This window comes from Rhinatrema bivittatum, chromosome 1 (assembly GCF_901001135.1).
Source record: "Rhinatrema bivittatum chromosome 1, aRhiBiv1.1, whole genome shotgun sequence".
Lineage (NCBI taxonomy): Eukaryota > Metazoa > Chordata > Amphibia > Gymnophiona > Rhinatrematidae > Rhinatrema > Rhinatrema bivittatum.
This window is the reverse complement of record NC_042615.1, coordinates 233654154-233910554: the sequence shown is the minus strand read 5'-3', so window position 1 is coordinate 233910554 and position 256401 is coordinate 233654154. Positions and strand designations below refer to the sequence as shown.

Below are 256401 nucleotides of genomic sequence, written 5' to 3'. Positions count from 1 at the left end.
ATAATATTCTATGAACCTATTTATGATGACATCTGACAAATTATTTATATTATCTCATTTCTTATTCTTGTGTAATAGGAATACTGACCTTTCCTTTTCACTAATCTAACCAGCAACTTACTTGCTTTATTGCCATATTTATAATTGCAGATTTGGTCCCCTTTTGAAAAAATAAATGATTCCATGTCATACATGTGTGATCTAGTACTTTTTTTTTTGTTCCTCACTCATAGCAGATATATACATATTCTGGGCTTGCTTCACTATTTTAGTCAATCTCAAAATCTCTCCATCTTGCATTTTATTCTTCCTGGCTATGTAAGCAATGATGTCACCACACATCACTGATTTTCCTGCCTTCCACAACAAAAGCGAGATATCTGACTGTTATATTTCACATAATGCTCCAACTTTTCTTTTAACTATTTATCAAAGGCTTCATCTAGTCAAGCTTGTCAGAACAGTAGCTTTGAGTGAGGGCATAATTTGGCAATAGTTGTTCTGCTCCATAAACCTGGCACGGACCATAGATTTCATGATTCTTATTGGCCAATATCCTTGTTGAATCAAGACATGAAAATTTTATTGGCAGTCCATGCCCGCAGATTAAATGGGGTCATACAATCATTAGTCGCTGCAAAGCAAACTGGCTTTATAAAATAACAAGCTCTCCAACAATCTGCTCAACATGGTACTTGAACGTCAGACTTCCAGTCCAATTGGTAGGGATGGGGTGCTAGTGAGTATAAATAGTGAAAAAGCGTTCGATAGGGTGAAATGGTCTTATCTTATGTGGATCTTGGATCAAGTCAGATTATGAGTTCAATTTATACAATGGGTCCAATTATTCTATTCTGCTCCAGGGACACAGTTGTTAGTAAATGGCTCTCTTTCTGACATTTTCTTTTTAGAAAAAGGTACAAGTCAAGGGTGCCCCTTGTCGCCTGTTTGTCCTTGCTTTAGAACCCTTGGCAGTGAAACTGCTATCCTTGGAAAAGTTTGAGTGGATTCAAATTCGAACTGAAAGTTTTAAATTGAGTCTTTTTGCAGATGATAGGATGCTATTTGTGGAGAACCTTAAAGATAGTTTGGATAATATTTTGCAGGTATTCAGTAACTTTGGCAAATTCTCAGGCTTTAAAATTAATCACAATAAATCAGAGGAATTTCCAATTGATGAATACCTACCAACTAGAAGGCTGGGGACCTTTCCATTGCTTTGGGCCCAGAATCTAATGTGCTATCTGGGTATCAAGTTGGTGTGTACATATGGAGAATTATATCATCATAATTTTGAAATATTATTGGATAAAGCTAGGCTTCTGCTAAAACAATGGCAGTCGTTTCCTCTCTCATTGCTGGGGAGATGTGCTCTAGTTAAAATGGTCCTCCTTCCCAAGTTTATATACTGCTTACAAATGCTCCCTATTTGGATTAAAAAAAAAGATGCTAAGACATTTCATGCTTTGGTGAGCCTCTTTTTCTGGAATAGTTGAAGGGCAAGAGTGAAATTTAATGTGCTGAGACTAGACAAATGTAAAGGGGGCTTATCTGTTCCTGATCTTCGAATGTATAATGTTTCTTGTCTGTTATGCCATGTACAGGATTGGGTCTCAAGTCATAATAAAGGAAGAAGGAAGTCACATTGGATTGGGCACTACAAACTGTGTAACCTGCTTCATAAACCTCTGAAAGGGTCTGGTAGATTTTCTAATTCCAATGCTTGGATCTTTGCTATCCAGAATGCTTGGAGCTGGTGGAGTATTCTAGGTTGTGACAAAGCAGCCCCCCCCCCCCCCCCCAGTATATATTTATTTAGATTTTTTTATATTCTGCTCTTCACACTTTTTTCAGCGCTTCAAAGTGGATTACATTCAGGTATTGTAGGTATTTCCCTAACCCCAGAGGGCTTACAATCTAAGTTTATACCTGAAGCAATGGAGGGTAAAGTGACTTGTCCAAGGTCACAAGGAGTGACAGCAGGGCTTGAACCCTGGTCTCCTGGTTCATAGTCCACAGGTACAAGCCTGCCCTATTTAACTGGTTACCAAATTTCAAAAAGGTACATGATCTGACAATAAGATCCCTATTTTCTCTGTCTGTACTGTAGGAAATAAATAATCTGATAAAATTAATCTATCCCGGAATAGCTTTTGTGTGGACTGGAGTAAAATATAAAATTGAACTCGCCTTAAGTGTGTGCCAAATATCAACTGGTCCTTGCTCTCTGTTTACCAAATTCACTCCTATCTGATCATTCCCTGGTCGAATAGATTTTGCCGATTTGCAGTCTCTGCTATGATCTGCAACAATACTGGTCACCAACCACTATTAATTCATAACCTGGAAATTGTAAATCCTAAAGGGCTAATTTTAAAAGCCCTGCGTGCATGAAATCCGAGCAGATGGGGGGGAACTGGGGAAAGGGCCTATCGCGTTGCCGAATGCATCTTGTAAAATTTCACCCCCTTATGCGCAAGAGTTGGCACTCAGGCGTGCATGTTATTTATTTATTTAAAACTTTTATATACCATCTTTCTAATTATCAATGACAGTTTACAAGAAATAACATAGGAATTAAGAATAGTCAGAAAATACAATAAAAATTGAAATAACGAGTTATGACTGCAACATAAAATCAAATTAAGGTCATAAAAGAAGTAAAATTAAATAAAAACAGCCTTAAAATCGGCACGCAGGTATTAAAATCTACCCTTTATTTATTTTATTTATTTATTTAAGGCTTTTATATACCGAATTTCTTGATACAGATCAAATCAACTCGGTTTACATCGAACTAAGCAATTAACAGAAACAACAAAAGACAAATTTGAGGAAGCATAAAGTTACATTGTAACACAGGGCACGTAAACTGGGGAAAAGAAATAAAGAGGGGAGAACAAAGATAAATTACTATATACAAATGAAGATGTAGGAGGGGGGCAAAGGATCTAGCCTCTTTGCGACATATTTGTATGCTTTAGAATTAGTTCATTTACAGAGGCGATGAGAATAATTCTGAGTTAAGTTGTAGGGCTAGGAATAGGGAAGGCTCGGCCAAAAAGCCATGTCTTAAGTTTCTTTTTAAATGTTAGTAGACATGTTTCCTGCCTGAGGTCCGGGGGCATGGCGTTCCAGATGGAGGGACCTGTTGTTGAGAATGCACGGTCTCTGATGTTAGCGTGGTGCACCACTTTGATTGGAGGGACATGTAGGAATCCCTTGTAGGCTTCCCTTAAGGGTCTGGCCGCAGAGTGAAATTTGAGAAATTTAGAAATTTCTCAATTAGAAATTATCTTTAGAAATTATCTTAGCAAACTCTATCAAATATAGATTCTAGGCATATAAACTGCATAATCTTATGTCCATGCAGTGATCCCATCAACATAACAAATCACCCATCTTCATCTTGTAGTTGTCATTCTACCACCAAAGGAAGCCAGTTGTGTACCAAAACAATCACTCCTATTTGTCACTGAGAATATGAGGAATAGCTTGCACTGGCCTGTCATTCTCTTTACAGTTTGTTGTGCTCTTCATCAGAAAAGTGTGTCCTGTATAAACACAGTATGTGATTTTAACTATTCAGATATATTTATCAATTTTTTCCTTTTTATTTGAGAGTGAATGCCATTCACATTTAAAGTGGCTATGCTTATTCTGGCCATCCTAAAATATAAATGTGTGGGCCCATGCTGAATGCCTGGAGCAAACATGTAACCAAGCACTGAGTGCTAGGCCCTGCCGTTCTCCTCCATCACTCTGTTTTGGGAGCTGCTGTGGCCACCTACACTCACCCCTCGCTCTTCTCTTGCGTGCTGGTGCTTCAGGCATGATGGCAACATCACTCAGGGAAGCCAGTTGCAGCACGTTGGGGGGGGGACACCGGTTGCGGTGCAATAATGGCAGAGAACTTTTAAATAGTGGGTCTGCAGAGCAGTACCTCCTCGGGGACCCCATACATCACTTCTTCAGATCTAGGATGTGTACATTCAGAATCTCATCCATTTATAACTTTCACAACAATTTAGAAAAAAAATCTTTTTTCATAAAGTACTCCAAGTTTAAATATAAGAGTCTGCCCATTTCTGAAAACATAACAAAACACATCTAAAGCCATTAAAATGAGTTTTAAACTACAGAACTATGCTTCAATTCTGCATGAGAGAAATAGGAAAAGTAAACAAATAATTGAGCAAATTCTATAATTCATGTCTAATATCAGTGCAGTTGTGTTAATCGAATCAGACATTTCCACATCTACATGTTAGCATAAATACTTAGAAGCCTTTGTGTCAGAAAAGTGTGTCCTGTATAAACACAGTATGTGATTTTAACTATTCAGATATATCTGAATAGTATTAGTCTATGAAGTATGCATGTTACTGCAGCACTTTACGCCATGGGCAATTGATTCAAAAACAAACCAATCAATGTCTAAGTCAATGTTCCAAAAAGGAGAAAATCATCTACACAGGGTATTTCATAACTGCTAGATACAAGATTCGCTCATTCCTTCTCCCCCCCCTTTTCGTGACCCCTTTTCCGTTTTAACACTTTCCCACAAATCACACCACACTTTCTTTGGAGTAATAAAGGCCGCAGTTTATTCTTATATTAACCCGAGCCTCGCCAAGTACTTATAATATCATATAACAATCCCCCCCTTTCCCATAACCGTCCAACAGCGCCCCCCACCGTTTCCAGTGGTAGAGCATCCCCAAGTAAACAGTCCAACAGCGCCCCCCACCGTTTCCAGTGGTAGAGCGTCCTCCTGTAAAGCCTCCGAGCATCGGCCCCCCTCTTGCTCTTTGGCAATCTCGTGCAGCAGCCCCCCCGCACTGCACAAGATTCCCCCCCCCCTCTATAAAGTTAACAACCCAATGCAATAAACAACCTTTGAGGCTCGGGTTACCGCCACTGCGACGAATACAACAGTTCCCCAGAAATACACATTTTCAAAGTACAGGGTGGGAGGGTGGGCAAGCCTCAACCTGCTGCCTCAGTTATTTCCTCCCTCCTTTCCTTTTTCCTCCCTATCCTCCAATCCCGCGCTCCTATTTGAATTCTACCCCCCCATTGGCTACTTTCTTCCTCGCTCTCACTCCCCCCCCCCCCCCCCCTTTTCTCCTTCTCCCTTTACCTAATGCCCGCCTTTCCTTCTCTCTCTTGACTACAGTTATGTCCGCAGTGCAAGACAGGCTCGCCCTGCTTGGACTAACTGCTAGATACAAGATTCGCTCATTCCTTCTCCCCCCCCTTTTCGTGACCCCTTTTCCGTTTTAACACTTTCCCACAAATCACACCACACTTTCTTTGGAGTAATAAAGGCCGCAGTTTATTCTTATATTAACCCGAGCCTCGCCAAGTACTTATAATATCATATAACAATCCCCCCCTTTCCCCCCCATTCGTATAACCGTCCAACAGCGCCCCCCACCGTTTCCAGTGGTAGAGCATCCCCAAGTAAACAGTCCAACAGCGCCCCCCACCGTTTCCAGTGGTAGAGCGTCCTCCTGTAAAGCCTCCGAGCATCGGCCCCCCTCTTGCTCTTTGGCAATCTCGTGCAGCAGCCCCCCCGCACTGCACAAGATTCCCCCCCCCCTCTATAAAGTTAACAACCCAATGCAATAAACAACCTTTGAGGCTCGGGTTTACCGCCATAAAACAATAACTACGTTAGTTGTCATTGTTTCCCCCAACTGCGGTCCTCATAGTACCAATTACCTGTGTTAAACCCTCTTGTATCGTAGTGTTAAACAAATCGATACCTATATCTGAGAGATGCACTCCATCGGAACGAAAATACCCCGGAATCACCTCCCAAGCCCACTCGTGTCTCACCCAAAAACCCCTTTGCCTAACTACCCACTTACCCACCTGTGTATTTAACTTTTTAACCCCCCTACACCACAATTTAGACTGCAGGAATTTAAAGCGAACAATGATGTCCGACCATCCCCAATGGGTATCGGGCATGGCATTCATCAAAGTGCCGAAGTCCTTCTTAATCTTAACGATCAAGTCCTTACAAGATCCTGCTCCCACGTCGTTTCCTCCCAAATGAATAAGCACAATTTTAGGAAGTTCCAAATCTAATGCACGTTGTTCCACCAGGGATAACAAGTTGTCCCATTTCATCCCTCGCTGACTGATCCATACAATCTTCCAGCTCCGCTCTTCCAATTCCAAGTTCAGCCCATACGGTCTACGTTGTGCTCTATTCGCGGCCCAATGGATAAAAGAATGGCCCACGACCCAGACACATTCTTGCCGTCCCCGCACTGACTTTTTTTTCTCTGAAAAGAACATATTAGAATGAATACCCGCACCAACATTCACTTAAACCGTTAATCCATGTCATCCCACCATTCCCACAGGTAATCGTATTTTATTATTTACTTTTTTTTTTTTTTTTTTTTGACTGTTTGACCCATAAGCATCCTCCCTTACTTCTCCTGCCGAACGTAAGACTGAAAAGCCTCTGATTTCCATCTCCCTATGGATTGTATTGCTCTATCCGGCAATCCTCCTTCAGCTGCGGAAGTTGCTGCCCCTATCCTGAACGAGTGTGACGTGAAATGTCGTCCCTCCCAACCCAAACAGCTCAAAGCTTTCTTCAAAACCTGAACGAACTGATAGACCGTCACAGGCCATCCATCCCTATGAACTAAGAATAACCCATCGACTGCGGGTCTCACTACCATGAACTTCTTGACGTACCCCACTGGACATACACACTCGTCCGCTGCTGGAATTAATCTTATTAATTGGCCCCTACCATATTGATCTACCTTGGACCGATGAATACACATGGTGACCATCCCTTCACCTACCCAGACATTTTGAACCTTCAAACCCCTGTCCCCGGCATTAAATTTGGAAGATGCTACCAACTCTCCTACCCGCATTGCTCCGAAAAATGCTAGTATGAACGCTGTCTGAAACAACAGCGCTTCATATTCGGACCAGCAAACCTCCGGCAAACATTCCACTATCAGCTTGAGATCCCTGTACCTGATGGGAAGACGCATGTCGGGCAACGCACCTTGCTCCCGTTTCCAGCCCCGTAAGATTCTTTTAATCAAGAAACTATTCCCCGGATTTCCCCATCCATATAACTTCTGGAAAAAGGAAAATCCTGTCAAGTGCGCCCGGACCGCCGCCAAAGAATAACCGCTAGTCTTGGCCCACAAAATGAATTGAACCAGCTGATCTTCCCGTATCTTTCCCCTGTGCCATCCTTCCCCATTTAAATAGCCCCTTACCACCCCATATCCTCTCACATATGCCCTCCAAGTTGACTGCGCCAGTGACTTCCGAATCAGCGTCCAAGCCTGCGACCCAACCGCCACAGCTGATCTGGGAACTTCTCTCCCACCTCCTTCGCTCCAGGCGCCGCTCTTCGGAATTCCTGCCACTTGCAACGAGAGAGAGCATCGGCTATCACATTTAATTCCCCAGGCACATGTCGCGCACGAATGGTCAAATTCAACTGTAAACACCGAAATACCAATTCTCTTAATAATTCAGATACCCTAGGGCATTTTGCTGACTGACGATTAATTACCTGTACTACTCCCAAATTATCGCACCAAAACGACACTCGTTTATTCGCCAATTGCCCTCCCCATAAATATAATGCCACCACAATCGGAAATAATTCTAAAAAAGTAATATTCTTTGTCAATCCCTGCTCCTTCCAAGCCTCCGGCCATTGCTCCGCGCACCACTGTCCACGAAAATATGCACCAAATCCAATCCCTCCTGCTGCATCCGTATACAGCTCCAACTCTGCATTGGAAACCTCGTCCTGTTGCATAATGCAAACTCCGTTAAACGAAGCCAGAAAAGCTTCCCACACTCCTAATTCCTCTTTTATTCTAGACGTCACTCTGATGAAATGATGTCCACTTCTAATGCCAACCGTTGCGCCGGACAACCGTCGAATAAAAGCCCTACCCATGGGAATCACCCTACAAGCAAAATTTAACACACCGATCAGGGACTGCATCTGACGTAACGTCACCTTTTTTAACTGCTTGGTCGACCCTACTAACCTTTTCAAAGTGTCTAATTTATCCGGTGGTAAACGCGCTTCTAAGGTTATGGAATCTATTTCGATCCCTAAAAACACCAAACGAGAAACCGGGCCCTCTGTCTTTTGAATCGCAATTGGCACCCCAAACTGGCGTGCGACCTGTAGGAAACCGTTCAAGAGCCTCTGACATCTATCCGTCCCTTCTGCACCAACAAATAAGAAATCGTCCAGATAATGCAAAATACCCCCTCCCCCCGTGCATTGTTCAGCAACCCAATGCAGGAATGTGCTGAATGCTTCGAAAAAGGCGCAAGACACCGAGCATCCCATCGGCAAGCATTTATCCACATAATACCGCCCTTCAAATCGGAAACCTAGTAAAGGAAAACAAGCCGGATGAATAGGTAGTAGGCGAAACGCTGCTTCAATATCTGCCTTTGCGAGCAACGCACCTCTCCCCGCTGCTAACACTAAGCTGACCGCTGTATCAAATGAAGTATAGCTAACTGAACAACAACTCCGCGGGATAAAATCATTCACCGAACTACCCGAGGGATGCGATAAATTCAATATAAAACGAAACTTCCCCTGTTCCTTTTTCGGTATAACGGCTACCGGGGATAAGTGCATGTGAACAAACGGCGGATCAATAAAAGGTCCTCCCACCCTACCCATATGAATTTCCGCCTCTATCTTTTCCCTTACCAGGTGAGCATGCTTGCTAGCCGACTGAGCATTCCTACCGGTACCCCCAGACCCTGGACCTACGTAAGGAATTACAAAACCCATCTTAAACCCGTCCCTTAAAAACTGCGCAACCTTTTTATTCGGATACTTCTCCAACCAAGGGGTCATCGCCTGTACAGACACTGGAGAGTCCGCCACACTAAGTAAGGTATTAGGCCTTTCCAACTTTTCCTGGAGTTCCACTACTCCCTTGAACGCATTTAAGGGCCGAGTGTCCTCCTCTGCAAATTGAGCACACGTGTCTGAATTTACAGTCAGGAAACAAGCAAACTGCCCTGTTGAATCGCCAACAGGTATCATTTCCCGCCCCCTTTGGCTTCCCATCTGCCGTGTTGCGGGTGACTTGACCTCCCGCACGAAAGGGCTAACCTAATCCACCACTGAACCCTGTTCCCCCGCTACCACTCTTACCTGTACTGCCTGTGCTCATAGCCTTGCTCCCGCTGATCCCTTTGTACGTCATTTGTGTTAACCACAAATTAATATCTTGTACCGCCCAGGACATCCCTTTGTTGCCTGCCATCTTGTCTCGAAATTTTTCGTCGTAGTTGAGCCATGCCCAACCTTCGTAATCTCTGAACGCTCCAAGGATACTATCGGCGTATGATAGCAAAGCCCCATATTGAGAAGCGTCATAGTGCCCAACTACACTGGCAAGCCTCAAAAATCCACGTACCCAGTTAACTATATTCTTAGCCACCTTAACACCTTTAGGCCTAGAATGCTTCTTCTTATCTTTCTTCTTACCCTTCTTCACCCTCCTCCTCCCTTCCAACAATCTAAAAATATTCACGTACCGTCGTTTCCTGATTTTCTTGCGCAACTTCCTAGGGACCCCTTCCCATAATTCGGCCAACGTAGGACTAGCTGTCTGCCCGACTCCATGTAACGGCCCCTCCTCCAATACTTTCCTATATGTGGGGCCCGAATCAGAAGAAAACTCTGAAGACTCAGAGTCACTGGAGGATGAACTCGAGGGTGAGCAAGGTCTCTTGCGTTTGGACTCCCTTTTGCTCTTCCTAGACTTCTGCGCCTTCTTACCTGCTTCATCCGACTCCCCGCTCAACTGCTCCTCCACCGGATTCCTTCTGCGGCTGCCTGATCTACTACGCACCGGTCGGGGTAATCCGCCAGGGAACTCCCGCTCTCTCCAAGCTTCCTGTCTTGATGTCCCTGGAAACGCTTCCTCGTCCGGATCTGAAAAGAAACACACCTCTCTCCCTCCTCTATCTCCCTCTCCCTGGTTTCCTAGTAAACCCTGATGTCCCCCCCGGGGCAACGCAGGTGCCCTACTCACCCTACTCCCCGCCGGGGGCGAGAACCTGGGGTCAGGAACCCCAGGGGAAGGATAAACGTCCTTCACACCGGCTGCCGCTGGGCGGACGCTCCAAGCTGGCCATCCCCCAAATCCCTCCCGCTCTGGGGCACGGTCGATCCCCGTAAGGGGAAGCGCAGGGGCGCTGAGGGCAGCGCTGGGGAGTGGCCTATGCCCAACCCCAGTGGCAACCTGGGTGGCTCGCGACCTCCCCCTACCCTGAGGGATGGGGATCCAGCTGCGATCCCCAGGGGTAGGACATTTACGCCGGGGAATTGCTAAGGGAGCAAAGCTGGGCCCGCGGGGGGGGTCCCCCTTCTAAGGCCCGCATTGTTCCGGTTGCTGCCCATGCTAACGGTTGGAGGCACCGGAGGAGGCAAGCTAGATGGGAGGGAGGAAGGGCCGGCAGCGGCGCTAGTGCTGCGCTTCCCCGGGGCATGGAGGCGGGGCCGGCAAGGGCGCGGGGTGTGGCCTGGGGCAACGCTGGAGCTACGCTTCCCCGGGGCGTTGAGGCGAGGCAGGCTACGGCGCGGCTTGTGGCCGGGGGCAGCGCTGGCGCTACGCTTACCGGGGGGGTTGGAGCGCGGCAGGAGGGGGCGCAGCGGGGGACCAGCGGCCGCGCTAGGGCTGGGGTTAGCCTGCGCATTGGGGTAAGGCGGGCGAGGGCGCCGCGGGGGGGCAAGCTGGCGGCGGGAGCCGCAGGTGAGGTCCGCTCCAGGGAGGATCGGGGGGGGGAAGGGCCCAGGCTATATAAGGGCGGGCCGCTGGGCTGAGGCTGGCGGAGGCTGTGGCGGCGGCGGGAAGCAGAGGCGGGGGGGGCGGGAGGGGGAAGGGAGGAAGCGCGCGCAGCCGGATAGTCGGGGGAGAGGGTGGGAGGGGGGCTCGCCGCGGGGAGAAAACTAAATTCAAGTGCCGAAGCATTCAATGAAATTTCGGCCGCGAAAGCGTCGGATTCGGCGCAGGGGAGGGGGGGATCCTCGGACTCGGGGCCGCTTTCGCCGGAATCCGCCAGCAAGGGGCCGAAGGAGGGGGGCACCGCCGGGGGGGGGCGACGAACGTGGAGGGGGGAGGGCCGGACCGGCGGACGGTTGGGAAACCCGCGATGGCCGGCGAGGAGGAGACGGAGCAGGCAGGTGAGAGGCCTGGGCGGGTGGGAAGGGTGCCCGGCGGGAAGCAGGAGCCACAGAGACGCGGCCCCGATCCCTGGCCTTCTTAGGCATGCCGCGGCGCTGGCAGAAAATTACCACAACAAAAGGTAAAATAAGAGCCAGTCAGGGAAAAAACTATGCAGGTATATATGTTTGTTTGATTTAACAGGAAATAGATAGTACTATCTGGCTTGCGAGATAACTTATAGTAATAATAAAATTTTTTTTTTTTTTTTTTTTATAGCCAGTGAAACTTCCACTTGGAAAGCCTACCTAGGAATAGGATTAGGGTAGCCTAATTACGGCTTCCCATATTATTTATACTTTAAATGAAGGCTTAATGAATTAACGTTGTATATATATATTATTATTTTTTTTTTTTTTAATTACTCTGCTCACCCACCTGAAGACAATACAAGCCTCAACCTGCTGCCTCAGTTATTCCTCACCGAATCAGACATTTCCACATCTACATGTTAGCATAAATACTTAGAAGCCTTTGTGTCAGAAAAGTGTGTCCTGTATAAACACAGTATGTGATTTTAACTATTCAGATATATCTGAATAGTATTAGTCTATGAAGTATGCATGTTACTGCAGCACTTTACGCCATGGGCAATTGATTCAAAAACAAACCAATCAATGTCTAAGTCAATGTTCCAAAAAGGAGAAAATCATCTACACAGGGTATTTCAAACTGCTGGAATGGGGACAGAAGAATCTTAATGTGGAACAATTGCACCTCAATTTTCTCAGTAGGACTTATCTGGCTATCTTTTAGCTGCACAATTTATGGGTGGGCAATGGGTGGATCAGGTTTGTGCTACTTAGCCTAATACATTATCCAGCTAACTGGTGATGTTCGGCCTTAGCCGGATAACTTATTCAGCTAAGTTTGACCTACCAATGAGGTTTAACTTAGCTGGATAATACTTATCCAGTTAAGTAGCGGCCTATATGTGGATATTCTGCGGTATGCCGCTGAATATCCCTTGTAACTTACCTGAATAAATCATATCTGGCTAAGTTACATATCCAGGCAAATTTGAATATCAGGCCCATGGTAGCAAACTGCTAAGGTATATGAGTGTTATGAAGATCCACTTTACTGCACAAGTTACATGGTGAAAATAATTCTAAGGATTTTTAAATGCTATATTGTTGTTGTCCTTGACATTAGTGCATTCAAAGTGTTTAGGTGATCAGCGGAACAGAAACAGGGCTATGGCTTCATTCTATGGTCAGTCAACCATACCTCAAAGCCATGCTGCCGTCAATATGCATAATCAACCCAAAAGTCAAAAACACAGCAGAAAAAGACTATAGGGCCGATCAATCCCGCGACGGTCTTGCGGTTCCGGCGCTCCCCCTTCGCCGTCGCGGAGATGGGACGGCTTTGCAGTTCCGGCGCTCCCTCTTCGCCGCGGCGGCGGCGGCATTGCTTGAACAGGCTTCTTCCGGTTCCGGTTGGGACCCAGGTCCAGCTGCGGCTACGCCACTGGTCTCAGCAGCTTTGCTTCCTTCCGGCTGTCTCAGCGATTCTCCTCCTTTTCTTAGCTTCTCTCTAGTTCTGGCAAATCTAGTGCCAGTCAGCAGTTGCGCTGTTTTCTGGTGCAGCTGCAGGAAAAAGAAAGCAGGTAAGAGACGGGTCGCGGGGTGGATTGCCCTGTCAGGGGATCGGGCTCCCCCCCCCCCCCCCCGCGTGGGATGGTCGCTCCCATCACGTGATTTTTTTTGTTTTGGTTTTTTTTAACTTCCTGACACAGGAGAGGTCACGGGGCGGAGAAGACCCGCTGAAGTGAAGTCGCTACGGGAGCCCGTTCCCGTGCTGGTGAAGAAGGGGTTTGCGGTGAGCGCGTGTGAGAATGGGCATCTGGGTGTGTGAGTGAGAGCTTGTGTGTGTGTGGGAGTCTTTGAGAGAAATTATGAGTCTTTGTGTGTGTGTGAGAGAGAGGAAGGGAAGAAGATACCAGAGAAGAAGCAGAAAGAGAAGAGTGACCCTGGAGAAAGAATTAGGAAAAGACTGACAAAGGGAAAGTGGAAAAAAGAAACCTGGACCACGGATTAGAAAAACAAAAAGAACCGACAACAAAGGTAAAAAAAAAATATATATATATTTATTTATTTATTGATTGATTGATTGATTGATTGAGATTTTAGCAGTTGGAATATGCTATCTTTGGATATATGCATGTTTTATAATTTTGTATTTTGCTCTTTAGCCTTCCACGGTTGGGAGTCTGGTTTTTCAGGCTTTCTATTGTTTTTTTGTTTGCATGTTTCTAGTTCTAATTTGTAGTCCCTTATTTCTGTATAAGGTAAGGGTTAGTCTGTGTTCTGGCTGTGTGTGACTGAAGTGCAGTGCAATGTTATCCCAGTAGGGGGTGTATTAATGTTTAGTCCTGGGGGAATTCTGTGCTACTAGGAGTACAGAATTAGTGCAGAATTCCTCCCCTGCCCCCCCTTGTGCAGAATTGCCATAGAAGATGAAGGCCTCAGCATAGTGCAAATGGAGCGTGCTGTTCACGGCGAAGGTAAGGCCCTGCCATGCTATGTGCGATGAAGATGAAAGCCCTGGTGCACTGTGGAACGTGCGCGTTCGCAGCGAAGATGAAGGCCCCTGCGGTACGTGCTCCGCTCACGGCATAGACCCTCATATCAGGTCCCTATCAGATTGCTCTCCTACTACCCCTCACCCCTGCAAAGTTATCATCCCCACCACCTCCCGGGTTACCTTCCTTCCCTATAGTTTGGTTTTTGTTTTTTTTACGTAGATTCCTGCACGCTCCCCCTGGTTTTCTACAAATATTCATCTCCTGGTTTTCTTCCAATATTCTTCTCCTTCCCCTCAATACTAGACCTTCCTTAATTCCTGGCATTTTCCTGCTTTGCCCTCTCATCATCCTACAGATATTAATTCTGTAATTAAGTTTCCAGACTATAAAAGTCTGTAATTAATTTATCCAGATACTCAGAGAATAACATGCTGTACTTAAAACTCCTTTTCCCATTTTTCCCCTCCCCCTGTCCTTTCACCCCAGCTTCTAAAAATTTGCACTTGTAAAGAGTTCGCTGTAAAATTCTGTAAGCTAAGCTCATCTTATTCTCTTTAAGTTAAGTTCTTGCTCTTGTTATTTGCATTAATAATTAGTTCTTGTTACTCGTATTTATGAAGAGTTCTCTGTAAAGCATTATAAGCTTAGTTAATGTTTCAATGTAAACCGATGTGATACTCTCAGTGTATGTTGGTATATAAAAATCTTTAAATAATAATAATGAAGGCCCTGGTGAGAGTGAATATCTGTAGAGAGGTGGGTGTGTGAGAGGGGAAGGGGATATGGAGGAGAGAGGGGGAGAGCAGGGGTGAGGGGGGTGTGAGAGAGACCAGGGAGGGTGAGCAGAGGGGGTGCTTGAGTGTGGGTGCCAGAGAGAGGGAGCCTATATGAGGAAATTGTGAAGGAGTGTGTATGTGTGTGAGAGATTGGGAGCTAGTGTGTATGAAAAAGGGATTGTGTGTATGTGAGGTTGCTAGCCTGTGTGAGGGGATTGTGTATGTGTGAGAGAGAGCCTGTGTGAAGGGGTGTGTAAGAGACATAGGTAGCCTGTGTGAAGGTATATGCATGAGAGAGAAAGGGAGCTTGTATGTGTGTATATGCAAGAGAGATGGGATGTGTATGTGCACTAGAGAGAGGGAGCCTGTGTGGGGGCAGTACTGAGAATGAGGTCAAACTTTGGGACTGGTGATAGAGTGGAAGGGGTTGAGCCTAGAAGCGGAGGGGAGAGACTGGCAGGTGGAGGAGTTGGGGCCTGAGAGGGCAAAGTGGCCAGAGGAGTAGGGAGAGCGAGTGGAAGGGACATTTTTACAGTGAATTTCTAGGGGAATTCTGCATCTTTATGTAATATTTTTGTGTATTAATTTAAAATGTAATTACTTAAAAGACTCAAAAGGAATAACTATCTCCCCTGATTGTTTAAAAAAAATTCAGGGAATCTCTTAGAAAAATTTAAATTTTTTTTTTAAATTTATTTATTTAGATTTTTATATTCTGCTTTTCACACTTTTTCAGTATTTCAAAGCAGATTACATTCAGATACTATAGGTATTTCCCTGTCCCCAGAGGGTTTACAATCTAAGTTTGTATCTGAGGCAATGGAGGGTAAAGTGACTTGCCCAGGGTCACAAGGAGCGACAGTGGGACTTGAACCATGGTCTCCTGCTGTAACCACTAGGCTACTCCTCCACTTGGCAACCCCAACAACCCCCCTACAGCTTTTGAACATGCTCCTCTGTGAGAAATACCTTGCCCAAAATTAGGGCAGGGCACTAGAGATATATGGATGTCATCTTTGCTTTCATCTATAAGAAACATTCTCGTCGAAGACATACATTTCTCAGCATTCTGCCAGCTAAGTGCTTTGCTATTGAGCTTTTTCATCAAATGTTTTAGTATTATAATTCAATAAGCATTCAGAAGTAATTAAGAATTTTGAGAAGCAATCCAGAATTTTTCAAGAATAATTCACTTGTGAAGATTTAAATATTATTATTTTGGGAATATACTTTCTCATAATTGTATCAACACATTGGTAACATGGCGATCATTCTAACAAAAAACTATAATGATCTGTGATTATACAACATGGCAGAGTTAAAAAAAAAAAATAAATTGTTTTCTATACTGCATATTTTACGATGATGCCATATATGAAGGTCATCATATACTAACAAATCAATTTTTCTAAGAGACATTCCCTGAATTTTTTGAAAACAATCAGGGGAGATAGTTATTCCCTTTGAGTCTACACATCAACTATTGCCTGAAGATAAACACCCATATTGACACATTGTTTTGTTCGTTGTTAGTAATTACTTAAAGACTGTCATGTAAATTGTGTTATGTTGACCAATATAAAATATGCAGATTTTTAAGGTGGTTTTTTTTGCGCAGAATTCCCCCAGAAGTACATGTTCTAAGGCCTGGTGTAGTATTTGCATTGCTTTCATAAGATTGCTATTATTTGAGTCCTGAGAGTCAGTTCTGTGTTATGGTATAGCAAGATTCTAGGTGCCTTTTTTTTTTTTTTTTTTGGTGAGGAGACCCCAGAACTTGATTATAGTTTGTTTTTTTTCATGTTGGGTTGTAATTTGAACTGTTGTAGTTTTGCTCTGCACCGTTCTCGTGATTATTGCTGTTTTATTGAAGTTATGGTGATCTCTGCCTTTCTGGAAAGAGGATTCAAAGAATACATTGATATTTATGACCTAATTGGTTGTATCTGATGTTTGTGTTCATTGCTTTTTACCTGATATTCTTGTTTAATTGCAATAAATAAAAACAAAATAAATTAATACATATTAATAAGGGATTGTTAATGTTGGTGATTGAAATAGAGTTAAAATATTCTAAAATTTCATTCATGATGCATAAGGGCTGTTGTAGACTACTTAGGAACCCATTGTAAGATGCATGCTAAGACATTATTTACCAATAAGAGTACAGCTAGTAGGGTTCAGACCTGTATGCTTACTGTCTACCCCTGTTAACCTTAGGGCCACCCAAAAACACAGTTCTGGCTACACCACTGGCCTGAGCTGCCAGGAGTTGGTTCCCACTCTTTTCCATCACTGCCTGCCTATGCCTGTTGATTGTTCCCTTCTTGCCCTCTCACGTCTTTCTCTATTGAGTATCCTAGCTCAGCTGCTACCTGTGCTGTATATCTCGGGCTCGGGCTGGCCTGTCTTCCTTAGTGTAGTGATGGCCGTGGTGCTGCGTCACGTTTCCTGTGAGCTGTGTCTCAGGGATATAAATTTCCCCCTGAGCCTGTGATCAGGGTTTTTCCTCCCCAAGGACTGATCCAGGAGAGTGAAGATTTTGAGAGTGGAGTGTTTGGAAACTGAAGTTTTGGATTTTGAACCAGATGCCTGAGAGATGGGCAACCCCGAAGGATTGGGTTCTAGATCAGTTAACAGCAGAGGTTGGAGATTTTCGGACTTTTGGCGTTATCTGTTTTGAACAAGGATTGTGTCAACTTGCCAGTCCTTGTTTCATGTTGGAACTTGAAAGAGGTTATCTTACCATCCAAGGGGAAGGAATTCTAGAGTTGGACACTGGTTCAGTTTGAAGAAGACCTAGGTGATTTATTGTGGACAAAAGTGACACTTGCCTTTTTGATTATTATTCTTTTGATGCTGTTCCTAATTTTTTCCAAACTGGCCTGGATTCTTATATTCAAGCTTTAAGTAAACTTTTTTCTGAACAACATTCTCGAATTTTGTGGTTATTTGCTACCTGAATTCCCAGTGGAAATACTTCCTATCTGGGAAAACCCCTAAGCATTGAGAAGGAAGAGTGGGGCAAGTGCACAGTTAATGACTGGCTATGACTGCACCAGGGGCCCAGGAGATTTCTCTCCCCCTCTCCCCACTAGATGGACACCAGTGTCTCCAGTGGCACTTGTGAGGAATATATGAGAAAAGGTCCAGGACATAGAAGAGCTGCCTAGGGAACTTTGTGCCCCCCCCCCCCCCCTAAATTCACTACACCCCATGAAGTGAGGAGGGATCAAGGTTACACAAAATCTGAGGAAGAGCTTTTTTAAAATATTAGCTTTAATGTCAACATAATTACTGCTAATCGGGCTGGTTTTAGTTTTCCTTATTTAGAGCGTTAGAAGGGGCAGAGACAGTGGTGGCAGAGCGGCAAGAGGAAGTGTGTTTATAGGAGCTGGGGCAGATTAATGCAAATAGAGGAGGAAAGCCTTCTCCTGCTAGTCCTCAAGTGTCCAGTCCTGGTTTGAGGAAAAGTTGGCAACCCTATTTCATCTCGAGTTCTTGCACCCGTGTATCCGGCTCAAGCTGTCTTTACAGGCCTTTAGAAACATAGCATGACAGCAGATAAAAATCAAAAGATCCAGTCTGCCTATATCCTTCTGCTCAACCATATAATTCCTTTCTCTCCCTCAGAGATCTTCTGTGCTTGTTTTCTTGAATTCTGAGCGTGTCCTCATTTTCATTACCTTCACGGGTGTTCTTCCTGGAACATCAGCTACATGTTACCCAGTTTAATCATGAAATGACAACACACACACACACTGCTGATGTGCTTCTGCCTCGAGTTCCAAGGCCGCCACGTGTTTCCAAGCCAGCCACAAAATGAGTGTGTGTCGCAATGGCAGAGACCAGATGTTGTTTCCAGGTGCTGTTCTTCCGGCCCAGAAAGGCTGAGGGCAGATGGAAACATCTTGTTCTTTTGCCAAAACGTTGCGTAGCACGGAGGCATCACTGCATGGGTTAAGCAAGGGGCATGCAGCACATCCCGAGCCCCGGCCTTAGGAGCCGTAGTGGCACGACTGTTGGCTGTGGGCTCATCAGTTAAAAGCGGAGTTTGGAATTTGGGATGGGAAAATGATCATTTCCACCCCCAAAACCTTGAATGCCACAGCCAAGGCTCCTGCAGAGCAGCCCCTTGGCCGGGAATGTGAGTTTTACAAATGCTCCTGAAGGGGGGTGTCCTTGCTACACAATTCTAAGAATCTGTTACAGTTTTAAAGTCCAAAGCCAAGTCTGGCACGGTCTCCAGCTTTCCTAGTTCAAGACCCATTTGAATCCAGGTGGAGAATGTTTTGCTGATCGTTCCCTTACAGCTCTGCTTTGTTCTGTGCAGCCACCATGTTTTAGGGAATTCAGTTAGAAAAATAAAATCCTATTAAGGCAGGGGGTAATGTGGAAAAGAGGCTTAGCATTCAGACAACAACCAACAAGTACTAAACTTCATAATCTGGGTAAACAAATAAGCGTAGGGGCAGCTTGCTTATTACGGCGGTTACTACCCTAAACCAATTAAGACTGATACATCACTTTTAAATACATATACAGTACTGCTCTCTGCTTCTACGGCAAGGTGAAAAGTGGAAAACAGGATTTACATTCAGGCAACAACCAACTAGGACAGAACTTCACAATCTGGGTAAACAATCGTGGGGGTAGCTGCTTATTACAGCGATTAATACCTTAAACCAATTAAGCCTGATACATCACTTTGAAAGCATATACAGCGTTGCTATCTGCTTAAACGGTAGGGGGAAGTGAGGAAAACAGGATTTACGTTCAGGCATCATCCAACAAGGCATCGATCTGTGCAATCTGGGTAAACGAGCATCGGGGTAATTTGCTTGATGCGGTGGTTACAACCCTTAACCATAAGCCTTATGCTCACCTTTGATGCAACTACAACATTACTCTTTGCATCAGTGACAGGGGGATGGCAGGAAATTTGAATCAAACAGTTACCAACAAGAGCCCTGAAGTTGGTGGTTGGTGAAACAGATAAGTGTGGAAGCTTGCTGGGCAGACTGGATAGGCCGATTGGTCTTTTTCTGCCATCATTTCTATGTTTCTATGTTATGTAATTCTTACTGTCCCTTTATTTCTGAATCTATATGAGTGTTCACAGTTTTTGATCGTGGCTAATATGCTGCCACTTTTGAAGTGCAGTGGATCCCAGTATATGCAGGTGAGTGTCATCTGACCTGGGGGGCACTTGAGGTCTGTTGCTCCTGCTGACAAGTGTCAAGCCTGTGCTGCTTCCCCATGTGTCTAATATACCTGCATGCATTTTCTGATGATGGAATTGCCACCTATGCATTTTGTTTGTGTGCATCGTGTTTATTTCATTGGCCCCCTTTGTACACTTGTGGGTGGATGCCTGTAGTGCATTGCCCCTCTGTCCCCTCTTTGGCGATGCTGTGGATCTCCCATGGTACAAGACTCCTTGAGCAGGACTTGGGTGGTTGGCAGCTAGACAGTTACGGTGGTGGCTCTCTTTTGTGCACCAAGGGCGTTCAGGGGAATCGGGTTACCTTTCTTTAGTTTCTGTCTTGAGATAGGTGGGGCTTGAAATGACCCCCCTGTGTCACTATGTTAAATGAAATGAAGCCCTTGTAGGGTGAACTTAGAACTGTAACAATTATTTACCAGTCTGTTTCTCATTTCTAGAAATGGATCAAAAGCTGTCTGACTTGGTCGAAGATCTCACTACCTCTGGACAGTCAGAGCTAAATTCAGAAAAAATGAAGCAGCTAAAAAAAATCTGCAAGTATGAACTGTAATTCCCACTTACACGTCCTGAGTTTGTGCCTAGGGCAGGTAATTTTCATGGGGCTTCTGCCGGGAAACAGTATTTCACCCATAGACCTTGCCTTTTATAAAATTTCCCATTCAATATTCAGGTAAACTTTCATGCCCATATCCTGTATGGCTTTGGAGCTGGATTTGAACGTATGTGCATACTTTGGAAATTTTAAAATTATGCATGTAAATTTTCAGGAAAAAATTGTGCAGACTTTTTAGCAAGTGTAATTGCATTTGTGGTTTTGTAGACTTATGCACTCAAGTTCACTTTGAAAAGTGGTGTAACTTGTATGCATTTTTGCCAACTTTCTTATGCAGGCAGTTTGGCAAATTATTTCCATATTATTTAGCTCTATTTTCTGTTAAATCCAGTACATATTGTTTTGTTTCCATGCTGAAAACTCTGCTGAGCAAAATTCTGTGGCATCTAAGATCAACTAGCAACTGTTCAGTTGTACTTGCTATTGTGATGATATCAGTTCAAAAACTAGTTATTCCAATTTAATTTCTAAGTCTGCACTGCCCATGCAGATTTATAAAGTAAGGCTGAAATTCAGCTTTTTGCAAAGACCGTCTCATAGAAAATTAAATGCAAAAATTAAACATTTTTAATACAATTTTATTTACTTATTCTAGTTTATAACCTGCCAAGAGGAGACAGCATAAGCAGTGAAAATTGTAATTAAATATAGTATAAAGTAATACAGTAATTTTCAGTATAAGATAATAAAACCATAATAAACCATTATGTCCAATTAAAATCAATCAGATAACATGAGAAACACAAGTAGATAACCAGAAAAATACAATAGTTTAATCCAACAAGAAATATTATTTAGAATTTGATAAGACAAGAATTACATTACAGAGCACTTTTCTCAAAGCTTGGGCTGCTTGTCTCCTCTTGTGATAGTTTTAGTTTTAAAATTAAAATAGAAGTTTGCTGAATCTGCACCTCCAAACCCAGGTGTGTCAGGCTCAGGTTGGTGGGATCATTCTTTGAATGTATAAGGAGCGTAGTGGAATAACTTCCTGGGATCTCATTGGCTGTGAGGCAGTTAATTCCCCGTATGGTAGTTTTATAGCTTGCTAGTCCTGGTCTAGATGTGGGTGCTTATTTCACTTTCTTGCTTTGCTTTACAATTTTTCATTAGGTTTTATATTTTTATTGCATTGTACCATGTGATATGAATGTTACTATCTGAGGACTAAACATAGATATTTAAAAAAGCTAAGTTAGCACTTGGGAGGGGGGTGTTTTGTATGACATTTAAACACACATTTTATACTTTCTCCCCCCACAAAGGGTTTCAGATGAATATATCAGCCATGTTTATCATCTGCTTATGACTCAACTCAACCAAGACCATGCAGAAATTCGCTTCTCAGCCTTCCAGATTATGGGTGAGCTCTTCACACGCTCTCATCAGTTTCGGATGTTGCTTATTTCTAACTTCCAAGAGTTCTTGGAGCTAACTGTGGAGACGGACTATGAGCAGCCTCTTCCACCACCAAAGGAAGTGGCTCAGAAACTGAAGAATCTGGCCATTAAATCAGTGCAAGAGTGGCATGCAAAATATGGAGAAGCCTACAAGAAACTTTCATTAGGATATCATTTCTTAAAGCAGAACAAGAAGGTAGTCCATTGGTTTAATTTATCTAGATTTAGAATGCTGTTTTTAAATTGGGAAAAACTATATAGATGAGATTTTGTTTGTTTATCCTGCAAATTGTTGATTTGATTTACATAGGAAAGTTTCCAGGGGATAAAATGTGAAAACTTTACTTTTGTATGTTTTTTTTTTTTCTTTTGGAATCTTGTGCATAAGAACATAGGAATTGTCATATTGGGTGAGACCGAGGTTCCTTGAAGTCTACTTTCCTGTTTCCAGCAGCGGCCAATCCAGGTCACAAGTACCTGGCAAGAACCCAAACAGTAAATAGATCCCATATTGCTTTCACACAGTGATAAGTAATGGCTATTCCCTAAGTCTACTTGGTTAATAACATTTTAAGGACTTCTCTTTCAGGAACGTGTCCAAATATTTTTTTAAACCCAGCTACATTAACTGCCTTAACCAGATCCTCTGGCAATGAATTCCAGAGCTTAATTGTGTGTTGAATGATAAAGAATTTTCTTTGATTTGTTTTGAATGTGCTACTTGCTAAATTCATGGAGTGCCCCTGGTCTTTGTGAGGTCGATGTTCAAAAGCCATTTAGATGGATAACTGAATATATCCATCTAAATGGCTAGCTGGCTATATTTAAAGCCATATGCAGCTAAATTCTAGCCACATAATAACTTATGCAGTTAGAACTTAGCCACATAAGTTGGGGGCATTCCAGGTGTGGGTGGGAGACATTTCCGGGCAAGCACATACTGCGGTTCTGAATGGAGCCATGGTCTTCAGCCATTGTCCAAGAACTGTCACTGCAATGTCCGGGCTCAATTGAAGGATGGCATATAAAATAAGGAAATCATGTGGGTAGTTGCAGATAAAGTTTCACGGTGCCATAGCACAGTAGAAACCGGTTCCAGTGAGCTGGATGCTTAAATTAGGAGACAAAAACTGCCAGGTGACAAAAACAAATTGTGTTGTGAGTTTTCTCTTGCTCCTTTTGGGCTTCCAGCTCAATCTGAATCAGCTTCTTCTAAGCTGCAGCACCATGGACCATCATTTGCTACTAAATGTGTTTTCCCTGCTATTTCTAACCCCTTCCAACTTGGTTGAGCCATTACAACAATAGTCCTTGGCAAAGGGCTACAGATCGTGGCTGCTTGAGAAATGCAATAACATGGATCACGAGTCTATCCATTAGTTGCCAATTTTGAGCAATGGCCAAGACTCCTTCCCCAACCCCCCACAATGGGCTGTGAATGTTTCCTCCACAGTATTCCCAGACCAAGTCTGACCTGGGTATCCAACCTCCACATGGCAGGGCACCCTACTGCTGCACAGCCACAGGGCTGACCATGTGCTTCTATCTTTTTGTAACATTGTTTATTAATGTGTTAAAGTTTTTTTTATTAAGGTTGCAGAGCAGCATCTGCCAATCTCAGACTGGGTACTTATTTAGCCATTTATTGATTATAAACTGGTAGCAAACTTTATCAGTTTGAATGCCCTGGATTACAGGCACAGTAATCTTAGCAATCATGGTCACCTGCTAAGGGAAACTGGTGGCTCAGCTTCATTATGGTTGCCTTTGCAATCTGCTTGATTTCTGCCACGGGAGTTTGTGTCAGTTCCTGTTTTAAGGTGTGCATAGAATCAAATGAGTGCTAAGTTGGGAAGCATACTGCTGCAGCAGCGATGCTGTGTTGTGTTGTTAGGAAGGTTATTACTACTATAGTGCTATTTATATTCACAGTTCAAATGTTTTCATAGCATTTCTGGCATAGGTGCCAGCTCTCTGGGTGCATGAGCAAATTCCTTCACTATGTCCACAGAAGGGTCATTTTTATTGCATTTAGCACCCCTAATCATTTTGAAAAATCGGCTAGTATATATAGTAGTTGTGAAGTACAAAAGGTTTGTTTTTGCCAAGAGATAAGATTGACAAAATGCATGTTGTGTGTTGTGCCTAGACTACTTTTGTACAAGGTAAAGTGAGGTGTCCCAAAGGCGTGAAGCCTGGTTTATGCAAATGTTATCAAGTTTCTGTCCGTCCATTGTGACCATAGTCCTGACACTGTATGTGAGGTTCACTGTCTAAGAAGCATGATTTTTTTTTTTTTAATGTGCATAAAACTGGGCAAAATATGCCTTCTTATTTAAATCATGTTCAAACCCTTTTCTCACTTTCTCTTCAGGTGGACTTTCAAGATGTGAGAGGCAGAACTTTGGCAGAAAGGAAAAGGGAAGAGGAAAAGCAAAACAGATTGGAGAATATTTACAAAGAAAAAGCAAAACAGGCTGAACAAGAAATGAAAGGCAAGAATTAAATAAGACCTACTTTCTGAAGTATAGTGTTCTGGTCCTGGATTCTTTGCAGATATGTTTTAGAGGTCTAATGTAAGAATTATGCGAAGATGCACATGAGTTTTCAAGATCATGTGAGGCCCCTTTGCAGATGTCCATCCAGTGCTAATTCTTATCAAGACCATTAGCCTACCCTGTCATTTTATTTTACTCCTGTCTGTATAGTGTTTTGGGATAAAAAAAAATAAAGTGCCATAAGAACCAAATAGATATTTTTGTTCACATAGATAAAGTCGCCACACTTTCCTAGAAGGTATGTTAACTAGGGACTTTGAAAGAAAATTTGAAAAAGTATAGTTAACTAGGGACTTTGAAAGAAAATTTGAAAAAGTATAGTTCCTAATAGTTTAGGAACTATATTATCGTAATGAAGCACATTTATGTGTAGTTGATGCTGACAGTTGTACACAAGTTTTTTTCAGCATTCCAGTGAACAAGTAGGAGGAACCAGAGTTTTAGTTCATTTTTAATTTTAAAGATTAAAATATGATTTGTGCTATGGATAAATAAGTAAGGTAGATAAAACAGTTTAATCATTTTACTATTGTATGTCTATATGGTAGTACAGACATGTAAAGTCGCTTATCTCTCCCTACCCCCAGTCTCACAGACTGTTCACCAGGCAGGTTGCTCTTATCTGTGCTCCTCTCCTGCATCATCAGCTCTTGACTTTGTGCTTTCTATCTTGTTGCGTTATATGCTTGGAATAAACTTTGAGTTGGTGTTTGTCCCCTCTCTGGCCATAGTCAAATCCAGCTTAATTTTCAGGCTGTTTTTTAAATTTATTTTTTTATTTATTTAAGTTCTTTTAATATACCGATGCTCAAGACCAAGTCTTATCGTACTGATTTACAGTGGAACAGGGGAAAACCATTAAACAACTGTATAGAAGATAAATCTTAAACACTTTTTCTCCATGAATGTAGCCAGATTGATTTTAACCAATTTTCTATAATAAATACATTTCCTGAAGCATCTCATTTGTTCTGCATGCATGTCTTGATCTAAGTTTTAAGCTCCTTGGAGCAGGGACATGCTCTTATGAGTATCTGTACAGCACTGCATACGTCTAGTAGCATTTTCCTGAACATACCCAGATCAGTCCAGACAAATGGGTTTTATTCATCCCAACCAGCAGATAGAGGTAGAGAACAAAACTTTGGGCACTGCCACATATACGAGAGTGCCACCTGCAGTCCCTCAGTATTTCTCTACCTCCAGATGGTAGAGGTGCTAAACCTGCAGTCCTGACTGATTGAGGTGGTGTTCAGGAAAAGAATTTGCTCCCCGAGGTGTCAGGTTCCTGGACAAGGGCCATCCCTCGGGTGGAGCCAGGCGAACGGGGGGTTGGATACCCCTGCTAGTTCAGCCCGCATCTCCAGGACCCGGATAGCCAGTGGTCTGGCTCCTTCAGTGGGACCTGAAGACCCCCTGCGCCGGCCAGAGCACCTTTCAGGGAAGTACCCAAATTCTTTTCTATGGGGACTTATCTGGGGTGTCTGTGTCTTTAATTTAAAAAAAAAAAAAAAGACCTGCTTTGCGTCTGAGGCAGCTTGGGTTTCGCTGAGCTGCCTCTGAGCGTAGTAGCCTCTGAGATTGTCTTGGGCTGGTCTGGAGGTAAGTGGAGGATCTGGGACGGATAGCAGAGGCAAGTTCTCCCCGGGGGGTTGAATCGCCGTTTTTGCTGTTTTGGCAGGTCGGGCTGCACGGTCGTTGCAGCGCGCGGTTTTTGCTGCCAACTTAGAGGCTGGTCTTTCACGCCGGCGGGAATTACAGGGGGAAGTGTGCTCTCCTCTGCCCCGTTCTCGGCCGCGTGGTGCGCCCCTCCCCCACGCGGCTCGCCTGCGTTTTTGTAGCTAGGCAGGCACTGCTGTTTTGGTTTTTTTTTTTTTTTTTTTTTAGTGTTTCAAAAAAAAGGAAAATGCCGGTCGTGTGGGGATCGGGTGGCCTTGCTCAATGACCTCAGCCTCTGCACGGATTGTGCAGGAGGAGGGGAGGGGGCATCTGCGCACAAATTAAAGCCACGGAGACACTCCAGGTCCGCGGCAGGGGGTCTGGGAGCTCTGGAGGGAGTGGCGATGGCTGTTGAGGTGGCTCCAGATGGTGGACAGCCATACCAGGGTTCCGGGGACCACCTGGTATCCCCTGACCATGACCAGACTCTGACGATCAGGGTGTATCGGTCCCAAGCAGCCCCGTTTTCACCCAAATTTGTTCTGCTACATGATGCTTTCCTGGCCAGGTAGGCAGGCACGCGCAGTTGAAAGGCTGGACATGTGGAATCAACAAAGCAGAAGCAGGGTTCCCCTAGCGGATCTGGGGGGTCACGCTTGCTGCCCCGGGGGGATCGCCTGGCACAGGAGGAGTCAGATTCAGACTCAGAGGGCTCCCAGGAGGAGGAAGTCCTGTCCTTGGGAGACTATCAGGATGAGGATACGGCAGGGGACCCTCCTCCGGACCCCCTAGATCCTAGCTTGGATCGGGGGGGATCGGAGATTCCGGAGGCGGAATGCGATGATCCACGCGTGATTCGCTGTTTAGGAAAGAGGAGCTTCGCCCGCTCATTCCCCCAGTGTTGGAGGAATTGGGAGTCAAGCTTACTCTAGAAGATTTGGACGCGGAGAGCGTTAATCTGGTGCTGGATGGCCTGCGGAGACCTCCCAGTGCTTTTCCAATTCCAAAAAAGATCCAGAAACTGATTACCAGAGAGTGGAACTCCCCCCAATTCGGGGCTGCATGTCGGCAGGGCAATACCCAAGCTTTGAGGGCATCCAAATGCTGTAGGAGCATTTGGATGCCCTCAAAGTCCGGAAGGTGGATGCTGCGGTCTCAGTGGTCACCAAGAAGACTACCATCCCGGTGGCTGCTGTCTCCGCTCTGAAGGATGTTCAGAATCTGAAGTTGGAAGTGCACCTCAAGCGAGCCTTTGAGGTTCTGGGTCTAGGCTTGCGTGCGGCAGTCTGTGCGAGTCTCGTGCAGCAGGCCTGTTTTGTGTTGGATTCAGAAGCCGCAGCAGCAGTCGGTCTCTGGTACTCTCTCCCGGATATAGGCAGCTCGCCTGGAGGCGGGGGTTGCCTATGGAGCAGATGCCTTATATGACCTAGTGCGCACCATGGCTCATGGTGGCAGCTAGACGACACTTGTGGCTGAGAAATTGGTCGGCTGATCTTTCGTCATGGAGCTCTGTAACTTGCCCTTTCAGGGGAAGCTGTTGTTCAGTGAGGACCTGGACTGCTTGATTAAATCGTTAGGTGAGAAAAAGGCAATCGGCTGCCGGAAGATCGGAAGTCGAGCCGTAAGCCCTTTTCCTCGCGGCCTCGCTTTCAGGAGGTCAGGCTTTTTCATCCGGCGAGAGCTTCAGGAGGCTCAGGAGCAAGGCAGGCATTGCATAGATAGCAGTCCTTTCAGGGGACTGGAAAGTCTGCAAGAGGCGGTTCCGCCCAGGGGCCGGGTGGCAATAAGTCCTCCCAGTGAGATCCGGCGGGTCCACTCTTCATCTCTGGTCATCGGGGGCCAGCTAGCCCGTTTTTACAAGGAGTGGACCAAGATTACGTCAGACTGCTGGGTGTTGAGTGTGGTGAGCAAAGGGTATGCCTTAGAGTTTTCTTGCCCACTAAGGCCCACCTTTCTGGAATTGCGTTGTCTTTCCCGAAGCAAACGGGCAGCTGTCCAGAAAACACTTTAACGGTTGTTAAGTCTGGAGGCGGTGGTACTGGTGCAGGCGCCTGAGCGGGGACTAGGCTGGTATTCCATCTATTTCGTGGTGCCAAAGAAGGAGGGCACCTTCCGGCCGATCCTGGAACTAAAGACGATAAACCAGAATTTTGAAGGTACCGCAATTCTGGATGTTGACGTTGCACACAGTAATTGCGGCAGTAAGGAAAGGAGAATTTTTGGCTTCACCGAGGCTTTACTCCATATTCCCATCCGGCGGGAACACCAGAAGTTCCTCAGGTTCATGGTGCTGGGTCAGCACTATCAGTTTCAGGTGCTTCTCTTTGGTCTGGCCACCACTCCGCGCACCTTTTACAAAGGTGATGGTGGTGGTGGCCAAGGCCCTGAGAAAGGAGGGATTGTTGGTACACCCTTACTTAGACGACTGGTTGATCCGGGCGAAGTCTCTGGAAGAGGGGGTGCGAGCGGTAGACGAGTGCGGTCCCTCCTGGAGTCGCTGGGTTGGATCCTCAATGTACAGAGGAGTCATCTGATGCCCTCGCGGTCCCTGGAGTACTTACGGACCCATTTCGACACCCAACAAGGCAGAGTGTTTCTCGACAGGACCATTTCGAAACCCACGAGGCAGAGTGTTTCTCGACAGGATGAACAAGCTTCAGGAGCAAATTGCTAGTCTCCTGCGGCTGCCGAGGCCAAAAGTCAGGGATTACTTTCAGGTCCTGGGCTTGATGGTGTCTACGTTGGAGCTGGTACCGTGGGCCTTTGCTCATTTGAGACCCCTGTAAAAGGCGTTTCTGTCCCGTTGGAGTCCTCGGTCGCAGCAGTACTTTCTGCCCCTGTCTCTGACGGAGGCAGCGAGGGCCAGTCTAGCCTGATGGATGATGTGCAGCAACCTGGAGAAGGGAATGCCTCGCGAAGCCCCGGATTGGGTGGTGGTGACCACGGATGCCAGTCTTTGGGGCTGGGGGGCAGTTTGCCTAGGCTGGTCTGTGCAGGGTCTGTGGTCGAAGGAGGAACAGGCGTGGTCCATCAATTGACTGGAGACGAGAGTAGTGCGCAGGGCTCTGGTGGAGTTTCTACCCTTAGTCCTCAGTCGGATGGTGAGAGTTTTCTCAGACAACTCGACCATGGTAGCGTACATCAACCACCAGGGGGGAACCAAGAGTCCTGCGGTAGCGCAAGAGGCTCAACTGTTGTTCGAGTGGGCAGAACTCCATCTCGAGGGAATTGCCGCTTCTCACGTGGCGGAAGTTGACAACGTCCAGGCGTACTATCTCAGCCGGCAACAGTTGGATCCTGGGGAGTGGGAGCTCTCTCTGGAAGCATGGAATATCCTTTGCGATTGGTGGGGAACTCCTTAGTTCGATCTCATGGCCACAAGCGTCAATGCCAAAACACAGTGATTCTTCAGCCGTCGGAGGGAGTTCGAAGTGGTGGGGCTAGACGCCCTAGTCTGTTCATGGCCGACTGGCATTTTGCTGTATGTATGTATTTATTTATTTATTTAGAATTTTTATATGCCGAAATTCTTGTAGGGGATACAAATCAATCCGGTTTACATCAAACAGAGATGCCAAAGTACTTAAGAGAAAGCCCAAGGCTTACATAAAACAGTTTAAACAGAACGACTCCAAAGAACAATAATGTGGTAACTCTCTATGGGTTTTAGAACAAACCCAGGGCTTTAAACAAATAAAAACGACATATAATATACTATTTAAATTAAATACAAATTAAATTAAAGTTAAGTACCGATTAAGTACAAATATAGTAGTAACCATTATACAAATGCAGTAGAACAATTATACAGCGAGGGAAGCTGTTTAAAGAATTACAATTGAACAGAGTAGTAGAGATATACGCATGTGACAGGGGAGTAAATAAGCAAACAATATGAAGTAAAGTAAAATAATGGGTGGCATTGGCGAGAATACCTGCAACGAGAGAAGTTCCTTATGTGTCTGGGAAAGCTAGGCTAAAGAGCCAGGTTTTTAGCTTTTTTTTGAAAACAGGATGGCTAGGTTCAAGTCGTAGGTCTGGGGGGAGCGCATTCCAATGGTGGGGTCCAGCAGTAGCTAGCGCTCTCTTCCTTAGTGATGTTTTAGCAGGAGGGGCATAAAGTGTACCTTTGTATGCACTTCTGATGGGTCTGGTGGAGGTGTGCAATCGAAGTTGTGTCTTTAGATTGATGGGAGAGATGCTGTGAATTGTTTTATGAATGATAGCGAGGACTTTGAAAAGGATCCTGTATTTGATGGGTAGCCAGTGTAAGTTACAGAGAATGGGTGTGATATGTTCTCTTTTTTTTAGAGTTAGTAAGGATTCTGGCGGCGGCATTTTGGACCATCTGTAAGGGTTTGATTGAGTTGGTGGGGAGTCCGAGTAGGAGAGAGTTGCAATAGTCGATCTTTGTTAAGACAATGGCTTGTAGAACTAGGCGGAAGTCGTTGAAGTGCAGGAGGGGTTTAAGCTTTTTTAGGACTTGCAATTTGTAAAAGCAGTCCTTTGTGGTAGTATTTATGAATTTTTTTAAGTTTAGTTGATTGTCCAGCCAGGCTACTAGATTCCTGACATCTGGTGAGAGGTTGATGTTTAAACTTGTGGTTTGAGCGATGTTTGCTTGGTTGGTGAGAGAGGCATGGGAGATAATGAGCATCTCAGTTTTGTTGGCGTTCAGAACTAGGTTGAGGCTGGAGAGGAGTTGTTTGATGGGTTGAAGGCAGTCACTCCAGTGTGTAATAGTTTTTTGCAAGGACTCTGTGATTGGGATGAGGATCTGTATGTCATCGGCATAGAGGAAATGGGTGAGATTGAGGTTTGAAAGAAGTTGGCAGAGAGGGAGGAGGTAGATATTGAACAGAGTGGGTGAGAGAGAAGAGCCTTGAGGGGACTCCCTGGTCTGAATGGACAGGGTGAGATTCTGTATTTATCCTTACTTTATATAGAACCTGTTGCTCAGGAAAGATTTGAACCAGCTGAGTGCGGAACCTTTGATGCCTATGTTTGCTAGTTGATCGATGAGTATGGTGTGCTTTACCATGTCGAAAGCAGCAGATAAATCTAAAAGGACCAGTAGGCAGGATTGTTTTTTTTCCAGGTTTGAGAGGATAGTGTCCGTAAGTGAGAGAAGAAGGGATTCCGTGTTTAGCAATTTGCGAAAACCGTACTGAGCCGGGGAGAGTATGCTGTGATCTTCAAGGTATTCTGAAAGTTGTTTGTTGACCGTTTTTTCCATCAGTTTGGCGATCATAGGTAGATTTGCGATAGGCCTGAAGTTAGCTGGGTTGTATGTCTTCCCTCCTTGTATGTTGTATGGGTTGTATGTCTTCCCTCCTTGGCCGCTGATAGCAAGAGTACCCAGATGGATAGAAGCTCATCCAGGAGCCGTTGTAGTGGTGGCGCCGGAGTGGCCTCCTCGTCCATGGTTTGCGGATCGGCTTCATCTGGCGGTAGACGGTCCGTTGCATCTGAACCATTTGCAGAATCCTCTGCGGTAGGGGCCCATATTTTCGGATCGGGAGGATCGCATCTGTCTCACGGCATGGCTTTTGAGAGGAGGAGATTGCGCATAAAAGGGTATTCTGAGTCCATCATTGCTACACTTCTGCAAGCGCGGCGTCCTTCTACCTCTTTGGCCTATTCCAGGGTTTGGAAAGTATTTGAGACCTAGTGTGGGCAACAGGGCTTAGAGCCTCTTCAGGCTTCTGTTTCCCACATTTTGTCCTTTTTGCAGGTGGGCTTATCCAAAGGGTTGGCCCACAGTTCTCTTAGTGTCCAGGTTTCGGCCTTAGGCTGTCTCAGAGGTAAGGTGCAAGGTATGGTCTTGACTTCCCATCTGGATGTGGTTCGTTTTCTACGAGGAGCCAAGCATCTTCGCCCACCCCTGCTTAGCGTTTGTCCGAAATGGAATCTCAATCTCGTGTTGAAGGCTCTTTGCGAGGATACTTTTTTTTTTTGAAGACACAAAAAAATAGTAAAAATGAACTGAGATGTTAAAAGAGAAAATCAGCGATGTGAAGACTCGCCCCCCCCCCCCCCCCGATGTCATGACGACCAGCCAGCGGCGACCCGATTAATGTCACGATTACACCAGGCGTCGCGTGCCCGGCGTGACAAAGGGGTTTTCCCCTTTGTGCTCCCCTTCATTCTAACCTTTGTGCTCCTTCTAATATAATTATATTTATGTTTATGTTAATAATTTAACTTTTATTAATGTTATTTAGCTTTTTGCTTTGTTTAAAATTATTTCATTATTGACATTTAAATGTATTAGACTAAGGAATTTTACTTCCTGCTCATTCTGTTTCATTGTAAACCGGTTTGATATGCATTTTATGCAGGAAAATCGGTATAAAAAAAACTTTAAATAAATAAATAAATACTTTCGAGCCTCTGAGTCGCACGTCTTTGAAGACCCTTACGCTGAAGACAGTCTTCTTGGTCGCGATATGTTTGGCTAGGAGGATTTTGGTGTTGCAGGCTCTTTCTTGCCGGGATCTGTTTCTCCAGATTGAGTCAAAGTGTCTCTGCGTATGGTGCCTTCCTTTCTCCCCAAGGTGGTGGTGTTTTCATGTAAAACAAACAGTGGAGTTGCCCAGGTTTCCGGATTGGACTCGGGATCCCTCGATGGGACATGAGCTTCATCTTTTAGATGTCGAACGGGTGGTGTTGCGGTACTTGAGGGTTACTAATGCTTTCCGTCGCTCTGATCATTTGTTTGTTCTTTTCGGGGGACCAAAAAAAGGGGAGAAGGCGTCCAAATCATAGTTAAAACAAACTATCTCTGCGGCTTATGTTTCCAAAGGAAGAGCGGTTCCAGTGGGTCTTAGAGCACATTCAACTCAAGCTCAGGCAACGTCGTGGGCTGAGGGTCAATTAGTGCCTCCCCAGGAGATCTGTAGAGCCGCGGTGTGGTCTTCATTGCATACTTTCACCAAGCATTACCATTTGGATGTGCGGGCTCCCGAGACGATCCCTTTTGGGGAGAATGTGCTTCAAGCAGGTCTTTCGGGTTCCCGCCCATGGTAGGGAAGCTTTGGTTCAGCCCATTTGTCTGGACTGATCTGGGTATGTTCAGGAAAGGAAAACTGGTACTTACCTGCTAATTTTCGTTCCTGTAAATCCACAGATCAGTCCAGAGGCCCACCCTGAGGATCTATGCCGAAAGACTGCTGTATATTGACTGCAAAGCATAGTTGTTGTTGTGTTCAGCGTTGGCTGTTTATAAATTATTTTTTACCAGTTGATCAGGCGTATCCAGTTGGAACCTCGTTCGCCCTTTTTAAATTAGGTTACTTATCTCGGCTTGGGTATCTTTTAATACTGAGGGACTGCAGGTGGCACTCTCGTATATGAGGCAGTGCTCAAAGTTTTTTTTCTCTACCTCCATCTGCTGGTTGGGATGAATAAAACCCATTTGTCTGGAATGATCTGTGGTATTATAGGAACGAAAATTAGCAGGTAAATACCAATTTTCCTATAGAGATCATGAGCAGTAATAGTAGTATTATCATTTTCTCCTCTTTTCAAATGAATAAAGATTCACCGAATCAATTTGAGGCTTCTGGCACTAAGTCACTAGCAGCACAACGTGGCTGCCAACTGACTTGGTTCTATCTCCTTTTCAGGGACTTCCCGTCTTCTGTTAAGTGGTACTGGGTCCACTGGGGAGGAAAGTGGTTCACTTTCTGGTCCACAGGCTGAACCTCGCCCATGAAAACCGGGTGAATGGATAGTGCTTCAGGGCTGGGGGACCTAAAAAAGAGAGAATGAGTCTTGGCTCATTCTTTTCCTTGGTAATGAAGGTAAAAGTAGAGTGAAATGTGATAGGACTCTAATAGCATGGTGGTACAGCAGACAGAACAAGGGGGTGGTCAGCCTTCCAAATTTGTCTTCCCATATTGATAGTTATAAAGATGAACCTTTAATTTTAATAACTGTGAATGTGGGTTTTATGTCTGTATATCATCTCTTTGTTATGAATATTTTGTTCTCTACCAGGGGTAAGCATTTTGGACCTGCAGGTTAGAAGTGTTCTTAAATATGAATGATTTATTTGGATGGCAACACTAATTTGTCATTTGAGAAACATTGATCTGATTTAAAAAATGAAGGATATTCAAATTTTGGCTCTAGTTCAGAAAATATAGGTTTGGGAATGCTGGTCATTATAGGGTAGTCAGTATATCTGAATAAACAGCAATTCCATACACATTGAAATTGGTAGATTTAGAGCCTCTGAGGTTTAACTGACAGGCATGTTAAGAATGAGGTCAAGTGCCCAGGGTCCTAGTGACCAAACTGAGTGGATGGAAATGAAGAAAAGAGGGCATGGGGGAAACTTGCTGGTGTGGCAGTTGCTACCCTTAACCAATAAACCTTGATACTGTTAATGCAACTCCAACATTGCTCTCTGCTTCCTCGACAAGATTAAAGGGAAATTGGATTGAGATAGCAACCGAGGGCTCCGTCTTTATCAGTCTGGGAAACTGATAAACATGGGGGTAATCTGCACAATGTGGCAGATACTGGCATAAGCTTGCTGGGCAGACTGGGTGGATCATTTGGTCCTTTTCTGCCATTTCTGTTTCTATGCAAAAAATGGAGGTCTACCTTAGTCCTGAACAGGGGACCATGAAGGCAAGTTTTGTTTATGTATGCAAGATCATGGAAGGCCACAACTATGCTAGTGCAAGCCTAGACAGCTTAAATATCTCTGTATGATCTAGTGATGGGGAGTTAGTCTCCTTTGGGGCAGAATATATATATTAGTTGTAAAAGGGGACTCCCCATCCTCCAGTCAAGGGTTCAGGACCTCCATAAACAAGTGATAGAGAGTGCTTGCATCCTTGAACTTCAGGCTGCTAAGGATCTGGCCATTACAGTTGAAATTAGATGCTTCGAAAATAGTTTGATTACTGTTTTATGATATGTGTTAATTGTTTTGCTGTTGTAACTTTGCAGCCTCTTTCTTCTAAAACAAACAGTTATGTATGACTTTGGGGGTGAAGAGTGACGATTAGCATAGTATGTCTGGTTGGCTGTCATATCATTTTAAGAGAGAGGGGAAACACTTTTTTGCTGCAGTAGTCTTCACTTTTGATATACAGAGATGTAACCATAGTCTGCAGTAATACATGCTAACGTGTTAAATTTTGTGTTTTGCATATATTTCTGAAAATGTCTTGCAGTTTCACCCACTACATTTGATACTTTAAAGAACACAAAATAGGCAGTTCTGAATGTTTTTCTTTCTTTGCTTTTAGATTGACACAAAGTTGTGAAATGAGAGCAAAATCAAATTTGGCTTTTATTTTTTTATGAATATCTGACGTGAATTACACATGACGTTAAGATGGTGCTATATAATGGTTTTTTTTTCTTTTTTGGACAGAAATGTCAGACGAAATTCAAGCAAATCTGACAGAAATGGAGAATTGTTTCAAGCTTTTGATGCCGGACCCTTTTGATTTTTCTGTGAATGATATTGACATGGAATCTGCATTGGAGAGGACTGGAGATGAGGCCAAAGCTAGATCCTGCTCAGCTGAACAGGAAATGGGTCTCCAGGCACCTTTACTTAATGCCACAGATGACGAGCAGCCTTGTTGTAGCAAGGATCTACCTCCTATATCATTAAGCCAACGAACTGGTGAAACTGGGGTATTGGGACATTCTGAGAATTGGGAAAAAGATGGCAAGGAACCTTCAGAAGGAGAGTGTGAAGCAGATTCCTTTATTAGGAAGCATGGGCTTGGTTCTCATACATACAGTCTTAACCTTGAAATCTCCACAGGTAAGATGCACTGTACGCTCCTTCAACTTGAGATTCTTTGTATTAGAACCACATTCTTCTCCTACAGGACCAAGTCAGCAGTGGCCTTCTGTCTGCTGGAGGAGAGTTAAACTTCCTTAATGGTCATTGTCTAGTTTCTCTGATGAACCAAAGAAAGATGAACCAGAGGGAAGTTGGTGGGGTTTTTTCCCCCTAATCTTCTGATTATGGCATTAATTTGGATCTCAATAGGAGAGGAAAATAAGGTCAGAAGTTGCAGAATGAGTTCTTTTTTCCAAACAAGATTAAAAGCAGCTACACTGAGGCTATTCATTCTCACACTTGCTTTTGAGCATCTCTGTCTGTGAGACATATAAGGAAACAGATCTTCCTTTCTCTTTCAAGCTGTGTGAGATTTGTATGTTTTAAACTGAACTAAGCAGCTCCTGTGGAAGTCCCTATCGGTACTGTTACCTTACACCATATGCTGACTAGTAACTGCCTGAATTCGTTAAAAGCATGGAGATTAGACAGATTCAGACTGTAACAGTCCCATCAAACTGCCGTTTTAGCATAATGAAAACAGCATAAGAAATCTTCAGTTTTATGCTTGATACATGTTACGTTAAAAGCACATTTCTTAGCGTCCAGTCAGATGAATCCAGAACATCTGGGTTATGCACCTCTACCAGCAGATGGAGACAGAGCAAACTGATGTCACAGTACATATACCCCTGCAGTGACATCAGCCTGTCAGCATTCTCAGTCTCCAGCAGATGGTGGACGTGTAGCTCTCTACTGAGGATTGCTTCATTATGAAAAAGGAGAATTAAGGATATTAGATTCATCCTGCTCTCCTGCGGTGATATCAAAAGGTCTCCCCCACAGTTGAGAATTCCTGAGGTGATTTCCACAGTCTCTCAGATGAGTGCCTTTTGTAGCTTAGGGCTTCCTCCTTTTGCCTGGTCTCCATGCTTGGCATGCCATTCTGTTGTTCGTCCCGCTCTGTGGTAGGTCAAGGGACGTGGGCAGCCTGTCTAGACTAGGCCCTGCTCCAAGGCTTTTACTGCGTGCATTGTGGTAGGCCGCAACGGCTTTTCGCACGCTTTATTAGGCTGCCCTCTACAGGCTTGTTGGTTTGGCGTGTGTCTCGCTGTGAATCCAATTTGGATGCCCAGTTTTTGGGTGCACAGTAAAGCCTTATCCTTTAAGCGCCGCCTAGTGGCAGTGCACTTACATCAGCGCACTTCTAGCAATGTGCATCTTCCAGTTAGCTGCCTGGATGATCGCCTAGGTGTGTGCACATAAATATCTTTTTGGGCGCCTAATTAAGCACATATAGATAGATATGTAATTAGATATCAATATCTTATTCAAAATGAGGAAAAATCCTCTACCATTTACATAAGTAATGCTAATTGTATTGCAAGTAATAGTCACTGCAAGCACAACTGAATGTCCAGTTCAAACCAAAGAGATCCTCTGGCATCAGCACAGCGTTGAGCACAGAAGTGCAGCATTGAGTATTAAAATGCAATTATTCAAGAAATTCCCCAACAAAGGCCTTTTTGTTTCTCCCCACAAGGCTTCATCAGGGGGTCTGTTACACCAAATTTCCATAGTATCTGAATTACAAAGATCTTAATGCCACAGCCAATCAAACGTAAATTATCAAAAATAATTTTTATCTGAGCCTGTGACGGCAAGAAGAAAAATTGCATTTCAATGCTCACCGCTGTGCTGATGCCAGAGGATCTTTCTCCTGTTTGAACTGGACATTCAGTTGTGCTTGCAGCGGCTATTACTTGCAATGCAATTAGCATTACTTGTGTAAATGGTAGAGGATTTTTCCTAATTTTTAATAAGATATTGAATAGTGTTTGTTGTGGGGAGCTTCAGGATAATTGTCATTTAAGTATAGCGCCTGCAGTCATTTCCTGAATAGTGTATATGCAAATTGAGATTTTTGATATATATTTTTTGATATTGTGTATGCTACTTTTTGTAAAAAAAAAAAAATTAAAAATTTTCAATTTTGTTCAAATTTTAATTCTGTGGAATACAAAATGATGCATTAGTGTTCACTTTTTATAATTAGATATTGTTTAATTAATTGAACACTTTATATGTTTTTATATTGCCTTTTCTTCTTTTTTCACTATATGTATATATGTACGTGTGTGTGTGTGTGTATATAAAACAGCTAGATGCACGCCTCCAACCGTCGCTCAGCGCCTTGTCTGCCATTATGGCATCTGTGCCTAAGAAGCCTAAGCGCCTCTCTCTTTGCACTGCTTGACGTAATTTGGGCATCTCAGCCAGGAGTGCTAGCAGAATTGTGCCAGCGCTGTTTGGAGGCTCAGGGTGACTTATCTTCCTCTGATTTCGCTAAGCCTGGTTCTTACCAGCCGAAGTGGATCTGGGTAAAGATGTCTCAAGTGGAGCACATGAATTTGAAACTTCCTTAACCGGCTTCTCAATAGGGGATGGTAGTTCAGTGAGTACTCCTCATATACCTCCCAGTCTGGATGCTTCTGCTTTTTCAGGGTAGAATTTTTCCAGGGTTACAATCTTTTCTTCAGGCGCAGTCCTCTCTTCTGTCCCATGATCCTAGTGCAGAGGCACAGGTGAGCACCTTGCCTGGACCTTTGGCTCCGTGCTGGAGTAATCTCTGAGCGACAGTGACTCCTCTGGTTGGTGATCCGGACGCTACAGATGACGCCGATCCTGCCTCTCTTGAGAATGGGGAAATCTTCTTCCCCCCCCCCCGGATTGGAACCGTATAGAACTATATAGCAGTTCTTTCACCAGAGATGATCTTCCAGCCTTGATTTCCCAGACCTTGACTATGCTTGGAGTTCCTGGGGCTGATCCTGTTTCTGAACCGAAGAAAAATCCTATTTTGGTTTTCTTGCGTAAAGCCTCTTGTTTTTTCACTGCGATGGAAGCCATTCAAGAATTGATTGATCTTGAGTGGGGTACCCCAGAGGCTAATTTCAAAGGGGGTTGGATTTTGGAAGGCCTATACCCTCTGGATCCGGTGATGAGATGCACTGGTGTGTGCAGTCTCCAAGCAGACCACTATTCCCATGGAAGGAGGAGTGGCCTTGAAGGGTACTCATGATAGAAAGATTGAGACTGTCTTTTTAAGTAGGTGTTTTGATGCTGTGGCAATGTCCTTGCAGATCGCTTCTTGTTGTTCCTTGGTGGCTCGCTCTTGTTTGCTTCTCTCCCAGGAGGTTGATGACTCTGGATTAAATCATAGGTCAGTTATGGAACCAGCTGCTGCCTTTTTGGCTGATGCTGTTTGTGATTTGGTCCACACTTTGGCCAGAGGGATGGCTTCGATTATGGCAACCAGGCGCCAGTTATGGTTGAGGAATTGGTCAGCCGATGCAACCGCAAAGGCTAATCTCAACAAATTGCCTTTTCGTGGCCTTCTTATTTGGCAGCGAGTTGGAGAAACTGGCTAGTAAGTGGGGCGAATCTCCGGTTGCTTGTTGTCTGGAAGATGAGAGATAGGTGCAGCACTCCCTTATCATTAGAGGATTCCACTGTTTTCGGCCCTATATAGGAGTGGTCTTTCAGAGGACTTGTCCCTTCGGTAGGTCTTAGTCCTTTCGTTCCCAACAGCCCAGACGAGGCTCAGGTGGTGGACCCTCCCAACCATCCCAATTAAGGTTTACCAACTGACCTCCGGCAACAGGAGATAGGGGGTCGTCTCTCTCTTTTATCAGAAGTGGGTTGAAATCACATCGGATCAGTGGGTCCTGGAGGTGATACGAGATGGATATGTGATGGAGTTCACTGTATTCCTCAACATGTTAATGGCATCTCCCTGCCATTCTCCTCAGAAGCAGCTGGTGGAGGTTATGTTGACAGGGCTCCTTACTCTGAGGGTGTGGTCCCAATGCCCGCGTCTCAAGAAGATACGGGCGATATTCCGTTTATTTAGTTGTGCCAAAGAAGGAGGGCTCCTTTTGTCCCAACCTGGACTTCAAAGGTGTCAACCGTCATCTGCAAGTGAAGCATTTTCACATGGAAACATTGCGCTCGGTAATAATGGCTATGCAGTTGGAGGAATTCCTGACATCCTTGGATCTGTCCGAGGCATATCTTCACATTCCCATCTGACTAGAGCATCAGCGCTTCCTGCGGTTTGCAGTTTTGGGATGTCACTTTCAGTTTTTGGGACTGCACTTTGGTCTGGCCACCACCCCCAGGACCTTTTCCAAGGTAATGGTGGTAGTTGCAGCACACAGAGAGGATGGAATCCTGGTGCACTCATATTTGGACGATTGGCTGATTTGCACCAAGTCGCTGGAAGAGAGCCTCCTGGTAACTCGCAAAGTGATTTCCCTGTTGTGAGAGCTCGACTGGATGCTAAACTTAGCCAAGTGCAACCTTCAGCCTACTCAGTCCCTGTAATACCTGGAGGTTTGGTTTGATACACAGCAAGGAATGGTGTTCCTACTGGAAGCTCGAACTCAGAAGTTGCTAGCTCAAGTCAGTCTGAACACTGTGCCCAACTAAATGGTTTTACCTGCAGGTTCTTGGCCTAAGGGCAGCAACCTTGGAAATGGTGGCGAGGGCGCATATGCATCGTTTTCAGCGCTACCTGCTGTCTCGTGGAATCCGCAATCTCAGGACTATTTGATTCAGCTCCACCTGCCGATGGAGGTATCCTCCCAACTGCAATGGTGGCTGCAGGCGGACCATCTACAGAAGGGAGTCTCCCCGTCTCCACTGGTCTGGTTAGTGCTGATAGTGGATGTGAGTCTCCTAGGTTGGGGAGCTCACTGTCAGGAGCTGATGGTGCAAGGGTATTGGAGTGCAACAAAGTATTTCTGGAACATCAGTTGCCTGGAAGCCAGGGCCATCCAGTTGTCATGTTTGCAGTTCGGCAACAGGCTGCAAGGTCAGTCAGTCCGAATAATGTCAGCCAATGCAACGACAGTGGCTTACATCAATCGTCAGGGAGGCACCAAGAGCCAGTAGGTGTCATTGGAAATAGGTTAACTTATGGAATGGGCGGAGGTGCATCTCCAGATCTCAGCCTCGCACATTGCAGGCAAAGACAACGTTAGAGCAGACGATCTTGGCAGAGAGAGTCTGAACCCTGGAAAGTGGGCATTGTCAGACGAGGCGTTTCAGCTGGTTCAGTATCGCTGGGGTATCCTGTTCCTGGACCTGTTGGCAGTTCTGCGCAATGCGAAGGTTCCACAATTCTTCAGCCGCAGAAAGTATCTGAGTCATTGGGGTTCGATGCCCTAGTGCAGGAGTGGCCAGAAGACAAGTTGCTGTATGCCTTTCCACCATGGCCAATTTTGGGCAGATTGATTCACAGGATTGAATGCCATAGGGGGCTGGTGCTCTTGGTCACTCCAGATTGGCCCAGATGACCGTGGTATGCAGATCTGCGGAGGCTCTTGATGTATTTGCCTCTTCTACTTCCAGCGCACTTGAACCTATTGCAGCAGGGACCTGTCCTTCACGAAGATCAGACTCAATTTAGTCTTACGATATGGCCTTTGAAAGGGCTCACTTGCTGAACCGTGGATGTTCTGCCGCAGTGATTTCCACCTTGCAAAGAGCTAGAAAGTGCTCCACTTCCTTGGCCTATGTGTGAGTTTGGCGAGTGTTTGAGCCCTGGTGTGAGGATTGAGGTGCTCTTCCTTACTTGGTCAAGGTTACACTTATTTTGGAATTTTTGCAGGATGACTTGAATAAAAGCTTGGTTCTTAATTCCTTAAAGGTACATGTAGCAGCTCTCGCCTGTTTCAGGGGTCAGGTAAATGGTGGAGCCTTGTCGGTTCATCCTAATGTGACCCATTTTCTGAAAGGTGTGAAATATCTTCATTCTCCTTTTATAGTTTCCAGTGCCCCTGTGGAGTCTTAATTTTGTCTTGGAATTTTTGGCAGGCCCTACGTTTAGACCACTACATACTCTGTCCTTGTGGTTGTTGACTTTGAAAATGGTGTTCCTTGTGGCAATTTGTTCAGCACGTAGTGTTTCCGAATTGCAGGCCTTGTCTTGCCAGGAGCCATTTCTCCAGGTGACTCCAGGGGTGGTACAGCTGCGTACTGTTCCTTTTTACCGAAGGTGGTCACTCTGTTTCACTTGAAACAGACCATCTCCCTGCTGACTCTGGATAAAGAAAGAGATGTAGAGGAGTATCATCTGCTGCGACCCTTGGATGTCAAGAGACATATTGTCAGGTATCTGAAGGTTACTGAACCTTTGCGGAAGTCTGATTGCCTGTTTGTCCTTCATGGTAGTACTAGACAGGAGAGCCAGCCTTGTGGGCTACCATAGCTCGCTGATTAAGGAGGTAGTCACGGTTGCATACATGGATGCTGAGAAGCCGTTGCCTAGTCAGGTTCAGGTTCATTCCATTTGGACTCAGGCAGTGTCATGGACAGAAGTGAAATTGTCTCCCATTGACATTTGCCGAGTGCGTCATAGTTGTCCTTACACACCATTTCCAGGCGTTATTTCCTAGATGTTCAGGCCTGGGAGGATGCAGCCTTTGCGCCTGCGGTTTTTTGTCAGGGTGGGAGGAGACTGCCCGCAGTCCAATTTGGGAGTAGCTTGGGTACATCCACTTGTTCTGGATTCATCTGACTGGATGCTAAGAAATGAGAAATTATTACATACCTGATAATTTCCTTTTCTTTAGGACAGTTGGATGAATTCAGTTTGCCTCCCTTGGCTGCTGTGTAGTTGCATATTGTTCCTCCTGTGTGCCTACATGTTTCAGGGTTTATGGGTAAATGTTACTCCAGTCCCCAGGCTAGTGTTATGTTCTTATCTTGTCTGTTGGCTGAGTATTGATGTCGTTAGTTGTTTTTAATCAAGATTTTTGACTAGTCTCTCCACATTCTCTTTTGAAAAGAATACTGGCGGGGCTGAGGTCACTGCAGGGGTATATGTACTGTGACGTCAGCTTGCTCCGTCTCCATCTGCTGGTAAGAGTGCATAACCCACTTATTCTGGATTCATCTGACTGTCCTAAAGAAAAGGAAATTATCAGGTAAGTAGTAATTTCTCATTGCAAACCATTGGCCTTGTGGATATACCTAGGTCTGTGATTGTTCCCACATCTGCTACTTCAAGAAGACAAATTATAACCACCTTTGTACCTCTGCCCATTCCTTTATATGCCTCACCTTCATATTTAATGCTATACTGTCGTAAACTGACACAAATGTAAAGACAATTTATTATAAATTTGATTGTGGAACTAGCTTGGGAATTGTGGAATATCAAGTATTTAACAACAGTTACAGTTTAACTATAAGCAGAATATTTTTTATGGAAGAGATCAAAATCTTTTTGGTTAGGAACATTTTTATTTCTGGGCATGCAACGAATCCTATTTTAAAAGAAATACATTTCTCTAAGAAATGCAAGCCTTGGCACCCACAATGAATTTGGTTCTGTATTTAATGTAGCAGTTAATTAATTTTCTATGAAGAGAGTTCAGAATTTAACTTGAAAACCTTTTGCTATAAACAAAAAAAAGTTACTGAATTCAATCCGAGCATAATAATTGTGCAAAAGAAAGTTCTGCAGGCATTCATAAATGAACCTTTCCTTATGGATGCAAGAAGCAGCTGTAACTGAATGGATGCTTGGGTTTACCTTTCCCTTGGCACATGTGTTTAAACCATGACATGCCCCTACCCAGTCTTTGCCCTACAGTATCCAGATATTGGTGATGTTTAAAATCAAGCTTTGTATAAGGAATTCTTTTAATAAGGGTATTTATTAGTGACACCCTTTATTACCAGAAGGTGTCCAGAGCATGGTAGAACAAAAGGTACAATACAATATCTGATCACACAAAAACATAAAAATATTAAAAAAATGTTGCTGTACTCAATATACAGCCCAAGTAATAATAAAATATATGCATCCTAACCATAAGTAGAATATTCAAAGTAATATAATTCTCACATCAGTGGAAATATTCACTATAGAAACACCATTTGATGCCAATTAACTTATACACCAATAGCTCTTTATAAGCTTGAGTAGATAGCTAGGTTGTTCAGGCCTCACTTAAATGCTGCATAATCTGGAATCAATTGTAGTTCTTTAGGGAGGGAATTCTTTAGTTGCAGAGCAAAATAGGAAAAAGCTCCATTTCTTGTCTTAGTCAATTTAGAATCCCTTGCTGGTGGAACTGGCTGACCTTAAGTCCTTGCAGGAGTATAATGTATTTCATCAGATGTGCCTGTAAATAAGAAGGCCTTTGTCCAGATAGTGCTTTAAAGGTAAGGGTGAATGTTTTAACCTAACTACTCTGGCAGCAGGCAAACAGTGAAGGAATTTCAGAATGAGGTAAGATGTTCCCTGTACTTATACCCAGTCACTGGTCCAGGCTCCAGCATTCTGGATCAGTTGCAGTCTGTTCAGAGATATTTTCATAGAAGACTGAAATAGGAGGAGTTAAGGTCGTTTTAAGAATGTGGGTGGGTGTAGACTAAAATGACCACATTCTCCTCTTTCCTTTTTATATAGGGCTGCTTTTTGAACTTTGAGTTGTAATTCCATATAGGCTTAAATGCCTCTAATTGCATATCTCTTTAGACAGTCCATATGCATTAAGCTAATGCCGGTCTGGGATACCCCTAAAAGTGGGAGTTTGCCCAAATGTGACAGTGCTACTATAAGGCTTTTTTTTTTTATATATTTGGAAAGCCCTTTAGTATGGTCTGCCTTAAGGGCCTTTACAAAAGTTAAATTTGAACAGTTTGCTATTGTTTTTAATATGGGTACAAAGCTAGTTATTAGTACAACATAGATAATAATCCAGTAGCATTCGGAATATCTAATGAAATGTGCAAGGTATTTCCTCCTTTAAAACGTACAGTAATATGGATCAAAAGGGAGAGTAACATGGGCTATCCTGGCTTTTTTTTTATACTACTGTGTAGTCCAGGTTGCCAGGAATGGGCAGATGCTATTGTGGGACATCCCAGATGTACTGCTTTGGATAATGTAGGCTATGTATTTTGTTCATGCATTTCTGCCTGGTAAGCAGTGCCATCCAACTGTACATTCTCGTGGTTTCACTCTTAGAAGGGTAATTTTCAAAGAGGTGCAGAAATCACCTTTTACAAAATAGCCCATGTGGGATAGGCTTAAACTTACCCGCGTATGTCCTGTATGTGCGTAAGTCTACCTAAACTGAGCAGAAGTATACCTGGGGAGGAATTTGAACTTAACATGCATACTTCTATATTTCCAAAAGTGTGCATTAAAAAAAACAAAAAAAACCTCTGCATGCATTTTAGCAGGTGTAAAAATGTGCAGGTAGATTTGGTGGGATAATTTTTCAAGTGGACTTATGCATGATATAGAATTAATTTTCAGATAGACGTTGCTGCACATGCCCTATTTGATTCATATTCTCTCAGCACTTGCTGCTGTAGGAGACAGGATACTGGGCTAGATGGACCTCTCATCTGACCCAGTGTGTTGGTGATTTCCAGAAGTTTTTATTCAGGAACAGTTTTCATTTTTGGGCATGCAGCTAGTACTGCTGCTTTATATTTAAATCTGTTTATTGACATTTTCATTAAAATACATGAATCAAGAAAAAGTGAATGAACAAATTCCATAAATGGGATAACAGCATACATGTTTGAAAACATATCATCATAATGTATATCGGGTAATTTTGTGAATAATAAAAAGAGCCCATCCCCCTCCCTCCATGCCCTCTTCTCTCCCATCCTGATCCTAACTTGATCTTGGACCTTTTAAGAATTGCCATACTGGGTCAGACCAAGGGTCCATCAAGCCTAGTATCCTGTCTCCAACATTGGCCAATCCAAGTCACACATACCTGGCAAGTACCCAAACATTAAATACATCTCAAGCTACTATTGCTTAATAATTAATAGCAGTTTATAGTTTTTTCCTCTAGGAACTTATCTAAACCTTTTTTAAACCCAGCTAGACTAACTGCTGTAACCATATCCTCTGGCAATGAATTCCAGAGTGTTAACTATGTGCCGAGTGAAAAAGAATGTTCTTAGATTTGTTTTAAATGAGCTACTGCTAACTTCATGGAGTGCCCCCTAGTCCTTCTATTATCTGAGAGAGTAAATAACCAATTCACATTAACTTGTTCAAGTCCTTTCATGATTTTGTAGATCTCTATCATATCTCTTCTCCAAACTGAACAGCCCTAACTTCCTTAGCCTTACTTCATAGGGCAGCTGTTCCATGCCACTTATCGTTTTGGTTGCCCTTCTCTGCACTTTCTCCAGGGCAACTATATCTTCTTTGAGATGCGGCAACCAGAACTGCACACAGTATTCAAGATGCGGTCTCACCATGGAGTGATACAGAGGCATTATGAAATCTATCGTTTTATTCACCATTCCCTTCCTAATAATTCCTAACATTGTTTGTTTTCTTTTTTGACTGACGCAGCACACTGAGCTGACAGTTTCAAGGTATTATCCACTATGATGCCTAGATCTTTTTCCTGGGTGATAGCTCCTAATATGGAACCCAACATCGTGTAACTACAGGGTGTTAGGTTCCAAATTAAGAGCCATCACCCTCATTGACTGGTAGAATCACCACTGGCAGTTTTGTATAGTTTTCCCTTGCAGTCTTCACCTAATAAAATTTTTCTCACAGGACAAGCAGGATGGTTGTCCTCACAAATGGGTGACATCGAGGATGGAGCCCACCACGGAAAACTTCTGTCAAAGTTTAAACAGAACTTTGACTGGCCCCTACTGGGCATGCCCAGCAAGGCACTGACCCTGCAGCCAGCAGGGGTCTCCCTTCAGTCTTCTTTTTTCCGCGCAGCAGTTGCCACGCGGTGAAAGGAGCTCTCTTACCACGTTCCTGACAGGAATTCGGTATTTTTCTTTCCGAAGAAAATTTGCCCCTCAGGGGTCTCCCTTCGACAAATTTTTGTCACCTCCGCGGAAACCGGTAAGTTTTTTGCCTTTTTTCTTCGACTACCGTCGAATTTGGCCCTTGAGGCCTGTTGGCAATTACCGAGCCCGCGACTAAATTTGGCCTTAAGCCATGGCGACGGGGTTCCGTCGATGCCCGGATTGTACCCGGACTATGTCAATCACAGACCCCCATAGGGTTTGTGTTTTGTGTTTGGGTAGTGAGCATGATGTCCTGACTTGCACCAAATGTGCCCTAATGACACCTAAGGGTCGCAAAGCCAGGATGGAGAAGATGGGGCTCCTCTTCCATGCACCCACCCCAACACCATCGATAGCATCGACGTCATCGGAACCGGCACCGTCGAAGTTGCACCACCATCGTCAACCCTCCGGTGACCGTCCACCGTCGATGACTTCTCGGCCGTCGACTCCTGTCCCCTCCCCGGATGAGCGAGGAGACCGGAAGGACAAGCATCGCCATCGACGGCACAAGTCTCGGCCTGTCGAGGATCCACAGTCATCGACCTCTGAACAAGCCGAGCCACCGACTAAGAGGCCTCGTTCAGACTTGGCACCGTCCACATCTCGTTCGCAGGCATCGAGGAAACCCTCACCCTCTCGGGGTGTGGGAGCCGTGATCCCACCGGTTATGGTGGTCCCTCCGGATCTGCCTCAGCCTCCCTCTCCCGTCGAGCCGGGTATTGTTACCCCTGGTCTCCGGGCAGAACTGGACCGGCTGGTCCAGGAGGCCATCGAGAAAGCGATGCAAAGATTCCAACCTCCATTGGCACCGTCTCCGGCACCGATTCCGGCACCGCCACCGGCATCGACCCCGGCACCGACTCCGCCACCGAGGAAGGAACCGACCACCGAACCTTTGGTGGAAGCGCTGGCACCGCTACTACAACGTATGGAGGCACTTGTACATGCCCTCCCATCGATAATTCCAGTAGCACCGACAGCGCCATCGTCTCCAACTGGATTTTCATCGGCGGGAGAAACACCGTTCCTGATTCCCCCTTCCGGGGTGGTCCCATCGGTGCCTTCTCGAATATCTCCACCGATTTATCCTTTGGCTCCATCGGTTCCAAGACCGGCACCGACTCCATCGGCAGCACCGAAACCCTCGATGCCGTTCCCAGTACCGATTGTACCACCGGTTCCTCCAAGGTTTCCTTCGATGCCTTCGGATCCTCAACCAGGTCCATCGGGGCTTCAACCCCCAAGTGATCCCTATGATACCTGGAGTGATGATACATCTTCTGACACAGATTTACCATCACCGCCTTCTCCTACAGAGAGTAGAAAAAGATCTCCTCCAGAGGTTCTCTCCTTTGTTAATTTTGTAAAGGAGATGTCCGAAATTGTACCTTTTCAGCTGCAATATGAGACCGATGACAGACACCAGATGATGGAACTGCTTCAATTTTTGGACGCTCCAAAAATCATCGCTTCCATCCCCATTCACCAGGTGTTTCTCGATCTCTTAAAGAAAAACTGGGAATCTCCTTCATCTGTATCACCAGTTAACAAGAAGGCTGACTCCACATACCTCGTCCAGTCAGCACCAGGCTTTCAAAAGCCTCAACTGGATCATCGCTCTGTTGTGGTGGAGTCCGCACAAAGAAAAGCCAAGCGTCTCAAGCCACACTCCTCCACTCCGCCGGTCAAGGACAATAAATTCCTAGACAGTGTGGGACGGAAAGTGTACCATGGAGCTATGCTGATTTCTCGCATAGCCTCATATCAACTCTACATGACGCAATATAACAGAGCCATCCTTAAACAGATGCAAGATTTTGCTGACACATTACCTGACCAATACCAGCCACAGCTTCAGGCCCTTCTTAATAAAGGATTTGAAGCGGGGAAGCACGAGATCAGAACGGCTTATGACATCTTCGATGCCTCCACAAAGGTTTCAGCTACTGCCATCTCGGCCAGACGTTGGGCTTGGTTAAAATCATCCAACCTTCGCCCAGAGGTCCAGGATCGTTTAGCGGATTTACCCTGCTTAGGGGACAATTTGTTTGGAGAACAAATTCAGCAAATAGTAGCTGAATTGAAAGATCACCACGAGACGTTGAAACAACTTTCTTCTGTTCCGTCTGAGGTTTCCTCCAAACAACCACTTAAGAAGGACTCTAAGAAGTCGTTCTTTCGGCCACGCTGTTACTACCCTCCATCGGCCAGGCCTCGTCCAGCTCGATCCTCTACTAGGCCTCAGCCGCGTCAGCCTAGGAAACAAAGGCCTACTGTAGCCCCTCCTCCTGGGCCTGCGGTTGGCCTTTGACTCCCCTGTAGAGAACACATGCCAAACCCCTCTTCCAGACATTCCTGTAGGAGGTCGACTGTACCATTTTCTACAACCTTGGTTGCAGATCACCTCAGATCAGTGGGTGCTAACAATTATCGCACAGGGTTACCACCTCAACTTCATAACTCTTCCGGCAGACTCCCCGCCTCTTCAAGCGTGGAGTCTATCCACCCATTTGGCTCAATTACAACAGGAAGTGTCTCTTCTTCTGCAATCAAATGCTATAGAACCCGTTCCTCCCTCTCAACGAGGCAAGGGATTCTATTCCAGATACTTCCTAATACCAAAGAAATCAGGGGGACTACGTCCCATTTTGGACCTTCGAGCCCTCAACAAATACCTTCAAAAAGAGAAGTTCAAAATGGTAACCCTAGGCGCGCTGCTCCCTCTGCTACAAAGAGGGGATTGGCTGTGCTCTCTCGACCTCAAGGACGCTTATACCCACATTGCGATCACACAATCCCATCGCAAATATCTGCGGTTTCTCGTAGGCCACGACCATTATCAATACCGTGTCCTACCTTTCGGTCTGGCTTCTGCCCCACGAGTCTTTACCAAATGTCTCGTAGTGGTAGCAGCATTCTTAAGGAAGGAAGGTGTCCACGTCTACCCCTACCTGGACGATTGGCTAATCAGGGCCTCCACCCAACAGATAGCTCAATCCTCCCTAAAATTGACAATTCAAACACTCCTTTCCTTAGGGTTTCTTGTCAATTACGAGAAATCTTGCTTAGTCCCGTCTCAAACCTTATTCTTCATTGGAGCAGACTTGGACACCTTACAGGCAAAGGCTTACCTTCCTCTTCAGAGGGTCCACACCCTAATGTCCCTGGCTCACCAGCTCCAGTCTCAGAACACTGCCACGGCTCGCCAGTTCCTCATTCTCCTAGGACACATGGCATCCTCGGTTCAAGTCACTCCCATGACCCGACTAGCCATGAGAGTAACACAATGGACTCTACGACACCAATGGATTCAAGCTTTTCAGCCTCTGTCCTCCATAGTCACAGTCACACAAGCGCTGCGCCTATCCTTAACCTGGTGGACGACTCAGGTCAACCTCCTTCAGGGCTTACCTTTTCTTCCACCGGATCCGCAAGTAATCCTAACCACCGACGCTTCTCACATCGGTTGGGGAGCCCATGTGGACGACTTTCAAACCCGAGGGTTATGGTCCAAAGAGGAAGCCGAACACCAGATAAATTTCCTGGAACTTCGAGCAATCCGCTATGCGCTCCGCACTTTCAAAGATCATCTCTTTCATCAGATAATCTTAATCCAGACGGACAACCAAGTGGCCATGTGGTACATAAACAAGCAGGGAGGTACAGGCTCCTTCCTTCTGTGTCAGGAAGCTGCGCAGATCTGGGCGGAAGCCCTCTCCCACTCCATGTACCTCAGGGCCACTTACCTGCCGGGAGTAGACAATGTATTGGCAGACCAGCTGAGCCATGTCTTCCACCCCCACGAGTGGTCACTCGATCCTCTGGTAGCGACCTCTCTGTTTCACAAGTGGGGTTCTCCCCGCATAGACCTCTTTGCGTCCCCTCAGAACCACAAAGTGGACGATTACTGCTCTCTCATTCGGAGCCAGCACTCTCGGCCGAGGGATGCATTCTCCCTCAAGTGGACAACCGGTCTGCTCTATGCATTCCCTCCACTCCCTCTTGTGTCAAAGACTCTCGTGAAGCTACGCCAGGACGGAGGAACCATGATCCTGATAGCACCTTACTGGCCACGCCAAGTATGGTTTCCAATACTCCAGGATCTCTCCATCCGCAGGCACATTCCTCTGGGAAAGGACCCGCATCTGCTCACTCAAAACGACGGATGCCTCCTCCATCCCAACCTCCAAGCCTTGTCCCTGACGGCATGGATGTTGAAAGGTTAGTCCTTCAACCATTTAACCTTTCAGATTCCGTTTCTCGAGTCCTGATAGCTTCACGAAAGCCTTCCACAAGAAAGTCTTACTCATACAAATGGAAAAGGTACACATCATGGTGCACTTCTCAGTCCCTTGATCCCCTTTCCTGTCCAATCTCCAAATTCTTGGACTATTTATGGCATCTCTCTGAATCAGGTCTTAAAACCTCTTCTATCAGAATGCATGTCAGTGCGGTAGCCGCCTTCCATAAGGGTATTGGGGGTAATCCTATTTCAGTGCAACCCCTAGTAACACGCTTTCTTAAGGGCTTACTCCATCTAAAGCCACCCTTGCGTCCTCCGGCCCCATCCTGGGACCTTAACCTGGTTCTTGGTCGTCTAATGAAACCTCCTTTCGAACCTCTGCACTCCTGTGACTTGAAATATCTCACTTGGAAAGTGTTATTCCTTTTGGCTGTTACTTCAGCTCGCAGGGTTAGTGAATTACAGGCCCTAGTTACCTATCCGCCTTACACTAAGCTCCTGCAGGACCGGGCGGTACTCCGCACTCACCCTAAATTTTTACCTAAGGTAGTTTCGGAGTTTCATATCAATCAATCTATCGTACTACCTATCTTTTTTCCCAGGCCCCACTCCAACTCTGGAGAGCAGACCCTGCATACCCTAGACTGTAAACGGGCTCTAGCTTTTTACCTAGACCGTACAGTTTCCCACAGGAAGAGCACTCAATTATTCGTCTCTTTCCATCCTAATAAGTTGGGACAACCTGTGGGTAAGCAGGCTCTTTCTTCCTGGTTGGCGGACTGCATTTCTTTTTGCTATGAGCAAGCTGGCATTCCTTTTCAAGACCGTGTTAAAGCACACTCTGTGAGGGCCATGGCGACGTCCGTGGCACACCTTCGTTCGGTGCCGCTTCCTGACATCTGCAAAGCTGCAACCTGGAGTTCTCTCCATACCTTTGCAGCCCACTATTGTTTGGACAAAGCTGGAAGACAGGACTCCATCTTCGGCCAATCTGTCTTGCGTAACCTTTTTCCAACTTGATGTACCAACACCCTTCCACCTTCCCGGTAGGGTGCGGATGCCCTTTCCCAAATTTTTCCTCAGTTGTTGTGCCTGCTGCACATTGTTGGGTACATTTGGTGCAGGTCTGGACATCCTCAGCTCGGTACTCACCCATTTGTGAGGACAACCATCCTGCTTGTCCTGTGAGAAAGCAAATGTTGCTTACCTGATGTAACAGGTGTTCTCACAGGACAGCAGGATGTTAGTCCTCACGAAACCCGCCCGCCTCCCCGCGGTGTTGGGTTCGTTTTATTTTTACTTTCTAGGCACTGCCTGTAGCTTTGAAAATCAGACTGAAGGGAGACCCCTGCTGGCTGCAGGGTCAGTGCCTTGCTGGGCATGCCCAGTAGGGGCCAGTCAAAGTTCTGTTTAAACTTTGACAGAAGTTTTCCGTGGTGGGCTCCATCCTCGATGTCACCCATTTGTGAGGACTAACATCCTGCTGTCCTGTGAGAACACCTGTTACATCAGGTAAGCAACATTTGCTATATTTGGGGAAGAAACATGCAGCTTACATTAATTGTGTGTATACCCATGAATCAAGATAGCTTAATTTTTGGTCATCTGGTTAAACAAAAAAATCCATAACGCCCCATAACGCAGAGAGTCAAAATTGATCTTGCTGTACCACAGCTGTGAAACTGGGTAAAAACTACTTGGGAAAACTAGTCAAAATCACCAGAGATGTGCAGAAAGGACGGATTCGTCCGATTTGGTATTCGTCAGGACCTAAATACATTGCATTTGTTTTCATAAGGGGAAACCCGATTCGTCCATTAGTTGAATTTGGTATTAATTTTCCATTAAAGTTGGAAAAACAAAAAAACCCCCCTTCCCAGCTCTTTAAATTTAATTAACTACACACACCCCCCCCCCCCCCCCCCCCAGACTTGCCAAAAGTCCCTGGCCGACCGCCCCTGTGTGATAGTAAGGGCAAAGGCTTTCGACGCCATTTTGAATACTGGCAGCTGAAGGCCCGCATGCAGGAGATCGCACCAGGGACTCCTGGCAAGTCCTGGGGGGGGGGGGTCAGGAGGCGGTGGTTTTATTCGTTAATGATATGTTGCATTCGTGGGGGTTCGCCATACGTTTCGGGAACCCACGAATGCAACGAATAGGGACTTATACGTTGCAGATTGCGCATTCGTTCAAAATGAATGCACATCCCTAAAAATCACCATCTTAACTAGAAGATTTAATATGAGATTATCATTCATTATGTATTTTACTAATTTTGTGCTGAGAGATTTTACCCCCGACATAGATGCCTAACTCTTATAGACAAGGATGTCATGAAAGGTTTCCAAATGCTTTGGAAATTTGCCCACTTGGCCAGAGCCATTACCCTTTGCTGAAATCCATTCCATTTCTAGCATATTATGTAGTTGGCATTTCCATAGTTTGCCATCCAGTGAGAGATCCTCCATCCATTTGATCATTATACACTTTTTGGCAATAATTGTGCTTTAACGAACTAACAAGGCGTGATATTTTTTTTCAAGATGTCAAGCTTGTAGTTTGATCAAAGATACCCAATAGGAAAAGAACTAATTTCACTTGCCCTCCTACAGTATATTCCATGGAAGAATTGCTACTCTTTTGGGATTTTTTAAGAGTATCTTTGGCTATTTTAATCTACTTTAAATTTGGCGTAGCTTAAATTTAGGAAACTTTAACCCATATACACATTTTGAATCCAATAGCTAGTCTTTCATCTTTAAAGAAACCCCTGCTCTGATTTACTCCGTCTAAGAAGCTGCTGGGAACCAGGAAAATCAAATATAAGTAGGGATCTTCGTTTTCAGTTTTTATTTTACTTTACTTTTCCTGGGAATATATTGGTGATTATTATAAGGAACAAAATGGTTAAAAAAAAATCACTGGAAAAAATGATGGTGCTTTATGCCACTTATTGCTTAGCACGGAGACCAAACATGTCTACATTGGTCTCATTAAACCAAAAAACTTTCTCACGTGTGCAGTGTCCCCTAAGTGCCTCTCTGCAAATGCTATGTGGCACATAATACGGCTTTTCTTCAGCAGTGGCTTCCTTCTTGCCACCTTCCCATACAGGCCATCTATGTGGAGCAATCTTGAAATTGTCAGTGAACATTTTACCCAGTCTTAATCACAGACATCTCTAGTTCCTTTAAAGTAAATTTCGGTTTCAAAGTGACCTTCCACTTCAGTTTTCCTTAACCCATGTCTGTTGTCCTTGGAGGGCTGGACTGATGACAGTAGTATCTTGGTAATGCCAAATTGTTTCCACGTTACAATGATGGGCCTGACAGTTCGTCAAGGGCTATTCAAACACACTGCCATTTTTCTTATAGCCTTCACTCAATCTATACCTTTTTGAATCATGTTATCCCAGAGTTCTTTCAGCAGCTCATTGTTGGGCAAGTTTTGACCTTACTTCAGATTCACTTCTTACAATAGGACCAGCTTGATTCTTCATACAGGAGTATTTGAATTAGCTCAACTGCTGTGTTGCACGCAGGTGGCCTCTATTATACTTATTATGGGCCTTGTTAAGGCAATATTTTAAACCGGAGCTAATTTGTTTTCTTTGATTAAAGGGTGTGAAGATTTATACAATCAATTTTTATCTTGTATTCTTAAATACTTTTGAAATGTTTCTATAATTGTTCTTTCATGATGAAAGTGTAGATTAAGTAGATTAGTGAAACAAACTCCCACTTTAATGCATTTTGATTTGTATTTTTTAGACAGAATGTGAAAAATGAACAAAGGTGTGAAGACTTTATTTATATGCCGCTTAAATCAAGGTCCTAATCGGCATCAAAATAACGCACATAATATCCAAGACACAAAGACGCAGAAAATCAATACAATGACATAAATAATAACTTAGGACACCTTCATTAAACAGTTCATACAGTGGTTCCAAAGCCTACGAGAAGGCAAGTCTAAAGAAAGAATGTCTTTGCCATTTTTCTAAAGGTTTTATGACATTCCATTAACCGGAACTGTTGGGGAAGAGTGTTCCAGAGGATTGGGACAGGGACAGAGAGCCTGGTATCTAGTGACTGAATCTGGCATGTCACATAGATGGTATGTCCACTGGACCCCTTTGAGCTGAGCACAATGCTCTGCCAGGGTTATAAATTTGAAGCAGAGCATTGGTCCAAGGCAGCACATCCCAAAGCCAACACTTTTTGTACAAGCATAGCTGTCTTATATTTCATATGCCATTGCACAGGGAGTCAATGACTTTTACCATGCACTGTAGATATTGTAGCAGTTGCAGAACCTTGGTTTAATGAGTCCTATTTCTGGGACATAGCCTTACCAAACTATAATCTTTTCAGTAAAGACTTGGTTTGCAGAAAAGTGTCATTTTTATACAAAGTAATATTAAAGCAACAGAAATGTAGAGGATGTAGACAAGAGAGGAAGCACCTTAGTTTACACTGGAAAGGAAATTGGGACTTCTATCTATACTTTGACATGGACAGGAGAGATGGATAGCAATCTAGTCAGATATGCATAAGATTGCAATGAAGGAAAGATTTTGCTGTTGGTGTTGGATCATCCTATCTACAGAATCAGAAATAGATCCTGAACTCTTTTCATGGGGAAAATATAACTGAGCCCATGAGAGGGATGAGGGGAATGATGTTTCTATTTCCTAGCGTGTAGCCAGATGGACTCAGGACCAATGGGTTATGTGCTCCCCTGCTAGCAGATGGAGTTAGGTTTCAAAGCTGATATCACCTTAGATATACTCCTGCAGTGACCTCAGCCATTCAGTATCTCTCAGTCTCTTAGCAGATGTGGATTGTGTCTCCTATCGGGAACATAGTACTCTTTAGATGAGAAACATTTACCTTCAAATTTCTACTTTTAAATTGGAGAAGATCGAGCCCTGCTGTCCTGCAGTGATACCTAATGGTCCCTCCCCCAGTTGAGAATTCCTGAGGCGATTTCCGAGATCCTTCAGAGGTTTGCCTTGGTCCAGTGGCTAGTTCCCAGCATAGACTTTGCTGCTGAAGCAGTTGAAAGGCAGCGGGTGCAGGAAACCGAGATCGGTGGTGACTGCCTAAGCCCCTCACCCCACAGCCAGAGACTGTCCTTGTACTCAGCTGGTAAGCGCTGAGCCCAGGTAAGTAGAGAAGATCTCCTCTTATCCAGAAACGTGGAAGTCTTTCCTCCAGTCTCTTTGCTCGGCACGCTGTACCAACGTCGACCCCGATAGGGTGAAGGAAGGGGTTTCCAAGCGGGTTGAGCGGCCCTGCTTCAGGCTCGGTGGTCACTCCACGTGGCAGGCTGTGGCGGCGCCATCTTGCGTGCGGTTTTGTTGCAGCGCCATTTTTCCCTCATTGTCAGTACCCGCGGTGCAGGCCGGCCCTCGTGTGCCTAACTTGCACTCCTGTGTGCATAACTAAGCACATAACTGTGCGCACAACTACACGCACAACTAGCCACTCAGATTTACACGTGCCGAGGCAGGCATGTGCATGCTCAAGAGGCACTATCCGGCTGAACTCACAAGCTACAGAGTATTATGGCCACGGTAGCACAGAAGCTGAAATGACTCTCCCTTTGTGCTGCCTGCCCGATTAGGACTGCTCAGGTTGACCTGGAATCCTTCCTGTGTCAGCACTATGAGGAAGCTAGTGAGGGCTGGGCTCTCCGAACTTTTCCAAATTCTTTCCAGTCGGAGGATGGATCAGCCACGACCTCATTTGACAGCACCCTGGACCTGAGCAATTCTGGGGTGGTGTTTCTCCCCCCCACCCCGGGAGAGGACAGTTCAGAGGCACCTACCCCAGTTCCTCTTAGGCTAAATATGGACCCAGCGGCCTTCTCTTGGTTGGAATTCTTTCAGGGCTTAAAAGCCTTTGTTCAGATGCAGTTGACTACTGCCCCTGCCGGCCAGAGCCCCAGCTGGGAAGACCTCGCCCTACCACCCCTATCCAGCAAGCCTCGGGACATGCCTCACCTCACTAAGGGTATCCCTGACAGGGACCCAGACACCACGGACACGAAAAGGATGCAGATTTATTGGAGGATGGGGAAATCCCTCCAGGCCTGGAGGATACCGAACTATGCTTCGAGATGAATTACCGGCCCTGGTCTCCCAGACATGGGAGTTCCTGGCATGGACTCTGTTGGAACCAAGGAAGAATGCCATCCTGGTGTCTCTACAGAAAGCCTCTTGCTATTTCCCGATGCTGGAAGCCATCCAGGAGTTGATTGGCCTGGAATGGGATGCCCCAGAAGCCAGTTTTAAAGGAGGTCGGGCTCTGGATCCCTTATACCCTCTGGAGCTGGTAGCCAAAGAATGCCTGCATTTCCCAAAAGTGGACGCCCTGGTCTGCGCCGTCTCGAAGCGAACAACTATCCCAGTAGAGGGAGGAGCGGCCTTGAAGGATGCTCACAATAGGCGGTTGGAATCTATCCTTACGCAGGCCTTTGATGCGACAGCAATGACACTGCAGATCGCTTCCTGATGTGTCCTGGTGGCACACTCATGTCTGCTTATCTCTCTCTCGAGAGGCAGATAGCTCAGGGGCACATACCAGAGAGATGATCAAGCCCACCGCGGCCTTCCTAGAGGATGCAAGCTCGGACCTAGTATGCACCTCAGCCAGAGGAGTAGCCTCAGTGGTGGCAGCCTGAAGACAGCTATGGTTGCAAAATTGGTCAGTGGACGTGACCTCCTAAGGTGAACTTTACAAAGATGCCCTATAAGGGATCCCTTCTGTTCGGTAGCGAATTGGAAAAACTAGCCAGTAAGTGGGGTGAATCTCCGGTGCCTTGGCTACTGGAAGATAAGAACAAGAGGTTGCAGCACCCCTCTCCCATGAGGATCGGGCCAGGGGCTCTCAACACTTCCAGCCCTACAGAAACTCGTCATTTCAGATATCTTGGCCCTCGAAGGTCTCAGTCCTTTTGGAACTGACAACCAAAAAGAGGAATGGGTTCAGGCTCAGGTTCGACCTGAAATTCCCAATGAAGTTTGGCCGACCCATCCATGGGACGAGGAGATAGGGGACAGACTATCCCTCTTCTTTTAGCGGTGGGTCGAGATTACGTTGGACAAATGGCATCCCTCGGAACACATTCATGATGTCACCTTGCCACTCCCAGCACAAAAAACTGGCAGTGGAATCCACGTTAAGGCTCCTCAGTCTGAGGGTTATAACCCCGGTACCTACACCCCAAGTAAATAAGGGGCGTTTTTCCTTCCAAGACGGGAGGGGTCATTCCGACCCATCTTGGAACTCTAGTGTCAATCGTCATCTGCGGATAATTCACTTCCGCATGGAAGCTCTTCGCTCCATCATAATGGCCGTACAACCGGGAGAGTTCTTAACCTCCCTGGACCTCTTGGAGGGCCTACCTTCATATCCCAGTCTGTCAAGACCACCAGCGTTTCCTACACTTTGCGGTACTGGGCCACCATTACCAGTTCCAGATGCTGCCCTTCAGCCTGGAAACCGCCCCCAAAACATTCTCTAAAATTATGGTGGTCATGGTGGCGGCACTGAGGAAAGAAGGAATCCTGGTGCACCCTCACTTAGACAACTGGCTGATCTGAGAAGAGAGCCTCCAGGTGACCAGCAGGGTCAGGTCCTTCCTACAAGACCTCGTTTGGGTCGTGAACATGGATAAGAGCAGCCTCAACCCTTCCCAGTCCTTGGAGTACCTGGGCGTCTGGTTCGACACTAAGCAGGACAAGGTCTTCCTCCTTCCCTCAAGGATAAGGAAGCTGATGTGTCGAATGCGTTGGTTGTTGAACATGATGTGTCCCAGGGTGTGGAGCTAATTCCAGGTCCTCAGCCTCATGGCGTCCACACTGGAAGTAGTTCCGTGGGCGAGGGCACACATGCGGCCACTCCATTGCTCTCTGCTATCATGTTGGAACTCACTATCTCAAGACTACTCGTTCCACCTCCACCTACCGATGGAAGTATGTTCTTGGCTCCAGTGGTGGCTACAGGAAGCTCACCTAAGCAAAGGTGTAAGCCTGTCTCCACCGAATTGGATCGCCCTCATGACGAATGCGAGCGTCCGAGGGTGGGGAGCTCACTGTCAGGAACTGACAACTCAGGGGCGATGAACCAAGGAAGAGGCGCGTTGGAACATAAATCACCTGGAAGCACAGGCAGTCAGATTAGCATACCTGCAGTTCAGCCACAGGTTCTAGGGACAGGCAAGTCCGCATGATGTTGGACAATGCAACAACTGTAGCCTACATCAACCGCCAGGGAGGCACCAAAAGCTGCCAAGTGTCTCTGGAAATAGACCTCCTTAAGGAATAGGCAAAGTTAAATCCACAAGGGATCTCTGCCACCCACATCGCGGGAAAAGACAACGTCAGAACAGACTTTCTCAGCAGGGAGAGTCTGGATCCAGGGGAATGGGCGTTTGTCAACCAGAGCCTTCCAGCTCCTAGTAGATCACTGGGGCCTCCTGTCCATTGACCAGCTGGCCACATCTGAGAATGCAAAGGTCCTCCACGTCCCTGGCATACATATGGATCTGAAGAATATTTGAGGCCTGGTACGTGGACCGTGGGGTGCCCCCATAAATGACCAAAATCCCCATGATTCTTTAATTTTTACAGGATGGACTGAACAAAGGATTGTCCCTCAACTCCTTGAAGATCCAGGGGAGAGGTAAATGGAACCCGCCTATCGACACATCCAGACTTGGCCCATTTCCTAAAAGGGGTTAAACACCTCCGACTAACCTTAAAGTGGCCAGTCCCCCTATGGAACCTCAATCTAATATTGGACTTTTTAGCAGGGCCTTCCTTTAGGCCACTGCACAGTCTGTCTCTATGCCTATTTAACACTGAAGACTGTATTCTTAGTGGCGATATGCTCAGCTTATTGCATCTCTAAACTGCGGGCTCTGTCATGTCTGAAACCGTTCGGTTCACTCCAGGAACGTTGCAGTTTCGCACCGTCCCTTCCTTCTTACCAAAGGTAGTCTCTGAGTTTCACCTGAACCAGACCATCTCCTTGCAGTCCCCAGATGGATGCAGGGACACGGAAGACTACTGCCTACTATGCCACTTAAACGTCAGTAGGCTTTTAGTACGGTACCTGGAACACTCAGAATTGGTGTGCAAGACAGACCGCTTGTTTGTCCTTCATGGGGGAAGAAAACAAGGCGAAGCAGCTTTGCGAGCTACCATAGCTTACTGGATGAAGGAAGTGATCACGGGAGCTTATGTGGAGGCAGGGGAAGCCTTTACCCCTTCAGGTCAAAGCTAATTCCACTAGGGCCCATGCCGTATCCTGGGCAGAAGCTAAGCTGCTGTCTCCTGTCGAACAGCTTCGTGGTCTTCCTTGCACACCTTTTCCAGGTTCTATTGCCTGGATGACCAGGGCTGAGAAGATGAAACTTTTGCAAGGGACCATGAGCAGCCTCCCGCCCCGTTCGGGAGTAGCGTTTGTACATCCCATTGGTCCCGAGACCATCTGGCTACATGCTAGGAAATGGAGAAATTACTTACCTGATAATTTTGTTTTCCTTAGTGTAGACAGATTGACTCAGCATCCCGCCCACAGTTGCCCAGGAGAGGCACCAAGGAATCGCCCATGAGGTGAATATCAATTCCATGTGGTTATGGGTAAGCCGTTGCCCTATCTCTGGTTCAGGGCATCTATAGTATTGCTGGGATTCAGCACTTAATGTTGGTTGAGTACAGTTGCGGTCTCCAGTTTTTAATCAAGTTCTTCAATAATGTCCACAATGGCTTTTTGAAGAGAATACTGAATGGCTGAGGTCACTGAAGGGGTGTATCTAGGGTGATGTCAGTTAGAAACCTGACTCTGTCTCCATCTGCTAGCAGGGGAGCACATAACCCATTGGTCCTGAGTCCATCTGTCTACACTAAGGAAAACGAAATTATCAAGTAAGTAATTTTCCCAGTATCCAGGTAAGTGGTTATCTGAACACCTGTGATCATCAGATGCTACTATTTAATATAAAAACAAAAGCAGAAAGGGGTTATACAGAAGTTAAAGTTCTGGATTTCAGGAGTATTGACTTTGTCAAAATAGGAAGGACATTAAGGAGCGGCAGCTGGCGTGGAACAGTAGTGGGATAAATGTAAAGGCAATATTGTAAGGACAACAAATCTTCATATTAGGAAAGCAAGTAAATGTAAGAGGGAAAAGACCAGCGTGGGGTTTTTTTTTCCCAAAGAGGTAACTGAAAAATTATGAGAAAAAGATTAGCAATCAAAGTACAAGGGATCTAAGAATGGAGCACAAAGAAGAATATCTGGTAAACTAGGAGAAATAGGGAAAGTATTCTGGATAATGTTGAGAGTAGGAAAAAAAAAGCTAAGGTGGTAAAAAAAAAAAATGAGGTGCTGAGACTTTTTTTTTTTAGGTATGTCAATGAAAGGACAAATTGTAGAGGTGGAATTGTAAAACTGGGATGAGAAAAGGAACACTTGGGGGCCTTTAATTGAGGGGGAAAGTAAAAATGCTAAACAAATACTAAGTATTCACTGAAGAAAAGATTGGAAGAGGATTGCTTATTGTTGGTAGAGGTACCTATGGTAGTGGGTTAGATGCCATGCCATTTTATGAAAGCAGGTTTGTATAGATCTAGCCCCGTAGCTTTGTCTACTTTTAGTTTTGCCAGATAGGAACCACCTGGAATTTAGAGAGCTCAAAGACGTTCTGGTGAGTCTGCTGAAGGATATGTTTTTAATAGATTTTTGGATATGGGCGTGGTCCCATGGGATTGGAGAATAGTGGATGTCATCCCTATTCGTGAAAATGGTAACAGAGGATTTTAGTAGAATCTCCATTAATTTTTATCAACACCTAAGTAAGACTAACCAGCCTGTAGTTTCTAAAGGAAAGCACAGTATAGTATCTAGAAGTGTTTCCCAAAGCACACCTACATTAACAAAAATATGTGGCACACCAGCCTCTAGGACAGGCAGTGCAAATATAAAGAGCGCTCCATCTGTCTCTCTCAAATTTTAAAACAGAGTGAGGAGTGGAGACGCACTGGAACCTGTCATGACAGACCAGCTTCCTATATATATATTCTATCCCTTATGTGTATGTATGTGTATATATATATATATATATATATATATATATATATATGTATGTATATATTCACACACACACACTCTAATCAAGCTGAATGCCTGTACCACACTAACGTCTCCCTTATCCTGCACATGTATGTATGTGGCTGCCAGAGCTCCTTCACTGCTACTGCTCCCAATCTTCAGAGTAAGTCAGAGCTCAGTGCACACTCTCCCCTTCTCAGGCTGGAAGAGCTTAGGAGGGGGAAGAGGAGGTGGTGGTGTGTGTGTGGTGAACTAAGCAGGGCTCTTGCTATAACTAGGAAGGAGAAGAATGCTTGACTATCTATGTTCTCAGATAGGAGCTCCTGCATGTTTAAGAGCCACTGCTGGTGTGTCTTTTTTTTTCCTGTAAGGTGCTGAGAGCAGAGCTCAAGTGGCGTTCTAGATCTGAACATCAGACAGTGGTGACTTTTTAGTGGCACATCTGATCAGGTCTGAAGGCTCACCGGTATGCTATAACAGTGGCTGGGAAACACTGATCTAGAATCTAACAGATTGCTGGATCTGAAGCAGCATGTTTGCAGAAAGAGATTGCAGCAAATTTGATCAACTTCTTTGATTAGGTAACTAGAGAAGTATATCAAGAGTATGCGCTGGATGTGGTTTACTTGGATTTCCTCAAATGTTTACATAGTGTCCAGCATAGGAGGTTCATAAATCTGGAGAAACATCATGCAAAACCATGTTAACAGACAACCCAAACAGCAAGCTCAGAGAAAATGTCAAAGACCTGGGCTTCTGGATTGACACCGAACTGAACCTCAAACACCACATAAAGATGAAAATGAAAGAAGGATTCAACAAACTACTTATCCTGAAACAACTAAAACCCCTTCTTAATCCACCAGAATTTAGAACCATCCTTCAAACCCTGATCTTCTCCAGCTTCGACTACTGCAATTCCTTACTACTCGGCCTCCCCAAATCCACCGTACGTCCACTTCAAATTTTACAAAACGCCACTGCCAGAATACTCACAGGACACAAAAAAATGGACCATATCACACCAATACTAAAAGAACTACGCTGGCTTCCCATAGAAAAACAAATTGAATACAAAACACTAACCATCCTACACAAAGCAATGCACTACAATGATTTCAACTGCCTAGACAACATACTACAAAAACACAAACCTCAAAGAACCACCAGATCGACTAATAAAGCTCTATTTGAAATACCTCCACTCACCCAGACCAAACTTACCACCATAAGACAGAACATTTTCAATAGCGGGACCCCAAGTATGGAACACCCTGCCAGTTAACTTAAGACTGCAAAATAACACAAAACTTTTCAAGAAACAACTAAAAACATGGATATTTAAACAAACATACAAAGAAGGAATTGGATAAATAACAACATAACACGAAACACAACAGTCACTCCCACCCAACCCCAACCTAAACACAATTCTGCACTAGGCTGCTAATTCGCAACCCAACCTAACCACATTTCCGCATTAAGACTGCTGATTCTCAAAGTAAATATCCCTACTCATGCCTAGACCTTAATGTACAAAGTCCAAACAATTAATTACTGTTTATCACGTTCTCAAATGTTCTTGAATGTAAATGTTTATTTTTAACTACTGACTGTAAAAGGTTGTTGTAATTGTAAACCGGTGTGAAGGCTTTTGCCAAACCTCAGTATAGAAAAAAACTTCAAATAAATGGAGTAGCCTGGGAGTGGGCCCCAAGGTACAGGACTGGATTAGAAAATGATTAAAATTAATTGATAAATTGCTAAGGATAGTGGTAAATGGAATTTTCCCTGAGGAAAGAGATGTGATAGTCCCATAGGAATATGTTCTGGGGCCTATTCTCTTCAATATTTTGTGAGTGATATTAGGGAAGGGGTTAGAAGAAGAAATGTGTTATTTTTTTGTAGATAACGCTAAAATCTGCAAGAAAGTGGGACACACCTGGAGGAGTAGACAGAATGCGTTGTGAAACAGGAGAGTTAAAGACTGTACATAGCACCACCCAGCGTGTTCCTCGAACCCACAGGTTTGCCCACTCCTGTTCTAGACAGAAGTCATGGCATAAAGCTCCAGGTGTGGGAGATAGACTCAGGATTGACAGGAAAATGTCTTCACAGAAGGTGTAGTGGATGAAAGCAATGACCTCCCTGTGGAGACTAAAACAGTAACAGAATTCAAGAACATAGGTTAAAACAGAGAGAATCCTTAGTAACAAAGAAGTGAGGGGAAAGCCAGTGATCTGCTGGGATCCATGGTATTGCACTAGGAATGAAATAAGGGCAGATGAGATGAATCAGAGAGCCCTCATCTTTTGTCAGATTCTTTGCCTGTATATTAGAAAACCTTAGCTGTAACTTGCATTTGTTTTCATATATGTGTTTGAATGTACTATGCCACAAATTTTATGCCGTAATGTACTGCATCCTTTTAAGGACAGCGTGGTGGTGCCATTTTATTCAAATGTAATTATTTGAGTTGTGTGTTTATAGTAAATTAGAAATGTTTAAAGAAAAGTGTGGTGGTGTTCTGCACATATTTGCCATTTTAAGAACAGATTCTATAAGAATGTTCTTTTACACTCTCCACTCATTCATTCTACTGCCAGTGGTTCTTATCACAAGAAATGTGTGTGTGGTGCTGCATTATATCTGGCGGCTTTAGAAGAAAACTAACATTGCAACAAATACTTCCCTCTGGTATTGCCACAGTTTGTCTTTTTACCTTTGTCGTAGAACATATGTAAGTGTTGTAAATTCTACTAATTATGAAGCGAGAGACGTTTTTGCCGCCAGTAATCTCCCAAACACTGCAGCATTGTGCTGTGCTAGCAGTTTGCTTGTTGGCGTTTTATCATTTTGCTAGAAAAGCAATGCCTTTTTGCTTTTTCTTATAGATCTGAAAATACGTGAGAATGAAGATAACAGTGCAGTGGTAACCAATCTCCTGGACATTCATAGACTAATCAGGAATAAATTCTGGCCCTCTGTCCAGTCCTGGATACAGGTGAGGGAAGGCACACTTTGTTTTTTCTGCTAACTTTTAACTTCCAATTATGTCTTTTAACTTTCTTGCTGCTGATTACTGCATTGTCTGTATGTGAATGCCTACTTTATGCAGAAGTATAAGAACTTGGGGTTAGGACTTCTCAAAAGTTCCCCCACATTTAGTTGATGAGAATATAGGATTGGTAGTTGCCTACATATTCTGTTTCATAATTCATCAGAATGTGAAATGTATAAAGCATATCTGAAAGAAAATTTACAGCATGCAGTGGAGAGCATAGAGACGAGCAGCTCTGCTTGTTTATGTGTATATGGATGGAAAAGAGTGAATGGAGTGCCTTTATATCAGTAGGGTTTCTTTGTAGACTGTGCCGGTAGACCGTGTAAATTGGTTCAGACTGTCTAGAATAGACCTGCGCTTCTTTCCCCTCTAGGTTATAATCCAAATTTCATAAACTCTGCGTGAAAAATGTCAGTTTTGCTGAATTGGCCAGGCTATTGTAAACTCTAATTTCAAAATACAGGTTTTGCTAGTCTAGGCGTGGGACTATAAGAAGTAGATTGGAGTTTGATTTGTAAATCATTATGCAGTCAGTATCTATCAAGCTTTCCACCTTAATTTCGATCCAATACAGTAGGAGTACAGCAGGCCACTTGCATACATAACTAGTGTACCAAGGCTGCTGCTGCTTATTAAGTAATGGTCCACACAGTTTAAAAAAAAAAAAAAAATTCAAACCTATGATAGCTTGGTTATTTAGCCAGGCCTTTCCCATTTAGTTCCAGTTCATCTTTTTAAAGATGTAGTAGGTATTGATTTGCTCAGGTGAATTGGGCTGGTTCTGATTAGGGTATGCTATAGAATGACCTAGCTAGCATTTATAGAAACATAGAAATGACGGAAGAAGAAGACCAAATGGCCCATCCAGTCTGCCCAGCAAGCTTCGCACTTTTTTTCTTCTCATACTTATCTGTTTCTCTTGGCTCTTAGTAACCTTTTGGTTCTATTTTCCTTCCACCCCCACCATTAATGTAGAGAGCAGTGTTGGAACTGCATCTAAGTGAAATATCTAGCTTAATTAGTTAGGGGTAGTAACCGCTGCAATAAGCAAGCTACACCCATGCTTATTTGTTTACCCAGACTATGTAATTCAGTCCTTGTTGGTTGTTGTCTGTATATAGATCCACTTTTCTTCATTCCCCATGCCGTTGAAGCAGAGAGCTATGCTGGATATGCGTGAAGTATCTGTCTTCCTCACCTGCCGTTGAAGCAGAGAGCTATGGGGAGCAGGTTCCCCCCTCCCCATGTTGTTATAACATGGGGAGGGGGGAACCTGTAAAATGATTAGTATATACTTTGACAGAGAGGATGTACAGCTGGGTGGAGACTGGTTTGCATGGGAAGATGAGGATATGGTAGAGCAGGGATTGGGAAAACCTATAGGAAGGGAGGGTTGGAAAGTTGTAAGGAGAAGGGTCATTGTGGTAGTTTATAGTATGGAGGAAAGTTTTGGAAAGCAGTATTAAATGGTAAGTTTAAAATGAGCATGTGGGCACGCATATTCTGGAATTTTTAAATCATGCGTGCGGTTGCTTGTGTATGATTTAAAATACGCCTACTGTGCATATGTGTGCTCCTAATTTTAAGCAGTTACTTGAGCAAATGTATTCTGCATATCTTCCTTAGGACTTTTTTGGCTTTAACACGTGAAGGTAAATGGATTTAAAACATGCTCACATGAAGAACATTTCCAGTTTTACCAATTAGTCCACCAGTTTTCTTAGCCCATCTCGAGGTCAGATCCGTCGCCCAGTCATTTTAGGCCCGGAATATAAATCAAATCAAAAAGATTTATGCAGACTTGCACCTCATCAAGAGCAGAAGTAAGCACGCTCTGCTTACAGCCAGCTATGCAATGCGGCTACCTGATTTAAAATACAGATTTTCATGTGTAAATCTTGGCCCAGACTTGTCCCCAACATGCCCCAATTCTGCCCCCCCCCCCCCCTTTTTTATTTTTAAACTCATGCACATAATTTGCAATTTCTTAGCATCTACTCAGATGAATCCATAACAAGTGGGTTATGCATTCCTACCAGCAGATGGAGATGGACCATATCAGAATGAGCCAACAAGGATCCACCATTGACCGGATCCCTGAAACTGGCAAGAGCAATTACTTGTACCCTTAAGGAATAAAGGGTCAAGCCATCCTGCAAAAATTCCAAAATCAAGCAATCCCCACTGGGGAAATGCACGTCTTCCATCTGCTGGAAATGGAGAATACTGGCAGGCTGATGTAACTACAGGGCTGTATATACTGTGACATCAGTTTACTTCTCCATCTGCTAGTAGGAATGCATAATCCACTTGTTCTAGATTCACCTGTCTGTCCTAAAGAAAAGGAAATTATCAGGTAAGTAGTAATTTCTCATTTTTTAAACATGCGCTGCTCACACAGGGCCCATATACTCATGTATATGGGCCTTTTAATGTGAGCAACGTTTTTAAAATTCAGCCTTAGCATATAGTTGGTGCCCCTAGCCTTCTGTGATTGTGCGGCTGTGGAGGAACCACACAGCTTGTTTCTGCATATTTTACAGTCTTCCACAGAATTAACATTCCTGAAAGCTTTCACATCTCTTAATTCAATCTTTTGAGGAAATAAGCAGGGTGCCTGCCTACCTTCCGTCTCAGCCCTCTCTCTGCTCCTGTTCCAGCCCCTTCCCTTTCAAACAGCCTGCATGGAACCTTCTTCTGTTGGTCCCCCACCTCCTTCCTCCTGTCTTGAAGTAAAGGAGGGAGAAGTGAAGTTGGAATGGACAGAGAAAGCAGTCAGAATGTTTGATCCCTCAAAGATCAAACCAAAGTTGATTTTGATATAATTTCCGGTATGGAGTGATGTCCCTTTAGAAGAATTTCATTTTTATACAAAAGTTTTTGCATCTGCATACGTGGCTAGTCATACATCATTTACAAAGATCTGGATGTGTTTTGGAAACCTGCAACTGCTGGTGACTCTCAGCTGGCAGAGAGGGCTTTAATTTCAATCACAGAAGCCTTGATGACTGACACTGCTGCTGGCAAGTTTCAGCTTAAGCTAATTCAGCCTTTTGTATTCGTTACCATGTGTCCAGTGCAGATCTTTCTATATAATTAACAGCATGGCAAACTGCTCATATTGAGGGCCTTTTTTAGCCTACAGAAGCTTTATATACTTGGAAAGATGACAAGGACTTTCTCAAGAAAATATAAAACGGATGATTACATTATTCAGGTCAAAATAAGTGACATTTCACAGTTAAAACTTTATAATTATATGTCTTAAGTTAATAAACTGCTGATTTTTATACTTGGTACATTTTTTATTTGTATATGTAAATATTGTTAAAAAATATGAATTTTTTTTGCATAATGAGAGGTATGACTGACTCTATGCAAAATTATGTAAATTTACCACATAATTGCCACAGAGTCTTGAAAAATTTGCTGCAGGAAACTGGGTGCTCTGAGTATAATAGGGGGAATGATGAAGATTTTAAAGAGAGGATACGTAATTGGATTAAGGGTTTATTGGGTGGGTAGGGAGGGTTGGAATGATATAAGGAGAGGTGGATTTGGTTTTATTATGGTGGTGGTTATAAGATTTGTTGGGGTTTCTTTTTTTTTTTTTTTTATAATTAGTATTTAATTGTAAGTTTTGTAACTAATTATAGTTTTGTAACCACTTTCAGTTACTTTAAACAAAGATAAGTGAATTTGTGTACTTCAGATGTCCAAAACAAAAATTGTAAAACAGATGCAATTAAAGTTGAAGAAACTGGAGAAGACATGGTCTTGACGAATTGGGACATAATGTATTATATGAACTTCTAACTATAGAAGGAAAAGTAGTCTGTTCATTCTTGCTCATCAATATGGCCTTCCTTAATATATTAAAAGATGCGTATGAAACATCTGGGTTCTGTATTTAAAGAAAAAGCTGATATCTTTTTCTTTTAAAATTTGTTGTTCTCTAGCTGTTTACTAAAGCAGGAGTTAATGACGATCGTATGAGACATGCCATTGACCTCAAGAGGCAGCTAGAATCAGCCATGAAAAAGCAAGAGGAGATGAACATTGAATGTAAAGAGAGGGAGCGAAAAGTGGTGAGTATCTGAATTTTCAATCTGAAACTGACTAAACAAGACAAAGAAACCATTGACATCCGCTTGTCACTGAATATTGTTGCAGTGTAGCTAATAATAGATGGGGAAAAGCATAATGTATAAAATTATATTCAGTGTGTTGTGTATATAATGTATAACAGGATATGTGAGGCAAGTAAATTTTCCATTATATTAACATTTGTAGCTTCCCCTCTTTCTTCCCTCCACTTTTACTGCTCATCTAATAAACTTGAATAGGGAAGGAAGTGTAATTTCCAGGGTCAGCATGACAGGAGATCACACAGTTTTAGGTGCTGGTTTTGGATGCGTGGAAAGCATCCTATGCATATTGATGAGTTTCTCCCTTATCAAGGAGTTTAGTTTTGCAGATTGTAGTTCCGATGTGCCCCTTTCGTTTTATGCTTCATTCTGAAATTTAAAATCTAAATTGTGTGCTTCTGCGAGTCCCTTGTTTCTGTCTGGTCCTTAAGACTATGGAATTACTCTAGGTTTCATGGTGATTTAGGTTATTCTCTGTCCATCACATGTAATATCTGGAAGATTCTAAACTCTGCTCTCAAGATATCTGCCTCTTGCAATAGACATTTTTCCTCCTGAAACAGATTGAATATTTCCTGATGATAAAATTTACAGTGCATATATCTCCCATAAAGATGACATAAGATCTGGAAACAAGTGGATTACCAAACTATTCTGTGGTGCGGCCAACATCTACAAAACAAATATCTACAGAATGATTTTCATTCTGTGTACTTTCTGCTTGGGTTTAAATTTTGTTTCTCCTACTCTGAGAAGCTATAAATTGAAATTTATTTTTTTTTTTTTACTATGGGCTGAGACACTCATGTTAACTGCTCAAATTAATCTCCCAGATCTGTTCAGAACTCTTGTTTTTTAAAACTTATCTGTCTTCTCCTTCTTAGCATGACCTGTTAGCAGCTTTACACAAGTGTTTAAATTGTAGGGTTTTGTGTCTTCTTTTTTGGGATGCTGCTGTTTATCTGCATAAAAATAATCCTAAAATATTATTTTAAGACCAATAATTGAAAGTTCTAAGAGAGTTCAGGCCTGGTGCTGGACTCTTAACAAACACTTAAAATCATTTGTGGATGTCCTGTTTTGACAGCAGACTTCATGCCTCACTTGCCTGAAGTTGAAAAATTCTAGGCTACATAGAGTAATTCTTCATTTTTCATGGCAAACTTCACAAATTTGTCATTTTAATAGCACTTTAATTGAGCTTCAAAGAGGGTTAATAGTGCCTTAGTGTCTTTTTTTTTTTCCAGTATAACCAGAGGTATAAACATCCTGGGCAACTGCCTAAAACGTGGTTCCTATAATCTGCTATTGTGGCTTGAGGCAGCTTTCAGCCACTGCTGTCACTGTGGCATGGAGCAGCCTGCAGTTGCCGGACTGCAGAGGAGAGGAAGGCAGGCTGGCTCGATTGGGGAGGGGAAGTAAAAGAAACTGGCTGGTTGGGAGAGTAGAGGAGTAGCCTTGTGTATAGAGCAGTAAGCTGAGAACCAGGGAAGTTAGGGTTCAAATCACATTTCTCCTACTGATGCTTCAGGTGACCATGGGAATATCTTACATTCACTATACAGAAACAGTTAATGATTAACGTGCAAAGAACCACACTTGTCTCACAAAAAGACGTCGCAAAAACCAAAAGTTTTTTAATTTTTATGTGCATAGAATTTATCTAGAAATGTGGACCATCATACCACCCTTGGTTGATTCAGGCAGTAAGCCATGCTTTCAACCACAACGGGTCACATTTAATCATCGGTCCAATAAAGTCTTTTGAATTACTTCAATTCTCTATTTTATTAAATTGCTTTTTTTATCCATTTATGATAAAATATTTTTGACGCTGTTAGGGTAAATATATTTGAAGCGGAATTTCCTTACTTGTACGGAGCGCCGCCGCGCTTCCAAACCTTTGTCTTCACTTACTTGTGCGGAGCGCCGCCGCGCTTCCAAACCTTTATCTTCAATACTGCCGTGCTTTATAGGCGAAGATTTCCGATTGAAGGTGCTCATACAACTAAGAGCTCCTGTAGTCCGACGTACGTTTCGCAGTTGCGCTGCTTCAGGGACTATATCCTGATCGGAAAGTTGTAGTGTCTGGACTTAAAAAAGTGCAAGGTTAATTCCCGCCAAAATTGCTTCAATATTTAAATGCCTTAATATTTGCTTCCGTCTGATTCATACGGTGTTTAATGCCTATAAAAATGACAACAGATATGAAACCACATATATTTTTTGCACAGACGTTTCTCAACGTAAAATGTGCACCTTCCAAATGGATTACAAAGTAAGCATGATTGTAGTCTTCTCTTACCGCATTCAGTCGCCTAATCCTCTTACCGGCGTTCTACTGAATTGCCGCGAGATCTAGCCTGATTTTATAGAATCACCCAGCCGCACCTGTGTATTTGATTTGGCAGGTGAGTGGATTCACATAAAGTGAATCCACTCTATTTCCTTGTTGAGGCCACCAGGAGTCACTGTATGCAATTGGAAAATCCACCGTTGTTCACATTAAAAAACTGCAACAATTCGATCTCCCTTTCTCCAATGTGGGTGAATAACTTCTAAGATGGTCCATTTGATGTCAGAGAAAATATGATTACAGTCTCTGAAGTGTGTTACTAAAGGTTCTTCTACTCGACCCGTGTTGATACAACATTTATGTTCAGTCAATCTGGTTCTGAACGGGCGTTTAGTCATGCCCACGTAAATAAGTGGGCACAGACAAAAGATGGCATACACAACAAAGGAAGATTTGCATGTTGCTTGAGGCAGAGGGACTGTCCGACCCGATGGTAATGTAATGGCAGTCTGTGATGATTTTAGGGCACAGTGGGCACAATTTACACAGTTCATAATAGAGTCCTCAATATTCAGGGACTCATGGAGGCTAGAGTGAACCACTTGGTCTTTAATATTTCTGCCTCGAGAATACGCTATCCGAATTGGTTCCTTAAATAAAGGATGAATTTCTTGGAGAATTGCCCAGTGTCTCCGTATAGCTTTGCTGATCATTGGAGTAGCCAATGTATGCCTCATTACCATGGTCTGTTGGTTCAAATCCTCATGCTGTCTCAGCAGAAACATAAATTCCCTATTAGAGTAGAGGGCTCGTCGGTAAGCCCTCTACTCTAATAGAGGATACCCTCTATCGAGTGTTAAAAAAGCTTACCGACGAGCCCTCTACTCTACTCTAATAGGGAATTTATGTTTCTGCCGAGACAGCGTGAGGATTCGAACCAACAGACCATGGTAATGAGGCATACATTGGCTACTCCAATGATCAGCAAAGATATACGGAGACACTGGGCAATTCTCCAAGAAATTCATCCTTTATTTAAGGAACCAATTCGGATAGCGTATTCTCGAGGCAGAAATATTAAAGACCAAGTGGTTCACTCTAGCCTCCATAAGTCCCTGAATATTGAGGACTCTATTATGAACTGTGTTTCTAAAAATTGTTTGGCTGAAGCCATTACATGATTAAAACAGAAGCCCTGCCATTCTGAAGTAGCACTGGACTTGGACAAGTGATGTCATTTTTCTTGTGCATGACAATCCTCTGAGTATTCTTAGGAATGAGTAAGTTTGTTCCTTTCTTAGCGTACAGACAAGTGAATCCAAAACCAGTCTTTATGTACCTCTACTAGCAGATGGAGTCTGAGCAAAGCTGACATCATAGTATATATATACTCCAGCAGTGACATTAGCCCACCAGTATTCTCCATCTCCAGCAGATGATGGATTTGCATCTCCCTACAGGGGATTACTTTAAAATTTTGAAGGAGAAGAGAAGAGGAAAATTAATTTGCCCCACTTTCCTGTGGTGATACTACATGGTCTCTCCCTCAACTGAGAATTCCTGAGGTGATTTCCGTGGTCCCTCACATGAGTGTCTTGGTCCGGTAGCTGGTTTTTCAACTGGTGTGGACTTAACTGTAAAATAAAAAAACAAAAAAACCCCAAAACAAAACCCAGCTGACAGGCAAGCAGGTGCAGGAAACTGAGTGCGGCGGTGAAGGTCTATGCCCTCTCCCCCTGCAGCTGGAGACCAACCTTGTACTCAGCCTGGACAAAAAAAACATGCAGAGAAGAGGAGTGGAGTAGGGATTCCTCTCACTCACCCTCCCTTTCCCGGTCTCCGTGCTCGGAGCATGATTTGACTATCGTTCCCGTGTTCGCTGGAGTTCTGGGGACAGGGCAGCCTGGCGGGTTAAGTAGACCTTGTGGCTAGAACCCGCTCCAAGGCTCTGCTGGTTCGCCGCATGGTAGGCTGCGGCAGTGTTTTCATATGTTTTTTGTGTGCCTCAGACTGTCCTCTTCTGTTCTGGCGGATCTTGTTAGTGCATCCGACTGCAACATGTTGGGCATATAGGAGTGCCTACAAGGGCGCCCGTTTGTGCACGCACACACTCGCCTTTTTTGCGCGCATTGTCAGAGTGTCCTGAGGGACATAACATAAGAAATTGCCACGCTGGGTCAGACCAAGGATCCATCAAGCCCAGCATCCTGTTGCCAACAGAGGCCAAACCAGGCCACAAGAACCTGGCAATTATCCAAACACTAAGAAGATCCCATGATACTGATGCAATTAAAGCAGCGGCTATTCCCTAAGTAAACTTGATTAATAGCTGTTAATGGACTTCTCCTCCAAGAACTTATCCAAACCTTTTTTGAACCCAGCTACACTAAATGCACTAACCACATCCTCTGGCAACAAATTCCAGAGCTTTATTGTACATTGAGTGAAAAAGAATTTTCTCCGATTAGTCTTAAATGTGCTACTTGCTAACTTCATGGAATGCCGCCTAGTCCTTCTATTATTCGAAAGTGTAAATAACAGATTCACATCTACCCGTTCAAGACCTTTCATGATCTTAAAGACCTCTATCATATCCCACCTCAGATGTCTCTTCTCCAAACTGAACAGCCCTAACCTCTTCAGCCTTTCCTCATGGGGGAGCTGTTCCATCCCCTTTATCATTTTGGTCAGCCTTCTCTGTACCTTCTTCACTGCAACTATATCTTTTTTGAGATGTGGCGACCAGAATTGTACACAGTATTCAAGGTGCGGTCTCACCATAGAGCGATTATAGAGGCGTTATGACATTTTCCAATTTATTAACCATTCCCTTTCTAATAATTCCTAACATTCTGTTTGATTTTTTGACTGCTGCAGCACACAGAGCCGACTATTTTAAAGTATTATCCACTATGACGCCTTGATCTTTTTCCTGGGTGGTAGCACCTAATATGGAACCTAACATCGTGTAACTTCAGCAAGGGTTATTTTTCCCTATATGCAACACCTTGTACTTGTCCACATTAAATTTCATCTGCCATTTAGATGTCCAATCTTCCAGTCTTTCAAGGTCCTCCTATAATGTATCACGATCTGCTTCTCTTTGGAGAAGAGCGTGGTTTGGAGCACAGTCCTGAAATCCTGGAAATGGAGGAGAGGTTTGAGCCTTTTTATAACTTGTAGTCTATAAAAACCATCCTTGGAAATGTTGTTGATGGATTTCTTTAAATTCAGGTGGTTATCGAGGATTACTTCTAGATCCCTTACTTGTGTGATCTGGGTGTTGGGTGTTGTTGGATGGATTAGGGCCGAGTGGTCGGAGGAGATGAGAAGGAGTTCTGTCTTGGTTGCATTAAGAACCAGGTTCAAACTGGTGAGAAGGCGGTTAATAGCTTGCAGGCAGCTTTCCCAGTAGGAGAGAGTTTTAGAGAGGGATTCTGTTATGGGGATCAGAATCTGCACGTCATCTGCATAGAGGTAGTGGATTAATTTTAGGTTTGTAAGCAACTGACAGAGGGGGAGGAGGTATATATTGAAGAGGGTGGGGGACAGGGATGAGCCTTGAGGTACGCCTAGTGTTGATTTGATGTCTGGAGATTCTTTATTATTAATTTTTACTTTAAAGCTCCTGTTACTGAGGAAGGAATTGAACCATCTGTGTGCAGATCCTGATAATCCGATTTCTGAAAGCCGATTTAATAGGATGGCATGGTTCACGGTGTTGGGTTCCATATTAGGAGCTACAACCCAAGAAAGAGATCTAGGTGTCATAGTGGATAACACATTGAAATCGTCGGTTCAGTGTGCTGCGGCAGTCAAAAAAGCAAACAGAATGTTGGGAATTATTAGAAAGGGAATGTTGAATAAAACAGAAAATGTCATAATGCCTCTGTATCGCTTCATGGTGAGACCGCACCTTGAATACTGTGTACAGTTCTGGTCGCATCTCAAAAAAGATATAATTGAGATGGAGAAGGTACAGACTAACTAAAGAGGTTAGGACTTTTCAGCTTGGAGAAGAGACGGCTGAGGGGGGATATGATAGAGGTGTTTAAAATCATGAGAGGTCTAGAATGGGTAGATGTGAATCGGTTATTTACTCTTTCGGATAATAGAAAGACTAGGGGGCACTCCATGAAGTTAGCATGGGGCACATTTAAAACTAATTGGAGAAAGTTCTTTTTTACTCCACGCACAATTAAACTCTGGAATTTGTTGCCAGAGGATGTGGCTAGTGCAGTTAGTATAGCTGTGTTTAAAAAAGGATTTGATAAGTTCTTGGAGAAGAAATCCATTACCTGCTATTAAGCTCACTTAGGGGCGGATTTTCATACTCCGCGAATAGGCCTACTTTTGTTTGCGCTCCAGGCGCAAACAAAAGTACGCTGGATTTTAGTAGATACGCGCGGAGCCGCGCGTATCTGCTAAAAACCTGGATCGGCGCGCGCAAGGCTATCGATTTTGTATAGCCGGCGCGCGCCAGGCCGCTCCGAAATTGGAGCGGCCTCGGAGGGAACTTCCTTTTGCCCTCCCCTCACCTTCCCCTCCCTTCCCCTACCTAACCCACCCACCCGGCCCTGTCTAAGCCCCCACCTTACCTTTGTCGGGGGATTTACGCCTCCCGGAGGGAGGCGTAAATCCCCGCGCGCCAGCGGGCCTCTAGCGCGCCGGGCCGCGACCTGGGGGCGGGTACGGAGGGCGCGGCCACGCCCCCGGACCGCCCCGGGCCGTAGCCACGCCCCCGTACTCGCCCCCAAAACGCTGCCGACATGCCCCGAAAACGCCGCGACGACCGGGACACGCCCCCCTCGGAGAACCCCGGGACTTACGCGAGTCCCGGGGCTCTGCGCGCGCCGGTAGGCCTATGTAAAATAGGCGCACCGGCGCGCAGGGCCCTGCTCGCGTAAATCCGGGCGGATTTACGCGAGCAGGGCTCTTAAAATCCGCCCCTTAGAGAATAGCCACTGCCATTAGTAATGGTAACATGGAATAGACTTTAGTTTTTGAGTACTTGCCAGGTTCTTATGGCCTGGATTGGCCACTGTTGGAAACAGGATGCTGGGCTTGATGGACCCTTGGTCTGACCCAGTATGGCATTTTCTTATGTTCTTAATTTTGATTCATCCGCAAATTTGATAACCTCACTCGTCGTATTCCTTTCCAGATCATTTATATATATATATATTGAAAAGCACCGGTCCAAGTACAGATCCCTGAGGCACTCCACTGTTTACCCTTTTCCACTGAGAAAATTGACCATTTCATTCTACTCTCTGTTTCCTGTCTTTTAACCAGTTTGTAATCCATGAAAGGACATCGCCGCCTATCCCATGACTTTTTAGTTTTCTTAGAAGCCTTTCATGAGGGACTTTGTCAAATGCCTTCAGATTGGGCGATTACATAGGCACAGTCTTGTCAGGCACCTGTTAGGTGTATTGACAAACTATGGCACCCATTGGGAAAAAACCTAAGCACCTTGCCCTATGTGTTGCTTGTCATATTCGGGCATCTCAACCTGGCATTCCCTCGAATTTGTGTCCGTGCTGTTTGGAGACTCAGGGAGAATTACCTCCTTCTGACTTTACTAAGCCTGGTTCTTCCCAGCCTGGTGCAGGAACAGAAAAAGAGCTGCCTGAAGGCTTGCCTAGCTGCTTCCTAAGTGGGGGAAAGTAGTTCAGTGTGAGCAGGTCAGTTGGCCCCTGGTTTTGCAATGAATCATTCTGCTTTTTCTTGTGTAAAATTTTTTCAAGGACTGCACTCCTTCTTCCTTCAGGCGCAGACCCCAGCCAATCTTAACAACTCGGGATTGCAAGCGGCGAAATCCCACACATCTGGTGCTGCAGTTAACTGCCGGGGTATACCTGGTTCTGGCCTTCTCGATAGGGACCCAGATGACAAAGATGAGACCGATCCTTACTCCCTGGAGGATGGGGAAATTCCTGTAGGATTGGAACTGTATAGAACTATGTTGAGGTTCTTTCATAGAGATGAGTTACTTGCTGTGATTTCTCAGACATTGAAGGTGCTGGGAATATCTTGGGCTGACTCCATGCCTGAGCCAAAGAAGGATCCTATTTTGATTTCCTTGCATAATGCTTCATACTTCTTCCCTATTATGGGAGCCATTCAAGAATTAATTGATCTTAAATGGGACATCCCAGAAACTAATTTTAAAGGAGAACGAGTCTTGGAAGGACTGTACCCCCTGGATCCAGCTGCAAGAGAGTTCTTTATTTTTCCGAAGGTGGATGCACTTGGGTGTGCTGTTGCCAAGTAGACGACTATTCCCATAGAAGGGGGAGCGGCTTTGAAGGATGCTCAGTATAGGAGAATTGATGCTTATCCTTAAGCAGGCCTTTGAAATAATGATCATACATTTGCAGGTAGCTTCCTGTTGTTCCCTGGTGGCTTTCTCTTGTTTACTGCTCTCTCAGGAGGTCGGTGATTCTGTTGGGGATTGCAGGGCAGTGATGGACACAGCAGCCGCCTTTTTTGGCAGATGCGGGCTGCGATTTAGTCTGCGCTTCAGCCAGAAGGGTGACTTCAGTAATGGCGGCTAGGCATCAGCTATGGCTGAGAAATTGGTCAGCCGATACAACCTTGTAGTTTGCCTTTTAAAGGCTCACTCTTATTTGGAAGTGAGTTGGAGAAAATGGCCAATAAGGTGGGGTGAGTCCTGGTTCTTCATTTACCAGAGGATAAGAAACAGGAACTGCAGTCTTTCAGCATGAGGTCATACTAGAGGGTTCAGGCGTTTTCGACCCTACAGAGGAGCGTCTTATCAGAGGGCTCGACCTTTGGATTGATCTCAGTCTTTTCATCCCTGGAAGCTCAGACAGGGCACAGGCTAAGGTAGCGGAACTCCCCGAGCCTCACAATGAAGGCCTGCCCACCCCCCCCCCCCCCCCCAGGGATCAGGAGATAGGAGGTCACCTCACTCTTTTTTTTTTTTTTTTTTTTTTTTTTTAAATCAGAGGTGGGTCCAGATCTCAACATATCAGTGGGTGCTAGAGGTGATAAGAGATGGCTATGAGCTGGAGTGTTGCAGTGTTCCTTGGGATGTGTTCATGGTGTTTCCCTGCAACTCTCTTCAGAAGAGACAGGCCGTAGAGGTTAGTTGTCAAGACTCCTCAGACTGCGGGCTATGGTTCCAGTGTCTAAGTCTCAAGTAAATATGGGCTGATATTCCATTTATTTTATTGAGCCCAAGAAGGAGGGCTCCTTTCGTCCCATCCTGGATGTCAAAGGAGTCGACCATCATTTGCGTGTGACAGTTTTTCATATGGCAACCTTGTGCTCATTGATGATGGCCATGTAGTCGTGGGAGTTCCTGACGTCTCTGGATCTCTCCGAGGCATACCTGCATATTCCCATCCGACTAGAACATCAGCAATTTCTGCATTTTGCCATTTTGGAATTTTGTCATCAGTTTCAAACGCTACCTTTTGGTTTGACCACAGCGCCAAGAATTTTTTCCAAGGTTATGGTGGTGGTGGCGGTGGTGGAATTGAGAAAAGATGGGATCCTGGTACACCTGGATGACTAGTTGATTTGGGCCAAGAGTCTGGAAGAGAGCCTCCGGGTCTCGTCAAGGTGATCTTCTTGTTACAGGAGCTAGGTTGGGTCGTGAACTTGGCCAAGATCAATCTTCAGCTATCACAGTCGCTAGAGTATCTTGGTGTTCAGTTCGACACAAAACAGGGCAGGGTGATCCTGCCAGAGGGCTGCATTCACAAGCTGATGACCAAGATGCGTCTATTGATGAACACAAAATGCCTGACAGTGTGGTCCCATCTTCAGGTGCTCAGATTGATGGCGGCAACCCTGTAGGTGGTGGCGAGGGCGCATATGCATCCTCTTCAGCATACTCTGCTGTCTCATTGGAGCCCACACTCTCAAGACTACTCGATTCAGCTCCATCTGCTGGTGGAAGTCTGCTCTCAACTTCGGTGGTGGTTAAAAGCAGATCATCTAAGAGAGGGGGTTTCCCTAAGATCACCATACTGGCTGGTATTCATGACAGATGCAAGCCTCTAGGGTTGGGGAGCTCACTGACAGGAGCTGACAGCGCAAGGGCACTGGAGTACAGAAGAGTCTCTCTAGAACATCAATCAGTGGAAGCCAGTGCAGTTGTATTGGCATGCCTGCGGTCCAGTGACAAGTTGCAGGGTCAAGCGGTCTTTGACAATGCAACGACAGTAGCCTACATTAATCGGTAGGGAGGAATCAAGAGCCAGCAAGTGTCACAGGAAATAGACCAACTTATGAAATGAGTGGAAGTGCATCATCAGATCTCAGCCTCGCACATTGTAGGAAAAGATAATGTAAGAGCAGACTTTCTCAGCAGACAGTGTCTGGATCCAGGAGAATGGGAATTGTCAGACAAGGTGTTTCAGCTCGCAGTGGATCACTGGAGCCTTCCGTTTCTGGACCTGCTGACTACTTCTCGCAGTGCGAAGGTTCCTTGATTTTTTTATTTTTTTTTTTTAGTTGCAGGAGAGATTAAAGGTTATTGGGCATTGTTGCAATCTTGCAGGAGTAGCCAGAGGGCAAACTGCTGTATGCTTTTCCCCTGTGGCCCATGTTGGGCAGAATGGTTCAGAGGGTCGAGAGTCACAGGAGGATGGTGCTTCTGGTTGCACCAGATTGGCCCAGGAGACTGTAGTATGTAGATCTGCCAAGGCTTCTGGTGGACTCTCCTCGCCTGTTTCTGGCACGCAGGAATCTGCTATGGCAGGAACCTGTTTTTCACGAAGATCCAAATCAATTTTGTCTTACGGTATGGCCCTTGAGAGGGCTCTGTTGCTGAAGCGTGGTTATTTTGCTGTGGTGATTGCCACCTTGAAACGAGTGAGAAAGTTCTCCACTTCCTTAGCCTATGTATGGGTTTGGCGAGGGTTTGAGGCTTGGTGTAAAGATTGAGGGGGGTCTTCCTTATTCGGTTAAGATTCCACTCATTTTGGAATTTTTGCAAGATGGATTGAATAAAGGTTTGGCCCTTAATTTCTTGAAGGTACAGGTGGCAGCTCTTGCCTGTTTCTGAGGTCAGGTGAATGGTGGGCCCTTGTTGGCTCATTGACATGTGGCCCGTTTCTTGAAAGAGTGAAGCATCTTTGTCCTCCCTTATGGTTACCGGTGCCCTTGTGAAGTCTTAATCTAGTTTTGGATGTTTTAGCATGTCCTACCTTTCAACCAATATGTACCTTTTCCCTGAGGTTACTGACCTTGAAAACGGTGTTTCTTGTGGCAATTTGTTCTGCACGTCGAGTATCTGAACTACAGGCCTTGTCTTGCCGGGAGCTGTTTCTGCTGGTGACTCCAGAGGCAATAGAGCTGCGTACTGTACTGTTGCTTCCTTTTTGCCAAAAGTGGTCTCGGATTATCACTTGAATCAGTCCATTTCCCTGCCATCTCTGGTCAGGGCAAAAGATGCAGAGGAATATCACCTGTTACAGCCTTTGAATGTAAAAAGGCATATCTTGAGTATTTAGAGGTTTCTGAACCTCTCAGAAAGACGGACCGACTGTTTTATTCTCCATGGTGGGAGTAAACAAGGTGAGCCAGCGTCACGGGCTACAGTAGCCCACTGGATTAAGGGGGCAGTCACGGCAACATATGTGGATGCTGAGCAACCGTTGCCTAGTCAGGTTAGGGCTCAAACAGTGTCATGTGCGAAAGTTAGGTTCTCTTCTCCAGTCGACATTTGCTGATCTGTGACCTTACACACCTTTTCCAGGCATTATTGCCTGGATGTATAGGCCCGGGGGGGCGCAGCCTTCACATATGCATTTTTGACTGGACCTTGGGCAGCCTCCCGCCCTGTTTGGGAGTAACTTTGGTACTTCCCACTGGTTTTGGATTCACCTGTCTGTACGTTAAGAGAGGAGAAATTACTACTTACCCGATAATTTCCTTTTCCTTAGTTACAGACAGGTGAATCCAACTTCCCACTCTTGGCTGCCGAATGTTGTGCTATTGTCCTCCTGCTTGGCTGTGTGTTCCAGGGAGTACTGGTGTCAGTCCAGTCCCTAGATTCGTGTTATTACACTCCTTATCTGAGCTCAGTGTTTTCCTCTTTGCTGAGTGCTGGAGTGGTTATCTGTTAATAATCAAGTTTTTGCTAGTTTGTCCACAGTTAGCTTTTGCAGAGAATACTGGTGGACTTATGTCACTGCAGGGGTATATATACAGTGATGTCAGCTTTGCTCTATCTCAGTCTGCTGATAGAGTTGCATAACCCACTGGTTTTGGATTCGCCTGTCTGTACTAAGGAAAAGGAAATTATTAGGTAAGTAGCAATTCTCCTTCTTACTCTGCTTGTTTCTGCCATTTCTTCTTGAAAAGAACTTCAGGCCCAATACATGCAAGATCAGTTTTGGAACTAAATTCCTTATGCGGCCACTCGTGGAGGATTGACTGCAGTAGCCTATGAGAGAGGATAAAATGAAGGAAAGACCCTTACTGCGTATCTGTTCACTAAAGTTCTTGTGTTCTTTTGCCTGCTCATTATCTGATCCTTCTAGTCTCTGGTTGAATAGAATGCCGACGTGGTGGGTTTTAAAGCTTTGGTTGCTTACAGTTATTAACTATGAGATAGGACTTGAAGTGGTGTTAATACATTTGCATAGAAATTTAAGAATCCTCTTATGCCAGTAAAGTGTTCAGTAAATGCAATCTTTAAATACAAGGCAGGTAACAAGGTGATAATGTTTTAAGACATAATTGAAAGACCTTTTATTAGCCCAAAAAGAGGAGCTACCCATATAACATCCAGGCTGCAGTTCCGCTGAGATTTTTCTGATACTCTTAAGTCTGTGCTAGTTTTCTCTTTGCCATATTTCTTTCCTTTTTTTTCACTTTTTCTCCACATTATTCTCTTCCTTATTGCTCTACTTCTTGTTTTTCTGTCTCCTATTTACCAATTTCTTTTCCTATATTTTTAATTGCACAACTTTCCATTTCTCATGTTAATAGTGTATAGAGCCACACCTTTCGAATCGTAACTTGCCTGAGACAGGTAAATAGGAAGGAGAGAGTGGATGTCTGCCATTTTGGATTACTTCCATGCCAATGTCCATGCAAAGTGTTTTTATAGCCCATAATCACAAACCTCTTCGAGTTTTGTACTTTCAGCAGGGAAGTTAAGTGGTTGAAATCTTCTGGTTTAAAGCAAGTCCCAGTCTTCTAACTGGCAGTGACTCTTAGTTCAGGAATGAGCACCTGGGATCCTTCAGTACTTCAGATTTCTCAGATTTTTTCAGTAGCCGAAGTAGATATTTAGGACAGCAATTCCCAAATCCATGGGTTCTGGAAGACCTTGCAGGTGGATCATGAAATCGAGCACTGGCATAGAAAATCACTATTACAAAATGGGAAGTTGATGGCAATTATATGAAATATATATGTGCATTTTTGGAATTAGAATGGTAGACATTATATTTTGATTTGAAGTAACCATTAACTTCTAATGGCTTTTGTGATTTTATTAAAGCTTTTGAGTTAGTCTTGAAACATGTTTAGGATGCACAGATGTAGGAGATCTGTTTTAATATAGTACTTGAATGGCTTTGCTGTATGGCTAAAACCTGGAATTCTCACCTTCCTGCTTATTTCTGGCCTAGTTGTGTGAATGTGAAAAATCACTTTTGATGCGTTTTTTTATATAACAACAAGGCACTTAGAGTGTGACACTGAAGTCACAAGTGGGGAGTTGCTGTGGGCAGGCAGACCAGGCATGAAGAAGAGCTGGTGTGACACAGCTAAAGAGGAGGAGCTGGTGTTGGGATTCCCAGGACACATCCCTCGACTGAGGAATTGGTAACAGAAGAAAAACAGCTGGCAGGGATTTCTAGGCCAGGAGGAGCGGGTGGCTCTTTCGCTCGCCAACCCTGATGCATCTTCTCTGGCTGCTGTGTATCCAATCGGTGGTGCAGAGGCAGGAGGAGATGGAAAGAGCATAGGGGAGTAGAGATGGTACTGGAACACTTTCCCCCTCGCCACACATGCACTCATCTACTCTTCATCTCCCCTTCCTAGGAGCACCTGCAAGACACACACATGCAGGTTATAAAGCATGCTACATTAAATTGTGATGAAGTGCTAGACTTGTTATGAGATAGTTTGGAGGTTTTAGCTAGTGATTAGCTGGATGCAATAGATTATAAAGGAAAGGATCTGAACCGTTGGACTGGCCACAACTCGGCGTTATTTGGGCCTTACGTGCCCCTCAGATGTCACTTAAGCTTTGCCACTGGAGTTGTGGGTGAGGGGTAATGATTAAGATTTATCCAGCATCTCCTAACAATGAAGAAAATATGACTATGAAAGTACTTGTTTTTGTCACTATGCATCTTAATGTGGGACATTCGGTAGTAAAATGGGCTAGTTGGAGAACACACTAGCATTATTACCATGTTAATCCACTTGAATGCACTTTATTCTGACCTGAGGAAGGGAGTAATGGCTCCTGAAAGCTAGTCAAGAAATGTTACATTAGGCCAATGAAAAGGTATTGCCTTATTTTTTGGTTAAGCTTTATTTCCTTGCTAGTCAGAGAAATAGTGTATGTGTGTGTTTTTACTGTGAACTGTACCAGTATTGTGCAATGAAGTTTGTCTTTGACTATTCAGATTCTTTTAGTGACCAGTAGAGGGAGTGCATACTGCATGTTCAGTCTTTACTTGCCTCTGTAATATCTTTACTGTGGTCACAGAGCACCTTACAAAAGGCACACTGGGATCTGGTTTGTAAGATTCCCGTCTTTAAGATGGTCCATGGATGGTGGTTTTCCTTTCTTAATGAAGTGAAAGAAGAAACGCCTGGATAATCAAAAAGATGTTGCCTATCTGTCTGACCAAGATCAGTGACCAGAAAATTCTTGAATATTTATCCAAACACACAAAGCTAGTACTTGTGAAAGGAACCAGATGCACATTTAGTCAGCATGGTGGCAGCGGAGGCTACGAAGGTTCTCCGGACTGTAATATTAGTGTGTGTCCATCAATTCTCTGAAAAATTCATCATTAGAAATCTGATTACAGTTCCAGCTATTCTCCCTGTTTAGGAAAGACTGATTAGTGCCAATTGTGGAGGATTTGTGTTGTGGACACTTGCATAATTAAAGATGTAATTTGTTGACCAGATAAAGAAAATGCCGAATGTATTTTTAAAGGTGCTTATAGCCCACAAGATCCAATACAAGTTTTGGGCAGGTGTCACAGGAAGGGTATGATTTGCTGAGTCGCACAGAGTCCGTGATAGAGAAGAGTCAGAAGTTATGTCCTGGAACTTCTCCAGTATCACAGGCCAATGCTTTAACCACTGAAATCACTCCTCCCCCTCAGACATGGGACTATTGGAAATGGAACTGAGCCAGCCAACTTATTTTATATGGTAGTTACAAGGGCCAGAAATAATGTTGGGTTACTAGTGCTGCCAACCTAAAATAGCTGTAAACTGGCAACTGACTCCTGAAAGGCACTGTCTCTAAACAGGGAGGGCGCTCCAGCCATTGCTGACCCTGTGACATCTGTTGGCCAGGTTCACGATGCCCGTGTACTGGATTCTGGAGGCAGTTGCACTCTAGCTCCTGGCCAAGGTGGGAGGCAAGTTAAGAATAAATAAAAAGAAAAAAAACAAACTGAAAAAATGTGTGTGTGATGGGGACCCAGGTAGTTGCAAATGAAGGCTCATGATTGTGTAATCCCAGTGGGGCCTGGTTAGGGTTCAGCTTCTGTCTGAAAGAGCAGGAAGAAGCTACCAGGGCACCACAACAAATGTAACGAAAGAAAGAGACGCTTATGAAAAGGCAGTGTGCATAGCAGAAGGGTCTGTGCTGTCTTTTTTTTCTATTTTTTTTCTTTTTCTTGGTAGGAGAAATGTTTTATTTAAACTTAGATCATGCCTTTTCATTGGTTACTTAATATAATTTTTGTCATGTAAGGCGGCACTCAAATGTTGTACCTTTAGTAAGGGGGATAAGAGTCTTTATTTTCCTTGATCAAAGTGCCCTTATCAGCAAGATCTACATCTTATCTTTGGCTAATAGACTTTGAGTAACCCACTGTAACATGATTTGGGAAATGAAGTTGTTCCATGTGGAAAATGTAAAGATGCAATCCATTGTGGGACCAGCCCAGTGACTGGGCTCTATACCGCCATCTGGAAGACCTGAGTTTGATTCCTAGGCCAGGCTTTTGCTCACCTGGGGCTGCTGTGGTTCACAGCCTCTGGGGTGGAGGAAGCACCTAATGGCCAGTGAGCAGCTACATTTATTGGTTCTGGAGGAAGCTGCTCTCTATAGCCCCTGGCTGAGCACTGTCACTGCAGTAATTGAACTCATCCAGTCGGGAGGGGATACAAATAGGGAGAACTCCCAGCATATTTAGATGAAGGCTCATGGGCAGCAGAGCCCAATACAGCCTGGCCACAATTGAGCAGGAGATTACTTCCATGCAGAAAAGGCGCTTCATATTGTGCTATTTTACTTCCTTAAAAAAAAATGTATTGCTAATATTTCTGATCTCCACATGATTTCAACCTAGTGCTCAATCTTCCAAACTCTAAAAAGGAAGTTTCAGTAGTGCAGTTTGGAAGGGGCTGGGGAATAAAAGCTGGTGTGATTCTCTTAAGGCATCTTGCATTTCCTGTCCACTTACATAAAGCTGTCTCATTCCCGTGTTAGTCCACTTAAAGGCCCAGAAGTAAAGGGGAAAAAAAAGTTTTATCAGGTGTAACCTTTTATTGGACTAACTTACTACATTTCTTGACTAGCTTTCGAGAGCTACAACTCCCTCTTCTTCAGAGAGTTCAGAATTTAAATGCGGAAAAGACATTACCAGGAAATCTAAAGCACCCGAGGCCTATCCAGCTGTGGCATTGTGAAGCCACTTGAGTTTCCTGTGCTTCATGCTGAAGGGAAGCAACAAAAGATGGACATTGAGTCTTCAGTCTATTCATTTACGGGTCGGATAACACCAAGGCACCAAAGAAGGGCCTGCTGGAGTAACTTGAGGCTGTGGCCAGCAGAACTTTTCTTTCCTCTGTTTCCAGATTCTCAAGCTAGTTTGCCGGTGCCTGTCTTGGATGACTTCCTCCTCCCCCCACTATCTTCCACCTTGCAAAATCGCACAACCGAAAGAAGAGGGACAACCTTGCCTCGGAATGCCAACATAAAGCTTTTAATATTTTATAATAAAGCTTGGTATGTGAGATCCGGTGCAAGTGCCTCCCTTTTTATTTTGTTGTGATTCTTTTTGCAAATCCAGCCCTCTACCATTTCTAATGAAGGGGAATATAACCTTTGCTGTTCTTAGAAATATGTAAGAAATCATTTTGGTTTTTTTTGGACATCTTGTGCAGGTCTCAGCCACAACTATTCCTTATCCAAGATGTGCAGCAAATGGCAGTGCAGGGGCTACTTAATTCACAGAGCCAGCATTTATGAGTTTAAAGAGTAAGCCCAATCACACGACACGGAAAAAACAATATTACTTTCAACAATTATTTTGAACAACGTTTAAAAAAAATTATATAAAGCCCTGTTGGCAATAGCAGAAGGAGGACAATTTATGGTGTTTTGTGTGGGCTGGCTCTTTGGATTGCCGATCTTGTCAGGTGATAGTGTTCATGTCAAGGCTTGGCATTCCTGTGGTCTATCCCTTGCATATCCCCTGGTTCTTGTTTGCATGAAGGCACTACAGTGTGCACAACTCCCTCATACATCTCTCTTCCTGAGAGCCAGGTTCCTTGCTAGTGGTACTCTTGTAGTGCTGTGGGGGAGAGAGAGGGGGAATGCAGAAAGGCAAGGGTACTGTAGCAATGGAAAATGAGCAGCAAGATGGCATAGGGAGGGACACATGAAGAGGGAATAGATGGTGCATACATTTGGCAAAAGGCAACTGATTTGAGGGGAAAAGACAGAGCTGGGTGAAATGAAATGTAGAGTTTAGGGGAAAAAAAGAGGGTAAATATGGGCATTGTAGGAAAAGAGGTAAAGGAGAATAGTAAGAGAAGAGAAATAGAAAAGCAGCGAGATGAAAGACAAGGATGAAGAAATTGAAACTAGACAACATAGGGTTAGAAAAATAATTTGGGGTCTCCAGTACAATAGTGATTTGTTCTTTTATCTTTATTTTTTAATCTTTACTTTTAGGACCAGAATTACCGTAAGCTTCGGGTAAAACATGAAACAAAAAAAAAAATCCTACCAAGTAAGTTTGCTTGCACTGCTTTGAAATGGTGCATCTTCTGCTCAAGGATTTAATTCACAACAGTTTGTGAAAGGAAGAAAATACCACAGCAGAGAATGTGCAAGATTCTTAAATTTTAGCACCCGTGGGCAAATGCCATCCAACACTTTATGTGCATGTGGCAACTTGAATTAGCACAACTTGCACAGTTTCTAAAAAGCCTCCTGTGTGTCAGAATGATAGTTAAGGCTTTATTTTTTGCTTTACAGATACATTGGCGCAATTCTTGCATGGGTTGCGTTTCCTGATCACACAGCGACTCCCTGATATGCTCAGATTGATGGCGCTGGGAGGTGCCTAAGCAGCTGGAGCATTCTAAGACTTTCGACACACGTTTCCTGAGGGATTAAACAGAAATCAGAATGACGCTAGCAATAGAATCTAAGTAGAATTGCATTAAGTCTGTATATGTTTACTAGATTTCTTTCGCAAAGAGATTTGGCATCTTTAAAATCCAGTTTGAAATGAAAAGTGCTCTGGCTGCCCCATATTTGTTTGCTTATTTGGTTATGGCTAGTTTCAGAGCCAGCGCGTCTGTGCGTTGACACGTTCTGGTTTCTCTTTGTCGAATAAACTGGAGTATCGTTCTCAGCTTCTTTTTGGCAGGGGTCCAAGTGATGGTCCCTTTTTTGGCATTTTGGTTGAGATTGAAAACCAGTACAGTATGGGGGGAGGTTCATGCCCTGCCATCCCACCCCACTGAGGACACGATGTAATGAACATTAGCCAAAACTGAAGGATTAAACCTCTTGCAAAAAAATAAAACGAACAGTTGGCCTCTCTTTATCTAAGGTCTAAGTTGTGAGTATAGAGGACAGTCCCTTTTTGTTTGTTTGAGCCTGAAGAGTCTGGATTGAGTTACTGCCCTGCCACCTGACCCCAGAGGGACATGAAACCCTCTGGACGCGAGTGAAAGTGGAAGAAAATTAAACCTCTTAGTAAAGAAAAATAAGGAACTCGTAAATTCAATCTCCACACTACAAGTAAAACAATTGAGCTCAATGTTTTTTTTGGTTTGAACATTATTGATCTTTTAACATAAGTGCTCATATATTTTTTCTAAACAGTTTGGAGTGAATTTGCAAAAGTTACATGCATAAAAGTAACACATTGTAGCAATTTTCAAAAGACCATTTATGCACGTGAAACCTTTTGAAAATTACCTCCATGGTGTATTGAATGGAATGTTTGTCGTGAATTAGTTGGCTATAAGTTAATATGGTCTCGGTGGGGAGACGTAGGATCCTAGGGGTTTGCTTTGTTTTCCCCATTTACTAAGAAATTGTTACACATACTATTAAATGTTATTCTTTATTAAGTTATCATTAAGTAAGCAACCACCTCTTGCATTGTTTTGTAACATTTAGCCATCTAATGCTGTACCATCATCTATTTAAAAAAAAATATTTAACGTATAATACGGAATAAAGGATAATTATTAAACATAGTCATCAGATTGAAACATTTTGAAAAGAGAGAAAAATTATAAATCTTAAAGAAATATTTCTCAGTGCCTCACAAAAGACCCCAAACTTTTAGGAGGTAAGACAGAAGTCCGTATAATGAACCATAATTAGAGCCTCTGAATCTAGGGGTTTATTAAATGCAAATTTAAGGGGCTATTTTTCAGGCAATTAGGGTTTTTTGGAGGCTATCAAAAGAAGATATATTTGTTTTTAAGGCATTAATTAACTTTTTCAGTGCTTTTAGGTGGCTTCATTTTAATAAGGTGCAAATCAATTTATCTTAAATTTTACGTACTCTGTTCAATGTGGCACATGGCTAGGGTGGGAGTGGCAGGGTGTATATGGCTTAAGAGCTGGAGGAGGGCCATGTATGGCTATGGGAGTGGCAGGGGGTGGGTGTCGATGGATGTCTATGTGTGCCCTCTCCTCTCCCCCTTTCCTGATTATACCATTGCTGCTCATCCTGCCAGCGAGGCTTAGGCTCCCTGCCAGCCCATTTAATCTTGGGCTCCCTACTGGCCCGCTACTCTTGCACTTCTCTTCATGGTCTTTCAGGGCTTGAGCTCCCTGCTGGTCTGATCTTCTCACACCTATATTTGTTTTCTTGTATTGGTGGGGGCTTGGGCTCCCCGCCGTCTCACTTTGACGACATCCAGCCGCTGCTCACTGCAGCTGGATGATGTCATCTGCACGCCTCAAGGGAAGCCTATTTTCTTTTTTGGGGAGTTAAAACTGAAAGGCCCCATTTCTCCATCGGGTTGTTTTTATTGGGGTTTTACAGTTTTAACTGAAAATCAGAAGCCCTAACTTGAAAACAAAAAAAATTACTGTATGGCTTCACCTGTGACTTTTCAGCTTTTCATGTCTGAAGCCAAACCTTGTCCCCCCTACCTAAGTACAAGCTCGAAGTGTCGCGTACCTGATGATGTGCCTTGTTTTCTTTGGTTTTGCTTTTTGTTTATTCAGGCTTAGCTGGAATATCATCAGGTAGGTGGCAGCTCATTCCTTTTTGACAGATGAGGTTTAGATTTCCAGGACAATCTAGTTAAAGGCAAGCTTGGATTTAGGCATAGGTAACATAGGCCGTTGCCTAGGGCACCAAATACTTAGGCCAAAGAGGAGTGCAACTGTGTTAGGAAGAGCCAGCGCTAGCAATCCATTTCACAGGTGTGCTGCTATGGCACTCTGGGACTTTGGGGGGATGGGGGGGACGGGGACGACTTCCCCCCACCTTTCTGTCTCTAAGGTCTCCCACCTTGCGTTCTCCAACTCTGCCTGTGGCACAACGCTCTGAAATCCGGCCCTGAGTTAAGAAGAGAGGCGTACTTTTTGCTTAGGCAATGCGATGTGTCTGGGTACAAGACTCCCAGAGCCCATGACATTTTGATAGTCGTCTGGGACATGCTAACCCACAAGTGCAGCACTCAGCCTATGGTTCCTCAGGGTCCTCGGTTTGTCTCTCTCATATCATCGTATTCTTAATAGCTCGCAGAACAAAATGCAATAAATCCTTAACGCGCAGGACTAAAGCGACTCACTAAGGGACAAAGGTTAAATATCTGTGCTCTGTGTGGAAGCAAAGCACTCGATGGATAAATTCACGCCAGTCCGGAGTTCGATTTGGTGTGAGATGACAGGTGAATTGTGGTAGGTCTGCAAGTCACAAAGTAAAACAGTCCATAGAAGAGGTGCGAAAAATGTTATGATGTGATGGCATTCACAGTGCTGAGTGATGAGGTGCTAGAGTCTAACAGATGATATAAGTGCAAATAAATTGCAGTTCTGTACGCATTTCCTTATTTTGGTTCATGGAAAGAGGTTTGTGTAGGACAGTCACTGACATGTTTGTTTTCTTTGGGTTAGAGTAAAAATACAGATAAGCTTGGAATAATTTAAGTAAAAATTCTGTAATAGTGTTATTTGGCTTCTAGAATTTTTTTTTTATAGTTGCTGAGCATTCATTGATTTTAGGGCAAAACTAAATATAGATTTTATGTGTAGCTGAATAACGGGTGTGTGTGCATGCTTTGCAGACAATCCAAGATTAGTCATTTGTATGTCTGATTGTGACTAAACATCTGACAATAGCGAAAGCAATTTCTGTATTGCCTCTTCCCTTGGAAATATATTCTTTAAAGGTAGCCATATGTAAGGTAGGCGTTTGCAGTTTCTAACTGATTGCTTTGTGCTTTGGTTCTGTAAATGGAAGCATTCCTCATCTTGGGAGGATTTTGTCATATTACTGTACAAAATTCACATTTGTGCCGTATGTACACAGTGTCTTTATAAAATTCCACTTTTTCCACTGTAGTACGTACAGTACCTTAATGTGCTGGCCAAAATCCGCTGTCCTCCCTTTTTTTTTTTTTTTCTTTTAAAGAGAGGAAATTATTTAGTTGACTGTGAGTAGATGCACATGAGATATTGGCATGGCGGAATAATTTGCAAGACCTTCCAGTCAGGGTATTAGCATATAAATAGCAGATGCAATGACGACCATCACAGCTGAGTACATTTAATTTTTAGTTTATAAGACAGAATGGGTTTTTAAATGCATGGCCATCAAGCTTGCTGAAAGACAAATGAAGTTTAGAGTTCACTTGTCTAAGGAGTCCTTGTACATTTTTTTCTTTTTCTTTTTTTTTTTCTTTAAGAAAAGGGATGCAAGACACACACAACTGATTTCTTGGGTGAAAAGTAATTGAGATTACAAACAGTTAATTAGACCATGCAAAATTTATTTAATGATCCCAGTTCTAGTTTTCAGTGTTTTAGGAAAGTAAATATACCTCCTTTCGTAGGCTGCTTTTTTTTTTTTTTCTTCTTTCTAAAATAATTAGTAACTGAACTACATCCCATTCTATAAACTGATTGCATTGTATATTTTAGTCATTTTATTGCTTGTTTAATTATGATTACAGAGACTCATTCTTCTAAATCCTTTTAATGCAATGTAAAAAATCAATTTGTGTAACACTGGGACGTGAACCAAAGGGAGGGTTTTTTTTTTGTTTTTAAATATCTTTAAGCTTTTTTTGTACTTGTGTAAAAAAAAAAAAAAAATACAAAACAGCTAAACATTTTCTTTCATTTTATGACTATGAAGAAATTCCTTAAGAATCCTCCAGACTCATTTATTAATGTTCTCAAGGCATTGCAGATGGGTCTGTTGGGTTATTGCAGCCAAATGCATCTTCCAAGGTAAGAAAAAGAACCAAACTGAGCCCATTTGAAAGTATTTATTTATATGGTTGATTTCAACATGTTGCACTATTGAATGCAGTCATTTGCAGCACTGCCAGTGTAATGGTTAGATGATGTGCCTGCTTAGAGCAGTGCTTTGATTCCTCTGCTCATCACTCGCAGTGCAATTGTGAGCCAAATCGTTACGGCCAATTTTCAAAACTCTGTGGGTGGTTGCAAAGTGTACTGGCCCTCAAAGGGAAAGTATGCGTTTACTTTACTTTTCTTTAGAAAAGTGCCTAGAGAAATAGTGACACCATGATTTGTACTCTTTTCCCTCCCTCCCCCCTCACGTATACTCTTCCTCTGCAGAACAGCACATGTAGTTTTGAAAATGTAAAACTGTATGTGGATTGTTGCCTTTTCTGACCTAACCCCTCTTCTGAACCTTCCAAATTTTTCCGCAGGTAAAAGTGTGAGTATTGATAATTCCCCTCACGTACTTTCGCTCATGTACAGGTGTGCACTTTTCAGGTAGCCCGTTTACCAGGTAAGCAGCTACTGAAAATCGCCCTCTGTGGGCTTGATTTGATGAGGGTTTTCTTCCCTTCTCCGTGTGAAAAAAATTTGAGTGAATCACATCCTAAATCTGTATAGCTGATCTAGAAGTCTCCTCGTCTCGTTGTTACGGTTTCTTCTGCCATTCATATGGTGACATTGCTCAGACTTTTCATTCATTTTTCTCTCACTCCTCAGATTCTTCAGTTTGTCCAGTTGCTTTGCTGCAGCATCTGCCTAAGTGTTCCTCCTTCATCTTAAGTGGTATTCTCTGGCAGTCCTTAAGGGCCGCAAACAGGTCAGGTTTTCAGGATATTTCTAATGAATATGAATGATTGACCTTTGCATACAATTGAATAGAGGTCATGTGAATCTGTCGTACATATTAGGGATATCCTGAAAAACTGACCTGTGAATACCAACTGAGCTAGACCATCTCATACCTAACCTGTCATTTACACATCTTGTTTTCCAGTTCTGTTTTTATTTGCTAAACCACCTCTAAAATTTTGATTATAGCTTTGACACCTTATCATTCTGCCCTTATATCTCATCACTGATGAGGACGTGCTATGGCTACTGGTGCTCTGCTAAATGTCCATTTTTTTCTTTGAAAGGTTTACTTTTTGTAGTCAATGCTTTTGTACTCTCAACGTTTGTAATATCCTGTTATGAAGCCCACACCATGTCATACCTACATAAGAATATAAGATTTGCCATACTGGGTCAGCCCAAAGGTCCATCAAGCCCAATATCCTCTCTCCAACCATGGCCAATCCAGATTACAAGCACCTGGCAGGATCCCAAAAGGATAGATATCCTCAAGTCCGCCTTAATGATTTATGGCCTTTACTTCCTGGAAATTATTCAAACTCTTTTTAAACCCAGCTACACTTACAGCTTTTACCACATCCTCTGGCAATGAATTCCAGAGTTTAATTATGCGTCAAGTAAAAATATATTTACTCCTATTTGCTCATCTGTATTACTTAGTAACTTCATTGCGTGCCTCATAATCTTTATACTTTTTGAAAGAATTCACAGATTCGTGTTTACCCTTTCTATTCCACTCATTATTTTATAGACCTCTATCATATCTCCCCTCAGCCATCTCTTCTCCACACTGAAGAGTTCTAACCTTTTTAGCCTTTCCTCATAGGGGAATCGTTCCATCTCCTTTATCATTTTGGTCACCCTTCTCTGCAACTTTTTTCTAATTCCACTATTACTTTTTTGATATGCAAAGACCAGAATTGCGCACACTATTCTAGGTGCAGTTGCATCTTGGGGCGATACAGAGGCATTATGATATATTCTGTTTTATTCTCCATTCCTAATAATTCCTAGCATTCTATTTGCTTTCTTGACCACCGCCGCACACTGAGCAAAGGATTTTAACGTATCCCTGATGATGCCCAGATCATTTTTCCTGGGTGGTGACTCCCAGTATAGAACCTTGCATTGTTTAGTTATGTATATCACTTTGCACTTGTCTACATTAAATATCATCTTGCATTTGAATGCCCAGTCTTTCAGTCTTGCAAGGTATTCTTGCAATTTCTCCAAATTTTCTTGTGATTTAACAACTTTGAATATTTATTTATTTAAACATTTGTTTTGCCTATGACAGTCATGCTAGGCGATAATCAGCAAATCTGATCACCTCACTCATTATTCTTATCTCTAGGTCATTTATAAATATATTAAAAAGTACCCCCAGTACAGACCCTTTTGGCACTCAACTATTCACAAGTTTTCAATCTATAATAGAACATTGCCTCCTGACTTTTTAATTCCCTCAGGAACCTCTTATGAGGTACTTTATCAAATGCTTTCTGAAAATTCAAATTAACTATATCAGCTGGCTCACCTTTATCTTCATGTTTATTCATTCCTTGAAAAAAATGTAACAGGTTGGTGAGGCTAAATCCATGTTGGCTTTGTCTCATTAAATTATGACTGACTATATATGTTCAGTAATTTTGTTCTTTATAATAGTTTCAACCATTTTTCGTAGTGCTGATGTCAGACTCACTAGTCTAATTTTCTGGATCACCCCGGAACTTCTTTTAAAAACTGATGTTAGGTTGGCTACCCTCTAGTCTTTAGGTAGCTAATTTTAATGATAGTTTACAGATCACTAATAGGAGGTCTACAGTTTCATTTTTTAGTTCTTTCAACACTCTGGGATGTATACCATCTGGTCCAGGTGATTTGTTTCTCTTTGGTTTATCAGTTTTCCCTGTTACATCTTCCAGGTTTACTGAGATTTTTTTCAGTTACTCTGAATCATCATCTTTAAATATCACTTCCTTAGCATTCGGCTAGGTCATTCCCAGCAAGTGGGTTATGCACATCTGCCAGCAGATGGGGACGGAGCAAAAGCTGACATCATGGCTATATAGTCCCACCCAGACATCGGCCTGCCAGTATTCTATGTCTGTAGCAGATAGTAGACATGCATTTCCCTTCAGGGGGATTGTCTGTGAGTAAAAGAAAAAAGTTGGAAAGGAGATATCAGAAAGACAAGCTGTCTATGTAGCATCGCTTGCCTCCTGAGGTGATACCGTGTGATCTCTCCTTCAGAGTGCCTTTAGTCCAGTAGCCTTGTCTGCCATGGACCTAAATTTCAATTAACAGTTGCAGGCTGAGAGAGGCTCGGTAGTGAAGGCTTTGGTCCTCTCTCCCTGTTACCAGGACCCATTCCTGCTCTCAGCCAGGGAGGTTTGAGCTCAGGTAAGTTCTCTTACTACTTGTGCATCTAGTTTAGGCATCGGTGCTGGATGAGCAGCCTAGATGCATGGATTTGGAAGCTCATTTTTTTGTGCGTCCATTTTGGGTGCTTATACACGTGGTTAAGTTAGGCGCAAGCCTTCCTCAGACTGCACGCTTACAGCATGGTGCCTGCGCTGAAGAAAACCTAAGCGCCTAACTATCTATGCTGCATGCCAGATCAGGGCCATTCAGTTGGAGCTTTCTTATAAGCCTGTGTCAGCGCTGCCTGGATTCTCAGGGAGATTTGTCTCCTTCTGATTTTGCTGGTGAATGTCCATCTTCTCCTGAGGGGAATGGGACCAAGGGAGACAAGGCAGGGGTGTCCCTTCCCTTGATTGATCCCCGGGTTGTGTCCTCAGAGGACACTGGCATACAAGAGGGCCTAGTATTCCACCCGTCCTCCTTTTCCTGGGTCGAATTCTTTCAGGGATTACAGAAATTTCTATAGGGCCGGTCTTCTGAAACAGCAGTATCTACTATGGCAGCTCCTCCACCTGTCTCCATGGTCAAGCTCTATGGTGCAGTATGGTGGGACAGAGCAGATGGATCAGGATGATACCAATTTTGGTAGGGAAGGGGACATTCCCCCCCAGATTTGGAGCCATATTGAACTCTTCTTTGTTTCTTTCAGAGAGATAAATTGATGGATTTGTTATCTCAGACCCTGAAGATCCTTGGAATCTGACTCCTTGAGGACGCAGAAGAAGGATCCTATTTTGGTCACCTACTCAAAGCTTCTTGTTTCTTTCCCCTTTTAGATGCAATCCAAGAGTTGATTGATTTGGAATGGAGTGCTCCAGAGGCGTCTTTTAAAGGGGGATGCGTCTTGGCGGGTTTATACCTCTTGGATCCACAGTCCAGAGATAATTGCGTTTTCCTAGGGTGGATGCTTTAATGTGTTCTGTCACGAAACATACCACCATCCCAGCAGAAGGAGGTGTGGCACTGAAGAATGCTCAGAATAGGAAGATTGAGGCAATGACAATGAATTTGCAAATTGCTTCTTGTTATACCTTGGCAGCTCTGGCTACGATGCATCTTTGTCAAGAATCTGGTGGTGCTGGGTCCAATCTTGAACCTGTGATAGAACCGGGGGCTACCTTCTTGGCTGATGTAGGCTGTGACTTGATACACACAGCCGTCAGAGGAGCTGCTTCAGTTATTGAGGCTAAGCGGCAGCTGTGGTAGGGCAACTGGTCTACAGCTACCCTTTCAAAGTCCAATCTTACTAAGCTGCCCTTCAAAGGCTTGCTTTTATTTGGCAGTGAATTGGAAAAATGGCAAGTAAATGGGAAGAGACTCAGGTCCCTTATTTTCCAGAGGACGAGAAACCAGTTGCCCAGTCTTTTTGAGTGACTGGCCACTCTTAAGACTACTGGCATTTTCGGCCTTATAGGGGAGGTTCTTCCCAGAGATCCTGTCCCTTCCGCATATCTGTCTTTTTACCCCTGAGGTCCTCAAAGGATGCTGGCTCTGCAGGTGGAGTTCCCCGGTCTTCCCAGTGAAGGTTTGCGGGCTCACCTGGCGGTGCAGGAGATAGGTGGTTGCTTATGCCAGTTTTATCACAGGTGGGTCCAGATTACTTCAGATCAATGGGTTCTCAAAGTGATTTGGAACGGGTATGCTCTAGAATTTCTTCGCATTCTTCTGAATACCTTCATGGTCTCTCTATGCAACTCCCCTCAGGAGAGGGTAGAAGTGGAAACGACATTACAATGGCTGTTGAATCTGAAAGTGATTCCTGTTTCCTGAATTGCAGTGGAATACAAGTCGATATTCCATTAATTTTGTTGTGCCCAAGAAGGAAGGGTCGTTTTGCCCCATTTTGGATCTCAAGGGCATCAACCATCATCTACGGGTCATGCATTTTAGGATGGAAACAGTACGTTCTGTCATAATAGCTGTCTGAGCAGGGGAGTACCTCACGTCTCTGGATCTAATGGAGGCGTATCTGCATATTCCCAACCGGCAAGAACATCAGCAGTTCCTCCGATTTGCCATCCTGGATTGTCATTACCAGTTTCAAGTCTTGTCTTTCAGTCTAGCCACGGTGCCTAGGACCTTTTTCCAAAGTCATGGTAGTAGTAGCAGTAGCCTTTCACAAGGAGGGCATTCTAGTTTACTCCTAGGTGGACAACTGGTTGATTTGAGCCAAGACTTTGGAGGAGAGTCTTTGCGCTTCCTGCAGGGTGGTTTCCTTGCTACAGGAACTAGGCTGGGTGGTGAATCTGGCCAAGAACAATTTGCAGCCGTCTCAGACCATGAAGTATCTTTTTAAAGTTAAATGCTATCACAGTAGATTTCCTTAGTGTCCTCCCTCCAGTTATCAAGTCAAATTGGATCATGTTATGATCACTATTGCCAAACGGTTTCAACACTATTACCTGTCACACCAAATCATGTGTTCCACTAAGAGTCAGATATAAAATAGTTCCCCCCCTCTTGTCTGTTCTTGTACCAGCTACTCCATGAAGCAGTCATTTATTTCATCTAGAAACTACCTCCTTAGCAAATCCTAATGTAACATTTACCTAGTCAATACTGGGGTAATCGAAATCACTCATTATTACTGTGTTAATTTTAGTTTTCCTAGTTTCTGTTAACATTTCATCATCTGTCTGTTCATTCTGGCCAAGTGGATGGTAGGACACCCCTACCACTATTCTGTTCTCCTTCTCACATGGAATTTCTATCCATAAAGATTCTACAGTGCATTTTGTTTCCTTGAGAACTTTTATCCTGTTTGACTCTGTCTTCTTTTACATATAGCACCACTCCTCCACCAATTTGATCTATCCTGTCATTGTGATATAATTTGTTTCCTGGTAACACATTGTCCCATTGTTTATCCTCTGTCCACCAGGTCTCTGAGATGCTAATTATATCTACCTCTTCATTCAGTGCTATACATTCTAACTCTGCCATCTTATTTTTTTAGTTTTCTAGTGTATGTATACAGACATTTTAAAGTGTGTTTTTCAGTTGTATTAACAACCTGCTTATCAGTTGAAGGGGTAATTTGGAATCTTTCTGCACTATCTGCTCTTTACCTAAAGGCACCTGGGCTATATTAGCATTTTTTGCCACCTCTCTATTAGGATGTCCTAACTTCCCTGTTTTTGTTGATATCCTTCAAAAATACATCATTCCAAACGATGCACTTTCCAGCATCTTTTAACCTTTGCATCTTTATTCATATTTAAAATCCCATATTCCGTTTCTGAAAAGCTTCATCTGGCTTGTTTGCAAGCAGGAGCAGTGGAGCACCTTTTTTTTTTTTTTTTTTTTTTTTTTGTGGGATGGGGAGGGGTAACCAAGTTCCACTACCAATTTCTTACCTTATGTTTAAGTTAGTCATTCTTTCTTCCATACATTCTTTATATAACTCATAGAGCCTGATTATTTATTTCCAGACCAGCCAATAAAATGCTTGATGCTAGAAAATGGTGGTATGGTGGTGTAAAGGAGAAAATGACAAAAAACAGCATTACTAATAAAAATGTCAGTATTAACCAACTGTTCTGTACTTTGTATGGAAGTAGAGAAGATGATCAAGTATCAAGAGATGTAATCAGAGTTCAAGAAAATATGTCCTAAAGATTCGGAAATAGTCTTAATTGTTTAGGCACCACTCACCTGATAAAACTCTTCCAAACTCCCCACTATAGTTAACTGAATATATTATATTGTACAAGCTTCAGAAAGAAGCTGTTTGGCACAATGCAAGTATGAAGAAGAGCACTAGCTGTAAATCTGAGAGATTGAGATCTTACCCAACATACTCTGGCATAAGAGGGAAGTGTATTGTTATTGTATGTGCAAGAGAAACCCAGTATAAATCCTGTAAATATATACTCCCTATCCACAGGAACACACACACACACACACACACACACACACACACACACACACACACACACACACCATTAACTCGCAAGACTCTTAAAAACAACAAACCTACTTATGGAAAATACACCACCTGTTGGGAAAACATAATGAGCAAGAATGCTACAGATCCCTACATGCTAGCAGAATACCTCAGCTTGGTCACACTTGTAGAACACACCAAATGTCCAAATGTAGAATAATTGATCATAAATTACAAATCTGCAGTCAAAAATTGAAATCGAAACTCTAAGAAACCAGACTCTATATGCTGTAAAAAACTGGAAAAATTACTTCCACTTTTCTCCCTATGAATAGCAGCTTCCCATCTTTTCCCTGCTCATCTAGTTTCATACTTTTTCTATCCTCCAACCCCCCCCCCCGTTCCTTCTAGAGGACCAGATAAGGGGAGAGAACCAGGAGAGGAGACTGTCTAGGAGTGGGGAGGGCAGAGAAGGGTAGCGGGAGGGAGAATGGGAGAAAAGGTATAATCTGGAATGGAGAAAAAGGAAAGGTTGTCCCTATCCGTACCCTGGACCTGCTCCCTTTCCCTTGTCCCCATCTCCTCTAGCTTTTTCTCTCTCATCCCCAACCCTGCATGCATGCTCTATCTCACACACATGGTCCCACTTCTGTGCCCCTCAGCTTACAAGCCTTCCCCCCATCAGTCATTCCTTCTAACCTCTCCCTGTCTGGTCCCCCCCCCCCCCCCCCTTCCCGTCAGCCTGTACCCAACCAATTCCTCCCCTTCAGCCAGCCAGCTTGCAAGTTAAGGGGGTTATTTTCCAAAGTGTTATCGCGTGCATTAGGGCCATATCGCATGAGATATCATGCAAATTAGGGGGAGGGCGGAGTCAGTGGTGTCTTTGCTGCCGGCGATAATGTTACAAAAGCGCAGCCGTGGTGCGAAGGCTATGGGCTTTCGCATGCCCGCCTCCCCCTTCACCCTCCCACTCCCGTTTTCGCAGGATTCATCATTCTGCAAAGAATGATGAATCCTGGCCTAATTTCCTTGTCAGCCATCTCCATTTCCTGCTTGCCAGCGTCTCCCAGCTAGCCAGCCAGCCAGTCTCCAGCCTTGACCCACTCCGACAACCACTCTCCCCCCACAGCCAGCAGCCAACCTCAGACACCCTACCCCAGCCAGCAGTCAGTGTGCAGCTTTGGACACCCATCCCCTAGCCAGTTGCCAGCTTCTGAACTCTACCCCAACCTAGCCTGCATTCCTTACCATGCAGTCTCCATTCTCCCGGAAGTGCTGATCCCAGCAGACGCTGCAAGTTTCTTTGCATTCCCACACCCTTAGGCATGTCTCATGAGACCAGTGTGAGGATGCAGAGGTGCTTGGTGCCGGATGGCATCTGCACTTCCGGGAATGCCAGGAGGAAAAGTTGAGCGGGCCAGCTATTGGGTGGTCCAACCCTTCTCTAAATTTAATCTTCTTATCTTAACCTCCTTGAATGCTGTATTTGTCGCCCTTCTGCATCCCAGTTTCTGCTCTGTTTCATCTTTCCCATCTCCAATTCAAAACTTAAATCTTTTTCTTCCATTCACTTGTTTTATTGGCAATAAGTTTCCACTTAATATCTGAAATCTTTGTTCTAGTCCTACTTTTTAATTTTTTAATATCTTGAATAAATCTTTGTTCCCCTTTACTCTTTTCCTTCCCTCGTGCTTTCATCACTCAGTTTAATGTTTATTTTTTTAACTTGCATACTGCCTTTGCTATTTTGTTCGTTCATAACATACTTTTATACCTTTTGTTCAATGTGCTCAGTTAGGGAATTAAACTCCATTGAAAAGTAAACTAAGCTCCCTTTTCCCAATTTAATATCATAAGATCTTTGAGATCAAGACTTGTTAACGTCTTTAAAATGAATAGCACTCCATAAATATTAGATAAGTTTGAGATGTGATTTATCTGTATTTGGCTCTTCTGCCTCCCCTACACATGTGTAGCCTCCTTGTTTTAAGTATTGTTAGTTTTGCATGTCTAATATATAATCCATACTGAGCAAGAGAATTTGTAACCTAGTCTAGGGTTTCCCAACCAGTGTGCCTTCAGACCTGAACAGGAGTGCCATAGAAAAGTCACTACTGCCTGATCAGATTCAGGCCAGCACCTCACAGCTACATGACTCGCCATCAGTGGCTCTTAAACATTTAGAAGCTCCTTTCTGACAGCATTTGTAATTATGCATGCCACCTCTTCCTGACTACAGCATGAGATCTGGAGCATGTACTTAATGGGCAGCATGGAGGGCATGGCTAGCTGGGCTCCCCTTTGTGCTGCACATGCATTGCACACAGAACCTCACCTGGAGATTGTTTTTAATTCTATTTTTTGAATGTTATAATCCAGTGTTTGTTTTAGATTCTGAATGGTGGTTTTTGGGGGGTTTTTTTGTGATCTGCTCATCACAGGTGGTTCTGTATTAGGTGGAATATAAATATTTTAAATAAAATAGTAAGACAGTGGTTAAAATTGGTTAGTTAATGAGGTGAAATTGGGTGTTCACTGAAGAGAGCAGTATGTCAGTCCTCACAAAATCTGCCACTTCCCTTTTGGGGTTCTCCAAGTTTGAGCTAAACTATATATACTGAGACACGTGGCAATATAGTATGCTGCACCTGCCCAATATGGCATGCTGGAAGTTTCTAGTAACTTTTCTGTGCTGGGCTCCAACCTGCGGTCCTTGCAGAACACTTTTTACAGGTAAGCAACTCTGCTTTCATGCTAACGATGCCTATGCTTATTTAAACAGATCATTCAGTTTGGTTTCCCAATTGATTTATTACATTGATTGACTACTTTGAAATCATTTGAAATCATTTTTCCTAGACTCTTTCTTGTTTGATAGTTTGCAATTCTTGTTCTAATTTATATGTGGCTAATGGTATTTTGCACCCCAAATGCATAATTTTACACTTTTTCAGCTTTAAAGTTCTTTTTCCAAATTCTGGACAATTCTTCCAGCTGTTTTTCTTCCCCCCAAAGCCTTTTCATTTTTTTTAAATTCCTTCCTTCCTTCCTTTGTTACCGATTTTTGTATTCTCTGCAAGCAAGCATATTTTTTCCTTGAGTTAAACTGTTATGATCCCACTGGTCACTTTGCCTTCACTAACAGGTATTCATTAACTACCACTTGATGACCTGCCACTCAGCTGGTTTCTCACCCAAGGCCAGATTCATTAAAGCTTTTCTCCCATTTTGTGTATATGGGAAAAACTCGTAGTGAATCAGATACCGTGTTTGCAACTTTTATCACCCCTACCTCCCCAATAAACAACTAGCTTGCTTACTAGCTTTTTGCAAAATTACAGGCCGATGCAATAAGACGCCCGGTAACGGGGGCTTGTATTAAGCACCTGTTTTCCTAACGTGCGCAGCCATGTCTCCTGGGCGCCCAGTGCAGTGTTTGAATGAGCTATTGCCTTAAAAAGGACACGCTAGGGAAAAATTGTGCATGCCTAGCATTCAAATGCATCGGGTGCTCAATATGAGCGTCTATTTTGCCCAATATACATGCACAATATATACACGCAATAGCAAGGGACAAAATTGACCTGAGGCGTCCAGAATTTTTTTTTATTACATCAAACCGTTTATTCTTAAACACCGCAAGCAGTAGATTTAAGTATTGCAACGATACTAAATAGGAGGGACCACAGAGGACAGGTTTTTTTTTAATTTGTAAAGAGCCCTTGATTTGCGGATTGACTTAATGCCAACTCCAAGGCTGGAGTTAAATTTGTCCATATTAAAAAGTGTGTGTTGGGTGCCCAGTGATTTTCTGCATCGGGGAATAATAGCTAATCGCCTCATTTACATGGAATTGGTATGTGATGGCGCTATCGGCTACGCATTGGGGCGTGCGTTTTGAATGCGCAAAGCTCCTTATTGCATTGGGTTCTAGTCGAGTGCATCTAAAACGCGTGACCAACCACACGTAAATCTGTGCGCTAGGCTAGGCACACTTCGTTACGTCGGCCCCTTAGTGACAAGAAGCCTTACTGAAATCCAGGTAACATCTACTCTGCTTCTTTCATCCACTGCTTTTCTCACATAATTAAAGAATTTAGATTTATGAGATTGAGTCTTCACTATGCCCCTTCCAAACATCTGACAGTGTTCCCTCTGTGTTTGATAGATGTCACCATGCAGAATATATTTTGACTCATTATGTTCATAATTGTTAATTTTTGCATTTGCACGCAAATTGGTGGTGAGGTGCAGTTTGTGGTAGCTTTAACAAATTGAATTCTTCATTAGGAGCTGTATCTGTGGTGCTTTTTATTGTGAGCATGGAATCCATACTTGGAAAGGTACCAGGAAATCAACGTTACCCTTCCTTGCTGTAAGCAGAGTGGATGACCGAAATGGTAGTTGTCTTTACTTTGTGATGTTGGGTCTGGTTCCCTGAGGTGGTAATGAGTATATGATAATCAGTATTTTCAATTTTGATTACTAGGATTGATCAACATGAGGCATTAGCAAAATTTGAGTGAACGCTCACAGCTAACACTTTAAGTAAAGTTAAGAAAAACAAGTGTTCGTTGTAAAGTACTTCAGCATATCAACTAAACTTGTCCATTTCATCTGGTTGGAGAAAAAGATCCAAAAAAGAAGTCTAATTTCTCAAAGCAGTCAAGTTAAGCAGTTATATGCTGTACAAGAAATTGAATTTTAATAAAATCCTCAGTGAGGTTCAAGGGTGAAAACAATAAGCATAATATTTTATGAAAATGACCCCCATATTTAAAATCTGGCATTATATGTTATGCATTGTAGCGCCAAGTCCACATCTACCTTTTAGAAAATTAAAACGCATAAATTCTGTTTAGTGTTTGATATGCACTGCAGTAGCTGAAAGGCATAATGCCCCTAAAACCTTGGGTTGCTTTTCACCTTTCATAAATTCCTGGGTAGATTCTATACAAAAAATAATTTTCAGCTCCGTGGCTCATTGTTATTCAAACTTGATTGATTGTCGTCATTTACTCAGTGAGGAAGTTAAGTGCTCCTGTCATTTCCGAAGAGTATAATTGGGACGTTTCACAGGTCAGCGATAGTGACAGGTTTCCCTTTTGATTAGTGTTAGACTGATAAAAATTACAGTTTTCTATGATTAATGGTTCCCTTAGTACCTAAATGCACCGCTCATGGATTGTACCTAAACAAATGAATTTGCATCTGATTATACCGTTTCCCTGAAAGGATTTTCCTTTGGCTTTAGTTTTGAGACCAAGTAGGTAGGCATGCAAGTAGATTACTTTTGGCTCATTTTGTTAATCAGCTGTCAGTGGTCAGTGGTTTTCATTAATACTTATGTTTGGTATATGATTTCTACCCTTTTTTTTGGGGGGGGGGGGCACAGAAAAGCTGCTTTACTTTGATTAGGAACAGAGGCAGAAGTTCTACCAACTAGTCGAGTCCTCAGTAGGATTGGTATTGGTATCCACTTAAACTTCAAATTTAGAGGATGCCCTCAAGCTAGGTCTACATTGTCTTTTTAGAAAGGCCCAGTAGAATGTCCTTCAAAGGTTGAGCAGGTTTTGCAACTGGCATGACTGCTTTACACTCAAGTAAATGCAATGACTCTGTATAGTTGTGATCATCCGAGCTTTGCCCACCTGCCACATAGCTGCAGTTTGGTTTCTACCCTGGACAGTAGGAGGTTAGATGTTGCATGTGACTGAGCCTTGGTCACAGCATGCAGGAAAGGGAAGAAATGGCTCTGTTTTTCCCTGTTTGATTACATTGCAAAGGAGAAGGTAAATTGAAATGCAGAGCCCTCCAGCGTTGCCCAGAGCGTGACAAGCACATCTTTGCTGATTAGAGGGTTGTGACGATTTGGCAGGGTATGGGGGCTGGGTAACCAGTGTTGCACCTGCCTTTCTCAGGCATGAGAGGTTACTTTTAGTCCAGGCTTTTAGTGACTTTGTATTAAATGTACCTGCAGTACCTGAATGTAATCCACTTTGAAGTGCCTGAAAAGCGAAATATAAATCAAATAAACCATTAGAAAAGAATGCCGTTTTGGGAAATCTATATCTACATAGATATAAAATGTAAAATCTTAGCCGTGGCCTTAAATAGATTTAAAAGGGATATTTACTTTATTTCTGTTAACAAAAATTAACTGCAGACAATTAGGAACACTGTTGCAGTTAGATTTTAATTTAATCTTGATTATCTTAGTGTATTAAAACAAAATACTGCAAATGAAATTTGCTTAGCAATTTGAATTATCAGTTTTGCGTAGGAGCTTAATTACAGAAGACTCAGGTGGGTGTCCCGCCTGCAAAGGCATAAAGCAGTGGGTTTCTTACCTATTTAGATGTGGCTAGTTAAGATCATAAAGTATCTGGTTTGCTCAAACTGTCTTGATTGTTTTGCGAAAAGAATGTAAATATTTGAAGTAAAAAAAAATGAATTATGCTGTTGTATTGCATTTTTTTCATACCCTGAAGTTGTTTAAGACTGCTGACGTTGGAAGCCGTAGTGCAAGCAGATATTTTAAGGGGCAGTGATTGAAAAGCAAGGCCAGGTTATTGATTTCACTGCACTTAAAGCAGCCTTCCTCCTCCTTGCTACAAAAATTAATTTTGCAGAGAGTAAGAGGCTAAGGGGAGGGATGGACAATGAAAACATTTCTTCTAGTCTGTTTAAAAAAAAAAAAATCCCCCGTAGCTCAGGCCACAGTGCTGGAAAACAGGAGCCTCGAATTGATATTTCTTGTCTAAGGCCAGTAGTGGGTGAGTTTGCTACAGAGGCAGTGTGCTCAGTTCTGGGAAGGATAGATATTACCCCACTTGTTTCATTTCCATTCTCCAGCCAGCAGAAATCCTTTGTCTATCCCACATGCTTTTGAATTCCATTACTGTTCTTGTCTTCACCATTTCCGGGAGGGCAATCCATTCATCCCCCACTCCTACCGTGAAGAAATATTTCCTGACATTGTTCTTGAGTCTTCTCCCTTGGAGTTTCATATCGTGACCCCCCTATTTTTGCAACTTTCTTTCCATCAGAAAAGCTTTGATTTTTGCATATCATTAATTTTTCAGGTATTTGAAAGTCTGTATCATATCGTCCCTGTCTCTTCTGTCTTGCAGAGTATACATCCTTAGGTCCTTCAGTCTCATCTCATATGGCTTTCCATAGAGACCTTGCATCATTTCGGTCACCTTTCTCTGGACCGCTTTCATTCTGTCCTTTTATCCTTTTTGAGATGACGTTTCAAGAATGGAACACAGTACTAGGGATGTGAATCGTTTTAGGACGATTAAAATTATCGTCCGATAATTTTAATATCGTCTTAAACCGTTATGGAACACAATACAATAGAGATTCTAACGATTTATCGTTATAAATCGTTAGAATCGTGAGCCGGCACACTAAAACCCCCTAAAACCCACCCCCGACCCTTTAAATTAAATCCCCCACCCTCCCGAACCCCCCCCAAATGAGTTAAATAACCTGCGGGTCCAGCGGCGGTCCGGAACGGCAGCGGTCCGGAACGGGCTCCTGCTCCTGAATCTTGTTGTCTTCAGCCGGCGCCATTTTCCAAAATGGCGCCGAAAAATGGCGGCGGCCATAGACGAACACGATTGGACGGCAGGAGGTCCTTCCGGACCCCCGCTGGACTTTTGGCAAGTCTCGTGGGGGTCAGGAGGCCCCCCACAAGCTGGCCAAAAGTTCCTGGAGGTCCAGCGGGGGTCAGGGAGCGATTTCCCGCCGCGAATCGTTTTCGTACGGAAAATGGCGCCGGCAGGAGATCGACTGCAGGAGGTTGTTCAGCGAGGCGCCGGAACCCTCGCTGAACGACCTCCTGCAGTCGATCTCCTGCCGGCGCCATTTTCCGTACGAAAACGATTCGCGGCGGGAAATCGCTCCCTGACCCCCGCTGGACCTCCAGGAACTTTTGGCCAGCTTGTGGGGGGCCTCCTGACCCCCACGAGACTTGCCAAAAGTCCAGCGGGGGTCCGGAAGGACCTCCTGCCGTCCAATCGTGTTCGTCTATGGCCGCCGCCATTTTTCGGCGCCATTTTGGAAAATGGCGCCGGCTGAAGACAACAAGATTCAGGAGCAGGAGCCCGTTCCGGACCGCTGCCGTTCCGGACCGCCGCTGGACCCGCAGGTTATTTAACTCATTTGGGGGGGGTTCGGGAGGGTGGGGGATTTAATTTAAAGGGTCGGGGGTGGGTTTTAGGGGGTTTTAATGTGCCGGTTTTGCAATTTTTAGATTTTTCACGATTTTTCACGATATTTTACCCCCCCAAACGGCAACAATACGATTCCCTCCCCCTCCCAGCCGAAATCGATCGTTAAGACGATCGAGGACACGATTCACATCCCTACACAGTACTCCAGGTGAGATCTCACCAAGGATCTGTCCAGTTACATTATTACCTCCTTTTTCATGTTGGTTATGCCTCTTATGCAGCTCAGCATCCTTCTGGCCTTGGCCACCATCTTGTCACATTGCTTGGCCACCTTCAGATCATCAGACACTAATCACCCTGAGATCTCTCTCCCAGTTTGTGCAAACCTTTTCTGATAGAAAGGAAGCTGTAAAACAAGGAGGAAGATTCAAGAATAATTTGAGGAAATATTTCTTCATGGACAGGGTGATGGATACGTGGAATGCTCTCCTGGAAGTGGTGGTGAAGACAAGAATGGTAATGGAATTCAAAAGAGCGTGAGACAAACACAGATGATCCCTGCGGGCTACATAATGGCAATGAGCAAATGAGCTAATTTTACTGTTCCACCTAAAGTTAACATTTCTGCATGGGGTAGCCTGCCCAGAGCAGCAGTTGCTACTATCCATAAAAAATAAAAAGAATAAAATAAAAACTTACTGGGCAGACTAGATGGACCATTTTGGTCTTTATCTGCCATCATTCACTATGTTACTGCAGTAACCCCAAAAGATGAGCAGCACTGAGTATAAGCCTAGGAGACTTCCTTCGAGCCTGCCTGATAGGTGAGAGCACATGCAGGCCTATGTAATATTGGCGGGCGTTAAACGGGTGATCATGTTTGAGCGCCCTCTCTCTTAACAGGTTCTGATCCACCTCTCCCGGGCGCCCGATTTAATATTTAAATGGGCTGCCGTGGTAAAAAAAAAAAAAAAAGGCATTAGGAAAAATTGTGCATCTCTAGCACCTCCTTGGCATTGGGAGCCCAGGAGACATGAATGTCAGCGGGTTAGGAAAATGGACACTCAGTTTTACAAGCATCTATTTTCCTAACCTGAGCACAGCCACGGGTTAGGAAAATGGACTCTTGTTAATTGAGTGACTTTTTTTTTTTTTTGCTGGTTCTCCTTTTTTTTCAGTTCCTCCGACTTAATATTGTGGCGTTAAGTCAGAGAAGTACAGAAAAGCAGTATTTTTTTACTGTTCTGTTTACTTTTGGGGCTCCTCAAGAATTAATGCCTGCTCTGGGGCAGGCATTAATTTTTTAACGTAAAAATGTGCACATCAGGGGCACACTTTTTTTTTTTTTTTTTTTTGCAATGGGGAGTAATAGCCTCTTCAACATGAATTTACATATGAGCACTATTAGCTATGCGCTGGTTTGGACGCCTGTTTTGGACATGCTAATCCCCTTAATGCATGAACGGTTTTGGATGCGCATCCAAAACGCGCAAAGCCATGCACTCGGCCAAGCGCGTTATATTGCATCAGTCTGATGGTGCATGGGCCTGCTATCTGGAGTGATGGGTGGCTTCTATGAAAGGCAGATAAAAAGAAAGAAACAATAATAATGGCAAGCTAATGAAGTTATTGGCATTCCAGATAAGCATTCAGAGAAAATTCTTAAGTGGCTTCTTGATCTTCAACTCTATTTATTTCTCATTGACCAAGTCACTAGTTCGGAGACTGAAGCAACAGTAACTTTTGGTGACCTGTCCTTAATAATGAAGGAAGAGCTGCTTGACATAATTTCAGTCTAGTTAATTGTTGAAAGCAATAACACATGGGACACACTTTTTATTTGTTAATTTTATGTAAATTGAATTATTTTAAAGAAATGTTTCATGTGGGATGCCTGTATAATTTTCTAACAGATATTGGCATTTAAAGTTTTTTAGCTCCTCTTACTCAATAACTTCCTGTATTATGAGTCCAAGTCCCTTGAAAGCATCACAACCAATTAGTACAAAGCATGAATACAGCACAAACAGCTGTATAGCATGCACGCACATGTTATAAAATCTGCTACTTTCACGCACGTGCGCGCCCGATTTTATATCGGCGGGTGCCGACTTGCAGGTGCAAAGGGGGGAATCTTCTTAGAAGCGCGCAGCAACGTGATAGGGCCTTCCCCAGTTCCCTCCCAGTCCATTCCAATAAAGGACCGGACTGGGAGGGGGGACGGTACCTTCTTTAACTCCCTGCTTTTACCCATCCTCCCTTTTTCCCTTCTTCACCCTGACCAATAAAATCCCTCTAGTTAGCCTTTTTTTTGTTGTTGTTGTTTTTATACTTACCTGCTCTCTCGAGCAGTATTAAGTTGCACGGGCTGGCTAGCTGCCGGCGTGTACTTAAGCCTCGCCCCTGGCCTGCCCCTTTTGAATCAGTCCGGTCTTCGGCATGTACCAGGAGATGCGCGCGTGCAAGGCCTGGCCACGCGTGTATCTCTGGGTTTTTCCGTGCGCTGGCATTTTAAAGTTTAGCCGTGTGCGTGCTGTGTTGCAGAAACCAGTGTTTGAGTTGCTTCTCCAGAGGGCTTGGATATGTTGTAAAAATGATTCTCTCAAGCTCTGGAATGGCAGCCTTTGCTGGCACAAGAACGATGCTGATGCGATGGTCTTGGAAGGAGACTTGAGAGAACCCAAAATCTCCTAGACAGACCCTCAAGGAAGGAAGAGTAAAACTGAATGAGAAAATGGGAGGAAAAATGTTTAACAATAAAAGAAATTGTTGGAACAAAATAAGAAATAAGGCCTAGGCATGACTCTGAAAGATGAAGTGACAGAGCCAATGAAATGGATTTCTCAGATTTTAGCTACTGCTACTGTGTAACTGGTGCTATAATTTTAATATTACCAGTGTGTTTTGTTATTTTTTAATCTGTATAAAAACGTTTTCCCATTCTCCTCTGTGCTGCTTGCCAAAAAAATATTTTGTCATGAATAGGAAGCATCTTTTTTTTTTTACCTAGATTTATCAGTTTCTAGTAATTTTTTATTTATATTTTTGATACCTCTGCTTTTGAAAAGCTATTGGATGACTTAAGGCAACAGTCCAACATAGATGGTTGCCAGGCTCTTACGAGGAAATTTAAATACAAACTGTCTGCCCCAAACTCACTAATCCAGAATATAAGCAGCAGAATCTAAACCACCAAATAATCCAAAACACAACCTGTCATAAATTGTGCACTGCTTTTAAGTTCCAAGTTAGCTTTGAATGATTTTTTTTTTTTTAGCTCTGCATTTGTATCACTTCTGTCTTTGCAATACTGAATTTTGGTTTTGGTGAATATGACTAGACTGTAAAACCACTGACAAGATTTAAAAGTAATGTTTGCATTTAAATGATTTTTGTATTTATTCTTTCTCCGTCAGGGCACTCCCTAATTTATAAAGTGAGCTCCATTGTTAGACCTTGAAAAGTAAACATGTCAGGAAATTTACTGGAATACTTTTGTCTATCCTTAAAAGATTTATGTATAATTTTTAGGATAGGGTTGTAGTTTTGTTGGCTGTCGATTACACATTGCAGAAATCGGAATCTTAACTTCCGTGTGCTTAAATGCATAAAATGGCACATGTTTACATTTAAAGTGCTCTTGTGATAGAATTTTACAGACTAAGATGTCTTCTTATGTTCCAAATATTTTCATTAGCTCCCTTTTGGTACTTTGTATATTGTTCTGGTAGATGAAAGCCACTGATGATGAAGATGAGGATGATTTTGTGGAAGTCCCAGAGAAGGAAGGTTACGAGCCCCACATTCCAGACCACCTGCGTAAAGAGTATGGTAAGTTTGCCCAGCTGTGAGAAGCCTTATCCCTGCACATTACTGCCTCAGTATAGTAAATAAACAGCCATTATGAAGTAATAAAGTGATCAGTGGTGTGGGTAATCTCTCTGACTGCTGCAAGGAAGTCATTACATAGATAGAGGAGCCACGATTGGCTCTAGATAAACAAATACTTTGTAGGAAAAAAAACAACCAAGACCAAGAGCTTATTTCAATCAGGCCTATTGCACTACCACTTAAAGCCAGAAGCAGTTGCCTACTGAAATAATTAATATCTTTTTTTTTTTTTTTAAATTTTCCTCGAGTAGAAATACAGCATTGTAAACAGTTGCAGTTAATAATGAGGTCTGGTGTGACAGAATTTGTGTAGTTGACTATAATAGTAGTTTCTGGAAATGTAGCCCAGCAGCTTCCCTTCCTTATGTACATGATGTGTTCTATGTAGGAGTCATCCCAGTTAAAACTTAGGGCAAATCCAGCCTGGTGGTGTTCAGAATGGAACTTTTATGTGCTGGAAGTCAAACAACCTTGCCCGAATGTTTTGTAATTAATCTTTAAACGGTATTTGCCATTATTTTACACTGTCCGAAATAATTTATTCTAGTTTGTTTGTAAAAGGATTGCTAATGTAATGCAATGAATTTTAACATACTAGTGTGCTTTGCAGTTGACCACAAAATATGCAGCTAAGTTTGTGTTTAGAGCTTTTTTTTTTCCTTTAGTGTGATTGAGCTTGGTGTCGTGCCTTCAGATTATTTCAGAGAAGAAAGAGTGGTGGAAAAGAGGATAGAATGTGATTATGAAGTAGAAGCTCTGGAAGGGCCAATCTAAATTCTGGCGTCAACATTTTGGTTTGCGTTGGATGTCTTTTTGATAGACTTAGTATATAACACTAATGGATAATGACTGCTTGTCTCAGTGCTTTCCCTTAATGTGTGTGGGGGGTTTTGAGAGGGGGGGGTGCAGTTTCCTCCTGCTTCTTTGAGTTTCCAGTTCAGTTGCAACCAGCCTCTGTTGGGTTACAACACCATAAAAGGTATAACGAAAGTGAAGGCAGCCCAGAGACTGGCACAAAAATGGTACGGGATCTGCACTAAAAAGCTCTATTTCAGTGAGCCTTAAGGATCTACACGTGCACTCCAGAGAAGAGAGAGGGAAGATGAATGTCTTAATGGCTCTCTCTTAAGTATCTGAATAGTATTAATGCACCAGAAGTAAACCATTACCAGTGAAAACAAAGTTCTAGAACAAGGGGTCATGATATGAGGCTTCGAAAGGGGGATCAGAAGCAATGTCATATTTTTTTTTCATGCACAAGGCTGGTGGATATGTGAAATGCAGATGATAGACACTAACATGTTAACAGACGTAGAAAAGTAGGAAAGTCAGTCCCACATGTGGGTGAGGTCGCCAGTGGTACCACGATACGGATGATGCCCTAGCTATGTTAGAAAAGTCCAGAAGGCTTTTCTGCACAGGTGTGGTTGGGACTGCACATGCATGCGAGTCCTCAGTCTGTTCTCTGTGGTACAAGTCGGCTGTGACTGGTAGTGCTCTTTGTTTGTTGTAGTTTTCCTTTAGTTCTCAAGTCTCCCTCAAAACACAAGTTTTTCCAAAGAATTCTTACTTATAAATTCTTCAGTTTTGGAGATTAACATTTTTTAAATATTTCTAAATTTAACATTGTAGACATATTCCCCACTGTAGCTGACAAAAAAGCCATGGGGTTCAAGTGGTGTTGTGCAAGTAATAGGAAAATGTTTTGGTGACCGCCGCAATAAATGTATTCATTGCTTGGGAATTAATTATGCTAGAACAAATGTTTATAACCTGTCTCTCTAAGGCCATAAATTTGTTTCAGTACAGGTCGAACCTGACAGAGGATCTCTTTTATAAAGAGCCTCTGCTTTGCCATAGACTACTTCTCCTCTGTTAGTACAAGAGATTGCTCTAAGAAGCAGTTTGAATGCAGAAAGGGAAGTTTCTCTTTCAGTATCCCACAGAGCCTCTTCAAGTGGTGTACCCAGGAGGTACTTCCATTCATATGTCTCGTTCACTGCTGGACTCCGTCAAAGTTAAAGCACTTGTGGGCGTTAAACTATAACTCTATAGAGCTGGATTCTGATAAGGATGATTTTCAGAGTCTTCCTTTTGATCCTTCTGCTCCTATTTCTACTAGAAGTACTCCTCCCCCCCCCCCCCCCCCCCGAAGATCTTTCTTTTCCAATGCCACAAACAATCTCCTCTGACTTTCAGGAGGAGGCAGAGTCTAGAGTGCCAATGTAAGGAGTTCTTGAGATGTCTGAATGTATCAAAGAATATGGTGTTTTTCCAGTATACTAGCTATTGAGATCTTCAAATGAAGATTTCAGAAACTCCTCTCACCACTCCTTTATTGAACAAGAATGTAGATGTTAAATATTCAATGAATAATCCTGGATTGTTTGGCAATAATAGAAATGTATAAATCCAAGACTAAAACCTTTTGGTGTGAGAAATCCCATCGCTACTCAAAGTACAAACTATTGAGAATGTCCTAATCTAAGAAAAGGGAATGTGACTTTCATTCTCAATATTTCTTAATTCTGAAAACAATGGAGGCCTTCATCCTGTCTTGGATCTCAGAACTCTCAACAAATGTATTTTCAAAGAGAAATTCAAGATAACACTATCCATGATCCATCTACTGTTAGACAAGGGAAATTGGCTCTGCTTTCTAGATTTAAAAGATGCTTAAAATCACAATGATACCCTAGGACCACAGACGATTCCTCATATTCATAGTGTGACTTTTACACTTTCAATCCAGATTACTGTCATTCTGCCTGTAATCCATCTGGTGAGTCTTCAACAAGTGTCTGGCTGAGTCACTGTACACCTCAGAGGACTTGGCATGCATCTTTTTCCATGTTTAGGTGATTGCTCTTGATAAGACAGTTTTACAACTTCAACTCTGCAGGCCTTGAAAGTAGTAACACAACTTCTGGAATACCTGGGATTTGTTATAAACTATCCAAAATCCATCACTACAGTTGAACTCACTGGGGTCCTGTTCAACTCTCAAGAAGCAAAATTTTTTTCCCATCAACAGGATATTGATCTTACCTCCTTAGTAAGTAGCATATTCAACAGATTGATAGCCTCAGCTCAAGGGTTCTCAGAATGCTAGGCAATATGGTTTCAGTAGTCCTCATTTTTTCATGACCAGATCTCATGAGAGACAGTCCCATTGACCCTTTAAATTTCATTTCATTTTATAAATTATGAAATCCAAAATTTGGTGTTCACAATCTTAAACAAAGCATAATCATAAAAACATTAATGGGATGACAGTATATAAATTGAAACTTTTATGCATCTCTACTCTCCTGCCACCTGGCCCTATATAACAGGAGATAAAGCAGTTTTTAAACTAGAACATGGGGGATAGCTTACAGTCACTCAGCTGAACTGCTGGCAAGGTATCTTCAAAGGATATTAAAGAAACAGGAGAGTAAGAGCACCCCAATAGAAAGGTTCCAATAAAAGCAATAGTAGCCCATGTGCCTATAAGTAAAGAAAAACTGAGTTAGATTCCAAATTAACCTTGTCAACTGATAAGCATATTGTTAATACAAATGGAAAACATACTTTGTGTATATGCTAATGACAGAAGTCTAAAAGTAAAGATGGGAGAGTGAGAATGTATAACACTGAATGAAGAGATAGACATAGTTGGCATCTCAGAGACCTGGTGGAAGGAGGATAGTCAATGGGAGAGTGCTATATCAGAGTACAAATTATATCACAATGATAGGGTTGATCATCTTCATGGAGATGTGGCATTTTATGTTAGAGATGGCATAGAATCCAAAAGGATAAAAATCCTGCAGGAGACTAAATGCACTGCTATACTTTTCCCTATCATTCACCTGGCCAAAATGAACAGACATTAGAAATTAGGGAAGCTAACAAATTTGGCAGCACGGTAATAATGGGAGATTAATAACCCCAATATTGACTGGGTAAATGTCACATCAGGACATACTAGGGAAGTAAAGTTTCTAGATGAAATAGATGAGTGCTTCATGGAACAGTTGGTTCAGGAGCCAATGAGAGGGGGAGCCATTTTAGCCCTAATTCTTAGTGGAGCTTAGGATTTTGTGTGTGAGGTAATTGTGGAGGAGCTGCTCGGCAACCGTGATCATTGTGCGATCATATTTGACTTAATGGCTAGAGGGTGGGCATTAAGTAAATCTACAACCCTCGCTTTAAAATGTCAAAAAGGATACTTTGATAAAATAAGAAAACTAGTTTGTAACTTTACCTTTTAGGTTTTTTTCCAAGGTTAAAAGTTTACATCATGTGTGGTCATTATTTAAAAATACCATCGTCCTAGCATTAGGGGACACCCGATGAAATTGGCCATGTTTGCAGACGATATTTTACTGTTTGTGGGACGTCCCCATACCAATATCCCAGTAATCATCCAACAGTTCAACCAGTTCAAGGACATACAGGGTTTATGATCAATTTTTCCAAATCTGAGGCACTAGCCATCGATCCCCCAACTCCAGCGTACCTGGGGAGGTACCTTTCCTTTTGCCTGAGCTTCCGGGAAAATTAAATATTTGGGGATGTGGGTACCCAGGGACTTAAAATGCTTATATTCAGTGAATATCAAGGAGACATTGCCCACACTACAGTCACAGCTGGCGACCTGGCGCTCTCTCCCCTTATCTTTGTTTGGCCATTGTGCCCTGGCGAAAATGGTCCTTGTCCCCAAATTACTCTATAAACTACATATGTTACCTTGCAAAAATTTAAGGCAGATCTTACACAGTTTATTTGGGCTGACAAGAGAGTGCGAATACCGTACACCAGCCTAGAGAGCTCTAGGGAGCAGGGCGGCCTTGGCCTCCCTGACTGTATAATGCTGCCTGCCAGCTGCAATTTGTGGGGGAATGGCTTACCGATACTTATGTTTACTGTGAAACAGGTTTGCTCGCTTCAATGACAGCCCCCTGGTCGCCACTGTTTCTTCTACAGGCAAACCCAGCAGTGCTGCGCACTTTGGACTTTCCTAGGACACTGCTTTACCCATGTATAAAAGCTTGGCGTTGGTTCTGCGCCGCCCGAGGATTGCAGGGAACGGCGTCTTACTCCCCCTACTAGGCAATGCTGATTTCCCTCCGGGACAAGACTATAGTCTTATATTTAAGAAACGGGCCCAGAAGGGCATTGTCATCCTGTTTCACATCTATGATGATGAGGTACATACAATATGGGCATTTCAATCACTGTTGCATACTTTTCAGATTTCCCCCCCCCCCCCCCCCCTGACATTTCTTTGCCTATCTGCAGGCCCGGCACTATCTACAAGGGTTTCACTGGACGACTGAAACCTTCGCCTCGGAACATTTGTTTGCGACTATTCTGTTTGATACCTCCTGTGTCGCTAACACAATTATTTGGCTGGAGCAAATTGGGCAAATGTTTCCACCCATACCGCCATTTGGAAGCTCTGGCCAGATATTGGACGGACTTGGGCTACCCTTTGACGACCAGAGCACTCTTAACCTGTTTCAAAACAATGTACTCTCATATTCCGGATCATGGGTTGAGGGAGTTACAATTTCAAATTTTGCACCATACCATTTGCGATGATGTCTGGCAGTTCCACGTGAAACGTTCACCTTCCCCAAACTGTATAAAATGTGAGACTAAGGAAAGACACTTGTTGCACCGTCTGGACTGCCCGACCCTGGACGGGTTCTGGTCTTCAGTTCTGGAGGTTATCGACAAATGTACTGGAACACCAGTAACAAAAGCTGATGTGGTTCTACTTCAAGATTCCCACCCTCACCGACCCTCCCTGGATCGGTTTGGCAGATGTGCTGTTTTGATGGCCTGCTGCACTATTCTCTCCTTGAGGGTAGAACCGGCAGCGCAACCGCCTATTACAGCCTGGTACCAGAGGATGGCATCGCTCATGCAACTCGAAAGGCTGGACTTTGTTGTCTGCCATCGCAAACCTGATAAGGTATACTGTGCTTGTTGGGTCGTCTTTTTCGGCTTCTTGCTCCAGGACATGCCAAACAGCTTGCGCACTGCAGGATATACCATGGACTGGCACTAGCTTTAGAAATGACTGTATATTATCCTTTGTGTCCCAGAGGTGTGGGATTCAGCTCATTCTCGTGGGTGGGTGGGGGTATGTGGGTTATGTATGTGGTGGAATGCATGGCTGTGTGCGTGGCTATATAGCAGGAAGTTTGAGTGTAGTGTGTTACTTGTTATAATGGGGGTTCGCGATGGGAATAGCACATACTAATGTACTTATAGATTGTCTTGTGCTGTGCTGGATCTATTGTGCCATTGAGCCCTAACATACTGATGTACTCTGAAGATTTAAGTGAGGTCTAAGCTGCACTGCGGCTGCTGTTTCTGATTGTGAACCCCTGAAAATGTTAATAAAAATATTTTTGAGAAAAAAAAAAATACCATTGTGGAAGCCCAGTCCAGATGTATTTCACACATTAAAGAAGGTAGAAGTGTTAAGTAAGTTTAAAGTGATGGAATGTTTGGGTACTTTTATATATAGATCATGTACCCATGAGATTTGAACCCAATTGGATAATGGAATGTCAGGGGAACGTTTATCAGCAACCGTGCCACATATATCTGTTCTGATACTCGCTCTGGCACAGATTCCAAGACTGAGATAATGTTTATAATGTAATTTATTTATGGTAAATATGGATAGTAAACATATTTCAATGTTCAATTGTTATATTTTCAATTCCCCATACTATATGATATGCAAATAGTGCTTCTAACTGCCCAGTGTCCTCCCTTTTCTTACCGCTCCCTGAAATGACATGTCTTCTAACATAGCCAGGAGTCCATTTCACCTCTGCTTTTCTCCTTCATGGTCTTAGGCCCACCTCAGCATGGTTTGGTCTGTCTCCTTCTGGTCACATCTGCGGCTGGGCTGGTCACATCTGCTTTGGCCTGGATCTAGCTATGTGGTCATACACCCAAGATCTGGTCATCTGCCCAAGTTGTCTGTGTCGGACTGGGAGTTTTGGCCCAGAGAGGATGGAGCTGAGCGTTTTGCCAAAAATCAGGCCTCCGGTCTCACTCTTTTATGATACTGACTTACGCAATCAAGGAGCAAGATTGCATGTCTTTCATTTCATTGGTTGAATCTGATTGCATGTCTTTCATGCAATGAACAGCAAAGAGTACATGTATCTTTTTTCATTGGTTGGAGCCTGAAAACAAACCTACACCCCCTTAAATGTCAGGGCGGCTAGCTTATCTGGGAAAAGAGACCAAAATGGTTCATCACAACATCACATGTTTACCTCTTCTTCTATATGATCAGGGGTGGAAGAAGCTTCTAAATATGAGGCATTTCCTTATTGGTTGTTTCTTCTCGCAAAATACATATGATGCTTATATGGTACTTCTTATTCTGCAGCACTCAGTCAATCTATATCTGGCAAGTTGAGCCTTTTGGGCTCACCTCCAATCAAGTCGGTCTTATCGATACTTACCAAGTTCCAAAAAGGCTTCTGTTCGCCTTGTTAATGCAGGGTCCAATTCTCTGCAACTAACTGATAGTTATAGCTCTTACTTTTAAATGGTACAAAATATTTCTTTCAGCTAAAGCTCAAGTGCTGGAAAAGGTCTCTAAGCCTTTTTCTCTGGTTATTGTATGTATTTAAATGTCCATATTATCCATAGTATGCCCATGCAGAAGCTCAAATTGTTTGAGTTTAAATATCCATTATTCCATATATTCTAAGAGGCTTATTTAGTAGGCCAAAAATAAAAATGTTCATACGAGAGGCTTCTTAGAGACAAAAATGTCATTCTTCGGGAGCTTATCCTAACTTCCTATCACTAATCTTATATGTAATTCTCCACGTGAGCTCGAATCATAACAGAAAGAAGACCAAACAGCAGCCGGAATAGTTAAAAGGTGAGGTGAAAGAGGCTTATTTAGCCAAAAGAGCTTCTTTCAAAAATGGGGAAAAGGATTCATCTGAAAAAAATGGGAGAAAGCATAAGCATTGGCAAGTTAGGTGTGAAACATTGATACAGTGGGCTAAAAGAGAATTTGAGAATATGCTGGCCGTGGAGACAAAAACTCATAATAAAAACTTTTAAAAATATATCTGAAGCAGGAAGCTTGTGAGAGTTGGTTGAACTGTTAGATGATCAAGGGATTAAAGGGGAACTTAGAGAAGCTAAGACCATGGCTGAATGACTAAATGAATTCTTTGCTTCAGTGTTTACTGAAGAGGATATTGGGGAGGTGCCTGTACTAGAACTGGTATTCAATTGGGATTCTGAAGAACTAAAACTAATCGCCATGAAGGTGGATGGTGTAGTAAAACAGATTGACAAACTAAAGCATAACAAATTGCCTAGAGTTCTGGAAAAAACTAAAAAATGAAATGTAAAATCTGTTACTAGTAATTTGTAACCTATCATTAAAATTGTCTATTGTATCTGATTGGAGGGTGGTCAATGTAACCATGATCTTTAAAAAGGGCTCTAGGGATGAGCCAGTAAAGTAAAGATCAGTGAGTCTGATGTCAGTTTTAGGAAAAATCATGGAACCTATTGTTAAAAAATCAGATATCAAATAGGATGACATGGTTTAATGGTATCCGGCAAGCTTGGCTATACACAGGGATATCTTACCTCACCAATCTGCTACATTTTTTAGAAGGTGTGAATAAACGTTAATTTTTAAATAAATAATTTTAAACCCCCCCCCCCCCCCCCTTCCACTGTTCGGGGTGGATTACAAAGCACATACACAATGAGCTGACATTGATTAAAATAGTAAAACAAATAAAACAGCAGTTTCTTATGACATCTGATAAAATAAATTAAAACAAGACAGTAACGTGGAGCATCATAATAAGAATTTAAGGCTCTACAGGGTTTTTAAAAGCAAACCTAAACAGGTGGGTCTTAAGGGACTTTTTAAATTCCTTTGGGTCAGAGAGATTACATAATTCTAAAGGTAGGATGTTCCAAAGTACGGGGCCAGCTATGGAAAAGGCTCTTTCTCTTATATGTGGATAAAAGTAAGCCAGTTGATACAGTGTATCTGGATTTTTAGAAAATGTTTGAAAGTCCCTAATGAGATACTCTTGAGGAAATTAAAAAATCATGGAATAGGAAACAATATTCTATTGTGGTTTAAGAACTGGTTAAAAGATAGAAAACAGAGAGTAGAGCTAAATGGTCAATTTTCTTAGTGGAGAAGGGAGAGGTTAATAGTGGAGCATTGCAGTGGTCTATTCTGGGGCCACTGCTTTTTAACATATTTATAAATAACCTAGAGGTGGGAACCACGAGTGAGTGATCTTGATTTGCAAACTATACAAAATTATTCTGAGTAGTTAAATTAGAAATGGATTGTGAAAAATTGTAGGAGGACCTTCCGAGACTGGAAGATTGGACATTCAAATGGAGGATGAAATTTAGAGGTAGATTTTAAAAGTCCAGCCCATGCATCAATTGGGGGATGCGCGCACAAGTCGGGCTTATGCGCACTGACCATATTTTAAGTCTTCCAGATGCATACAAATCTCCCGCTGTGCACGTATCTCACTCATTTGCAAAAATAGGTGTGGTCTGGGCATGGGTGCTTCAGGGTGTGGCCAAAAGATGTGCATGTAAGTACACACCCTGGTCCTCTGCCATGTAATTTTACTTCTGCTGTGGATGAAGTGTAACTGTAAAAAACAAAGCCATTTCTGAGGGGTTTAAAGGGTCTGGGGTAATTGGGGAGAGTGCAGGCTATTAAACAAAGAAGGTTTGGAAGACCCAGTTTTACACTAGGCGAACTGGTGGATAAATTGGTGAGACTGATCATGGCATGGACACGTGCCAGTTATAAAATAACATGACTTACGCAGTAGAAACCAGATTTATATGCCTATGAGTGCGCATACTTAAAATTGTGCGCAAATGTGCACGCAGCCAGTCTTTTTAATAATATGCATGCAAGTTATAAAATGGCTGCGTAACAGGGCGCACCGGCATACATGTGCCAAAGTGCACCTGCGTGCTGGTTTGAACGTTACCGTCTTAATGTGGAAAAGTACAAAGTGATCCATATAAGAAAAAGTAGCACACACTGTAGTTATTCACTGTTAAGGTTCCGTATTAGGAGTTACCTCCCAGGTAAAGGATCTGGGAGTCAAAGTGGAACTGTACTTTGAAATTCTCAGCTTGGTGTGTGGTAGTGTTCAAAAAAGCAAACAAAATGTTTGTAATTATTAGGAAAGAAATGGAGAATAAACAGAGTGTCTTAATACCTTCATATTGCTCCATGGTGAGATCTCATCTGGAGTACTGTGTGCAATTCTGGTTTCCGCATCTCAAAAAAGACATAGGTACACTGAATAAAATGCAGAGAATGCTTATGATAAAGGGTTGTAATATGTCCTTGAAAAGTGAGCAAGTCCAGTATATCATAAGTAGGAGATTTTAGTCCTATAAGTCAAATTATTTCTGTTTTTGTTAGGTTAAGTTTCAACCTGTTATGAGTTAAACATCATTATCCTGAATTGAGGTAAAAGGAGACTAAAGGTAAAGTGTTGGACCAGGAGGTGTTATAAGGAATAAAGAACTGTATATTAAAATTTATGCTAAGATAGGACAATAATTTGAAAACGAGTAGCTAAATAATCCTGCAGACACAATTATAAAAGTGCAAAACCACTTCTCTCCTCTGTAATATCATAGAATGTATAATTGAACCTTTTAGTACTGACAGATTTTGCATTAATTAAAGTGAAGACACATCTCTATTTGTTATCTCTTGTCAATGATTCAAATCTTGCTCTGGATACACTAAAATTCACACTTGTCTCCTTATATAATTTTTCACAAAACCAAAAAGGATTATGATACCTACCTTCTTCCCATCTTCCAGTGACCTGATCCTGGCCATTTTCATCAGTCTTTTGATCCAGATACATTCTTAGCCATCTAAAACAAAGCCTTCATCTTCAAAACACAAGTCTCATTAAGAAAACTCAGAAACTATCTCAGAAAATAGTTATTCTTTATCTGAAACTCTTCTCAGATCTTAGATCTTCCCAAGGAGCTACCTCTCCAATGTTTTCCCTTTATACAAGCTGCAAGTGGCAGCTGGAGGTCCAGAAATAGTTGAGGCAAGTAGACATGACATTAAGGGCGGGGTTGTCACCTAGGAGGTTGATTATGATGTTGGGCAGGACTTAGCCCAACTAATGGAATAGTAACCCACTAGCTTCTCAGGCAAGGGTACATCCTAGCACAGTTTCACAGCACCTTCTGGGGCAAAATAGGCAGGGTTCTGGCAGTGGCTGGAGATTCAGAAATAGCTGGGACAGGTAAAGATTACATCTGGGACAGGACTGCCACCCAGGAACTTGATGCAATGATTGTGGGCACTGCTGACCTACTTTTTCCCATGTCTTAACATCATATAGTTCTAAAATCAGGTGTATCACTTATAGGTTGGGGGCACGCATCCAAAACCTGCATATGCAAGGTCTTTGGACCCTACAAGCGATGTTACACATCAAGTTTTTGGAGCTTTGAGCCATAAAACTGGCTTTCAAAGCTTTTCAATATCTGATATCCAATAAAATCATTCAGATTCAAACAATCAGGTTGAAGTGTGTTACATCAATGAACAAACAGGAAGTAAAGAGTCTTTGGACTCTTATCAGAATATGGGTATGAGCAGTAGCTCACATCTCCAAGCCATTTATTTATCAGTTACAGAGAATATAATAGCAGACAAATTCAGCCGAGTTCTTGACCTTTATAAATAGTCTCTGAACCATCAGGTTGCAAATTCCTATTGTTCACTCTTGGGGTACCCCAATCTATTATTTTTTTTTTTTTCACAACTCACCTCAAAAGCAAGGTCCAGAAATTTTGTTCCAGAAGGAACTTGCCACACAGGCATTGGGATGCCTTCTCAAGTCATTGGGGGCAAGGCCAACTTCATGCCTATCCACTACTGTTTCTGATAGCAAGAACCTTGATGAAGTTGGAGGATCAGAGAACCATGATAATGATAACACCTGCCTGGCCCAGGCAGATATGATTTTCCTTTCTCCTTCAACTGTCCATAAGGGACCCAGTCCTGAAGTCCATCCAACCCTGATTTTGCAGAACCAGGGTACCTGACTTCAGCCACACATCCCTTCTGTAGCACAAACAGTTTGGATTTTGAAGGGATAGTAGTTTCTTCATTCATTTCCTTCTGGCATAAAGAATACAGTCCACTAGAACTTCCTTATTTTTCCAGATGGAAGAGGTTCATTATTTGTGGTACGAACAGAAGCTTATGCCCCTTCTTCTGTATGGTACAAAAATTGCTGAACTATTTATATATGAATCCATATTTGAAACAAATTCACTCAGTTCATCTTAGCGTACCATAGTTAGGTGCATGGAAAACTGATTTCCTCCCATCCACTACTGATATGTTTTATAAAAATACTTCTGAACTCCCTATAAAACCATATGTGCTGTCTTGGGATGTCACTGTGGTCTGCACTTATCTGATGAGACTTCCATTTTGAGCCTATATTTGTAGTCTCAAATATCTAACAGAGTGGTATTTTCAGCAGCAGTTACTTTTGCCAGAAAAATCAGCAAGCTTCAGACATTAGTAACTTATCCATGTGTGCAAAATTCTAAAACAGTTTTGTGTATGCATATGAAGTTTATATTAATCTATTATTATTTGTCTCTTTCCCAGACCTCATACACACAAGACTGAAACAACCTTGCATGCCTTGGATTGCAAAAGAGGGTTTTTTTTGTTTTGTTTTGTTTTTTTAAATATTGTCAAAACCAAGGACCAAAGGAAATCCACCTAGCTCTTTGTCTCTTATGACCCTAATAGATCTGGATTGGCTGTCATAAAACACACAGTTTGCAAATTGGATTTCACAATGAATATCAGTTTGCTATGACAAAGCAGTCCTGTCCATTCAAGGCTGTGTAAAAAGCACATGATGTTAGAGCAATGGTAACTTCCACTGCTCACCTTGCCTCTGTCTATTGAAGACATATATAAATCTGCTTCATAGTTTAGTACATACATTTAGCTCCCACTACTATCTAGATGCTGACTCGTGTTGAGATAGTAAGTTTGGGCAAATTGCATTAAAGAATCCAACTCTGAATTTTTCTTCAACTCCTTTCTGACAAACAGCTATTTTTGCATGTTGTCTTGAGATGGTATTGGAGCAACGGCACTTTAAGACAACCCTTTGGTTGGGAGTCCCCACATGAGGGACTGACTTTCCTGATTGTCCATGGATAAAGCAGTTGCTTTCCTGCAACTAGTGTTCTCTGTGGACAGCAGGATAAGTCAGTTACACCCACCTTGGAGTTCAGAAAGGTTTTCTGTCTTAAACTGTATTATATGACTGAGGCTGCCTCACGTGCATGCATCTGCATTTCCAACCGCATATGTGCAGGCTTTTAGCAGTAGTTATGAGAGCATTATCAGTGTCTTGAGCCATTAGTGGCTTACCCTGCTGTTAACTGAGGTTCCTTAGTTGTAAATAAGTGAAGAGATAACAGCATGAGCTTGTGGCACATATTTGAGTATCAAAATACTCATAACGATTCAACAACTCATGTTGGGGTGCCAGAATGAATGACAGTCAGTAATATGAAACAGAAGTCCTAATGGAAACAGGCTCCTGCACAGCTGGATATGTCTGGCAGGCTGCAAGTATAGTAATAAATAGAAGTCCAACTGGAAATGTAGGTGCTTATGTAACCAGATCTGTCTGTCAAACTTTGTAGGGGTCTTAGAAGACTAGATGTTCGAGCAACTGTTAGACTAGTACAGGTAGTTATTTAGATTAGGCTTCAATAACCAGTAACTGGATTTGTCTGTCAGGCCTCAAGTACAGTAATAACTAGAAGTGCTAGCAGAAACAGAGGAGCTCATGAAGGGACTGTCTTTGACACCTAGAAGGCTGGATATTCAAGCAACAACTGCACCAGTGTTGCTAGCTGTTGAGATTACAAAGGTTTGTGGTTTGACATAGGAAGGGAGTAATGCTGGTAATGAACTAAGTGGGATTTGTCTTTTCATATCCAAAATTTAAATAAGATAAAATTTGCACAGCATCGACGCAATTGTGTATCTCAAATGAAGCTAGAGAAAGTATTATTACTATTGTGTCACTGTCAATTTTTCATTTTAAAGATTTTTTTTAATTTAAAAAGTGTTGCATTTTATGATAGATTTAACACATAGGTATGGTAAGTTTTCTCTTGCTTGCTGTGACAATGATAAAGATTTTTAACACTGTTTTATCATAAGGGATTCACAGTTCTTAAGACATGCATTTCCCTCTATAACATTGCCTCTTGATTGTTTGTTTGTTTTTTTTCTTTCAGCTTTCTTTTTTGCAAGTTACATTTGCTCATATGGTGAAAGGATAGTTTGCCTGATGATTGGGCTACTGTCTGATCATTTCTAGTGCTACTAGTAGTTCTGTTGTATTAGTATACCTGAAAACTGCAGTGGGTTCCACTTTAGTGCCAGCCGAATATGTGAAACACATCTGAGATAAGTCAGCAAGAGTCCTTGATCATAACGTCTTTGGGAATAATTCATAGATTCGCTATACAAAGGTACCAAGAGTTAGAAAATAAGGTATCCCTCTCCATACCAGATGGTGCTTTTACTGGCTCAGTGGACCAGCCTGTTAAAGCTGTGGCCTACCTTTGTGAAACATAAGATTTAAAGAATCTCATTACTTGCAGAGGTCAGTATTTGGTGTTGGTTGTAGGTAAAGATTGCAAAATGTCTTGGATGCTTAGTCTCCCATACGTCAACTATATTTTTTTTTTCAAAGACGAAATTATATTTCTTAAATAAAGTAGTGTTGCCATGACAATCTGCTTAGATATATAGAAATAAAGTTCAACAAAGAGGTTGCAGGTGACTCCCTCCTGGTTCTTCACCCAAGCTTCCCACTCAGCCAATAGTAAACAAACAAGTTTGATATAATTAACAGGTATAAAATTACGCAAGTAAGTTGACAAATGTATGTTCGTAAGTCTCTTAAAAACAAATAGTAGCGTACATGTATAACTGTTGTCTCTGCCCCAAACACACCTAGATTCTCTTTTTTTCTCACACATGCGAATGAAACCTAAAGTACACGTGTACTTTCAAAGTTTAGAAAATAGCATTTGCGCGAGTATAGGCTACTTACGCACATATATGCTAATTTTTATGCGTGTAACTCTGAAAATTCATCCCAGTCTGTCTTCTAGTTTTACAGCTTTCTTTCCATAAGTGCAATTCCTGTGCATCATTAATATCTTTCAAATGTTTCAAAGTCTGTATCATATTTCCCCTGTTCCTCCTCTCCTCCAGGATAGACCTATTTGCATCCTTCAGTTTCATCTCCTAAGTATTCTGATGCAGATCCTACACCATTTTGGTGTGGCCTATGTCTTTTTTGTTCTTTGTGCTTTTTGCCTTGTTTTCTATCTACTCTTTTTCATAGCTTCTTCCCTTGTACAAGTTGAGGTCTAAGTATAATCACCAAACTATGGAAGTACATTTACGTTTGTATATAATCTATTTTTTTTCTTCCTTGAGGTTGTGGAATGATTTTTGTTTCTGTTACAGAGATGCTTGTGGTGGTATTTGAAACTTAGTAAAGAAAAAAGATCCTGATAGTCTAGTAGTAACAGAAAAGCCAGAGGTTTCTTTTGTCTTAATATGCAGAGGGAATAACTAGTGGAAGACCATGATGTGAAGTTGGTTCAGCGTTTGTCTTTTTATTTTTTTTAAATGGCTCACATGTGATAGAAAATGAAATACAAATCTGTGCAATGTTTTTTGCCATTATGAGTTACAGGAATGTGTCTTTTTGTAACTTGTGCTCATGGTCCATTAGATAATTTTCAATGGAAAATCCTGTTCATTTTCTATCTTTCTTTTATGACTCAATGATTAACACTATAGAGATCCCCAAGTTAATTTTTCATGTTGTGATGCTAAAATCACTATTTGGTATACAAAAATAATTATTCTAACAAATTAAATGCATGTTCTGATCCCTCTAGTTTTAGAGAGCTGAGTAGCCTAACTTTGTTTTTATTTATTTATTTATTTTCTCAAAAAATGTATAATTTCTACTAGTAATATTTTGCAGCAAAAGTTTTGTTTATGTAGTTTAAAGAGACTGTAATGTCACAGTCACCTGTGAGGTTCTTGTTTTTTACAGCCATGGTGTGGGTTTCACTATGCAAATTAAACCAGCAGACTTGACTGCATCAGGTCAGGAAATGGCTTGGCAGTGATTGGATTCTGCCAGTCATTTTTATTGCTTTGCAGCTGCGCTATAGAAGAAAATTTGTTTTTTATCATGTTGTAATCCACCTTGAAGAGTATATCTGACTAGGGGGCAGAATATACATTTTTGTAAATAAAATGAATTAAAGCAAATTCAAAGGGATTTTTTTTTAATTTGCATCCAGCTGGCCTCTCTACTACTTTTACTGCTGCTGCTACTATTTATTTTAAAGCAGAATCATCTGCCTTTGTAGTGTAGCAGACCCCCAGACATTGTCACCAAATTTTATAAAAAAAACCAATAATAAATAGAAAAACAAAATGCTAAAAATATACTTGTAAAATATTATACAAAATTATCTATCAAGACACTTCTATTCAAATATTTCTCTATACCAGAGTCTCTTTGAAGTTGCACTGTTAGGTTTATAGATTATGCCAAAAATATGTAGAATGATTTCATTTTGACAAAATGTAGTATCATACGTGAAACAGAGTTATTAATTGTGATTTTTGCAACCTGAAAAATACTCAGGGTATGCAGTTGCTGAAAAGGTAGTGGGTTTAATTTGAATTTCGATCTGTAAAATGAAATGTAAATTTGTTAAAAGAATTTAGGTGATTAGTTAAGTGAAGTGTGAAGATATAATCCATTAGTGGTGTCATGCCAAATTAACACAACCAGACTTTTAATGACCTCCCATTAGTATAATCCTTATTTACACTTGCACCTGATGCCCACAAAGGAAGGAGACGCTGATCATCAGTACTCAAGAATTACTCGGAATGAGTTGTTAGTTAAAGAAAAATACACAGACTATATTAAAAACAATCAATCAGGTTTTTGTTTTTTTTTTTTCCCCTGTTGAACATGCCTTACTTTGGCACCTTTCTTGATCCTGTGGCCATCTTCTATGTCTTCAATTTTTGTACCTCTGGTCTTGTAGCAAAGAGAATTTCTCCCACTTCTACTGAACCTTTTTTTTTTTTTTAAACTGTTGAGAGTCCCTAAGGCACAGTGCACTTAATCTTCCTTTTCTAGTGGTGAATTCACATTCATCCCATCCCCTGCCAGCTCTGGTGAGTAGGTGTCTCAATTCACTTGTGGTCTGCTCTGGATGACCCAGTAGCAATGGCCTGACCCATGCTCAGCGTTAAAGGAAGAGAAATGAATACAAGTAGGAATTTAAATAAGCCTGATACTGTCATTTTATTTATTTAAAAAGACTTCTAGTCCGCTGATCCACAACTGTTAAGTGGGTTACAACATTCCACACATAAAAATAAAACATCTATAAAATCAGACAATAAAACATCTTCAATAAATAAATACAATGAAAGACATCAAGTTAAACAATAAAATACATGAACCACCAGCACCTCTTTTGAATTTTGAAAAAACACATTCCTGCCTATAGCGAATCATGTCAGAAACCATCCAAAACTGCTTTACTTGGTCTAGATAATGATTAAACGTAAAATATATTGTTTCATTTTATAGCATGTTTCATCTTGAAGTATCCTTAAAAGCTTTAAGAGAAGGAGTTGGCAAGAGAACAATTGGCAGGCTGTAACTATGAGGAAGTACTACCAGAGACTTACTAGGAGTTATATAGAAATTCAAGACAGCCAGGAATGGACTGGAGGCTTGTGCTCTGCATAGACTGCCTCTTAAAAAGCTATTTATAGATAGCATTGAACCAGCTAAGTGTCTTGGAATTGTGAATATTTCTGTTAATAAATTGTATTTGAGCAAATCAGAGATGTTACTAAGCCTGTACATTTTCAGATTATAAGGTATTCTTTACATTGTAAAATAAATAACTGAGAGTAATTATATCCAGGATGTAATTAGGTGTGCTTTAAACATAAGTAATACAAACAAGTAATTACATTTTGAGACGCAGTTTTAGAAACACTGATTAAAAATGTTATTTCCTATTTCAGAAACTTAATTGGCTGATAAACTCATCACAGCGATAAGTTTTACTATAATCACATTGCACTTGATTTTTAATCCTCGTGTCACTATGTCTGTGTATGTGTGTTTAAATAAAATCTAATACCATGAGGTTAATTTATAGTCCAATTTAAACATAAATGTGTTTTAGAATTCTTAGTTATTAAACTAGCTGTTCAGCTCAGCCAGCTCAAATACTAGCCAGGTTGACTGCCCCTACCCTAGTGAAAAAGTATAATGCTGCACACCTCCAAAAGCAAAACAAAATTGTAACTCTTCTGGTTTGTTGCTTGAAGTATTGGCATTTTCCACATGAAGAAGGGTCATTAGCAGAACCCCATAGGGATCAGTATTGAGACCTGTGCTGTTTAACACACTCATAAATGATCTGGAAAAGAGAATGATGAGTGAAATGATCAAATTTGCAAATGACACAAAATTATTCAAATTCGTTAAAACAGCAGGTTGCGAGGAACTGCAGAAGGACCTTGTGAGACTAGACTGGTAAACTGAATGGCAGATGAAAATTAATGTAGAAAAGTGCAAAGTGATGCATATAGGGAAAAATAATCCCATCTATAGGAATTTGATGCTGGGTTCTGTGTTGGGAATCACTACCTAGGAAAAGGACCTTGAAGTTCTTATGGACGATAAGTTGAAATCTTTAGCTCAGTGCGCAGCGGCATTCAAAAAAGCAAATAGAATGATCTGAAAAGGAACAGAGAATAAAACGGAAAATATATCTCTTCTGTAGTGAGCCATGGTGCAACTGGTGCATGGACGCACATGTGCACGCGTTTGCAGGCTCGCATTAAGAGATGCATTCATTTTATAACATACGAGCGTATATGCACACGTTATAAATACAATAAAATATAATTAATCATCAGAACAGGTGCAGCGCAGAGCTAGGGCAATTCACATTACAACTAACATGAAAAAAAAATTCAAATTCTGGTGTCACCTCAGCAAAAAATAACCCTCCACTGCTATTTTGTAAAGTAACACAAACTCTTGCAAAGAAAGAGGCATCTAGAACCTTGCTATACAGTCACAGCACTGACTCAGGATTCAAATAACAGCAACCTTATGAAAAAGCAGCAATGCAAATACTACACTAGGCCCTAGAACCTTAATACATCACCTACTGGAATAACAGAACAAGCTGGACTGCTGCAGAAATACTGCACTTCAGTCACACACACAGGCAAAACAGAGACCGATCTTTACCTAATATAGAAATAAGAGACTACAAATTAGAAACAATCATGCAGATAAAACCAAAATAGAAAGCTTGAGAAACTAAAGTTTCTAAACAGTGGAATACTTAAAGAGCAAAATACAAAAATATAAGAAATGCACATTCCTAAAGTTGACATATTTAAATTGCTAACATCTCAAAATATATTTTTTTTATATTTTTTTTACCTTTGTTGTCTGATCTTTGTATTTTTCTAATCAGTTGGTCCTGGTCTCTTTTTCCTATTTTTTCCCTTGTCGCTCATTTCCTAATTCCTTTTCAGTGTCTTTCTTCTACTACTGTCTTCTTCCCTGACAGACCTCCTCACACACTCAAGCTCTCACTCTCATATGCTCTCCCCCCCCTCCCCCCCCACACACACACACAAGCTCACATTCTATGCAGACACACATACAAGCTCTCACTTTCTCACCCCTCCCCAGGTTTACATTCTTATGAACACACAGACACACATCCAGGCACCATTGTCACCCACAAACCCATGATCCCATTGTCACCCACACATGCACACATTCAAGTACCCATTCTCACCCACAAACAAACCCAGGCTTCTATTCTCACCCACACATACATTCAAGCTCCGATCTCACCCCCACACATACATTCAAGCTCCCATCTCACCCCCACACACATACATAGGCTCCCATATTCACCCACACACACACACACACCCAGGCTCCCATTTTCACCCACACACACACACACACAGGCTCCCATTCTCACCCACACATATACATATTTAAGCACATATTCTTACACACATATTCAAGCTCCCATTCTCACCCACGCATACACACATTCAAGCTCCCAATCTCATTCCCACATACCCATTATCATCCACACATACACATAAGCCCACACACAGCTTCCGCTTCCTCCCCCTAGAAGGAAGATCAGTTGGCCTCTCCTGCTATCTTCAGGCCATACAGCCCACCGATCTGTGTACCATGCAAATGCACAGAATGACGCACCAGGCTTGGATTCTCCTCTTCACAGTCGCGAGGATGGGATCCTGCGATGGCCTTGCAGTTCTAGTGCCAGTTGGGTGGGCTTGGGTCCAAATTGGGTGGGCAGCTGCCCACCCGTGGCTACGCCACAGGCTCCAATGGAACCCCCTCCCCTTGTTCACTGACCGGAACTCCAAGGGGGCCTTCCTTTGGCCCCCAGTGCAGGCGAGAGCTATAAATATGGCCCTGCATAAAAAAAAAAAAGTTTGCCCACCCCTACTTCTAGTATAACCATCACTTAGTTTTAAAGCACATGTTCTTCATGGACAAGCAGAGGAAGTATCTGCCTCACAGGTGGGTGACATCATCTGATGGCACCAAGACAGATAACTCTCTCAGAGCTCAAAGACCTCTTTCAGTCTCCTCTGTCTTTTTCCTTTTGCTAGTGTGAAAAGACATGATTTTTTATGTCTGTTTTATGCTGCTCATTTTATCCTGTAGGGTCTTTAATTTTTTTTTATAATTCTTTCATTTTTCATTTGTTTCCTAAAAAAAAAACAAAAAACCCCCAAAAACTAAATAAAAATATTTTTCTTCAAGATTGAGTTTGATTTCGCATCATTCCTTTTCAACATGGCAGATAACGAACTGGGGGTTCAAAAGATGTCCCTGTTGCTATTTGAAGCTAAGCCTCCTGTATCAGCATAACTGATGTATCCAATGTCTTGCCATGATAATCCTAGTGGCATGACTTACATATGTATGTCATCAAGGACTATAAAATCGAGACGTGCATCTTGCAGGTGTTTATAAAATCTGCTCATGTTTACATCTCAGTAGTTATGGTGAAGCATTCTGTGTTCAGAGGCTGTCGCTTAAATTTAAAAAAAAAAAAAAGATATAGTCCTCTCATGATCGGTGTCATGAGACTGAAAAGTCTTGGCACAAAGGGTGGTGATGAAAAATCTAGGGCCAACAGGCATATGTGCCACACACTATCTCTTCACTGGCGCAATCTCTCCTCTGCGCCAGAAAATTAGTGACATCCACTAACAAAGCTGAGGCACCATCATCTCCGACCAAAGAAGATTTATAGCCCATCATTTCATGCAAATGTTAAGGCATATGGCAGCAACAGTCCATGTCTCCCCTTTTGTATGCATAGATCCTTGTTATATATCCAGTCTTCTATCAGATTGAATTATATGATGTCAATTTTAACTTGAATCTTTAGATTAGAAGAAAAGTTCCATTTTATCGTGCATTTTTAAAATTTATATTCTGCCTTTCATGACTGGTCGGTCACTTCAAAGCAAATTACATTAATGTACTGTAGATATTTTCCTCTAGAAACATTAGATATCTACAATACATGAATTGACTTCATGTACTGTATATATTTCCCTGTTCCTGTTGTATGATCCCCAGTATTATCCACTGTTTTCCCAGTTCCATGTAACCCTGGTTCTTTGTAATGCTTGTTGCAATATTGTGTTCCACTGTAAACCGATATGATATGTATCTTGCCAAATGAATGTCAGTATAGAAAAGTTCAAACTAAATAAATGATGGGGCAAAGGTCAGCTGATGCCATTTTGGAAAATGGTGCCGACTAATTCAGAGCCTAGAGGGCATTCTGGACACTACTCGCCTACCAAAGAGCCACTAGGCTACCAGGGACGCCCTTAGATCACCAGGTATGACCAAAGAGAGAGCAGTGGGCTAGCTTTTATGGGGGAGGAGAGATGGTATTGATAGGAGGCGGGGTTGGAAAGGGGTTGAATTTATGGAACAGGGAGGGGTTTGGGAAAGGGCTGGAGGTGTTGCCATGCGACAGTTAATTGGTTTTTTTTTCTCCTGCTGGATTGCTTCTACAGGTGGTGGGGTGTGAGCCAGACTCCCAGGAGGAGGCGGGGGTCTTTGACACATTGAGAGGGGGAGTTATTTTGGGCCAGCGTGCCCTTTAATTTATTTATTTAACAATCACTTCTATACCGCAGTATCACAAAGGTCAAAGTGGTTTACAAAACTTAAAAGCACATGCATAAGTAAAATTTAAACCACAACTAAACAAAACATCATGAGTTACCATACTGAGACCTCATCTGCAGACAACTTGCTGGGTTGTCTATTTGATAGGCTTACATTCCCACTGGACCTTCTATATCACGCTCCCAGTGTATCTCTGAAACAACCAAGGTTTTAATAATTTTTTTAAAGGTGTAGAGGTAATTATCTCTGTTCTCAGCTTTTCTGGCATACTATTTCATGATATTGGGCTGTCCACAGAAAGGCCCAATATAAAATTTTCAGCACAGAGGCATCGGGATGTGCGTTAGCATTCCAGTGCCTCCAAGAAAGTTAGCTATGACTCCTCAGTTGTTGCTAACCTTTTGGAAAATAATGCAGCTTATGTTGTTTTAGGAAATCCATGCTTTAATTTGCATAAAATTAGATATGAATGAGCTGCTTTGCATGCATTTGCAAAAATTATGCTTGCATAACGGTACGTTTAAATACACGTGTCTTTTGGGGGAAAGTATAGCACAATATCGCCACAATAAAATTAAAGCCCGAATTGAACACAAATCCATGACAATCATACATAAATTACTAAACAATGAACATCAAGGTCAAACTGGCTTAAACATAATGCCCCAGAATCTCCAAAGAAACTTACGTTAAAACAACACAGGCCGCTTAACTGTCCCGTCCCCCCCCCCCATCAGAGATGCTCACTTGACAACAACCAGAGAAAGAGCTTCTTCCATTGCCTGCCCTAAAATATGGAACTCCCTCCCAAAAGATTTGAGAACCCAACCTAACCTCAAAACCTTCAAAAAAGATCTAAAAACGTGGCTGTGTCACAAAGTCTACATTATGTAATCTGATTCACATTCAAAAAACCCCCTTTTTTTAATTATTTTTCCTAAGATATTAAGTCATTTAATAGCTCACAATCTGTGAATCTTGTCAATAAACCTTGTTCAAGCAGGAGGTCAGCGGATCTATTGTCTGACCCGAACCAACCTCCCTGCTAAAAACTGAAAGAAAATTTTTAAAGAGACGGAGGGCAGGTTTCATATATATGAGTATCAAACCCCAACCAGGGTGTGCTCAATCTTGTGCATATAATCATAAACCGAAGCCACCACCGTCCAAATTTTTTTAGAGAGAACACTCTGTGCAACCAATTCTAATTAAGTCTTCGTATCCAAAAGTGAGAAAAATTTTTATATTCTACTTTCTTTTGAAATATTATCAAAACGCAGATGACTTAGCGAAATGTGTTGAAAAAGTCCCGACTTATCTGATGGTGAAAAGCCCGACGTAGCCACGTTTCTGGTCTAGACAGACCTTTCTTCAGGGGATGTTGTCCTATATAAATAGTAGCCGGTGAATCAAAAGCCTTCTGCGGAAAATCAATCATTTCTTCAAACAGACGCCATGAATGCGTTCAGCGGTGTAGAGACGCTGTCTGCTAACTCCCTCTGTTTTTAAACCCGGTGCACAGATGAATGAGCTACCAATTACAACGTACGTTGCTGTGGGCGTGATGACGTCAATTAATGAATGCATTTCACTAATCGTTAAAATGCCATATTGAATTTGAGACCCTATGCAATATTGCATTCTGAACTTCCGAAATGCAACCAAAACACATCATAGACATGAATATTAGATTAATGAGAGCCATTCTAGCTCTTCATTTAAGCCATGGGGTGCCTGGGTTTTAAGCGTAAAGATCCAAAAAGCTTCACGCTTATTTAATAACCTTTCACGATCACCACCTCTCAGAGATATTGGCACATGGTCGATCACAGTCCATTTCAGCATATTAAATGAATGTCCTTGCTGTACACAATGTGTCACTATGGGAGCTGTCAGAGTGCCTGTGTTCAATTTTGACTTATGTTCATACAGTCTGATCCGTACTTTACGGGTCGTTCTGCCCACGTAAACGAGGGGGCAGGGACAGATGATCGCATACACCACATGATCAGAATTACAAGTAGTGTCAAATTTACGATAAATACGATAGCCCGTATTTGGTTCTTGCCACATTTGACCATCAATACTATTTGTACAATGAAAACACTGTCCACAGGGCTTATGTCCTTCAAATAACGTTTCAGATGGTCTGAAACACTGTGCGTGAACTAACTTATCTCTGATGTTAGTGCCCCGGGTAGTGACAATCAATGGTGCATCCTTAAAGGTATCATGTAGGGCTAATATATGCCAGTGTCGGCGTATAGATGAAGAGATAACATTGGTAGCAACTGAATGTTGGAATTAGCAGACAGCGTCTCTACACCGCTGAACGCATTCATGGCGTCTGTTTGAAGAAATGATTGATTTTCCGCAGAAGGCTTTTGATTCACCGGCTACTATTTATATAGGACAACATCCCCTGAAGAAAGGTCTGTCTAGACCAGAAACGTGGCTACGTCGGGCTTTTCACCATCAGATAAGTCGGGACTTTTTCAACACATTTCGCTAAGTCATCTGCGTTTTGATAATATTTCAAAAGAAAGTAGAATATAAAAATTTTTCTCACTTTTGGATACGAAGACTTAATTAGAATTGGTTGCACAGAGTGTTCTCTCTAAAAAAAATTTGGACGGTGGTGGCTTCGGTTTATGATTATATGCACAAGATTGAGCACACCCTGGTTGGGGTTTGATACTCATATATATGAAACCTGCCCTCCGTCTCTTTAAAAATTTTCTTTCAGTTTTTAGCAGGGAGGTTGGTTCAGGTCAGACAATAGATCCGCTGACCTCCTGCTTGAACAAGGTTTATTGACAAGATTCACAGATTGTGAGCTATTAAATGACTTAATATCTTAGGAAAAATAATTTAAAAAAGGGGGTTTTTTGAATGTGAATCAGATTACATAGTGTGATTCCCCCAAAAATTGTTTTGGGTGCTTTTTTCATATTTGGTATTTCACATTTTGTATTGCACCTTTCAACATGGAAGGATGGAAAAATGTTTATAGCTTTTCAGAAGCCCAATTGGCTGATGTAAAATCACAACCATCGTTGTTGTCGGATTCGGAAACTGTGAAAATAAACACATCATGGGATGAATTTATACGTTTAAACAAGAAAAGCATTCGTGCTGAATTACACGGCAGCACATTAACAGAATATATTAAACAGCAAATGATTCCGAGGGGTTTGCGAGTGCAAAAAGAACCGCTTCTTTTTTCTGATGACAAGCCATTCATGCAGACCTGGATAGCAATCTTGAATAAATGCGCTTTAGATCTGATGTTGCTCATAGTGGGTCAAGTAAAAAAGTTCACTGGGGAACTAGTTACTTCGATACAACAACAGATCGATCAATTAAAACTTGACATCGAACCCAATCAATTTGAGGAACAATTGCAAGAACATCGAGCAGCATTAGACAAATTTAGAAATAACATCAAGGAATCTAAGATCAGTAAACTTCAGCGAGATCAAACTGATTACAAACTTGAAAATGTTTATAATTGGATGGGCAATAGGACCGATCATAGACGTGTTAGATTCAATTTTTCATCCGATGAAAACTCAAGTGGCTCTGATGAAACTGACAATTCGTGTACAGGACAACGGGATCAACCACAAAAGGATTTTTTACCCTCACGCGGAGCCAGCAACGCGCGTTCAAGAGGCAAACACCGCAACAACAACAATGTTTCCCGCGAATTACCTCAAACGGCTCCCAACACCAGGACAAGATACAAGAGGAATCAGCAGTGGTGAACCTGTCATCGACTGTCTTAACAGAGACACAATTAGCGGTATTAAACCATGGTTTATCCTTTGTACCCACCACTTACCATTCACCGTTTGAATCACGTATTTCTATACAGCGCTTTATACGCAAATTGAATTTACGATTATATTTTGATCAAGCTGAAACAGGAACTAATCAGGATATGTCATTAGTTAGACCTAAATCAAGGTGGCATCCTCCAGGTCCCATGGATTCGCACATAAAAACATTTGAACAACTTGTTTTACAGGATTTAAGTAATTTTGAATCCCAAAGACACTATTGGAAGAATAATTTATCCCCTCCCCTCAGATTGGCCTTACAAACATTAGAGAAGAGTGAATCACTCATCATAAAACCTGCTGATAAAGGAGGAGGAGTGGTGGTTCAAGATAAATCAGCATACGAGGATGCATTGTTGCAACATTTAAACGACACCAATTTTTATCGAAAAATGGTTGCAGATCCCACTTATACAATATCATCGATTTTACAGAGCATTGTTGATTCAGCAATAGGTTTAACTGAGAAAGAAAAAAAAATTTTTGATCAATGAACATCCCAGGCTACCAGTGATATACTCGTTGCCAAAGATTCATAAAAACTTGGTCAACCCTCCCATCCGTCCCATAGTGTCTTTAAATGATTCGTTGTTGGAAGCTCCCGCCATTTTAATTGACAAAATCTTACAACCATATATGATGCAAGCAGATTCTTATATTAAAGATACAATACATTTATTGCAAAAACTCCAGTCAACACATCTGGACGCATCTCACAATTATATATTGGTTACATTGGATATAACCGCACTGTATACCAACATACCTCAAACTGAAGCGTTTGAGACGATTTCACAGTGTCTAACACAACGAATAGATCATCATCGCATACCCACAAGTGTGATATTACAACTGACAGACATAGTTTTGCATCATAATTACTTCATGTTTCAATCTGACATTTTCTTACAGACGCATGGTATCCCCATGGGATCCCCCTTGGCACCGACAACAGCAAACATCTATGTAATGAAATTTGAAGAGAATGTTATCTACAAAGCTATTTGGTGGCAGGAAATAGCTTTGTGGGTCAGGTATATAGACGATATACTGATGGTTTGGCGGGGTACACAGTCACAACTCACATCATTTTTTGATTGGTTAAACCAGCAAAATGCCTATTTAAAATTCACGATGCAATGTTCACCATCCCATATTGCATTCCTGGATGTACTGATCTCTTTGGAAAATGGCTCTTTCAATACCACCATGTATCGGAAACCGACCGATAAAAACAACTTGTTGAAATTTCATAGCCACCACCCCTACTCCTTCAAATGTGGCTTGCCTGTTAGTCAGTTTTTTCGTGCCAAACGTATTTGTTCCACCAGTTATGATTTTGAATTGCAAGCATCATTACTCCGAAAAAGATTTTTGGAACGAGGGTACCCACAATCAGCGATCAAAAAAGCTTACAAACGGGCTAAATATTCAGATAGACAGTGTCTTCTGCAATATAAGCCTTCTAAAAAAGATCCCCAGCTGGTTTGTGTACTCCAACATTCAGTTGCTACCAATGTTATCTCTTCATCTATACGCCGACACTGGCATATATTAGCCCTACATGATACCTTTAAGGATGCACCATTGATTGTTACCACCCGGGGCACTAACATCAGAGACAAGTTAGTTCACGTACAGTGTTTCAGACCATCTGAAACGTTATTTGAAGGACATAAGCCCTGTGGACAGTGTTTTCATTGTACAAATAGTATTGATGGTCAAATGTGGCAAGAACCAAATACGGGCTATCGTATTTATCGTAAATTTGACACTACTTGTAATTCTGATCATGTGGTGTATGCGATCATCTGTCCCTGCCCCCTCGTTTACGTGGGCAGAACGACCCGTAAAGTACGGATCAGACTGAATGAACATAAGTCAAAATTGAACACAGGCACTCTGACAGCTCCCATAGTGACACATTGTGTACAGCAAGGACATTCATTTAATATGCTGAAATGGACTGTGATCGACCATGTGCCAATATCTCTGAGAGGTGGTGATCGTGAAAGGTTATTAAATAAGCGTGAAGCTTTTTGGATCTTTACGCTTAAAACCCAGGCACCCCATGGCTTAAATGAAGAGCTAGAATGGCTCTCATTAATCTAACATTCATGTCTATGATGTGTTTTGGTTGCATTTCGGAAGTTCAGAATGCAATATTGCATAGGGTCTCAAATTCAATATGGCATTTTAACGATTAGTGAAATGCATTCATTAATTGACATCATCACGCCCACAGCAACGTACGTTGTAATTGGTAGCTCATTCATCTGTGCACCGGGTTTAAAAACAGAGGGAGTTAGCAGACAGCATCTCTACACCGCTGAACGCATTCATGGCGTCTGTTTGAAGAAATGATTGATTTTCCGCAGAAGGCTTTTGATTCACCGGCTACTATTTATATAGGACAACATCCCCTGAAGAAAGGTCTGTCTAGACCAGAAACGTGGCTACGTCGGGCTTTTCACCATCAGATAAGTCGGGACTTTTTCAACACATTTCGCTAAGTCATCTGCATTTTGATAATATTTCAAAAGAAAGTAGAATATAAAAATTTTTCTCACTTTTGGATACGAAGACTTAATTAGAATTGGTTGCACAGAGTGTTCTCTCTAAAAAAATTTGGACGGTGGTGGCTTCGGTTTATGATTATATGCACAAGATTGAGCACACCCTGGTTGGGGTTTGATACTCATATATATGAAACCTGCCCTCCGTCTCTTTAAAAATTTTCTTTCAGTTTTTAGCAGGGAGGTTGGTTCGGGTCAGACAATAGATCCGCTGACCTCCTGCTTGAACAAGGTTTATTGACAAGATTCACAGATTGTGAGCTATTAAATGACTTAATATCTTAGGAAAAATAATTTAAAAAAGGGGGTTTTTTGAATGTGAATCAATTACATAGTGTGATTCCCCCAAAAATTGTTTTGGGTGCTTTTTTCATATTTGGTATTTCACAAAGTCTACATTGACATTCAAACTTCACAACATCCTAACACCCAAAAGAACTACCAACCAAATCCACAAAATAATTTGTCTCCAACCAGCACCAAACGAACCCTCCTCACTCAAAAATGATTTTTTCCTAGACTATAAAAGAGTAACTTTTTGTTTAATATGTATCCTGTTATACCTTAATTCACAATTGTTAAGAAAATTACACTTTGAATCTTGTAAACTGTTGTGATGGCTTCACCGAATGACGGTATATAAAACTCAACAAATAAGTGTTTTAAATTGTGTTTGTCACCTTGTACACCACCTAGAGCCTTTGGTTTAGGCTACTTATAAATAACAAGAAATGCAAGTGCTGTTTTTTGCATGTTAAATGCTTATTTCAGCTTAGTAATTACACCTCTATGTTTGTATCTGAGTCATATGACCTTTACTCCTCCTCCTCCTCACAGCCTTCCTCCGTAAGTTATGCTTCCAAAAGATAGTGAATCTTTTTGTTAAGAAACTAAAGTATGATTACTGGAAACATTACTTAGGTAAGGCTTTTTTTTTCTGTTATATCCAAGCAAAATATCGTGACTGAATAAGCTAATTGAAATTCATTTTGAATTCATTTTGCCCCAAAAATAAGATGAAATATATGAAACCAATTTTAACAAAATCTTAAATGTGAAATTTCAAAACATTACATACGTAAAAATGAGTATATACGCATGTAAATATCCTCTACTCGTGTACTTCATATTTTATAAAAATCGAAAATAGGCATATATTTTTTTTACTTTCGCGTGAACATAAAAAAAGGTGCAGGGGCATTCTAGGGCGCAGATAATACTTACATGCATAAGTTGCTGTTTTAAAAGACATGCATACATTTTCCAACTTGCATATTTTTACACCTGCTAATTATCTGGTGTAATGATATTAAATGTGTTTATTGTGCAGTACTTACTGGGTGAGAGGTGTAGGTGAACTAGGGGAAGTTGGCTGAAGAACCAGGAGGGTCTCAATGACCTGGAGAAGGATTGAGCGAACTGGTGGACTAATTGTTAAACTGACTAATTTCATTTATGTGCGGATCTTTTAAAATTGGCCAACTTGTGCGCATAAATCAGGACTTGTGCACATATATTTTTAAAATAGGTAGGAAATGTATGCACGTTCAGTACATTGAAAAACATGGTTTAAATGCATTGCATGTTTTCGTGCATGTTGCAGAGTAGAGATACTCAAATTTCATACAGGCAGGTTATAAAATGTTATGGTAAAACTGTGCATAGCACTTTTGCGCGTATGAGCCATTGTCTGCCAGTGTTTGAAAGTTATCCTCTTACGGCCAAATTTTAAAACAGCCACGCATGTATTTTTCAAAAGTTCCTGGCCACACGCGTAAGTGAAGATATGCGCACAATTGCTGGACCCTGAAAAGGGGATGGGCCGGGGGTGTGGTCTGGGAGGGGCGTCCAGAGGAGCAATAAGTAGTAGAACAAAAAAAATGTAAGTTTCAGGGGTGGGTTAAAGGGGTGTGGAAGAGGGAAGGGGATTTAGGTAGGGGGGTAGGAAACTTCCCTCCCAGTCCGCTCCTTGATTGGAGAGTACTGGGAAGGAATGGGGGAAGGCTGAATTTTCATTGAGGTAGATATTCAAAGATTAACGTTTAGGTAAGTTAGCTGGAAAACATTTATCAGGCTAATTTACAAGTGATATTCAGTAGCATAGTTATATTGCTGAATATCCCCCCAAAAATTGTTAGTTGGCTGAATAAGTCTTATCTGGCTAACTTTAGACCTGGAATTCACTTCCCCACAATATTCGTCTCATCTCCTCCACCAGAGACTTTAAAAAAAGCTCTTAAAACTTACTTGTGTACTGTTGCGTTTAGCAATCCTAACTTTTAACATTTTCTATACTTGTTAACTTTTTAACTGTTTTATATGTTTAATTTTTCTAAATTAATGTTAACTTTTTCAACTGTCTGATATTGTTTTACCCTTCAAATTGTAATCAGTTATTTATAACTTTTAATATGTAAACCGCTTAGACCTAACCCATTGTATAAGCGGTATACAAATACTTTTAAATATATAAATAAACAAGTCTAACATATCCGGTTAACTGAATTGGATAAGTCCGAATATCTTCCCCCAGACACTCATTTCCCACCCACCACTTAGCCAGTTAAGTAATTATCCAGGTAAATGGTGGCTGCTTAATGTGACCAGACATTCAAGTACCACCAATTTAGCCAGCTAAGTGGTGCTGAATATTGATGTCAAAAGGTTTTACGTGCATAAATGGGCTTTTGAAAATTGCTATGATATATGCTACTTTTATGCCCAAAACTCCTTTGAAAATTCACTGCTTGTTGTGTTAACTTGGAGTTGCTTCAGTAATGTTTGAGATTTTTTTTGTGTGCATAATTTTACCTGGGTAGAGACGTTTTACCTAGCAAATGCATACACAATGTGAACTTGGATTTTTTTTTTTTTTTTGTGTGTGTGTATTTGTTATGATCTGAATATTTGGACTCTCTTCACCCATAAATCCCAATCCTTCCCTGCAATATTTTGTATTATCTACTTTTTAGAATGTATTTATAATGTATGTATTTTTGCTGCAAACCAAATTGGATGGGCCTTTTAATGGACCAGAATGACAGTATATAAACATTAGAGTTGATGGTTTATCATAGGATTTTCAGATTTACTGTACAGTCATGCGCTGACTTCATGCACTATTTTACTTCCCCTCTCTCATATACTTTGTCTGTTACTGCGCCTCTGTAACCAATAACAGTAACCCTTACCCACCTACTGAATTTTTGTACTTGTCTATGACAACAGTGGCACTCTAGCACCGCATTCATTTCGGAATGTCTGCTGAAAGTCACTTTTTTCAAATGTAAAGAAAATAAACTCACAGGCGACGCTGAAGCATTTAGATTTTAAAGTAAAGTCCAACAGCTGAGGAGAACCTGTGCTCCATCTTTCCATTTCTTTCTGAGAAATTTTCACTGAGGGGCTTTTATCTTCCCCTTAATCCCACCATTTCTGTCAGGACATAATCTCTTTCTCAAATTTACATTTTAATTACAAGGCCAGCTGAACTGGCTAAAATCAATAATGTCAGCATTCAGCAGCCTAACTTTCAGCTGAAACCCCAGCCTCTCTATTTCCTACTATCGATTTATCTCTTCAGCACTGTCTGCTTTATTGCTTCAGGCAAATAGGTGCCATTTGGTCATTTTGAACAACAAAAAAGTAGATTTGGACTTTTTTTTTAAATAATTCTTTTCAGAAGCACTTATTGAAGAATGCCATTTAATATATCATGCTCTATGTAATATTTAGAAAATTGTGTTGGCAGTCGAATTACAAAACCGTGGGTTTTTTAAATCATTTTCCTTACTACACGCTACTTTTCATAAATGAAAATTTTAGATTCTGATTTTAGTGTGTTTCAGCTTGCCCAGAAGTCACTCGAAGTGGTTAAAATAAATACAAATCCCATGGTACCTGCACTTTGGGGGAGCCCTGACCAGCCATGGTTGACCCATTCTCAGCACTATAATTTCAGCATTCCAGGCCCCCACATCCTCCTAAGGTCAGCCCTGCCACTGATCACTTATCCACCTAGAACCAAGTTTTATATTTTTTTTTCCTATAATATAGGTAGGAAGATTCCACTCACATGTCATATGGGACTCCATTCCGAAAGCTAGGGCTAGCATAAACAAATGCTGTTTTGCGGGTGATGTCCAGCTTCACCTGAAATGGTGGAATGTCAAGCAAAGCTTGTTGTGACACATGTAAATTCCTAGAAGGTTTATAAAAAGACAAAAAACGTCTTGGAGATGCAATGGATCCAGCTGATTCAAATCTTTATAAATGAACTGGAGAACCTTGAATTTGTAATCTTGAAACAACCGGGAGCCAGTGTAACTGCTTCAAAATGGGAATTGCATGATCCCTAGCTTGGACACATGTAAGATTTATACCCACAGTATTTTGAAGAAGCTGTAATCACTGGAACAATCTCTGGGGCAATGCTTGATAGAGAGAATTATAGTAATTGAGTCTGATGCTTACCAAGACATGAATAACTGCTGCCAGTCCTCTCCTAGGAAAATATGGATGTAGTTGCCTAATTTCCTTAAATTGCAAACAGTGTCTTTTTACATCAGCAGAAATCTGTAGTTCCATGGAAAGTTTATCTGATAGTACTCCAAGATTATGCACCCTCTTCTTAGGTAATATATGCCTTCAGCTTTCTGATGGCATATATTCTTCAACCCATTCTCTGTCTAAACAGCCAATGCATAGCATCTTGGATATTTTTGGTCTTAAGAGTTTTGCTATTTGTGTGTTTATTCATGCACTTTTCATTTATAGGGCTGGAGCCTGTAGTACCACCTGAATCAGCAAAGAAAATGGAGACATTAAGGCCTGTTCCTCATCCCAAATCAAGGCCGAAAATGAACTATGAAGAACTAGATCCAACCTGTGCTGCTGCAACATTGAAATTAATCAGAGATAAGTTGCCTAAGTTACAGCCCAACGGTGGCAGGTATAGTGATTTGTTTTTTTAAAGATCCTTTTCTACTTGCTCAGAAAGAGTAGATACAAACTGCCAGTGGGATAGCCAATGATACTGGCCTTGTGATTAGACTGCATTACAGAATCAAAAGAGCTAATATCTGAATTGTGGGTTTAAACAACCCATGGGCCTTATTCATAAAGTACTTTTTATTTCCCCATTCTTTGCCTGTTAGAAATAAAATCTTTGAGCAAAGCCCAATAACAAGTGAATGAGGCTGTATGAAGCAGGGTTTGCTGCTGACATAACTCAGAGTAGAACTTGCATAGTCTATTGATAGGTATCTGAAACTATAGTTGTGACTGAGCAACTGCTGTACAATAAAAATTATTTCCAAACTTGCATGACAAAAATCTCTTTGAGAAAACTTGTGGACTATCACTGCAAGCCACGGGAGAGCCATGAGTGTACAAGCATCTTCTGATCTGCATGCTGTGAATAGTTCTTTATTGCATGTTTTCCACATTTTGATTCTTAGAAAGAGGCAGTCAGGTTAGCAGGCATTTGTTTGTCAATAAATCACTTCAGAAAACAGCCAGTTCTCAAAGAGCCACATAGAATCACATGCATGAGATGTATTTACATAGATTTGAATGCACTGCCTCTATTGTATCTCATGCATATTCATTCTGGGTATCCTGTTTGTGCTCTCGAGGACTGGAGTTGGTCTCCCCTGGACTATTGTAATTTCTGATCCAAGAAATGATTGTTGATGTGATGTGATTGGATTACATTCTTGGTTTAAAATTACCAAAGCCATAGGACAGGTTGTATATATGAAAATGAGTGCATATAAATATTCCTCATTGTTTTGCCAGACCAGTCCAGACAAGTGGGTTATGCTTCCCAACCAGCAGATGGAGGAAGAGAACAGGCTTGCTCATGTCACTCTATGTAGAGTCCTATGCTTACCCCAGCCTGCTAGTATTATCTGCCTGTAGCAGATGGTAGAATCTATTACCATAATATAGACTGGTACTAGCCTGAAGATGAAAAGGATTCTCTGAAGAAGTAAGAGAGAACAAAGCTTCCCTCTTCAAAAGGAAGGAGGGGGAGAAGCTGAAGTTTCTGTAGGTAGCCTGCAGTGTGCATGGTTATGAGAAGGATCATAATCCTTGTGGAAGGGGAATCTGATCTGAAGGATACTCAGGATAGAATGATCGAAAGCCTGCTCTTGTAATCTGAGGTTTCTGGCATGGTCTTAGTGCCTACACTGGACTCGACAGCTTCAGGATGGGGTGCAGGGATCAGCTAGCCAGGGCCTAGAGAGGTGACCCATTTGAAATAGGGCACCACTTCTTCAAGTTTTATGTGCTTGCATGGAGCATGCCCACTTTTAGAATGGCTTATTTGTTCTGGCTGACGAACTGGGTGGCGTATTCCGCCTCAGAGGCTTATTTCAACAGGCTTCTGTTTGAGGTCCTCTCCAAGGAGAAGTATACCCTTAAAGAGCTGACCAAGGACTTGGGAGAGTCCCAATTGCCCAGGCTTCCAGCGTATAGGGCCAATGCTCTCTCCGTATGACCCCAGCAAGGGCTTGCCTCAAGGAATCAAAGTAGTATTTCCTGCGGGAAACCATCTGTGTATCTGCATAGCTGGTCTTTTTATAGGTCCCAGCCCTTAAAAAGAAGATAGGAGAGGAAAAGAGGGGGTCAGCTAGTGAGACCAGCAGTAACCACAGATCCCAGTGAAGAATGAAGGAACCCATTTCTGGGAGTGCTGATCGGCAGCTGCAGAAAGGCAAAAGGAATCCACACACTGAACACGAATGTGGCACAATATTTTAATTACCTGAAAAAAATGCTGGAACTAGAACCTGATTAACAGCCATAAGGATTATTTCATTCTGATGCTTGCTTGAGGATAGTGAGACAAAGTTGAGTTTACCTGACTTTTCCATAGGTGACCTTGTTAAATGTACCCTGGTATTAATTACTAATTAGTGAAGATGTTTTGTTCTTTTATCTTTTAACCCTCTATTCTCCAGTCTTTATTTTCTTGGTCTGGTGACGATGATTTGACACTTCTGCCCTTTGTAGTCAGATATCTCCATGTGTTGGGGTTAACATGCTCCATTAACTCAATCTTCTATTATACAGTTATTTGGATGTAGTTTAGTTTCATAAACTTGAAATTTTTTTGTGTTGCTTCTTTTCACAAAGGTTTCCGACATAATGTCTGTTAAATGTTTTTTTTTTAAAACAGCATACATTTTGTATTAGCCAGTTCCTAAAATGTTCTAAAACAATGAATAGATTTAATTTTTAATGCATTATTGAATTACATCAGTTTTAGCAGAAAATAGTTGAATATGTTTTGAGACATCAGCAGCTGGTAGAATCATTTTCCTACCATCTTGCATCATCAGTGAGTTCACTCAAGTCCTTTACCCTTGTATGGCACTTTGTTAAAGCTGGTAATTTAGGTTCCTTCACTCTATCTGGTGTGTCATGAATGTCTTTGCTGAGTTTTTATTCTATTTCTTGTGGTAGGGCAGCAAGAAAAAATAATCCCTACTATTTCAAATTCCAGGTGGACTGGAATTTGAAGTACAATTTTTAATGTGATTTACGCATAAACCGGCCGTCTGAGAATTGCCCTCTCAGTGCGGCTGAAGGTACACAATGCATTCCATAGTACGTAAATGTTTGGCTGCATAGAGAGGAGGTGCTTTCAGGGTCATGTTTAAGATGGGGAGGAAAATAACACATGTAGATTGCATATTTAATTCCACACTCATTATTTACCTTGGGGAGAAAAGTATCCACACACAAATCAGTTGCAAATGTCCACAGGCACTTTGTGGACCTGTGGCATGTTTCAAAGCAAAAGTACACATGTGCTTTTGCTTTGAAAATTGGTACAAAGACTGAATAAAAACTACCTGCATATTTTACCCCAATGTGGACATAAAATACATAACATAACAGTTTAGAAATTGCCCGGTTAGTGTACTGTTGCTCCCACATTACAAGATGTGTCACATATAAGATGTGACACTGGATTAGAGAACATGGGTGTATCCAGTGCTTGCTTCCCTTTATGAATATGCTTTAATAAAAAGAGCCTTTGAGGCCAACCCAGAGGCTCAGAGGCAGTTCTATGCACTACCATGCATAGAACCTGCGTTTGATTCTCGGATCATGTCGTGTCCATTCCTTGAACTGGCTGGGGATGCTACAGAAGCAGTATTCACAGCCCTGGGGGAGAGGGAGTTTATTGTACAGCAGTGACACCTAGGGGTGTATTTTGGACTTCCTGATCAAACTAGCAATGGGATCCACTGGGGATCCTGCATTAGGGCTTACCTGGAACCTTGCAATCTTTTATTTATTTATTTGGATATTTTATATACCATCTTTAAATATAAAAATCACAACAGTTTACAAAAATAACATTCATAACGATTAATCAACAAATATTGACAGTTTACCGAGGCAGTCATCATAAACAAGTGAAAAGTTCCGATATATATTAAACTACTTACTAAAAATTTATTTATCGAGTTTTATATACCGTTGTTCGGTTTTGCCATCACAACAGTTTACAAAGTTTCGATGTTAACAGAGTGTTCAAAAGATTTGTGCGAGAGTTAACATAGTTGTTATAGGCATTCTAAAAGTAGTTCGGATGTCAAGCAATACATGTTATATTATGTGCTTACATTGGTTCCACATGGTTACATAGAGCAATAGGGAGGGAAGTAGTGAAAGAGAGTCATTGGGTGTTTTGGTAAGCTTTGGTGAACATCCATGGTTTTAGTTCTTTTTTGAAGGTTTTTAAGTTTTGTTGTGTTCTAAGTTCAGTTGGGAGGGTGTTCCAGAGTTTGGGACTTCCTAGGGAAATGGCTCTTTTCCAAGTTGAGGTAAGTTGTTTGGATCGAGTAGGAAGAATTTTTAAGAGACCCTTGTTAGTTGAGCGGAGGTTTCGGTTTGGTGAGTGGAGTTTTATTGATGTACTTAGCCAGTTTGTTTTCTTTTTGTATATTATTTTGTGTAATATGGATAGAAGATCTACAACATAAGGTGAGTAGTTCCCAGATACTCCAAATATGGAACTGTTCAAACTGTTTCCACGATGATATAGTAATGATTCTACAATCCTTCCATTCAGCTTTATAATTACAAAGACGTGATCATTAGGCCCATGCTAAAGACGTTTGCTCTGCTTAATGCAGTTACAGACAAGGCCTATGAGTGTGCTGTCGATTCTGACTCTTCTTGCTTGCAACTTCAGAGCAAGCAAATCTGCAGTCTTCTTTTGAACCTGCAAAGGTGAACACCGAACAGAGATGAGGCATGCCTGAAGCCCACTGTTCAGGCCCCTCAAGGTCTGGTGGTGGATAGGCCTTGAAATCCCTCATCTGCTTAATTCTCCAATTCTGCTGAGAGGTGTCCATTGGGGCCATGGGACAGCAAGTGCTTGCACCCTGATAAAAACTATTTTCCTGCACAAGATGTGGCTAAGCACCACCCTTCTTCATTCTGGCTCACATCACAGCAATGCCTGTTCCTGGAAGAAAAGTCCATCTGACAACTACAGTCCAGAAGAGCCTTAATCGTACCAGCTGCTGAATATACCCTCATCTACTGATTGTAATCCCTTTATCTTTTACAGCTATTTCCTAGTTGCTGCCGCACATTTCATATCCAGAATGGACTCTTTCCAAATACTGAATTGTCTCTCATCCTTGACTCAGCTGAATGGTGTTTACAGATAATCTAGGTGAAACATCATGACCTGTTAAGGATGATCTGCAGTGTCTTCACACTGTTGAGGTTCGCCCTATTGAAGCTTCACCATTCTTCTTGACTGGAAGAAAACTGCATGCTGAGTGCTCCTCGGGCCTACAAGTGACACTACGGGTTGCTTGGAGAATAGTTCATCCTCCCAGATTGATGCTAATTGCTTCCACCTGACATCCATCTGGTTTCCTGCACAAACTTGTACAGAGGTATTCTCAGCAGCCAGCTGCAAGAGCTTGGTCCTATTTCAGTGCTCTTACTCTGGCTGTGCTCCTGCAGTTGGAAGACGACTTCGTCTCCCAGAAACATGATGGCAGAAAGTCGGTGGCCACTCTGGTCCTCGAGCCACAAGCAGATCTGGTTTTCAGGATATCCATAATTAACATGAGAGAGACTTTCATGCATTCCTTCAGTTGTATGCAAATGTATCTCAGGCATATTCATTGTGGATATCCTGAAAACTAGACCTGTTTATGGCTCTTAGGAACTGTAGTTGGCCATTTCTGCTGGTGCTGTGAGTGCTTCCTCTGTAGCATCCCCAGTCCCTATCTGCCTAGAAAGTGGGAGACCTGACCCATAGTTCCTCCACATGGGCAGTGCCTAGAACTGTCTCTGAACTACCAGGCTGGCCCTTGCCTTCCTTCTTAATATTTTTGTCTGTAAATAATTTGGTTGCATCCTGTTAAGAGAAAATATTTAGACAACTGGTTTTATTATTTCATGTTGGAAAAATATTTTGTCTTAACTTCTTGCTTTTGGAAACTCTGCATATAATTCATGATTTTTGCAAGAAGCAATATTGTTTGCTTTTTGATCCTGGAAGATAGTTCATGGGGGCAATTTATACTGGGTAATTTGGCTTGTCTGAAAAATGCCCCCACCCCTCAGTAGCCCTAAATTAGTAGCTTTAGACCACACATCTAGTTTTATTCATTAACTCCAATGTGGCCTTCTGCAAAGCAAATTTCTATTTAGAGGGGATTCCTCACCGCAATCTTATGCAATAAGCATATTAGGCTTTACTTGAATACTTGTCTACAGCATCCAGCCAGAGTTCTCATACCACATCTAGCATCCAATTCAGCAGCTTCTTTTATTTTTGCCAAAAGCCACTGTTGAAAAGAAGTCCTTATGATCCATGTGCATTACAATCTTATATCACACATCCACATGTGATGTGTGTGCATGTGTGTTCTGGGTAGGACGTTTATATGTAACTTAATTGCTTAAAAGAAGATCATGGAAGGACTGTAGATTTACACTCAATGGTACCTCATTATTCCTTTATTCATATTTACTGTGCCTCACTATTAGAACAAAATGTTTGTGCTGTTCTCTAAGAAGAATACTGCTGTGAAACTTCCCCTTGGAGAGCATGGTGTAATAACTTGGAATAACTACCCAGGTCTGAGGTTTTTTCCCTCTTATTAGTCATTAGGTTTACCTAATGGAGATTCCATAATATTCCATATGAACTACCCAGCATTTCATTGTATTTTTTTATCCCATTTTAATCCATAAAGTAGTATAAGTCAGTGTGGATCAAAGTTTATGTGAATGTTGGTGCAAAAGGTTAATGAAACTGAAAGAACAGTTGTGGTGATTTTTCTCTATCGACTTTTTATAATCTGTCTGCAGTGTTCCTGGAGCTTCAGAGCCAGACGCACCAGGAAAGTGCAATAATAAGAAAAACCAACACGAAGAAGAGAGGGCAAAAGCTCCTGTCATGCCATTTGGTATAGATCTCTACTACTGGGGGCAGGACCAGCCAACTGCTGGCAAAATCCTGAAGTAAGTATTTGTATTCATCTTTTCTTGTTAAAGAAGAAAATCAATTAAAGAAAAACTTAGCCTTCTTTAAGAGCTACGATGCTTCCTGACCTTTATTACATAAACTTGGCATCACACAGTCTCCCAAAAAGTATTATGTTTTGAAAAGTTGGCCAAAAGAAATTGTGAGGTCCATATTCAAATGCCATTTAGATAACATAATAGTTATCTATCCAAATGGCTTACCCAGATACTTTGAGCATTTATTAACCAGTTACCTGACTAGAATTGAGCCTGATAAGTTGCATTCTGGGGCAGGGGCAGGAGGTGTTCCAGGGAGGAGCGGAGTTAGCCGGTTAACTTATCTGGCTAGCTAACTTTAGGACAGCCCTATTTCCTGAACACAGACAGTTAGACATAACCAGCTAACTTTAAGATAGCCAAGTATATTAGTGCCGCTGAATATACCCTGTTAGCTGGGTATGATTTATCCAGCTAAATAGTTGAGCCGCTTAGTGGTTGAATATTTCCCCCTATATTCTTACAATTTTTAAAAGAAAAGAAAATATGAATAGTTCCATAAAAAGTGGGACCATCTGTGGAAACTAACGACGGACCTCACCCACTTTTCTAAGTTGTTTGAAGGAAGAACAGGCTTCTTCCATTTTGTTGGACAGGCCATAAGCTTCCATAGGGAAGCAGTGTAGAAAGGGTAAGGTTCTTTTCAGGTTTGCAGGAAGCTAGATATATGTTTGGGGCCAAACAAAGTACTATCTTAGCCACTGGGCAGGAAAGGTAATTGTCAATTGAGCAGTCTTCTCATGCTCCCCTGCCTTATCAAGCAGGGCAGGCTTTTATCAGAGCCACTGAAAGCGACATCAGCTATGCTTACATCTGATCCTTCTGCAGAGAGTGCTACAGAAACCCTTACTTCTAGGAAATACCATAGATTATAAACACAAAGTTTTAATAGATTCCTGCTTTTGTGCTGAAAAAGATGTTAACACTTAAACATTTTCAGCTAGTTAAAATTGGAACGTTCTGTATATTGTCCTGGACAAAAGAAAAGGTAAATAGGAGGGATATGCAGCTGGTAATCCAAACTGAATCAGGCATTTTCATTTGTTTTACCCCAAAAAGAATGTGCAATCCCTCTGAAAATTCTGAAAGTTTTTTTAGCTTCATTTGTTTTGGAAAATAGTGTGTGCTATTTTCCAAACGAATAAAAATGATCAAAAAATGAATCGAAACTAATAAAATTTCCCTCTAAAGCCCTGCTAAATATCGTAATAAAATGCCCTTTTTGAGACATAGATGTTCCCAATAAAAAGGGCATCACGTGATAAACAGTAGCTGATCAGAAGTGAATCGTTGTCTGCAAATCACATTTAGGAGGTAATTTTCAAAGGAATTGCCCATGTAAACGTAACATACTATCATAGCGATTTTCAAAGACCCACTTACACATTTAAAGATGAATTTTAAAAGCCTGGAGTGTGTCAGTCAGGGGATGTGCGAAGAAGTCAGGCTTGTGCGCACCAGCCATATTTTAAAAAGCACCCATATAGGTGTGTAAATGCTGTGGTGTGCACATCTCAAAACTTTCTTGAAAGGGGCTTGGGCATGGTCTAGGAGTTTTGGGGCCTGGCCAGGACGTGTGTGTAAATACGTGCCCCGGTGGCACACTGAGGCCCCCTCTGCGTGACTTTACTTCTGCTGTGGGTGACATTTGTTATAAAATAAAAGGATCAAGGCATTTCTTAGAGGTTTAAGCGGTCTGGGGGAAGTGTAGGCTATCAAGCTAGGGGGTTTTGGAGAAATTGGGCAAACTGGTGGACGAACTGGTAAACTGGGAATGGCATGGGCATACACCCCTCTTAAAATCCCCCGACTTGCGTTGTAGAAGTAGGATTTGCATGCCCACTTAAAATTAGGTGCATATGTGCGCCCGATCAGGCTATTTTATAACGTGCACACATACTTGCGCAAGTTATAAAATAGCTGCGTCCCTGAGGCGCAGGCTGACACGTGCGCAAATGTGTACCCGTGCGCTTGTTTGAAAGTTACCGTCTTAAAGTGCACTTACACTTGTAAATCCTATGAACAATTCAATGGCATATATTATAGAAATTTTCAAAAAAACTGGTTACATGCGTAAAGTACATTTCCATGTATAAAACCCAGTTTTAAGCATAGAAATCCTTTTGAAAATGACTGCCTTTGATTGTACTGTATCATTAGTCCTTTGTACCTCATTTTGAACTCTGTGCTGGAAAAGCATGTAACAAATAAATGATGACACATCACATCCTCAGTCTTCCTATTGTACCTCCTGATCCTTGACTCAAGAGTTTCACTTCCTAGTCATTGACTCACAATATCAACCCACCACCTCAAAGTTAAAACAGCAGTACTGCCTAGATTCTTCAGACTAATTAATGTTCTGTTTGGTCATACTGTATTTTAATTTACATCGTTCTAGCTTAATTTGCAATAAATGTATTCACATTGTATAGCTGTAACCCTTGTTTGTTTGTTTTTTTTTTTTGTTTATCTCTTTTCCTAAGTTTATTCTTCAGCTGTTCTTGCGCGATTCATAATTTATATGTATAAACGTGCTTCCTCTATGGTGGTATGATGTGCAGTAGGACAGCAGATGCTTAATTTACTCAGATTGATTATCATGAAAATGGTTAAGTTGGAGATTTCAGATACTTTAAACACTAGTATCTCCTGTGGAGTGAAATAAGCAGAGAATGAAGAAAAGATCTTAATGATTTTGGTTGTTAAAACGGACAACTGGATTACTAGGACTACTTCAAATAAAATCTATGTTCATTCTGTACTTCTTGCCAAGGCCTGTTCTAAGGTTTTCAACTCCTGAGCACAGTTCAGAAAAGTGAGCTTTTACTTTCTATTAGTAATACACAGGTTTCATTTATCTTTTATTTATATATCTTATATATCTTTTTTATATATATATATATCTACCTTATAAATGGGCTCTGACTGGCCCACAAATGCGCAGTAGAGAGCAGCTCTACTGCGCATGTGCAGGCGGGAGAGTACGTCTGTCAGAACGGAACTAAGATGGCGCTGGGAGGAGCAGCAGCGGCGGATCGGCGGCGACTATATCAGGTGGAGCAGCGGCGGTATGCGAGTGTCAGGCGGGCCGAGCTACACTAGGTGGGAGGAGCGGCGGCAGCGATATCGGGAGGAAATGTGGCGGCGGTGGCATGGAGCAGCTGAGGTGTGGGCTGGGGAGGGATCCCCGGAGACCACCCATCTCCATGAGCAGGCCACGCTGAAGAGCATAAGAGGGAGAGTGAAGGGGGTGGGGATTGAGAGTGGGTGGGGAATGACTGAGGGGGAGGGAGGGAGAACGAGGGGAGGGAGAGGGGGGGGAGGGAGAGTGGGGGGAGGAGTGGGGGGAGGTGAGGGTGAGGGGGGGGGAGATTGAGAGGGAGCATGAGGGGGGAGAATGGGAGGTGAGAGTGAGTAAGGGGAGGGAGTGGGTGAGAGAATGATGGGGGAGGTGAGAATGAGGGAAGGGAGTTTGAGTGGGGGGAGGGAAGGGGGGTGAGTGACCGAGGGGGAGGAGGATGAGTGACTGAGGTGAATGAGTGAGGGGAAGTGGAAGTGAGGGAAAAGAAGTGTAGACGGGTGCAGTGTCCGAAAACGGACCGAAAATGTTTTTAAATGTAGCCCGTTTTAACGGGCTTAACGGCTTGTGTATATATATATATATATCGTTCTATATATATAGGATCACTTTCCCGTCTTTTTGTTCAATATATATATATATATATATATATATATATATACACACACACACACATAGAGAGAGAGAGACTAGATATGTTATAAAAAACTGAAATGCCCGTTTAGAAAACAAAAATAAAAAACTATTTAGAAATGTAAAACTTAAAAAACCTTACCTACCTCGTATGTTAACACTCTGATTTTTATAGACATTGCAGGAACTGCTTCACAGTGTTTAAATGTGTTGTCATAACCTATGTGGTCAACACATGGAATAGAAAGGAAAAAAAATTCCATAATTATTAGAGATGTAGTATTGATAAATATAATTCAAAGTGAACTAATTGTAGCCCACAATTACCTGGTAATGTAAACTAGAGGGATTAGGTCTCGCTCATTCAATTGTTGCCCCACAACTTTTACTATGGTGAGAGTCCTCTGGAAAATCCAAGGTGCAATGTAAAAAGATAGCTAAAGAAAGTGTCAAGCAAGAAACTGGAAAGCGGATAACCGCTTCATATGGAGGGCACACTGTCACCACAAAGTCTTTATTTTATTTAAAAAGTGAGCATTAGCTCATGAGAACTTACTTTAATGAAAGATACGTTGCGCAGGCGTTGGTTCTAGGACTGGCCCTGCTTCTAAATAAGCTGCTGGAAAGGGCAAAAATGAAATGTTACCATATTTGTAAACAAGTTGAACAGTCAAATTGAAGGAGACAAGTTAAAAAATCAGGTTAGCAAAAAGTCAAGCGGAAGAAAGGATTGTGACAAAGGAGTTAGACCAGCGATGATACTGTAAAATTAAAAGGAGACAAGGAGTAATGTGTGAAGAAAGATGAAGCAATATTAAACAAATACTTGAGTTCACTGTTCACTAAAGAAGACCCTGTAGGAGAACCATTACTGATTGACAGAATTACAGATGGGATTGGGGTAGATACAATCCTGTTTACAGAAGAGTGCATGAGTGGAACTAGCAAAACTGAAAGTGGACAAGGCCATGGGGCCAGATGAGATACATCCCAGGATACCAAAATTGCTTGGAGAGGTACTGGTGCATCTGCTAAAGGAACTGTTGAATATATCCTTGGAGACAGGAGTGGTGCCACAAGATTGGAGAAGAGTGGTTGTGGTCCTGCTTCACAAAAGTGGGAGCAGAGAAGAGGCTGGAAAGTACAGGCCGGTTAACCTCACTTGGGTGATGGAAAAATTTAATGGAGACTTTGCTGAAGGAAAAGATAGCAAACTATCTACAATACGATGAGTTGCTGGACCTTGGGCAACATAGGTCTGAAATTTCATGGTGAAACTATTAGTAAAAATTTGTAACCTATCATTAAAATCATCCATTGTACCTGAAGACTGGAGGGTGGCTAATGTAATCCCAATATTTAAAAAGGGCTCCAGGGATGATCCGGGAAACTACAGACCAGTTAGCCTTACTTCAGTACCAGGAAAAATAGTGGAAAATGTTCTAAATTTCAAAATCACAGAACATATAGAAAGACATGGCATTGGTGGCAGTGGGACAATCCAGTGGGAGCACTGAGAGGAGAGGATCACTTTGCTGGTGGCTGAAAGGAATCAGTAAGTTTTTGCTTGGGATATTGTCTTTTTTAAAAGTATTGGGGCAAAGTTAACTATTTGGGAATAGTGTGTTTGTGCTTTTAATAGTCAGTAAGGCAGCGAATAAACAGAAGTTAGTGTTTATATATTAAAAAAAAAAAAAAAGTAGCCAGAAGCTAGAAATAAGCTAGGAGCAGTGTATATCTAAGTAAAAAGGTTGAAAAGTTCAGTTACTCACCTTGGAAAGGTGTTGAGGTAGTGTGATTTGGTTTGATTAGGTACCATTATTTGTTAATCAAGAGAGCAGTGAGTCACTCTGGCTGACTAACTGAAGTTAGACTGTTGGTTCGGAGAGAGGTATCTTCAAAGGATACTAATGATGCATTAGAATTAAGGCATCCCGACAGTGAAGTTCCAATAATAAGAAAAGTAGTCCAAGTGCCTGTAACTAAAAACTCACCTGAGCTAAAAAAATTCTAACTTATCCCTATCAATTAAAAAGCAGAATGAAAATACAAACAGAAAACAAACTTTGAAATATTTGTATGCTAATGCCAGAAGTCTAACAAATAAGATGGGAGAATTAGAATGTATAGCAGTGAATGTTGACATGGTGGAAGGACAACCAATGGCAGAGTGCTATACTGGGTACAAATTATATCGCAATGACAGAGAGGAGCACCCGGGAGGCGGTGTGGCGCTTTATGTCCGGGATGGCATAGAGACTAAACACACAATTGAATCTTTATGGGTAGAAATCCCTTGTGTGTCGGGGAAGACTATAGTGATAGGAGTATACTGCCATCCACCTGGTCAAGATGGTGAGACTGACAGTGAAATGCTAAAAGAAATTAGGGAAGCTAACCAAATTGGTAGTGCGGTAATAATGCGAGACATCAGTTACCCCATTATTGACTGGGTAAATGTATCATTGGTACATGCTAGAGATATAAAATTCCTGGATGGAATAAATGACATTTTTATGGAGCAATTGGTTTAGGAACCGACAAGAGAGGGAGCAATTTTAGATCTAATTCTCAGTGGTGCTCAGGATTTGGTAAGAGAGGTAACGGTGGTGGGGCTGCTTGGCAATAGTGATCATAATATGATCAAATTTGAATTACTGACTGGAAGGGGGACAGTAAGCAAATCCACGGCTCTCATGCTAAACTTTCAAAAGGGAAACTTTGATAAAATGAGAAAAATTGTTAGAAAGAAACTGAAAGAGCAGCTACAAAGGTAAAAAGTGTACAAGAGGCGTGGTCATTGTTAAAAAATACCATCCTAGAAGCACAGTCCAGATGTAGTTTGCGCATTAAAAAAGGTGGAAAGAAGGCAAAACGATTACCGGCATGGTTAAAAGGTGAGGTGAAAGAACCTATTTTAGCCAAAAGATCTTCATTCAAAAATTGGAAGAAGGATCCAACAGAAGAAAATAGGATAATGCATAAGTGTTGGCAAGTTAAATGTAAGATATTGATAAGACAGGCTAAGAGAGAATTTGAAATGAAGTTGGCCGTAGAGGCAAAAACTCACAGTAAAAACTTTTTAAATATATCCGAAGCAGCCTGTGAGGGAGTCAGTTGGACCCGTTAGACGATCGAGGGGTTAAAGGGGCACTTAGAGAAGATAAGGCCATCGCGGAAAGATTAAATGATTTCTTTGCTTCGGTGTTTACTGAAGAGGATGTTGGGGAGGTACCCGTAATGGAGAAGGTTTTCATGGGTAATGATTCAGATGGACTGAATCAAATCACGGTGAACCTAGAAGATATGGTAGGCCTGATTGACAAACTGAAGGAGTAGTAAATCACCTGGACTGGATGGTATACACGCCAGAGTTCTGAAGAAACTAAATGAAATTTCAGACATATTAGTAAAAATTTGTAACCTATCATTAAAATCATCCACTGTACCTGAAGACTGGAGGATAGCTAATGTAACCCCAATATTTAAAAAGGGCTCTGGGGCGATCCGGGAAACTACAGACCGGTTAGCCTGACTTCAGTGCCAGAAAAAAATAGTAGAAAGTGTTCTAAAACATCAAAATCACAGAACATATAGAAAGACATGGTTTAATGGAACAAAGTCAGCATGGCTTTACCCAAGGCAAGTCTTGCCTCACAAATCTGCTTCACTTTTTGAAGGAGTTAATAAACATGTAGATAAAGGTGAACCGGTAGATGTAATATGTTTGACAAAGTTTCTTATGAGACTTCTAGGAAAAGTAAAAAGTCATGGGATAGGTGGCGATGTCCCTTCGTGGATTACAAACTGGCTAAAAGACAGGAAACAGACAAGATTAAATGGACAACTTTCTCAGTGGAAGGGAGTGGGTAGTGGAGTGCCTCAGGGACCCGTACTTTTCAATATATTTATAAATGATCTGGAAAGAAATACGACAAGTGAGGTAATCAAATTTGCAGATACAAAATTGTTCAGAGTAGTTAGATCACAAGCAGATTGTGATAATTTGCAGGAAGACCTTGTGAGACTGGAAAATTGGGCATCCAAATGGAAGATGAAATTTAATGTGGATAAGTGCAAGGTGATGCATATAGGGAAAAATAACCCATGCTATAGTTACACAATGTTAGGTTCCATATTAGGTGCTACCACCCAAGAAAGAGATCTAGGCGTCATAGTGGATTGAAATCGTTGGTTCAGTGTGCTGCGGCAGTCAAAGCAAAAGAATGTTGGGAATTATTAGAAAAGGAATGGTGAATAAAACGGAAAATGTCATAACACCTCTGCATCGCTCCATGGCGAGACCGCACCTTGAATACTGTGTACAATTCTGGTCACCGCATCTCAAAAAAGATATAGTTGTGATGGAGAAGGAACAGAGAAGGGCAACCAAAATGAAAAAGGGGATGGAACAGCTCCCCTATGAGAAAAGACTAAAGAGGTTAGGACTTTTCAGCTTGGAGAAGAGATGGGTGAGGGGGGATATGATAGAGGTGTTTAAAATCATGAGAGGTCTAGAATGGGTAGATGTGAATCGGTTATTTACTCTTTCAGATAACAGACTAGGGGGCAGTCCATGAAGTTAGCATGTGGCACACTTAAAACTAATTGAAGAAAGTTCTTTTTTTTACTCAACGCACAATTAAGCTCTGGAATTTGTTGCCAGAGGATGTGGTTTGTGCAGTTAGTATAGCTGTGTTTAAAAAAGGATTGGATAAATTCTTGGAGGAGAAGTGCATTACCTGCTATTAATTGAGTTGACAGAAAATAGCCACTGCTATTACTAGCAATGGTAACATGGAATAGACTTAGTTTTTGGGTACTTGCCAGGTTCTTATGGCCTGGATTGGCCACTGTTGGAAACAGGATGCTGGGCTTGATGGACCCTTGGTCTGACCCAGTATGGCATGTTCTTTATCAATGTCAAGTTTCCATGAAAATTGACTGTGCTGTGGTTTCAGTGGCAAAACGAGGCTGAACTTAAATGGTCAAAGCACGGCTGGAAAAAAGATGAAAATGGTTTTGGGGAGCAAAAGAATTTGTTTAGTTCTCTTGTAAAAGATAAATACTAGTGTGTCTAGGAAAACTGAATTTCTGGAGAATTTTTCTCGCAATGCAATTTGTGATTGATTAATTTCCCCAAATTTCTTCAGTTACCTATTGATCTATTTAAAAACATTTAGTAAAAAATATGTAAAAATCCCAGAACAGAATATTCCACCAGTTTCTATAATTTACCATTTGCCATCAGCAAAAAAGGGAAGTCTTTCAAGGTTAAGCTCCTGTTCTTGGCCAAAAAATAGATTTCTTAAATCTAACAGAATTGTTGGAAAAATCTGAAAAAGAATCTGCTTCATCTGCCACCTTGTTAGTTTCTTTGGCACTGGACTCAGACAGAGAAGTATTACTAAATCTTTTCTTCAAAATTAGAAATGTTTCCTTTGTGAATTGCAATGTTAGAATGTTCCCTGATGTTTCCAGGAGCACTCAAAAGAGACACTAACAGTTTTTACTGATGGGTCCTGCAGTTTTAATTGTTAAATTGTTAAATTCCAGTCTTGTAAATATATATTTTTGATCCTCCCCACTGCATTCTTACAAGCAAAGAGAGATCTGAGCCATCTGCTTTAGAACTTGCTTGATGGGACCTTAATTATAGATACTGTTTTGTTAGGAACCTTCTTAGTACCTGCCTTTTCATAATTCCCCCTTTCTACCCCTTGCTTTTCACTATGGCATCTAACCTTCTCCCACCCGACTATAGATGCCACATTATTTTGATCCTCCCCAAAATCTTCCCTCCCACTCTCCTTCCCCCCCCCCCCCTTATCTTTTCCCTTAGCACACTCTTCCATATTCACCTAGCTTATTTATCCCTTAAGTTTATTCTTTTTTAATTGTAAACATGTTGCTTCTGCCTCTATTCTTTTGCTTCTCAGTTCCTTATATTTCCAAGTTCCAGTTCTCCCTGTTCCATGTAATTTCCATTTCCTTTTCTAAAGTTAACTTTACACCTGTTCATTGTAAACTGACGTGATATGCAAATGAATGTCGGTATAAAAAAGTCTTAAATAAATTATTTTTTTTTCTTCTCTATTCTCCTTGGATGCAATGGTTATTGGACCCTTATTTGTGAACTTGAGTTACAGTGCTGTGTTGTACTCTTTACTTTAATTGTTCATTTTTACCTTATTTCTTATGCAAGCATATCTCTATTATATTGCTTTTAAAGATTTTTGCTTGATATTATATATATGTGCAAATTAAAAAAAAAAAAAAAGACCTTATAGGGCAAAGTAGTAGTTGGGATATCTCCCAAGCTGTTCTGTGACTTTAGTTTACATTGCAGATTGCAGATGAGTTATTCAAGTCACACTGAAATGAAATGCATTTTTCACTGTCTCTCTGCCTTGTGCTGTACTGTTTTATTTTTATGCATTTCAATAAAATAGAGGACACACTTAAACCTTATAGCCTATAACTACAGATGTGCCAAACTAGGCAAGATAATTTATGAAACAATGTTGACAGACTACCCTGGATCATAGGTGGAAAAAGTAATTTAAGATCCTATTTATTAACCACTCTCTGTCGTTCTGTGCCTTTGATAAAACACCTTGGCTTGGTCCAGCAAAAAATATCAGGCCTTGCATTATTTCTCATAAGCATATACCCCAGATGGCTAATTAGGGGTTTATGCACACGTAAGGTACTTTGTGTAGCTTGACAGTTCTTGCTAGTCTTGATTTGGTAATTGCTTTCTTCCATTGGTATCACATTTCATGATATACAGAAAATAGAAAGTGACAAAAGTCGCAAAACACATTTTTTATTTGTTGTTTCTATTATTTTAACACTCTGTTCGGGGTACTGTGCTAGTCTGTAAGAGTATTTGCGTAGTGCAAAAGAATAAAAAATTCTACACAGAAAACATGTTATAAAACAGCAATTTTAGCATCTTCATGATCCTTAGGTCTTACGTATATGTCCTGCTGGTTTCAGATCCTGCGGACATTCTGTTCAGAGGTGTGGTACTGATCCTTTTCTTTTTTTTTTAAACTATATAAGTTACATTACGGCATGTTGAAGGGATGTACAAGGAATTTTTGATACATGATATGTCCATGTATTTTTTAATCCTTTGTCTGAGTTGTCATATCTTTAACATGATTACAACTATTTGGAAAAGGGGAAAAAAACCAAAATTTAATTTGTGTTATTTACATCAGCATTGAAAAAAAATACTCTTTCTGAACTTTTTTCTTTTAATATCTTATAGTAATAGCTGTGCCACATTTGTTCCATAGTACAAATTAGAAATTTGCCACCTATTCAAGTCCTGGGTAGTTTTGCTTTGAAAATTAGCTACAAAGTACATACGACAAAACTACCCGTGAACTTTACAACTGCATGGGCTGCTTGATAAATGTATCCTGTTGTTGGCATATACCTGGGCTCGAAAGGACCTAAAACGTAAAGCAAGAAACTCTTAACAAGAAACAACTTTTTAACTAGGCCAAAAATGAAGGCTTAAAGATGACATTGTTCCGGAAAAGTAAAATCTGCTCCGTTTTTTTTCGCTTGATGACAGTAGCAAAGGCTGGGACTTCTGTCAACTGGGGTATAGACACGTGATCCTGCTGGGTAAGAAGGGACTTCTGTACAACTTTGGCATTTCCAGCTAATTTGGAAGGACATGCATGGAAGTAGAGCCTTGGATAGTTTTTCATTCCATTTTCCCTGCTGAGGGCCATGTTTGAAAGGGAAAAAAAACCCAACAAAAAAGACAGGAGTAGCAATACAAAAGGTTAAAAATATTTATGTACAAATACAAATCCATGACGCCACCCAGTAACCTCCTTGTTAACTAAGTTCAGAGTAATTCATCAGCTCTTTAGTATGTAGAAAGGATACGCCTCTATAATATGGAACATAGTTTGTATCTCTATACAAGTGCAGAATGGTTCTCAGGCCCTAGTGGTGAAGGTTGGTTGCTCACTGGTCTTGCCTGTCCTGAATCTTGTTAGCAGGAACCATTCTTATTTGTGTTAGTTCAAAGCCCTGTTTAAGTCCACAGTAAGGCCTCATTTGGAATACTGAATACAGTTCTGGAGACCACACCTTCAAAGGGATATAAACAGGATGGAATAAGTTCAGAGGGTGACCACTAAGTGGGCAGTGGTCTTCATATAAAGTATATGAGGACAGACTTAAAGATCTAAAGAAAGAAAGTTAAAAGAATTATTTATGCAAGTGTTTGGATCCTGAAGATGGAGCTTGTTAGACAGAATTTGTACCAGGAAGGGACTGCTTAAAGGGCAGTGCATGACGCCCAGGAACACTCACTCTCTTTCTCTCTCTCTCCTCCAGTTTATCTGCCTGCCTGCTCCTGCTCCTGCTCTCTGCATTGACGGAGAGCAGTCATCACCTGCAACCCGGAACTGCTGCTGCTTGATCCAACTAGCAGCCCCCTTAAACTATGCAGGTTCATCCCGCCCTGCCTCCTCTGACATCACTTAGAGGTGCCAGCTTAAAGGATAGCTCATGACGCTGAATGTGCCACATGCCGAAAGAGCACGACAAAGGGGCTTGCCCCTTTGTGGGCGTCTTAGTGTGCCTTTCCCTTTGGACTATGCTTCACCTTTTCTACTCCAGTCTCTCAACTTTTTTCTCGGACCAAGTCCTACTGCCTTTCTTTGTAAGTTTTTAACTTGAACTCTCTACCATTTATCTTTCTCCTTTTCAACTTTTTCCCATTTCAATCTAGTAAAACCAATAACATAGAAATTTCTACCATTACTGGAAACGGTTGCTACAGTAATTTCAGTCTACATTACAGAAAACTTCCTCACTGCTGTTCCTCTCTCACTGTTACACCCTCTGTTAAAACCACAACTTTATTACTTTCATCAATTTCACTTTTACTTTTCAATGCCCAATCAATTAGAAAGAAAATTCCAATTATTCATGATTTAATAACTCATTCTCCTGACGCTGTTTTAATTACAGGAACCTGGTTATTTGACCATGATACCATAATTTTAAATAACCTCTTTCCTGTAGGATACGCCGATTTTTCACAACCATGTCCAAACCGGCAGGAGGAGGCTTACTCATAATTGTTAAGACTACCCTACTACCCAGTAGGAGAGCCTTCAATCTCAATAATAATTTTGAAATTTTGCTTATCTCTACTACTCTCAAAACTTCTGTATTGTATACTGTCCCCCTGATGCTCTCAACAATGACCTATCGCCTCTTCTTGAATCTATATCCATTTTACCTATTGACCTTCCAAATATAATTTTAGCAGGTGACTTCACAATCTACATTTAAATTATAATCCTCTTCCTCCTATCATCTCTCATTTACTAAAGGCCTTAACAGGTATAGGATTGACTCAACTGATTACTGAGCCTACGCTATAGACTAGGTCAAACTCTGGATTTTCTGTTTCACAACACTAACAATACAAACCTTGTAGCTTCAATCCAACCTGTACCTTGCTCTAATCACTTTGTAATTCAAGTCTAGGGAATTGTTAACCTCACAAACTTCCTACCTCACTCTGAAGTAAAAAAAAAAAAAAAAAGTAGATCCAGAAACCTTTGCCAATACTCTCCATCGACATATGTCTTCTGTTACTGATACTGATTTTGACAACTTAGTTCACAAATGGAATACCTCCATACTAAATTATCTTGATTCCATAGCTCCAAAAAGGCTCCACACCATTCCCAACAATGGAATTCCCAACAGACCGAATTCTCCTTTATTTACTCTATCCCTACAGAATATGAAAATAAAACTAAAATATTTAGAAAGATGGCAAAAACCCTCTTCAGAACAAAAACGCTTATTTTACTCATTTGCTTAAATGCAAAAAAAATGATCGTACCAAAACATCATATTATGCTCATAAAATACAAATTGTTAATGGAAACCCTAGCACTCTGTTTAACATTGTGAAATCCCTTACTTCCATTCACTGCGAACCATCAGAACATATTACTGATGACTTTTGCAATAATATTGCTCAACATTTCAAAGATAAAATAATCAAAATTTAAGAACATAAGAAAATGCCATACTGGGTCAGACTTAAGGGTCCATCAAGCCCAGCATCCTGTTTCCAACAGAGGCCAATCCAGGCCACAAGAACCTGACAAGTACACAAAAACTAAGTCTATTCCATGTTACCATTGCTAATGGCAGTGGCTATTATCTAAGTGAACTTAATAGCAGGTAATGGTCTTCTCCTCCAAGAACTTATCCAATCCTTTTTTAAACACAGCTATACTAACTGCACTAACCACATCCTCTGGCAACAAATTCCAGAGTTTAATTGTGCGTTGATTAAAAAAAATCTTTCTCCGATTAGTTTTAAATGTGCCCCATGCTAACTTCATGGAGTGCCCCCTAGTCTTTCTACTATCCGAAAGAGTAAATAACCGATTCACATCTACCCGTTCTAGACCTCTCACGATTTTAAACACCTTTATCATATCCCCCCTCAGCCGTCTCTTCTCCAAGCTGAAAAGTCCTAACCTCTTTAGTCTTTCCTCATAGGGGAGCTGTTCCATTCCCCTTATCATTTTGGTAGCCCTTCTCTGTACCTTCTCCATCACAATTATATCTTTTTTGAGATGCGGCTACCAGAATTGTACACAGTATTCAAGGTGCGGTCTCACCATGGAGCGATACAGAGGCATTATGACATTTTCCATTTTATTCACCATTTCCTTTCTAATAATTCCCAACATTCTGTTTGCTTTTTTGACTGCCGCAGCACACTGAACCGACGATTTCAATGTGTTATCCACTATGACACCTAGATCTCTTTCTTGGGTTGTAGCACCTAATATGGAACCCAACATTGTGTAATTATAGCATGGGTTATTTTTCCCTATTTGCATCACCTTGCACTTAACCACATTACATTTCATCTGCCATTTGGATGCCCAATTTTCCAGTCTCAGAAGGTCTTCCTGCAATTTATCACAATCTGCTTGTGATTTAACTACTCTGAACAATTTTGTGTCATCTGCAAATTTGATTATCTCACTCGTCATATTTCTTTCCAGATCATTTATAAATATATTGAAAAGTAAGGGTCCCAATACAGATCCCTGAGGCACTCCACTGGCCACTCCCTTCCACTGAGAAAATTGTCCATTTAATCCTACTCTGTTTCCTTTCTTTTAGCCAGTTTGCAATCCACGAAAGGACATCGCCACGTATCCCATGACTTTTTACTTTTCCTAGAAGCCTCTCATGAGGAACTTTGTCAAACGCCTTCTGAAAATCCAAGTATACTATATCTACCGGTTCACCTTTATCCACATGTTTATTAACTCCTTCAAAAAAGTGAAGCAGATTTGTGAGGCAAGACTTGCCCTGGGTAAAGCCATGCTGACTTTGTTCCATTAAACCGTGTCTTTCTATATGTTCTGTGATTTTGATGTTTTAGAACACTTTCCACTATTTTTCCTGGCACTGAAGTCAGGCTAACCAGTCTTTAGTTTCCCGGATCGCCCCTGGAGCCCTTTTTAAATATTGGGGTTACATTAGTTATCCTCCAGTATTCAGGTACAATGGATGATTTTAATGTTAGGTTACAAATTTTTACTAATGGGTCTGAAATTTCATTTTTTAGTTCCTTCAGAACTCTAGAGTGTATACCATCCGGTCCAGGTGATTTACTACTCCAGTTTGTCAGTCAGGCCTACCATATCTTCTAGGTTCACCGTGATTTGATTCAGTCCATCTGAATCATTACCCATGAAAACCTTCTCCATTACAGGTACCTGCCCAACATCCTCTTCAGTAAACACCGAAGCAAAGAAATCATTTAATCTTTCCGCGATGGCCTTATCTTCTCTAAGTGCCCCTTTAACCCCTCCATCATCTAACGGTCCAACTGACTCCCTCACAGGCTTTCTGCTTCGAATATATTTTAAAAAGTTTTTACTGTGAGTTTTTGCCTCTACAGCCAACTTCTTTTCAAATTCTCTCTTATCAATGTCTTACATTTAACTTGCCAACGTTTATGCTTTATCCTATTTTCTTCTGTTGGATCCTTCTTCCAATTTTTGAATGAAGATCTTTTGGCTAAAATAGCTTCTTTCACCTCCCCTTTTAACCATGCCGGTAATCGTTTTGCCTTCTTTCCACCTTTCTTAATGTGTGGAATACATCTGGACTGTGCTTCTAGATTGGTATTTTTTAACAATGACCATGCCTCTTGGACATTTTTTACTTTTGTAGCTGCTCCTTTCAGTTTTTTTCCAATTTTTCTCATTTTATCAAAGTTTCCCTTTTGAAAGTTTAGCACGAGAGCCTTGGATTTTGCACACTGTTCCTCTTCCAGTCATTAAATCAAATATGATCATATTATGATCACTATTGCCAAGCAGTCCTACCACCGTTACCTCTCTCACCAAGTCCTGTGCTCCACTGAGAATTAGATCTAAAATTGCTCCCTCTCTCGTCTGTTCCTGAACCAATTGCTCCATAAAGCTATCTTTTATTCCATCCAGGAACATTATCTCTCTAGCGTGTCCCGATGATACATTTACCCAGTCAATATTGGGGTAATTGAAGTCTACTGTCAATGCAATGTGCAAGGAAAAGATTTATAGTTCCACAAAATGTATAGAGTATATTAATGCAATTTTATTCTTACAGTCACTTTAGAAAACGGCAACTCCACAATTGTATCAGTAAGCAAACGAATATCAGTCCCCCGACACGGTCCCGTGTTTCGCTGGTGGCTGCATCGGGAGGGACCACAATGATTATAAATTCTGTAATACAAACATATAAAATCAAATTGGAACAGAACAGAAGGCTACTATAACATCAAAATGAAGGGTAAGTGCATACCTTTAAATTGAACCATGGAGCGCGAACGCCCTCACCCTGTCAACTTATTTAAAGAAAAAGCCTTGGCGCCAAAACAGATGCCATCGCGAGAATGTCAAAAATAGTCCCGCCCCCTAAACTTAACCAAACAAATGCCATTCAATGTCCTTATTAAGCCCGTGAGGATGAATGGTATTAAGGGTAAAAATCCACCTTTGCTCTCTCTTCCCTAGCATTTCAGCATAATCACCTCCCCTCGCAGAGGGGGGAACGATCTCCAAAACTAAAAATGACAGGTCAGAAATGGAATGGCACAGCTGGATCCAATGAGACACCAGGGGTTCGTCGGTTCTAAGGAGTCTAATATTCGAACAATGTTCAATGATGCGAGTTTTCACCATTCTCTTAGTTTTGCCCACGTACAACCGGGGGCATGGGCACTGTATCAAATAGACTACCCCTTTAGTAGTGCAGTCAGACACCCCGCGGAGTTGAAAAATCTGTCCAGAGTCAGGATGTTTAAAAGTCGAGATAACAGACGTGTGGCTGCACATTGTGCAGCGACCACAGGGGCTGTGATATCCCGTCCCCCGAGTGACCACCGCATTCCTGTTAAACCTCGTATGTACAAGTTGATCACGAAGGTTACTGCCGCGTCGAAAAGAAAACCGTAAGGAACCGTGAAGCAGGGCAGATAAGGCTAAATTCTGCCAGTGTCTACGAATCATTAAAGAGATAGGCTTACTCGCAACCGAGAATGGCAATACACAATTGAAAGATTGAGTGTCATCTTCAGAGAAAGGGAGAAACATCCACTCCCGGTTGGTATATAATGCCCTTTTAAATGCTTTTTTGACAACCTGCTGTGGGTATCCTCTGTCCAAAAACCTCTGGGACATAATCTGTGATTGATGTACAAAATCAACGCGGGATGAACATAAACGGCGCAGTCTAAGGAACTGGCCCGTTGGAATATTGTCCCTCAGGGGTTTGGGGTGACAACTAGAATACGATAGTAATGTGTTCCGGTCAGTAGGTTTACGGAATAAAGTGGTAGCAAAATGATTATTTTCAACACTAATTAAAATGTCAAGAAACGCAATTTGCTGTGAATGGATACAAAAATTAAATTGAATATGGGGATTTAAAGAGTTGAGCCAATCAAAAAGTAAAAAGAATTGTATATCAGACCCTATCCAGATAATCAGGATATCATCTATATACCGTAACCATAATGGTGTCCTTGAAAACCATTCTGAAGGGTATATAAACGAGGTCTCGAAACGGTCCATATATAAACACGCCAAGCTAGGGGCCATAGTAGCCCCCATGGCGGTGCCTTTAATTTGTTGGTAGAAGGTCTGATCAAATTCAAAAAAAATTTTTGGTAAGGCCAATTCAGAAAGTTTAGTCAGGAATGCAGTGGAAACTCGGTGCGGAGCAGGTCTGGTGTCCAAAGTATCCTCAATTACTTGTAAAGCCTCAATTTGCGGGATATTAGAATAAAGCGAGATCACGTCAAGGGTCACAAAAAAGAAGTCACTCGGAGGAACTGGAAAATTCTGTAAAATAGAAATTAAATGGGACGAGTCCCTCACATACGATTGAATATGTGATACAAATGGCTTAAGAAATATGTCCACAAACTTTGACAAAGGTTCCAGCAAGGAGTTAATGCCGGATACTATGGAGCGGATATAAAACACGGGTGTGACTGGGGCCGTGTTTATCAAGAATTTTGCCTCCCGGTTCGTGATCATATGACTATCTAAAGCTGACTGTACCAATGATTTAATTATCTCAAGCAATGAATCAGAAGGGTCGCCCGGAAGAGGGGTGTAAAAGGAGGTGTCTCCTAATTGTCGTAGGACTTCAGCCTCATAATCACCCTTATCAAGAACTACAATACCACCTCCCTTATCAGCAGGTTTAATTACTATAGTATCATCCATTGCTAGAGACCTCACTGCCGCTACCTCCTGATAGGTGAGATTGTATTGCACAAACTGTTTACGGGACACAATCATCATAGCCTCCTCACATACTAGGCGCTCAAAAGCTCCCAAAAGAGGGTTAACCGGACCCGGAGGGGTCCACCGAGACTTCTTCGAAATGACTGAAATGTCTATTGAAGGCGGAGAGTCAATAAAAAATAATTTCAATTTTAACAACCGAAAAAATCGGTGTAAATGTACCTGCAAATTAAACATATCACATTTGAGAGTGGGCACGAATGACAAGCCCTTCTTGAGAACTGTCCTCTCAATGGCAGTCAAAGTCCGTGATGATAGGTTGAAAATTGTGTCCCTCGACTACTGCCAAGGATCGGGAGGTGCTCGTGTTGCTCGGGAGGGTTTGTATACAGGTTGAGTCACTGTGGCCAGACGGGACCCGCGTGCTGCGTGTTTCCCGTGGTACCTGGGGTACATGACCCGAATCTAAAAAAGAAGCTGCTATGGATGAGTAGCGCAATGATGCAGAGCTCGATGGAATAGGTGCAGCTGGTGCTAGTGGTCCAGGAGTGGAATTGGGACCTCCACGTGGCCGGCGTCCTTGTCCACGGCCGTGTGGGAGATCCTCGCCTGAGGAGTCCTCTGAAGAGGAGGTGGAAGATCCTTGAGCAAAGGTCACCTTTTCTGAGGTTTCTTCGTCATCCATTTGTAGACGTATCCCGAGCTGTAATCAGTCTCGTCGCGTTGGAATTTGCTGTATTTAACAGCTTTTAAATCGTTGCGAAACCGTGTCAAGTTCTCTTGAAACTCCTCAAGATGCTGCTGGAAGATGTCCACAGGTGAGGAATGTTTGATGAGGTCCAACTTGATAGATAGTTCTTCTTGTAGGGTAACTTGCAATTCTTTGTTGGATTCAATAATAAGAACCATAAGGTCCAGGGAACACTTATTAAGGATTTGGTTCCAGCGTGTAATGAAGGCTGTGTTCTCTGTGTGTAACCTGGGTTCTTTTTGTATGCGGAGACCACGGGGGATCCGACGTACCCGGCAATACTCAATAAGTGTTAAGGAGTGCAACTCACATAAGTGAGAGAAAGAGCCCTATCACTAGCAGGACCCATAATCTGGAACACAATGCCTCCAGAGATCAGGCTACAAAGTGATCTCAAGACATTCAAGAAAAATATAAAAACATGGCTTTTTAAACAAGCATTTTACAAAGAGACAGGAGAATAGAGAGAAATATTTCAGGAAAAGACAGAAAGGCACCAACATACAGTCCTTAGGACTGTACAGTAGATTAGTCTATGAACTCTACCCCACAATAAAACATAACTATAATACTATGTGTAATAAAACTACCGGTGTAAGTACCTTGGTACAATTGGTCATGAACTACTTCGCTAAATGACTATGTCTAATGATATATTGTAACCGAACTTTTAGCGGCACTTGTTAGAATGTACTATAGTACACTTTTACCTACATTAAATATGTGCCTACATGTAAACCGTTGCGATGGTATTTAACTTAGCAACGGTATAGAAAAGTTTTTAAATAAATAAAATAAATAAATAATAAGAGAATAAGAGAACACATTGCGCTTATCATAGCCCATATAGTTAACTCGTCACTTAATTCTAGTTTGTTTCCAACCGCCCTCAAACAGACTTCCATCTTACCCATCCCCAAAAAGAAAACAATGGATCTCCTTGATATTACAAACTATCGCCCAATAGCCTCTGTTCCCATCTTAGCAAAAACAATTGAATCTGTAGTATTTCATCAATTATCTGAATATAATGAAGATAACCTCCTTCATTCAAACCAACATGGCTTCCTCAAAGGACACAGTACAGCATTCCTCTTTCTTGCCTTTTTTTGACACTACTATCCGTGGTTTTGACTCTAACAGTGACTACATTATAATTTTCCTTTATCTCTGATGCTTTTGATATGCTAAACCATGATATTCTTTATTCTAATCTTAAACACATTGGTATCACAGGTACTGTTCTACACTGGTTTAAGTTTTTTCTGTCAGATCGCCCTCAACAAATCAACCTTGGAGAACACTGTTTTAATTGGTACTGCACTGATTCGGGTGTCCATCAAGGTTCTTCTCTTATCTACCATTCTATTCAATATCTATTTAATTCTGTCTCTTGCTAGTCAGTTTAGGAATACATTTCCAAATATTTGCAGACTACATTCAGTTTGTCGTACCTTATACATCCTCATGGCCAAAGAACTTTTCACTAATACATTTATATCTCAAAACCATTAACACATGGTTATCATATAATCGCCTGAAGCTAAATACCTCAAGGACTGAAATGGTTTACTTATCCACTAGTCTTTATTCCTCCCATTGTCCTCCTGCTGAATTTGTATTTGAGAATTGCACTATTCCTATTGCAAATCACATCCCTAATCTTGGAGTTATCTTGGATTCAAATCTATCGATGTCTGATAATATTTCTACAGTAGTGAAAAAAATCCTTTACAAAATACATATTAAAAAGATTAAAACTTTTGCTATCTGCCACTGATTTCCGTACAGTCCTGCAAGCTTTTATCCTAACAGGACTAGAGTACTACAATTTCCTTTATCTAGGTCTCCCCGACATTGCACTTCGCCCTCTTCAATTAGTCCAAAACACTTCTGCACGCCTTATCACTAACTCAAACCGCAGAGATCATATCATCCCAATACTTCAAACTCTACACTGGCTTCCGATTCGACAACTTGATCAATTCAAAGTCTTGTCAATTATTCATAACCTGATTTATTATCCATCCACAGTATGGCTTTGTTCCTCATTAAGACTATCTAAACCACCATGGCAATTACATTCAATCGACAAATGTTTTCTAGACGTTCTCACAGTTAAGATGGCTAGACTAGATTTAACAAGAAAATGTGCCTTCTCAGTGGTGGGCCCTTTACTATGGAATTCACTTCCTGATTCTCTCAGACTAATATCAAATACCCATGAATTCAAAAAAGTGCTAAAATCGTATTTATGTTCCTCCGTTTTTAACAAAACTCGCACAACCACATGATCCTTACTAAACTTTATTTTACTTTTTGATATCTCTTTTAATCCTACTCATTTTAATGTTTTATCATTTCATGTTTTTGTATCCTATGGTTTTATCTTATGTTTTACATTTTATTCTCTAGATTTCTTTTACTCTTCTGTCCGACTTTTGAATTTTGTATCTTCTTATTTTATTATAAAATGCTTAGATCTTACAAAACATTTGTATAGGTGGCATATAAACTATTTTAAATAAATAAACAGAGAGCAGAATGTATTTATGTGTGTGTCAGTATGATTTTATGAATATTTATTGTAAGCTACCTAACAGAAACAATAGTGCCAGTATATGATGGAGACATTTAAATATTTCTGAGATATCAATGCACAGGAGGTGGGCCTCCTTCAATGGAAAGGAAGCTCTGCAATGAGGGGTCATGTGATAAGGGTGAAAAGGGGTAGACTGAGGAGTAATAGTAGGAAATATGTCTTTACAGAGAGTGCATGGTGGATGCATGGAACAGCTACTCAGTGGAGGTAGTTCAGACAAGAACAACTTCTGAATTCAAGAAGCACAGAGGATTCTCTGAGAGAGTAATAGTTTGTTGAGCTGAGCAGTTGTAGAGATGGGCAGACTATATAGGCCATAAGGTCTTTTTATGTAGTTGCATTTCTGTTTCTATGGCACAGGGATTTCCCATTCCTTAATCCAAAGAGTATCAATTGTCAGATCCTAAAAGGTTGCTCTATGAAAGATGTCATGAGGAAAGGCAGGCCTTAAGTGGATTAAACCAGTCATCATAGAGTAGTTTCAATCAGATATTGGGTCTTTCAGTTGGTATTTCCGTTGAACATTTAATTATTTATTTGACACAGTTCATTTTCAGATGCTATATCATACATGTACTCAAGATGTTAGATCTGTTTTTTAATCATCTTTATTTTATAATTTTGTAAAGACTTTTAATTACTATTCATGTTTTTATTTTGAAAACCGCCTTGAATCTTCTGACTAGGTGATATAGAAATATTTTAAATAAATGTTTGTAAGAATAGGAAACCAAGGGAAGAGAGTTACACAGAGGGCTGCGTTAACTTGGATTTCAAAAGATGGTATTTCATGATCTTTATCAATTATGAAAAGGAATTTTTTTTCTCAAATATAAAATATTTTCCATCAGTATATTTTAATAAAATTTGATACCAGTATCAAAAAATGACATAAATCACATCCTTGCAATGCAAAAATAAAAAATGTTGCAAACATCTAAATAGTACAGTGAACGATACCAAATATACAACACTAGGACAATAGTTTTGATAGCGGTGCATGGGCACACATGTACACATATGCCAGCTTGCGCCAAAGGATGTAGCCATATTATAACATACACGCATATATGTGCTCATGGTATAAAATAGGTTGTATATGCATACATGTACGCACAATTTTATATGTAATCACATACATGTGAACAAATGCCGCCTTTACCATGTAAATAGGGGGATTTTAGTAACAAACTGGTAATTTGTATCTTCGCAATTTCCAATTTCCCCAGTCATTCCAAGGTAAGGGATAGGACTTCCTAACTCCCCTTAGTTAAATAGCCTCCCTTTTACCCTGTTAGCATCAACCCTTAAAAACTCTGCTTACTAGCCTAGAATGTTTTCTTTTATTATTTACATGCCATCCATCGCAGTAGTAAAATTATGCAGCAAGGGAACACCCATGTCCCGCCCACACCCCACCCCTTTTTTCAATTTCTTATTTGTATGTATACCGGGAGAACTCACGTACTCGGGTGCCTTTTAAAATCTGGATGGCGTGAGCCAGCCAGACATACTCTCATATCTCCCAGTTTTGGCATGCATCAGGCTTGTAAAATTTGCTCCCAAAGTACTACAACATATTATACTAGTGAAGATCACTGTCTTCAATGTGTGACTTTGTTGCTCCTATAGTTTCCCTTCTCAAGGGTGCTATGACTCAACTCTGTTTTCCCAATCTCTTCAAAGGCATCTGTTTTCCACCAGCTACAGAGATCTTTTGTTTCACCCTAAACTGGGCTTCATCAGGGGGCATAGATCATCAATTCTATAAAATCTCATACATTCCCTATCTAAATCTCCCACTGATTCAACTAATGTAAGCATCTCCACCTCATAACCTCATCGATATTGGGTAAAGTGAGACCTGCACAACCTCCTAGATTGCCAGATCTCCACACCTATTAACAGCACAATCTGTGTCAATGGTTTAGTATAAATGAGTGTAATATAGATGAGAGATGACGTATAGGTGGCATCCATTGTTACCTATCCAGAGGCATTTTCATTTATGAAATTGAATAGAAGCATATTTGAAAATTTGTCAGATGATTGGTTAGCAACTGTGGATGGGAGTGTGCGTGGTAAGTATGATTGGCAGTGAATGAGTGATAGGAAATGATGGTATGTGTGTTTGGATCTCTGTGTTGTAGCACTTTTAGTGTTGTATATTGGGTATTGTACACTGTACTATTTAGATGTTTGTAATATATTTTATTTTTTTATTGTATGGACGTGATTTGTCATCTTTTGATATTGGTATTAAATTGTATTAAAATGTATTGATAGGAAATTGTATGTTGTGTTTCAAATTGTATATCTGAAAAAAAAAATTCCTCTTTTTTTCATAATTGATATTGGCGAGAGGGGATGAACATTCTTTAATTATATGTTTACATAGTCATCTTTGCCATACAGGTGCAGAGTACTCCTCAGAGCAAGAACTGTGTCCAAGCGTTGGATCTACAGCTACCCACTTTGATCCATCAAGCTTGGCTAGCAAGTACAAGTCTATATTATAGCAGTATGAATTTGATATTTTGTTCAAAAATTGTGTTATTTTGAATACTGCTTTTTTTTCCTATTAATGGAAGTTCAAATCTTAATTTTTGAAGTTCACAACATGATGAAAAAATTTGATCAAATATTTTGAATGCTAAGAGGCTTTCAAAATTATAATGCGGTGTGCTTACTAATTGATACCAATCATAATGCAGTCAAATTTTGACACAATCACTGAAGGGAGGACATTAAGTAAAACTACCACTATAGCATATAATTTTAAAAAGTGGGAGGCTATGATAGAATGAGGAAATTAATCTCTCCCCACCTCCTACATAGTGGACTTGTCTTCTTGCCAGTGTAGTTCCTTTTGATTATTTTATATCTGTTTTTGGAAAGTGACATTTTATTAGAAGAATTGATTTTCTTCTGTATACAAGCTGTAATTGCATAAATAAAAAGTAAAAAAAAAAAATGTTTTGAAACCCAGATAAAACTGCCAGCATGGTTTAAATGGTGTGGTTAAAGCTAAAAGGGTATCATTAAAAAAAAAAACCAAACCCAGAAATCAGACTTAAATGCTGAAAATAGGCAAGAGAATAAGCATAAGCAGGCCATGAGAGAATTTGAGAAGAAGCTTGTCAATGAGGCAAAAATTAATAATGAAAACATTTTCAAGTACTTTTGAAGCAAAAGGCCTGTGAGGGAGTCAGTTGGGCCACTAGATGACTGAGGGGCAAAAAGGATACTCAGGGAGGACACAAATAGCAGAAAAACTGAATGACTGTTTTGTCATTCAGGAGGATGATGGGAAAATACCCACACTTGAAACATTCTTTAATGGTGGAGATTCTGAGCAACTAAAACAAATATCTAAAATAACTAAAACACCCAGCCAACAAAAACCTCATTGAGGAAACGAGCTCTGTCCACTGCAGGTCCCCATCTTTGGAACCTGCTCCCACCGGACCTCCGCCAAGAACCATGCCTTCCGACATTCAAAAAGAAGCTAAAGACTTGGCTATTCACTCAAGCTTTCCCTGAGAGCTAAAATCTGGTGAAGCGACAGACGATATACCTACCTCTGTACATATGTTCCTGATTTATGGTTCCCAGTTACATTTAATTGAGTTTATGAAAGTTCTCTTTAATAGTTTTCCTGTATACTTGTGTTAATGTATTCTGCCTTGAGGCGACTGTTTTAATGTATTTCCGCCCTGGAGGCGACTGTTCAGTTCCTTGTAAACCGGTGCGATATGTATTCTTTACAGGAACATCGGTATATAAAAATAAATAAATAAATAAACAACAATGAAAGATATAATAGATCAAATTGATAAACTAAAGAGTAACACATCACTGGGACCAGATGACATCCACACCAGAGTTCTAAAAGAACTAAAACATGAATTTGCTAATTTGTTACTAGTAAACTGTAACCTATCATTTAAAACAGCCACAATATCTAAAGACTGGAAGGTAGCCAATATGATGCTGTTTTTAAAAGGGCTTCAGGGGTGATCCAGCAAAATAATATACCTGTGACCCTGTTGGTGGTGCTAGGCAAAATAGAGGCAGTCATTCTTAAAAACTGTCCAATAGCTAGACATGGCTTAATGGGGGAAGAGTCAATGGACGGCCAGTGCCATCTTGTGCTCCTACCATGTGACAGGGGCCAACCAATGGCACCGGTAGCCCTGTGACATAGTAAGGGCAAAGGCTATCGGCGCTATTTTGAATACTGGCAGCCGACTGCCCGAGTGCAGGAGATCGTTCCCGGACCCCCCCTGGACCACCAGGGACTTTCGGCAAGTCTTGGGGGGGGGGGGGGGTCAGGAGGGTGGGGGGTTGTAGTTAATTAAATTTAAAGGGTTGGGATGGGGGGGGTTGTTTTTTTCAACTTTAATGGAAAACGAATACCGAATGTAACTAATGGACGAATCGGGTTTCCCCTCTATGAAAATGGATGCAACGGATTTGGGTCCCGGCGCAACGAATTCCGAATAGCAACGTATCTTTTCCTTCTGCACATCCCTAATTGCTAACTGGATAAAAGAGGTAACAGAGAGGGTAAGACTAAATGGTCCGCTTTCCAAATGGAGAAAGATCATTAGTGGAGTACTACAGGGAACAGTACTGGGACCTGGGCTGTTTTATATATTCATAAATGATCAGGAAAAGGGAACAACAAATAATATGATCAAATTGCAGATGACACAAAATTATTCAAAGTTGTTAAAACAGCAATGGATTTTGAGGTACAGCAGAGGAATCTTGTGAGACCACGAGACTGGGCAACTGAATGGCAGATGAAATTTAATGTGGAAAAGTACAAAGTGCACATAGGGAAAAAAAATCCCAGCTACAGTTACCTAATGCTGGGTTCTGTATTGGGAGTCATTACCCGGGAAAAGGACCTTGGAGTCTTTGTGGAGAATACCTTGAAATCTTCAGATCAGTGTACAGAGGTCAAAAAAGCAAATAAAATGTTAGGAATGATCCAAAAAGGAATGGAGTATCAAATGTAAAAAAAAATATCATATCCCGCCTGTATTTGAGCCATGGTGTGACAGCACCTTGTGGGCGGTTCTGGTCACCCCCATCTCAAGAAAGACATAGCAGAGCTAGAAGAGGGTGACAAAAATAATAGAGAATGGAGCGGCCCTTCTGTGATGAGAGGCTATGCAGGCTAGGGCTCTTCAGCTTGGAAAAGGGAACCTTGAGATGCGACATGGAAGAAGTTTCTAAAATAATGAGTGAGTTGGAATGGGCAAATAAAGGAAGATCTGCCTTTTCAAAAAATACTAAAATAAGGGGACCCTCCAAGAAAGTAGCAACCAGCAGATTTAAAACAAATAATTTAAAGTATTATTTTTTTTACTCTGCATGCGAGTGAGTTATGAAATTTTGTTACGAGGATGTTATCTACCTAACACAGCAGGGTTTAAAAAAGGTTTGGACAAGTTCTTAGAGGAAGAGTCTATAATACATTATTAGATAGACAAAAGAAAGCTATTGATATTCGTGGGAATGAATAGCAGGAATTAGATATACTTTATGGGATCTGCCAGGTACTTGTGACCTGTATTGACCACTGTTAGAGACAGGATGTAGGGCTTGATGCACCTTGATCTGATCCAGCATGGCAATTCTTAGGTTTTTGTGTGAGCTGCAATTATGAAATGCCAGCACCAAATAGGATTCTAAGTAATTTTTGAGTTCAGAAAGTATAGTAGCCTTTGAACCTTATAACTATTGAGAAGTTGTCATGGATGTGAGCCCTCGGACTATGGCTTGGTTGACTCAGCCTGGTAGGCGAACCCACTAGGCCCATGCCGACAGCAAGTGGACTCGCTTTTACAAGGACTGGGTCTAGAGCTTCACCTATACCAGCCCCGTTCCCTGCAGGTTGAGCCCTTGAGTTCCAGGAGCCAGCAGGGCTTAAGCGAAAGTCCTGTAAGGAGCAGTCATACGCAGTTGAGTATCGAGTCGAGGTCAGGGCGGGCATTGTCCACGTTCAGGCTGATGTCGGGGCAAGCGGAGATCAGGCAGTGTTGAGGTCCAAGCTGAGGTCAGGGCAGGCGGCAATCCAGAACAATAGAATCCAAGGCAAGGGTCAGAACCAGTACTCGAGCAGAGACAGACAGACAAGGTACTGGGAGTCTAGGACAGGGCAAGTCCTGGGAGGCAAGGCAAGGAGACAAGCAAGTACAGAGCCAACGATAGCAACACACATTGCAAGAGCAGGAGAACCTGTTGCTGAGGCACTAAAGAACGGGGCTGCTGGGTTTAAATAGCCAGCCTCCAGTGATGTGGTCATACAGAACCACCAGGCCTTTCCTGCCATGGGGCCTATATTTAGAGTGGAAGCGCGCAGTAGCAGCAGTATCCCAGCCGTGAAGAGGAAGACCTGGCGTCTGGGTGAATCGACGGCATCCTGAGGTGAGTATGGCTGGCCAAACGTTACAGAGGTCAGATTGATTGATTGTCTGACTTGACACTGGAACATTTATAACAAAAGATACTTTTAATTTCAAACTTTTAAAAGAAAACTATACTTTGTGAGAGCAACTGTCACACTGCCCACAGAAGTGCAAAATCAGTTGCTGTATTTTTACCCACAGACTATGCACCTGTTTTCAAAGGGAAAATACCTTTTGATTATTCCCTAAGAAATAATCTGCACCTTTTTTTCATGTATTTTTGAAAATTCAAAAGTAAGCACATATTTACAATCCTTCCCCGCTCCCCTGGAAAAGCCTCCTTTCACTGCAGGTAAATTTACATGCATAGTGGCACTGCATGTAAATTTTAACCTGCACATAGGTGGATGATTTTCAAATGCTATTTTACCTATGGAAATGGGTTTGAAAATTGCTCTGTGCAAAATTTCCTATGTACAGTTTGCAAGTAGGAATCTCAGAAGACTTGTGGGAGAGACTCTTAATATTTTCTCATGTCTTATTTTTGAAGTGTTATGTTTTTCCTTTTTTTAAAGAATTGTTTATTGTAATGATTGAACATGAATATTATCTGTACCATAATTTGAGAAATAAAGCATTTTTTAAAAATGTATTTTCTCTCTGCTGCAACATACCGGTTGCATATTACTGCTTTACTGGCAGTTTTCTGTCAGCCTTTCCAGTGCTTGAAGTGAACACCCACAGAGAAGAAGCAATAGTGGGGGGGGGGGGGAAATGTCAGTTTTAATTTAGTCATGAGGTATCTTACTGTCATCTGCAAAAAGACAGAGATAGCTGTAAGCCCACACAGAGGCTATCCTCACATCCATAGGTGGGGAGAGGCCCCCCTGCCTCTCCCCACCCCCAGCACACACACACTCACACACTTTCTGCCACAGCCCAGTGAAATGAAACAAAGCAGTATAAGTCCATACATTGATCACCAGCTTTGTCTTGTATTACATTCTTTCTCATCTGCAGGATGGCTACCCAACTTAGGGCAATATTGATCATTGGGTTATGTACATGAGTTGTTTTGGTTGCTTTTCTTGGCCTTTTAAGTCCCAGAAAAAAAGTGTAAATACAATTGCCAGGTGAATGTAGAGAAGTAGTAGTTGATGTACAGAATTAATGTTGAATTTCAGGTCTGGTTTCTGAGACCTTTTGAAAAAAACATTTTAATTTGTGACCTTCAGAACTAGGCACTGTGTGTTCGCAACTGTCGTCAGAATGTGAAAGTAAGATATTAAATGGTATGGATTCTCTGACCTTTTTTTATTCTGGTGCAAGTCTTAGTGTCATAATCCTAAATTCATTAGTTGTTAGTTGAAGTCTGTGGCAAAATGGCATCCTGATTAGTGAAGGTTCATATTGTGTGATGTAGTTGGAAATCATATGCTGTGCTCCCTAAGAAATGAAATATTCATATGACTCTCACGTGAGCCCCATGAGAACACACTAGAAGCATGCTAACATGCATTAATCATGCACCCTTACATTGGCTATAATATTTCAGCAAACAAAAAATTATCTGTGACATCACCTCATCCTAAAGTACTGATTCCTCATTGGCCCCAGCATTCAGACATGCAAAATCTCCACTGACATGGCACTCCCTAAGACATCCAGTTCTCATTGCGCTGTCATGCTATGGGACATCCACTGGACTTGTCACTTTTTAAGACATTAACTTCCTTCATTCCCTGTCATTTCTAGATTAACTTTGCACTGCTCTCTCTCTCCACCGTGTCTGTCTTTAGTTCTCTTGCACCCTGTTCCCTTTCTCTTGCTGTCCTGTGCTCCCTATTCACATTGTATTTCCTTGGTATAATATGCAGAACCTTGCCTACTGTGTGACATATTTGTTGCGTATTGCACTTTAGGCATTATGAAGTGAAGATGGAGATGATTCAGACTGAGTGTTAGTGTTACTGCTATTACAACTATTTATTATTTCTAAAGAGCATTTAGACATATGCTGTGCTGTACATATGAGAGACTCTGTGGACTTCACAGTGTGGTCAAGACAAACCTTACTTTATCTATCTATTCATGGTTCTAGGCAGATTGTTTCAAATACATTGTCATTAAAATCATAAACAAAAAACAAATGAATGGGGAATTAAATTAGTATGATGTGTTCTGGTGTCCGGTAGCACTCGTGAGTGTGATAGCCATATTGTGGTTATAACAATTGTGATAGTGTGTATCGTTTTTAATTTCAAAATACAAAATATACGGTAGTATCTCTCAAAAAAAACTTTTTTTTCAAATTTAATTATATAATCCTTAGTCTTTGACTTGTGTGTTACTCGGCGGCATTTGCTGTTTGACAGTCCTACATAAACAGGTATAAAATCACTTTAGATATATTTTCTAAACATGAATGGTCTTATTTTGATTCCACGTCGCTAATAGTTTGTTACCAAACCTGGTGCAGTGTGGCAGGCTGACTTGTAGTTAGGCGTCTGCAGCTCCACAGGGTCCCCAGATACCTAAGGCAGCATAATAAATGAAACATGCCTAAAAAGTAACACACATTCTAAAAATGAACAAAAAATAGTCAAGTGTGTTTGCAGGAAACATTTTTTCAGTTCCCAGGAGGATAGTCTGGGCAAGCTGACTTGGGGATGCCTACTCTTGGAGCAGACTTGCATACCAAGGAATCCCCTCTCCGGGGTCCAGGAGGAGTGCAGGTGTTGGGATTCCCTTCCTGTGCCGTAAGAGGAGAGAAACAACATGGGGTTGGGGGAATTCTCACCCCAGAAGCAAAGATTGAGCATAGATGACATTTTACAGAAAAAAAAACTTCTGTGCTTTTTCACAGGCTTTCACTTTTAAACGAGTAACACAAAATAATACTGTAGCTTTAGTTCTTTTCAAATCTAAACCTGTAGGATGTCATCCTGAATGTCATGGTTGCAGGTGAAAGGAACAAACTCAAAATCTAGGAAGGAGCTTTCTAATTCCTCTTAGAATATGGCTGTCTACAAAGCAGTCTGAGTTTTAGAGTCAGATACTGGTGTTAAACGAATTTCACATATACAGTAAGCATTTGCCAGTAAATGACAAAATCTGTAGCTAGCCAAAGCAAAGTTTCTGCTGTGTATAATCCAGGGTTGCTTAAAACTCGATTATTTAATGGCCCAGTGTCAAGCAGATGCATAGTTGATTTTCATACAGTGAAGTCTATCCTGGAGGAAAAAAATCTGTGGCGTACAAGCTGAAAAATATGTGCAGCTTAGAAAGGAAAACTTATTTCCTGTTATTTATTACTGTTAATATATGCTTCTACTATACATTTCATCCACCCAAAGTTATTTATGTTAATACATTTCTTGCATTAACTTTTTGGATTTAATAGTACTGCATTTCATTAAATTTTCTAACAAAATTCATTGGAAAACCAGATCCTTTGGTGATCTATTGACTCAAACTTTAAAAAAAGTAGAAGTACCATTTCACAGTAAAGTCAAGCACAGTACTTCACAAGCAAAGAATCTCAGCAAACAGATTCCTCTATACCGATAAGAGGAGTAAATGCATTGTCAACACAGTCTCAGCCAGTGCTCCTGAAGCATCACTGAATCTCAACAGTCCTCTTGCTCTGTTTATTTTCTCTACTCCTTTTGTTATTTTGGAGAAGATTGTGTTAGCCTGGGTTTTGTTTTGCTGGCACAGAGTTTTCCCTGTGTGGATTACTGTATGGATCCACCTGTGTGGATTACTGTATGGATCCACCTGTGTGGATTACTGTATACCCTTTTTGTTTGCTGCAGCACAATAACTGTGTCATTGAAAGTCTTCAGAGGTATGCAAAACTCTGCTGCATTTGCTCTTGTGCTTTGCAAAATATATCTAAATGGTAACTATCTTCTGTTTTTTTTCCCTTCCTAGATTTAGTTCTCAGCATCGTTTTTGGGCCCCCAATGAGTTAGAGGAAGAGGTAGAGAATAAAGAAATGACAGCGATGTTAAAAAGCCGGTATATAAGTTTCCCTGGCACGTTCGAGCCTGTGAAACACAAGTGCAGTGCACCGATGCCAGATGGGAGGCTCTGTGAGAGGCAAGATAGGTTTAAGGTGTGTATGTATGTATGAGAGTATCTAGAAAACCAAAGACTGGGGCTAAACAAAAGGTGTACCAATAAAGCAACAACCACAAAATCTAGTAAAAGGGGGATACCGACTTGCAGAATACTACTTTACCAAAAATATATCCTTTTGGGGTTTTTTTTTCTAAAACAGGAAGAATGTTTCATTTGATCTTCAAGAGGAAAATGTTTCTTTATGCATCAGTATAAGAGATCTCGATAGAACATTTGCCCTTTATTTGTATCTCATTGGTAGAGGGGGTAAATCAGGCCAAGTTCAAAATTGGCTAAGTTTAACCTCAGTATCCATAAATGTGGAGAGGTGAGAGCAGGACAGAAGTTGCCATTCATTACATCTCTGGTTATATATATAAAAAAAGTCTATAATGCTCACAGCAGCATTCAAGTAACCTCAAAGACCTGGGAAGACTTCTTTGAATTTTGTGGAGATTTTTTTTAGTTGTTGGATGTTCATTTCAGCTCTGCCAAACTTGTCTCATAAATCAGAGTGAGATGCCTTAGTTCCAGCCTCACTTGGATCTACCTCTGAATCGTATGGCTAACCCCCTGCTATTGCTTTTGTAACACATCCTGTTAAATTATCATAAGTATGAAAACTGAAGCAGTCAAAATATGTAACACAGCAAGTGTCCTTAATATCGGATTTTGCCACATTTATTTTTATCTGTTATTGAATGAACTTAAGTTGGCCAAAAGCTCTTAGGGATATTTTAATTTTGTTCTCATTGATGTTTGTATATATCCCTTATAGTTATTTAGCTTCTAGAGCAAGAATATGTATAAGAAACATGCCTCTAAAATGAACAAAAAATAGGTCTGTTTGCATATATATAAAATCATGTTAAAAAAAAAAGTGGATCATAAGAAAATAAACTGCTTCTAAGTAATACAAAGCAGACAAAATGTTTTTAGCTTAACAGCATCATAAGGGGTCTGTTAAGCATCATTTTGCTTCAAATAGTATTTCCACTCTGTTCAAATCACTTATGATGCCGACTATTAATTAAAATCTTTTTTTGTTGACTTCATTTGGTATTTCTTAGAAGTTGTTTTATTTTGTGTGCCCCACTTATTTTATAGATAATTATATACAGTACTTGGTGAGGTGTATTTTTACTGTTTGGCCTAAAAAGATTCACATGACCTAATGAAAGCCTGGTACATAGAGGGACAATAGATTGGTTGAAGAGCTTATTAAATTAGAGTTTCAAGGAAAATACAGTCAAGTTAGACAGTTAGACAGTATTCTGCAGTCCTGTAATAAGTTGTAAGGACTATTCACCAGTGAGGTATACAGATAAAACTAGTGTTCTTTTCTCTGCAAGCTGATAGGCCGATACAGTACAGTGCACTCCGGAGTGCACTGTTAGCCTGCTCTTGGACGCGCGTTTTCCCTTACCCCTTATTCAGTAAGGGGAGGAAAACGCGCGTCCAACCCGCGGCACCTAATAGCGCCCTCAACATGCAAATGCATGCAAATGCATGTTGAGGGCCCTATTAGGTATGCGCGCGGGATGCAGAAAGTAAAATGTGCAGCCAAGCCGCACATTTTACTTTCAGAAATTAGCGCCGACCCAAAGGTCGGCGCTAATTTCTTCCGGCGCCGGGAAAGTGCACAGAAAAGCAGTAAAAACTGCTTTTCTGTGCACCCTCCGGCTTAATATCATAGCGATATTAAGTCGGAGGTCCCGAAAAGTAAAGAAAAAAAAAAAATTTTGAATTCAGCCCGCGGCTGTCTGGCCGAAAACCGGACGCTCAATTTTGCCGGCGTCTGGTTTCCGAGCCCATGGCTGTCAGCGGGTTCGAGAACAGACGCCGGCAAAATTGAGCGTCAGCTGTCAAACCCGCTGACAGCCACCGCTCCTGTCAAAAAGGAGGTGCTATGGATGCGCTAGTGTCCCTAGCGCCTCCTTTTACCCGGAACTACCGCGTCACCTAATTTAAATAGAGAATCGCGCGCACCGGCGAAGGACCGGTGCGTGCGCCGGGAGAGCGGGCGTTCTTCTGCTCTCCCGCGGACTTTACTGTATCGGCCCGTTAGTGAGTATCGTCTTCCAGGCCAGCTGCCTTCTTGTGGCTGACTGCAGGCTCCACAGCTTTGACTGTCATTACCTGCTGTTCCCCACCACAACACCTTCTAGCAGTAGCTGTCCCCGGTCCACTAGATAAATGCAGCCAATCGCTGGCCACAAAGCCTCAGATACCTGCTTACCTAGGTCGTGGGAAGTTTGTATTCAAATGCTGGTTTCTCAACCCCAGATGCCTTCCTGGTCTTTGACAACAGTGCCTCCCCCCCCGGGTGTCATCTTAGACTGCATCTAGGGAGAGACAGACAAGTGAACAAACAGGACCAGGTTATCTGTGTTTTTGTACAGGGCTGTGTACATCAAGTAGCACTATAGAAATAAGTAGTAGAAGTAAAGAACGCCGAATAATTCCTAGCTTTGGGAAATGCTGACATCTTGTGGCCACTGCTGGTGCCGCAGCCTATTATAGAACTTTTTTCCGTCTTGAGCTTGCATGCACTTGTAGAGTTGGACTACAGGGAGCACATAGTCAGACTGTGACTCTGGGCTGCACATGTGATGAAATTGTGGAACTGATAAGCTACATTGGAGGCAGTATTTCAGTAATGCATGGTGGGGAGAGTAAGTGGTTTGTGTCGCTGAGGAGATGTGTTGGCAGAGAATGGTGGTGACACAGCTGTTGGGCTTGGTGTAGTGGCAGTGAGGGTAGTGGTGTTAGCCACATTTGTGTTTTGGGAGCAGTATGAGGCTGATGCCAGTGTGCCAAGCAGATGCACCCTAGGAGCTGCATCGGCTGGGCTGCTGGGCAGCAGGAGGGGAGGCATAAGAATAGCTGAGACAGAGGGGACTGACATTGGTTTGGAGGAGCATGAGAGAAAATTGACGTGGTTGGGAGTGGCGATAAGGTTAGTGAGGGTTGTAGCCAGGGGTGGGGATTGAGAGAGGGCACTAGGGATGGATGGATAATGGGAAGGAAACCGAAAGAGGACTTGGCATCCAATGAAATGTTTCAACAATCCATCTTCCTTCCCCACTTCAGAGCCTTAAACTAAATGTAAATCATGGCCTCAAGTTAAACAAAAGTTTGTTTGTTTGTTTTTTTGGTTTTTTTTTTATAAGGAATATTTTGTGTCTCTTATTTAAATATGAGATGTGGATTGAGTGTGCCTTCATACAATGCTAAACAGATGTTCAGCTATCGTGTCTATAAGCCATGTTCTGGCTTTAAAATCATTAGGCACCTCAATATGGTTTTAAAGTACTGTTTGTGTCCACTGGTTTGCGTGCTCATCAATTTCTTTTCTTATATGCAAGCCACTGCTTAACTTATACTTGCGAGTGTGTAGTCGATCTTGTGCTGCCGACACCAAGGCGTTTCGGAGCTGTGCTCCTTCTTCACGGGCTGTGCTTTGGCAAGAAAGACTGCTCAAACACTGTGGCAACTATATAACATGAAAATAAACCATTATTGTTACTGTGGCTGTATCAAGAACTGTGGACTCCGGCGCTGAGGATGCAGAGTGTATGCTCCGTTGTAAACTACGGCTGCCACGTCCTGCTCCGTTTTCTAGCGCCTGATACAGCCACAGTAACAATAATGGTTTATTTTCATGTTATATAGTTGCCACAGTGTTTGAGCAGTCTTTCTTGCCAAAGCACAGCCCGTGAAGAAGGAGCACAGCTCCGAAACGCCTTGGTGTCGGCAGCACAAGATCGACTACACACTCGCAAGTATAAGTTAAGCAGTGGCTTGCATATAAGAAAAGAAATTGATGAGCACGCAAACCAGTGGACACAAACAGTACTTTAAAACCATATTGAGGTGCCTAATGATTTTAAAGCCAGAACATGGCTTATAGACACGATAGCTGAACATCTGTTTAGCATTGTATGAAGGCACACTCAATCCACATCCCATATATAACAAGTCTTGTATGTATTGCATATTGTATCATGTTATAAAAGTTTGGGTAATAATTTCAGGTCTTATTTAAATATGTGCATTTTATGCCTGCTAGTGTCCTTTCCATGGGAAGGTAATTCCTCGAGATGAGTTTGGGACTCCCACAAACCCTGAGGATAAAGCCAGAGAAGCGAGAGAGAGATCCGAAAAGCAGGCCCAAGAGCAAGGTTTGTTTTAAGAAGGTGGCTTGTCTTTCTTTAAAGAAGGTTTATGTTGATTTTATATATTAAAAGAAGAAAAACTAGAATTCCTTCTTGCCTTTCATTCCAAGTGTCCAGAAAGAAGCAATCTGTTAGTATGTGCAAGAGATGGGGATACTCTTCCTGTTTGACAAAAGTTTTCAAAATGTTTTATATGTAACATACAAGTACATAATGTATTTTAATTTTCAGTAAAAATCTTTAATACAGATCATTTTTAACCAACATACCTTTTTCCTGCCTGGGCATATGGATGTTAGTGAATGGACATTTTTTTTTTTAATTTAGGATTTGTAAAGTTTATTTTTAAAAAGGGAATTATTGTAAAAATGAATGGCCTCTCATTTTAGAGTGACAGTCATAACATTACCTGAGTAGTGATTGCTTTTCACTGGTAATTCTCAGTTTCTGTATAGAAACTCCAGTTTATAAGGGGAAGGCCTTGCCTGAGTTTTGGCAAAACTGGGAAGAGTTTGAGAGGGGAAGCTGTGCCGTGGAGAAAGCCTTGTCTGCCAGCCACCCGAGGGGTGGCAGGCTGGTTCTGCCTGACAGATATTAAACAGTATGGGGCTTCGGTGTTCCAGCTAGCTGCCCCCGTAAGCGAGGATGTGCGAATAACAGCTTAAAATGCTCATGCTGATTTAATGGAGCTCACACCGGCGTTTCCCTTGATGTCACCAAGTACAAACATGAATGGAGCCCACGTGTCTCATTTTTTTGTTAAGACATCTTAAAAATTCATTCACAGGCTCCTTTGTTACGGGCACCAGGAAGCCTCTTCTAAAACAAATTTCTTTCCCTAGAGCTAGACTTCAGGTGTTTCTCCACAGGCGAGGAGGACGAATCCAGCCACACCAAGTGGGCGGCATCACTGCATGGTGCCGAGCTGAAACGTGCCCTGTCAGAGGCAGAAAGACTATAAAAGTCTTTCTGAGCATGCTCGGAAGGCACGGAAGCCCCTTCAGTCATCTTTCTTCTGCTTTGGTGAAAAGACGTCGGGTGTTTAAACTTCAGTCATTTCAACACAGATTTCTGAGAACAACTAGCTCGAGTGTAAATACCAGCGCACGGTTGGACAGACAATGCTCAGCATGGAACTTTCTTGTTTGAATTTGTCTCCATGTAGAACAGCCACCATCCGACACCAGTAAACGCTATTAAAGTTGTCTTTTGAGTTTCTAAAGTAAACTAATGTGACTTTATGACCCGGGATGTGATTTATCAAAAGTATGATTATCCAGGAGAACGTGCAAAATTGCTCCTGTCTCTTGGCAGAGAGTGAAATGATTGGCTGCTGGGACAGGAGAGTGGAAAGAGGCAGCCATCTCAGTGGCTGCAGATTAGGGCACAGGAAAGAGGGAGGGAAGGCAGCAGTGGCAGCTGCAGCAGGCCAGGAGCGTATGAGAGGAGGAGGAGAAGAAGAAGATGGCAGCAACGGGATCGAAGCCTCGGCGGGAGAAGGTCGATCTAGCACCAGGAGTGAAGAAAGTGGAGGCAAGAGGGGAGGGGGGGAGTGATTGGGCATGGGATGGCAGCAGCAGATCAGAGCTTATGTCTTCCTTGTTGGTAAATAACAAGTAAAATGAAAAAATGCTCTTTTCCTTTGACTGTTTTGCTGGAAGAGAAACAGTAAAAAAAAAAAAAACCACCAAGATCCCTATTTATGATGTGAGCAGTTTTCTGTACCATGGCATTTCTCGTAGGTGTACACTGTGCTAGGCTCCTAGCTACTCCTACTGAAGCCTAACAAGTTTAAAAATGTCTTTATTTTCTTAGGGTTTTCCTCTGTACTATAACTTAAAGCGAGCAACCATAACATTTTTCTTAATCACGCAATACCCCTTTTTTTCTGATTTTTGATCCTTTTTCTGTAGAGCAGTAGCTATTTGGAAGTTTCTGAAAGTACCTCTTCAGTAGTAAAGAAAAATTCTGCTCAACTGATCATTCAGATACCTGTCGTAATCCCAATCTAATGTACAAATGTGTCATAAGTACCTGAAGTGACTTTAGCAGGAGATTGGTGGAATCAGGTGGTATGGCCATAATAAAAGATACAGATATTTGTGAAAACATATACTACTGCTGTCGGGCTGTGATCCATAAAGTAGTAGTAATAGTAATGAAATGCCACACTGATAGTTTAAGTTCCTTTCAAAAATGGATGTATTATATAAACAAGCTGGGCCCAGAGATACTATTTCTACATACGTTCTAACCAGTGTGTGGATAAGTATTATGGATGGTTTGGTCATTAGCTGAGCTATGGCAAAATTTAGTCATCTGAAAGTTTCTATGATATGACCTTTGCATACTTCACAAAGAGTGCTTGGTATCAATTTATGGTAACATGTTCCAGTCACTTAAGAGTAATCTGCAGTCATTTCTCTGTAGCATGCCCTGTTCTCTTTGCTTCCTCCTCAAATTGTTTTTAACACTGCTCAACATACTGGAAGAAGACAGTGAAACTCTAGTACAGTACAGGGTACAGTTTGCATGGAAGTGTCAGCAGGACACATTGACTACAGTGCTTCTGTTATCTGATTTTTACTTGTAATAATTTGAAGAATCATCAATTTTTACTTGTAACACTTGACCGAAAAAATAAATCGCACTTGAGCTAAGCATCCACAGAGTGGTGCTTGAAGCTTTATGGCCCCAGAGACAATGAATCATGAGGGATTACACTGACCTACTAATCTGCAGTGTTCCTCCTTTTCCAATAGTTCACACACAGAAGCAAATTAAGTGCCTCTTTTTTGTGTCAACCCTGAAGAGTATCTGGTTTTTCAGCCCTTAGTGACTTGTTAACAAACAGGTATCTGGACAAGCTGGTGAGTGCAGGCCGCTGGCCAGTCAGTTGTGAAATAGCATTTCTTTACTAACTATAGTATTGATTCCCACCTACCCTTGCAAACTGTGCAATTTTCTTTTCCCTGCTGCTAAACTCAGTAACAATGTATGAAGAGCTTTAGGGGACCATCAATGCTCAAAAAAGCTGCTCTTCCCTGGCATTCTATTGATTTTTCTCAAAGGCTTTTAAATTGCTCCTTCATTTTGCTCAAATGCTCATTTCATCTCTACTGGATACCAGCATTTTTTCGTTGTGTTTAAACAATGGCTCCATTCACTGGGTTCCTAAACTGTGACGCCTTCTTATTACTGGGAGATAAACTGTTTAGACAGTTTTCCTTAATCTTGGATTAATTGTTCCTGTATCTGAATTGTGCAGCTCTCTATTTCTTCACTTCAAAAAATAAACTCTGTGAAGTCGTCTTATCTGTGTGATGTTTTTTGTCCCTCTCTCCGCAAACTGTTATGTACACTTCTCTTCCTTTGGCTTTCTCACCTGACTGCTCTTTCTTTATTCTGGGGTGGCATGCCTGAAGCTAATTTGGATCAGAAGATATATCAATCTGTATTATTTTGTACATCCCTTCGCTTCTCATCCCATAGCAATTCCAATATGGCCTCCATAAGACCACAGTGCTGACATGTTCTCTTGTAATATGTGGTTTCTGCTTTGGAGGCTCAGTAATTTCCTCTTGCTCCTTTGGGGTTTCAGCTCAATTAGAATCAGGCCTCGAATCCATTCTTGGGATTTTTCCCTTATTTAAATCTCCTCCCAATGCAACTTGCCCAATCATCAGCATTTGACCAGGCCTCTGTTCTGATTCATGAAGTCATGGGCCCTAAATCCAGCCAGTAGGTGTCACTGTTGCACAATGGATGGGATTCCCCACAAAGGCTGCAAATGTTGTCTTAGCAGTCTCCCCAGCTCTGGTCAACCTGGGGAGTGGAAGAAGTGATGTGGTTTATGCTTAAATATGTTCTAAGACAGAACTTTTGTTACTATACGCCATGATTACTTCAGAACAGGGAGGAGTTTTGTGTTCTGAAATTAGGTGTATTGATTATTTTTTAGGTGATTAATTTTTATGGATTGTCCTTGCTTATATATTTATATAGCAGTATCATCTAGATTGTTAAGGGAAACATATATTAGAAAGTGTGGCAGAGTTGTAGCTAAATCTGATTACTCTTTCAACATGCTACAGCACCAGCTATGTTTTAATTTAGCCAGATTGGATTTGCATTTCAAATTTTGCAATGGTATGGCAGCTTTTTTAATGTCCACAGAGTGTGTATATAATTTCAGTTTAACCTCTTGCCTGAAAGGCAGCAACCTCAGCTGTGCCCCTAATGCTGTTAGGACCTTGAATCAGTATTAGCCCAGAGTAGAGTGTCACCTAGACCTAGTATTAATTGAAAGGGTAAATAACTGTTACCTATTTCTTTTCCACCCTGCTCATGATGGTAGACCTCTGTTATGTCTCTTCTCCAAGCTGAAAAGTCCTAACCTGTTTAGCCTGCCTTCTGTGTCTGTAATCTGCTGTTGTACTGCTCATTTTCTCTGCATTTGATTGATCTGTTACTGTTGGGCACCAGGTTTATACTTTGGCCCCATCTAGTTGCAGTGTGTTGTATCTTCCAAACACAAAAAGACCTTGTAAGCAAGATAATGTTATAACTAGTACCCATTAAATAATAAAAAAACCCAAAACAAAATCTGAAGTATGTTATACGAGGAAGATGTTTATGAAAAGATGAGATGCTTTAAAATGTTTTTTTCTGCTCTGTGCACACTCTGTGATCAGGTTGAGTCTGACTGCTTTGGAAAAATAAGTAGACTAAGTGTTTGGTAGTTTGCTGATACTTAAAATGTTTGTTTTCTCAATAGATTGGCGGGACCCTGAATTCATGAGGGAGATTGAAGCAGCCACAGGGCTAGATCTTGGATCCTCAAAGGTTACTGCAAAGGGCAAAGGTGGGAAAAAAGGGAAGAAGAAATACCCGCATCTGACAGATCTGAAACAGCACACGAACACGTCACGCTCACGTCTGCAGAAAAAAGTGTTCAACAAGTAAGAGCCAGCTTTAATGCCTGGAAAGGCACCTGTCTGCCAAATAGTTTCTCCGTCTGTATTTGTGGGCGTTATTCTCAGAGTGTATCTGCCATTGGCATGGTTTAGGAGAAGCACTTTAGATAATAGGGCTTCCTTCATGTTTAACGTCTAGATTTTGTTTTTCATTAAGGGGAATACTGTTTGAAAAGGCAAGAACCAGTCTGGGGGAACAGAGGATAAACCAGCTGAGGGATAGTAGTAGTGCTGTTTAACCCAAGGAAGGGGTGAACTCTGCAAGGCTTCATAAAACGAGTCTTGGATTTTGGTGCTTCTGATGAAACTTACCATTCACTTGATTTGCTTTGCTGGTTTGTCACAGAGTTTATAGTCCATGGGTGCTTGCTTCTATAAATACCTTTTATAATGGCCTGCACATTTCCTAAATACTCTAAAATGAACACTTAAATAAAAGAAACAGGCGGTGAAACCAGGTAGATAAGTGTCAACTCACTAGACAGGATGTCTGCCTTTTTTGGATCATTTTACATGATGGTGTCCATGCAAAGCTTGGTATTATTGGTATTCTTCATTTTCATGTCTTCGTGAGCTATCTGAATGCATTTCTGAAAGTTTACACAAGCCAGCCATCTATGACAAACTAGCCAGAGTTTTGCCGAGCCTTTTACATTTCTAAAAGAAATCATAAAAGAAATGGAAACATTATCTTCCTAGTTTTTGTTTTATTTTGGGTTTTTTTTCCAATTGCTTTGGCTTGTGCTAATGATTGTATGTATGTGAAAGGGGTATTCAGACTTGTTATGTTTTAATAGGTTTCCTGGTTTGTAACCACTAAACAGAATGATAACTTTGTCTCTTTATGTAACAGCCCCAAATTACTTGTGATGTGTAGGTGATAAAGCAGTGCTGGTCTGCCAATAAAGTAAAGTGAGGATGCACACAGATCATCCAGGTGGGATCTTCTTTCATTTGCACTGTCGTGCTGCTCAGCAGTGCTAATGTGGAGCTTACATGTCATGAAAGTGTCAAGGCCACGCTGTCATGGGAAAGGCTCACTTTTTTTTCCCAACAAATTTGGTCGTATCAAAGTACAGACCCAAAGTCCCTTTTTAATCGGGGCAGGGGGGACATTTTATAGTGATCCAAGTTATATCTATTAGATGCAGGGCAATTTTTCTTTTGCTATTTGTTGCATTTAAAGCAGCAGTAATGCATAAAATTCTCAGTGATCAAAATGCCTGTCTCTTGGCTCTATGGGATTCCTATTCTTAGCTCTCTATTGTCTTTGTCCTAGTATGTTGTTCTTTTATACTGTTTTTATTTTTTGTTTTGTTTTGTTGGGGGTTTTTTTGGAATTAAGAGGCCTTATGCCTCCCAGTGCACAGGAACCAACTTGCCCCCACACCCTTCTTCTCCAGTCCCTTTGTTCCTGGAGTCTCCAGCAGACTTCCCACCAGGGCTCATGGGGCCAGAAGATATGCTAGGAGGGAAGGGGGGATATTACAGAGGCAGGGGAGGCTTTGGATGGTCATCATGGCCTCCTCCACTACTGCAAGAAACCTGGCAGAGCCCTTTATTATTTGGCATGTGAGAATGCTATGTCCATTTGGAGATTGTTCAATCATGATTCTTGTACATTATTTTCATTTTTGTTACGACTCCTGTACGCTGTGAATTTCATTTTGCTTTTTTTGTATCAAACACACTGAGGCCGGTATTTAGAAAGACTAAAAATATCCTGCTAAATATCCCCAAATAAAGTTAACTGGCTACTGTTAACTAGATAAATTTAAACCAGCTATCTTTGAATATCCCAGTTCAGGTTTACAGTTATCCATGTATATGTATCTGGATAACATTTAAACTTAACTGACTATATTGAAAAGTATATAGCCAGTTAAATGGAGATCTTGTTTTTTTAAAAAAAAGAAACCCAAAAAAACAGCCTCATGGGCCTGGCAGCTTGATTCCCTGACCTCACCCCAATATCACAAAAATGGAGCTTGCTAGCCTGAATTCCCTACCCTCCTAAGCCCTTCCAAACATTACCTAAAAGGGTAAAGTGGTTTGCTGTCATTTGTCACCCTTTCTCCCAGGACAAGCAGGATGGTAGTCCTCACATATGTGTGACATCACTGGACGGAGCACTATCATGGAAAGCTTTGACTGGCACCCTGAACACACTGAGCATGCTATGATCCCCGTGTCCACAGGGGTCTCCCTTCAGTCTCTTTTTTTCCGCGATGCAGTTTGCCTCGCGTTTAGGAGCTCTGTGAGGTTTTTCTCTCAACTTTTCCTCCTTCACAGAAACACTTGAAGTTTTACTTCACAAATAATTTTTCCGTACCCGGGTCTCCCTTCACGTACATTTCATCAACGCTCAGTGAGTACTATGCCCTAATTTTCGGTCTATTCCTGTCACCTCACTATCTGTTTCCCTGGGATACCAACCGAATTGCGGCCTTCTTTCTCCCTATGTCTATCACCCTCGGTCAGCCCCACGATGCCCATAAGTGTCCTGCCTGTGATCCTCCACCGGGGCTAGAGGGATAGGGACGTCCACGGTTCCATTGCTGCCAGGGACGCCATCGATGCTCTCATCGATTCCATCGGTGCCCCCGTCGATACTACTGAAGCATCTATACCTCAATCAGTGCCCTTGACTAAACAAAACGCTCCATACTTCAGGTTCTAAACCAGAGCCCCATGTAATCCTTGGACGACAAACAATGCCAGGAGCAGTGAAGGCACGGTGACAGTCCGTCACCAATTGCCATCCGAGTCAGCGAGGACATCTTCCTCGGTGCTGGAGAATGACCGGGCCGAGCACCGTGGGAATAATTGTCACAGACACGGTGACCATCCGCCATCCATGACATAGGTGGCATCTTACTCTGTGCTGGAGAATGACCGGGCTGAACACAGAGGGAAACATCGCTACTGCCACGGTAAACAACCGTCGCCGATGCCTTCTGGACGTCGGTTGCAGTTCCTCGGTGCTGGAGAAAGACCAGGCCGAGCTCCGAGGGAAAACAGTCAGCACAGATGAGGTCCCACATTCGGTGCCGGCACTGATACTGCACCAGCATCAATGTCCATTGAGCCAGTTGCGAAGCGAGCCCAGGTACACGAGTCTCCATGCTCCTCTGCACCCAAGGTGCCGAGGCATTCCCCACCAACATCGGTGCCAAGTACTGAGCCACCACAAAATAATGTGGAAGCGCCAGTAACGCCTAGCCTGTCTCCTCTGTAACTGCGCTATCATACCAGCTTGCAGGGTGGAGCTGGACGTTTGTCCTTCATGCTGTCCTCTATGCCTCCCGAAATCTACTAACACCAGAGCCATAGATATTCGCACCGTTGTGGCACTGTCTCGTTACGATACCTACCAATAACAGCCTAAGTTATCGCCGCCGACTCGTCCTTCTGAGCCTCTACCACGAAAGGCGATGGGCACTCTAATCCCGCTTCGGCACTGATCCCATCAAGACCTGGTCACTAAAACGGACTAGATGTTTTCGGAAGGTTCTAGGTCATAACATCTTCCAAGAACCATATTGGTGTCGCATATTGCTATTACCAGCTATGTTTGACACAACACCAAGGGGAACCTCTCTGCCAGCAACATGGGATTGCTTCAAGACGTCCTCCCGTTGCCAGCAACGGGACTCCATATTCGATACTAGCCTGGCTTCTGGACCCTGATTTATGGCCCGAAGTCCCAGATACACTAGCTGATCTGCCATGCACAAGGTCCAGCACACAGTGCCTCAATTGCAAGACCACCTCGAGACCCTGCGCAGCTCTCTACATTTCTTGCACAGCAGAGAGAGATGTGGGAAGGACTTTTACCGCTCACGCTCCCACTTGAGACCAACTGATATCCAGATTACACCAGCTCAGCCAGTCGGGCAGGCTCTTGGATTTTTCAACCTTGCCAGACATCAGAGCGGCCATCCCACTGAGAACCAGGGCTCGGGATACCGTTCCCCGGATGCAACAAGGCGGAGGAGTTTAATCCCACTATTTCCTTCTTTCAACAGAAAAGCAGGCAATCTCCGCCTATCCTGGACCTCAAAAATCTTAACATATTTATTCAGAATGGAAAGTTCAGAACGGTGTCTCTCGCCACCATGCTTCCCTTACTACAATAAGTGGGTTGCCTCTATCCTCTGGTCTTTCTATGCGCTTCATAGTGAGTCAACAACATTTTCAATACCAAGTTCTGTCGTTCACACTAGCTTCGACAACTTGTGTATTTCACCAAATGCCTAGCAGTGACTACCGCTTATTTACAGAGAAAACCAGCATTCATGCCTTTCCTTACCTGTTTGACTGCCTAATAGGAGTCAATCCAAGCAAGGAGCTCTAAATTCTCCAAGACTCACTATAAATCTTCTAAATTTGCCTGGGATTTCTGATCAACTACCATAAATCCCATATGGAGTAGTTCTGGGCCTACAGTCGCAACGGACTTCCTGCCCAACAACCGCGCAGACATCCTGTCAAATTCTCCACATCTCTGTGCGCATGCAGCATAGCCTCAGCCCATCAATTCTTTCATTGCTGGGTCACATGGTTTTCACTATCCACGTCACGCCTATGGCCAGACTAACCATGAGTAAAACTCAGTGGATTTTTAAATTTCAGTGGCTCTGAGCCATGCAACCGCTTTCGTCCCTGATCCATATCACCAATCCAGTCCAAAATCCTCAGATGATCTTGGCCACGATCGCATCCAACTTGGGTTGGAGAGCTCGAATCCACATCCACCAAACTCAAAATGCATTTACTCCGCTCTATAAAAAGTCTCAGATCAACTTCCTGGTGCTTCGAGCCATGCGTTATGCCTTTTATGCCTTAAAACACTGCCCCTTACAAAATATATGTGGATACAGACAGACAACATAGTGGCAATGTGCTATTCAAACAAACAATCATGCACAGGCTCTTATCTGCTCTGCCAGGAGGCCACGCAGTTCTGGGCCTGGGCCCTTGCACACTCCATGCATCTATGGGCCACTTATCTAATAGGCATACCGAACATACTAGCAGATCATCTCAATCCTCACGAATGTTATCTGAATCTGTGTGTAGCGAGCAAAATCTTCTGGCGCTGAGGTCAAACAACCTTTGACCTCTGCGTCTGAATTGAACCACAGAGTGGATAGATTCTACTCCCTACACATGCATCGAAATGCGTTCCCATGGACGCCTTTGCTCGCCCTGCAACAAAGGCCTTCTATATGCATCTCTTTCGATACCGCTCATAGCCAAAACTCTCGTGATACTACAGCAGGACAGGTTTCCAATGATTCTCATAACCACGTCCTGGCCTTGACAAGTATGCTCCTCATACTTCTCAATCTATCACTCAAGAAACCAATTTGCCTGCCCACAGGTCAGTCTCATAACACAGACTCACTGATATTCTCAGGTACTTGTAGCTTCACGACAACCTTCCACATGTAAATCTTACCATTCCAAATGGGCAACTTTTTTACCACATGGCGTGCACAAAAATGTATTAGCCCCTTTTTTCTGCACCACTCATCTCTCTTAGGCTATCTAGGATACCCCTCGGATTTTAGTCCCCAGACATCCTCTGCACAGGTGCACCTCAGTTCCATTTCAGCATACCACCTGGGTGTAGGGGATGCCCGATTAACGGCTCAACCCCTTATGAGTTGGCTTATCATGGGTTCTCTACAGATTAAGCCTCCTCTACAATCACTGGTTACAGAATGAGGCCTACATATAGTGCTTACAAGACTCGTATGTTCCCCGTTTGAGCCTTTGCATTCCTATAACTTTAAAATTCTAACATAGGAAATTCTTTCCCTCGTTGCCATCACTTCTGCTAAAAGAGTCAGTAAGTTGCAAGCCCTTGTTGCATACTCACCCGATCCTAGGTTCCTCCGTGACAGAGTGGTCCTCCGTACTCACCCTAATATTCTTCTTAAGGTAGACGCAGCCTCTCACCTTATTCAGAATATACTCTGCCCACTTTTTCCCAAGGCCTCTCTCTCACCAGGACGAGACAATCCAAGGTGTAGTTTTCTACACCTTGGACTGTAAGCGTGCACTTGAATTCTATCTAGACCGCACTGCACTCCATGGGAAATACACCCAACTCTTTCCTTCTTTGACAAAGACAAGCTGCGAGTTCCAGCGGGCAAACAAACTCTCTTCAACTGACTAGCCTACTGTATCGAATTCTGCTATGAGGCAGCAGGTCTTCCTCTCTAGGGGTGACTGCAGGCACATTCTGTAACAGCCATGACAACATCAGTACCACACTATCGTTCAGTACCAATTGCCAACATTTCCTAGGCTGCGACATGTAACTCTCTTCACATTTTCACAGCCCTCTACTGCTTAGATATGGAAGTCTGTCAAGACTCTGCCTTTGGCCAACCTGTCTTCAAAAGCTTTCTTCCACTATAATCCCCAACTCCTTCCACAATCACCTGCTGTGATTTCAGGCTGCCTCATCATTGCCAATAGCACTCGTGCCTGCTGTATGAGTTGTCTGCTATTGGCCTGTTGTAATACGAGTCAGCCTGTAGCTTGCTAATCACCCAAATGTGAGGACTACCATCCTGCTTGTCCTGGGAGAAAGCAGAGTTGCTTACCTGTAATAGGTGTTCTCCCAGGACAGCAGGATATAGTCCTCACGAAAGCCACCTGCCACCCCTCAGAGTTGGGTACGCTAACGTTTATTATTTATTTTTTCAATCGCACTTTTTGCTACACACGAGACTGAAGGGAGACCCCTGTGGACACGGATTATGGCATGCTGGGCATGCTCAGAGAGTTCAGTGTGCCAGTCAAAGCTTTCTAGAAACTTTGACAGAAAAGTTTTCTGTGTTAGGGCTCCGTATAATGACGTCACCCGTATGTGAAGACTACATCCTGCTGTCCTGGGAAAACACCTGTTACAGGTAAGCAACTCTGCTTTCTCATCCCCCCTTACCCTTCCACCTACCTGTCACCTTTCCAAACCTCTTTAGCCAACAGGATTGTGGTACTGTTCCTGGTGGCTTCTTGTGTTCTAACAGCAACACTGGAATATAAGCTACCAGCATTGCTGTCAGAGTAGTATTCTTCCTAAATCTGCCTGGTTCTTGAATCTGAGGTAAACCAGGATGGGCAGGGGAAGCAAGACTGGGTTTTCTCACCCTAGCTTGATTGTACTTTGTTATAGAGTCCATCAAGCTAAGGTGAGAGAACATAGTAGAAATTTCAACTTTGTGAGACTTCCTCACTCCAAATGACGTCAAATCTTCACCAAGGTGTGCTGTTTGTACATCTAACTCTACTTGTAGATAGTCTCTCTCTCTCTCTCTCTCTCTCTCTCTCTCAGTAAAAGCCTGTCTGGGTGAAAATATCACAGGTACAATAACTTTGCAATCTGACCAGTGACTGAATATTACTCCCTTCCTTTTCAGATTTTGTTCAAACTATGACCAAATCTGTTTTCATTCAGTTGTAGATTGAGGAACAGCCAAGGGCAAAATTGTTTGGCCTACCCAAGTCCCTTAATGCCCCAAGTGTCGATGGCAATGGCCATCTGCCACCTCTCCAGAGGGTAAATCAGAGACTGTGGGAAATCTCACATTATATCCTCCTGTTTGGTAAGAAGGCTAACACTAAATACTGTATCCTGGTAACTGAGGGACTCAACTGGTTCCAACTGCCACACTATTCTGTGGGGTCAAATTCATGCTGAAATGCACTAAGAAGTCCAAAAAGCATGCCTTAGTACCCTCTGGGGTGTCAGCCTGGAGCATTGAATAATTTGGTAGAAGGCATTCTCCAAGGAAAAGCAGCAAGAAAACCACACACACAAAATTCTTTTTTATGAATTGCAGAGATAATTTATTAAACACTATCTTGCATAGAAAAGATTTTCTTTGAGCAAATTTAAAATAAAAGTAGCTAAAACATGTCTGAAAATGCTATAAATCATATTGAAATGCTAAATTCCAGCAATTAGCCAACCTGGAGATTTAAGATGATTCTTCTAAAAACTAAGGCACTTTGGACAGTTATAGAATCTGATCCACCTGATATAACAGCTACACAGGTATAAAAATAGCCTGGAAGAAACATAGTATGTCATGAATATAACTGTCCAGACATTAAACACTTCATAAATAAGAAATGTTGTTAACCAGACAATAGCAAAAGGCAACTGGCAATGTATGGAACAGGCAAATAGAGAACGTATTCTTGGGGGGGGAAAAAAAACTGAACCTTAAGCATGAGAGAAGTACTGTCAAGTGGGAGAAAGAGTCTATTACTACATACACAGCATGTGGAATCATTAGCTGAACAACTATAAAACCTAAACGATCCACTAGAAATTGCATCACTAACAATTCAGACTCCCGTGAGCATACTGTGGAGTGGCTAGAAGTTATCATGTCTGTATGTCTGAGCTGACTGCAGAAAAAGTTTTTTATGCACTTCTACAAGAACAATTCTAGAAAAAGGATTATCCAGATCCTGAATCAGCATATGGTGCACAGAGAGTTTAGAGAAACGTCAGAGAAAATGACAGAAAATAAAATGCCAAGTTGCAAGAAATTTTGAACATTTTGCAAGGGATTGATGTTTTGTACCCAAGGGAAATAAAAATCCTCAAAGTGCAAATGAGACTAAATATTTTTCAAGCAATGAAAGAGATCAAAGAAAAAATATTTAGAGCAAAAATAGCAAATGAGTCATGCAATGATAACACCACTGGATCCACTAATGTGCATTCCATGTTAAACCAAACCATATAGATTGAGACCATTGACAACAGAAAGCCCTTGTCAGTAGATTCTGGTGCCTCAAATCATTTAAGTGGACAGCATGAATTACTTGTTAACTGCAGTGCAATACAGGACCGATCTGTAACAATGGCAGATGGCATGTCCAAGGAAGCAGTGGGAGTAGAAATTATTCAATTCAAGCCGTATGGAGACTGATTATTTAAGTCTGAAAGCTGTAAGGACTTGTATCCTGCTGGCCTCGGGAAAACACCTGTTAAAGATAAGCCACTTTCACTTTATCAAAATGCTGTGCCCCCAGTCCCACACAGCATCCTACCAGACATATGTTCTAGCACTTGCAAACCATTCTGGGAAGAGCACTGAAATTCACCACCCTCGAGTGAATGTTGTTCACTGTTGGCTCAAGGCAAGGAGTGCAAAAAGCATTTTAGCCTTTCAGCACAATGCTATTGAGATGGTATAGAGACCTTCTGTAATGATTACAGATAAACACAGATTCTTATGACTGCAAGAGTTTAGCCAACATGAGCACATGCAGGAAAGGCTCACTGAAATGCCTTGTAATGGAAGGATTCTCTGGAGCTAGTAAGGCTGTGAAAGTTCTTAAAGACCTCCAGAAGTTACTAGGTCTTAAAGACCACTATTAAACACTGTCGTCACTACTGCCTGCAAGTCAACCTCTGCACCAAGAAGGTATTGGAATCAAGAAATCAGGAGAGAGTTTTTCCATCCAAGGAGATTCTTCCTGAGTCTGACTCGCTTCAAGAGGCAACAGGGCTTCAAGCCTCATACCAGGAATTTCTAAATTTGGATGGTGTGATTGACGCTATCCCACCATAGAAGAGAAAGGAGAAAATATCTGTACTTCCTGGTCCCAAAAGAAATGGGGGGGGGGGATACTGTCCCAAAATAGACTTAAGAATCTTGAATCATAATCTCATGAAAATGAAGTTCAAGATAAGAACATAAGAAAATGCCATACTGGGTCAGACCAAGGGTCCATCAAGCCCAGCATCCTGCTTACAACAGTGGCCAATCCAGGCCACAAGAACCTGGCAAGTACCCAAAAACTAAGTCTATTCCATGTTACCATTGCTAATGGCAGTGGCTATTCTCTAGGTGAACTTAATAGCAGGTAATGGACTTCTCCTCCAAGAACTTATCCAATCCTTTTTTAAACACAGCTATACTAACTGCACTAACCACATCCTCTGGCAACAAATTCCAGAGTTTAATTGTGCGTTGAGTAAAAAAGAACTTTCTCCGATTAGTTTTAAATGTGCCCCATGCTAACTTCATGGAGTGCCCCCTAGTCTTTCTACTATCCGAAAGAGTAAAAAACCGATTCACATCTACCCGTTCTAGATCTCTCATGATTTTAAACACCTCTATCATATCCCCCCCTCAGTCGTCTCTTCTCCAAGCTGAAAAGTCCTAACCTCTTTAGTCTTTCCTTATAGGGGAGTTGTTCCATTCCCCTTATCATTTTGGTAGCCCTTCTCCGTACCTTCTCCATCGCAATTATATCTTTTTTGAGATGCGGCAACCAGAATTGTACATAGTATTCAAGGTGCGGTCTCACCATGGAGCGATACAGAGGCATTATGACATTTTCCGTTTTATTCACCATTCCCTTTCTAATAATTCCCAACATTCTGTTTGCTTTTTTGACTGCCGCAGCACACTGAACCGACGATTTCAATGTGTTATCCACTATGACACCTAGATCTCTTTCTTGGGGTGTAGCACCTAATATGGAACCCAACATTGTGTAATTATAGCATGGGTTATTTTTCCCTATATGCATCACCTTGCACTTATCCACATTAAATTTCATCTGCCATTTGGATGCCCAATTTTCCAGCCTCACAAGGTCTTCCTGCAATTTATCACAATCTGCTTGTGATTTAACTACTCTGAACAATTTTGTGTCATCTGCAAATTTGATTATCTCACTCATCGTATTTCTTTCCAGATCATTTATAAATATATTGAAAAGTAAGGGTCCCAATACAGATCCCTGAGGCACTCCACTGTCAACTCCCTTCCACTGAGAAAATTGTCCATTTAATCCTACTCTCTGTTTCCTGTCTTTTAGCCAGTTTGCAATCCATGAAAGGACATCGCCACCTATCCCATGACTTTTTACTTTTCCTAGAAGCCTCTTATGAGGAACTTTGTCCAATGCCTTCTGAAAATCCAAGTATACTATATCTACCGCTTCACCTTTATCCACATGTTTATTAACTCCTTCAAAAAAGTGAAACAGATTTGTGAGGCAAGACTTGCCCTGGGTAAAGCCATGCTGACTTTGTTCCATTAAACGATATCTTTCTATATGTTCTGTGATTTTGATGTTTAGAACACTTTCCACTATTTTTCCTGGCACTGAAGTCAGGCTAACCGGTCTGTAGTTTCCCGGATCGCCCCTGGAGCCCTTTTTAAATATTGGGGTTACATTTGCTATCCTCCAGTCTTCAGGTACAATGGATGATTTTAATGATAAGTTACAAATTTTTACTAATAGGTCTGAAATTTCATTTTTTAGTTCCTTCAGAACTCTGGGGTGTATACCATCCGGTCCGGGTGATTTACTACTCTTCAGTTTGTCAATCAGGCCTACCACATCTTCTAGGTTCACCGTGATTTGATTCAGTCCATCTGAATCATTACCCATGAAAACCTTCTCCATTAAGGGTACCTCCCCAACATCCTCTTCAGTAAACACCGAAGCAAAGAAATCATTTAATCTTTCCGCGATGGCCTTATCTTCTCTAAGTGCCCCTTTAACCCCTCGATCATCTAACGGTCCAACAGACTCCCTCACAGACTTTCTGCTTCGGATATATTTAAAAAAGTTTTTACTGTGAGTTTTTGCCTCTACAGCCATCTTCTTTTCAAATTCTCTCTTAGCCTGGCTTATCAATGTCTTACATTTAACTTGCCAGTGTTTATGCTTTATCCTATTTTCTTCTGTTGGATCCTTCTTCCAATTTTTGAATGAAGATCTTTTGGCTAATATTGCTTCTTTCACCTCCCCTTTTAACCATGCCGGTAATCGTTTTGCCTTCTTTCCAACTTTCTTAATGTGTGGAATACACCTGGACTGTGCTTCTAGAATGGTATTTTTTAACAATGACCACGCCTCTTGGACATTTTTTACTTTTGTAGCTGCTCCTTTCAGTTTTTTTCTAACAATTTTTCTCATTTTATCAAAGTTTCCCTTTTGAAAGTTTAGCACGAGAGCCTTGGATTTGCACACTGTTCCTCTTCCAGTCATTAAATCAAATTTGATCATATTATGATCACTATTGCCAAGCGGCCCCACCACCATTACCTCTGTCACCAAGTCCTGTGCTCCACTGAGAATTAGATCTAAAATTGCTCCCTCTCTCGTCGGTTCCTGAACCAATTGCTCCATAAGGCTATCATTTATTCCATCCAGGAATGTTATCTCTCTAGCGTGACCCAATGTTACATTTACCCAGTCAATATTGGGGTAATTGAAGTCTCCCATTATTACCGCACTACCAATTTGGTTAGCTTCCCTAATTTCTCTTAGCATTTCACTGTCCGTCTCACCATCTTGACCAGGTGGACGGTAGTATACCCCTATTACTATAGTCTTCCCCGACACACAAGGGATTTCTACCCATAAAGATTCAATTTTGTATTTAGTCTCATGCAGGATGTTTATCCTGTTGGACTCTATGCCATCCCGGACATAAAGCTCCACACCTCTTCCCGAGTGCTCCTCTCTGTCATTGCGATATAATTTGTACCCCAGTATAGCACTGTCCCATTGGTTATCCTCTTTCCACCATGTCTCTGAGATGCCAATTAAGTCTATGTCATCATTCACTGCTTTCCCTGTGCATCTTATTACCCTTTCTAAACAAAGGAGACTGTGTTTTCTGCACCTGAAGGAAGCATACACCCATATAGCTATTCATCCAGATCTCACATTCATTATAGGGGCACATAACCTCCAGTATGAAACATTACCTTATGGCCTAGTATCAGCTGTAAGAGTGTGTATTTATGAAATGTCTGGCTATCACTGCAGCATTTTTACACAGACTGGAAATATTTTCCATATCTTGTATGACTGGCTGGTCAAGATCACGGGAAGTGAATCAATGTACTATATCATTCAGATGCTGACGTTGCTAGGATTTGACATCAATTACCCCAAATCCAAAATCTCTCTGCCAACAGAATCTAAGTATCTACAATGGATGATATGAAATATAGGGGACAATTCTCAAAACTGTTCATTTTGATGCCAAATCTGTAAGTATTTTCACCCACAGGATTTGTACCAGTTCTCTAAGGCAGTAGTTTCCAACCTGTGGTCCACCATATCTTAACAGGTAGTCTGCGAACTGCCTGTACTAAGAAGATACCCGATAGGCTTCCACGGACCTCATCCTATAGCAGATGCAAAAGAGAAGGCCCAAGAGTCCGCCAGTGGACCTGTCTTGCCGAAAGCAGAAGAATGAAGGTGGTCTTGGGGTCACCAGAGCACTCCATCACGCTGCTGGCGGAAGCTTGAAGGTAGCCATGGGCTGCTGGCGCACCCCATCCATCCATCCAGCAGCTGAAGACTGCAGGAGGCCACAAGGCTGCCCACACATCCTATTCCATTGGCAGCCTGAGTGAGCCTCAGGGCCCCTTTGCTCCCCCCACTCAGACTCCAGGAAAAAAAGAGGGACCGACCTGGGAGATAGAGTATGTGTGAATGAGGGAGAGGGAACATGTGTGTGTGTGTGTGTGTGTGTGTGTGAAAATGAGAAGAGAGGGAGCATCTCTGTGTGTATGAGAGAGAGGGAGCATGTACGTATGAGAGAAGTAGTGTATGTGTGTGATCATGTATGTATAAGAGAGAACGTGTATAAGAGAGGGAGCATATGTGTGTATGAGAGGGAGCGTATGTGTGAGCATGTGTGTTTGAGAAAGAGGAAGCATGTGTTTGAGAGCATATATGAATGAGAGAGAGAGGAGTGTGTTTGTACGAGAGAGAGAGCATGTGTATAAGACAAAGGGAGTGTAGGTGTGAGAGCGTTTGTGAGCATGTATGTATGAGAGAGAGCATGTGTTTATAAGAGAGGGAGCATATGTGTGTATGATAGGAAGTGTGTATATGTATGAGCATGTACGTATGAGAGACGAAGCATGTTTGAGTGTTTGTGAGAGGGAGTGTATATGAGAGAAGGAACTTGTGTGTATGTGTATGAGCATGTTCATATGAGAGAGAGAGTGTGTGTGTTTGAGAAAGAGGAACCATGTATTTGAGAGCATATATGAATGAGGAGTGGGTTTGTATGAGAGAGTATTTGTATATATTTGTGTGAGAGCAGTATGAGAGGGAGCATGTATGCGCATGTGTATATAAGAGGGAGCATATGTGTATGATAGGAAGTGTGTGTATGAGCATGTACATAAGAGAGAGAGAGCATGTTTGTGTGTGTATGAGAGAGGAAGTGTGCTTTTATGTGTGTGAGAGAGAGAAAGGAGAAAGCTTGTGCGCCCCCTCCACGCAATTTCAGGGTGAATGGATATCAAAGTTTCCAGGTATGGAGTGTGGGGGGTTTTTAAAGCCTTATTAGTTTTAATTGTTGGCTGCTGTTTGATGTGTCTGATGTGTTGAAATATTTTCTTGTTGCTTGGGAAATTTAAAAACAATTTATGAATTTAGTATGGTTTTACTACTGTTGATATTTTATATTTCTTGATTATATTATTTGATGTTTTATGAGGAATGGCGATGTTTCTGCTTTTCCATTGTTGCAATGAATACAGAGTCTGACTTCTTGTGGTTTCCAGTTCAGTTTGTCTGTACATTTGTGTTGCTTTTACTGAGGTGACAACAGAATTTGTTTATTTTTTTCTATGGTGAATGGTAAGGGGAAGTGTCCTTGTTCTGCCCTGCACCCTTTATTGGGGGAGTTTCTGTGAACGCAGAGAATTGTAGAACATGAAGTGCAGGTTTTATGATGGGATTGTCCCACCCCATGTAGAATTTTTTGATTGATGTTCTTGAATAATTTTAGTAGTATTTTTGCTAGATAGTTGAAACTGGTAGTTCTGTCTAGAGATGCCTCTGACACGCAAGCCCAGTATCTTGTAATAATGGTGCAAAATGTTTGTAGCAGTGCCTCTTGCTTTATTAGCAGGGTGGTGTCCTGTCTCTGTGTACATAGAGTTTGGTAACAGGCAGGTGTAAAGAGAGTCATTGGACCCCATCAAGATCAAGCTAACAGGGTGGTTTCTCTGTCACAGGTGATTTTCTTTAAAAAAAAAAAAAAAAAAAAAAATGGTAGGGAGAGGGGTTTTAGGAGTGGATATGTGCACCAAACCGCTCTCCACATCTCCCTTTTAGTGATGTGACCTTGTCTCAAGCATCCTTCCTTCTCCCTCTCCCCCCTGTCTCTCACTCTCATTGCTCCACAATCCACCCCCACCAGTCCAGCTGCACAGTTTCTCACTCTCTCCCTCCCTCCACAAGTTCATCCCTGCGAGTCTATCTCTTTATCTGTCTCACTCCATTAATTAATCTCCTCCAGTCCCTATCTCCTGCCACCAGTCGCTCGCTCACTGTCTCCACCAGGCTATCCCTGCCTGTCTCTCTCTCTCTCTCTCCCACCACCAGTCCTTGCCAAGTCTCTCTTCTTTATCTCCCTCCTTCAGTCCATCCCAACCAGTTTCTTTCTCTCTATCAGTACTTTTCCACAGTCTGCCTCTCTCTTCACCAGTCCATTTCCACCACTCTATCTTTCTCTCCCTCTATCAGTCCATCCTAGTCAGTCTCTCACTCTCCCTCCACCAGTCCCTTTCTTGCCAGTCTCTCTCTCTCTTTCTCTCTCTCCCCCCCCCCAGTCCATTCTGGTCAGTCTCTCTCTCCCACCCCACCAGTCCCTCTCCTTCCACCAATCCCCTTCCCCCAGTTGCTCCAGATCCAGCTGTGTGGCTGCCTGTAGTTACACTACATAAATTACTGAATATGAATACATTCTAGCACATTTACTGCTGTGCTTTATAATTACTATATATGTATTCCGTTTATATTAGTAAGCATTATTTAATAAGTTTTATATTATAAATGAGTCTTGGGGTGCATTTAATGTATTTATTACATTAATAACTTTTATATATGGCACATAACTGCAGGTAAAAATGAAGAGAAGCATGTGGGGATCCATGAAAAGTTTGGAGGTTGAAATGGGGTCCATGCTCCCGAAAAGGTTAAGAACCCCTGCGCTGAGGGAACGTATGCACAGTTTTTCCTTTGAAAATTGCCTAGACAAAATGTACCCACAGAGCTTAGCACCTGCATTTTGCAGATAGTTTTCCCCTGAAAAACAAAATGCCTAGTTTTGAAAATGCAAAATTTAGTACATTGTTGCAATCACTATGCTTACCCCACATTCGGAAACACCTCCACTCAGTATACATATTGTGGCACAACACAAGTATTTCTTACTAAGTAGGCAATTTTCAAAAAGTCCTTCTACCCAGGAAAATAGCCATCACATGGGCAACAGACATTGGCCTAGACCATATTGAGGTTATTGGGCCTTAAGGCTTTAACAGTTCATATAATTCCCATAGCACATCTCCATATGACCAACTATAGGGGTGTGTGTGTGTATGTGTGTGTATATATATATATATATATATATATGTTATATGTGTGTATGTATATATACACAACAATGTAAAATGTGTCTTTGTGTGTGTGTATATATATATACACACACACAATTTTATATACAATTTTGTATATAATCAATGTACATAACAAATGTTCCTCTAAACCCTGTACATAACTTATCCCTCTGTGTCTTTGTTTCACCCTCCCCCCGCCCCCTCCTTTGTCTCGCCTATCCTGCATCCCTCCCCCTCCAATTTTTCTAGTTACTTGTTCTGTTACTGCGTTTATTTTACATACCGTTCTTTGTAAAGGCAATGCCTATATATATTTTAGTTGCAAGTTACTTGTAAACCGACACGATGTGCAAACGGCTGTCGGTATATAAAATCACTTAAATAAATATATATATATATATATATATATATATATATATATATATAGAGTTAGTGTGTATGTATATATTAGTGTGTGTATAAACCTTTGGTTGATTGTTTGCTTTATGCTGAATTCTGCCTTGGATGAATATTTATTTTAAAAAAGATAAGTAATAAATGCTAAAAAATATATAACAAAACAAATGGCAATCTTGTTAAGAAACTGAGCCTACAATTCTCCTCAGTATTTCCAGCAGCAGCATTTCCATGGTTAGTAGGTGTGTAATTAGAGAAATGACCATTGAGGATCTATTAAAAATGCAATTACACATTCAAATTATTGGTCATTGCTAGAAGAATCATGAAAATTTACATGATTAATGTTATTTATATAAAAGTTACACTTCTGTGCATGGCTAGTTAAGAAGAGACAGCATTAAGGATTTTATTGACTGTGACTAAAACAAGATGTGTTAAAAAAGCTAGTAATCTTTCCAATTTATATGTTTGTGTCTATAAAATATGTATGTATATTTTTTCCCTGGATATAAATTCCCATGTTGCTGCTTTTATTACCAAAGAGAGCTTATTAGGATACTGTTGCAGAATAATATGTTCTATTGGATTTATGAACACGACCAAAGAAACTCAATTCACAGGTAATCAGTAGTCAAAAACAAAAACACGGATCGCCCTGCAATAATATAAAGTACACCTTAACATTTAAAGGATGCTCATAGATTTTGCTCCAACCACATTTTATCACAATGGGCATCATCATAATTATAGCTCCTTTAACACTAGGTAGTTTATTCTTTATTTGCAAGTAAAATCCAAAAATGTCCAACAATTTCATAAAGCATCTCTAATTCTTATCGCTATACTTTTTTAGTATATATGTCTGGCAGACATGTTCTCACTTGTCACTGTTCTCAGTATTTATATCAATCACTTTGTTTTAGCATCACAAAATACGTATTTCATTGATCCCTTTTACTATTCTCAATGTTTCCACCAATCTCACTATTTTTAATATCCTATATAGTTCACAAATTACTTATCTCAGTGTCCCAGTTGCGTGTCTCAATGGCCTGATACAGCTGCATTTTGGCACCAGCTGTTGCCTGTCTCGTGGGATCAAAAATTCTATCCAACTAAGTAACAATCCTTTCTTTTTTAACGGCATGTTACTTTTTCATCTTGACTGCATTTAAAAAGCTCAGGGGCTCAAAACTGGAATTTCTTTGACTATGGGGCGGATTTTAAAAGCCCTGTGTGCGTAAATCCTTCCGGATTTACACGCGCAGGGCCCTCGCGCGCCTATTTTGCATAGGCCGCCGGCACGCGCGTAAGTCCCGGGGCTTTGTCAAAGGGGTGGGGAGGGGACGTTTCGGGGGCGTGCCGCGGCATTTCGGGGGCGGGCCCGGGGGCGTGGCGCCGGCCCGGGGGCATGGTCGAGGCCTCCGGACCAGCCCCCGGGACCGGAACCCGGAGCGGGGCTGCTGGCCGGCGCACGCAAAGGTAGGGGGGGGTTTAGATAGGGCCGGGGGGGTGGGTTAGGTAGGGGAAGGGAGGGGAGGGGAAGGTGGGGGGAGGGCAAAGGAAAGTTCCCTCCGAGGCCGCTCCGAAATCGGAGCGGCCTCGGAGGGAACAGGCAGCGCGCGCTGGGCTCGGCGCGCGCAGGTTGCACAAATGTGCACCCCCTTGCACATGCCGACCCCGGATTTTATAAGATACGCGTGGCTACGCGCGTATCTTATAAAATCCAGCGTACTTTTGTTCGCAATCGCGTATTTTTTTAAGATCTACCTCTATGTGAATATGGTTTCTTCTCAGCCAATAATAGTTGAATGCAATGCCAGCCCACTCATTGAGTGAAAAGTCATGTGATCTTGTTAGAGACCAATCAAATGGGGAAACCTTTCTACCATCATTCAAAATGTTGGATTTTTGAATACATTGTTTAACTAAAGATTTAAAGGCAGGGTTGACCCTGCCCCATTTCTTGTTTCTATTCGCTTGGAGTCCTTGGCATCAGCATGGACAACATAGTAGATAGCAGGAAAAGACCAGTTGGCACGCCCAGACAAATTGGTTCATTTTTACATGTATACAAACTGGGAATTTTGAACAAAAATTACATTTGCAGACATGTGGATATTATTTCTGATTCCCAAGATGCCTTGTCCTCAATTCTTCAGTGCAAGAGTCCCCAAACTTTTCAAGGGAAAGGACCACCTAGCACATTTCAAATCATCAAAGTGGCAGCAGCAGCTCACTTCTGCAGACCTATTGGTCTGCAGAAGTGACATCATGAAGAAACATTGAAGCTAGGGCGGGGGAATAGGAGGAGGAGAGGATAGATATATTAGCGCTGAGCCACACATGTAGCAGGACCTGGAAAGAGGCTGAAAGCAGCGCTGCTCTCTCAAGAGGAGCTGCTGCTGCCACTTTGATGATTTGAAATGTGCTAGGTGGTCCTTTCCCTTGAAAAGTTTGGGGACTCTTGCACTGAAGAATTGAAGGGGGGAAGGGGGCGGTCTTTCTCCGCCCCCTTCCCCCCTTCCCCCCTTCAATAGCTTGAAGGGGGGAAGGGGGCGGAGAAAGACCACCTGGGATGGATGCTGCCACACACAGACTTCGATGTGTGATCAGAGGCATGTTAGGGTAAATGGATTTTAGTGGGACTTAATGGGTCAGTTAAAATATGTCCATGAGCTGGATGTGGCTGCGGGCCCTAGCTTAGGGATCACTCATTAAGGGGGTCGATTTTTAAGACCCGCGTGCCGATTTTGTAACATGTGCGCACATGTTATAAAATCCGATGGCTACGCACGTGCGGGTGGCCTGCGAATCGCGCGGGGGAGGGGGAATTTTACATTGCAATGTGTGGCAACGCACATAGGACTTCCCCTGTTCCCTCCCAGTCCACTTCAATTAAGGAGCGGACTAGGAGGGAACTTCGCTATAATCCTATCTAACCTTTCTAACTTTTCCCCTCTCCTCCCCACCCTCCTACGCCCTACCTAACTCTTAGATATTTTTTTTGTATTTTTTACCTTGCTGCTCCTTTGGAGCAGCAGTAGATTGTGCACGCCAGCAGCGAGGCCCAGCACTTCAGCACTTAACCCCCAGTTTTTACGTGCATGGCCCTTTTAAAATTGGGCCGTAAGTGAATTAGTTTGATTCATGTTCTGGTCTGAAAATTAATTTTGAAAAGGTTAAAGCATTGTACTTTGATTTAATTATTTAAAAATCCTGGTTGGTGGTTTCTTTCCTTTGCAATGAGCATCTAATGGTGTCAAGTATAGGGAGAGTCATTTTCAAACAGTCCACAAAGCAGTAACATCTCTGCATATGCCTTGTGCACACACCATTCCCACACATAAGTATGCTTTGAAAATTTGTGTGCAAGTGCCCGAGTATGGGCACAAACCCGCCTGCATGTTTTCTAAGGAGTTACGCATACTGGGGCGGATTTTAAAAGGGCCGCGCGCCTATTTTGCATAGGCCGCCGGCACGCGTAAGTCCCGGGGCTTTCGAAAAGGGGCGGGAGGGGGCGTGTCCGGGCCCGCCCCCGAAACAACGCAGCGTTTCGGGGGCAGGCCCGGGGGCGTGGCGCCGGCCCGGGGGCGTGGTCAAGGCCTCCGGACCAGCCCCTGGGACCGGAGGACGGAGCGGGGCTGCCGGCGACGCACCGGCAGCCCCGTAAGGTAAGGGGGGGGGTTTTAGATAGGGCCGCGGGGGTGGGTTAGGTAGGGGAAGGGAGGGGAAGGTGGGGGGAGGGCGAAGAAATGTTCCCTCCGAGGCCGCTCCGAAATCGGAGCGGCCTCGGAGGGAACATGCAGCTCGCGCTGGGCTCGGCGCACGCAGGTTGCACAAATGTGCACCCCCTTGCGCGCGCCAACCCCGGATTTTATAAGATACGCGCGGCTACGCGCGTATCTTATAAAATCCAGTGTACTTTTGTTCGCGCTCGCGTATTTTTAAAAAATCTGCCCCACTATCATAGCAATTTTCTAAAGCCCACTTGCACGCTTGGACTGTAACTTTAAAAGTGGTGCGTGGGCGCACGTGCGAGCGTACGCTAGTCCCCCGTCTAGGGGCGTGGCTGTTTTATAACTTGCACGCTTATATGCATGCATGTTATACAATAGTCTGGCTGAGTGCATATGTGGGTATGCACGTGTGGGTGCAAATGCCGCTTCTGCGTAATTTGGGGGATTTTAAAAGGCATTCACAGACATTATTCCCGGTTTTACCAGTTCATCCCCACTTTGCCCCTTTGAGAGAGATCCTCCAAACCCCCATAGTTTAATGGCCTTCACTCCCTCCTGTTAACACCGACCCTTTAAACCCCACAGATCTGCGTGTTTTTCTTTCTTTTTTAACTTACATGCCATCCACTGCAGAAGCAAATCTACGTGGCAAGGGGGCTTGGGGTGCACCAGATTATGTATTTACGAGCACATCTCAGGTTCACGCCCGAAAATACCCATGCTCTGCCCACGCCTACTTTGAAAACTTCTGAGGTTTGCGTGCTGCGGGAAATGTGCATTTATCCGGGCGGCTTTTAAAATCTGCTCTGCATGTACAAGCCAAACTTATTCGCACATCCCCTGGTTGATGTGTGCACCGAGCTTTTAAAATTCACCTTTTAAAGTGCACTTACATATGGAAAGCTTATGGATAATTCAATGGCATGTACTATAGCGATTTTCAAAAGCCCACTTACAGGTGCAAAATGCATTTACACATATAAGACTCAGTTTTAAGTGTTTTAAATGTGCTACATGCTAACTTCATGGAATGCCCAGTAGTCCTTCTAAATGTCCCTTAATCTGAGATTGAGTTCTGTCAAACATAGCATTAAAAGCAGGAGATTTCAACAGTTTTAGGGGAACAATGTTGATTATTTAGGATAAAATTGTGTCCCATTTAAATCGTATGATCCTATTTCCTATTAAATCAGTACATTAGGCTTTCTGATAGTATGTACCGTGACTTTTTTTTTTTTTTTTTTTAAATCAAAACCATGATTATTTTACCATGATAATTACTAAGAAGTGGTTCATATAAGGAAAAAAGTGAAGTAGAAATATTTTCTCGCATTAACATTGCAAGATTCTTCCATTTGACATTAGATGTTGAATTGTCACAACAGTAATGTGCATGCAGGGAACTGCTGTCATCTGATGGTCAGTGGATGTCATCATTATCTGTAATATTCCTAGATGCAATGAAATTGTGACTTGGCACTACATGCTACTTTAAATGCCAATATAATCTCATTCTTTACTGTGGAATTTCCCTAATTGCACTCAAGATGCTTGTCTGCCATAAGTGGTGGCATAATGAAGGTGGAGTGTACACCTATTAAAGTGAGGGATTTTAATTTGTTTACTTCTGTTAATAAAGCCTTGTTGGCTCAAAACTGTTTGTAGTGCAGCAGCTAATTTGATTAACATGACAAATTTGTTCCGCCTCATCAGTGCAGAGTCAGGAGGGTTGATTAGTAATTAATCATACCTCACTCGTTTTTACCAACATAATCATAAACACTCGTGCCTGACTGGAATAAGCTTTGTGCTCTGTGTTTATTTTGGCTGCTGTTGCTTCCTTTGCAGAGCTGCTATGAAACGTGTGGTGAGCGCAATGAATCGCGTGGACCAGAGGAAACATGAGAAGTTTGCGAACCAGTTCAACTATGCACTGAAATAAAACACAAGATGGAGCACAAGAAAACCAGCTGAAAATCAAGAATGGAGCAGCTATAGGAAAGTTATCTTACTCTATTTAAAAAAATAAAGTATTTAATGAGCTAAGCACTAAAAATAATGTGCGCTTGCAGGCTCTCTAGCACATGCACAATAGTGTGCTGTGCACTAAAGCCATAGCATTCACACTAACTCAGTCTAACACATTAACGCTTATATAAATTCTATATACAGGTTATGCTTTAATGGGGGCAAAGTTAATAGGATGGGTATGCTCTCTTCCATATTTTATTTAATGTGTGCTCACTAATATCTAAAATTATTACATCCGCCTTGTACTAGTTGTTAACTTTTTAGCTCACAAGCTATTTAAAAGGATCAATTTATAGGATGCAGCGTAGGTTACAGATGGTGGAAATCGGACTGCTGCAACGGGAGGCTTAAAAACACAGTGGCAGAAAGACATCAACACACACTTGATCATTTCAAAAACAATATCACATCTGTAGACAACACAAATATATTTTCAAACATTGTTGTACACTTCACAGTGTATAAGGCACAATATTGTAACTATTTGAAATAAGGATCCATCTCATAAGTTCCTATAGCACACCCTAATTGTACTGAAATGTCGCACTGCCTGTGTTCCGTGTCCCATATGAACTCTGATGATATGAGCAGTCTTGCAGGGCAGATGTTGCAATGGAGACAAGGTGGAGGGAACTTGTTCCATATTTTAGAGGCACAGCAGTTGAGTACTCAAAATCTTGTGCATGTTAGATTACTGAAGCCAGTGGAGGGGAGGATAAAAGGGGCCTCTTGGGAGAATCAGAGTTCCTTTATAGGGGTGTAGGGGAGCAGAAGTTGGGAAAGATATTCAGGGGCCAGTTGATTCACACATTTGAAGACAAAGCAGAGAATTTAAAACTTTATCCTGCTCTCGGCTGGAAGCCAGTGTAGCTGACTCAAAATTGACTTAATATGGTTGGTGGATTTGACCCCTGTCAAAAGTCTAGTTGCTGAGCTTTGTAAAAGTTGGAGGTGTTTGAAATATTATTGTGTGATAACGTGGAACAGAGCAAGATTGAAATCTTTTATCTTTCTAGATACCCAGTTCATGATGCTCCCAGTACTCTGATGAGAGAAGGGGCTCAGATCCCAATTGTTAATCAGGCTCAGAATCTTGGGATCATAATGGACGCCTCCCTGCCACTGAAACCTCATATTAGCAGGGTTGTAAAAGGTGCCTACTATAAGCTTCATATGCTATGGAAATGTCACCCTTTTCTAAATGAAGTTGATTTAGAAACTATTGTACACTCACTGGTATTGTCATTTCTAAATTATTGCAGTTTCTTGTACCTTGGCCTTCCCCAGACTACTATTAGAGCTCTGTAACAGGTACTGAATTCTACCACCAGAATTGTAGCCAGGACCCCAATCTGCCAACATGTTACTCCGATCCTGAAGAAATACCACTGGTTGCCAATTAATTGGCGGATAAAATGAAAAATTCTCATGTTAGTATTTAAGGGCCTGTATGGCCTTGTACCTACTAGTTTTAATTCTTCTTTAAAAATTTGTCCTCAGAGACCTTTAAGATCTGCAACCCTGAATTTACTGAATGTCCTGTCATTCAGATTAGTAAGACTGAACAAGTCCCCCAAAAGACTTTATGTCCAAGGCCCAGAACTTTGGAATTCATTGCCTTACCAGGGACTGTAACTTTCAAACCAGCGAGTGGTCGTACTTTGGCCATTTTATAATTTACATGCACATTATAAAATAGCCTTGGCTTGCCCACAGTTCAAAGTGTGCGCACACCTAGGTGCTAGATAGGGTTTCCACCATGCAATTCAGGGTATTTTAAAACTGGCACACATCCATGCCATGACTAATTTCACCAGTTCATCCATCAGTTCACCTAGTGTTCAGCTAGGTCCTTCAGACCCACTGGTTTAATAGCCTTCACTTTCCCAGTTAGCCAAGACCCTTTAAACCCCTCCAAAATGGATGGGGTGTTTTTTTTGTTTTTTACAGTTACATTCTAATTTTTTTTCTGTATTTAACCTGATCCCTGTAATTCTATTTAGGTGCAAGGCACTAACTATAATTATAATATTAATAATGCAGGTTATTAAAATCTGACTTTTCGGCATTGAAAAAGGGTTTATGAGGGGGAGGAAGAAAAAGCGTACCTGTTAATTCAGAACTGAAGTATTCAATGGATGGGTTACTATAGGCACAATTTATGCTGCTTTACTTGATGCTATGGCTTTGTGGGGTTTTTAATCTGAAGGTACTGAAGATAATGAGTTATATTTGCTGGGAAATGGTGATTGACAATTAAATGTCTGAGGAGGAGGGTAATTGGTATTTTACTCAAACAGGATGGTATTTAACTTCAGATTCCAAATCTATGAGCAGAGATAAGCGAGATGATTTTTCATCTTTTTCATCTTTTTATTGATTTTATTTTTTTATTTTGTTTGTCTGTTGTGCGTTGATTTTAGTTTTAAACTGTTTTATTTTTATTCTGTAAACTGAATAGAAATTTTGATATGCAATAATAAATTTTAAATTGTGATCAATAAGTATAGATAAGCAGCATCTCTTTTTACCATATCATGTTTCTCCAGCTCCCTTCTGTGCCCCATTTCTCCATCACTACCTATTCGTTTATTTCTCTCCTGTCTTACCAATTAAATGTTTCTCCACTCAACCAGCTTTCCAGCTCCCTTATCTTTTCTTCCCAATCCCCAAAGACCGTCTGTCTCTTCTCAACCTCTAGGAGGAGACAGAGAGGTTCTTTGAGGATTGGAAAGAAAAGATAAGGTCAGTTCTCCTTCTCCTTTCTTTTTAGTGTACCTACCTCCATTACCAGGCCATCCAGAATCTGGGCCATCATGAGGGAGCTGCTGCCAGGCTATAGGAAAATATGTTACAAAAAACCCCACACCTTATAGAGCAACACGATACTATTACAAATATAGGAATGCAAACGTGTTCGCCAATTTTCTCAATTTATGTGAGAAATGTTTTTTGGATTTTATGGGACCGTCATAAAACCCCTTAGTTAATACCTTTAGAACATGAACTTATGCTCTTTTGATAAATCACAGGGGTACATGTATAATCATTGGTCCATTTTTTAAGCCATTTTTAAAAACATTTTTTCAATATCTTTCCACTTCTTTCCACTTTTATTACTTCAGGCACTTTTTATAATCTATGATATTGAAAAACTGTTTTAAAAAATGGCTTAAAAAGAGCATAAGTTCATGTTCTAAAGGTATTAGCTAAGGGGTTTTATGATGGGCCCATAAAAAAAAAAAAGGTTTTTCACATAAATTGAGAAAATTGGCGAACACTTTTGCATTCCTATAAGGCTATAGGAAAAGGCATAGCTATGTGAAGAGAAGCATATGTCTTACCCCCTCTTACAGTCATAAAAACATAAGTGCCATGCTGGGTCAGAACAAGGTTCATCCAGCCAATCATTTTGTCTCCAACAATGTCAGTCTGTTACAAGTATCTGGCAGGTTCCCAGTGGTTGATATATTTCTCCTATGTCACCCCAGGGATGGCTGTAAGTCTTCCTGACTAATAACTGTTTATGATCTTTTCCTTCAGGAACTTATCCCAACCCTCTTTTGAACTTACTGTCAGGCCACTTTTCTTTCCCCTTCCTGTACAGCTTTCTTGGGTATATACTCTGTCTTCTCTGTCTTTCCTTCCTTGGACGTATATCTACTGTCATCTCCATTTTCTCCATTAGCATCTTTCTCCCACCTGCTAATCTTTTTCTCTCCTTACAGATCTTGTGTTTTTCTGTTGTGGTTGCGAACCACAACACTCTTCTCTCTTCCTTCCTCCCTCCTCCCTCGTTCTCCCTGGCGCTGTGACCAACTAGAATTGAAGATGTGGTTTCTTCCCTTGTTCTCTATCTGTCTCCCTCTTGCAATCCCTTATCCCCTCCCTCCTTGCCCCTCCCCTTTTAGACTTCACTCCTGGGCTTTCTGTTCCCCCTCCCCCACTCTTGTTCTCTTCCCCTTACCCCATTTTCCACTGCTAGGCAACATGCTGCTGAATAGTAGATGCAACTTTCCTAGCTTTTGTAACTGATTGGTTTTGGTGAGTACAGTGAGCCTACCGCAGGGGTGAGGCAGGGGAAACAGTCTTTACTGCTGTTGGGGGAAAGAGGAAGCTATGTAGGGAGGAGTAAGCAGTGCAGGATTTATATGGGTTATTTTTGGGGTGGGAGCATTTGCCCATGCCCTCCTTCCCTCCTTTTCTCTATGGCAAAGCCTATGGTGGTAAATCCTTCACAGTAGGCATCAAGTAGGAGCTATGAGGGATGGTCAGGAGGCAGCATCTTCCCACCTAAGCTTGTATGCAAACTCTCCAATCTTTGCACCTCTGGTCTGTGGCCCATGAGACAGGTGCTCCTGCATTGCATAGGTTGAATGAATGTGGTGGAAGGGGTGGGAATAACTTCAGTGGATGAGGCAGACAGTGATGTCATTGGTCGCTGAAGTCTGTTGGCTTGTGTATGGTGATGATCATTGATGTGCGTAGTCTGTGTAAAAGCCAATGTTATCAGGTTTCAGCCTTAACAGCCCTCTAGATGTTTGTGGCTGCTTTGAGGTCAACAATTATTTTTGTTTGATCTCAAACTCTTTTCTAAGATGTTTGAGGCCCTCATGGACTGTCATCACCACTACCTCCTTCCTCTCTGCCTCTGTTTGTAGTAAGCTTCCTGATAGTTCTACCCTTCTATACCTACCCACACTTTCACTTCTCACATGTATCACACACACACTTGCTCATTCACTCACTCACTCTTCTATGATCCGTTCTGTTGCCAGTCACGTTCTCTCATTCTGCTCTTTCCAGACACGTAAGACTGATGCATAGAAATATGCTGTCACCTTATCACTTGCTCACAGACCTGGAGCAATGAACAAGTAAAGGAAAGGCAATACACAAAAGAAATACAAGACACAACGTAAGCAACCCAGATGATAAAGGGGATGGAACAATTCCCCAATGAAGAAAGGCTAAAGAGGTTAGGAATTTGACCTTTTTTAAACCCAGCTATGCCATTGACTTTAATCACATTATCTGATGACAACTTTCATAGCTTAATATGCGTTGACTAAAAATACTTTCTTAAATTTGTTTTAATTTCATGGTATGTCCCCTAGTTCTATTACTATTTGAAAGGTAAATAAATATTTCTTATTTACTTGTTCCATACCATTTATGATTTATAAGTCTATCATATACCCTTGGTAGTTTCTTTAAGCTGGGGGTCCAAACCTGTCTAGCCTTTGTTCATAAGGGAGACTTTTATCATTTTTGTTCCCTTCTCTTTTTCTAGTTCTGCTTATCTTTTTTGAGATGGGGTAACCAGGATGTGGTCATAATATAGATTGTTTTTTTTATTTTTTTCGAATAATAAAATTCTATTTGTTATGTGACTGCTGCTACACACTGAGCTGAGTATTTCAGTGTATTGTCTACATTGATGTCCACAATGATAACCCCTAAAATGAACAGCAGTACTGTGTATATAGAGATGGGATTATTCTTCCCTAGGTGCATCACCTGCACTTGTTCGCGTTAAATTTCTTCTGACATTTAGAGACCTAGTTCCCCAGTCTCACAAGGTTCTCCAGCAATTCCTCAGTCTGCTTGTATTTTAAATACTTTGAATGATTTTGTCATCTGCAAATGTGATCACCTCACTCCTTGCTCCCTTTAATGTGCACATTATTTTGTGTAGCATTCACATGAATTGTAGTGCTTATTTGGATATAGTGCTGAAATGTAGTACTTTTAGCATGCATTTTAATAACATGTCCATGCTGTGGATGCTATATTTTAACAGGTAAAATTTAAAAAATGTATTGTTTAGCCCATTAAACACTGTTCTAGCGTGCTTGCTAAAACAAAATTCTAGCATGAGTTTTAGCACATAGGTCCCTAAAACTGTACAAAAATTGTTTATATTTGTTTATATTGCCTCTTGACAGATAAAAAATAAATTTTACTGTAATTCAAATGGGTATGATTGTGTGAATTCTTTCTAAACCAGTAATGGATTAGAACTGATGAGAGAAGGTATAAAAAGCAGCATTATGCTTCTGCACGTTCTGCTAAACTTGCTTAAGTTTTGAATTGACTAACTGAAGTTTCTTAGTGTCCAGTCAGGTGAATCCAGAACAAGTGGGTTATGCACCTCTGCCAGCAGATGGAGATGGAGCAAACTGCTGTCAAAGTGTATTTCTAGTGGTGCTTTGTTGTCTCTTCCTAACAAACTGGTGCCAGTTTGAAGCTTGAGGGTGAAATGGAGGGAGCTGCTCCTGGGGGAAGGAAATGAGAAGTGAGTATCAGACAGCTTGTTTGCTTTGCTCATTTTAGAGAGTCAGAGGGATGAATATTACAAGTGAACACTTTTCTCTGTCTTAATTCTCCCATCAAAAGAAAATAAAGTCTAAATATAGTCTATAGCTTATTCTAGGTAGACGTACAGATCGCTGTTGACAAAAAATCATCGCTATCAATGAGGGTGGCTTTTCTGTACAGGTGGTTGTCTCTTGCAGTTCAGGATTCCCTTTCTTGTGTGGCAGTAATGGGCTGGCTGTGAACTCCCTGACAAGCTTCCGGGTATCCATGGGTGAGACCCACTATCATCTGCAATGCCATGTCATATGGCAAAATAGTGCTATTAGTTTCACTCAAAAATACAGCACTGTTTTCAGTGCTAAAGGGAATAGAACTGCCTTATAATACACTGTCAGTCTTAATGGTAATATCTTATAAATGTGCCAATATAATACTATAGCAATCAATATAACTGCATTGGGTTCCACCATTCATGGGATCCCGAGTGGGCCGACTGCGAATTGCAGTAAGATACAGCTCTGAAAGCAACTTGTTTTAACACCCCTGAGCAGCAATGGAACAGCAGTATTTAATGCGCTGTGGGGAGTCGGTTCCCCAATCTGGACTTGCTTCTAATACATCTTGAATGGTGCAGCTCTCAGATGAACCTTATGTTATGGTAACACTGAACATGACAACCTTGATTTTTAGACTTTTTAGCAATATTTTTTTTTACTTTTTTATATATATTGTTAATTTTGTAAATTTGTCTGCAATGCAGGAATTTGTGTAAAATTGTGTATAATAAAAATAGTTTTTGCAACTTTTGAGTTTTGGGATACTTTGGAGCTAGATTTGGTGATTTTGGGCTCTAAAGATTTTTGGCATCTGTCAGCCCTGGACATCAGCCTGCCAGTATTCTCTGTCTCCAGCAGATTGTGGACATGCATCTCTCTATTGGGGATTGCTTCATTTTCAAAAAGGAGAATTAAAGATATTATATTCGCCCTGCTCTCCTGCAGTAATACCAAAAGGTCCCTCCCACAGTTAAGAATTCCTGAGGTGATTTCTGTGGTCTCTCAGATGAGTGCCTTGGTCCGGTAGCTGGTTTTTCAGCCGGCATGGACTTAGCTGTTCAAACAGCTGAAAATCAGCGGGTGCAGGAAGCCAAGTGCAGTGCTGATGGCATATGCCCTCTCCCCCCGCAGCAGGAGACCATCTCTGTACTCAGCCAGGTAAGGCTGAGCTCAGGTAAGTTTGAAAAAAATATATATTTACAGAGACGTAAGAGGTTTTTGTAGCATAGGGCTTCCTCCTTTTTCCCAGTCTCCATGCTTGGTGCGCTGTTCTGATGTTTGTGCTGCTCCATGGGAGATTGAGGGACATGGGCAGCCTGGCGGGTTGAGCAGCCTGTGTGGGCTAGGCCCCGCTCTGAGGCTTTTTTGCTGCACGCCTCGTGATAGGCCACAACGGCATTTTGCGTGCTCTCTAAGGTTGCCCTCTACCGGCATGTGCATCTAGCTGTGCATCCAGGTTGTGTGTCCAGTTTTTGAACGCTTAGTTGGGCCTTGTATTATGTGCGTCTAAGTTAAGTGGCGCCTTAAGTGGCCGCACACTTACCTGTGCGCACAAGTTTTATTGTGCATTTAAATTGTTTTACGGTGCTTATTTTTGGGATGCCTAGGCATTGGGATGCCTAGGTTGGATGCCTAGTATTTTTGGGAAAAAAGTTAGACGCATTCATCTGGCCTCCACTCAAGCACCCTGTCGGATATGTGCCTAAGAAACCTAAGCACCTTTCTCCTAGGACAAGCAGGATGGTAGTCCTTACAGATAAGTGACATCAGATGGAGCTTTTGTCAAAGTTTCTAGAAGCTTTGACTGGCACACTGGGCATGTCCAGCATGCAACTATTTGTGTGTGTGCACGAGGTCCCCCTTCAGAGTCTTTTTCCACAGTTTATTTGGAGCTGTGCTTCATCTTCCTTTTTCATGCTCTAAATTAGCAATTTTCTCCCGTCCCATCATCTGGTCCCCCTTTGCCAGTCTGTGTACCTTCTTGGCACAGTAGGTAAAAATTTTCCTCCCTTCTTCATGGTCAATTCCTGGCATCCCATTTCTTGGTGGCCCCTGGTCATCGCCTCGCATCAGCTATTTTTCATGGTGTCATTCAACTTCTGTCTGTGCCCCCAGTGCTCGAGAATCGTGTCCATCACGGATCTGCATGAGGTTTGCATCCTCTGCCTGGGGGCATTGCATGACGCCCGAGGATGTCAACTGTGTGATCAGATAAAATGGAGAAACTTTTTGGTTCCAAAAAATCTGCTCCATCCATGCCCACATCGGAGTCATCGGCACCCAGGAGTCGGGAGGAACTGCTTGATATGCTCCCCCTCTCCACACCCCCGGTGATATCTTCTAAAGACTGAAGGGATGGTGACTGGACCTCCATGGTCTCACTGCTTTCCAGGATGTCTGGATCCTCCGCCTCCTTGATGCCGGGGAAAGACCGGGCCAAACGCCATGTGAGATCCCGCAAGCATAGACACTGGTCGCCATTGGCACACAACTCCGGTTCTGGTGTGGTACCGGCGGCTGCCGTACCACCACTGAAGCAATCCTGTGGTATGGAGGCCCCATCCTCCAATAGACCCTGGAATCCTAGGCGTTTCCCCACAGATATCGGTGCTAGGCACCATGCCCCCTCGGAGACCCAAGGAGGCACTGGTGACATCTCGTCCCCCTCCTTCAGTCCTGTCCTCACAGACTTTCAGGAGGAGTTGGACCACAGAGTGCAGTGCTCCAAGCTCTATGGAGCATTGAGCCGCCACCGGCCACCATATTGATGCCGGAGCCTGTGCCGTCTTTCTTGGTGCCCCTGCTCGAGCGTTTGGACGTCCTACTTGGCACGCCCTTCCAATACAGCCGGTGCCTGAGGGACCTTCGGTTCTCCAGCAGCCACAGATATCCCCCTCGGGAGCAAAACCCATCATTGGGTCCTCCTCCAAGGAAAGATGCATACAGCGCCATGATCCCAAAGCCTTGGTTCCCCGAGCCTTAGCCCGGACCCTCAGGCCTCCTGCGGCCTCCAGTACCCCTGTTGCTGCTGGGACAGTCTATTCCCTCAGTGCCTTTGAGACCTTCTGAGCCCAGGGCCGAGGATTTACACAGGCCTCAACCGCACAGGTCCCACGACGGCCTCGGTGAGGAAGAAGGTCCTTACAATCCATGGGGGGATGATTCTTCAGAGTCGTCTTCTGAGATCTCTGACGACCCCCTGTCAGAGTCTTTGCCACTGGAGGAAAGACATCAGTCTCCGTCAGATGACCTCTCCTTTGTGGGTTTTGTCAGGGTCCTCCAATTTGTCAATGCTCCAAAGGAGATAGTAGCTGTTCCCATTCATGCCATCTTTAAGGATCTTCTCCTTCCAATGTGGGAGCACTCGCTATCCATTTCTCCAGTAAATAGGAAGGCAGATGCCCCCTACCTAGTACAAAATATAAACAAAACCTCTTACAGTGAGAAAAACAAATATATATATACTTCCTACTTTATGAAGAACTTAGAGAGTACTATTACTGTTTTGGTTAGAGCAACCTTCATATAGCACTAGGCTCCTGATAAATATATCCGGTAACCTGACAGAGCTCAACTGGCTTCTGTGTGCGATTTGGTATAATCATTGGTTGCTTAAAGTCCTTAACTTAGTGAAATACGTAACTTTAAGGTGAATTGTGAAGTGCCGCAATGGGTACTTTATGAAGGTTGCTCTAACCAATGCAGTAATACTACCTACCTAATACAGCAGGCCTTAGATTTTGAGAGGCATCATCTCCCTCACCACTCTGTGGTTGTGGAGTCCATTCACAGAAAGGCCAAACACTCCCACACCCATGCCTCTACCCTCTGGGAAGGGAACATAGGAGCTGGATTCTTTGGGTAGGAAGGTTTTTCAGGGTGCTAAGCAGCCCTTTGGGTCTTCAATTGCCTGATAGTGGTAGCAGTACATCTTAGGCACTGTGCAGTGCACGTCTTCCCATACCTGGCGACTGGTTGGTCAAAAGCAACTCCTGCACAGTTATGCTGGACACTTTAGCCCTGACAATGCAGGCACTGCAGTCTCTGGGTTTTGTCATCAACTACCCAAAATCCCACTTCTTCCCGTCTCCCTAGTTGGACTTCATAGGAGACAGGCTGGATCAGGCGAAGGCGTTCTTGCCCTGCGATCGGGCCCTTGCTCTAGCTTCATTGGCAACCTTGGTATGTAGCAGACAAAATGCAAGTGCCCACCTTCTCTTCGCTTGTTGGGCCACATGGCAGCATCAGACCATGTTACCCCCTCCCCGCCCATTAACCTGCCTTTGCATGCACAGAGCACAATGAACATTGCAGGCGCAGTGGCAGCAGGCATCCCAGGACCCCCGCCTCAAGTGGTCTTTACCTCCGATGCCTCTACTCATGGCTAGGAAGCCCATGTGGACGGCCTTCATATGCAGGGCCAGTGGACCTCTCAGGAAGCTCTCTGCCAGATAAACTTCTTAGAGCTTTGTGTAATTCATTATGCCCTCTGGGCATTCCGAGACTGGTTGTACCCCAAAGCAGTCCTGATTCAGATGGACAATCAAGTCACAATGTGGTACATCAACAAGCAAAGAGGCACGAGGTTGTTCCTTCTCTGTTAGGAGACTGTACAGATCTGGTCCAGGGCTCTGTTGCAGGGGATGTCTCTGCGAGCGACGTACCTACCCAGGACGCTGAACATGCTGGCGGATCGCCTAAGCCACTCTTTTTTTCAGCCGCACGAGTGGTCTCTGAACCCGGATGTGGTGGCTCGGATTTTCCACCGGTGGGGGACCCCGAATGAGGACCTCTTCGCCTCCCCGTACAACTACAAGGTGAGCAATTTTTGTTACCTTTTCGCATGGGACAGCCATCCAGCCTCCACTTTCACCCTTCATTGGGGCAGAGGTATCCTGTACATGTACCTTCCTCTTCCGCTCCTACTGAAGACTCTCCTGAAGCTCCAGCAGGACCAAAGGACCATGATCCTCCTGAAGCCCTACTGGTCCAGGCAGGCCTGGTTCCCTCTCCTTCAGGACCTGTCAATCAGTGATTCCATCAGTCTGGGAAACACACCCAATCTGATAACACAGAATTAGGGCACCCTGCACCATCCGAACCTCTGGGCATTGGCGTTGACAGCTTGGATGTTGAGCGCCTAGTCCTTCAGCCTCTGGACCTCTCGGAAACCATCTCCCAGGTGCTGGTGGCTTCCAGAAAGCCTTCCACCAGGAAGTCTTACAGGCTGAAATGGAAGAGGTTCTCCATCTGGTGTGAGGGGCATGGCTTAGATCTATTCACATGCCCGCTTCCCAGGTTCTTGGACTATTTGAGTCTGGGCTTGGACTATTTCTGAGTCTGGGCTTAAAACCACCTCAGTCAGGGTTCATCTAAGTGCGGTTAGTGCGTACCATAGAGATGTCGCTGGCACATAGTAGGTCTCTTTATGAGGGGTCTGCTTTAGCTAAAGCCCCCCTCTTCGGCCTCCTGTTGTGCCCTGGGACCTCAATATTATCCTGGCGTGGCTCATGCATCTTCCTTTTGAACCCTTGTGCTCCTGCGACCCGAAGTTCCTTACCTGGAAGGTTATATTCCTACTGGCAATCACTTCAGCTCATAGAGTTAGTGAGCTTCAGGCCTTAGTTACATACCTGTCATACATGAAATTCTTCCATGATCAAGTCCTGCATACACATCCCAAGTTCCTGCCTAAGGTTGTGACTGATTTTCACATCAATCAGTTCATTGTTCTACCTGCCTTCTTTCCGAGGCCTCATTCCCATCCAGGACATCATACATTGGATTGCAAGAGGGCTTTGGCCTTCTATTTGGAACGCAAAGCAGGTTACAGGCAATCTACTCTTTCTTTTGATAACAATAGGCTGGGAGTTGCAGTGGGCAAACAGACACTAACTAGCTAGCAGACTGCATCGCCTTCTGCTATACACAAGCAGGCCTTCAGCTTGGAGGCTGAATCAAAGCCTACTCTGTGAGGGCCATGGCAATGTCTGTATCCCACCTACGGATGGTTTCTGTCGCTGACATTTGCTAGGCAGTGACATGGAACTCCCTGCACACGTTCACTGCCCACTACTGCTTGGACAAGGATGGTTAACAAGACAGTGCCTTCGGCCAATCTGTCCTTGGGTTTAAATCTGAAAGATGGCCAACTCTTCCTGCCTAAGGCCCGTTCTTTAGTTCAGGCTGTCTCCCCATGTTTCTAACAGCACCACAGTTATTATTGTGCCCATTGGCACCTGGTTTGGTGCCTATTACACATGGTTGGGAGCAGCCTGTAGCTTGGTATTCACTCATCTGTGAGGACTACCATCCTGCTTGTCCTAGGAGAAAACACAGTTGCTTACCTGTAACAGGTGTTCTCCTAGGATAGCAGGATGTTAGTCCTCAGGAAACCCACCCGCTGCCCCACAGAGTTAGGTTGTCCTGCGTTTTGTTTTTTATTTTCACTCGTATTTTTTCTCTGTTATGAGACTGAAAGGGGACCTTGCTTGGTCACAGACAGCATATATGTTTTAGCTGCCTGCAAAAGAGGTGTTATACCGCCAAAGCTACCGGTATATCCTGGCTCATTATAAATTTTCTTTAAGATCCGCTGGTGTATTCTTGTTTTTTTTATATGGCTGTAAAATACAGAGGTCTGTTTTTTTTCAAACAAAACTAAAGCCTTGTGGTTTACCATTTGCAAACCTACACCCCCACTGCTTTCAATTATCTTCTGCTCAGATTTTAGGCTGGCAGGGAGGGTTGAGGTATGTATCTACAGAGAGGGGAGGAGGGAAGGGGTGTGGGGGAGAGTCTCCCTGTCTCTGTGTACAGAATGAGTCACAGCTTCCTGCCAGCTGTCTGGTAACTTTTATTGGGGCATGCCTATCTACAGCAAGGGCTTGGAGGGGTGGGCTTGGGCTTCTGGTGACATCACTGGGGGGGTTTGGCTTGGGGGTTTGAGTGACAGCATACCCATAAACTACTCCGGTCCCTGGTCTTTGAAAAAAAAACCTGTCTTTTGCAAAGTTTGATCGTGCAGTTCATGCAGTTCACCACAGGTAGCTTCAAATAATCACTTGTTTTAAAAACCAAATCCTTGTCAACAGAATGAGCCACAGTTTTCCTGCCTCCTAACAGCTTGTATTTTGTTTGTTTTTTTTAAAAACAGAAGGGCTAGAAAAAAAGCATATTTCCTGCTCTGTCATCATTAAAAGGCATCAGGATGTTCTAGGAGTGCATATTTCGGGACTTTTGTATTGTACTTCTGGTGAAATCATCAAAAACAGCCAGAGTCCATTAATTCTGACAGCATTAAAAAAGCACAATAAATTAGGCTCTATTACACTTCGTGTATTCCAGGTACCCCACTTGTAAACAAAATATTAAATAATCGGTACACCTGATCGTCTATTCTAAATTATTTGAAGACTAGCTACTATGTATTTGTAGGACCTCTCCTCACAGAGTCGTTGGGATCGCGGCTACAAAAATACAAGGATTGAATGTAGCTATCGAACTTTACTAACTGGTTATTTTTGTCACAGAAGAAATATGGAAATGTTTATCCCCTGAAGCAGGACCTCAAGGGAGGGGGTCCAAACCACAATCGTGTTGGGTGATGCAGAAAAGTACTCTTGCAGAATACAGCGTTTTCTGAAATTAAGTAAAAGTGACAACTTTCATATTGGATTGTGTTTGAAGGTTTCATCAGTTTCTTGATAAAAGTTTTAATACATATTGAAAATGTGGTGAGAAAAAAATGGGGAAAAATATCCTAAAAAATATAAAGTAAAATGGACCAAATACCACAAGATAGAGTCTGGTAAAAATACCATGACCCTGTGAGGAGAGGTCCTACAAATACATAGTAGCTATCAATTTAGAATAGACGATCAGGTGTACCGATTATTTAATATATCATTAAAAAAGCGACAGGACCCTTTCTGATGACGTTTTAGGGGGTGTGTTTTTGGGGGGCGGTGTGGGGGTGGACTTCCGGTGATGTCATACCCGCTATGTCACAGGGGGTATGGCTTGGGGTTGGGGTGTGGGCGGGGCCATCTGTGACGACATGGGGGGGGCGGTGTGGGGGTGGGAGGGGCTCCCCATTCACTTCTATTGGGGGGAGGAGCATCAATGGGGTCTGGGGCGGGGCCAGGGGACGGGATGAGGCAGGAGGGGGCGTGGCTATGCCCCCATTCACTTCTATGGGAGTGGGCGGGGCTTAGACCGGAAGTGAACGCTGATTGGCTGCTGTCATCCTTATCTCACCTGTCAATCAGTTTGATTGATCGTGTACCCATTATACTACTACTCACATACATATATATATAGATGAGGTGATAAGAATCCACAGGAAAGAAGTGGGTTGGGACAGCAATGAGGGAAGGAAGAAGGGGTGAGATAACACAGGGAGACTGCAAGCACTCAACTAGAAGCAAAGAATTTCAGAGTAGGTACCTCAGCAGGAATGCGAAGCCTTGGTACTAGCAGCTGTAAAATGCAGCGACAATGCATGTAGGACAAAGCTTAGAAGCTCCCTATCTATCTATTGTACTAACGATAATGGACCAGTTTTTCCTCAGGGCCCGTTGTAGCACATACACACAACTTGTAGATCCAGAATTGTCCTGCTGCTCTTGCAACTAGGGTGCAGGAGCATGCTGACCAATTCAGAGGTTCATGGGCTCTTCAAGTCCATACCCATGTGTCACATCTGGCACACATGCCATAGGTTCTGACTGTTTTCCCCATGTATAAACCATATTCTGGATATAGTGCATGGCATGCAATAATATTCTTTGTTGATAGTTCTAAATCAGCAAACAGAGTATGGGGAAGGCGGCTTGATACCCCAGATACCTTGAGTATGCCTCAAGTTCCTCCTTCCCTGAATACTTATTACAGCAGGGTATATATACATTTTTTAAAATATGCTCTTACCATTTTCAGCCTTTCTGACTTGCGGCATTGGGCCTCACCCAAATTCACTTACTAACCTCCTCCTTCCCCAGCATAGTTATCTTTCTTTGTCCTTTCTGTATACTTGCCATCTGTGTTGTTGCGATTGCTGTGGCACCTTGCAGTCAAACATCATAGGTCATGCTATCTGCAACTTGCTTCTTGTTCCTTATCCCATCTAGCTGTTGAACTACAACTGGCTTCTTTCCACCCCCATACAGACTCACAAGTGCTTAGAAATGTATCTCTGTTTCTTGTCAGAGTATACAATTCACCATTATTGCACCAGTGTAACCCCCTGACCCAAATCATGCCTTGACAGTGATCTCTGTTACTTGTCAGAGTCTACATCTTCCCTCTTGAACCTTGGTAAATATGTGACCAGCCACAGTTCATAAGTAATAGGGGAGCGTCCATAGCATGGCACAAAAGAACGGCAAAGAATGATGGAGACAGGAAGGTGGCTGTGGATAGACTGATAACAGAAAAGTGGATTAGACGCCAAGGATGTCCGATTAGAACTTTTTATTAATGGAGACATGTTCTTTGTCAAATGAGCCTGACTCAGGCCGAGTTTCGCCCCCACAATGGGGCTGCCTCAGGGGCTAAAATACACAAATAACAAATATAGCTGTGTGTAGTACATCATTAATGTATATGAGTTCAGTCTCATATCAAATGTTTCCTGAAAGTTTTTAAAGTGCAGAGAATCAGCATGTACCGTCTCCCCTCTAATCGCGATTATACTACACTCTTTACCTTTTATGACAGAGGTATTAACCCAAAAAAACTTTAGGAAGTGGGTAAAAGGCAGGCCTAAGTGGATTAAAAATGTATGCAACTACACATGGTAGAGGGAGATGGGATTTTTTAAGGTTGAAGAGAGAAATAGAGTAGTTGGATACAGTTAGGTTTCCAAAAAGGATGCAGGTAGTAATGGAATAGGGGATAACAGGAGCATAACTGATTGATGTTCTAGGAGTATTGACACTACACCAAGGCATATTGCATTGGATGGTGGTCAAAAGTGGGACAGGATGATTAGACAGAAACCAGGCCAGCTTCTATTGAAAGAGGCAAAGGAAAACATATCAAGCAGTCAGAGATATTTAACTGCCTAGCAGACTCAGACAGCAAATGCACAAAGGAATTAGAGGACATAGGGCTAGAAAATAATACAGAACATTTACAATGGCTTATTTAACAGATACCCTTGTCATCATAGCAGTTAATAATGCCAAAGGAGTCCAGCCTTATGCCCACATAATGTAAATCTGTGAATATGTTAAGGTCCAGGTTTTGAGACAAGGATTGTAACAAGACCCAAGCCATGGCAGACAGATAAGCACATTGGGCGCTATATGTGTTTGGCAAGGTTCATTGATCTTGATGAGCAGCCTAAAAGGATTGTCACGGAAAGGGCAGGGCAGCAAATCCTGCCTTCCCCTCAGTACAAGAACAGTCAGTGAACCAACGGAGGGCTCCTGACAATGGATTAGTTCCAACAGTGATTTCCAAGGGCAAGGGCAACATCTCCACCCTACAAACATGCTCTGGGCACCAGGGAATAGCCTGCAACATTTGGGACAAAAAAGCATAGGGTGACTTTTTTGGAAAAGGTTTCGCTGTGATCCTGGAACTTAGTTAGCAGTGCTTGATATTTTCCTAGCGTGGGAGCACAAAAACTAACCAAAGAATCCTTCAGCATTTGAACAACTGAATGTGGGGCCATTAAGGAAATATCAACCCCAGGTATGTGGTTATGGAGCTTTTGGCCTGTGTGCATGTGAATAACTGAATATCACTTGTTCACTAGGGGTGCGCAATCGTTTGCAACGTATTGGCAATCCGCAACGTATATGCCATATTCATTGTATTCATGGGGGTCACGAAACATATGGCGAACCCCCACGAATACAACATATCACTAACGAATAAACCCCCACCCTCCTGACCCTCCCAAGACTGCGCCAGCCATCCATTGCTCCTACCATGTGACGGGCCAACCAATGGCACCGGTAGCACCTGTGTCTATTGTAAATATGTTTGATAATTGGTTGTTTAATTTTACTTGAAAAGTTCTATTCTTAAGGAAGGAGGAGAACCATTTGTGACCTTTCCCATCAATTCCAATTTTTTTTAGTTGGCAGAGTAAATGATGGTCCACAGTGTCAAATGCTGCTTTTAAGTCTAGTAGAACCAGTAAATATGATTCATTATGTCAAATCCTTTTAGTATGTTGTTTGTTAGGGGTATGTGTAGAATTTCAGTTGAATGTTTTTTTCTAAATCCAAATTGGTTTGGGAATAGAATATTGTTGTCATCCATGTGATTTTCTAATTGAGATAAAACGGCTTTTTCTAATGCTTTTGAGATGAAAGGTAAGTTTGAGATTGATTTATAGTTGTCCCAGTCACCTCGTTTTCCAGTTCTGTTTTTCAAAGTTGGTTTCACAATAGCTTGTTTTACCATCTTGGGAACTATTCCTTGTGATAGAGAGTGGTTTATTATTGTTGTGATTATTGTATTTACTTTTTTAAGGGTATTATCTGGGATAGGATCTAGTGGGTGGGATGCAGGTTTCCTTTTATTGATTATCTGATTGACTTCTAATTTTGGTAATGTGTTGAAAGAAGCCAATTTTGGTTTGGAAGGGTGAGTTTCTGAGACATCTGCTTGATGGTCATTGGAGAATTTTGACTTGAGGGTATCTATTTTATGTAGATAGTTTGCATAGTCATTGCATGAGGTTTTTGTGAAGTCATAGTTTGAAGTGGAAGGTGTTGGATCTTTGATAAGGTTACTTACTGTTTCATAGAGAAGTTTAGAGGTGTAGATTAGCAGAGTATTGTTTTTTTGTTTATTAGTTTTTGGTATTTAGATAGTTGTAAGTTGTATTTTGCAAGGCTGTCTGATAATTTTTTCTCTCCATTTTGTTGCACTTGGAGGTGGACCCTTGTGCTGGAGCAGTGGAGAACGGCTGCCTGGTAGGGACCAGGAAGCACCTTCCCCCAGGGGGCAGAGCACAGGAGGAGACAGAGGCTAGGATGAGATTCACCACTGGAAACCCGTGGTCCCCCCGGTTGGAGCCCGTAGGGACCCGGCCGCTTGGACTTGGTGGGCCTCGCAGGGTCTCCCGGAGAGGTAGTAGAGAGGTGTGCCCACGAGCAGCAAGGGAGCGCGGTCGGCCACTAGGCTGTAGGTCTGGAGAACCAAGGAAGGCTAGTACAGCATAGGTGATGACCAGGCAAGGGACAAAGCCAGAATCAAGAGACATGCTCAATGGCAGCCGGGGCCAGAATCTTGAGGATCAGTCCTAGGAGTAGTCCACGAAGCAGTAATATCTCCACAACATCTCTAGGGTCCTGGTACGACCTGGGTGTCCTGCCAACTTGGAATCATGAGCCCATTTCAGAACTTGTTCACGTAATCTGCGTGGAACAACAGTTTTCCCAACTGGAACTGTAGTGGTCATGGCAAGGGATACGCAGGCAGGATCTGTGATGTGTCTGGGAACATCAGGAACATCCTTTGGTTCGAAGGATCTTGACAGGTTCTTGGAAGCTGGATGATAACGTAGTACGAAATTGAGCTGTTCAAAGAAGAGCACCCATCAGGCTTGTCTTAGGGATGTGCATCCGTTTGCAACATATTGGCAATCCACAACGTATAGGGCCATATTCGTTGTATTCGTGGGGAAGCGAAACGTATCGCGATTCCCACAAATACAACAAATCTTCACCGAATTATTCAGCTGTCTAAAGGAGCGAATTTAAACAAAACCCCCACCCTCCTGACCCTCCCAAGAGACACCAAAACTCCCTGGTGGTCCAGCGGGGGTCCGGGCGCCATCTCATGCACTCGGGCCTTCGGCTGCCAGTATTCAAAATGGCGCCGATAGCCTTTGCCCTTACTATGTCACAGGGGCTACCGGTGCCATTGGTTGGCCCCTGTCACATGGGGGAGCACAAGATGGCGCCATCTGTCCATTGCTCCTACCATGTGACAGGGGACGACCAATGTTGGCCCCTGTCACATAGTAAGGTCAAAGGCTATCGGCGCCATTTTGAATACCAGCAGCCAATGGTGTGAGTACAGTAGATGGCTCCCGGGCCCCCACTGGACCACCAGAGAGTTTTGGCAAGTCTTGGGGGGCTCAGGAGGGTGGAGGGTTGTAGTTAATTAAATTTTAGCCGGGAAATGAATAAGAATGGAATGCATGAACGGATTAGGGCCCCCCCTTGCCGAATTCTAGAACATGCCATACTGGGTCAGACCAAGGGTCCATCAAGCCCAGCATCCTGTTTCCAACAGTGGCCAATCCAGGCCATAAGAACCTGGCAAGTACCCAAAAACTAAGTCTATTCCATGTTACTGTTGCTAGTAATAGCAGTGGTTATTATCTAAGTCAACTTAATAGCAGGTAATGGACTTCTCCTCCAAGAACTTATCCAATCCTTTTTTAAGCACAGCTATACTAATTGCACTAACCACATCTTCTGGCAACAAATTCCAGAGTTTAATTGTGCATTGAGTGAAAAAGAATTTTCTCCAATTAGTTTTAAATGTGCCACATGCTAACTTCATGGAGTGCCCCCTAGTCTTTCTACTATCCGAAAGAGTAAATAACCGATTCACATCTACCCGTTCTAGACCTCTCTGATTTTAAACACCTGTATCATATCCCCCCTCAGCCATCTCTTCTCCAAACTGAAAAGTCCTAGCCTCTTTAGCCTACCCTCATAGGGGAGCTGTTCCATTTCCTTTATCATTTTGGTCGCCCTTCTCCGTACCTTCTCCATCGCAATTATATCTTTTTTGAGATGTGGCGACCAGAATTGTACACAGTATTCAAGGTGCGGTCTCACCATGGAGCGATACAGAGGCATTATAACATTTTCCGTTTTATTCACCATTCCCTTTCTAATAATTCCCAACATTCTGTTTGCTTTTTTGACTGCTGCAGCACAGTGAACCGACGATTTCAATATGTTATCCACTATGACGCCTAGATCTCTTTTTTGGGTAGTAGCACCTAATATGGAACCTAACATTGTGTAACTATAGCATGGGTTATTTTTCCCTATATGCATCACTTTGCACTTGTCCACATTAAATTTCATCTGCCATTTTGATGCCCAATTTTCCAGCCTCACAAGGTCTTCCTGCAATTTATCACAATCTGCTTGTGATTTAACTACTCTGAACAATTTTGTATCATCTGCAAATTTGATTACCTCACTTGTCGTATTTCTTTCCAGATAATTTATAAATATATTGAAAAGTAAGGGTCCCAATACAGATCCCTGAGGCACTCCACTGCCCACACCCTTCCACTGAGAAAATTGTCCATTTAATCCTACTCTCTGTTTCCTGTCTTTTAGCCAGTTTGTAATCCACGAAAGGACATCGCCGCCTATCCCATGACTTATTTTTCCTAGAAGTCTCTCATGAGGAACTTTGTCAAACGCCTTCTGAAAATCCAAGTACACTACATCTACAGGTTCACCTTTATCCACATGTTTATTAACTCCTTCAAAAAAGTGAAGCAGATTTGTGAGGCAAGACTTGCCTTGGGTAAAGCCATGCTGACTTTGTTTATTTATTTATTTGAAAAAATTTTTATATACCGGTATTAGGTGGAACATCATACCGGTTTACATAAAACAAATTAAGCTTGGAAATTACATGATAACAGGAAAAACATGAACTGGGAGGGGTAACAAAGAGCAGTAATGAAGAAAAGATTATAAAACATCTGTGGCCTCAATATGATCATTCCATTAAACCATGTCTTTCTATATGTTCTGTGATTTTGATGTTTAGAATACTTTCCATTATTTTTCCTGGCACTGAAGTCAGGCTAACCGGTCTGTAGTTTCCTGGATCGCCCCTGGAGCCCTTTTTAAATATTGGGGTTACATTAGCTATCCTCCAGTCTTCAGGTACAATGGATGATTTTAATGACAGGTTACAAATTTTTTCTAATAGGTCTGAAATTTCATTTTTTAGTTCCTTCAGAACTCTGGGGTGTATACCATCTGGTCCAGGTGATTTACTACTCTTAAGTTTGTCAATCAGGTCTACCACATCTTCTATTTCACCGTGATTTGGTTCAGTCCATCTGAATCATTACCCATGAAAACCTTCTCCAGTACAGGTACCTCCCCAACATCTTCTTCAGTAAATACCGAAGAAAAGAAATCATTTAATATTTCCGTGATGATGTTATCTTTTCTAAGTGCCCCTTTAACACCTCGATCATCTAACGGTCCAACTGACTCCCTCACAGGCTTTCTGCTTCGGATATATTTAAAAAGGTTTTTACTGTGAGTTTTTGCCTCTATGGCCAACTTCTTTTCAAATTCTCTCTTAGCCTGTCTTATCAATGTCTTACATTTAACTTGCCAACGTTTATGCATTATCCTATTTTCTTCTGTTGGATCCTGCCCTCCCCATGAATACAAATACCAAATGTAATATATGCGGTCCCTCTGCACATCCCTAGCTTGTCTAGGATTCAAGAGTTGAGCTTCTTTAAGGTGCTCAAGATTCTTATAGTCGGTGAAAATGGTAAATTTATGTTGCACCACTCTTGGAGCGCCAACTTGACGGCTAGAAGTTCTCGGTCACCAACGGTGTGGTGCTGCTCTGTAGGAGAGAACTTGTGTGAATAGAATGAATAAGGTATCAATTTACCCTTTGGAGCAAACTGACTTAAGATGGCTCCTGCTCCGATTGCAGAGGTGTCGACGTCGACGAAGAATGGACATCTTGGGTCTGAGTGCTGAAGACAGGGACCAGACAGAATGCTTCTTTTAGCATCTGAAAGGCAGCTTGTGCTTTCGGAGTCCACACACGAGTGTTAGCCCCTTTCTTGGTCATGGCGGTGGGTGGAGCAGCTAGGGTAGAATAATTGGCAATGAAGCACCTGTAATAATTAGTAAAGCCAAGGAAATGTTGTAAGGCCCGTAGGCCTTCTGGCTGGGGCCAGTCTCGGATCCCCTGGACTTTATCTGGATCCATGGAGAATCCTCGATCAGATATGATGTATCCTAGGAAGGGTAAGCAATTTTGCTCAAAAAGGCACTTTTCTAACTTGGCATAAAGGTGATTTTCTCATAGATGTTGGAGGATGATCCGAACATGATCTCGATGGGATTCAAGGTCTTTGGGAAAAGATCAGGAAGTCGTCAAGATATACGACTACGAATGAGTACAGGAAGTCTCAGAGGATTTCATTCATATGGCGTTGAAAGACCGCTGGGGCATTGCATAGCCCAAAGGGCATCACGGTATATTCATAGTGACCATCCCTCGTGTTGAATGCGGTTTTCCAGATATCTTCAGGCTGGATGCGTACCAGATTTGTAAGCACCCCTCAGATCCAACTTGGTGAAGATTTGTGCCACTTGAAGGCGGTCAAACAGCTCACTGATAAGGGGCAGGGTGTACTGGTCTTTTTGGGTTATGGCGTTGAGCCCTCTGTAGTCAATACAAGGGCGTAAACCGCCGTCCTCTTTCTTGATGAAGAAAAAGCCCGCTCCAGTGGGAGAATCGGAGGGTCGAATGAACACTTTTTCTAAGTTCTCTTTGATATACTTAGACATGGCTAGGGTTTCTGGATGAGACAATGGATAAGTTCTGCCCTTGGGAGGCAGCGTGCCTGGCAGAAGTTCTATAGAGCAATTCAACTTGTGTTGCGGAGGCAAAGTGTCCACCTTCTGCTTCGAGAAGACATCTTTGAACTCAGCATACTGGGTAGGCAAACCAGATAGGGTGGTAGACTTCAAGACAGAGACAGCTGAAGATACTTGACATAGACTTGTCTTCTGGCATTTGGAACCCCACTGCACCAACTGCAGGGAATGCCAATCAAACTGAGGTTCGTGGACCTGGAGCCAGGGCAGCCCCAGGATGAATGGATGTGTGGAATGTTTTAACACATAGAAGGACATCTCCTAATAGAGAGTGCCCATGGTAAGATGGACAGCCACTGTTTGATGAGGGATGAGCCCTGGAAGATGTTCTCCTTCAATGGAGGTGATGCAGAGGCTCACATCTAATGGCTGGAGAGGTATGTTCAGAAGCTTGACAATGTCATCCATGATGAAGCTGCCACTTGCTCCTGTATCGACAAGAGCAGTGGTAGCAAAGGAGTGGGCCTTGATGCCCAGAGAGACTGGAAGCAGGAGTTGGGGGCTGGTGACAGTAGCGCCTAAGCTTGGGACCCCTGCCGAGCTCAGGCGTTACAGTTTTCCAGACGGACCAGACAGGACTGCCGAAGATGTCAGGAAGCACCACAGTAAAGGCAAAGACCCTCCAACGGAGACGTTCGGTCGGAGACAGTCACCCACGGTTCACCTCCATGAGTTCCACTACGGGAGGAGGTGGCGGTGATGGAGTCTTGGCTGGAGGACTCTGGACACGCGTGGCACACGGTGTAGGAGAGCAGGAAGCCTTTACCTCTAGGCGCCTTTGCTGGAGTCGATGGTCGATCTTCCCAGTAAGGGAAATCAGGTTTTCTAGAGACTTGGGAGTCTCACTGACAGAGAGCTCATCTTTGAGAGCGCTGGAGAGTCCATCTAGGAAGATGGTTTTCAGACCATCTTCTTGCCACCTGAACTCAGTAGCCAGGGTCCTGAATTCTACCGTATATTCAGAGAGGGTCCATGACCCTTGACGGAGGTGGAGTAGATTATGGCTGGCTACTGCTTGGCGGCCTGGATCTCCGGAGGTCTGCTTGAAGAGAGCAACAAACTCTGATAGCTTGGAAAGCATGGGATTAGAACATTCCCACAATGGAGAGGCCCATGCAAGAGCCTTCCCTTCTAGGCGGGTAAGGATGAAGGTCACTTTAGTGATTTCACATGTAGGGGCATGGCCAACGCCACTGAGGACGCCGAACTCCGGCGTGAGGCCTGGTGCACAGTGGAAGGCCCGGCGACTGCTGCTGAGGGACCCCGAAGCCTGGAGGTGCTCGCAGCTGCCACTGGGAAGGCCAACCCATGACCTGCAGAGTTGCTAGTGAGGTGAGTAGGCCCGTGCGGCATGGAACACATTTCTTCTCATATTTTCTTAGGGTTAGTTTGTTACGTCGTAAGTCTTTGTTGTACCATGGTTTCTTTTGAATAATTTTCTTTTTTGTGGATTTTTTTCTTGTTCAGGACATAGATTGTCGGTTATTTCGTTGATGTTTTTTTTGCCAGAGATCAAAAGGTAATGAAATATTGTTTATATCTAAATCAAAAAATGTATGTTTGATATGTTCTTCTAGAATTTCAGGTTCTACTTTTTTTTCTGTATTTTATAATTTGATTATATTTAATTTTTATTTAATTTTTTTTGTGAAGTTTTGAATGTAATATTCATTTTGATTAGTTGATGGTCTGACCATGGTATGATTTTTTGGGATAGATTGATTTGGCAGTTATTTTGATTGGCAAATATTAGAAGTTCAAGGTCGATCTAGCTTAGGAGAAAACAGCAAGAACATTAGCAAAATGCTTCCTAGAGACGAAAACAGCACAGGAATGGCAAATGCACCTTTAGGGATGGGCAAATGGATTATGATTTTGCCAAATTCATGTTTTGGTGATTTTTTTTTTTTTTTAGACTAGGTTTCATTGTATACCTAAAGCAGATTTTGGCCAGATCCAGATTTAAATCCAAATCCATCTGCCCACTTGCAATTCAGCAAAAAACTCATGTAATGGAATTTTGCTATAGCAGAACTTAAGTTTTGGGACCTGAATTTGATTTATGGAATGCAAACTTGCTTTAATGCAAATTTTCCTGGCATGCTTCCCCTAGTACTGAACTTCCTAGGGACCACCTTCCTGTTCTGCAAAAAAGGTAGAAAGCTCGATGCGGTCCAGAGCAATTTTAAATCATGCCCTCAGTCACAGTTGGCTGCAGGTCTGTTACATGGGACTTTTTCACGGTGCTTCAGACGTTAAAGCCTGGGATACAAACAGGGCTGGATTTACCTCTTAAGTGCCCCTAGGCACAGGAGAAAAGGAGTCCCTGCAAGGATTTGGGGGAAATGATGGAGGTCTGCCTTCAAGCAAGGTTGCAGGAGAGCTGGTTGGTTCTTCCTCCAAACATGCATCACTAAAAGGGGTGCCTCCTTTTTCCAGCAGTACTTTCTGACAGGCACTGCTCAGCCTGGGTGGCAGCTTCCTGTGCAGGGAAGGGCTAGTAGCAATTCTATTTTTCAGTGATGCCTGCCTCTTTAAGGGGGCAGGTCTGATATGGGAACTACCACTCAGGCTGAGTAGTGTATGTGAAAAATTGATGTTGGGATGAAGAAGGAGGTGCCTACACTGCCTACTGGAGAAATTGGGGCCTGGATACAAAGTTTGCCACAATCTACAGACATTTTCAACAACTGTTGTATCAGCCTGATCCATCTCTCCATATTTTGTCTCATCCTGTGGTGCACAGAGGAAATATGGAGATGTCTGCAAAACATTATTATTTAGAGATCAGAGCAGGAGCGCAAAAAGCGATTTCAAAAATGAATTACTTTTTATTTGAAATTAGAAGCTTTAAGATGTATTTGGTTCAGGTAAAAACTGACCCAGTTATTAAGGGCATCAGGTAATGCAAACTCCCCAATGAGAACAATCTGTGAAAGCAAAGACCAAAGAAAAAAAGCAAATTCTCAAGGAGCAATACTTATAAGTGCAGCTAATATGTCTGGTCTTAGGCATTATGATATGAAAAACATGTTAAGACTGCTGAATGTATGGAGTGAAGATCAGAATCAACATAACATTCCCATAAACAGAGTGCTAATTCAAAAGCAGATGTGCAGACCTACATGCACTAAAGTTGCCAACTGGCTCCAGATTTTCAGGACAGGTTGATCCAGTCCTGGTTTTACTCCATTGCATGCAGGGACTTGTAGTTCTGATTTCCCTATTGCAGTTCCTAAGTAAAGCAAGACTACAAGTCCCTGCATGCAATGGGGTAAAACCAGCACTGGATCTACCTGTCCTGAAAATCTGAAGCCAGTTGGCAAACCTAACATGTAAAGAACTCTGAAATGGAAATGTTTGCTATCAACAAGTTCTGTGATTTGAGAGATTTAAAAGATGTCACAATTTGCGCACTTGATTGGAGAAAGAGCCAGTGTTAGCTTCTGAAGAAAATCATTAAAGAAGAGAAATATAAACCAGAACAAGCTTTCTCTGCTGGCAAGACAACATTTCTGGAAACAAATGCCTAACAAAACCATTATTGCCAAGGAAGATTTTAAAAGCATCGCACAAAAATGCTCACATATGTGTGTATGTGGGCCACATGTAAGCAACGCAGATTTTAAAAAGTTGCAAAATATACACGTATGTACTCATGTGCATGTAAGGAATAAGGGGGAAGAACAGGACATGGGGTGGGGCCAAGACTTGCACCCATAACGCCAAATGTAAAACTTGCAGCACGCGTAAGTTCGATATCTGTGTAATTTTACTGCTACTCCTGCTGAGGAACAAGTCTGTAGATCTCAAGTTATAGGGCTTATAGAACAGGGTGAGGGGTTTGGGTCAACTGGGAGGTGTGTAAGATACAAAACTAGAGAGGCCTGGACAAACTGATGGACTAATTGCAAAACTGGGGGTGTGACTCACATGAGCATGTTTAAAATTTGCTGACATATCCGTATAAAAGCCAACAAAGACCTATGGAAGCCACACACACGTTAACTGTGCTTGAGTAACCTCTTAAAATTAGGAACATATGCACGGTTGGTGCATTTTTAAACACACATGCAAGTGCATGCACAATTACAAATTCCAGCATATCCTCACGCGCAGATACATGCATGTATAGGCACATGTGCGCTTGTTTTAAAATCGACATCATCGGTTTTAAAGTTGCCAAAGATTGCTTGACCCATCTGCTTGGAGGCAATGCTGAGGATGATTTTAAATTAAACCCCCTGCTGGTGTATCATGCTGAAAAACAAGGACCATGAATGGCTAGGCAAAGTCAAATCGTATCAGTGAATTGGAGATTGAACGAGAAGGCCTGAATGACTATTAGCATTTTTCAGGCATGTCTTTCAGTCAAATGCTTCTATACTAGGAGTAATCTTGCCAATAAGGTATTACACCTAACAGATAAGGCCCCCATGCCACCCAGTCAACCTCGGTGTTCTGTCTGACAATGTGAGGGTTGAGTATCTCCCCCCAAAAATGACATCATTGATCCCAACCCATGGATCAAGGAGTATTAGCCATATTCAAGGCTTGTTACCTGCACTGAACCTTTTGCCATCTTATTCTCTTCATCGGTTTCTTTTATAAGTCAACAATTAGGGAGTTCTGGTGAAACTACAACATTATGAATGCCTTTGACAACATCACTGAGTTCTGAGAAAAACTCAAAGGATCAACTTTGAATGCAGTGTAAAAGAAGACTAGAGTGTGTTCACACTGCAAAGTCCATCAGAAAAAGAGATCATTCCACAGAATCAACTGAACATAGTGACCTTTGCAAACAATGTTAAATTTGAAGATGATATAGAATCAGATATGGTTTGATTGTTATAGTTGCAAGGTGATGATCTATTCAATGAGGTTCTGATGCAGCTGGAACAAGAGCGAGTTGCAGAGAAGAAGGAGAATATAGAAGCTGCACTCACTCTTATTCAGTTGAACACAAAGCAACTATTTGACGCCTTTACATGCTTTGAGACTGACTTTTTATTTATTTTTATTTAGCATTTGTTTATATACCGAGGTATAGCTGACATTGCCTTCACTCCGGTTTACATAATAACAACCAGTTACATTTAAATTCATAACAGTATGACAGAGATTGAATCAAAAAAACAATAACTTAATAAAATTCAATAAATACAATGAACATTAGATATGAATGTATGCATATCTTGAAGTAGACAGTTGATATCGTAATTGAGAAAAAGGTTTCTGCTAATTGGGGCAAGTTAGAAGGAGGGGGTTGCAGCAAGAAAAGGAATGAGAAGTGGATATGATAAAAGGTTTAAGTTCTGCTGTCAATGGGTGAGCAGTCATTGTATGACTGTGAGAGTAGCCAATTTTTTAGTTCTTTTTTAAAAGATTTAGAGTTTACTTGCGAATTGAGGTGTTGAGGTAGTGAGTTCCATAATTTTGGGCCGACGATAGAGATGGCTCTATTTCTAGTGGAGGATAGCTTGGCTTGTGGTAGTGAGGGGACATCCAGCTGAATTTTATATGTTGATCTTGTGGTACGTGATGATTTATATAGATTTATAATATTGTCCAGGGCAGTGAAGTCAGCTTTGTGAATTGTCTTGTGTAGGATAGTGAGGACTTTATACTCTATTCTTTTTTTAATTGGTAGCCATTGTAGGTTGTAGAGTACTGGGGATATATGGTCGGATTTTCTTTTGCCAGTCAGAACTCTGGCAGCTGCATTTTGGAGTAACTGCAGTGGTCTTAAGGTTGAGTTAGGAAGGCCTATTAGAAGGGAGTTGCAGTAGTCCAAACTGGAGAATATGAGGGTTTGAAGAACGGTTCTGAAATCCAGGGGGTGAAGCAGCGGTTTAAGGTGTTTGAGTATTTGAATTTTGTAGAAGCCTTCTCTTGTTTTTGATGTGAGATGTTTTTTAAAATTTAGCTCGTTATCTAGCCAAAAACCAAGGTCTTTAACGTTGTCTTTGAGTTGAATTTGCATGTTGTCAAATTGGAAGGGTGTAGTGGATGTTATACTAGAGTTTTTTCTTGAAATTAGTATACATTCTGTTTTGTTCATATTTAAGCATAATTTTAGATTGTTTAGTAGCTTTTGTATTGCTTCAAGGTGTGAGGCTGCTTTTGACATTGTTTCTTCTAAAGACGAAGTACCAATGCAGAACCTCATGGATAATGACCCCAATCATAAACATAGTCTTAAAGTTTTCAGAGGAATAAATAATAGGATTAACTGATATAGGGAGCTGTAAAGCAAGAAGCGTTCCAAGTAGCTCTTTTGGATATATTTTTTACAAAAGAAAGTAGACCAATAATGTTCCTATTGCTTGTCTAGAAGAAGAGAATAATCGCTATAATCCACAAGAAGAGGCAGATTATTCAGAGGAAAGATGAGACAGAAGAAGAAGAAGGAAAGTGATCTGGAGGATATCCCCAGGAAATGATCCAACTAAATCTCAAGTTCTAAAAACATTTTTTTAAATTGTTTTTTATTCTTTTTTCCCATTGCAACGCATCTCCAATTTCATAAGATGTGTCAATGGAAAAACTGCAGAAATATATCATTTCTGTATAGCGGGGAATTTCTGTATTTAATTATATCATTAGCAGTCTTCAACAGAATGCATATGTAATTAGAGCAATCACTATTTGTTGAATTTACTGTGTGTCATTGTGGTAGCCTTGACATTCAATACAGAAAAAATATTTAGAATAAAAAATACTAAAACAAGGCAAGACAAAAGACAGAGGATAATCTGGCAACTGATGCAACAAAAAAAACCCCCAAAACCAGATTAAATTTAGCATTACAGAAAAGCATAGCACAAGATTAATAACTATCCAGGTCTATATATGTCATGTTCTTGATACACGTCATTGGCATTAGTGCTAAGTGTTGGGTAAACTTGTTTTCTGGTATGAAGGGGTTAAGAAACAAGATTATTAAAAACTGTTTAGAACAAATGCTTATTAGCTCAGAGACAGTAGACTTTCAGCACAGAGCAGTTCTTTGTTGAATAAACAGTTCTGCCAGTCTTACTAATTTCCATAATTACAAGGTCATGGCACAATCCATCCAGCATTAATTTGCTGTATTTGTAACTCCATTATTGAAGGTTTCTTACTGTTACACACTGAAAGGCTTAACAAAAAACCGAGCCGGTAATGATGTTTTCCTACACTGCTTTAGGTATACTTTATTTGCTAGATTTTTTTAATTATCTGTTTCTTCTCCCACCATCATCTTTTACATGGCTTGTATAATGTCTAACCTATGAGCTTTCCTTTGCTTGGGATGATTGCACATTACCATTCCAAGGGGTCGCCAATTTAAAAAAAACAGTAATAATTTGGGAAACATCAGGGCTTAGTGGTAGCCATTAAAAGTGTTTAATTTCTACCTTTCTTGCCATGTTTTTAATGTAAGCATTCCCATAAGGCTTGCCTGAGAGAGGGTTCTCTGTGATCCTGAAAGCTTTCAGCTTATAACATGTGTTAGTTATAGGAAGGTATTGCCTCTAACCAGTCTTTTTGTTATTGTTACCTCCCTTTGGCCGGGGGTCGCCTTCCCAGCCCTGGAGAGCCCTGATTTGCTCAATCAGGGTCAGGGAAAAGAGTTTATGGATCCTGTGGAATGAGGACAAGATACATCTGCAAGGTCACTGAGCAGAATTTACCTAAAAAAAACCCCCACACTGTCCACACAAATATTGGTGCTCCAAAATTGAAGAAAGCTTACGTAAGAAAATATAATTCTTTGTCTGCTAGTACAAAACAAAGTCCACAGCAAAAATAGTAGAACAATCTTAACACAAGAATGCAATGTTCCTCCAAAATCACTCTCCAGATAGTTAGATCATAAACTCTATAAGGTTTTTCAAGAATTAACATTCTGCTCCTCCTCCCACATGTTCACAGCTGTTCCCAAGAAGAAAATTTGAGTCCCTCTTGATTTTGCCCAGAGATTAGTAGATGACCCACGAAAATTCTCCCACTTGCTTTAGTAGACATGTACTCCAGGTCTAACTTCATAATTAACCAAGGAAGGGTTCTCTTCCGCTCAAAGACAAATCCCAGAACCGAGGAAGCAGGCCAGAGCAACTTCTCCTTGTTCGTCTTCCCTTCTTCCCAGCTCGTTACACTCCAACTGCTTCTCGCTTTCAGCACTACCTTTCAGCATCAAAAACTCCTAACCAACTCCCCTAGATGTCTTGTGGGAGGCATTCTTATAGCCCCTTCTAGCCCCACCCCCTTTGGGGGGAGGAATCCATCACTCACCAGAAACACATCGACCCCCTTGGACCTCTCATTGCTAGAAGGTGCCCAGTGTTAACCAATACCATCCACTTCAACATCTAGTAGGGCTTAAACTGCCCCTCACTAGTTTTCTTTTAGTACATTTTTGGTAGACTAACAATTTTTATTCAGGATTTTCTTTTCTTTCTTGTCATTTCCTAAATGTTTCACTTGCCAGTGCAGCGAGAGAATAGGAGCTCTGCTTAGAGGTCTCCAGCAGTCCTGGCCTCAGATTTGTGCTGTGAACCCAGTAATTGTTTTTATTCTTCTTCTGTACTTTGTAATTATTTCCTTTAACCACTTCATGGCCTGCTCACAAAGGCTATGTGTCTATGGGCAAAGAGCTTGATGAATCAGCCCTGTTATTTCTTTGACGACACAGGTACAAATTGTTATAGCTTACCGATTAAAGATTTTTGAATGTGACACAGGAGCACAGGACTATTTAGCTTGCTCACTCACAGTTTCAACTTGCCCATTTCTTGATTGTATTATTTCCTATTGTGGACTTAATTCTAGGTCTCCGTACTGTATCCTAATTTAATTTTGTACTTATATTTCTAAAGTTATTTTTGAGTAAAGATTGGCCTCACCTGTTTTGACAAAGTTCTTTACTGAGTCCTTTAGATGATTTTGCTTTATTCATACTTTGGGCCAGATTCATCAAAGGGTTCCCCCACCCCAACCCACAGCCTCCATTTTGGGTCTGATTCATTAAGGTTTTTTTTCCCTATGGGATAAGATCCTAATGAATCAGGCCCTTTTTGTGTATGGGAAAGAAAGCATAGTACATCTTGTCGAAATGTCGAACAATGGCTGAAGAGGTTAGGACTGTTCAGCTTGGAGAAGAGACGGCTGAGGGGGGATATGATAGAGGTCTTTAAAATCATGAGAGGTCTTGAACGAGTAGATGTGAATCGGTTATTTACACTTTCGAATAATAGAAGGACTAGGGAGCATTCCATGAAGTTAGCAAGTAGCACATTTAAGACTAATCGAAGAAAATTCTTTTTCACTCAATGCACAATAAAGCTCTGGAATTTGTTGCCAGAGGATGTGGTTAGTGCAGTTAGTGTAGCTGAGTTCAAAAAAGGTTTGGATAAGTTCTTGGAGGAGAAGTCCATTAACGGCTATTAATCAAGTTTACTTAGGGAATAGCTACTGCTATTAATTGCATCAGTAGCACGGGTTCTTCTTAGTGTTTGGGTAAGGGCCAGGTTCTTGTGGCCTGGTTTGGCCTCTGTTGGAAACAGGATGCTGGGCTTGATGGACCTTTGGTCTGACCCAGCATGGCAATTTCTTATGTTCTATGTCATTCCAAAATGGGATTCTGATGGGGGTGAGTAGAGTAGCCTCCTGACTTGCTGTGGTCTGAAATTGTTGCAGTAATTATGTGGGGAACTTTTAAACTCTATGCTTATGGAATTGATGAAAATCAGATGATACTGGGCTGCGCCCATGGCTCAGGCTGTAGTACAGTAGAGTTGCAATTGAATGCACTTTCTGTTGTGGCCAGAAGGACTCGGGCATGTCATGGAAGTGATGTGCTCAGTTAATTCCCTCCAAATCTTTTACTAATACAATACCAAATGTCCTCCTTTCAATCAATATCTATTTAGAATATAGTGCTCTCAATAAAATCCCATATATCATACCTCAGTGAAGTGCATATACTATCTACTCTTTCCCACTAAGCTTGGACTATTGATTTACTTTAAAATATATGCCATTTTAATTTAAAGTGTAAATAAAATGTTTATTAATCCTCTCACAAAATCAATTTATAATTGGCATCAAAAAGGGTCCTTCCTTTTAGGTAGAAGACCTGACAGTATCCCCATTCCCCCCCCCCCCCCCCCTTCCTCCTAGCATTGAGGACGAGAGGCACTTCATTGATCCCCCAACTGGTGTGTCAGTGGCACAGGTAAATTTCAACTTCTCCCTCCTCTTCAATCCATTTGATAATCCTTATTCATTTAAAAAAATGTATATACCACATTATCCTGCATTCTGGTTTAAAAATAACATCTGATCAAAGCAAATATATTGACACAAGCAAACTATGACGACAATCCACATCATAAACTGCCCTTAAGGTCATCTTCTGCTAATCAATAGTAAACCTCCATACAGGGGCTGCTTGGTACCAATACATCATCAGGCTGTTTTAAAATAGACAAACCTATCAATTAAGAAACTCTACTGAACGCTAGTTCAAACATGTGTTTTCAGAGCTTTCTTAAGTCTCTTTGGGCATAGTTCTCATTTTAATCCTCACCTAAAACCATCTACTTAGTTTTTCTCAGTCATGCCTTTTGCTGCCCTAACTAAAAACCTCTTATTTGATTTTTATTGTGTGTCTTATCTGTCAGTCTTGACTAGATTGTAAGCTCGAAGGAGTAGACACTATCCTTTATGTATTTTGGTATAACACTGTGTGCAGCTATATAAATGATTCATAATAAATGATAATGTACCAGCAGGAGGACTGGTGGGCTCAGTAGCTCCCGACTGGCATGCCCAGGGTACCAGTAGGAGGTTTGGACTGAATGTGATTCAGGTCCTCTGATTAACCTTCCAGTTCTCTAATAGGGGAGGAGAAGGCAGAGGGGGAGCACTTTTCATGCTCCCTCTTTTTTTTTTTTATCCTTCTCCTCCAACCGGTAATAGAAATACATGAAAAAAGGTAATACAATTTTGCCTTTATTTTTGTGAACAGCTGGAGAATATTTAATTTGGTAAAAACGAAAAGGCAAAATATTTTCATTTATTTAAAATACATTGTGCTTTCATCTGAATGAAAATTACATAAAGGTAGGACTTTGTGTCTTAATAAATAAGGTGATAAAAATGTGGCACATCAACCCCATAAGAAAAGTTCATTCTGAAACTCTTAGAGGAAAGAGTTTCTTCTTTTCCTTCCAGGGAAAGAAAAGTCTGACAGTTCTGGAACTGTCAGACTTTGGTATTGTAAGTCCTTTTGGCTCTATTGATGATTTCTTTTATTTTGATTTTTTTATATTCTGTTTTTTGGCACTTCAAAGTGTACATGAAAGCAGATTACATTCAAGTACTAGAGGTATTTTTTTTTAATTTCTTATGCAAATAAAATAAAGAAACCACTTATCTTTATGTATGTGTTTCTTCTTATTTTTCATAGATATTTCACAAAGTATCTGCATAAGAAATTCCAGAAAAATATCCTGAACTTTGAATTTGGGACCAATGGTTAAGTGTAAAGCAATGAAGGCTTAAATAGCCGGTAGTACGTAGTATGAAGGTCCTCTCTAATTTTCTCAATGATTCTAATTCATAAATATTTTTCCATTTAGTTGTATTGTTACAAAAACACTGGTGACTCATATAATCTTTATAGAATCTATGCCTTCCATTTGGGGCCTTGCAAGATCCAAGACTGACACTTTAACATTGTCCGTGTAGCTCTGTGGCTTACTGAAGAATGGTATGCCTCCAAAACACCCCTGTGGATTGAAACACTATTGGTTCAGTCCAGGAGCAGAGTGAGCCCGGAGATAGGTTTTAAAGAGAGGAGGAAGTGGAGGGGGTGGGGGAGGAATCCTGTTTGGCTTCTGAGCTTTTTGGTACTGTCATCACCTGCCAGGAAAGATTTCCATGAGATGCAAGGTTTGACACCTTACTCTGAACATAGCAGTGGCCGTGGATCGGGTATTTCCCTGAAAGAACAATAACTCTTCCTTGAGATAGAGAGACTGGAAAAGGGAGTGCCCTTCTACTTATGTAGTACTTACAAACTGTGGGGGAGTGGTAAGATTAACTGCCAGGAAAAGGAATTATTTATGTAAATAACGTCTCTATGACTGTCCTACAATAACCTGAAACAGGAATGTCATTGGCGAAAAGACAGAGCTGGCAGTTGAAAAATGGCCTAAAAGCTTGTGAAACTACTTGAAAATGACTTAAGAAATTCAGAGATGTGTAGCATATTCAAGGAAGAATTGCAATGAAGTTGGTCTGAGATGAAAGATATCAGAAGAAAGTTGTTGTGTTGTTTATTTCTCTATTGTTTAAAAAACTCTACAAAGGTTGGAATTTATCCTTGTATGGCATTGTTTGTGCCTGAAAAAATATCACTACTGCAAGATCCCGGTTTTATCCCACCTACTACTTTACTCTTCTATTGATATTTGGACCATATTTCTCCAGCCACAACTTCCCTAGGAAAATATTGGACCTGAATCAAGTCTAAGTGGATAATTTCTTGATGCTCCTGGGTGGTGTTCATTTTAAGAGCATCTGCTTCCAAAGTTCCTGGCCCTGAAGAAAGTGGGAAGCCTTTAGTAGTCTTTATTGGAACTGAGACCCCCCCTATAACGGATTCAGATACCATGTTGCTGCGCATACTGTACATAGCATCCAGCATGGCAATTTCTTATGTTCTTAAGGATACTAAGGATATTTATATTTAATCTGATCTAGTTCAGAATAGGTGATGAGTGGAACATGAGGCTTTTTGAACCTGGTATTAGACACTATGAATACTTCCTCACATCTTTTGGATTCTGTAATGCTTCAACCATATTTCAACACTTTATTGATGACATTTTTCAGGACATGAAGAACAAATTTATTATTTATTTTGATAACATTTTGATATTCTCCCTAGACCTGTTCAGCACAGATACTATGGGCAGATGGTATTAGAAGCATCCGATGCTTTCTTGAATTCAGATACTGCCCTTGTCTCCTCCACCTCACTGGGAGGCTGTTCCATAAATCCACCACCCTTTCTGTAAAGAAACACTTCCTTAGATTACTTCTGAGTCTACTCCCTTTCACCCTCATCCAATGACATGTCATTCCAAAATCTCTTTCTGTTGAAAGAGACCCACTTTCTGTGCATTTATACCTCTCAGGTATTGAAATGTCTCTATCATATCTCCCCTATCTCACCTTTCCTCTAGGATATATATATGTTTAGATCTTTAAATCTGTCTCCATATGCCTGAGTATGAAGACCACTTACCATTTTAGTAGCCACCCTCTGGATCAACTCCAACTGGATTATATTCTTTTGAAGGTGCAGTCTCTAGAACTGTGCATAGTGTTCAAATGAGGTCTGCTGTTGATGGCTACACCCTTCTGATCAGTTAGATGATGAATTGTTGAGGACATGTTATTTGAAACATTTTTAGAGGTCCTGTCACCTCAACCCCATAAGTGGGTATGGTGTCAGAATATAGAGAGTTTGACAACTGATGTCAAATTAGCTGAAAACTCTATGGATGTTGAGTTAAACAGCCCCTATGGGAGGGAAGTATCCTGAAGTGAAAGGAGAAGCCATCCCTAATGGCTAAGGAGACAGTCCTGAAATCTCACCAGTAACATTTATTTATTTATTTATTATTTGCACATTTTTATATACCGACCTTCCTCAAGAGATAAACAAGTCGGTTAACAATACATCCAATGCATTTCAATTAACTCACAATCAAATCAAATAAAATAATACATAAAATAGAAATAAAATAAACAAAATTAATACAATAGCATTATTCTACACAATTCTATACCTTATATCTTTACCAGTGCTGTCCATGAATCTTCAAAGTTCCAATTACATTCCTCAGCTCATAGGTTACTACCCTGCCCTTCCTAATTTCTGTAAATTAAAACTCTTAAATACAACTAAATACTAAAAAACCTATTAAATAATATCTTAAAACTGTAGATAGTCAACTATCTCCGTTACTTCATTGCATGTCTGCTCAAATGGCTCCGTTTGCTTCATTAAAAGCCTGCTTGAATAGCCAAGTCTTTATCAGTTTTTTAAACTTCTGAATGCTTATTTCTGTTCTAATATCAACATCTGTTGGGATATGCTGGTATAGGAGTCTTTCAACCACTCCCTTAGAAGACTCATGTGCAGCCATACCCCAACAAGGAGACTCAGAAGAAAACGAAAGCAAGGGATCTCATTTCTAACTCATCTAGGAGTCCTCCCCAGGGATTTAGGGGCACCCAGTACTTAATTGTGAGGATTGGGGCCATATAGCCAGCGAGGATCCACTTGAATAAGGAGAACCTATGGTCTTTAATATTATTGGTAATGTTTTTTTATGCACAACAAATAGAGCAGTAGCCTAGGCAATAGTCCCTTTGGGAAACCTGTAGAACTGGGTAATCAATCTGTTATGGTACGAATTGATACTTGTATGGCCGAATGTCAGATCAACATTATTATTGTATGCTTCCAGTGTTGGTATCAGAGCAGCCAGAAGAGAGTAAGATATTAAATTGCACCTGGCTGGGGTTTCAGGGATAAGGAAGAGGGTCTGGGAGAATGGGGAGGGGACATGAGGGTATCAGGATTTTGTTGCCAAAAACCAAAGGAAGAACTAGTGCCTGCTGCTTTTTTTTTTTTTTTTTTTTAATTTGATGGGTTGGGGATAGGGATAGAGTACTACACTCATTTAATTTAAAGTGCTTTCTGTGGTGGGATCTGGGGGGATCGGAACCAAAGGTCCTGAAGTTTGTTTGTTTGTTTGTTTATTTATATTTATTTATTTATTTTTCATTTGCAGCCACATAACAGGTTAGATTGAAATACTATCCAGCTGAAGGTAGCCGGATAACTTTAGGTGAATATATTCAGCAGGACATTTATCTTGCTGAATCTCTGGGACAAGTTATCCAGCTGACTATAGCCAGATAGCTTGTCTGCATGTTGGCTTTCTGAATATTGGACTCAGAATGACATAATTAAGATATTAAGAAGTTGCCATACTGGGTCAGTCCAAGGGTCCATCAAGCCCAGCATCCTGTTTCCAACAGTGGCCAATCCAGGCCATAAGAACCTGGCAAGTACCCAAAAACTAATTGTACTATAGTACTGCAGACCCACCTGCCCATAGAATATGAAGGAAGAGGATAAATAGTAGAGGTTTCATACACATTTTGCATAAAAATAACCACAGACACTTGGGTCCAATTGGAGCCTGAGTGCCATTAATCTCAATGAGCATTAGGAAGCTGGATGTGTCAGGCAGCAGGCTCACTAGCTTTGGTAGCTGTTTGGATTATTATAAAGCTTGGTGGTAAGACATGGGAAGGGTCCTAGTTATTGAATTAAGTATGGGACTTGTAAGATCTGAAGAAAATGACAGTACCTGTAAACATCTATCAATGGAGCTGGTGAGCCTAGCACTGTAATATGCTTGCCTGTACCACTTCCACTGGGAGGCTGTTTCACGCCTCTATCACACTTTCTGTGAAGAAATATTTTCTTATGTTACTCTGAAGTCTAACCTCTTTTAGCCTCATGCAAAGGTCTTTTTAAATAACCTCCTTTTTTATAAATAGAATACTTGACTCTTGTGCTTTATTTATGCCGCTGATGCTCAAACCAGTCCCTGGGCCACCCCTCGCTAGTTGATTTTTCAGCATATCCCTACTGAATGTACATGAGATATATTTGCAAGTACTGCCTTCAATGTTTGTAGATTATCTCATGCATATTCTGTAGGGAGGTCCTGAAAAATCTGATTGGTTTAGAGTTGGGGGTAGGTGGGCAATTTGCACACCATTGATTTATATCTGAGGTATTTGAATGTCTCTGTCATAGATTGTCTGTCTCCTGTGCGCTTGGCCATACATATTTAGGTTATTTAGTCTCTTTTTATAGGACTTTTGGTGAAGTTTCTATACAGTTTTGGCAAACTGTGGAACTACTTCTACCTTATCTACGTCTTTCTGGAAATAGGGGCCTCTAGAATGGGAAATAATATTCTCAGGGCTGGTGCTTCAAGTAGGCAAACTAGGCAGTTGCCAAGAGCGCCACAATTTGGAGGGAGGCAAAATCCTGCCAGCAAGAGGCCCAGAGGAGCTGATACTGCCAAAGATGGGAGTGCTTTGCCATAACCAAGTCTGTCAGTAGGAGGGATTGCTTTGCAGGAGCTCCCATAATAGGTAAGTTAGGGGGGGGGGGGGGGCTGCATGACTGAAGGTTTGCCTAGGGCATCAAATACGTTTGCACCAGTCCTGAATATTTCAGATGAGGTCTCACCAGTGATTTGTACACAGATGTTAAGTACAGAAGTTTATAAGATTTGTCAGACTAAAAATCCATCAAACCCAGTATCCTGTTTACAACAGTGGCCAATCCAGGTCACGAGTACCTGGCAGGAGCCCAAGGGATAGATAAATGTCATCCCGCTTATCCCAGGGATAAGAAATGGATTTCTGCAACTCCACCTTAATGATGGTTTATGAGCTTTTCTTCCAGGAATTGTCCAAGGAGGTTATATCACCTCCTTGCTCTGCTAGTTATCCATCTTCTTGTACATCCTAGCATTCCTTTCACCCCCATCACTGCCTTATTGGATTGTTTTGAAACCTTGAGATCATCAAATATGATTACTCTGAAATTCCTTTTGTGTTATGGTACACGCCAGTATCTCAGCCCCATCACATTGTGCTCTTTTGAATTCCTGTGCTCCAAGTACTTGATAATGCATTTTTTTTTGTATTAAATCTAAGTTGACATATGCTTGTCCATTTTTCACACTCATTGAAATCATTTATCACATTTTCTACTTCATCTGCAGTATCCAGCCTGTGAAAGATCTTAGTGTCATTTGCACAAAGACCAAACTTTTCC

The 256401-nt window shown here is 42.0% G+C and overlaps 1 protein-coding gene across 2 annotated transcripts; it reads left to right on the top strand.

The window, feature by feature from the left end:
* The first annotated feature begins 13288 nt into the window (after window positions 1-13288).
* UVSSA (UV stimulated scaffold protein A) lies at window positions 13289-222420 on the top strand. Of its 2 annotated transcripts, none has more exons than XM_029592666.1 (14): window positions 13289-13345; window positions 20247-20346; window positions 21688-22018; window positions 24197-24317; window positions 35434-35835; window positions 64988-65097; window positions 69117-69245; window positions 111616-111715; window positions 145427-145601; window positions 152015-152167; window positions 184491-184674; window positions 188752-188863; window positions 193635-193818; window positions 216257-222420. In XM_029592666.1, the coding sequence occupies exons 2-14, from the start codon at window positions 20249-20251 to the stop codon at window positions 216348-216350; spliced, it is 2193 nt and encodes a 730-aa protein (XP_029448526.1). In that variant the 5' UTR covers window positions 13289-13345; window positions 20247-20248; the 3' UTR covers window positions 216351-222420. The 2 variants fall into 2 exon arrangements, with proteins under 2 accessions (XP_029448526.1, XP_029448533.1); XM_029592673.1 differs by lacking the exon at window positions 216257-222420 and adding an exon at window positions 194687-194806.
* Window positions 222421-256401: the final 33981 nt, after the last annotated feature.

Excerpts from the sequence above, each read along its gene's own strand:
- UVSSA (XM_029592666.1), top strand. The coding sequence starts at position 20,249 with ATGGATCAAAAGCTGTCTGACTTGGTCGAAGATCTCACTACCTCTGGA. Across the intron at positions 111,716-145,426 it reads CCACCTGCGTAAAGAGTATG|GGCTGGAGCCTGTAGTACCA; the intron begins GTAAGTTTGCCC and ends TTTCATTTATAG. Across the intron at positions 152,168-184,490 it reads ACTGCTGGCAAAATCCTGAA|ATTTAGTTCTCAGCATCGTT; the intron begins GTAAGTATTTGT and ends TTCCCTTCCTAG.